The 288,358-nt window shown below is 31.3% G+C and overlaps 4 protein-coding genes and 1 long non-coding RNA gene across 8 annotated transcripts; 2 read left to right on the top strand and 3 right to left on the bottom strand.

Annotated features, from left to right (window-relative positions):
- Nucleotides 1-564: 564 nt before the first annotated feature.
- Nucleotides 565-4,632, bottom strand: LOC148278532 (phosphatidylethanolamine-binding protein homolog F40A3.3-like). Its single transcript, XM_088231264.1, has 4 exons — nucleotides 4,553-4,632; nucleotides 2,934-3,028; nucleotides 1,536-1,659; nucleotides 565-799 (listed from the first exon to the last, which is right to left on the bottom strand). Exons 1-4 carry the CDS (start codon nucleotides 4,587-4,589, stop codon nucleotides 582-584), a joined length of 474 nt encoding a protein of 157 aa, XP_088087390.1. The 5' UTR covers nucleotides 4,590-4,632; the 3' UTR covers nucleotides 565-581.
- A 7,230-nt stretch (nucleotides 4,633-11,862) lies between these two features.
- Nucleotides 11,863-21,812, bottom strand: LOC148278533 (protein D2-like). Of its 2 annotated transcripts, none has more exons than XM_088231263.1 (5): nucleotides 21,284-21,812; nucleotides 17,578-17,692; nucleotides 16,381-16,504; nucleotides 14,656-14,869; nucleotides 11,863-12,127 (listed from the first exon to the last, which is right to left on the bottom strand). In XM_088231263.1, exons 2-5 carry the CDS (start codon nucleotides 17,683-17,685, stop codon nucleotides 11,989-11,991), a joined length of 585 nt encoding a protein of 194 aa, XP_088087389.1. In that variant the 5' UTR covers nucleotides 17,686-17,692; nucleotides 21,284-21,812; the 3' UTR covers nucleotides 11,863-11,988. The 2 variants fall into 2 exon arrangements, with proteins under 2 accessions (XP_088087389.1, XP_088087388.1); XM_088231262.1 differs by lacking the exon at nucleotides 21,284-21,812 and adding an exon at nucleotides 21,054-21,204.
- LOC148278534 (uncharacterized) lies at nucleotides 19,803-21,362 on the top strand. Its single transcript, XR_015823166.1, has 2 exons — nucleotides 19,803-20,610; nucleotides 20,856-21,362. It is a non-coding gene; the product is annotated as an uncharacterized LOC148278534 (long non-coding RNA).
- A 1,658-nt stretch (nucleotides 21,813-23,470) lies between the features above and the next one.
- LOC148278535 (luc7-like protein 3) lies at nucleotides 23,471-36,024 on the top strand. 2 transcript variants are annotated; one of them, XR_015823167.1, is made up of 8 exons: nucleotides 23,471-23,775; nucleotides 24,013-24,208; nucleotides 26,730-26,979; nucleotides 27,946-28,083; nucleotides 31,914-32,123; nucleotides 32,476-32,555; nucleotides 32,627-32,750; nucleotides 35,089-36,024. XR_015823167.1 is itself a non-coding variant. In XM_088231267.1 (7 exons), exons 1-7 carry the CDS (start codon nucleotides 23,671-23,673, stop codon nucleotides 32,695-32,697), a joined length of 1,050 nt encoding a protein of 349 aa, XP_088087393.1. In that variant the 5' UTR covers nucleotides 23,477-23,670; the 3' UTR covers nucleotides 32,698-33,211. The 2 variants fall into 2 exon arrangements, 1 of the variants encoding a protein (XP_088087393.1); XM_088231267.1 differs by lacking the exon at nucleotides 35,089-36,024 and having other exon boundaries at nucleotides 23,477-23,775; nucleotides 32,627-33,211.
- A 3,798-nt stretch (nucleotides 36,025-39,822) lies between these two features.
- Nucleotides 39,823-191,003, bottom strand: LOC148278536 (voltage-dependent T-type calcium channel subunit alpha-1G-like). Of its 2 annotated transcripts, XM_088231265.1 has the most exons (30): nucleotides 190,897-191,003; nucleotides 189,431-189,564; nucleotides 188,161-188,258; nucleotides 176,456-176,627; nucleotides 173,979-174,020; nucleotides 133,103-133,379; nucleotides 123,501-123,593; nucleotides 108,056-108,288; nucleotides 88,287-88,395; nucleotides 73,522-73,611; nucleotides 72,597-72,804; nucleotides 70,765-71,431; nucleotides 70,016-70,225; nucleotides 66,150-66,270; nucleotides 57,582-57,737; nucleotides 54,989-55,123; nucleotides 54,210-54,569; nucleotides 52,768-53,290; nucleotides 51,767-51,966; nucleotides 51,543-51,687; nucleotides 51,077-51,455; nucleotides 50,806-50,998; nucleotides 50,560-50,709; nucleotides 49,439-49,600; nucleotides 49,125-49,343; nucleotides 48,155-48,347; nucleotides 47,258-47,827; nucleotides 46,213-46,442; nucleotides 44,414-44,587; nucleotides 39,823-41,526 (listed from the first exon to the last, which is right to left on the bottom strand). In XM_088231265.1, the coding sequence occupies exons 1-30, from the start codon at nucleotides 190,987-190,989 to the stop codon at nucleotides 39,955-39,957; spliced, it is 7,908 nt and encodes a 2,635-aa protein (XP_088087391.1). In that variant the 5' UTR covers nucleotides 190,990-191,003; the 3' UTR covers nucleotides 39,823-39,954. The 2 variants fall into 2 exon arrangements, with proteins under 2 accessions (XP_088087391.1, XP_088087392.1); XM_088231266.1 differs by lacking the exons at nucleotides 66,150-66,270; nucleotides 70,016-70,225; nucleotides 70,765-71,431; ... (9 more) ...; nucleotides 189,431-189,564; nucleotides 190,897-191,003 and adding an exon at nucleotides 62,233-62,486.
- Between the last annotated feature and the right edge of the window lie 97,355 nt (nucleotides 191,004-288,358).

Here is a 288,358-nt window from a genome sequence, read left to right on the forward strand (position 1 = left end):
TCTCGTAGTAATAAATTTTCAATCATTATTGAGTTTTTTCATTCTGTAACTATTGAAATATCCACATAATATATAAAGTATTTTAAAATACTAGTAAAACCAATATGACGCATTTTGTCTTATTATGAAATTATCAAACTAACCTAAATGTATTACATAAATAAACATAGAATTAAATTCTGTAATAATATTTTGTTACATTAAAGGTAAAGCTATCAGTCTTACGCTTCTGGAGCCAATCCAAAAACAATAAAATACTGCAGTGTAAAATCACCTTGAAAAGCAATACTTCATGTCAAACTTGTCAGGAATCGAACTCAGGACCTCAAACAAGGTAGGTGAATGCGCTAACCACTACACTACGAGGCAGACTTGTCGATTTCTCTACTCGATTTTCTTTCTCAGGATTTTTATCTGAGAGTACCCATAGAGTTAAAATCTGCCTGGACTCAAAAATTACTAATACAATATAATTATTTATTTACTACAAAATTTGTGTTTAAAAGTACATCTAAACTTTGTTTATAAATATGTACCTCAAAAATGCTTCTATTTTCTGTAACTATAAGAATACTTTTCACTTACTTGTTGGTTAGTTTAGTTTCAGTGAATTCAATTTTTCCGGGCTGTTTATAGACTAGGAATACATATCGGTGGAGTCCGGTATCCTTGGGTGGCCCACTGCCAACATATTCGGACAAGGTTACCCCTTCAGATATTGCATTACCAGGAATGTTTCCAACCAACCAGTGGTGCCACTCTCTGAATTTGGGAGTCTGACGACTCGGTGCATCCGGATCTTCAAATAAAACCGAAGAAATGAAATTACTGTATGTATATTCAAAGTAATTTAAACAAAATATTTTTTTAAAAACATAACACTGTATAAATATAAAGAACAGAATAGATATTCCTCTTAAGAAGTAATCTTAAATTAAATTTGTATCGAGTATTGCCATTATTTGCCATTATATTGTCATTAAATTATCAAGGACACAAATTGTAAATATTTCTTAAATACTATACTGTTGGATCAATGACAATGTCGAGTCTGGCAAAATGTTGAAATATTGAAGTTTAAAGCTTGAAGCTACTATAACAATAACATTTGCTGTGTAATGTTTGTGCCTGATGCCCAAAATCCCCTGACTGTCAAACCAAGTCATCGAAAGGGCTAGAGCTTCAAGTATCTGGGAGTATATGCTACGGAAAATGGCAGCTTTCAAAAAGAGCTGGAGAATGTGGCTAGAAATAGAAGGCACCACATTCGACAGTATAAAGGCTGTCTGGAGATTGGATATTTACTCGGTGAAAACTAAATTCCGCCTATATTACGCCTGCTTCAGAGGATAGGAATAAAGGGGAGAGAATTGAGATATGCATATTTAGTCTTTAGTGATATTCTTTCTGCATTATGTGTTTCAATGTTGTTTTAAGTGCTAGATAAATGTCAATATTACGCCTTGTAAAAACAACAGTATACGAGAATTATTTTTTTATTAAAATTTCGTATCTAAAAATATGAAACAATTTACCTGTCATGCATAATGTATAAAAAGCATCTTTTTCAGCTTCCCACTCTACTGTAGATACATCTTTAACAACAGTTGGTGTAAGTTCGTTTCCTTCCTCGACCTCAACTCCGCTTGCATATTTTATCTGCAAAATTAAAAGTAACAAGATTTTTTAAATATTGTATCCAGAAGTCAATAATATATTTCTTTATGAATTCAAACCTTAAAGTCCTCCAATTTACAAAAAATATTTGAATGTAATGCAATATTGAAACAAATTTGATAAAAAAATAATAAAGTAAATAAAAGTTTTTGAAAAAATATTTATTTATTTATTAATACATATAAAAATAAATGTATTCTCATGGGTATAGCCCCATTCCGAGGTCACACTTCACACAATAATTTTTATAGATATAAATAATAAGTATATGGACAAAATACCAATACATAATAATATTATTACGAGAATGAGGCAAATAACCCTAGTTAGACAGTCAAATCAACTTTGTATAAATGTATAATTTTATTTATAATGATAATAAATAAAAAATATAAAAAAATTACAGGAAAACCATGTAATTCTACGAGGGAAACGATATAAAACATGAAAAAAAGTTAATATTAATAATTTATTTTAAAAAATGTGTTGCTAATGGAGATAAGTATTTATTTTTACATAATGTTACAATAATAAAAAAAATTTACCGTGAATATTGACAAAAACTAAAAATGTTTTTTTGCATACAATATATAATTTACTCATAATACCATTGTTTCACACTGTTATTGTTACATCTGTCATCTACAAAAATAGTTTAATGCTTGTAATTATTTTACGCTTGAATAATATTTACCCATTTATTATGTAATTGTGCTGTCTTATAATTTGCTATTTGAAAAACAATAGAATGACTGCCGACTACTGTGACAAAGCAACAAAGATATAATTGTTTTATAATGGTGTTTGTTTTCAATGATTATAGAGTAGGTATTATTTATCTGTAAAATATTTACAAAAAAGAATTTTAACATTAAATTATTAATTAGAAGCTCAACAATAAAAGTTATTGTTATTTATTCATAGACAAAACTCACTGTGAGGAAAGTACATTCTAATCTCATATGCAAATAATAACTTAAAGGAAAGGACAGAAGGTTTGTCTCTCTTTGTAATATTTTTTTAAGCCTACTTCCCTTTTGTATTTTTGAAATTTATTTACTGCATGAGTCGTGCGAAAATCATGTGTTTTTTTTTAATTGAAAATGTAATTCCTTACTTATGTCACTAAAATGGGTTTCACGTATGTTTAAAGCAATAATGTACAGAACCTTATTCAAATATATTTTATATCAGGAATTTACTTGATTGCAGCAAGGAAATACAATAAGTGTTTGTAGTTTTAAATCGCTGTTTACCTTAAGAAGCCCATGCGGAGCAATGGGGATAACATCGGGAACCACTTGAAATCTTTCGAAGCTTTTCACAGCCAGAGTACCACCAAGGCTCGTTACTGATGAGACAAAAATAAATTTAAATAATAGAGAAAATTCAAACGAGGGGGAATGAAAGTGGTGGCTGATATTCTGTGGCGTTGTTTTTACATTGAAATAATACTACAAGAACATTAATTTCATAGTTCTTACTTCTCTCAGTGAATTAAATTTAGTACTTTAAATTTGTTTTTTTCCAACCTTCTTTGTGATTTATACCCATAAAGCTGGTGTGTGTCACAATAATAAATTATCAAATAATATTAAAGAACACTCATTCAATTAATATTTTCTCATTTTTGTATAAAAATAAATAATAAAATATTACAGCAGAGATGAAGAACATTTTAATGAAGGCAATATATATGTCTAGGCATCTACAGGGCTTATGACCTGTCATTGGCTGGTTTAAGTGGCCACTTTACACACTGTAATATTCTATGTAACAATATGGGTAGAATGGTGAATGTTACACAGTGTGTAAAGTGGCCATTCTATGTAACAATATGGGCAGAATGGTGAATGTTACAGTGTGTAAAGTGGCCACTTAAACCAGCCAATGACAGGTCATAAGCCCTGTAGATGCCTAGACATCTATATTGCCTTCTTTAAAATGTTCTTCATCTCTATTGTAATATGTTAACAGCTTCCCAGGGAGTTGAATCCAGTCTTTGTTTACAAAAATTTTGACAAACTCAAAATATTGTTGATAAAAATAAACAGTTAAATTACTAAAATATTAGAAGTTTTATGTGATAAAAAGGCGTACAATCATTTTTGGGGATGCATTTTATAATAATTCATAATATACCTACTCAAATACGGCATCATTTGTATATTATATTGGGTGTTAACATAACTTTGCATTGTGGAAACAAGGCTCTATCAAACAATTTATTTTTTACATTTAACTTTTATTGTATTTAGATTTAAATATCGGTTCCATCTACATCCAATTTTTTTGAAGAAAACAAAATCAAAATCAACCCTTAATTATTATTGTGTTTATTAAGGCAATATTAAGCAAGTAATAAAAAATATTAGATAAAATAATGTCTTCATTTCAAACTTTCATGTCTCAAAAAAAATATGAATCTACATAGAACCTTGTTTCCCCAATGCGACAATAAGTTGTGTCCGTTTTTTCGAATGAAGAGAATAAGAGAACACAGTAAAAATTTCAGCTAATTAGTCAATAATGTATTCTCCTTTATTCTCTCGGTTGAATACGAGCAGACAGTATCAAAAATGCTCACTTTTGTCTATTTGACATTCCATTTTTTGAAGGTTTGTAAATAAAATAAAATATGTAACGAAAAAGCAAACACAATATCTTGGTAGAGCAGAAAATTTTCTTTCTAATGACATATAAACATATTGTTTTACTTTTGGTGCTAATTTTAAATTTTGGAAAAAAACAGACACAACTTGAGTTAACACCTGATACATAATAGTTTCTTGCATGCACACAATAATTTTATTAACAATAATTTTTCAGCAAATGTTCAAATACTACTTGATATTGAAATAATATCTATGCAAACCTGTGATTATCACAGCACAGTACAAAAGGCACTTCATTTCAATAACAGTAGTCTCCTCTAGCAACAGAAATTGACTGACCACTACTTAACTCATAACAAACCATTTATACACAAAGGTATGTGTGGGCTTAGAGTATATACATCTTGTGTGGGTAACTATATAACTGTAAAGTTGTTTTGATACTCGGTAATAATAAAAGCCATGAGAGTAATACACACACAAGATCAACTTAATAACAATGCTAATTGAGTTGCGCAATGGATTACAGTGTAAATGGATTTTAAACGACCCCTTACCTTGTGCCAGCATGTGCTTCCCAAGATTTAAAATGAATCTACTGTATGTTTTCAATTTATGTCTCAATTGCTCACAAATTAATCTACAGATTTGTTATAAATAATCTCTAAGATTTATTATTACAACATGACTGTTCTTGAAACGTAACATATTAAAAAATTATTTTTACCATATAATAGTTCTGATTTCAAAATTAAAAATATTCACAAAGGGGATATTTTACAAATGCTCAACATTTTTTAGGTGAATATGAATAAGAGAAAACATATTTGTATTTATAATATCTACATGAGCACATGCAAGCATAGACATTCCCTGCAAGAATTCATCATTATGGTTACATCTTATTGTAATTTAATTATGTATTTATTCAGAGTGACTATAGACAAAATTAAGATTGTCATGTTGATAACCAATCTCTATCATAGAATGGCACCATAAGAAAAATAATAATATTCTCTTGTTCTGTTGTGGTGCTAAAAAAATATATGCTAGGAAAAAGTGTATAAGTGTAATCTGCATTGCATAAAACATGAGTTGTTTTTTAACTTTTTTACTGTCTTAAAATAATCGAGATGTATGATATCACACACCAAGATTATCTTGAATATATGTAAAATTTCTTCATAAATATTTACTTTATCGGGGACTTCTTTTGGGCAGTTATTTAGATTTCAGTGTTATTAATATGTCTGACATAATTTATGTGCATGGGCGGATGAAGAATACAGTTCTGTGAGCTAAATAGAACCAGAATCTTGGAAAAGTGTTTTTACACTCAGGTAAAAATCCTGAAAAGGAAATTATGTGGAAAAAAGCCCGTCTCATAGTGTAGTTGTTGGCGTTTTCGCCTACCATTTTTGAGGTTCTGGGTTCAATTCCTGGGAGGATCAACATGAAACATTGGTCATAAGGTGGACTGGCACCTGAGCGTAAGACTGGTCGTAATTTTTTCAATGCATTGCCCTATGCACCATCGGGTGTGAATTGGAGTATAATGATGATGATGTAAGCATATTTTATTACATGGCTTTTGTGCATGTAAGTTTACCTTATTCAAATCATGCAAATCAGTATTTATACATTTAAGTCGCAAGAAGTGTTTTTGTGCATGTAAGTTTATCTTATTCAAATTATGTAAATCTGTACTTATACAATTAAGTCACAAGAAGCAGACAAACCAGCTTTTAGTTACCAAACTTCAGGGATTTATAATATGTACATAAACATATATATATTTACTGGAATCATTGACCTTTAGAAAAACAGGTTATAGAATACACAACAGGTACTTAAAGAATTATGTAAAAAAAAAGCAAACGGCCAAAAAACCTGGGCCCCGATTACAATGGGAAGTTAACAGAGTTATCTTCGACTGTCTAAAAAGAAAAACCAATAATTGTGTACGAAAAAGAATATATTATTTAAGGTATCTTCGTTGAACATGTTAAGAAGATAAATTGTATGCATATTATGAAAAGTCGTACAGAAAACTTAATTTTACTTGTAGATAAAATTGAAGATAAATTGTAACTTCCCATTGTAATCAAAGCCCTGTAAGGTCAGTTGGGGTCTATGGGCACAGGAGGTAACTGGGCCATGGTTTTTTTTCCCATAAAACTCACGATGGTGATTTTCCTTCAAGCGTTTGGCAGCACTGAAGGACAATGGAGTCTCCCTTCAGCAACCGGCCTCATGTCTCTAAATGTTGTAGCTTTCGTGTGGCAATATTTCCAATATTGCAGAGCAAGGTGTCAATCTTGATTTTGCAAAATATCTACAGGTTCACTATGAATATTATCAGTATTATAGTTCATTCAGGATAAATTAAGCGTAATAGAACCTTAAAATGTTACTGTCAGCCCGTGTCCTCCCTAATGTTTGTAACCTTGAGGGAGAGGGTGGTCCAGTTAAAATATTTATGGGAAAAATGCCCCAGATACCACAAGCACATGTATTATCATAAATATTATAATATTTTTATTCATCATTGAAATATTTTTTTCCTGATATACCTACTATGTTAAATAAATTTTATCTAGTGTCCAATATTTTAATTGAAACTTCTAATTTATTTTCAGTTCACAGACAGTAAAAGATATAATATAAATACAATTTTAAAAAATAACACTAAACATCTTTCACCATAATGACAAAACAAAAATTAAAAATGTTAAAAATACAAATATTTCGTTTATAATTTAAGAAATTTATTCTCATTTAATTTAAATTAAATTTAAAAATTTATTAAATTTCGCCAGATAGGATGGAGAGTGCTAGTAAAGTGATCCGCACAGGGGAAGCGCTTTACCAGACCTCACAGCTCACTGGGAGACGAGAAAGCTTAGCTGTTTACGTGTAATTTTCCTCATTAGGAAATCTGTTGAATCGGCTCAAGGCACACTTTGACTGTAGTTGGTCCAGCATCCCCTTAGGGGGAAAGATGGTCATTGATTGGCTGAGACATAACGAAACGAGCAAAAACTGGGGTGCAGTAGATAGTCTGGTTACAGGTATTGAATAATTAAAAATAAACTCTAGAAACATATAAGAGATATTATTTTCATTTTTTAGTCAAGGAATTTTCATATTTGTGCGGACCATCAATAAATATATCAATATCCTGTTTCACACCATTATACAACCACATGGTTCGAGATAAGGGGTTACAGTGCGCAATATTCTTATTAAATAATGCCTAATCTAACTTTGTCGGCCTCGTGGTGTAATGGTCAGCGCGTTTGCCTACCACGCGAGAGGTCTCGGGTTCGATTCCCGACATGGTTGATATGAAATACTTATTTAAAAGGGTGTTTTCACACCAGAATATATCATAGTCCCTGGACTGGTGCCTGTAGCGTAAGACTGATCACCTTACCTTCATGTAACAAAATCGATCGAGATATGCTGTGAATCAACCAATCCAGTGCCCGATGCACCATTAGATGCGGAAAGGGAATGATGATGATGAATCTAATTTTACTTTTAACTTAACCTAAATATTTTTTGAAATATGGTTTATTCCATATGATGGTGACAACATAAATTAACTTGCTACTATATAATCTCTTACATCAGAAAAACTTAGAGGGGGACTAGCGTAAGGTACTCAGAAGAGAATTTGAGAAAATCCATCGAAGACATGATTAGGTTTACCGATGATTTCAAAGCCTTTTCAAGCATTTATTAACATTTTGTAAACTAACTATTTATAATTGTACATCAAATAAGATTGTTTTCACTTTAATTTGACTTCTTTTTCCTTTACAAAGGTTACTCCAAAATTTTAATGAATTTGACACTCAATCGTTATGAGGAGTTCACCATTGCCGATAACTCAACTATGGCGTGGTTCAAATGACTTGTTCTAATTTTTTTTATGTGGTTTACATGTTTGCCAACTTGATCTAATTCCAATAATAATTTGACTATTATATATTTAAAGACTACATAATTGTACTAAATATAAAACATATTTAAGATATTAATATATTCATGGTTCTCAGGCAAGAACTAAGTCAGAAACCATACGCTCACATTGTAAAATCGTGGTCCAGACACCCCCCTAACTGACCATACATGTATTTTTTAACAGTTGTCAAATATACTACATTGATTTTATAGGTTGTGAAAATACTACTTGCTAATTATAAATTTCAAGAAATATTTGCTATCCTATAATTTAATTCTTTTAAATAAAAATAAATATTTACATTTTTAAGATTTACCAAAATATTTCGATTTTGGGGGGCATTTTCAATGAGTTGTAAATAGCTCACTACAGTAGATCTCCGTTTGTCCAAACCCCAGTCATCCAGATTGCCAAATATCCTGATCTTTATCAGGAAATAAAACCTCGAAATAGGGACCTCGCTGCTCGCAACCGAGTTTCTTCGTCAGAGCAATTAACTTTGCTGGACATGTTTAAGTAAGTTTTTAATGTGATTTCAATTTGCTGTAATATTTCAAAAGTAATAAAAAAAAAACATTGCCTTAATCTAACTATCCGGATATGCAGAAATCTGATCTGCACTCATTAATGCGGATAATTTGACTTTTACTGTATTAGAAAATAGGAACTAAGTTGTGGTAGAGTGAGGTTCAAACCTCGGACCTCCGATCCGTGAGTCAGTGACAAACTACTACGGACCGGCTCAAGTAACCAAATATTTCAATTTGGAACCATTTATACCCAAATAACTGGTCTAGAAAACAGAAAGCAAGTTGGGAAGAGAGAGGAAGGAGGAACATCAGAGCTCTAAACCGGAGTTTGAAATAAATCCTAGGATAATTCTGCCTTGGAAAAGATAGGGGAAAAATATCAAATTAATGGTGAAGATAATAAATATGTAGGTTGCTAATATTATTTGTCCTAAAGATCTGAAACCAGTTTAAATCAGAATGCTACAAACTAAGAAAAGTAAATACAAATAATAAGTATCATCTACATTTGTGATTACATTACATTATCAAGATTACACCTATTATTTGAAGCAATTACTATATCAATCATTCATCTTTTAAAACTTGAGAAGTATGCATAAAAACTCCATAAATGTGAAAAAAGAAAAACAATTTATCTTCCCATAATCATACAGTATAAACACATATAATTTACAATCGAAATTAGAAAAAAGCATTGTTTATGATAGAGAATGACAAATTGATCATTATAATTTACATGTCATTATACCATTGTCAAAGAACTAATTAACCAAAAAAAGGTTTGAATGTAGTTCACGTCGATATCTAAAAGGTGTTTAATTTTCTGATAAGATTCTGAGGCAAAGGTATATAATTTTTACAAATTAACATCAAATAATATGTAATTTTACACCCTTTCAACATGTATCTTACGTTTTTCTGTTTCAAATTTTCTTCGACACATTAACGCTATGAGGAAAGGGCAATTTACCTGCACGCCCGACAGGTGCTTATCAACGGAAACGGTAGAAATAGAGGGAGATCTACCCGATTATCTCGTACAAGTATTTTATGTCAATGCTTCAAGATGCTCTAAATTACACACACATCTATAAAAAAAACTAATATAAGCTGTCGTTTTATTTACCTACACACATATTCTTGCATAGCTCTTATATAAGAAACAGGAGAGCTTGTGCGTAAAATAATTTGTTTACCAATGAATTATATCAGTTTTCTTTTCACTCTAATGTGTATGTATGTATTTTTACATGTTTGGTGAGCAGAAAGGCAATATTTTCTGATTCTAATTTTTATAATATGGATTGCTGTTTGTTTGTCATTCTGCAAATGTGAATAAAGACAAATACCTATATATATTTTAATATGACGTGTTGTAGATATATTTTAATATGACGTGTTGAAGATATATTTTACTTCGACATACTCTTTTTAGGTTATGATAAGCAGTATATGGCGAGTGGGTATTCGAAATTTCATTAAAAAATAACTGATATTTTATGAGATAGAGCAATTTTCATAAAAAAGTTTTTATTAAATTTTTTGCTGATTTTTTCCTGAGGCGTTTACATTGTAACAAAGCCCGCATAAAGTGTATTCATTTTTACTCACTTTGATGACCACCTCCATACCTATGGTTCGATTTAAGTTATTTATTGACAATTCATGATGAAATTCCATTAATTATTAGTAGTAGTAATTATATACATAATAACTTATGTTTAAATATAAGTTACAAATTTTTAAAAAAACTTGGTACTCTTCCACCTATGGTGTTTTATTGAATAAAAAAAACATATTTTTAAGTAGAATTAACAATATCTCTAAAATTAATTGAACTATGTAGCACTCTTTATGACTCAATATAATATGTATTAAACTCAACTTAATGCATTATTTTCATTTACATGTTTTTTGGGAACCTAAAAATAAAAATCAGTTTATTGAACTAATCACAAATAAATATAATAATGACATATATCACAGCTTTGACAGATGATACTGTAATGTATGGTCAATGACGTATACATGTTACTCACTATTAGATATGGGAGTTTCAGTTATTTGATAAAGAGTAGCAGTAACAGTTACTATTTCATAAATCAAACCATTTTGTTAAACCGTTTCTAAAATAACAGTTTAGAGCAGCCGCAGGCAAAAATAACTTAATATCTGGTGACACCCCAGCCAATATCAACTTTAGCCTTGCCTGGGGAGTTGCGGTTATCACCTTTTAAGATCTGGCATCCAAGATCACACATTTGCCTCGCTTGAGGGGTTGCTCAGCTTGCAAAAGTAAAAAATATCAGCACCTTGGGGGGGCGAGTAGCACCTGATTTAAAGGTCTGTCGCTACTTTCCTTTCTTTTTTTTTTACCGCCTTTACTAGCGACATCCAAGATACAGCAAATATTGCATTGCCCACAAAAATTTAAAAAAAGAAATACATAGTAAATCACGATACATAGTAAATCGCGATACATATATAATCTTTTATGAAAGAGATTCATATTTATTTCCGTCTAACATTTTACCATAGATACGACACCAGCTAGTAGCTGTCAAAATTTTGAAAAATGTATGCTAAAAAATTACTCATTATCTACTTATTCCATAAATTGGATTATGTTTACAAATAAGACAATACTTCATCTGGTTTATTTTTCACAGTTGCAGTGCAAACAAAGCATATTTTCGTCACACGATGGCATATTTCTACGTAGCATCATGTCTGAACATTATGAAAGTCGGTTGGAGAATTTTCTTCGCGCTAGTAATGTGTCTATTTAGTTATAAGTCATTGTGTGTAGCCGACTAAAATATCTAGTTCAAAAACTGAATAAAGAAGTTTCAAAATGGAAACTTGTAACTGTCAGACGTATTATTTATTTTTATTTATCAAAAACATTATACATACATTAGTTGATTACAGAGACACAATTTATAGTGACACAACTAGGAACGACCTATGCCTGTGAACCTACCCTGTGCAGTATGGGTAAATTAAAGACATAAAAAAGTCATTATAGGAATTATGAAAATGAAGTGTGATAAGATCAAATAAAACGTTTCGGTGATATCCTTATATTATATTCAACAGATATGAACTACATCTAGCAGTTCTTTAGTATGTACAATCTTTCGTACGATTATGTAGCAAAAATAGCTTCTAAAACAGTGCAATATATGTCAATTTAAGCACCCAATTGCTTATATAGAATGGGGACGTAATCATCATAGGCTGCTTGATACAAATTTCCAGCTACCGGACTCCCCAAATTGTATTTCTCGGCAAACTTGGCAATAGAGAATTTGCCTCGCCCATCACCACTCCTAAAAACAAAAAACATGCGAGTGTATGAGTATCTTAGAACTTAAAATCAAAACTTCAGAGATGTTTGGGATTGACAGGGAAGAGACCATTGCAGGAGACTGCTACGAGATATGGCATAGATATATATATATCAGGGGCGAGCAGTGATTTATTGAATAGTTCCTCTACAAAAAATGTTCATTTATTTGTATTTACATATAAGTAATTTATAAATGGCTATTTTTTCTGTGGTTATGTGGAATTCAACTCATACAACAATTATAATTAAGTACGCGATATATGTAGCTTTATTCCACAGTATTTTAACGCAACACTTGTACAATATCACAATGACATTCGGTAGATATTTCCATTATAATTTAAATGCCAACACTTAACTGAGCACTAGCCAATTGCTTTTAAAATTAATAATGTCAAAAACGGTCACTTCAACGGCACATGTCTTATGTGATAAATATGCCAACGGTGTCCTATCAAAGAAAAATAGTCCTTCAGAAATAATGTTTGAAATACTCAAAGAAAAATAGTCCTTCAGAAATAATGTTTGAAATACTGGTTTCGAAATAGAGAATCTTTAAGTCATATTTAAGTGATGTCCCATCTCTGTTGCAATCAATTTCTTTTCATGTTCCCAACCGTGTCACCAGAAGTCAAAATCTGCTATTTATAAAATCTTCTAAGAGCAACTTTGGTTTTTATGCCCCAATGTCCAGAATGTGTAGATTAGTCAATTCATCACACGACTTGGAATTTTTTGGGATAGATCTTCCGGCTTTTCGTAGATCTCTTCGCGACTAAACAGTGTGGGATGAAGTTGGATTGGCATGGTTTAGCTCAAAGTTTTTGGTCTTTCGTTTTTTTAATATATTGTATACAATTATTGTTTTGCCCTTGTTTGTCTTTGCTAAATAGTTTTATGTTCTTTTTGTTCAGTTTCTTGCATTTATGTTTCTTCATGTAACTGTTGTAATTGGCTTAGGCTGTATATATATAATAAATTAATATTTGGAATCTGCAAGCTTGTTTTAGTACTGAAAAAACGCAACTAGGTTTAAGATGTAAAATATAGTGTATTTTTTTGTAAGGACGAATAAGCGGATGTAATCGGCTAGTTTCATAGTTTACTGAGAACGGGCTGGGCGCACTTTATAGATTTATTATATTGTAGGAAGATATAAACGGTGACGGTGATTTAAAACAAACGATTATTTTATTTTGCCATATACATGTTACTATGAAACATTATTACAGAAAGTCAAATATAATGGTAAGCTGTACATAATCGCTTATTTGGACGATTCGCCCCTGATATATATATATATATGAAATCTTAATAGTATATATATATATATATATATATATATATATATATATATATATATATATATATATATATACTATTAAGCATATTGTTTAAATGTTTATTAAAATATATGATTATGTAATAATTTTTACTTTTGGTATTGTTTAATAATATGCATGCTTCCACTTTCCATTATGTTGTATCCCAACTCAACACAGAGCTCTTGGCCTCATAGAATTAGGGATACATTATATATATTTTTTGTAACATGTGGATTTGTGTGAATAAATAAACATGCATTATTTTTTTGTTTTTCCTTTTTTTAAAGAATAACATTCCTTTACTATGATTCCTCGTGCTGTGGAAAATGTTTAACAATTTTATATTATGTATCTATTACATAATTATCAGCATTCCCCTTTCCATGCCTAGTCTTACCATGCCACTGCATTGGTAAACCAAATTCAGCATATTTTGATCATCTATTACATGTAGGTATAATGGTAAAGGTAAAAAAAGTGTAGAACCACCTTAAAACACAATACTTCATGTCCAACCTGTCAGGAATCGAACCCAGGATCTCAAACAAGATAAGCGAATGCGCCAACCACTATAATACGATGTGGATTTATCTCCACTCGATTCCCTCGAAAACACTCTTCTCTGTGTCCAAGCGGGTGAAGAATACAGTTATGTGCGATTGCATAATAAACCAACAAACCATGAACAGTAACTCAGACCATTGGTTGATTTAACTGATTACTTAACACACTCTGTAACATTTACCATTCTGTCCATGTTTGAACACCCACATTTTTCCACCTGTTGATTTTCATGAAGTGTTTGATACCTCTTGTGATGTACGTGAGAATCTTCTGAATTATTTTACCTACCGTAAAATGCTTAAAAATACCTCAAAATTTTTATACATATTTTTTGACTAGTTGTTTTCATAAACAATGTTCCAATGGTGTATTATCCATAATTTCCTTCCATATCCTTTCTTTCCCACCAGCTGACGAGCCTCTAGAATAAAGGCTTAGCGGGTTATTTGTTTTAATTATTAATTGATCAAACATAAGCAGAATGGTGAATGTTACAGTGTGTAAAATGACCACTTAAACCAGCCAATGACAGGTCATAAGCCCTGTAAATGCCTAGACTTCCATAATCCCCTTTCAAAAATATTCTTCATCTCTGTTCTTAATATTTTTAATTCTTTACTTGTTGGTAAGTTTGCTCTCGGTAAAATTAATCTTTCCGGGTTGCTTGAAAACAAGGAATACGTAGCGATGGAGTCCCGTGTCCTTGGGGGGGCCACTGCCGATGTACTCGGAGAGAGTTTCTCCGCTAGAGACGGCGTTCCCTGGAATGTTCCCCACCAGCCAGTGGTGCCATTCTCGGAATGTTGGAGTCTGGCGACTTGGAGCATCGGGATCTAAAATAATAATAAATGTCATCATTATTATTATCTTACTCACACCTACGGTAGGATTACATAATTGAGTCGTATTGTGTACTCATTATTGTGGTGCGTTGTGAGCTCTTTTGTCATTTTTAATGATCATTCTCTGAGCCAACTTCGCTGTAGTCGGTCGGTTCAAAATAACTTCTAGTGATTTGGACAGTGAATTTGAAGATGATCTCACATTTTTATATTTGATTTACATTATCAGACGACAGAGGTCCTCCTCTCTTCCTAGAGGCAATTTTCGAAACACCTATAAATATGACAAGATTAAAGGCTGGTGAATTTCACTGTCTTGACAAGGAGTGGACAATGAAAGAATTTATATGTATATTAAAATGAATAAACTTCAGTTTGAAGAAGTTCACTCCATGATTGAAAATAAAATTAAAAAAATTAATACATTATTACTAGAAGATCTTAAGTATTCAATCACCTAATGCTCCTATATACCTGGGTGAAAAATTTCAACGCTTATCAGTTCGTGGTTTACCTTTTCGTTCTAATTCTCAAGGCACTCTCTTAATACCCATCCACAATTCCTCTTTCTTTTCTAACTCATATAGTGTCCATGCGGCTCGACTGTGGAATCATCTCCCATCCACCATCAAAGATGTTACTACATTATCTCTGTTTAAATCACGTCTGAAGAAACATCTTCTTTCTCTTCCTTAATCTCTCCTCCTTTCCTTTTTCCTCTTTCCTCTTTTTTCCTTTTTCCCATTGAGTAATAGTTTTGATTTAAGGTAATTTATAAACAAATATGTTTATTTCTATTTTTATATATCTTTAGCCTTTTAATCTTTTTTTTCTATTGAATATGTTCTGTAACTTGAATTATAAAAATAAAACTTTTGTTTTATTTGTTGGTTGGAAGAAATTGCCATTTGGCAATAAACCCGCCAATGTACTATGTTATTTACATTATGTGAAAAAAGTTAAATAAAAATGACTACTGATTGTACAAAACAAAAAATTGTAATCACTAAAAACACGTGCTTGCGCTGGCTGTGAACAGTGACTTAATGGGTTAAGGCGAGACGTTTCTAAAAACATATGACGGGGTAATTACTACATACAACTAGGTAACTTCAAAATCAGCATCTGTGAGTTACCCACTAAATACACATTTTTTTATCCTCCTCCATGAATGCTGCAAATATACAAGTCATGCATACAAATCATCATAATGTGATTTTAATAAATCAATACTTGTCCATTTGTAGCATTCATGAAGGAAGGTATAAATATGTATGTGTTTTCAGTGGGTAACTCAAAAATATTTATTTTTGAGTTACCTAGTTGTAGTAATTATACCATTTTTGTGATGAGTTGGGATGCGCCATAACCTTCCTCCATTACTCTGGCACAGACTTTAATCGTTGGATCCGGACTGCATTGTGGGGCTCCACGACAAATCATGTCCGGTATTTTGTGCATGAATTACGGTAATAAATTTATAAAATATGTATATATTTTACCAGTCATGCACAGGGTGTAGAAAGAGCCCGTTTCCGCATCCCATTCAGTAGTAGGGACATCCTTTACTTTTGTGGGTGTCAATTCGTTCCCCTCCGACACTTCTACGCCACTTGGATATTTCACCTATAGAACCAAATTAATATTATTGTATTATATTGGGTGACTTATAAATATTTAGTTTCGATTAAATACATACCCCAAAAGAGATGTGCTTTTTCGAAAATAAATAAGTATGGTACAGAGAATCAGTTGATTAAAAAAAATCAAATATTAAAAAATATTTTTTGAATTTTTTTCTTGCAACTGGCGGGAATCGAACCCGGGACGCCAGTTTCACACTTAGCCATCTAACCAACCGCGCCACGGCACATGACCAAGAAGTGCTAGAGTTGTTTGATTGTTTAGAGTAACAATACATATTATTTAAATTATTCACCATAAATATGGTGAATAATTTAAATAATATGAGCTAATGCTGGTTGAATGAGTACTTTGTAATGTTAGGCCCCTAGAATGGGCATCTATTTGCCTGTTTGGGACACCATCATTATTAGTATTTTTTATTCACTTTTATTCGGGAAACATACATTACAATTTCATAGTTTCAGAGTATAAAATATTAGGCTTAATTCTAATGGGTCAGTGAAGTTACCATATTATATTACATGCTAAGGTTATCAATGAACTATTTTCATTATTTCAAGTACAATAATAATATTATAAGGGAAAAAAACAAAACTGAAAGTAGTTTAAAGATTAAATTAAAATTTAAATCATTAAAAATATACTGAAAGTAAATATACCAATGTAAACAATTGAGATGAAATGTATAGTGTTTTCGCAGGATACCGAATATCCGACAAGGCTTTCAGCCGAAACACAACAATTAATGTTGAAGTCGCAATAAACAAAAGCGAAGCTTAACACCGTCACATACAGTGAGGCTATTATCTGAAGCAGGTGTTATGTATGAAGAAAAGTGTGATCATTTACTGCCAAAAATAAGAGAAATTATTTATTTACCACAATTATTTACTTCTAATCAACTTAATACTAGATATTAGATTCACGATGTAGTATTGTTGAAAATAAATACATTTGTAGATAAAATTACGTTTTCGTAATACTTTGTTTAGGTAACTGAATATCTATTTCATCTATAGTAAAAATGATGTTGCGAAATAAATAACAATTACCTTTAATAGCGCCTGTGGAGCCGACGCTACGACATCAGGCACAACTTGGTGGGTTTGAAAACTCTTAGCCACAGTAGACATTGCTCTGATCAAAGGACCCAATCTCATTCCCAAACTTAAACAAAAAAATAAACTGATAAACACAGTGAAAAATACTGTTAGAATCTTTATATTATAATGCATCTCATATTTAATTGTGCGCGTGTCAAAAGAAAATAAACATACTGAAGTAAATATCATGTCAATGCTATAGCTTGTAACCAGAGGCGGCTCTTGGCTAAAATTTTTAATGTGAATTTCTTGGTTGATATTTGAGAAAGCTTTTATTTTATTATTTATTGAAGTCTTAAAATAACCAACGAGTAAATAATTATTATTCTAGTAATCTTTTAGAAAATGGTCTCTAAATAATTTTAATATTTGGGAAAATACGAATGCAAATATTTATCTTTGTTAAAAAAAATATTGATACTTAATTACAGAAAATTATTTTGACTAAAACACCTTTTAAAGTTGTAGTTCTACATATTATCTTATTTTAGGCGTCTACCACAAATATAAAAGATATTATTTATTCCACAATTTTCACTCAAATGAATTATTTCATTTTATTTTATGTTTTAAATGAAACTCATGTACATCATTCCATTTGAAATTCGTCGTTGTTTTTATTCATATTCAATGTATCCTAAAAATGTAAGTAACTTTATTAAATATGAAACGTCGCATTGTTTTTTGATTAAATTACTTAATTTTGATCTTTATTTATAGTGCAAATTTATAATTATCATGGTTGAGAAACGGATCTCTGTAACATAACATTAAATGCAAAATAAGGAGTCGACTCTGCTTCTGACTATTTGACAAAACATCACGTTTGTAATTACTCATAATAATAGGGTACTATTACGAAATGCCATCATGTTCTTTATTGCTTCGGCGTGTTATCATTAATGGTTTTACTAATATATCACCTGTTAGTTTTAAATTAATGAATATAGGTGCTACTATCTTTTATTTGAAGTTTCAAAATGGTTCAATAAGATAGTAACGGTGAAACAAGTGCAATGTGTTTCCAGATATCTCTACTTATAGGCACCGCCAAATAACTCATTTGGTGAATTCTTACAATTGTGTATTATTTTAATGAACAAATATGTAAGGAGAATGTGAAAAAGATAGTCAGTGTAAAAGAAACAGGTGGTGATTTGGTGTTCTATCTTCTCCATCTATTCTTCTAGAGAAAATGTGCGATCAATATTATTGTCGCGGATAGTTGACTAATGTTGTGTCATTTTCGGAAAACACAAATTGATTTTATGAAACATTAAATTTACTCAATTAAGATAACAGGTGCCAATAATTTATCAAAATGATTTAGATAATGCTTTACTGCTACACAGTTGCAGACTCATAAGAAGAAATTTGCTGCATCCAGCAAATTAGGTGTGCCAGTTACATACTGGTATACCTTAGGTTGCCGATATGTCAAAAAAATGACCAGACATCATTTTATTTTAATTAAAATTATTTATGCCCTTCACAAAAAGCACTAATTTAGATTATTTTATATTTAGAATTTGCTGCCGCTGCTTTTAAGAAGTGGAATCCTTTTTGAGGGTTTTGTTCGACACTCTTGCCCCAAATTAGAATGAAAGCCCCTTTTCTTGCTCATTTCAATGATTGAAGGTATAAATTTCATCGGCGGTTACATTAGTTATTTGTATTGAAGATGATATACATATTATCGTTATATTAGGAGATAGCCTGCTATGATACTCTTACCCCGGGTAACGGGGCAAGAGGAACAGTAGTGCAGATTTTTAGACTATTATTAACAATACCATGCTATTGTATGTTTATAATATACGTTCATTCTGGGATAATTTTTTTAAAAATCTGAAAATAGAAAGCGATTAATATAAATTTACAAAAAAAGTACGACACTCTTATCCCACCTGACCTTAAAAAAAAATTTACACCTAGATCTTTTATATGTCCATACATTTCCCACAAAGATTATTTATTTATTAAGGTGGGTACTTTTTATTAAAGATTTATGGTTTTTAAATGGTTTTGTTGTCCTATGGATGAATCCCAAAATCTTAGATTTGTTTTTTACATCAGTTATGTGACTATCAAACATAAGTTTTGAATCTAAGGTTATTCCTAAATCACGGATTGTATTCACATTTTTTAACAAAACATTATCTATATGATACAAATTTTTTTAATTTTTTTTAATTTTTTGTAAACTGTATAGCATAACATTTATCAATGTTTAAAAACATGTCATTCTGATTACACCAGTCACTCAGTGTATCCAAGTCATTTTGCAATAGTGTTTGATCACATTCAAATTCAATTTTGCAATATATTTTCAAATCATCAGCAAACAAACCATAACCACATTTTAGTATCAAACCAAGGTTGTTTATGAATATTAAAAACAACAAAGGTTCCAATTTGGAATCTTGTGGTACGCCTGAGCTTGCAACTATAAGCAGTTAGTACGGGGGCAGCGAGCCGCTCGTTGCTCGCTCCAGTGCTCCAACCGGCTGCCGGTTTTTCGGTGAATCCTATGAGTGTAACACGATTTAATCAGTACGCCGCGGTGAGTTTTTTTTAGTATTGTTATTATCGACAAACCACCAGACACGTTTCTAGTAAGTATAATAAGTCTGACATCCAATAATGTTTCTTTATTTGGATCAAACAATAATTGAGCAAAATTAAAGATCCCAACACAATTACGTCGTCCGACATCTTGACTGCAAGTGGCAACGAATCTGGAGCACGAGCGAGCAACAAGTATGTTACACGGTTTTAAAAGCAAACGGCGTTACGTAAAGGTTCGCTGCGAACGTTACATTACGTCGCGTAATGCCGATCAGTATCCCCTTTAGATACATAATATTTTCTTTAATATTTCATTATCCCAAATGTCAGATCTGACAACCCTAGGTATACCAAATGATTTTTCATATTGTTATAGATATAGCTGATCTAAAGCTAGGGTTTCCTAGGACAGCGGTGCCCGTATCTTAACGGCCATAGTGAACGGTGATGCGGTGGACAGCCGTCCTAGTGGTGACTAGAGAGTGGTTTTATTTTTTAACGGTGTTATCAACACCATTTTTATAGGAAACCACTCTCTAGTCACCGTGACGACGGCTGTCAACCGCACTAATGTTCACTACGGCCGTTCAAATACGGGCACCGCTGTCCTAGGAAACCCGAGCTTAAGCGTAAGACGTCATTAAGATCCTCTGGAGCAGCATTGAGAAACTATTCTTAAATTGAATTTATTAAATCCAAAACACTTAACCATGTGACATGTCCTTGATGTTATTTATTAAAAAACTCAGTTAAGCAATATGCTTGGCGAAATTAAAAAATATGCTACGAACTAAGTATAATATTTCGTGTGGTGATTAATAAAGCAACCGGCTAATAAGATGGAAAATGATATATACGTGTATTTTGTTGTTTGAATTATATTTCAAATACGTTTAAAGAGTCAAATGACTAAAACATAAAGAAACATGTGATTCTGCACCGATTTATATCGTTCAAGAAAATGTAGAAAACCTTACTACGCCATTCTATATAAACTTCACTGAGAACAAATTTAATATTTACACAATGTCATAGCAAAATGAAACAAATACATAATAAATCTGTATTAGTCAACAGCTGCACTTACCAAAAATTATTGAGACAAAATATTAATTAGAACCCGGCTTCCAAATCCGAACTCGACCTAACCCACAGACTGCAGGATATATCAGAAATCGGAAACCAACCTAACCTGAATTTAGGAGTTTGACAAGATATCTGTAGTCTGTGAGTTTGACTTGACAAAATGCGCAGATATTATATATAAGATGACAAGACGAAGACGACGATTTTTTGGCCTTTTCATCTACCAACTGGGGTGTTCTAGCCAGTGTCGAGTATTACATCTACATATAACTTATTTACAACTGAAAAACACCATTAACTAGATATTTACATAAAATTTGGAACACATGTTTATTGTGTAGGGACAGGAGAGTTATAATATGAGTAGAGAATGGGACGTTGGTATCGAAGAGGTCGGATAGGAACTTAGGATATCAATAATTTTAGGGGGCATCTACAAATAACATGATTTAGGTTTTCCTCCTCCAGCTGATCAGAAATTATTACGACAAAGTGACAATTACTAGAAAGAAATCCTGATTTTTCGGACTTTTTTACCTCGATAATTTTTGGTTGATATCAAAACATTGCCATTGATTACGTCTACATAAAAACAAGTTTTTCTTGAAATACCAATTCAAATGTAATATTTTAAAAATTATTTTACTGTTAAAATTAAAAAAACATTTTTCCCCTTTGTAGAAAGACACCTGTTTTAACGTCTATGCTTTTTTTATAAAAGTATTCCAAAATACGAATACCGATTTATAAGTATGGTAATATATAAATGCGACCTCCGTGGTTTAATGGCTAAGACGCTTAATTCACACACATAAGCTTCTGGATTCGATTCCCTGTGAGAACACGAAAATTCTAATGTGATTTTTTTTCGATTTTTTATAAGTGTAAAGTTTGTAATTTGTAGTCTTTGTGTAATTTATTAATTACTGGGCCTCCTGGCCTGTTGTGGTGCAAAATTAAAACACAGAAGTTTCGTAATTAAATAATCAGTTTGTGTAAATTTAGAAAATTACTCACTTAAATTAGAAAAAGAAAATAAAGTTTTTTTTTTGTACAATCATGCTGGGTAGAAATACAAATTTAATACGCACATAGTATAATATATATTTTTTAACTTTTCTAATTATGTAAAAGATTGAAAAAAAAATCATGTGCCATAATAAATGACTGGGAGGGACCATTGACATATTTATACACAGACACGTATACCTATGTAATAAAATACTTTGAAAAACGGTGACACGAAAACGGGCATACAGTTACTAAATTTATTTTTTATATAGGGGCTACGTTCAACGATCATGCACATGCTAACAAAAATTACCTATTAACCTTAACAATTAACATTCATTTTTGGTGGATCCCAATCAGATTAATTTGTTTTCACTGGATTTTGGGAAACGCAAAAATAATATCAACTCACGCACGTTTATCACATTTCAAAAAAGTATTTCTATTTGTGAATCCCTGTAATTAAAAGTTACTTTGCAATTGCGCCACTGGGGCAGTTTGACGTTTACAAAAAATATTTTTTCTATTTGAATATCATTTTTTTTAAGCTTGTTCATTGACTAATATTTGTTAATGAAAAGTTACACAATCCTTTTTACAATATTTTTTTTTATTTTTTATTATTTTTATTATTTTTACAATATTTATAATTATTTATTTATTTATTATTTTTACACACTTTCGTGACAAAACGTCAAGGGTCATGCCTGACTGCAGGTTAAAAAACGACTCAATACACGTCGGGCATGACTGAGCGTTTGGGTATGAGTTATGTCATCATTTTCGAGGGCTCCAGGCATGTCTGTGTGCGATTTATAGTGCTGCTACCTTTCTTTAATACAATATTGATTTCCCCAATATGGAAATATTTTGGCGAATGATGAAAAATTTTATCTACTGTGTTAAATAATGCATATTAAAATAAAATAAAACATTAATAAATCATGTCACGAAAAAAAAAAAAAAAATATTCTTTGTTTTTTGGTCAGTTTTTTCTTAAGTTTGTAATTGTGGAATCCGTAAACTTCTGCATGACTTTATTTTTTCTAGAGAACGAGATAACAAAAAACGAATCACCGGTTAAAGTTCATATATTATTATAGTTGTCCTTGATGTAGACAACACCGATCTTACCATTAGAAATAATATATTATAACACCATCAAGTTTTGATTATAGATTATAGTCTGTGGCACTGTGGTGACTGTCATCTATGGACTTACATGTTCGCATTTGTTCACTAATGGGAAAAAGAGGAAATATTTTTTTTAGTTTCGCGTGTTTCTGATTTTGTACGAATAAACTTTGCCTAGACGCGGCCCTTAGGATTAATTTATATTTTAGTTTAAAGTTCTAAACGTTCTGAATATTTAACGCAATGGCTGTGCTGGCTGCAGCACAGTTACTCGACGAATTGATGGGGAGAAATAGGAACACCAATCCAAACGAAAAAACCCAGAAGTTGAATTGGGAAGATCCCCAGGTAAGTCAAGTGTGTTGGTTTTGTAAATTATGTCTTGCATCTTTCGCACTATAATTTGAATAACACTGCGTTTATTATTGTAATAATACATATCGATTAAACCGATAGCGCGAGAAACATTTTTAGATGCTTACAGAAATCCACAAAACACAAATTTCTATGTTTCTATGTGTATACTGTTTTCCAGATTCATATTTATAATGTCTTTTTATTTGTAATAATTAATTTTCTTTTCAGTACTGCAAATACTACATGGTTAAATTTTGCCCTCACGATTTATTCGTGAACACAAGGGCTGACTTAGGGAGTTGTCCTCGTATTCACGACGATGAAGTGAAAGATCTTTTTGAAAAAGCAGAACCCGGTTACAAAAAAACATTTTTTCAAGATGAATTTTTGAGATTCTGTCAGAACATGATAAGTGAAGTAGAACGTAAGTACTTGCCTGATTTTATCATTTGTCTTTCTTCTATGTATTCAACCTTTTTCGGCTGCCCTTGCAGTGTAAATGGCTTGCTTCACGTAGGATGTTCCAGGGTCTATTAAATGTTGCTTTTTAAAACCTGGGAATTCTATTCTGTGATTTTTGTAATTGGGAGATCTATTATTGTTAACCTCCTTTATGATGTACAAGGTTTATATTAAAAAGATAAAAAAAAAATATAAACTATGCAATGGGTGTTAACATAAATTGTGTCAGTTTTTTTTTCAAATGAAGAGAATAAGAGGACACGCAAAAGGTATTACAATAGATTAGTAAATAATTCATAACATATTCACCGTACACTACGCAAATATCGTAAGCAACTTTGGCAGCTTTATTCCCTCGATTAAACAGGAACAGAAGGAGGTGTTGAAAATGCTCAATTTCGTGTACTAGACATTCCATTTTGAAGGCTTGTAATCAAATATAATATTTATTTAAAGAAGTCGTGCTTGGCTTAAGTGAAGACTACACACTGCAACATTCACCATACTGCCTGAGTTCAAACATCCATGTTTCATAAATTCTTCCAGTTTTCTTTCCTGTTACTTTTGTTATTTATTTATTTTATTTTGTTTAATTCAGATAAACAACAGCAATACAAAAACATATACACAACATTACAAAAAAACATAAAATAAAGCCAAATCAGTTTTCCACATAAATACAATTATAAAAATCCAGTTCAGTTAGATGTTAATTCATAGAAGTGCATGTGTGTGAGTTTTTTGTGTGAGGATGCGTGTGTAAGTGAGTGGAGTGTGGTTTTAGTAGGTATGTGAATATGTGTTTGAGTGTATATGAGTGTGAGGGTGGGTTTATGGACAGGGTGAGTGTGTGTTTAATAGGAGTGAATAGAAACATCTTAAATTTATAATATAAAAAAATATATATTTTTTTTAAAGAAACATATTTTTTTTCGTACAATAGTTTTTTAATTCTTGTTTTAAATATGAGTTTACTGCAGTTAAATATGTCTATGTTAATTAAAAAAGCTTAAACTCTTTAGTATCAATATACGGGTTAAATTCAACCAAATTATTTAACCTACTAAGACATACTTAAAAATAATTATAAATATTGATTGTTTATTTGTATTTTTACTTCTGCTCTGTGATTCGCCGCTGTGCTAATTGGGGGTTTTGGCTCGTTTTGTTGCAAAAAACAGTATTTCCTTTTGTCGTTTGTTTGTTATCAACCAAAAGGTCATAAACAAAAACAAAGGTAGGGATAGGCAAAGAGGATAGAACGCCATATCACTCTTTCTTTGCATACAGACCTCGCATCCTCTACATTAAATTGCAATCACATTAATAGTACTAATAGTACTGATGAGTACCCCAGGTTGCAAGAGTACGTTCTTGGGAAATCAAACTGCAAACAGTAGTAAGGAAAAAGTAGATTTCTTTCCGAGAATTTTTTACTTATTTACCTTATCTTTTATTTTGTTATTGTTTAAAGGTTTTTTTCCAAACTTAAGTTTTTTTTCTTTTCACAATGGTTTTTTTTTGTCTAAAAACTTGACTTTCTATTTCAACTGAAGTAATTTTCTTTTTTCTTTCATCCATAACTGTTATTTTGTATAATTTAAGTACCTTTTTATTATATAGGTTAATATTTGTATTTTTTACAGATGTAATATTAATTTTTTACTGCTAATTTCTGATGAAAGATGTTTTTTTTAAAAACAAAAGTTATTTTTTGTTGTTAATTTTTTCATGACTGTTATTATAATTTTGTAAAAGGTTCATGGGACCGTATATAAATACATTCAAATATCTTATGCATGCGCGCTGATTATTCCGATTTTTGACATGTCCATCTTCGAGCATTTATTGGATTTCGTCATGCAATGTCTTTCCCGGTCTTTCTTGTTTTCTGCATCCATCAAAATTACCATTGTAAATCTTTATAGGCGTTCTTTCGCTGTCCATTTGCTCTACAAATCAACGCAGAACTCCTTTCTTGATTTTGTCAATAATGCTAGTTTCAGCCTCAAATAATGTACAGATCTTGAAATTTTTCCTCCCCCCCAGAAGTATACTGTGGTATGTCTAAATCAGGCATTTTGCAGAACAAAAACAAACTTTTTAATATTTATTAATGATCGTATCTTAATGTATTTGAACATTATAATGGCCAGTATTTTTTTTTATGGTATTTGCTCATTGGTCTGTTAAAGTATAAGAAGAATACTGTAGCATCATAATTACTGGAGTATTTTTCTCAATATTTTACTCAATCGATTTGAAAGAATACTGAAGAATTTGGTTAATCTTCCTAAAAAAAATCATAAAGATACTGGAGTGTTCTCTTAAGAAAAAAATGTGGTTAAACCGCATTCATAACAACAAGCAGCCGAATCTAGATTTACGACTTCTGGGGTTTCGATTTGTGTACGATGTTTTTTCTCTGTTGCAACAAATATTTTCTTAAAAGTTTATTAAAATTTATCTGTTTTACTTTTCAGGTAAGATCCAGAAGGGCAAACAGAGGATAGAGCTCATGAACACAAAGCTAGAGATGCCAGCCCTGACGGCCGCCCAGACAGAGAGGAACCAGCAGCAAGTGCAAGCCCTGACGGAGAGGGTGTCAGCCCTGGAGGGGGAGGCAGAGCAGGCCGGGATCAACGGGGACGTGGAGAAGGCTCAAGGATTCATGAAGCTGTGCGACCAGCTCAAGGAGGAAAGAGAGCAGCTGCAGAAACAATATGAGAACAGGTATAAACTAATTTATAAAAGATTATATAAGTCAATAATGGGATTTAATCATCATCATTAACCTTTCCACACTCAGTGGTGCATAGGGCACTGCATTGGTAAACCAAATGCAGCGTATTTCCATCATCTGTTACATGAAGGTAAGTTGATCAGTCTTACGGTGCAGGTGCCAGTCCAGGAACAAGCAGTTTAAAAAACCTTTCAAATCAATACTTCACGTCCACTTTTTCGGGATTTGAACCCAGGATCTCAAGAATGGTAGGCAAATGCGCTAACCATTTCACAAGGCGGACTTATCTCCACTCGATTTCCTTCTTCAGGACTCTAACCTGAGACCAGCCACCGAGTTAAAAACAGTTTTCCCGGGTTCTGGTTCTATTTCACACACAGAACTGTATTCTCCATCGGCCTGGATACAGAGTGATCGGAGTTTACAGGCACAAAAAAATATTAATAGAATAAGTACAAATTCTAAATACTGTTATTGTGTTGGTAATTTTTGATAAGTAATGATTTTAAATTGTTGCGGAAATAAATAAATCAATGCATTTGTTTTAATGATGGATTCTTAACCTTTCCAATATTGTGCCAAGAAATCCGCATTTTCCTGTGCTTTGTAATCAATACCCCAGTGAGGTCACATTATTTTTATTATTTATGTTAGTCTATAATGTGAAAAAAAAATAATGAATAAATAAATTTAAAAAAAACATATACAAAAATGAGAGATTTAAAATTGGCAAAATGGATCATTCAAAGGCAATTGCTTTAATCAACTACGGTTGAAGTCAAAAGTGATAATATTTTTTATCTAATTGCTAAAAGTATGAAAAAACATTGGCTGTAGCTCATCGTAGCATAGTACTTCTAAAAACCATAATTGACTACGCCAATATAGTGTGTTCATGCTTAGACATACTGGTTTTCTACAATGGATATAATACTCGAAATACATTGAATTTTCAGCCATTGGTCAGCAACCGTGGAGTTAGCTCAAGCACAAGAGAAGCAAATGGAGGTCTGTGCAGTGTGTGGGGCATTCCTCATCGTTGGTGATGCTCAGCAGAGGATCGATGATCACCTTATGGGGAAGCAACATGTTGGGTAAGTAACTATTCCCCATTTGTAATTCAGAATATACTTTTTGCATATAAATTTGTTATTTTGTACCAGGAAACGCTACACAAATATATTGCACTGTTTAATATCTAAACATTTTAGTATGTTGTATTAAATGTAAATATGTATTACATTTCTCCCTCAGAGTAATAATGTGTGCGTTGCCGCGTTCAAAATTTTTATTGTAACAAAGCACCGATGCTGGGAGAATAAAATGCCAAATATTGACTTAAAATGTAAATTTGAAGGAAAATATCTTTAAATTTCTACCCGCGAAAAATGACTTCTTTCGACACCTTTGACACTATTATTAATGCAATACTGCAATGTGCCATTGCTGATTTATTGTTTCAAGAAGGAAATTTGCCCTTTATTTATAAGTAGAGAGAGCCAAGCGAAATAACAAAACCATCTGTAATATGTTTGCTGTCAAGATGGCCGCCAGCGGAATTGAGTTAGCACAAATAAAAAATACAATAAGGCTATATTCCGTCTCTATTAGCAGAAGCGCACACATTATTACTCTGAGATTCTCCCAGTATCAATAGTATGATATTATATCGTACAGTTGTGAGCATTGAAATGTTTTTGCCTCTAAAAAATGGTTTGTAATATGTGATATTTTTTCTCATATATATAAATTTTTTTATTTTGTATTATAAAATTATAGGTTTCTCATCGGGTGAACAAAAAAATAAAAACAAGTTCCTGCACTAAAAAAAATTTTTCTCGGATATTTTTAATAGAAATGTATTTTTTGCGAAGAAAATCGATATTTTTTTTTTTAGTTTTTCATCAGATAATTTAATTCAAATTAAAAAAAACTCATTTTAGCAAATTTATTTGAGAAATATCAATTAGTAATATTTTTTTCGCCCTTCTTTATTTTTTATCACCTCTTTAATGCTCTGTGGCGTAGAATTGATTCAATATTGAGATAGTTATTAATAAAATAATTATATCATTTTTTTCAATGGTTTGTTTTAAGCTTTAATTTGACAAAAATGCTTTGATGACTTTATTTCACTATTACGTGTCACAGGTTCTCGATTGACTTCAAATGGGACTCTTTTTGGGCCAATTTAGTGAAAACCCATTAATTTTTAGAAATCCCTTGATTCATTTGAAGAGGATGTAAATATTTTTTTACATAATATAAATTGCGAGCCATATTATGAGAAAAACAATATTACTTACAGTTTATACGCAGTGGTACGGTGCAGTCATCTAAAAAAAATGCACTCGGAAATATGTGAACAATGCAATTCAATTGACGGGAATAAAAAGTCTTCCAAATTTTAAAAATAGACTTTGGCATTTGTATTTCTATTGATGTATGCCAAATGTCCCACTCCATAAAGAGAGAAGTAGCCTCAGATCATTTGTCCGGCAGGGTGTTTCACTGTTGGCTCTAGACACTTAGTGCTTAATCCACCTAACTAAAGAAATAAAAGTTTCTGTCATTTGAGAAAATGAAACAAATAAATAAAAATAAAGTATAAATTCAATATATGTACATTGTTATTATTAGAGCACACATAAGAATATGTTTATGTGTGCCGTATTTCAAGATTCCAAATAAAATAAAATAAATAATATTGCCTATATATTTCATTAAAATTTTCATATTTTTTCCTAATTTTAAGCGGTTCGTACGCACTTTCTTGTCAGAAGTGGTGTTTCGCAGGTCTCCTTGCCCAAAAGCCACATTCCTGGAGTCTACGACGTATGGTATAAACGCTAACTGGAGCACTACCAGCTTAAATAAACTAAGTTCTTACGTCCCCTGCACCTTTGAATCAATTCTGGAGGCATAATCGCTTCAGCAATCGACCATCAGCTAAAGTTCTCTTTTTTTCTTTTATCCTGAACTTTTTTCTTCGTTCTAGACATGCAGCTCCTTTATATTATTTTTTTACACAATTTAATACTGTAGTTTTACTACGTCCAATCAAACGTCCTGTAGCTCTAGAACTATGTTTTTGCCACATCAAAGTGAGAATAACATGTTTCTATAATACGCCCAATTTCTTTACATTTCAACACTTTTGACATATTTTTTCTTTTTTAAATGTCAAATGTGTTAACTCATACGATGAAACTAAATTATTTATAAAGATAAGACTCAATAAATAAATACAGGTACCTATAAAAATAACAGTAAATGATTTTTAGGACTCTCTTATTTCTGCTATTACTATTTTAAATGACTGAAAACATTTCGATGCCCGCTACTGTAGTATTGTAAAAAAAATATTACAAATGTTTTCTGTGTTACGTATTTATTTCATTTATGTTAGACAAAATATATACAGTAAAACCTTGTTTTTACGTTTCTCAATTTTACATTTTCCTGCTTTTTACACCGAAATGTTCAGGACCCATTTTTCTGCATACATTCTCATACGAATATTCCCCCCAATTAACGTTTTTTACATTTTTCATCACCCCAGTTTTACGTTTAAAAATTTTCGCCATTTATTTGATGTGTCAAAAAAGCCAAAAAAAATTGTCGTAATAATTATGCCGCGGCCTGCGCACCACCGCATGTGTCATGCGAATGAAGAATAAAAACAGATAAACAACTAATAAAGGACAAATTATTGTCTTAACGTAAATTCAAAGCAGGTGCAGTGTAATTGACCTTTTTGTTTAAGTGTCTTCCTTTAGGGTTAGTCTTAGTTTTCATTTGAACAAAAACGTAATATTGACTTGTAAAAATCATGATACGCAGTTGACAAACGTTTAGAAACAAAGTTTTAATATCATAAAAATTGAGTATGTCCAAATGCTTGCAGACTGGCTGGATTTCCTCCCTAGGGAGTTATTCATATTTAAATTTATTGCAACAGAGAGGGAAAACATTATTGAGAAGGGAATATGGAAGTCTATGCATTTATAGGGCTTATGACCCGTCATTGACTGGTTTAAGTGACCACTTTACACACTGTGTAACATTCACCCTTCTGCCCATGTTTAAACATCCACATTTCCTCAACTCTTCCATCTGTTGACTTTTGTGAAGTAAAGGAGCTGAAACCAGATAGTTAATTCAACAATGTTTGAGTATGTCCAAATGCTTTCAGACTGGCTAAATTTCCTCCCAAGGGAGTTATTCATATTTAAATTTATTAGGCGAGAAATTATTTTAGGTTATTTTATGCAAATTCAAAATTCTATTTTGTTTTTTTTTTTATTTAAACAAAAAATAATTTTAACGTGATGTTTTTAAATCAAATAAAAAAACAGATTACATAATATTGTTTGAAAAAATATGAAAATATTTTTAGTGAAATCATTGAAAATAGGTAAAAAAATATTGACAATTTCCACTTATCGCCGTTTTAGCAATTTTTCTGGAAGTATATTTACACTATAGTGTAGCAAATCGATTTTATTTTTATGGAATTCCTATTTTTCCATACATTTTTCATTTCCTCACTTTAGCGTTTTCCTCAGTTTTACTCTTTTTTTCTTGCTCCTTTGAAAAACGTAAAACGGGGGTTTTACTATAGTATCTTCTAAATAAATAAAAAAACATGTTCACAACAGTATTATAGCTGTCTAAAAAATATTTACAATACAAATTTGTCTTTAAAAACATCCAGTTAACTTAGCCAGTACCTGTATGTTTATTGATGTTAATAAATTATTAATCAACATCAAAACATTAATTAGAGATCGAGAGGCTATTGCCCTGAACATAATTTGATGAAATTTCTCTTGAATACTTAAAATAACTTAACCTTAATCTACTAAGAGTTGTAAGTGTATTATTTAAGTAATGTGTTAAATCCCCCCTTTTCTTTGAATAGGTATTCTCGTTTGAAGGAAGCATTTGACGATATAACAAAAGAACGGGAAAAGCAACGCGAAGAGAAGGAACGTAAACGCAAGGAAGAGTACGACAGAGAAAAGGAACGAGATAGGGAGAGGCGAGGGGGACTTGGCAGTGGGAACAGCGAGAAAGATAGACGTCCACCCAGGAGTGACAGAGATAGGGAAAGAAGTAGCCGGGGACACAGGTATAGATGGTATTATTTACATTATTAGACTAATGTCATCATTTTGAAATTGGTTTTACATTTTATACTTTTTTGTATTTGCTGTTTTGGTGGTTTTCAGAATGAACTTATCTGATATTTATTTATTATTTAAATCAGAATTAATTGCATTACTCTTTTGCTCCTCTTTGGTTAGTATTGGTCCTACAGTAAATCTTAAATCTTATTGTTAAGATCGATAAATAATACTATCATATTTTTCTATTTTTTAAATATTTTACGATGAATGAGCTGTCAAGATTTTTTGAGCCTTTCAAAGAGAGAAACATATGTGTGAAGAAATCTTTGTTTACATTTTGTATATTTTTTATAGATCCAACAGAGATGACAAGCGTTCCAGCCGGCATGGCGATGATAATAAAGACAGAAGATCTAGAAGTGACCGAGATAGAGGTAAGGTTGGTTATTAGGAGCTTTGGCCTTAAGACTGATTGCTTTCACTAACCTAAATATCTGTCGACTAGGACTAGGAAGCCGCGACCGCGACCGAGATCGTGACAACCGACGCCGCCGCAGCCGTTCCCGAGGCCGCTAGTTCTGGGGACTCTCCTTCCTCTGAGGTATCACACAATATTACGGCCCGTTCAGGTAAGCCTCTATACTTTCCCAATATCTACCTCCGCAGATATGTTTTCCCTGGATACGCAATCACTCGGTACCGTCAGTTATTGCATTATCCTATAATTACTCCTCTTTTTTTTTTAAACTGCCTCACTTAAAGTGCATGATTTACTATAAAAAAATCCATAAAATCAATGCTGTAAAAAATTATTTCATTTTAAACATTTTTATTTATTTACTTAATGTCATTTTGAATTTCTTAGATTGTCAATTTGTTTATATTTTTATACATAAAGGTGATGTTAATTAATAAGGTTGTGGTCCCGTGGCTGGTGTCCAATTGCCAAATTTTCTGATAGTGAGTTTTTTACAACTCATTGAAAATGGCCCTAAAATTGAAATATTTGGGTTAATCAAAAGAACACCAAATTTATTTTTGACCCATTAACAGCCTTCAATTTAAAACTAAAATTTCTCAAGAAATAAAACAATGCAATTGTATTTTTAACATGTTTTTTCTTCTTAGGATTTGTGAGTGCAGGTTAGTGAAATATTCCTAAAAGACGTACACTTGAAAATGAATAATATGTATATTGATACTGGAAAGGAAAAAGGACCGAAGTATATCCGGTAACTAATATTTCCATAGGTTTCATTATCCTGCTTGAATAAATGTCAGTATTACGACGGAAATGCATATGTAAAAAATTTTAGCTAATTTTTATTTTAAATTCACTTTTTCACTTTATTTCTTAATAATCAAATACCCAAATTTGACGCTGAGACATCTTATCTTAACAAAATAATATAAGTTTTTTATTTTAAATAGCTGTGGACCTTTTTCCTTTGCTCCTTTGTATAAGTAGTATTTTAATATCTATTATTATAATATTCTACCTACATAATTCAAACACGTAATGTTCTTTTTTTTATTTCTTAAGTTATCAACTTGGTTGTACATTGTATTTGTTTGGTTGAATCCCTTACAATAGGGGAATTGGAGAGCTGCTCTTCTCAAGTCATTGTAGTATCTTCCAACACTCGAGTGGTTCACTCTGAGAACTATAAATACCATATACTTACGTATTCAGTGGAAATCAGAAAGTGGAAAATCATTTTATACTTCAATAAGTAAAATTTTTTAATAGTATACAATTTGAAGAATCTTAATTTTGGATCACAAATAATAAATACGCTTTAATTGGAGCATTTTATTATTATATAAAAGTGCCTACTTATCCATAACATTTGAACATTTAAAACATTAATCATTAACAATTAAACCAAGAAAAATAGATTAAAATGCCATTTGTTACATTTTTTAAAGGATCATCATTAATAGTTCGTATTGTTTGGATCCAGGATATAGAACTGCCCGTAGTATCTATAAATAACCCATGCTGTCCAAAGTTAACACAAAGCCTAGTAATATTTGTACATTTGTGACATGGTTGGGGATTTGACATGTTTTCCAGTTTGACTGAAGCTAATGTTCCATGTTTGACTAGCGCAACAGTATGAGATGGATTGGCAATGTAAGGCTTGCCATCGTGATAGGACACATTCTCTTGATCCAATATCCCGCCACGAGGTATTTATTATTGTATGAGAGAATTTAGACTAAAGTTTTTGGTTCGCAGTTTACTCCATGTTGCTGCTGTCAACTAATTTTTATCCTGTTGATTAATTACCATTTAAGATGTCTTCAGATCCTCAGAATTCTTACAAAAATGTCACTTAAACTTGCTTCGGATTTGAAATCACTTTACACATTCAAATTAAACGTACTGTGTTGTAATGTAAGTGTGTAAGTGTGGTAATAGTTCTGCAGCATCAGAAGGCATCTGAATGCACTCACAGAGAAGGAAATCTGGCAATTTAATGACTTGTTTAACTCAACATGCTTTTGATGGTCTCGAAGGTATAACTAAGCGTCCATATATTGCGTGGTCATATCCATCCGTTCCTGTTGTACACAAACGGCTTGCCTCTGCAAGATATACGATCACTACACTCCCGCTGCGCTACATCCCGTCTCTCTTTTGACACAATCTCGAGGTATTTATTTGTTAAAACCATTCCTGAACACTGGAGACGGATTGTAGTCGTGTACAGAATCTGCCTTTATGTTTTACTTGTGATATAAGAATATAATATATTTTCGCATTCCGAATACAAACTGTCAATTTAACAGCACAATTAATGAATGATAGATCTGCACACTGAGCTACAATCCTTTATTGTGAACACGATAATTGGATTTTATGCGACTGCTAACCAGAAGTATTTGGTTGCATATGTTCTCTCTCTGGCTGTTAATGTAATTTGGCCAATGTGTATCATGCTGTTTAATGGACCTTTGCAGTTGACAAATCCCAGGTGAGCCATGCTTCATTAGTGGTCACGCAAGTTCCTGCTCACACACTCTTGGCAGTTTCCAGTCTCCGGCAGAATAAGAGGTATACCTACCATCTCCTGTCTGGTCTTCTTCAAGTAGTTCCGCCATGCCGCTGTTTTCCCTTCCGTCAACTGAGCGATTCGAGGTGACACCTTTTCAAAAATGATATTGTTCGTGTGTAATTTTAAGTCAAAATATTTTGCTGATTATCAAATTGTTACATTGGTAAATTCACACAACCCGGGTTAGTCATATGAACCTCCGAAAGAAATGTTTTATTCATAAATGATTATTCTTCAGTTTGTGTGATGTTTTGAATGTAGCATTTTGTACTGTTCGAGTAGAGAGCCAATAATGGAATACTTCTTTTTTAATTATTGCTTTGGCTTTGTTTGTTAGTGACTAAATTTATTTCTTTTATTTTATTATTCTACTAGTAATCCAATTTTTGGAACTCTACTTGGTACGAGATACTCTCGATTAAATCAAAAGTGTTATTCTACAAATGCCTGTGTTTGAAGCACTATTGGATGGATAAATTCTGTGTTTAACAAACTCCATTTTAAAGGTATTTATATAATTTTTTTATCTCTTGTTTTATTATAATGTAAGCAAAACGGCCTTAATAAAATCATCGATTTCATTTAATAGTACATAATTGCTTTACATAATATGATTATTTGTTGTTTGTAAACATTAATAAATCTGAATTCTGTAGTAAAATATTTGTAAGAGCTATTGTTCCAACCCGATAACTTGACATTTTATACATTTTGACCCAAATTCACTTCTGTAATAAAAAGCCCGAGTCTCCCAAGATAAAAAAAATGTTTCAACATATTGTAGGGAAAAATAAATGTAGTTGAATTAAAAATTGTAAATAAATAAACCCAAATAATATTCTATGTTTGTTTTATTGTATTATCATCAACCAATCTAACACTCGAAAACTTAACATTATCCATTGATAGACATTGTCTATACTGGCTGTATTTAGGACTTACACTTGCAGAAATAATGAAAAGAACTATAACATTCAGCAAGTAAGAAAACATACTAGACAAGAATAAAATAGATACCAATGTTGGCGAGTAGAACAAAAGTAAAAAGACAGGTAAAGTAGAGCAAATATAGGAAACCATATAAAACAGTGGGAAGGCACAGGTTGGGAACATTTTACAAGATAAACTTTTGAAATTTACAACTAGTTATTGACATTTTTACTGTAAATCATACAAGTCTTATCATCTTAGCAGCTACTTTTTTTTACATACATTGAATTTAAATACATATTTTTAATTCACCATCAACAATCACTTCTGCGAGGACGCCAATATTAATGTGTAACAATAAATGTTTTCTACGAAAACAAAATAATATTTTAATTGCGTATCTACACAACAGGGTGGAATTTTCTCATCCAAGTTCATTCCTGACTGGAGACAGAATAGTACTTTAAGTACTAATGTTGTATTACTCCTTTTGTCTCATCGGTAATGACTAGAAACATTATGTAACAGTCTACAGACTTTAATAAAAATCTGTTTTGAAGAGTTTTACCTAAATTATGTTTGTACATTTATACAATTTATTATTGAATTCTTTCATTACCATGGCACTGGAGAGAATAAAAGCATATTACAAGGTATTTATTTATCTTAAGGTTCCACAAGCAATATAGTATGAATATCACAGTTATAATAAAAGATTTTTGTAGACCTTCAAAAATATATTTAAACTAATTATGTAATTAGATGTACAAACATATTTTACTATGTATTTATACTATGGAGTTACATAAATTAGAACTTGCGGGATATAAGTTAAACTTTCAGATACTAGTGAAGAATTTTGGCATATTGTATTCATCTGAAAAAACCTATTCAAACATGTATTTTTTATAGTGAAACAATTTTTTTTGTTCGCTTCTTGAAAACATTTAACAATTTTTTTTAATGCTATTTTTCACAGCTATTTAATAAATGTACTTCATTACCTTAAGTACATTAATAATATTTCTAATTTTGTCTCCAGTAACTTTTTTCTGAACTAATTACAAAAGGCTTATCAAAACTGCAAGAACTAAATACCTAAATTCCCGTTGGCAATTAAATATTTTAGACTTAAAAATGTGTCGATTAACACATGTCATATTAAAATAACAATAAATATACATTTTGAGGTATTAAATAATATTTTGTTTATTCTACTCTAAGTATTTTGCGTTTTTAGTAGTTTATATAAATTTTCAAAAATAATGTTGAAGTTCAAAACTTACGCACTTTTCTACTAAGTTCAAGAAAATGCTAAAATATACTGAAAGGCTTTATAATTTAAGATTGTCGAAGAAACATTTGTTTCCCAATATTTTTTTTTGTTACATACAAAATATAAAAGGATTTTGGCCATATTCTATAAATTTTACAGAAGATAGACTCCGGGTGTGACCATTAGCTGTTATTTCAAAATTGTCGCCTGATATGCCTTTGCATAATGTGGACACTAAAAGTAACATTTATTTGGTTCTATTATAATCTAAATAATATTACAAATATGTACACTTTTAGGTGTTTAATACTTAGCGGAAATACGTAATATATATTTAATATTTATTTTCGGACCAATGTAGTTTGTTTAGTAACAAAATTATGTTTGCAAACTACAGTTTGACATTTTGAATAGTGACACAAATTTCTCACTAAATAATGTTTAAATCCTCATTGTAAGAAATATTTTGTCTTTCTTCTGTGTCTACTTACATTCAAGAAGCTCAATTTTATTTTTAATACATATTAATATGCATAAAATTGTCTAATGATTATTGTGAACAATATAAATTATCAACTTTTTAACTATTAATTTAAACGAATATCTGAATTTAATTGCCAGTTAGTTACCTAAAAAATATATTAGCGCCTTTTGAATTTGGAAAGAATTGGTTCTACATTTTATAAAAAAACTTTGTGCATCATTCTAAAACAAAAAAACATCTCATTTTCAAACAACATAATCTTATGTGGATTTAAAGAGATCTTATAAATAATATAATCAAGAATGATATAAACATTAAAACATAATAAAAAATATTTTTTCTCGAACAGTATGCGGTTTCAAGGAACATAGCTTTGTTATTTGTATTATAATATATTTATTTATGTATTCAACATCAATTTATATTTTGTTTATTGCAGTGGTTTCCTTACTCAGGTTTAAAGTTTAAAAACCATTGAATAAAATAATTTGAAAACAAAAGGAAGGTTCTGTATAACAAATCCATAACACGACTAGTAATTTTGATACAAATTTAATCTACATGATTTTTCGAGGGTACAATACATATTACGAGGTGACACAATTGAGTACATATTACATTTTTAATTGACTTCAAGAAACATTAGACAATATATTATTCTAGTTTAATATATTTTTTATTAAAAAATTATTTATGTAAAAGTACATTTTTTAAGACTCATTTTAAGGCAAGAATAGGTTTTTATAAAATTAAATTAGATTCTGCATTAAAAAATAAATCAATGGAATTGAATGTGGAATTTAGTGTGGATATTGCTTTTATTTTGTAAATTCACACAAATTGGATACATATTTCGATTTTTTACTATCATCATTGATCTTATTTTATTGTCCCATAATCTTAGCAAATTTGTGGTTTAGTTAATATAGAAAAATCACTTAAAAAAAATAATTAAATGCTAAATTCCAAACATGGGTAAATTTATTGCTTTATGACACCAATTTATACAATATTTTTAGTCCGATACATTTATCTTATAAATTATTGTTACCATAATGGTATTAGATTATATAATATTATGTTTGCATTACAGTATTATATTTTTTTGATGCATAATTTCTTCAAAAATATAAATTAAACGCAATCCTAAATTTTGTTTTGCTACTATAGTTGATATAAAAATATCTTTTGTTCTAAATGATATACCATTGTATAATAATTTATTTAGGGTAGTAATTAACTTTACTATTGCTCATGAATTAAAAAGGTATTTAGTTTGTGATTTAAAATAACATTTTGTACTTTTCCTAAGCTGTTGCAATAAATTAAGAGTCTTCTTTTAGAATATGAAATCAAAATCAGTTTAATATTAAGTGTATATTATAAATATGTATGTATGTGCTTTGCACCTTTTAAAAAAGATACAATTTATGAACTGAATTTACTTGTAAAAAGACGGTACGACTTCGAAGTGTCTTTAAAAAAGTATACCTATACATTCATGGAAAGTAACATTAAGATAAAACTACCGATTCTACAAAAAAGTAGTATACCACAAGAAGTGCCATGGTTATAAATACAATTGGGACATTAGAGGTAACAACACAAATATAAATATGTAAAAAAATCTCTCCATTCAGCGAATAAGTAGTTTTTAAGCACCCTCATTTTAAAGGTTTGTTTTATCATTTAATATATCATCACAGTCTGTGTTAAACACAATGATAGTTTCTGAAAATGTTTAAATATTACAACTCGCAACTTTCAATACAATTTTGGACCATATGCAACACGACTCGATACATCAATTCTCTAAAATAATTAGGAAAATTACCATCTTATGATAGATCACCATTTCAATCACCCATGAATAATAAAATTATAAATATTAGTTATGTTTGATCAATTGTTTAATAAATAACACACTAAGAATAAAATATTTCTGTATCCTGTTAATGATAGCACTGATTTTTAAAATTTGTTTTCCTATTAAAGTTAAAGATTCTATTAAAAATATGTTAATAGTTTTGGTACCTATTATATTTCAATTACTTCGTGTTTAGTCACGCTAGGTTTACAGTTTAACAGTCTCTACCTACTTTTTCATTGTCGTTTCCTTCTTTATCTTCACTAAAAACAACTATTAAACAGTCTAAATCATCAGCGTCGTTGATGCTATTAGTTTTGTCTACAACTGCGGTTGATGCACTATTGATAGTGAGTCCTTGCTCATCACTAGTTTCCTCGTATGACTCAGAACTCCTCTGTCCTAGTAGAAATTCTCCCGATTCTCCGCTTGTACTGAAGTTAGCTGCTGACATTCTATCAGCACTCAAATGTCTATCATTCTTCATTCTCTGTTGGGCAGTGGTAAGGTTTGAAACTCCTTCGGTTGGTGACTGACAACTCTCTATAAGAACTTGCGTGGTACCATGAGATGCTGAAGTAGTTGCAAATGCACCGTAATCCGGTTTCATGAGATCTATCTTTCGCCTTTCAGCTATAACCTTTCTTATGCTTTCCTCTTCTGTCATTATAGGAACATTAACATCATTTTCAGTTACTATATTATGTGCTGGTATTTTAAGATTTGTATCACTCAAATTTGTACCAGAATTTACAAATTGTTTCTCCGTAGGAGAGAGTGACTGAATTTCTATTTGTACACTTGGTGATTTAGATTTATTGGCATCTATAACTAAGGATGACGGTCCAGCAGGAGAATGTTGTTTATTTGCAGAAGGTTTATATTCTGCGGGTATTTCTACTCTTAAGAAAGGAAGTGATTTTTCTATTTTAATATCACAACTAGGCGGCAATAATAGACTAGACTCTTCTAAGCCGTCATTATCTACTGCGGCCTGTTTGAACAAATGTTTAGTACTACCATACATCTTATGTGCTGGTCGGGTATTTTTAGGAACATTGAGAAAGCTTGATGGGCTCTGTTTTTGCTTTTCCACTTCGTGTAAATCAGGTTTCAGGAGGCATGTTTCCTCTCTGCTTGTTAAACTACTCTTGTATTTTTTCTTGTATAAGGATCCATCTCGTTTCAGAGGACCATCTGTTTCGTCGGAATCTTTCCGCGCACTTAGAACATGAGGTTTTGCATGTGTTTCCTTATCTACATTTGCATTTTCAAGCACCACTGCCGTTCTCTCTCCGGCAGTTTCATCGTCTTCGTCGATAAAGCAAGGTTCTTCTTCGTAAAGGACGTTAGTTGTAGATTTTTCTTGAGCTGTATCAGAGGTTATTAAATCCATTCGCTTTCTTAGTCTTCTATTGGTGTAGCTGTCAGTGGAAGATTCTCTGGTGAGGTGGTGTCTTCGTACGGTGTACGACTCTGTGGAGGAATCTCTGGTGAGAAGGCGCTTGATTTGATAGGACTCAGTGGAGGGTTCTCTGGAGAGACGCCTTCTGGCTTGGTAGGACTCCGTAGAAGCCTCGCGAGACAACAAGCCCCTGGAGTGGTCTAGGGAGCGTGCTATGAGAGCGCTGGATAGGCGGGGGGCGTGCAAGGTCTGGCGCCGGGTGTTGAGGTACTGCAGGCGGCGCAGGGCGGCGCGCGGTGCTAGCGGGCTGCCCGCGTACAGTTGGATGGAATTGCGCCCGCTCGGTGCAGAATACACAAAGTCAGCAGGCAGTGAGTGAACCTGTTGTGTACATACTACGGTTGTCATTTGTGATGGTGCTACATATCATTACACAGTGTTCACTTGTTTGGTGAGATCTATGTTGGATGCTTTTTAACGGATCATTTTGTGTACATATTAAAAATCAATAATTTGATTTGCTGATAAAATAAAAACATAGTACTTAGAATTTATAATTAATTATTTGTGATGATTACTTATTATCCTTTTGACTTAAAAAAATTATGCTTTGGACTTGACGTATCCTTGGTTGAAAACTTATTGCAACAATAATAAATGTGATAAATAATATCACAAAACTAGGTATCTAATTTACATAAAAAAAATTACATCAGAGAGATCCAATTAAAATTCAAAATTAATGAGACGTAATTAGATAGATTAGTAGTAAATGGCATTTTAATTTGTGGGTTTCTTTACTTTCTTCTTTATTTCTTTTCTTCATTTGCTAGCAGACTTTCGGTGTGATTAGACGTGATGCTACAATCAAAAATGCCTAGGTAGATGATATCAAATTACGCAAAAATTAAAAAAAATAAATTGTGTTATCATCACTATGATTTTTTAAGTTTCGAAATTACTGCCCCGTGATGTCATCTGTGAGGTGTACTGCCATTTAAAAGTAGAACCCCTTAGGTGTCAAAATACACTAAATGTTGAGAAAAATATCTACCCAGAAACCAGAAATCTATTTAATTATGCATAATTGGAGCTTAATTTTAAATAATTTAATCACCACATCTGATGCGAGTATATTATGTGAACAAACCGTTGACCTAGTGACCTAGAACAAACATAATACAGTGGAATCCGGATATTAGAATGACAGATAAGGTTATCAATCGATTATTGTTATCATAATCAGTCAGTCCCAAAACCATCTATATAAAGATAATACGCATATTGTGATCAAACTTCGGCTATTGTTATCAGTTATAATAATAAATTATAAATGGATACAAAAAAAGTAAATTCTTAGTACTTTCTACAATACATTATACGGCTGTGGGAGGTTCGAATGGACAGTGTGCAGTTGTCATTTTACCATTGAAGACAAAAGACATACATAGTGTTTAGGTACTGTTGCATTGATCCAATTTGTTTTGTCATCTGTTGACTTGAAGTGTTGACCTTATATTGTAACATGGCAGACGAAAGGAAAAAACGTGTCAATTTATCTCTTCAAGAAAAGAAGAAAATTTTAGTGCACTTTGATAAGTCACCAAAAATGAGTCAACGGAATGCAGCTGTGAACTTTAAAATTTCGCAACCGCTTTTATGCAAAATCTTAGAGAAGTATATAAACTTCTCAAATTTCCAATCAAAACATGGATAGAAAGAGATATCGATCTGGAAGGACAATTAAGTGGAGTTGGCATTAAAAATTTGGTTCAGCAATGTTCGTGAAAAGAATGCTCCAGTTAATGGGCCTATTATGCGTCGAAAACCAGAAGAAGTATTGAAAACTATGGGCAAACTATATTTCACCGTAACTGATGGATGGTTCAATAGATGGAAGAGACAAAAGAATATTGTTTATAAATAACTTCACGGTGAAGAAAAAAGTTCTGATTTCATAGCAGCTAGTGAATGGATAAAAACTAAGTGGACAAAAATGATTGCTGAATATTCACCTCAAGATATTTATAATGCGGATGAAATTGGGCTTTATTTTCGTGCGATGCCTGAGCATACCTATTTGTTCAAAAATAAAACTAGCAAAGAATTTAAAACTTCATAAGAACGAGTGACCGTTTTTTGTTGTGCTAATATGATAGGAGAGAAGCGAGATCTTTTAGTCATTAGCAAACGTAAAAACTCACAGTGCTTTAAATCTGTCTTAAAATTGCCTGTCGAATATTTTTCTAGTGCTAATGCTTTGATGACTGGTTTAATTTTTAGCAATTGGTTAATTAAGTGGGATCGAGAATTAAGGCGAAAGATTGTCTTATTAATAGACAATTGCACAGCACACTTCAACAAATTGTCTTTTAAAAACATAAAAATAATTTTCTTACCTTCTTACACTACTTCGATAATCCGGCCTTGCAACCAAGGTATAATATGGACATTAAAAGCCTATTACCATAGGAATGTTCAAGAAAAATTCATAGCTGAGCTTGATGGAATTCAAGATAAATCAGTTGCAAATGCAATTTCAAAAATCTTTTCTCTTTTAGACGCATTGCATTTGCTAGCAATATCGTGGAAGCATTTCTCAAAGACGATAGTTGGAAACTGCTTCCGAAAAGGTGGATTTTCAATGATCTACAATGAAGCTTCTACTGTTGTAGAACTTGACTCAGGTGAAATACAACTTGAAACTTCAGGTGATATGCCTAGAGTTGAGTTTGAAAATTGGGTCGATATTAACAAGGATATTGAATGTTACCTACAATGACCCTACAATGACCTTGACAGAAGTGTGTATGAAAGCCACTGATCCACATCAACAAAAATTAATGAATGTGACGAGCAAATGGAGGACGAAGAAGTTGAAGCTCCACCAACTAATGCAGAGATGCAAAATGTCTTGAGAATTCTTCGTCGTGGTGTCCAATATAGGGCATCAAATTTTAGCAAACATGAGTATGAAGATTACATTCAGGAGTTAATTAATTCCGGAGAACAAACAACCATCAATAAAAATAAAGAATACAGGTTTTTATTGTTGTGTAATTGTTTTTTTTAATCCTTTGCTTAATGTTAACTGGTTATTGTTATCAAAAGTTACTGCTCCCATAGTGATCACAATAAGCGGATTCCACTGTATTTATGTACATAATTTCATGAAAAATATTTACAAAATGTTTTGAATTCAATGATGCTATTGAGTGCAAAAAGCATTTAAAGCAAAAGTGAAATTATAAGTGAAAGATGATTTTACCTTTTTTAGTGGCCTTATTGGACGGCTGTTAGCTGCTTCTAATTCAAGAGCCATGCACAAAGCTTGATCCTCCTGGTCTTCTTGTTCTTTCTCCATTTCTCTCTCCAGTTCCACTTCCATATCCATTTCATCCTCCATCTGCTTGTGAGACTCCTCTAAGTGTTTCATCAGGACCTAAAATATCAAAGATCCATTTTGATTTAGATATCTTTTATTGATTTTGTTACTGACAAATCACACTACCCTTTATGTAGATGTCATTAGTTAGAGTACTTCAGTGCTACAATGTTGTAAACAAACATCTACGAAATTTCATGCAATTAATTTCTAATTCCTACTGTATTTTACTTTTAAGGTTTTAGTTATATTTTTTAATTTATAGGAGGACTTCTCCTATACAAGAAATTTAAAACCACAGTGAAATGTCTTTCCAGCAAGGGATGATTCACAAAATGTTTAACCTGTCAATAATGATATATGTAAATAAGTACTTTTGTAAACTAAAAATCTGATAACCCATTCTTAAATTACTCCACAAAAAATTAAAACAGGTGTGTGACTGCACTCCAGCACATCTTAAAGCGAACATTTCTTCTAGTCATTAGTCGTAGAACATAATTCGTCGTTGCACATCAAATGTGACTCGGAGCACATTCTCAGAAAATCTCCAAAATGCGACTTTTTGGCATAAAGTAATTAATATTCTAAATAAATGTATTACTTTATTGAAAAACACTGTATTTTTCCTACTTCGTCCATACACAGAAGTGTTATTTTCGGTTTAGTTTTTTTTTAAATCGATTTTCTCAGAATGTGCTCCGAGTCACATGGCCCATATTTGATGTGCAACGACGATATATATATTAATTAATGCTAACTTTGAGTAAGTACTTATATTTCAATATTTTTTTAAAGCAATTTTTATGGCTGGTTGGGAATTGTACTATCCGCCCAATCATGCTAGAATAAAAATATTATTTATGCCCTTTGGTAGGCTGAGTAATAAAATATGTGATTACTGAATTAGTTACATAGACTTTCATTTTGAACAAGACCTATGTACTAGCTGTTCTATAGCTCGAACAAGATAGAGGTAGCTTGGGCCGATATTGCTTGGTGTCCCCCATATTTTTTTTTTGCCACCATACATCGGCGCCATCTCCGGGAAGTTGTTCTAGCTACTTCACTACAATGAGAAAATTCAGTGCTATGGTAAATTGGAAATGAAAATAGTTTTTTTACATGCGGTAAAAATTAGAGCATTTACTTGTGTGATGAGTTTCTCAAGAATGTGTGAAAAAATTATTAAAAACAGTTTTAATAAAAATGAACTACTTTAAAACGTCACAAGTACATGTGAATAATAAACAATCAGCTATAGCGTTTTTATGTGTTGTGATAGATTTCCAGTTTCTGGGTAGTTACTTTTTTCAATTTAGTTGTGTATTTTGATAGCAACTGAGTTCTACTTTTAAATGTCAGCACAACTCACCGACAACTAGTGACATCATGGGCGGAGACATTTCAAAATTATAAAACTTAAAAATCATTGCGATGGTACAAAAAAGTACTATTGTTAAAATATGGCTTAGTCTATAAAGAAATAAAAAAATAAATGAAAACTAGTAAACTTCCTCATTATTATTATTTTTCTTGTGGTCTAAAGTCTAACTAACCGAAAATCCACTTATAGCCGGCATTGATTTGTAGACGTAGGATTCAGTTAGAATTTGTTTTTCTAGTACATAAGTAAACAATCATACAAGCAATGAGTTAAGAAAAGAAAATAAAATACTTACAGCTACCACAACGTTCACTAGCACAAACTGCGCCATGAGAACAAATATTACAAAGAATATTGGTGCTATGACAGTGGAGACGCAGCAGTTTCTGACACAGTCTACCGTGGAGTCACACTCCTCCCGAAGTGTGTCTTTCATTATGCCATTCCAGTTGTCTCCGGTGGCCACTCGGAACAGGGTAAGGAAGGCCATTCCAAAATTTGCAAAGTGAGCATGTTCCCCGAGGCCTGGAAGTTGAGACATATTTTTGTAACGGAAAAAAAAAACCGTTTTATTTTTATTTCTTTGCAAAACAATAAGGCAAAAGACCCAATTGCAGCACCTTTAAATCTTTGTTATCTCTGCCGGAATCGAAGCAAGCATCTAAGCTTGTTTAGCATTTAAGCACCACAAATGTTTTATTCAATTGTACATGTGATGTTTGGTCATCTGGGTATCCTGCATGAGATCCTCAGATCAAACTCTTTTTTCTTCACAAAATACTTCATACTGTCTGGACTGGCACCAGGACTTGTCATCGAGTAATGATAATTATCGAGTTACTCTGCAATGTATTGATGTAGTGGCCTATGTACCATTACATTGTATCTTGATAATTTTAACATAAATGCAAGATAATTAGTTTTATACTTATACCAGTACAGGGTAGCTAAACACATATATTGTGGTAGATCTACAACCTTGCCACTTGGCGAATAGCTTGGCAAGCTTACGCAAACCAAACGTCAGCATCCACACGCTTGTGAATGCGACACTGTTCCAAACCTAATACTCACGCTTGCGCTTGTTGACGCTTGGCGAGCGTGTGGAGTCACCTTTAAGTTTTGTCATCTACTTTTTATAGAACCAATTTTAATTATGACCTCTATTTTGAATTGATGTCAACTTTGATCACTTTGAAATACTGTGTTGTCCGCGCTTGAATTATTTCTTTAATTTCTCGACGCAAATATCTTTTTCATTTTGAAATTAAAAACATCAATAACACGCAATGAATTAGACAAACATTTATATTGTTAAATTTAAAAACGGAATTGCTTACCTTGACAAGGAACTTCTTCCGAACATTCCAGTCGCCCGAATAATTCTACACCGAGAGCTGCAAATATGAAAAACAGCAGGAAAAACAGTAGACCCAAGTTTCCTACTTGAGGCAGAGCCTGCATAACTGTGTCCAGCAGTGCTCTTATGCCTTTAGCCATCTTCAGCAACTTCAAAACCCTCGCTATCCTCAGAACTCTCATCACCCGCATAATAGTAGGATTAATCGGAATAATATTACTCTGTAATTCTTCTAGAACTATACCCACTATAGATAAGATCACTATAATAACGTCCAATTGATTCCACTTGTCTTTAAGGTATATTTTGAAACCTATCGCTACTAATTTCATTATTGCCTCGAGGATGAAGACAGCCGTGAAAAAGTAGTTGAATATTTTTAATGTGTATTCTAAAGCGGCAGGCATACGATAATATTCGATAGCCATTGATACGACATTCAAGCCAATCACTCCAGCTATGGCTAGATCAAAGTATTTTGATGTTACAACATTGTGAACGAAAAGTCTTCCTTGGGAGTAGTTTGAATAGTAAGGGGGCTCGTGCATTTCTGCAACAAAAATGTTTGGTATTGAATTTCAATGATTTTTTATTAAATTATTTATGTAATGAAATACAACATTTTTTTTTTTTTAAATTACACATCTTTCAGATACACAGAATATCCGAAACATAATAAAAAAAACAATAAAATCCTTATGCATAAAGAACAGTGTAGTAATTATTTATTACAAATTTTATTGGTATTCAACAAATTAAATGCCAAAAAAACATGCAACATTACGATTTTAATTTATTCACTTTGGTATCAAGTATTTGAAGTTAAATTAAGCTCTTTAAAGTTTTGTTTTTAATGATTTTGTATTTTAATACTTACTTCTTCTCTTTTTCTCCATTTGTAATGCTCTCTTGGCTGCTCTTCGAACTCTTTCCTCTTTTTCTTGTTCCTCTCGGCACCTGTGAAAGTTCTCCACTACGACTCCCACAAACATGTTCAGAACGAAGAATCCCACCAGAAGAATGAATGCTATGAAGTATAATAGCCTCCATTCTGAGTAGTTAACGATCGGCTAGAATTACAAATCATGAATTATATTGAAAAAAAAAATTGCCCAAAGAATGATGAATAAAGTTGATTATTTATTATATCTTCTCCATCGACCTATTAATACACACATACGACTTTGTTTATTTAAATCAGAGCTGCATTCGAGGAGACTGCATATAATATAAAAACTGGGAGAATACCCATTTTCGGTATGTAAAAAAGTTCATATATGAATGTTTCGGAACATTATTTTTTTCTGGATCCCAATCAGATTCATTCCTTAAATTCCTTTAATTTCTACCCATTCATTTATTTCTACTGGGTAATAATATTAACTAACATTTATTATATTTTTAAAACCGTATTCCTACCTGTACAACCCTGTTAGAAAGAAGAGGTTCGCTATTGTGCCACTAGGCGTAGTTGACATTTAAAATAAATAATATTTATATTTGAATATCAATTATTTTAAGCTTTTTTTTTTAAAACTTATAAACAAATACTTCCCAATGAATAGTTACATAAACCTTTTTTTAAATGTTTACTGCCGAACGGGTTTTACACGTTTTCATGACACAAGCAAGCATTTTGGTTTCATATTTATTATAAACGACAAGCTCAAGTCACCCGGCAATAAACGACTAAACGCATTGGGCATCAGATAAGTGTCTATCATTTTTGAGGGCTCAGGACGTGTCTATGTGTATTAATAGGTTTGTATTAATCCATTCTAATTTATAATTTTTTATTTGTAGAGCATATTTAGGTACCTACTTAAAAATGATATGAAAGTACATACCTGCTGGTCAACTCCGACCGCATCAAGACCAGTATACATTATGTTTACCCAACCATCTCGGGAACTTAGAACAAATAGTGACATTAGCGCTTTTCCTAGATCATCAAAATTATACTTTCGATTTATCCAAACGTTTCCATCAATCGCCAAACATTCTGTCTTGTTACGAACACCTTTTATGTTTTCACCTTCACAGTAAAAGAATGCACCTTTGAACAGCTAAAAGAGTAAAAATGGTTTGGCTGTTAGTACAATTCTATGAAAGGAAATACAAAATATGTAATTTCATTTTTCAATCATAGTGTTTTCATTACCTGTACACCCAGAATTCCAAATATTATAAAAAAGGTACAGCAAATGAGCACTATGTTTCCAATAGGTCTTAAAGAAGACAGTAGTGTTTGCACAACAAGCTTTAACCCGGGTGCTCGGTTTATAACTCTAAGCGGACGTAGTGACCGGAGCAGCCGGAATACCTAAAATAAATTAAGCATACAATAAATAATCTGATGCTATTATCCATAAAAACATAACTAACAAATTGAATATTTTAGCTCAATGAAAAAGTGGGTTTTATTATTTGTTAATAGACAAATCATCAATCAACTATCAAACTAAGCCAAAATAAAAAATAAAAAAAACATGTATGTATCATAATATCAGCGATTTTGTGATTTTGAAATTACTTTGTCCGTGACGTCACAAGTTCTCGTCAATGGGTTCTGCTGATTGGTGAGTTGGCTTTCCGGGAACTGGAAATCCGTTACAGCACTATCATTGATTAATGCAGAAGAACTTGTGACGTAATTCATTTTTATTAATTTTTTCATACATTTTTGAGACACTTCTCTTCACAGGAACTTCAGCGCTATGGGAAATTGGATACAATCAATATTTTCTTACGCGCGGTAAAAATTGGAGCATTAAATTGTATGGCAAGTTTCCTGAAAACGTATGAAATTTTTTTTATATATTTTCACAAAAACGAACTACTTTGAATGGCGTCTCTAGTTCATATGAATCAACTAAATGATAAGAGAGTCATGGAAGGTTTCCGGTTTGCTTGCCGTCAATGGACCGATGGGCCAAACTGATCGAGGATAATCAGAAGAGAACCTCTGACGTCACATGCGGAGTTATTTCAGGAATACAGAACTTTAAAAAATCACAACGCGAATATTATATATAAAAGTTGAAAAACATTTTTTTTGGCTTGGTTTAATAGTCTATTAACAAATTAAAAAAAAACACTGAACTTCCTCATTAAATGTTCCAATTTTTACTGTGTCTAAGAGAACTTTTTCATATCCAATTTCCCGTAGCACTGAACTTTCTTTTTGGTTATTTGATTAAATTTAGTGTGTATACATTTTTAGTTCAACCTTTTCCCTGATCAATGACAATTTTAATATAAAAAGATTTGATATGTACAAACCCTGAGTATTCCGAATATTCTAGGACTGGATTCTGATAAGAGAGACATCAAAAGATCTATTATTGATATAATGACAAGAGAACCGTCCATAATGTTCCACCCAGATGTAAAATATGCGTCTGGACCATAAAACATGCCTGAAGCAACCACCTAAAAAAAAGACATACTTTAATTCTGTTGAAACGGTTCACAGAATAACATAAAATAGATTATGATCTACATCATCTACATGCTGTTTTATTTTACCTTGACAAACATCTCTAAAGCAAAAACCCCAGTAAATACATAATTCGCTGTTGCTAGGAATGCTCTTTCAGTACTTGTGGGAGGAATGTTTGGTCTTTCCATTGCAAGGGTTATGCAATTCAATGCTATGAAGAGAAGGATGACATTATCAAACCATTTTCTCTCTACTATCCATACACAGAGACGACGAAATCTGCAAAATAGACCATCTTATTAGGTATTCAATTCAGTTAGAAAAATTAAACTCCAGTCAATTAATATAGAATCTTACCTATTATTAGAAGAAAATAAATAAAGTGCAAAGTCGTCTCTCTCTTTAAGGCACCCTTTTGGTTCAAGAAATCTGAATAGGTCTTTTAGTTTTGAATTACTTGTTCGATGCTGACTCAACGAACCGGCCAGATTCATATTTCCATTATTATTATTTGCCGTCGAGTTGAAATCATCCCTGATATTTTTAATATTTGGCAATGGATTTGAACTTCCATTATCAGTCTTTTCCTTTTCATTTGGGGGTCCAAGACTTGAAATCAAAATGTTGGATGATTTGGGCGGAGACATTGTATTTAACTGTTGCTGATTTTGTATCGTTTGCACTTTCATCTCATTTAGTTGTTTTTCATTATTATTTTCAATCGGAGGATGACAGCCTGTAATGAAAATTATATTTTGAAAATATATCTGTCATTAATAAATTTTAGTACTTCCAATATTTGTTTATAAATCAATTACTTTACCTGTAAGAAGATCAGGTGTAAGAGAAAGTCTGTGATGTGCTAATCTTTGCGACATATTTTGACGATGCTGGTTAGGGTACAATATTTTTGTTGGGAGGTTTGATTTTTGAACGGGGCCTTGTGATGTTACTCCTGCCCATGCAACCTACGGGAAACATCAATTTATAAAAAAAACTGTATAAAATAAATATTATCTTCTTATCTACATAAGTGTAACAGGTTACCTGAGGTACAGCACTGTATGTGGATGCTCTACTTCTAATAGAATTCTGTGGTGAAACTCCTTTAAAACTGTTTTGTGGAGAAATTCCTTTAGTTGATTTATTGTTAGGTGTATCTCCATGTGTGTCATTTTGGATTCGATTTGTGGATTGGAGTAACACATCATTTTTTCTAAGACCGTGTTGGAAATTTGTTCCCGAAGCTGAAGGAAATAAATGTTAATTGTATTTAATTTTGTAATTAATAATGTGTGCTTGTAAGCAGTATAGCAAGCAACAACTAATTGCAAAGCTTCAATACAACAGGCTCGCTGATTTTGATAGATGTGTAGTTTTTTAATTTTTGTGGTACAAGAAACTATTTCAATTGCAAACTCGTTTCAATAACTGTTGTAAAAAACAGGAATTATATTGTGGTAGAGTGGATATTTAAGCTACGGAGCAAATGGCAATATTCCTACAATGGTATTATATACCGAGTAAAATGAAATTTTCTGTATAATACGAATAGATTTTTTTAAAAACATGGAAGAAGATACTTAAGATTTTCATACAAATACACACTTTCATAAATAAATATTAATTTTACTTTATATCGTCTTAATATTTACCGATGAAGATAGCGTTAATCACAGCCCCGATTCAAACTACATAATATTACTAACTTATTATTGATAAATGTACAAAGACTAAGTCTTATATCAGTCTTTTATTCTTGCTGTAAATGTGCAATTTATTTTTTGTAATAACAGATAGCGAGTATCCTTCTAACAATTTTACTTTACAATCTAGAGTGTAAAGGTTTGAAAAATAATAATATCTAAGTTTTTTTCATAATATCATAGTCAGCAGTTTTCCAATATTTTGTCAAACCTACAAAAATATTGACATAAATTAATAGTAAAAGAACAATATCTTGGAAGAACTACAGCAGAGATTCTGTTATTCACATTAAAAATATGTTTAAGGATACTGCTGGGCCCTGATTCGCTTATTCTACTTACTTGAATGGTCCCGGCCATTATTTAATATAATAATGGCATCCGAGTCAGACCCACTCCTGTGCTTAGTATGGGAGTTTTTTCTTCTAAGACTAGGCCTCGTAAGCTTCCAACTATATCCTCTTTGAATCTTACAATTACCTCCGTTTATCAGCTGATTTTCCTCAGAGTTACTCAGTTGTTTTTTTTCATTCAAAAGGCTGGATTTGTCAGAAGTGCTGATATTACTATTGTGGGAAGGTATGCGTATGTCTTTTTCTAGCGAGCTCTTGGTCAGTTGGATGTTTTTTTCATATTGGCTAGGAGAATAACTAGAAACCAGCCGGTCTAACTTTTCAATAGATCCTGAGATTGGTGGCTTGGGTATTGGTAATTTATCTTGTCCGTTCATTGTTCTAATATCTCCGGGCGACTGCTTTTCTTTATCTGATTTTATTGATGATGTGACGTTTTTTGCTCGGCTTGCGGAATGTAATGTCAGTGAAAAACTGTTGGGTGGTTTCAGTAGACCTGGTATGCTGGTACACTGTAAAAAGCCACAACAATTGTTTACAAAATGGAATAAAGAGAAATTAGTAGTTGCTTCTCATTTTATGTTAAAAAATTTCATAGGTAGGTAGTAAATAATTATTCTCAACATAATTTCCTAAGTAAAATGTTGCATTTAAAATACACACTTGTGAATGATACATTTATCAACATAGACGGAGACAAATTTTTTTGAGAAGAGTATAAAATTTGGGTAATTATTTTATTTCCAAACTGGTCCCTTCTCAAAAAAAAAAATCTATGTACAAATATTTTTGGCATGAAATATGCTCATATTTTTAAATTAGGTACTAACGAATTCTGATTAAAGTATTAACATTAAAATTCACAAAGAATAAAGTGTCATTGGTTGAAAGATGGCGTTAGTTCCCAGTTTCTCTAGAATCATAGGCAGGGCGCCACTGGGCGCCACAGTCAATAGTGTTGCCTGTATCATTGGCAATTTTTGGGCATATTAATTCCTATCTACTACATAACAAACTCTTTATTCGTGAAAAAAATATAGAAATTTGAAAAAAAAACAGCATATTATGTAGTAACAAAATCATACTTCTTTTGCCAGTGTCGTGTTTTAAAAAAAAAATATTAGTATCGGACACGAAAATCTACGTATACTACAAATGGAAAATAATTTGGTTATTTGCATTTCAAAAATAAAACAACGATTCGAAAAACTCTTAAAAATTAATGAGCACATCCTTCTCATTGAAATCATTTTATTTTGTAGTAAAGGACCCAAAAGTTTTAGCTTTCTACTTTTACCTTGCTCGCAACCGGGACCCTCCTGGCGAGGGTCGCTACACACAGCTTGAAAAACATTGTGCTATCAAATATATTGTGGAGATGTTGTATTTAGATAGACATAGCTATTGAAAATATTGAAATACAATACTTACCGAAGTTCTGTCTATCGAGTCCAAGCTGTCGAGTAATGAAGAATGAGACAAGGTGTAGTTGTAATTGAATTCCCTGAACGAAGCCCCCGGTTCCAGCGTGGTATTGGGGGAGTCTTGGGGGGTGGCCGCCGTCGTGGTGATGATAGGCAGGGGCTGCTGACCTCCTTGCTGCAGCATGAGCGACTCTTTCTGGATGTTGCACTTGGTGTCTTCAGGTCTCGTCTTCTTGGACTGACGGCAGCGGTGACGCGGCCTTCCACCACTGGAGTGCTGGGTTTGCTGCGCTCTTTCGCGGTGGCCGTTGGATTCTTTGACTTTTCGGATGTCATCCGCAGAACGCCACTGGTTCTTGATTTCATGCTGGAACGTTTTATAACAAATAATGTAAAAAAAATACAAAAACGTTTTATTCCCTTGCGAAATTGCTTAGTGATTTTAAGAAATGCTCCAACACGGTGATCCATCGCATTGAGGTAGAAAAATTATAAATGTGAAAATTGCGTAGGTAGGCAGTACGGATGTTCACTATTTTCGTTAATAAAATGCAATTTTACACTCCCACTATCCTTTGTTCACTATCTACCACTCCTTGTCATTTCTTTTATTTCCATTTCCCACTATTTCATTGTTTTATCGGCATTTCTTTTCTTTTCATTTTTGCTATTCAGAATATGGTTTTAATTACATATTATAAAAATTCTCTCATGGACTATTAATTTGTTAGATTGGTAATAAAATACGAATATTCGTTATGCACCCTTGCATTATTTTCATCTTACCTGCGTAAAACTATCGCTGGATTCGGATATTGATCGGGATTCGTCGTAAGGCAGTTCGTTATTGTCAGAGAAACATTCAGCTGAAAGTTTTGACTTGGCGAGTTCTCTTTGCTCCCTTTCTCGTCTTTCGTTTCTCTGAAAAATAGCGTGGAATTACATTTTTCAGGTATTTATGCGTAATATAATGTCAGTCGATTCAACTGCCATTGCCTAAATAATAAACTAGAATATTTTAATACACTTTACCTGCCTCAAAGCCTACAACAGCTTAAGTGTAAAGTAAAGGTCTATTTTAACACTTTTAATGTGCTTTTCTACATTAACCTTACATTTTCCAGACTAAATTATAGGTTCTATTCATATTACTCTAATTTTATTGGTAGGAAACACTATTATTTTATTGCTTTTTAAATTTCTTCGTTAATTGATATTTTTCCTTACATAGGTATTCATGTACTTCCATACTAATATTATTAATGCAAACGTGTGTTTATATGTGTGTTTGTGTTTCCTTCACGTTGCAACGGAGCAACCGATCAACGTGATTTTTAGCATAAATATAGCCAGAGAGGTGAGCAGGCTCACCCCGAAAAAATATCACTTCCTCGAAAAAAAAAAGGGAAAAAAAAATTTTTCTATCATGTCACGACGAAGCGACCGATAGACGTGATTTTTTGTATAGAAATAGCAGAAGAGCTGACAAACATAAAAAGTTACTCTTTATCCTAAAAAAATATCACTCCTTTGGAAAAAAATTAGTGGAAAAATGAATTAATATTAAAATAGAATGACGGTGCTACATTGCCGCCATAGACTAACGGATCATCGTATTTTCATAGCGATAGTTAGAAAACTAGCAATAGATACAGGCTACTTTTTATCCCGAAAATATTTATTATTCCATCGGAAAAAGTATTTTTACTACATAACTATATTTTTCCGTAATGCCACGCATCCGAAGCCGCTGGTAAAAGCTAATAATTATTGTTTCGACAATGTTTTACTGTCTAGCTAGTGATCGAAGTGTTATTTTATATTAGGTACACAACAAAAAATATAAATAAATAATAATTTTATTAAACAGGAATTATTGTTCGCAAAAAAGTAAATAGACATGAAATTTAATGCCAAAATCCGAAGTACATGTACTACTAACTATTAAAAGTTTTACAATCGATTTTTATTGATGGATTGGTATCGCTTGAAGCAAGATGGCTTGAGTTTACGTATTTATATGCCTAGCAAGATTTATTTAATTATTTTCCTATATCCCGCATACGGTCGATCGGTGTAGTTTTCAAAGAAAAATTGCAGCGATGAAAGAAAAATAAAGACATATATTAAAATGACCCCGTCGCCGGCGCAGCGGCGCAATCGAAGTACTAACAGTATTTAAATGACTAAGTAAGTAATTTAATAGAAAAGTTTCTGTAGTATTTTTTCAACTTGTTACTAAAATAGGTCATATTAAACAGAAACAAAATAATTCACTTGCAATGAGAACCTGTACAGTTGAAAGTTTTCCAAAGAGTTCTCGTTTATTTGCGGAAATATGGAATTAGGAAGTGTTTTGTTATGAAAATTATGATACTTAACTAACTAATTTCACTAGAATAAAAAAAAACTTTATTTCAAAAGGAATATTTGATAAATGATATCTAATAAACTCACGGTGATAATAATAAATTTAATGTTTATTAATCGATGATTTTTCAATTTCCATATTTTAGAAATTAGTAAAAAATAAACATGAATCACAAATCCGTCTCATAACTCACGACTAATGACGACCTATGGATTTTGAAATTTATATAGGTAATTAAGGTAGAATTTAAAAATAACAGAAAATATTTATTATATAATATTACAATATCTGCGATGAACAATTATTAACAGTCAAGTATTAAACTAAATCATACATATTGATTACAATGATCATCACTAAATGAAATGTGGTAAATCTTAGGGTTTGTGTTGTTCTCAAAATACCGCCGTAAGCCATATTAAACAATTGTAATGAAGAAGTTCAATGCTACGGGAAATTTCAAATCAAAAATGTTTTCTTACACGTGATAAAAATTAGAGCATTTAATTGCGCGGCGAAGTTTCTCTAATATGTATGAAAAAAAATGGTTTTAATAACAAATAACTACTTTGAAATGTCACAGGCTCAAGAGAGTAATAATAAATCAGTTATTGCGTTGTCATGTGTCGTGATAGATTTCCGGTTCCCAGGTAGCCATGTTCTTCAACGTTTAGCGTATTTTGACAGGTACATGGTTCTCCTTTTAAATGTCAGGAAAACTCTCCGACTTGAACTCGCGACGTCACGGGCGGATTAATTTCAAAATTGAAAAACTTTGAAAAATCATAGCGAGGATAATACGATATATATTTATTTTGTGATAGTTTATTAACAAATATACATACCTTTTTAAAATTACTGAACTACGAAGTGAAATATATTCAACTAAACCATACGTATTAATTGTAATGATTATCACTAAATGAAATGTGGTAAATCTTGGGGTTTGTGTTGTCAAAATACCGCCGTGAGCCATATTATACGTTTGTAATTGTATGGGGTACTAACCTCTGAACTGAAACCTTCAACCAAAATGGCGACCAACAAGTTGAAGAGAACATAATTTCCAAATGTCATCAACGCCACAAAATACAGTGCAGCCCAATGACTAGTTTTTTCCATTCCATTAAATAAAACTATGTTCCAATCTTCTTGGGTTAATATCTGGAAATCATAAGTAATTTCATTTCCGACTCAAGATGCGTTTTTTTTTTATTGAAACATCAAGTTAATATATCAACGTGAAATATATTTTTTTTAAAGTAAAAGTTTAATCACTGGAAACTGGGAGTACCCGTGTCAGATAATAAAATATGAAAACTGATTAATAAAAAATATTGGAGAGGTTAATTAAGATTAATTTTATAAATAAAGATTCGTGATATTTTGTAATTAATGTCGCGACATTTTGGAAAACGTCGACTGGTTTCGCAGCTTTGGTGCTGTGCTAATTGCCTATTCCATGTACGAAAAGGCGTTTTTTAATTGTGTATTTTATGAAGGTAAATCAAGTATCTACCTATAGTAGACGATTTAAAAATTAGTATGCGGAGTCAAAACATGTATTCACTCAACAAAGTTATTTAAATTTCAATGTTTAAACTGTTATTTTAAATGTGAAATAATCTTAGTCATTTACACTGAATGCAAGCGAAAAAATATAAATGCATTAAAATATCGTAGCAGTTTATATAAAATCATCATTCCTCTTTTCACAGTTAGTAGGCATACCCATAGGGCACGGCATTAGTAAATCAAATTAAGTTTAGTTCGATCATCTGTTACATGAAGGTAACGCTTATTTATTTGTTTATTTAACACATTATATACATATGCCAAATATACATATAAGAGCGGGCAAATTGCCTCAAAGAAATTTCTTCCCGGCTACACAAACCGTTCAGTTTGAGAAAATTACAAGTATATGGTGTTTAGTAAATAACAGCATTTATCGATACTATTCCTGGCCGATTACCTTTCGTTCCCATCCTTCCTTTGACCCATCCTTATGGTACCTACCTAACATCAAGATAGAAGATATTCAAAATAAGAAGATTTGGATTTAGAACAAAAACAATACAACATTTTTGACTTGACATAAAATCGGATAAAGAGTGGTTGGAATCGTCGCGCGTCGTGGAAAACATTTCATTTTGTCATCCAGCGACAGAAATTGAAGAACATTCAGACCATATTAAAGGTAGGTATCCATTCCAAATTCCTATCCTTTCTCAAATATTTGCCAATTCACAAAACTGAATGAAATTCGATTTTCATTTACAGTATGCCTTTTCATTAACACATGGACATATTCTAAGGAATTATACTGAATCTTAAAATTTTCTATCAAATTAAAAACAAAAATTAACTGAAAAAAAAATTGTCACTTTACTATGAAAAGAGAAGGGGAGATGCGAAGGAAAGAAGAAAGAGAAAGGAAAAACTTATATATCATATATTAGTTGGCAGATTTTTCCTCAGTCGAGCAGCTACAACTGTGAAAGAGGAGGCAAGAAAATTAGAGCGTTGAAAGGGTATTAAAAGGATTCTCTCGTTACTAAAACAAAGAGATAGTCCATGTTGTGATAGAAGTTGGAAGAGCTCTCTCAGATAAACAGGCAAAATCGGATTATTAAAAATATTGTGAAGTGATAGAATGAAAATGTTTCTTCTATGCCTGATACTGAGATATTCGATTATGTGGTCGAATTTGCGAAGATTAAAGATATAACGTATACAAACATTCTGCAATCGTTCCAAATTATCGAGCAATTCAAAGTTAGCATCTGGGTAACATACATCCGCATAGTCAAGAAGTGGAAGAAGCAAGCTCTGGACTAATGTTTGCTTAACATTAATTGGCGAGAAATTCTGCAATCTTTTAAGTGAGTGCAAACTACTATAAAGTTTACGACTAACTTCGTTAACCTGATCGCGCCACCCTAAATGGAAATGCGATTGAAGTCATGAATGGAATTTCTGTGCCATCTATTTTGGAAAGAGCACGTGTGGGAAAATTCACTTTTGAATGCATTTTTGCTGGTGCCAGTCTAGGAACAATTAAATATTGCAGTTCAAAATAAATTCAAAATCAATGTTTCACAGTCCGTCGTGTCAAGAATCAAACCCAAAACCTCAAGAATGGTAGGTGAACGCGTCAACCATTACACCATGAGGCAGACTTTTCTCCATTTGATTTCATTATTCAGGATTTGCACCCGAGAGTAGCTATCGAGACGAAAACACTCGTCCAGGGTTCTGGTTCTATTTCGCCCACAAAACTGTATTCTTTATCCACTCGGACACAGCGTAATTATACATACATATTAATAAACAATTCAATAATTTTGATGATCTTTTAAGTTGGGTATCTTTTAAAAGACATTGCGAAGCTATAAAATTTCTAACTTTTCTTTCCAAAATTCACGTTTAAAAATATCACGATTCTTTATTTAAAATAAACCAGCAATCAAAATAAAGTAAAGACATCAAACGAATATCAAAGTGATTGCAAAATTACACATCGACACAGAAAATAGTTAACATTCATGGTGTCACTGTTAGCATTAACAACGGAAATTATATATTAATATATACAGGTGTTATAAATATAATAGTATTGGTGATGTATATAAAATTGTATCAGTATAAGATTGTAAATCAGGTGAAGAATAATCAATGTTTTGTTGTATATTTTGTAAAAGTTTAGCGACAAAGTATGTGCGGTGTAGAGTAGAGTATTAAAAGTGTAATATGAATTGTAAGGGAAGTTTGAAGTTGTAATTACATAACGTTTTGCAGTCGTACTGAAGTTGTTTGAATGTAGTTGACTTATAAAAAAAATATAGGTATGATATTTGAATGAATATTTACTATGAGATAATAATATTTTCAATATAAGGTTCCAAAAAACTGAGTATTTTTTTGACTTTAGAATGATAATCTGAAATACTGATAAGTTGAACACTACGGCGCGACGTGACGGATAGAACGTGGTAAATGGATAAAATAGATTAATGGTGGTTTAATTAAAGAAATCCTTTTATATTTAAGAGTATATATCGCTCAATGCTTCAACAATGAATGCTTGAAAACATGTTATGTGTTTTCTGTCATGAAATTATTCTCTTTACATCGTATTACAAACGTTTTTTGGGGAGTTGTGTATGTGAAAAGATTGTTGAAAATGAATATGTTTTTTGTCTAAAATGTAAATGTGAAATGCAAACGTGAATTCACTCGTTTGAAAACGAATATGTTCGCATCATTAGTAAGAACGAATGTATCTAGTTTTTAAATAAAAACCGAAATTAATTTTTAGGTTGAATAATTTGAAGATTTAAAATATTATATTATTATCAATTTTTAAATAAATTTTAAACAAAAACTAGGTAAACTCCAAAATAAAATTTTAATTTTAAACTTCATCTAGGAACACAAAAACAGTAAATCTGCAAAACGTTTATATTTGAAAACCATGCAATTAATGGAAAATTTTATTAGATAATTATTTTATAACTTCTGTACTCTATTGATGATTAAAATAATCGTCCATACTACTACGATAATAATTTAAGAATGCACTGTTTAATTAGAAACGCCTTTTTATTTTGTTTGTTTTAATCTAAGCTATTGCTAGGAAACAATTATTGTTAGGGGCTTTTAAACTATATTTTTTAAACGAAAAAATATTTAAATACGTAACTCTCTTTTAACCAACCTACCAATGTGTCTAGTTTTCTTTTTAAGCGTGTTAATACATTTTGTATACTCAAATTACGACACCTAATTTTATACAATTTTAGATCAACACGTTTCAAAATAAAGGGTGTATTTTTTGAGTTCAAAGAAATAGCTTTTTAAAATTTGTAACCTCTGTACAAGCGATTAATTTCAATTTACGAACATTACAAAAAACAAATTTATATTTTTGGATTTAAGTTTTTCTATGAATCAATAACAAACCCTTCATACATTAATATTGAAATTTCATATTAAACAGTGTCGTCTCAAGCTACCGCGTTGGATTAAAATCAATAACTAGCTTTTCCGAAAATTTAGAAAAAATAAATGCTACATAAAAGTCAAATTTGTTAAATCGGGAAAAAAATCATTCAATAATTTAATCAGCATTTGATTGATAAAAAAATACAAATGTAGTTTCATAAAAATCAGGAACTAACAAATAAGATTTTCTGTTTGTATGGTTTGACGATTTTACACGTTTTCGAATGCTTCTGAGACGACTCTGTACCAAATAAAAATGAAAATAGCTAAAAACACAAATTTACATATCCATAATGAAAGTCCATAAAAAACATGACCAATAAATAATAATACACATGCAGCATTACATAAATGTAAAAGTAGTAAATTTCTATTTGATTTCTAGCTAAACAGGGCCTTTTGTGAAAATCGTCAAATGGCTAAGCTTAATCAATTAAGAAGCGTTATCCTCCATTGCATTGGAATATAATCACAAATTATCGCGCGTGTTATTACGTCGCAGTTTAATTCAAATTACTTGGAGGTGGAAGAAATGTACAGAAGATTTGGCAATATGACGATTTTGCTCATGCTAAAGGGCCCGCGATCATGCAATAATAAATTGTTTGTAGGGAGTCAAAGTTTAACAAATATGTGAAAATTGAAAAAATACCTGGAAAACGGTGACCGTCGCCCAAAGGATATTGTTGAAGTGTTTTCGGTCACATTCGCATCGCGGATGTTGCGACACTATTTCCGGACACGTGCACTCTCTCTCATTTCCGTTATCGTCGACAAACTTGCAAAACTTACCACCGAATAGGTACATGCCGAGAATGCTGTCGGCGCCATTTTGTCGAGTAGAGAGACGTCATCGGCGGCGGCCATTTCGTGTGTGTGTGAGGGTGTGGGAGAATAAAATGAATACATGATGCGTACAACGAAACATGGTTCTAATACTATGGGTTAATAATGTATTAATTTTAATGCAAAGCTTAGAAATATTTGAATCCTTAAAACAATTGTTTCCATTTTGATAAAACCTTCTCGACCTTATATTTATTTCATACTTCGCCGTAAAAAAAAACCTAGTCATATTTTGAAGATATATTTATTGTAATGAAATAAGTGCTAGGGAAACAATCGATTGGCTGAGACAAAGTTAAAAAAATACAAAATGTTCTAGAGAAATCCGGGACGGTTACTAATGAGCTATAATATTAAATTACTATTTACAACTAAGATATTGTATTGATCGGGATAGTTTTTTTATAAATTGCTCAAAAGGTAACTATGTTTACCTAGAATTGAGAATGGAAATCAATAAAATTCTGTATGTGAAAATATGACGGCTAGAAAACGTCACGGTAAGACAGTTTTATTCTTTAGTTAGCACACGATACAAACAATCAACAAGGAAAGGCCCTTGAAATTGAATGAAATCATAATTAATAATATTGATGTTTTGACGCATCTTAACAATTGATGTATAAACATTTTGGATCGACAAATCTATGTGTAATATAATTAACAACTAATTTACTAATTTAATTTACTACCAAGGAAATACATATTAATCTATCTGTATAATTTGCAGATGCATAAGGTCAAATTCGCCCTGAAATATTATGAAGAATTTCAAAATCGATTATCCGAATTAATTCTTTATCTCGTTGTGATTATAATATATATAATCACGGAAATGACCTATTATCAGTAAATCAATCGGATATTCTCACAACCGTTATAAATCAGCTGATTGTATTTATCTGTTGCTAATACTGTCCAACTATTATATAAATTGGCCTTTGTTATATGATAACAAACACAGAACTCTTAATATTTAATTTCCTATCCACAAATCGAAATAAACAAGCTGTCTATTTTTTGACCTAGTGGGTTGTGTTTCATACATTTTTAGTGTCTCTAGTCTCTAGTAAAGGGACCGTGAGATTCATAATTTCACATACATATGACGATCACGTGATTAAGACCAGATGGTGTGAACCATGTGCTTATTACTATAATGCATAAATGGACCTACAGGGGTTGAATACTTATATAGTTTGGGTGATTCAAACGATTTGTAAATAAATACATTTAATATTTTGTATTGCCTGTGCCTCTAGACGCTTAAATATCGGTTCATTAAGTTAGTAAAATATGAAACCAAAAATTTTGTTGTTTTGAATTAATATGTAAATACATATTATTTAAGAAATTAAAAATAAAAACACAGCTTTAAAGATCCGTGAAATAGTGCTTGTAGGATTTTGTAGATAAACCTTTAAAATAATTTATAATGCAAAGGTAAGTAAATCAAAGAACACGATATTGTCAATATTGTATGAACAAAATAAATAATAATAATACATTTTTCGTGGTTTTTGGCGTAAAGGTTATGAAATGTCTTATAGAGTTTAATGTTCTTTAGAAATTGGTATGAAAATAATATACAATGTTTGCATTACGGTAAATCCTAAATTAAGTTTTTAGTCAAATCTGTTGATTCACTTGACGTGTGTATATTACAAAACTTTTTGGAAAGGTGGGATATTCTTATGTATTTTTTTTTTTATTTAAAAAGAAATAGCTGCCATGCGTACTTTTACCGATATAATATTATTCAGGCGGAGAATTATTTTTACAAGACAATAAAATAGTGTTTTTCATAGTGATTTTAAAAACGTCGGAGTACGCGATGCGCCTTTTATTGCAACGAATAACAATTAACGGTCGTTTTAACTTACCATCACGCCATTAGTTGGCAATAAAAAATATGATGCCTTAAGTCATGATGACTTTAATAGATATTTAGTTATGAATAATAATCACTCAGACTAAAAAATAGGAAGTATGTTATTAAATCCCGTATTTGTATATAAATAATAGACATCGAGATGCGTTATGCAAATAAAGTACCTTAGATACGACACACGGAAAAAAATACGAACATTACCTTTATCGTGTCAGATATTTTGTACTAAAACATTATGTGTGTACATGTTCGAATTGATTAGGAAACGTGTTGTATCGGCAGATAACTAACTCAATTTACTGCCTATCAACATTATGAACGCTACGCCACTATCGTGGAATGTTTATTATGGACACTGTCCAATATTCCGATATTGACACGCAGTTTACAAATAGTCATTTGAACCGGCTACTATGCGGGAATTGGTTAATGTATATATTAAGTCTATACTCATTCATTTTGTTTATCTCATCAATAAGCTTTCGTGAACTAAATTCGACAGTTTAATTTATTATGGGATATTGTTTTGTTATATCTGTTTTGATAACATCGAAAAAAACAAATAATAATAATGTTCGAGGCTAATTTTGAAATGAAAACAGTGTAAATAATATAAAGCGAAGATAGACAGAATTGCCATCATTCCAGGAAGATGTTTGCATAAAGGATGCTCAAAATTGTTAAGTATTTAAGGAGAATGTAGGGGATTGCTCGAGAAAAGTGAGAGACAGGTGGCGGCAGTGATAGCATTCGTGTTGAAAACAGTACAATACATTCACGATGAAGGGTAAGTAGATGTATGCTAGATGCGTCAATATTACATTATTGCAGACAATGTTAAAATATCGTTCAAAAGAAGATACGAATATTTTTTGTAAATGCATTTGGAAATAGATTTTTTTGAGCACAATTTGTGTGTTTGTCAAGATGCCGCATGCCAATGTGTTGTACATATTACACTAGAACGAATAAAAAAATGAATAATAATTTTGGTATTTCGGTATCCAGAACTTGTTGCCGCTGATCTTCTTTAGTTGAATTCTTGTAATCAGCTATTCACTGCACTGCGAATTAAGGAACATTTTAGGAACATGAACCTTTCCGACAATAACGGTCATGTTCTACCTTAAATTTGGATGAGCCGAGAGTGATTTCGCCGACGACACACTACGTAATATAGTGATACAGTATGGACGATCTAGAATAATATACTGAAGCAATTCAATGAGCGCCAAGATAGCTTCAATGTTAGAATGGTTTTTATACAATGAGTCGTACATGAAGAATGCATCAAAGCGGGGCATATATACAGAGGGAAATGGACATAACCTGGAAAATTGTTAAAAGTAAGAGAAGAAATCAAAATAATTCATCATGCATAAGAAGAAAAGCATCCAGTAATAAAAAAGTAAATAAATACTCGATTGTTTGGCTCTATTATTTAATATACTTTTTACTGTACCTTACAAATACGCTATAATCCAAAATCTTACAAAACACCTACCTCGAAGGGGATTGTATTGTGGGCAACTCGAGGTATTTTCCGACCGGTTAGTGACATTTGTGTGGAGTTAGCGCGTTAGAGTCACATTGCATTCAGTGTGAGTGGCCTATGTACCGCGGCGTATTATATGGTAGCGTACCAGTTAAGATGAGAGGATGGCGGGGTTATGCATGTCTGCGTGTGGAAGCGTTAGACGTTTGCTGCGAGTGTCAACCCGAGTTACGTACAATGTTTCGTTCGAGTGAGATGTCTGCTTGTGGAGGTGTCTATATATCGCTACGGGCTCCAGGCCCTGTTAGTCAAGCTGCTTATTATTGTAAAGGAATACCTGAAACACCGTCACAATAGCCCACAAGAGGGAATCAAAGTTTTTCCTGTCACATTCGACATCCTCATTGTCGCGTGAGCGATCGCAGAACTTGCACCCGAAGAGGTTCATCCCGAGGATGCTACAATCAGGTCAGACCATCCAACAGTATTAACATGTGGGCACAATATGCACTCGGGAGGCAACACAGGGGACGAGGCGCGGGGTTAGTGGGCTGCACTCGGTCAACTTAACTATTCACTCCACTATGCGAGGTTCCATTGGGGAAACACAAGGAAGGGGTCAACACGACATTACTCTGTTGTCTTAAAGTACAATCATTTACATATATAATAATCTGAAATACATCTTTAAAATCAAATAGCTTTATCATCGGCCACATAAAAATATAATCCAATAATTATTTTAGTCGAAACGTTCGTTGATACTTTTAATTTTGATGTTTAAATAACGCGAATTAGAAATAAATGTTTGTCCTACCTACTTTACGGCTCAATACTTAGACATCTGTAAAAGGGATAAGATTTTGTTATAGTGTTTTGATTATGTAGGTATTATATATGAAAATAATCGTTTTATAATTAAAACGTACGTATTGCCAAACCGAGAGTCGCAAAACAAGAACAAAAAAGCAGATAGAGCAGGTCTCTGTCAGTTTAAGAAAAGAAAAAACAGAAAATCATAGAGAAAATATGCAAGTGGCAGTAGAGTTTACTTGTACGTAGATGATCTCATAAGTTGTAATTATTATTTTCTTCTTATCGAATTTTAAAAACTTCACTCACATATATCGCTATCTTGCAAGAAGGAAGACATTTTGCCGACTAAATATATCGGAACACAATTTAGAAATGATTTATAATTATATCCAATGTTCCGGTCAGGTTGGAAAAAAAAATTGTTTCGAGACCCGAAAAATGGGACGTTTTATAGTGAAGAAAAAAATTCCTCGTCTTCATTAATATTTTGGTAACATTGATAGATATTTCAATTTCGTATGCTTACAGTACTAAAAAATCTACTAAGAAAAAATTCAAAAGGTTATTCAGAAGTACCTATAGTAAAGTAATGTATCTGAAATAGTTATGTAAGAACGGAAGGAACGATATTTATGTTCGTTTTGTATGAGCAAAAGTTTGAATTATAATTTAACAAGGCTGTTTCATAAATAACTTCAAAAAAATAAACTACCCAATGCTTGAATTTTAATTCATAATCTTACGTTATTATTCATTTTTAAACGTAAGTTTGCTTACTGTGAACAAACAGCACAGTTAAAATATATTAATATAAAATGAACAGTGCAAATACAATCACAAAAAATAAAATATATGTGTCCTATACCCAGTAATGTATCAACGTTTTATCTGTATAGACTGCATATTAAAAAAAAAATATTTATATATATATATACTATGTTGGATCAAATTGACAAGAGATTTGAACAACTAATGAAAACATGAAAATGTAATATTTTTATGAGGTTTTCTTAAACAAAAGAAAACGTATTTTTTAAATATGTGAATTGATCAAATTGTAGTGTGATGTTGAATTTTTATACTGGTAACTCGTATTTAGTAAGTGCGTTTAAATATTCTATTATGTGCGGCTAGCATACATTACATCTGTAGTTCATTTTTTGTGGGTTAGTATTTTGAAATTAATATTTTAAAGGGCGCATTTAAATCTTAAAATAAGCCCAAGTTTTGTTTAATTTTGTTTAAATCCGTGGATTACATTGTTTGAGTTTCAAAAACTCTCGGCGTCGTTAACGTAACTTTATTGTGTTAAAAGTTAAAAATATTTTCATGTGTTTTGTCGGCATACGTTCGGCGTGTTTTATTCCCCTATGTCAGGTTTGATAGCGATATTTGGTGGCCCGTATTTCGAACCTGCATATTGACCTCAGTTTAACTTAGTTATCACTGTAGGCTAATTGTAATTAGAGTGGGTGGACTGGTACTCATTAACGATGATTGATATTTTGGCAGAAGCCGCGCATTCCGTGAAGCGAGAGTAATTCTGTGTACAGTTGAATGCGTTTTGTTCCACTGACATTTTGACGTCACATCCTATGTTTCGATTAACTTACAAAGTCTTTGGAAACTTCGAAGAACCTTAGAAACCCAGGTCTATCTTAAAAATACAGTAAGCCGAAGTATGTTTTAGGAGCAGATATCGTCAAACGTATTTCTTCTTTTTTTTCCACATCCGTTCCTAAGTGGAGCATGTGGACATCACCAGACGCTTCCGGAGATCCTATCGCCAGCCAGCACTCTCGGCTCCTCCCACGTCAATCCCGCGTCTCTTGGTTTCACCGAATAAAGCCGAAAGATCGTCATCAACGGTCTTCCAGGACGGCGGGAACCCGCAAATGTGAAGAAGAGGCAACTTGGATTAAGGCTTCCTGAGGCATTTAACCCCAAACGTATTAAATGCATCGCATTAAAAAAATGCCTCAAAAATATCATTTTTATATTGTTAACAGATTTCATTGTAAAAATACTCGTATAAAAAAGTACCATATAATTATGATTTTTATTTCATGGTGTCAAGTATGACTACTATTTTTTGAAGTTAGAAGCATGAAATCATTTATTTAAATTTTGTTTGAATTTAAGAAATACTGATTTGCCCTTCATTCCATTAAATATTTTAGTAGATAGTTTAAAACCTTTGGCGAAAGTTTATTTAAAAAAAAAAAAACAATAAAAAAATGATTTCTCAATCTCTGGTATGGCTAAAAATTCAAGTAAAAAAAACAAGATTTTGATTTCGTGCAAAATATGTATTTCAAAAGAATGACCGTGGAAAATATACTTATGTACATAATGTAACTGGTCACAGTTTCAAAAGAAACCTATTGAACGAAGTATTCAACTAAATCCATAAATAATAAATAAAACATTATTTTAACTGTGCAAATATTGTTATTTCTACAACCATTCATTAAATTGGTAAAAACAGCGATATTCAGGCAATAAATTTAATCATATATTAAAATAATGTAGGTATTTATTAGAGACTTTACAAATTTTTATTGTTGTGAACTGAATTCAAAACTTAGTTGAAATTAATTTAAATAAATAATGTAAAAATAATTCTTATATTTATATTTTGAATCTTAACGATACATCTTTGGACCTAAAATATAAAAATATTCATTCCTTATTCATACAAGCATACCCCATTAAAATTCAGTGAACTTTAGTCGTAATTTTCACAAAGTTAAATTACTAATGTTAAAGTGCTTATATTTATATAATTTGACTTATCTTATGCATAAATTTATGTTCATTTTACGAACCAACATAAAAACTTTTAAAAGCTTTGTATTTAAACTCAAAAGAAACTGCGTTCTGTTTTATGCTTTTAATAATCAATTTAATTCCTTTTTTAAAAAGTTCTGTTTACATGATGGTGATTGAGGAAAAATCTTAAAATGGACTAAACACAAGCATCTTATTATTGTTTAAAGATTAAAGGTTTTATCATGAATCCCCTCAATCGCGCTCATGCGAACTTTCTCCAAATAGTAGAAGTTTTTTTTAAATAAGAATAGTACAAATGTATTTATTAGGTGTTATCTACAGGAAAAATATAACAATAGTTGTAAATTAAAAAGTAAACAATACCATATGCCTATATTGAGATTTTCGACCATTTTCAACGAGCCAATGACTGTTCTAGAAAACGGAAATCGAAATTCAGTGGCAGAGCGTGTAGCGAACCCTGAAACCATGATTTGAAGTTCGCATTTGTTGTGAGACACAACTCGTCATCTAGTCTAGTAATTGAGTCATATTTTCCGTGAAGAAAATTAAAATAAATGAAATTCCTACAAAGTTAGAAATTAAAATACTAACCTGAAGATGAATATGAAGAGAACAAGAAGTGAAAAGAAGATGGCAACATTGTCCATCGTTCGCAGCATTACAAATAGTTGTCTTCTCAGGTTGGGCATAAAACGAACCAATTTCAAGATCCTCAAGAGACGAAAGGTCCTCAAAACTGATAAACCAGAACTTCCCTGCTGTTCTCTTTCACCAAGAAAAGTCTGCGTAAGCTCAAAAGCACTGGTGATCAACAAAACATATTAGTAAATTTCGAATCGATAACGAAGCTTGTTAAAGATAAATAAGATAAATAGAGTGGCGACTTTATTTTTGAAATCGATGTTTTTAACTTTATTTAAACTACTATTTCTAAAAGATAAATTTTATAGTTTGCAAAAAACTAAGCTGCCTTTGGTAACAAAAAAAAAAATTGGGCATAGGTACTGACATCCGCAGAAATTGCTAAAAGCTTTAAAAGTTTTAAGAAATCAATATATATCATGTCCATCATAAGTATTTCATATTTCCACTTAGAAGCAAACACGAACAGTTTATTTTGTAGGATACACAAAATATGCCACAATACAACAAAATTATTAAATTTTAATAATCTGTGCACTTCACTCAAAACAAATTTAATAATGTGTGTGTGACACTAATTACAATGGTTATAATTTGTAATAAATTTTGACGTAGGTCAATATCGTAGGATAGTTTGATTTTAATTAAAACCAGAATAAACGTCAAACAAATAAAAAAAGGTCAAAAATAAATCTTACCTTAAAACTACAATGATTCCGTCAAAAACATTAAAACCATTTGCTATATATCCAAAAGGTCCTTCTGCTATTACTTTGAGTAACATTTCAACAGCAAATATTGCGGAAAATACGACATTGCTTATTTCAACAATGACCGTGAGTTCTTCTGGCTGATTGTGATACTCAATTCCCATGGAGAGAGTGTTTATCAAAATTGCCAACAAGATTCCTTGCTGAAAATACTTATGTTCGACTAGTTTCTTAACCCATTTCCTTGAGAATCCTAAAACTGCTCTCAAACATCTGTACGTTCTAATCACTGCTCTCATAAATCCAGATCGTGTTTTCTTTTCTTTCTTTTGAACGAATCCTATTTCAAATTGTTGCATGTCTCCGCAACATGAGAAATCTTCATCTAGGAGTAACTGGTTTGGCGGAGATAGCCGTGGAGTATCACAGGGGATGATATTAGGCCCTGGTAAAGCGGTACTGTTTCTTTTGGTTATTCCTTTGGTCAGGGAATCAAAAAAGAAGTCTAAAGCAACTTGTCCTGTCGGTAGAGCTGCAGACAGAGCTCCAGATAGAGCGAGAAGCTCCTGACATGTCATAGCAGCATCACCCAGACCACCCAGATCTGAATTAGGTGCTGGAAGGTTTGCATTCGGTTGCCAAATGTTCCCATCACCTACAAATTCAAGTTTACTACATTAAGTTTACATCTTATTAAGTTTGCAGCTCAACTGTCTATTTCTTTCATTGCCGATGTACAAGATGGCGATTAAGAAACAAAATATTTAGTTGCAAGACGATAGTTAAAATATAATGTAACGATTCGAGACAGAAAACTTTTTATATGAAGAATTTGAGAAAATGTGAAATATTCAAATCATCAAACGTAGAACGTAGACGTAAAACACTACATTGGTACATTGATGACAGCGTATGTCGATTCTTAAAATTCAATTTTATAAAGATTAGTTTTAATCTTCACCATCTCCCTGTTGGCACTCAGTGGTGCACAGAGTACTGAATCATACACCAACTGCAGTGTATTACCTGTTAAATAACGATAAGTTAATCAGTTTTACCCTTCAGGTGTCAGTCCAGGAACAATGAAATATTCCAGTGTAAAACCATATTATAAATAAATATTTTATGTTAGCCTCAAGTACGAATGTGCCAACTACTATCACAGAGCAGACTTCTTTATTTTCCTTTGCAGGATTTTTGTCTGAGAGTAGCAATCGAGTCAAAAACATTGAATTTCACGTCAGCCATCTTGGGAATCTAAATCTCACCAGAAGCTTTTTGTGTATGGTAGGCAAACGCGCTGATCATTAGACCACGAGGCTGATTTTTAGATATCCAAATTAAAAATAATGGTTAATATTTTGAGTATTGCCGCCGAGGGAAAACATTTTTGAGAAGGGAATATGGAAGTCTAGGCATTTACAGGGGTTATGACCGGTCTTGGCTGGTTTAAGTGGCCGCTTTACATACTGTGGAACATTCAACATTCTGCCTATGTTTAAAAATCCACATTTACTCAACTCTTCGAACTATTGACTTTTGTGAAGTAAAATACCTGAAACCTTTATTATTTGGGTAAGATTCATCCGGCTGAACCATTTCACATACTAGGCAACGCCTGAAAACAATTTAACAATAAACATTGGCAGAATGGTAAATGTTACACAGTGTGTAAAGTGGTCACTTAAACCAGCCAATGATAGGCCACGAACCCTGTAAATGTCGAGATTTCCATATTCCCTTCTCAGAAATGTGTTCCACTCTGTTGCAATAAATTTAGATAAAAATAATTATGTTTATTGTTTTTCGTTGTCGCTTACCAGTCTGTGTCATCTTTTCGCTGGAGCAGACGTTCCTCTCTCCGGCGGCGGGGGGCAGCGAGGGTCCGCTCGAGCTGACTCCGCCACCCCCGCCACTTCCGATGCTCCCACAGTCCGCCCCGTGTAGCACCACCACGTCGCTAAACATCACAGAAGAGCGCCGCCGCCCCAGCGAAGGGGGGGATAGCAGTGCTAGACCGGATGTATTCTAGATCGGATGTAACAATATTTTTATTTTTATTTTTTACAATACATTTTGTATTTTGAAATCGTTGTAGACTAATAAATACTGGAAACTTAACCCACTTACGATTTTCTTTTTATTAGATACCTTTCAATCTGTCCTGTGGCGCTTATTTACGATTTGGATAATTTATTCATTTCAAGTTCACATACTCGAACTTATTATGGCTTTTTAGGCTGTGCCCGTGCATCTTTTCTAAATCCTCATCTTTTAGAAAATGTGCAGAATGGTTGGTGATTTTTAAACATGGTTTTCCAGAGCAATACCGCGAAAATTAATTGGATCATTTTTTATGATGTACTTTTAAAAACATCTTAATATTTTTTTTGGAAAAGAGCATTTTTTCACTTATAAAAATTAAGGGTAAAAACGAATTTGATCAACGAAACGATACCCACCAGACGCGGACTAGGGAAGCGGTTGGGTATGGAAGGGGTAGTGGTTCGTGGAAGGGAGGCTGGTCCGAGAAAAAAAAACTCCCAATTTCATTGAAAAAATAGTTTTAAAAAAAAATTGGATTTAAAAAAAGTTTATCATGAGCACCCACATATGAGTACATGCTGGCATTGTACATAAGTAAAAATCTACACAATAATAATAAAAAAGTTTTCTAATCAATTTAATCATCTAGTACCAATGAGAAGATGAATTATAATTAACTTAAAGGGAAAATATTCTTACATCATCGGGTACACATATGGAGGCTGCTCTTAGTAAAGGTCTAGGAGACGGGGGCTCCTCTAAGCCCTCGCTCTCGATCGGCTGACATAACTGGAATTAAAACAAACGTTAAAGTTCAACATCGCTTGTTTGATCAAAGTTCAACTTGACCTCTAGTATGTAATAAGCTTTCGTGGTAAAGGGGGCTCTTGAAAGCTGCTGGAGTAGAATCCAGAACTTGTTTAATATTGATGACTTTTTATGTTTAAATGGAGAAAAGTGCTTCTAACTAATTTACAAAGTAATAAAAATTACAGATTTTCCAGAGCGTTTTTCACGTGTCGTAATAATATTTTTTCGTCTCTTGATGTGTCGTCATTTGACATTTCTAATCTGAAACGTCAGTTAAATAAACATATTATGATACGCCAGCCGAAAAAAATGTCCTGGTATTATTTTTAAACTTTATACAGAGAAAGTCTATCTCTCGTAGAATTAGATTTTACATTTTATATTGCTTTTAAATAACATCCTATGCATCTGAAATATCAAAACTTGACTTATTTTGCTTTGTTAGTAAATAATATCTAAATAACTAATATACGTATTTAATTACATCAAATTTCTAAATGATGAGTGTATATTAAAAAAAATATTTTAAATATCTTAAGGTTTTCTATTTATTCAGGTAACTTATTATACAATTTTAAATCTATGTACGTTTAAACTAGTACGAAAAAATAATATGATAAAACTGTACAAAACTCCGATTAAACCAATCCTGACATATGCCTCAGAAACCTGGGTTGTGACAAAGAATATTGAGAACACCATCGCAGCTTTCAAAAGAAGAATCCTCAGAGTTATCGATGGCCCTGTGAGAGAAAACAACCATTGACGTCGTCGCTACAATAGAGAGCTATACGATATGTACCGAGCGCCTGATGTAATCAACTCCATCAAGGTGGGACGCTTGAGGTGGCTAGCCATATAATTAGAATGGATGACGAATACCCTATAAAACGCCTTACTCTCTCTGTGCCACAAGGACGGCGAAGACCAGGAAGGCCCGAAATGCGATGGATGGACTGCATCGGCGCAAATATGACAATGTTAGAAGTGAAAAACTGGAGAGGAAAGGCAGCAGACCGGCACGAGTGACAGAGACTCTTGGATTCAGTCAAGGCCCATCCACGGCTGTCGAGCTTATGCGGATGATGAAATCCATGTACTACGAGTTTTTCTTCTCATTGATAATCTTATCTTGTTTGTTATCCCCGGATTCATACGTACATGTACTTCAAATATTGGTTAACTTGTAAAACTTAGTATATTTATGTAAGAACAAACGTACACTGTTGTCGTATGTTGTGTTGAGGTCTGGTCTATCGTGATAGAGAGTTAAGGCATGATAACACTGTTGTATCGTGTTGCGGAGTGCTGAGTTGTTTTGAGGCCTCTTCCGTCGTTTTTATTGTTCATTCATCGTGTTTTATTAGCTCGCTTAATGTGCTTGCATAGCTGTGAACGGTGACTCAATGCGTTGAGACGTTTCTAGAAACACATTGTTATGGTGTGTTGTGAGTTGCGACGCGCCATAACAGACCACACTAGCGCAGAGTAATTCTAATCATATAAAATACATAGAAGTGGTATGCGCCAGGTAGCTCCCAACACACCACTTCACAACACGACATAACAATTTAACCCTGTCTTAAGGTTTTTGTAATCGTCACATCAAAGGAATACACGTCATTAACATAATATGTTCACAAAATATTGCGTTAGGAAAAGAGGGCGAATTTATCTAGGGTAAACGATATAGTGATCGGACACTTAAGGCATGCTTGAACAGAATGGATATTTCATTTGACGATTAAAAAGGCTTCATAATCTCAAAGAAAACAATATATTTGGTTTTAAACAAAGTTTGTTACGAATCACGATAATGCAGTTATTGATGAAAAATATGGGAAAGCAGTTTTACCTGAATTATTTTTTATTAGTATTTTTTGCTTCGTGAGATAAAACGAAATAATTTGTATGCTTAAGGATACGTTGCCAAAAAACTGTTAAAAACCCTTAAATATATATTGGAGTGAAACCGGAAAATCTTTTGAAGATATTAATAAACAAGTAATTTTCAGATTTTTAATCCACCAACGAAATGTACTAAGCTGAAAATTATGAACGCATTCCAATTTCACGTTTATTTTGGCTAGCGAAACTGTTAGGAAGAAAATAACCCCATTGCGGCCATTGAAAAATATTTGTATTGCGGTAGTTAAATTTCACGACCTGGTTAGTGCGACAAATTGCATGGTGAAATGTTTTAAAGGTGTATTACGGTTTTTATTTCACCCGTTTCAACAAATTAAAAGAGTTAAGAGACACGGCGCACATTTAATTTAAAACATGCATTTTGAATTATAATAAATCAATTTTGTAAAATAAAAAATCTTCATCTTTGTTATCTAATTTTAATTCGTTTCCTTCCCGAGTAGCGTAAAGAACACATTTCTGTGTGCTGAATAGAACTAGAATTCTACACAAGTGTGTTTTTTCTACTCTGGTAGAAATCCGCAAAAAGGAAATCTGGTGAAAATAAATTAGCCCACGGTTAGCGTATTTGCCTATTTTTATTTTATTTATTTAAATCTTGAAATAATGCACACATAAATATACCCTTATGTGTGCTATAATAATATATTGAGAAATTTTTAAATTCTCTATGTCTACACTTTATGTTTTAGTCCTGTTTTTTTACTATCTTTAACATGAGTTTTTCCCTATTCAATAATATGTCTTTATTGCCCTTTAAAAAAATGAATTTTGTGACATCGCGTTTCTTCTAAATAGGAGTCTGATCATTACTTTTCCTCAGATATCGTGATTATGTTCAAGTTGACTTTCAATATTTTTTTTCCAAAATACTGTGTTTTTTATAATTTTTTACACAAATATATAATATTGTAAAGTTTTCTTGACTTAAATTTGGTAAAATTTGTAATTAATTTCAATTTGACTTTACCTTTGTGTACCTATTTTAAAAAAATCGTAAAGCTTTGTTTTGTAATTTAATTTGTTTGATATTTGTTTTGATAAATGTATGCCGCGTCATGCTGCTTCGGTAGTTAATGCGTGGTTCAATAATGTGTTGTAAATAACTTTGCATGCATCTTATCAACAAATATTCATTTCTTTTTTTTTTGCAATTTTTTTCGTTACCATAATAGTGTTTTTATAAAATATATACTTATAAGTTTGGAATCGAAAATGACGTAAACACTAATTTTAGAAACATATATTATGGTTTTTCACTACGATTTTTCGTAGTTCCCGAACTTCTGCATGAAGCATTAAACTAATTATTTGACATACTTTCACGTACATGAAGGGGTCATATTTTATTGATCGATGACCCACATACGTGCAATGATTTTACCTGAGAGCAACGACCGATGAAGCAAGTCATCATTTTATATTCGATCTAATACATTGTATTCAGCAATACTAACAGTATTGTACATAAAACAACCGTCTACATAAGAGCAACGTCCTGCAGAACATTTAGTAAGTACTTCATTACACCCTTCGTTTCTTCAATAGAGACATGAAGAACAAAATAACGTGGCCAATAAAGAGACCACAGAGCGTGGAAACGTCCAGTCAGCCCAAGCAAGTCAGTCCAAAGAGTCAGCCCAACCAAGTCAGCTCAACACAGTCACTCAGTTCCAGCATGTAGTCCAAGTGTAATAACTTCAACTCATCAACTTGATTACTTTCGTGCTCTTTTCAAGTTCCGTTTATTTATTCGCCCTACAATAAATACACCTTGGAACACCAACGTCGTGTTTTCTGTCAATATCCAACTGGGGTAGGAGCTTTAACCCTCACCAAAATCCTACATACATATTGAGCCTTACTTATAAACCTGGTATGCCTAGGCAAAACATTCTACCAAGTCAATACGTAAAGCTCTACATGTTAACGGAAGGGCTAGCTGTTTCTTAATATTGCATTAAATATGGCAAAAAGACACAGCAATAGAATAAAGCTGTTACCCGCCCCGCGACTTTGCTCGCTTGGTAATGAAAAAGCTTATAAATTAGTTTTGTCGTTTATAAGAATTTTCCAGGTAGAATGATATATTTTTTCGGGACAAAAAGCAGTCTGTATCAATTTGCAGTTCTCCAAATATCGCTATTCTGTTTTAATAATAATTAAATTTTCAATTACGAGTTCATTTTCCCACTAAGAATTCCCAAAAGAATTTTTTTTTCATGATGAAAAGTAGCTTATAAAACTTTTTTCTTCTCTAGCTATAATTATGCTAAAAATCACGTTCATCGGTTGCTCCGTTGCGACGTGAAGGAAACACAAACGAATAGTCAAAAATACTTAAGCAATAATTTCATAACTCAACCTGTTTTTTTTTTAGTTTTGATATATTATTGACAGGCTTAACTTTCGGCTTTGCTCACGCGGTATTAGGAAGAAATTACAAAGTATACATCAGCAAAGAGACAGACTAGATACTCACTTGAGTCTTTTGGTGTGACCAAACAGATTGAGATCAGTTTAAAAACGCTAGTTTGAGTTATGTTGAATGAATTAATGCGACCGCCATGGGAGAAGCATGGTTTTTCCACGAGCACCTTCGCAACCTTTGATGTTTGCACTATGTTTATAGTTATGGCAAAACTGAGCTTAAGAGCAAACTGTAATAACCTTTTGAATAAGAACGGGAGGTCAGTGGGGATTATTGGAATTTGAGGTATAATAACAAACATGTCTTTTCATGTCCTTGACAGAATACTTGCTCTAATTGTGTTTCATTCCAAATATGAGACGCGAATCCTCATGCCATTATATAACCTCGATGCATCTGAGTTTTGCATAAGCATTGCCGGTACGCCAAATTTCAATTGGAGCTTATGTGAGGGTACACCTGGCATCTGGTACGAACATCAAATGTTAAGGATCTGGGTGTTAGATTTGTGAGTACCCTGACATTCATGAACACATAGAGACAATCAGTGGTAATGCATTGAAGATGTTGGGATTCGTTCTGCGTACTGCCAGGGTTTTTGAAAATACCCGCGTACTGAGAACTCTTTACAACTCCTTGGTGCGAAGTAGACTCAAGAGTGGCTCAATGTTTGGGGGGCACATGAACTGAAGTACTCTCTTATTATAATCCAAAAGAAGTTTCTGAGATATCTCTACATGAGAGAGTGCGGGTATTATCCTTGGCTCTACCCGACCGAGTTTCTCCAGGGTATGCTTGGCTACAACAGTTAAGAGACTAGAAGGAATCTGTATTTGACTTCACATTTTTATCCATTGTTGCGCGGTATTGTCAATAATCCTGAGATTATGATGAGCATTGGTTTGTATGTTCCCGATAATTACCTAAGACAGCGTCAGCATAGATTGTTTCATATTCCGATATACAAGACCAACTTGCCGATGGTTATACTTGTTGAAAGAGCTACCGCTATGCTAAACAACATCGCTCTGGATACTAATTTGTTCCATGTAGGGGTTTTCCGGAGCAGGATTCTCCTACCACTTTGACATAAATCTCTTTCACGTATTTTTTTTTTAATAATATGTACGTATTAAATGTATGTTTGTAATGTATATGTTATATTTAAACAAATGAATTGAATTGAATTGAACTCTAGTGAATCCAAAAATTCTACAGGGTATGAAGTGCTCTGTTTTTCGTCCTTGACTATTTCTACTGACAAATACTCCGCAATTTCTCCATAAACATATTTTAAAATATCTGTTTTACCATTGTTGACAACATAATTTTTGGATACAAGAATCGCTTTTTGACATAAATATCGATTGTTATTCATATTTCTCTGTAGTAGTTCCGAGTAAATTCTAGCAACTAATGCCGCGCCACTCTGCATCAAATTACCAAAATCTCTTGTTAATGAAACACTCGGCTCTGTTTCCAACCGTCCATCTCTTATTTTTAACCAAGTATCAGCACATAGAGTTAATAATAGTCCAGAAGGAGCGTAGAATCATATTTGAATACATCGGACTGTGTCGAATAATCCCCCCATTTTACCCCACTTTTGCCGCGCGCATGTGTGAAGTCGCCCTGTAATGTTGCCAGATTGCGAAAAATAAAATCAGTCTCGAAACGTTGTCCACCCAAATGTTGCTTTAATTTAGGAAACAAGTGGAAGTCACTCGGTGCAAGATCAGGGCTGTAGGAGCCTGTTCAACGAGATCCCAGCCTAAATTTTCGATCAAATCCTTGGTTTGGCGAGAAACGTGAGGGCGCGCATTGTCGTGGTGCAGTCTATCGTCAGTCTTCCTCTCCGGCGATTTTGGATGGCTCTTCTGAGTTTTTTCAAGGTCTCGGAATAATTTTCCGAAATTATTGTGGTCCCTCAAGTCATAAACTCAACAAGCAGGACGGTCACCAAATTCCTCCACGGACTGGCGGCGGACTTCTTTGAAGCTGGATTCCAAAAGTGGATTGGTCGTCGACAAAAATACGTTGAAAAATCTGGTAATTATGTTGAAAAATAGTTAAGAAATTAAGCTTTCCAATGATGTATTTTTCAGTTCAAATAAAAAATGCCTTAAACCTGAAAAAAATTGAGAACCTTATTTTTTACACAACCCTCGTATATACGAAAAACCTGCTAACGAATTGCGTGCTTGCAATTCAGCAGCACTTTTATTTTATGATTATTTTCGTAAATATTTTTGAAAATAAATATTAAAAAATTGAATCTTTCTAAATGTCCCTACAGAATGTAACAGAAAATATAATTTTAAAATGAATTTAGCAAAAAATAAAACATATAACTCTCTTTTTCTCGAATTTTCTGGCAGACATTTGAACATTGTGAGCTTACGATAAGACAAAGTGGAGTATTTTTTACCGTCAAATTATAATTTATTACGGTCAAAGAGGTCGTGTACGTATTGGGGTGATTTTTTATATTCGAATGTTGGCAAGTTAAGACATACTGTCATAGACCTACTCATACCTTAGTGTTTTTTTTTAATAACGTTATACGTACCTTATTACTATGTTTTAAAAATAAATAAATTTAGTAAAATAAATAATTTTGCCGAATTATTTTGTTTTAACATAGGCTAGACCTAGAATTCCATGAAAATTTAGCTGTAAATAAACTTCAACATCATCATCAAACCTTTTTCCGCACCCAGTGGTGCACAGAGCACGACACTGTTGAATCAAATACGATCGAGAAGATAATGCGATTAGTCTTACGCTTCAGCTGCGCTAGTCCAGGGACATTTAAATACTTCTTATAAAACCATCAAAAATGAATATTTGATGTCAACTTTCCTGGAGATAGAATCAGGAATTTCAAGCATGGAAGGTGAATGCGCCAACCACTATTCGACGAGGTGGACATTTCTCCAATCAATTTACTTTTTCGAGTCAAAAACATTCGTCAAGATTCTAGTTCTATTTCACACACAAGACTGTATTCTTTATCCGCCTGGAATCAGAAAAATAAATGAAACTGGACTCTTTAATTAAGATTTTCGAATTCTTTTTTTCTGAATTTCTTTTCAAATTTCCACGTGCGTTATATCTCTTAACCCTAAAGACTCGCAAGGCCCGCAGAATGAGTTCCGGCCGAAAAAGAGAGCTGAAATGAGTTTGAATATTAAATTGCGTTCAATTTTCGCTCTCTGTAAAATATTTAAGCGGCAAAAGGCAAAATATCTAATAAGACGAGAACGTCAGGTGAAACAAGGTAGATACACACATTGCCGATGCGATTCAGGTAACCAAATAAAGGTATTAAATTTGTAAACAATCGCAAATAAAATAGGTAATAGTAATGGTGGTATAATTTATTCAAAAATGTTTTTAAAATAAATTATATTTCAAGCACTAACTTTGTTTTTAACCGCTTATTTTTTATTTTTTCTACCAACCGGTTTCAAATTCCACCCTATTTTATTTTGTCAGTGATTACTAAATATTACATCGAACATATAGAGCTAATACATCAAGTTTTTTTGATATGTTGTTCATCTAAAGACAAAGATGGAAAGTGCGAAATGAGATGGGTACGATCTTTAAAACTAGACAGGAGTGGACTTAAGAAAATATTGTTAATTTTTTTTTTAAAATTATTATTGTGAATCGCTTTTTAATTTTCTAAGATTTCGAAGTTTTCTAATTTAAATGTTTAATTTTTAACACGAAGAACTTTTAATCCTGTGTCTTTAATAAACTTATGATTACTTTTTATGAGATGGTTTGCGAATTCAGAAAAATTATTGTCATGGTCGATAGAAAAAATTAAAATTATTGGTCAAAAACAAAGTTGTTTTATATTTAATGAATAACCACACAGTTAGTGCTTAAAATAAAAAAAATATTTAAAAAAATAATTTTCCAATGATTCTGCTGGCTAATTTTTACAAAATGTATTTTTTGTTGCATACTTGAATATATTTTTATTGCATCATAGAAGGCGATTTTTTTTTCAGTGATGAATTATAGCACAAAGTATGCAATACAGCCTTGGAATAAAACACCTATTTTGATAAGCGAACTCAAAACCGAACTTCCCTGCGAGGCAAGCATCATAGGTATACCAAGAAGGTCGCTGAAAAAGTTTTACAGAAAAAAATATTCGAATAGGTACTCGCAAAAGGCGTTACCCACTTAGCCTAGAAAAAAAGCAAAGATATTGCCTCTACTGGCAATGGTTACATAATTTGATAATTCATTAAATACAAAAAAAACGGTTTGTGGCAATTTGGAGTTTTGAGACAAACGAATTGACATAACACGACATGACTTTAGCTCGGAGGCACCCATCCTTCATTGCACCGAAAATGTTTTATATTTTGGACGAACGTATCATGCTTTCAAGATTAAAATATATTTTTAAGAGATGGATTTAGAACTGGGTTTTTCTTGTGAGGAGGTATTTAAGTTAGAAACTCTTTAATGATTTTTAAATTATTTGATTTGGTTGTTTCATAAAAATCAAATGTTTGTTTTTGTTGGTTTTTTTTTCTCAATGATGTGAGAGATGTTATTTTTTAATAATGTTCTTGTTTTGCATATTTTTATTGTTAAGGTATTTTAATTGTCCCATCTCAAGAAAAGACTTTAGTCCCATGAAGTTGGGACTTGTGTCCTAATAAACGTAAATAAAATAAAATTGTGAAAAAATAAATTAGAGAATGTGTAAGTATTGCCGACGCGCACGTACGCTCGCACCAGAACGGTGCCGGGCGGCCACTTAGTTTACAAAAAACCACCATCCAACTACTACTCTAGTTCCTGGCCCCGGGTCATAAATCTAGGACCTGAACGGCGCGTCGCTAGCGTCAGTAGGACCCAGTGATTCATGATGGGACGAATACAAGGACAGTACGCCGGGCTATGACCTTTCCTTTCGGTTTTTTAGCCCTGAAAGAGGAGAACTCCCGTTTTTAGGGAAAGGTATGAGTCAGGTGCTGTCGAGCAGACGCGGCTGTTTCTTTTAAAGGGCGATCGCCCGAACCTGCTTTAGCTTGGAGACTTGCGGCGCAGGAGCCTTATGCTGGAAAGATGTGATATTTTGTCACCCACTCGACAATAGTCAATTGGGCATCTCGATTGCTTTGTCATAATGCTATTCTTGAAATCCTTCCAACAGTTTGACTACAAAAACGAATGAGAACATGGCAAAACTAATACATCCGTATTTATCTATGGCTCTGCTGCCACACGTAAACATGTATTGTTTGTTGTCAGGCTTCTTCCGTTTAATATTTTGTGTATGGAATATTATGAGAAAAATTAAAGTTAATGTTTTGCTGAGACACTGCAATATTTAAAATTATTATTTGACTTTGACATAACACACATCTACATGTTATTAGAAATATTTCATATGAATTTAATGGATTGTAAAAACATATTTTGACGAGCGATGAAATAATTTTAAAATCATGTTTCTAGAGAAACTTAATTTGATAATGGATTAAAAATAAGTACATTATATTTTTTAAACATTTGTTGATACGCCATCATCATAACATTGATCAGTGTTGTAAATTTGAAGTTAAACTAGAACAAAAACACCTAGTCGTCATTCAAACGTAAATGCCAAGCGTTTTACAAGAAGGAAGTTTAACAACTAAAGTTACGATGTCGCATTCGATTGTCAATGTCGAGTGCTTTGGGGCACTCGAGATAAAGTCGATTGGTTTTCAATCGACTGCATTCGCATGGGTGGTTCAAGAATGGTGTCACTCGTTGAATTACTGAAGTCGCATACGATTCTAAAGACTCTCCACTTAGCCCGTAAAATAACTGCGTCTAGGGTTTAACTAACACAGCGGTTTGAAAGCAGGAGGAACCTTCGGCCAGGTTCTAAATGAAGATTAGGGCTGCAAGGCCGAGCGCTCGAAGATCCCGGAGCCTGGAGAGGAGTGGAGTAGACTAGTGTAGAGGTGGAGGCTTGTAGAACGAATGACTAATAAAGCGCAGTATAACTGAAGTGAATATTTATATTACGATAAGTTGTCAAGTTTTATTAATAAAGTTGCACCGAGCTGCAGTCGGTCACGGTACAGTTACAAAAAACGTACATTCTAAAATTTTTCTTATTTTTTGCTACTAGATTTAAGATAAATTTAAAAAATATAAATATTTTATTTATAATTTACATGAAATCAACGAATATCAGTTCTCAGCCATCTATGGGGTGGAAATTGTTTATCTTTATTAAAGGATTGGATCTACCTGAATTGCTCGTCTCGATCGTGTATTGTAAATTGCAGGTAGGCATGTAGCTCATATTGCGCCATTTATACAATCAATCGAGCGTACTTGGGATTAAAGGAATTTTAATTAAATAAAATGTAAAATGTATAAAATGGTGTCCGATACAAGTAAGTGGTATGTTTTTTTTAAAATATGCTATTTAATAAAGCCAATTAATTTTCGTATTTTGTTAATGCCGATACATCATAATTGAAAAAAAATTGTTTCAATCCCTTGATCTTAAAATTTGACATTCTCCCTACTGATGACGTAGCACGTTGTGTGTGTGACGTATGATGTATTCTTTTTGATATTGTGACATTTTACACCGTTGACATTATCCGAGGTTGACATTTTCTTTTCTGTTTGTTTTTGTACACGTCGTTACGAAAAAAATAATAATTACGTGTCGTTACGTCGGGTCTTGTCAAAATAAGTCAAACGTCAGCGAATCAAGAATCAGCCGTACGGGTTCAAACATAAAACATCTGTTCCTTTTAAAAGAAGAACTAGGTTATGGTCCCTAGTGTAGCGGACTTACAGATCAGCAGGCTTATTCTGTCACAATTTCGTTTCGTAAGTTCGTTCGTTTGTCATATATCCATCTCATTCTAACGCAATCAAAACCATATTTCGTTTTCGTTTTCTCTCATACGATACGAATGAATTAGTTACAGCAAAAGGCCACAGAGGTCCAAGGTTCGAACCCCACTCTACCAACATTTATTTATTGCCATTTTCTATTTGTAAATAATTTACAGTTTGTTAGGAATGGCTCTCAAAATGTTAAAATTTGCGTAAATTATAAGAACCCAGAAATTTATTTAATAAAAAAAACATTAACGTGCAATTTTTTTTTAATATGGGTTAAATACGTTTTTAATGGGAAACCTAGAGCCCGTATTACAATAGAAAGTTAAAATTTATCTTTTAAATTTTTAAATTTTTTTTTTAATCGTAAAAAAGAGAAATACCACAGTTCTCATTATTTACTCAAATATTAAAATTTTCGGACCATTTTCTAAAAGTCGTAAATAACTTGTGCTGGAAAAATTTGAAACGAGTTGTGGTAGAATGGGATTTGAACTTGGAACCTTTGGTCCGCGAGTCCACAATACTACCACGGGACCACAACCCGATTCATCTACAAAAGAAAATTAAGTTTTCTGTTTGAAAAAATAAATAAATATACAATATTATCTAAAAAAATATACTTTTCAACAAAAATTTACGTTTATGTACATAAATACCGATTTCACGATAACGATGAAGATTGCATTGGTAATCGTGGCCCAGGACCTCATGAATGGTAGACGAACACGTCAACCACTACACAATGAGACGGACTTATCTCCATTCGACTTCCTTAGCCAGGATTTTTATATAATTGAATTAATAGTAGGATGAATTTTTAAAAATAAAAAATTGATAAATATTGCGTTTAGCAAAATATGTTGTTTGAACAATTAATTAATTTTATGAAGGGATCAATTTCTCACGAGCATATTTGAAATTTGAAAATCTTACCACCCTATTTATTTACAAACGGCAATAAACAATTTCGAAGCATCAAGTTTCAAGCTTTTGACGGTAAATATTGATTTGCTGGTTAGTAGATACTTTATTGACAATATTATGATTGGACATTAAAAGCACAAGCTTTCTGAAATAAAAATAATACTAGATGCCAGTTATATGACTATCGAATTAAAAACAACAAGGGAATTCAGTGCTTCAGGAAATAAATTAGATACGAAAAATGTTTTCTTACACGCTGTAAAAATTAGAGCATTTAATTGTATTGCGAAGATTCTTGAAATTGTATGAATTAAAAAAAAAATTAACTGCATTGAACAACGTCACAAATTAACTAGAATAAACCAATGATGGAATGTTCTGATAGATCAACAGAACTGTCCGACGAGAATTTGTGACGTCACGTGAGGAATAATTTCAAAATTACAAAACCTTTAAAAATCATAGCGCTGATAAAATGATACATAAAAATATTTTGAAAATTCTTTTGGCTTAGTTTGATGGTATTTTGACAAATAATAAAATATTTAAAAAAAAACACTGCACTTTCTCATTTGTGGATCAACCACTGGATAAGGGAATTTTTTTTTAGTAATAAACTATACTGAAATAATTATAATAATTTTAATCCTCAACATAAAATAATAAAGAAATATTTTATTTTATTAAATCCTTTTGTTTCAAGAATGACAGAAACAAAATCGTGTGGATGGATGAATAATACAGTTCTGTGTGTGCTACTGTGATAGCTACTCTAAGGTAAAAATCCTGAATAAGGAAATAAAGTGGAGATACATCCGTCCCGTAATGTAGAGGTTGGCGGGTTCGCCTACGATGCTTCAAGTCCCGGGTTCGATTTTTCGGAAGGTTGCCATGAAATATGGTTTGGAAAGGTGATTAAAACGCATTTGACCAACAAAGCGATACGCACAAAACGAGGTCTAGGAAAGTGGCTGGGTAGGGAAGAGGTGAGGGTTTGTCGAAGGGATTAGAGATGGTCCATTCGAACGAAAGAATCGAATAAAAATCTAAATTTGTTCAAATAAAAATCCGAAGCCAGTAATTTATTCTAATGAATTAGTTTAAGAATTGACTCCATTTTCAAGTTATAATAATTCTTTCTTTTTCATAAGAAAATAGTTTAAAAAAAATTTTTGGATTTTTCACAAAATTTACGACGAGAAATAATTCTCTAAAGTTTCGCAGTCTGGCCCTGAAATCATGTATGTATGTTTCAAAATGTTAAGTAGGTAAATAAGTGTCTTGTCGGCCTCATGGTGTAATGGTCAGCGCGTTTGCCTACCACGCAAGAGGTCTTTTATTCAGTTTGTCTAATACAAATACATATTTGCTGATTTTAGCGACAACAGTCTTCACGTGTTCTTTTCAGTTTAAATGGTTACCTAGTTTGATACCCGAAAGAGAACAGTGCGAAGTTGTTTTTTTGAACAAATATTTTTTTAAATATTTAAATTTCAAAGATATGCTTTATTTGGCAGAAAATATTAAATTGTTATTTTTTTCAGTATTTAAAGATAGGTTTATAGATGCAAAAAAAAAATTCTAATGATTGATATATTTCGTTGGTATCTACAAAAATAATAATAATATTTGGCTGATTTATACAGCGCCATTTTTGTAAAAAATCCTCTCAAGGGCGCTTAACAATTGTATATCTAAACTTACATTCTAAATAAACTAAAGTGATATATTATATTTCCAGATTTAAAATTGCTGGTATGATAGTCTAAAGAAGTGGGATTTTAGTTGGGATCTGAACTGACTAGGACTGTCGATGATTTGTAAGTTTGAAGGCAATTGGTTCCAGGCAGAGGGGCCGGCGGTGGCAAAAGCACGATCTCCAAATCTAGTGTTTGGGGAGCGCCGGATTTTGACAAGTTTTTCTCCAGAATCAAATGCTGACCTAAGAGTAGATTTTTTTTGACATGTATTTTCCCTAATACAAAGGTCCGATAGGTATTTTGGAGCCATTTCAAGTAAGATCACAACCTGTGATTGAAATTGGTGATCGGTCTAAAAGGTGTTGTCGCTTTTTTGTCGCTGTCAATAGAAGCTCAGTTTTAGATGGATTGAGTTTGAGTCTGTTTGATGACATCCAGTTGTTGACGGTTTGGATGCATTGAGACGCACGATTTTTTTAATTGTTTGTATCTCTAGAGACATTACTTGAATCATATGTGAAGTAAAAAAAAGAATGCTGTATCGTCCGCAAAAAAGCACAGCGTCTTTTGTAAATTTCAGTTTTTTTTTATAGAAATTATAAATAGTAGAGGCCCTAAAATACAACCTTGCGGTACACCCTTTTCCACAATTTTCCATTTAGAATAAAAAAATTCTTGAATAGGTGATATTTCATAATTTTTTTGTATAACAACGTTTTGTTTTCTATTTTGTTAATACGATTCCAACCATTGTAAATAAATAAATAAATTCTTACCATCTTCATTCTAGGGCAGCGAGGGTGGTGCTGACGGGGTCGTCCTCCCAAGGCGAGGGTCTCTCCGCCCCGGGCCTCCTTCCTCTGTTCCCGCCTGTATTGGTACAGCCTGTTTAGACACCCGGGCATAAGAACACAGTCAGCAGGAGGAAACGGAAACAGCAACCAAAATGAGAGGCAGGTAAAGTAAGGTAAAGTTGTGCAGCGGGCTAACGGTGACTACGCACTAAATTGGAGCTACTAAAGCTAAAAAGGACTATAACGTTATTAATTTGATCCATTTTATTCATCAAAATACTTTGTGCAGATTGCACTTGACAGTAAAGCAGCGGTTTCCAACCAATATGCGTTTTTTCGCTTCCCCCTACCTTTAATTTTTTTAGTAGATATACGTAACACAAATACAGAAACGAGTAATATATTTTAGTGGGAATTAAATGTGTATATAAAAATGTAAAAAAAGAAAAAAAAAGAAAAAAAGGTAACGCTAGAAACCCATTATAAAATCCAGATTTCCACTGCAAACACTTCACATTTTGATGGTAAATAAATGCTTCATTATCAGCCGTCTTTTATTCAATGATGAACATAGGTCTCCCCCTTTAGTTTCCATATCTCGCTATCCTGAGCCAACCCCATCCAACCACTTCCTGCAACTCGTCTTATATCATCAGACCACCTTGTCTGAGGCCTGCTAACACTTCTTCTACCCGTTCTGGGTCACCATTCCAGGACTTTTTTGGTTCATCTAGAGTCAGTGGTTCTGGCTATATGACCAGCCCAACTCCATTTCTGGTTGGCCGCCCTGTTGACCACACCGGTGAGCTTTGTTCTCACTCTAATTTATGTATTAGTTTTTCTGTCTCAACGAAATACTCAGCATTCTCTTTTCCATGGCTCTCTGTGTCACTAATAATTTGTGTAAATTTTTATTCGTGAACACAAAAGTTTCACAGACATACGAGTATGTCAGTACATGGAGAACAATAGTATAAAATAGTTTCTTTTTTATGTACTGTGAATACTTCGGAGATTACAAGATATATAAGAGCTTATCCAAGACAGCCTATGCTAGACCTCGCCTTCTTTCTATTTCTACCCCTTGATTATCTTTTCCGAGCCTTATTTCGTGTCCTAGGTATATATATCCATCAACTTTTTCTATGATTTGTCCATTTACCAAGATGTTACATGATTGATTTGCATCATTCATTACTTTAGTTTTTGAAACATTCATTTTCAAGCCTATTTTCAGGGATGCTGTATTAACTTCTTGCTTGATTAACTTGTAATAACTTATTTCTTGAATGTTTATAATAAGACAATACAATAAAAAGAACAAATACGTATGAAGATAATTCACGTTTACTTCTAAAGTTTCACGTACAGCTCACAATAACGATTTCAAAGTTTGATCTCCAATAAATACTAGCATTGAAATCAAATCTATACACACAACACAAAAATTTAATTTACCTACCTATTGCAACATCAAAATCAAATTTGGACTTGACTCGGACATTAAGTATTCATTCTTACCCATCTATTTCATTTTAGATATTACAGTATGAAAATGTATTTTTTATTAAAAAAAAATAGCGCCTCTTCTGACAATTGTCCGCTCTTCCAGGTTGGAAACCACTGCAGTAGAGTTAAAGGAAAGTATACATATTTGAAAAAAATATGCAAGCTATTTAGTTAAACATTTTAAAATCCCAAATTTAGCATAACCAGTACCAGTTTCATCACTTTGCAAATATCTTTAGGACTGGTATTTTTACAACAAAATAAAATGAAAAAAAAAAAAATCAAATACATGTTAGAAATATAAATTGTATTTTTTTGAATCCAGATACAATATGGATTGGATGGATATTGACATAAAAGTATCACAATTCATATTGATAACGTAATAGTCTCCTGCCGAATACTTATTTTCTATATTTCTAATACTAAAGAAAATAATGTAATTTAGACATATTTTTAATACTGTCAAATAAATTTTCAAATATTATTAAATAAGAATACATAATAATTAAGTATTTTTCTGGGTTGTTATGCTTGTATTGATCGCGTTTTTTATATTTATTTAACTTTTTGTAGATAATGTTATTTGTACATTGGCGGGCTTATTGCCAAATGGCAATTTCTTCCAACCAACATATAAAATAAAAGTTTTATTTTTATAATTCAAGTTACGGAACATATTCAATAGAAAAAAAATATTAAAAAGCTAAAGATATATAATAATAGAAATAAACGTATTTGTTTATAAATTACCTTAAATCAAAACTATTGCTCAATGGGAAAAAGGAAAAAAGAGGAAAAAGGAAAAAGAAAAAAAAGAGAGATTAGGGAAGAGAAGGAGATGTTTCTTCAGACGTGATTTAAACAGAGATAATGTAGTAACATCTTTGATGGTGGATGGGAGTTTTTCACAAAAATGAAGCACCCATACTAGCCCAGATGATTGACGCTGCATCTTTGTCTAAAACATCGGCACAGAATACGATTAATAAACGGCTAGACAACCCAGAAAAACACCACCAGCATTTGAAAGACCCTAAAAATAAAATTCTATGAAATTTGTTGAAAAATGCTTGTGGGCCAAATCTAGTGTACTCGTTAACAAATATTTAAATGTACTTAAAATATTCTTAAGATTTAAATCTTCAAAAATTCAATAACTTGTTAAAAGTTCAGTTACAATTTCGAGTCGACTTTGAATTTTAAGAGAAGTGACTGCAAATTTATTCAAAGTTTTGAAACAGTATCATGAATTCCACAAACCGTGAGAATCAATTAGCTATGGACCCCTGAGATAAGAGAAGGACGAATTATTATTAAATTAAATTATTGAAGATTGGCTCGAGACGCCATGGGTCAGCGCTTATGGAGGGTCCCGAGTAAATGATTCCATTAGAAGCTTGTATAACAGATTTATTAATTACATTACAATTTGGGGTCCAAAAGAAGAGGGGATGGCAACAAACAATATTGGAGGGCAAATTATGACAAGATATTTATAAGAATTTATTAGGCATGTGTTTATATGTAATTTCAACGGTCCTTAACGTGATTCCTCTGCGAATTGATATATTTTATCTTTTTTCTTATTACATAGTAATTAATTAAGATATTTAGCACACGTACCTACAACTTTTTAAGCAAGTTGTAAGTGACAGACAGTAGAATTGAAATAAACGAAGTAATAAACTAAGTCGAAATAAATAAGATGCTTAATCTTAATTTTTCCAGCTACCTATTTTTTATTCCTTTATCAAAATCGATTATATAATTTCTAATAGAATACATATTGGTATAATATTGGAAGTTAATATAAGTTGTGTCAGTTTTTTTCCAAATTTAAAAATGAACACCAAAAGTTTTAAAAAAATGAAAAAGATTTTAAGTCGTAGTAAGAAAGTTTTCTCTTCTTTCAGGTATTGTACTTGCTTTTAAGTTAAAAACATGATTTAATTTGATTACTACCTTTCAAAACGGAATGTAAAGTAGACGAAAGTCAGCATTTTTGCCACCACTTCCTGTTTGCGTTCAATCGAGGGAATAAAGCTGTCACGCTGCTCGCAATATAACAGAGTGTACGGTAAAGATGCTATGAATTATTGGCTAATTTGATGTAATTTTTTTGCTCTCTTCATTTGGAAAAAATGTTTACACCTAATGTTTGAAAATATTACCAAATAAAACAAACAGCGAATAAATTCATTACGTATATAATTAATATTTAAAGCATCAACTCTGCTGTCGAAAATTCAAAACAATGTAAGTGAGTAGAATAAAAGCATTTGCTGCCTTTTCTGCCTACCGGTGTCGAGACGTACCTGTCTCTGAGTCAGGACAGTAATTACACTAACATGCTAATTTAACTAACGTGCGCCGATGTTAGCTTCAAATATCAGCCTTATCAAGACGTTGGTTTTGTATTTTTTTGCAACTACTATAGTGAAGGTGTAAAGTGGAATTTGAATGTTAGTATAATAAGTGTCCCGACGAAGAGACGAGTACGCCCCGATACCGGTAGACATAGAAAAGTGAGTGAGGGGTTATTTAAAAATATTTACTAACATTGATTGTTTTTAATCTTTTTCTATGCAACTGTGTTTTTGATTAAAAGCATTTTAAAATAAAGAAAAATTAATTCAGTTGCTGGTCTTCTTTTTCTTCTTCTTCAAACATTTGTAAACCCCTTTCTCTAGATGTAAAATAACTTATATTTCTCTTAAATCACTGTCGTTAATTACATATTTGAACGTTCTTGATTTCTGCAATTTCGAAGTGATGCATAGAGCTGTCATCCGTTTTTCTATGTGAATTACTAACTTCTCCTATACAAACCTCAATATTTAAATTATGATGGCAAGTAAATTTTAAAAAAAATGTTTTTTTATGGTTTTTTCAACTCTGTTTTAAAAAAAGTCATGCATATTCTGAAACTTTATTGTCTCGTGGTGTAGTGGTCAGCTCGTTTGCCTACCATGCAAGAGGTCTCGGGATCGATTCCCGATATAGTTGACACGAAATATTAATTTAAAAGTTTCGCTCAATGAAGTTCGGCAGATGGTCTCTAGAAAATATTGGCCATTCCGAATTCAATAAACTGCCCGATGACCTAAAACACGAAAAGTCGAATAGAAAATCCAATAGTGTCGCAATTAAAAAATATTACTGAAATCTTTTGAAAGTGATAGTAATTAATGTTATTTATATAGATGGTACTGTGTTTTAAGTTTATTTTATAATGTTTTCTTACTATTTCGGATGTATTAACTATGTATAATATTATGTATTGTTACAAAAATGATTTCTTTTTATGTAAGGTCCCAAATGAGTTTTTTTAATAACTCCTGGGAGTATAATATGAACAATATTAATAATAAAAAAAAATGTGTTTTTAAACTTGAATATTTCACAGTCCCTGGACGGAGCGTAGAACTGGAGCGTAAGACTGATCATCTTACATTCATGTAACAACAATGATCCAGATACGTTGCGACTTGCGTATCAATGCAGTGCCTTATGCACCATTAGGCGCAGAAAGGGAATGAATGATGGTGATGATTATAATGCGGCTTTTTAATTTATTTTTGGAGATATATCGTATTTGAAAAATAACAACTTTTAATATTGCAATTCAGGGCACAATTTTGTAAAACTATTTTATTTTATAAAAAAAGTTTTCGAAAAAAGACACAAAAAATTTAAAATCGTTTTAAGTTATAAATAACATAATTCAAAAATAAAAAATCAAAAACTCTACTTCATTTATGTTCAGGGATTAAAGGCTAAGCCCTGTTGACCTGTTACATTCTCGAGCAACCTTTTTGAGAGGCAGATTGCCAGCTGTTCTTCATATTTTGGAAGTCGTCCTTGGGTTCTGTTTCCTTGAGGTAAACATTCCCTTGCCGTTTTTACGGCCCTTGATTCAGCTGTTCTGGTCACATGCTCAATCCTTGTTCTCATTCTAGAACCTCGTTCACTGCTGTCCCCATCTTAAAACATCCTCGAACTCACATACCCTTCAAATCTCTTTGTTTCGTATTCTGTCACGAAGGGTTTTGCCAGCAATGTTTCTGAGTATCTTCATTTCACTGGCTCGAAGGAGACTTTTGGTTTTGACAGTATCAGCTCTGGAATCTACGCTATCTTCGCAAGTTAAAAAAAAGATCTACAATATTTATTTAGTTTTTATCTAAAAGATTAGCGATTTTCTATTAAAAGGATATAATTAATTCCAGATAAACCTACGTTAAATATTTTATCAAAATTGACAATATTAATAAATGTCAATCATATGTTAAGATATCAAATTACCTATAAAAATAAATTCATTTTAAGACTCGGTCTGAAAAATGATTATTGAAAATAATACTGTCATTTTTCATTAGCGGTGAAACTAGATATTGGTAAATTCAATGGATACATTTCCTTGGCTAGAATCCAATATTGAAACTAGAATGTAAGATAAGTTTTCCTGAAATATTAGTACTTAACCCTTTCTCACCAAAGTTTATTTCTTTAAGAATAACAATAAATTATTATTTGATTCATGGGTCAGTTATGAAATTGTTGGAAAATGCTATTTATTTTAAAAACATTTACACATTACAACAGAGATGGTGAACATTTTAGAGAGGGCTAAATGGAAGTCTAGGTATTTACAGGGCCTATGACCTGTTCTTGTGGAAAACATGTTCCTTGTGTGACAACCATTTCGCCTCAAAATGGCATTTTGGATATAAATTTAACAAAATTTAATTTAGTATTCATATATTTATTGAGTTTTTAAAAAATCATGTCAAGATTCTTTCCACAGTTTACTAAACTATAAGCGGTGGAATAAAATTTTTGATAGTTATTTTTTCAAAATTAAGTCAAGCTAATTAAACGGAAAAAAATAATCAATAGTAATTGCTTTACTGTATATAAACCGGCTTAATTCTTAACTTCTTAAAACATGTTTAATTTTGTTTTTTGTTATTTGTACATACTAGTACTTTCATTTTAATCCTGTCAAAATATGAAATATGTTTTATTTTCGTTTGCATACAATATTTTTGTTTTTTTTCTTTACAGTTCACTATATTATGCTTATCGGTTTTTTAATGCATATATTTAATTTAGAAAAATCATATTTTTACTGTGTTCTGTGCAACCTTAGTCTTTAGTAATTTTTTTTGTATATGTTTATTTGTGAAAATTGTTTGTAAATTTTGAATATACTTAATGTTGGAAAAAAATAAAAGGCAATGTTTGTGTATGAGTCCTCAATATACTGAATAACTACTCTGTCGATTCACGTGAGGTTTTCAGCAAAACAGTGAACTTTGCCATGGGCGTATTTACAGCGTTTAAAGTCTGTAATCTGTTAAGCAGAAAAAGGTTACTCATCGTTCACCCGGGGTGCATTTGACGACAATGCATATTACAAAAAAGGAAGGATGTTGTTTTTTTGTGCATATGAAAGTTTGTTTTTTAAATGTTTCGCATTCAATGATGCATAGATTAATTAACGTTTCACTAGATGATACTGATTTAAAAAAAGAACCATATACAATAAAACAGATTGTTAATAATAATGGATGTAATGAGAACTTAATTGATAAAATATTAAATCAAAATTGAAATCGCAAACTTATAAATAAATATTTATATTCTACTCCCACAGTAAATAAAGCAAAACCACGTAAACAATAGAGGAGGATTCTTTTTATAAATGACGTTTTTTCCAAAAAAATGTCCAACAACATCAAACATTAAACCTGCATTCAACACAACTAGTAATATAGGAACATTGTTAAAAAATCACAAAGACAAAGTCCATAAATATAATAAATCTGGGATATACCAATTAAATTGCAATGATTGCAATTCAATCTACATTGAAAAAACTAAAAAAAACTTTAATATTAGAGTAAAAGAACACTTAAGGTGCTTAAATAATAATAATTTTTCTGAGTTCGCAAACCATCTGAAAATAGTTATAACTTCAATAAAGATACTGGATTAAAAGTACTTCATGTTTAAAATAAAATATTAAAATTAGACAACTTAGAAATCTTAGAAATTAAAAAAGCGATTCAAAATAAGAAGAAAAAAATTAACAACCAAATAAACAGTATTTCTTTTAGTCCTCTCCTCTCTAGTTTCGAAAATATTGACATCAAATTACCACCCTTGTAAGAAAAAAAGACTTGATTTATTGGGTCTACGTGTAGTATTTAGTTAACACGATAAAAATAAAATAGAAATTAATTCATTATATAATTCAAACAAACCGGGAACTTTATTGTGGAGAGTAATTGCTTAGGAAAATATCTCAGTCATCTTTCTTAAGGACACACGGTGAGAAAGGGTCAAGGCAATATTTCCCTAAATACACCGATAGCGGTACGCGGGAATATTTGGCAAACAATAGTACGCAGCTTAACAATCGGAAGAATTCGCATCAACAACTTTGGGAAATATTTGATGAATACTTCCTCATTTACGTTACTCATTTTAATGACTTTGTTTACACAAACGCGAATATGTCCTTCTACTTTTTTTCTCATCCTCTCTCCTCTCTTCATAGTGAAGTGTAGATTTTTAGTTCATTTTTGTTTTAAATTTTGTATAAAATTATAAGATTCTGTATTCATACCTAGAATATGTCCATGTACTTGTAATTTTCTCAAACTTAGCGGTTTTGATGGGTTGGAAGAAATTTCCATATGGCGATATGCCCGCCCTTAAATGTATATAAAGTTTAAAATAAATATTAAAAAAGGGTTAAAACAGGTTTTTAAAAATAAAAATTATGGATTATTGCGAAATCGGGACGATTGAAATAATATATAAACATGATTATGATAACATAAGTTTTGAGTTTCAACATAAATAAAGCAAGTCTTTGAGGAAATTTGAGAATTAGATGTACCTCTGAGAGTAAGTTTGCTCTTTAAAAAAAAAAGAGATACGGATGTTCAAATATATGAACAGTGACTGACTTTACTGTGTGTAAAATAATCCGCTCAACTAGCTAAAGCCATAAGGTCTGTATATAAACGCTTAAAATTCCATATTTCCCGTTCCAGCGCATCAGACGCTTTAACCTTTTGGGGTCTAAATGTAAAAAAAAATCCGCGGGGTCCGGAAAGGGGTACCAGAAATACCCCAACTAAAATGTTACAAATTTAACTTTAGAAAAAAATATCTTTTATCGTTATGATTGCCATGGTAGTGTTTATAAAACAATTTCGTAATATTTCTGGTTTTCTTCTAAATATGTTTTGACATGAAATACTTCTGCAAAAGGATGCTATATAACATACGCTACTCGCTACTCTCACGGTTACAAGTTGAATAGCACTGATCTAGTCACGCAACCCGCTAGCGGAGATGTGCAGTTTGAAGTTGGAAGGGGGAATGCATGTAAAATTTAACGCATGAAATTATTTTTTATTTGGTTATTTCTGATTAGCTAGAAGCACACGAGTGAACCGACCTACGTATCGAATATTACTAAACTGAAGCGAATGAATTGGTATGCAAAAAAAAAATTTTTAGTAGGTAGAATTATACAAAAAACTAAATCAATGTGATGATTAACAAAAAAGTTATTAAAAAGAATATACTACATTGTGGATTAGGCCCAGATTAGTTATAAAAATGCTTGCAAAACTATTACCTAAAGATACTAAGGACCAATTGTTAAAGATTTTTTCTCTTTCTTTTGCTTGAATCACTTCCGTTGAACAAGCGAGTTTTTGATGGTACCAGTGACAATGACATAAAATTAAATAGACACGCTACTAGCGCGAAGAAAATTCTGTTCAAAAAATTTGAAGTCACGGGAGATAAAGAAACTGTATAATTAAGTTCTTTTACGACTGTTTCTTCCGATTATCGGATTTTTCGATATAATATTTTTATTTATTTATTAATAAAACATATAAGACATGAATATCATGATATTATATTCCCAGGAGTTGTACGAGAAAACTCATTTGGGACGGTACATAAAAAAAATAGTACATTTCTTGTAACAATACATAGTATACATTTAAACAATAAAAATTTTAACAAATTTTAACAATCTATGAACTTAATATTAAAAAAGGAAAGAAAACATTTAAACAATCTGTGAACTTAATATTAAAGAAGAAAATAAAAACATTCAAACAATCTGTGAACTTAATATTAAAAAAGAAAAGAAAAACATTTAAACATTCTGTGAAATTAATATTAAAAAAAAAAATAAAAACATTTAAACATTCTGTGAACTTGATATTAAAAAAAGAAAAGAAAAACATTTAAACCTAAAACACAATATATAGACTATTCACAGAAACTGAGCTAAAAACTATCACTTTCAAAAAGATTCAAGAAATAGGTCTTCATTTCTGGTCTTTGAGATTTACCACTCGACATTTCATTTTTAAGGTCATCAGGCAGTTTATTAAATTGTATACGACCAATGTATTCCAGAGACCTTTTGCCGAACTTCGTGGAACAAAATTTAGAAATGTGAAGATTTTTTGCATGTCGTGTATTATAGTTGTGAATTTCATGATTAAATGTAAGTTTTAAATTTGTGTGAGCAGAAAAGTTTATGATGTTTGAAATAGTGTTAGTGATGTCATACAGTGCCATTACCTTGAAAGGAAGTATTTTTGTGTTACGATAAATATCATTGACATGGGAATCCCATTTCAAACCAAGAATGCTTCTCAGAGCTCGGTTTTGAAGAACTTGAATCTCAGAAATCTGGTTTTTGTTAGCGAAACCCCAAATACAGCATAAATAGGATAGGTGAGAATGTATCATAGCGTAATAGACGGCAAACAAAACAGAGTGAGGAAGCAGACCACGAAGTCTATGCAAAACGCCAGTTACGGGTACTATTTTTGATTTAACATGTTCATATTGGTATTTCCATGAAAGTTGAGAGTCAATATATAGTCCTAAGTATTTAGTAACATTGGTCTTTTCAATATAGCCAGTTCCTAGAGAAATATTAATTTTCAAATCCTGTTTGTATGTATCCCATAGTATCAAATTTTGCGCTTTCAGGAATATTACCGCGGCATACCATTAGTCAGGATGGACGTAGCAAATTTCGTTGTCTTATTGTTTAATTCCTTACTAAGTCAAACCACCGCCTACCCAAAATTCTTCCTTTTCTTAAAACTCAGTACTTCGCTGTTTCAGGCTAAAGTGATGTTCTACGTTTCACACCAATAGAACAAAATAAGCATCATGCAGGAGTTACATAGACGGTATTTGATTTTCACTGAGTAAATATCCGATTTTTAGACAGCTTTCATGGCAGCACTTTTTGAAACGTGAAACAAACAAAAATATTATATTAATTTATTTTCAGGCTTTTTTAAAGTCTAAATTCAGCATTTCATTTCCAGTTTGTGGGAAGTGGCTCTGCCTTTGTCATATTCTGACAAGAGGGAACAATAGGAGTCCTGTAATAAGTGCTTTAAACGGAAATAAATCCTTATTCAATGAGTCTTGAGAATCTGAGACATTGTTGGCAGATTTCGCGAGCTTGGGTTCAACAAAATAATGGAGGTTTGAGACGCAATTTAAGAAATATTTACGAGATGCCTATTGATATATATGTACTTGCGAATATTATTGTAAAGATACTAAAAAAACGTCAGTTCAGTCTAAAAAGGATTATATCTATTTGATTTTTATGTCAAAGAAGTTTTTATACAATATTTATGTTAAAATAAAATTGAGTAAGTTTTTTCCTAAAAAATACAAAATAAGAGTTATTCGTTGTTCAAAGCTTAGAGGTTAATTTACCGAAGAAAAAAACCCGGACATACGAACATACTTGTATAACAAAAGATAAAAAAATATTCAGTATTTTAAAAATTAATATAACATCAGAATAAATCATGTAATTACGTTCTTAGTAAGAACTGAAAATGCTGTTATTTACAGGATGTATTTTCTATTATTATTACATGACTGATTATGTATTGTCAACGTATTATATTGTTATTTTTTATCAGTAACTACATTATGTTATATATTTTTTAATTTTCTCGTACTTCGAAGACACCTATATTTTTAAAATTTTCATTATATATAGCAATTTAAGTTAATTTTATATTATCTAGTGAAAGTTATTTTATTTGTACACTTTGCTCCATAGTTATCTTTATGTGCAAAATACCAATATATATAAAAAATCAATTTAAGTAAGTTTTTACAGTAGACACTCTTCATAAAATAAATTCTATTATACAAATTTATAAAGAAGAAAAAATAAAAGAATTAGAGATGAATAAGTCACTCAGATACCAACATAATATTAAAATTCCTAAATTCCACACAAATCATGGTCAAAATAGCTTTATCTTCAAAGGTGTAAAAAATGATAATAATCTCCAAATGAACTAAAAACTATTAAAAATAATATATCAATAAATAAATTTAAGGCAAATCTAAATAAATTTATTGAACACGAGTAAAAACTACAAAATTTTTTGATTTGTATGAATGTATTATTGTTTTATATTTTTCTTTATAAATTCTATGTTTTTTTTTCTTATGTACTCGTATATTTGAAATGATATAAACTCTTATAAATAAATAACTACAACATTGTAAGTCACTCGCCAAGCACAAGAGTTAGTGTCTTTTTTTGGAGAGTTACAGTGATAACATTTACTAGATGTATAAAGTAAATGTGTATAGAATTTAAAAGAAAAATGTACCTTTAATGAAATTTATTTTTTTAAAAAAATTTGTAAAATGTACATTTGCCGTTAAATCTAGAAAAAATATAAAAAACATTGGGTTAATTTATTATTTGTTTGAATTTAGTCAAATGAAATTGAAATAATTCATTCAGTGATGTAAAGTTTATTACAGTTTATTTAATTTGATACAATACTGATATTACATAATACTGGATTTCAATCCCTAGGGAGTCATCAAGATTAACAAATTCAAACAGAGATGGCGAACATTTTAGAATAGTTAAATGGTACCAATTCACGCTCATAATACAAATGTTTTTAACTGTTTTGGCTCTCGCATTTTTTTAACATGTTTTATTTTACAAAAACTGTTGCAATGATTCACGATCAGTATGTTCTTATAAAGCTAGTCTAAATCGATTCCATGTACTCAGCAATAGATAAGTGCTCAGTTAACAATTACCGACCAATTTCTCTTCTTAGTGTAGTTTCTAAAATCATAGAATTGATAGTTAAAACAAGGTTTAATTTCTTCCTAGAGAGTAATAGCATTTTATCAAATAATCAGTACGGTTTTAGACAAAAAAAGAGCACATCTGATGCGATAGCAAATTTATCAAAGATACTGTCCGAATGTTTAGATAGAAAAAGTAAAACTATAGCTGTGTTCCTTGATCTAGCTAAGGCTTTTGACACTGTGTCCTACTCGATACTGTGTAGAAGACTATCAGAAATAGGAGTCAATGGAACTGCATTAAAATGGTTTGAAAATTATCTGACAGGGAGAACTCAAACTACAAAAATAACGGATGAGACGGGAAAAGAAACTAGAAGCAAAAGTCAACCAGTCATAAACGGTGTGCCCCAAGGTAGTGTACTGGGTCCAATACTATTTCTTGTATACATTAATAATCTCTGTAACATGGAACTTGGCAAAGCCATTATTTCTTTCGCAGATGATACCGTAATCGTTTTCGATGGATGCTCATGGAACGATGTTTTTTGTAAGGCCACAGAAGGAATGGAAATGGTGAGAAAGTGGTTAGACATAAATTTACTTTCCCTCAATATTGATAAAACAAACTACATAACATTTAGCCTCAGTGGAGCTACCCAACCAGTCACATCTTTCAATGTTATGCTTCATACTTGTGGTTTAAACCAAATTCCTGGACAAGATAAAGTGCCGTGTACCTGCTCTCCCTTGAAAAGAGTTAATGAAATTGAATATTTGGGAATTATGATTGACAGCCATCTTAAATGGGAATCTCACATTTCTATGACTGTCAAAAAACTCCGAAAACTGATACATGTGTTCTACTCATTGAGAGGTGTTTTAGACTACGGAGCAGTTAAATCAGTATATTTTGCACTGTTCCAGTCGGTTGCGTCATATGGAATAATTGGATGGGGTGGTTGTTCGGAGGTCATACTAAATCCATTGGTCATTCTCCAAAAAACAATATTGAAAATAATGCTAAAACTGCCATCTACTTACCCCTCTCATACTCTATTTGAAACAACAAATTTACTAACTGTCAGACAACTTTATGTTAGAGAAGTCCTTACAAATTTCTGGTCTTCAATAAAAAATAGAACACAACAAAATATTAAAACAAGATATGCAATGAGCATAAACTTTGGGGTACCTCTAAGTAGAACTGCCTTTTTTCAGAGGCATTTTGCAGTATTGGGCCCTAGGTTTTTTAACATGTTGGACCCTGACATAAAGACGTCTGTCAGTTACAATGTTTATAAGAAGAAGGTGAGCAAGTGGATTAGGGGTAGACCTTTTTATATCCTGTAATTATTTTCATGACTAAAAATTGTGTTGCTTTTAATTGAAAAAAATCTCTTATTGTTTTTATGTATATTTCATTTTTACTTTTTATGTTTATTCATTTACATATGTTTTTTTTTTCTTTTTAAAACTAGTATTTTAACCGTATCTCATTTTTAAAAAAAAAATATAAATGGTATATTCTGTAATTTATTTTTGTTCTTCAATTTTTATTATTATCGGTATGTTTTCCAATTTATATTTTTGTTTAATTTCTTAATTACTCATTTTATATATTATAATGTGTATTTGTGGTTCAATTTTTATTATTATCGGTATGTTTTATAATTTATAATAATTGTGTCTCATTTATTTACTATTAATGGCATATTTTCTATTCTATTTTTATGATTCAATTTTTATTATTATTACTTGCATGTTTTCTAATTTAAATTTATATTGATTTTTAATAATGTTATTATTATTCTTTGAATTTATTAAGCATCATTTAATGAAATTAAAAATAAAAAAAAACACATGAATAAAATAAGGTCCTTCCTAAACACAGGAATTTCCTAGCTAGTCGGGACCTGAAACAAATAAACTCTGTACATTTTAAAACTGTGAAATGCTAAATAAATAAATAAATAAATAAATAAATAAATAACCATTCTCATGTAGCCGATATTTTTCAACATACAGATTAGTTTATATAATTCAACTATATTGAATTATTTCACAAATACGGAACGGTAACTTACATTTAAAAGGTTATTGCTATCTATTAATTTTTTATTTATCCGGAAATCATCAATGATTTTATTTAACTTGTTTGACCAGCGCTGTGGCGCAGTTGGTTAGACGGCCAACTTTAAAACGGTCGTCGCGGATTCGATTCCCGCCAGTAGCAAGAAAAGTACAAAAACGATTTTTTCCTCAATTGGTTTGGGTGTTGTGATACATTTTTCATAACTTACTTCCACATAATATTTTTCCCACCTGCTGACAGGTTGTTCCCTAAAAACAAAAACTAAAAAAATGTTTACTTTTCGTATACTTTTTAAACATTTATTATTTTATTGTTATTCCTTAATATTTTAAAAAAAAACTACTTTTATATCTTGTATTTTACTTCTTCTTTTTTTAAGTTTATTATTTTTATAAGCATATTCAAATATATTTTTTAAAGAATGTTTGTAAGAATGTTTTTTGTGTGAAACTGCAGTGTATAATAATATAAACGTACATGCAAAAACTTACTTATTACTATTGTAATTTTTTTTTTATCCCAACAACCCCAACAAGGCTAAGAGGCCCTATTATAGTTGCGGATTACGGCACAGCAAACCCAGTCTTGAGAAAATCACTTCTTTTTTTTGTGTTCTCACCGGGAATCGAATTTTGGAACTTTCCGTACGTGAGCCAAGTGTCTTAACCACTGCACTACGGAGACCGCTTATTATTTCGTTTACTTTATTGAAGTGTTTATATCTATCAAATAAGCATTTTTTGTAAGATAAAAGGTTCTGCGTGCTGTGTATTCTATAAGTATATAATAATTAAATAAATAAATGTATCAATAAGAAATCATATTTAGGAAAAATTTAACATGAAGAGGGAGATATATATTTTTGTTTGTTTCCTCAACACTTTTTCATTCTTTTCTTCTCCAGTTTCGTTTGGCCGACAAAAAGTATAATGCGACAGAAATGAGTGACTTCACGTTTAAGCTTCTTAGTTTGTCGTAACGGGAACAAGTAGAGATTACGACTTACAAAAGACTCTTCGTATTCTGGAAAATTCTGATAAATATGTACTCTAAAGATTTAGGCGTACAAAATTCAAATGAACTCATAAATTCTTCGCTTTCAAGTCATCGACAGAAAAATATGTACGTATTTCAAAAGAAAGTTAATTGAAGAGCAAATGCATTTACATACATTGAGAATTAAAGTCCTTTAAAGCATTTCAAAGAATATCATTAAAACTGCCCCTTTAAGCATGAATCATAATAATATTTTGCATAGAAGATTAAATAAGCTATACAATTAATCTTTGTGTTTATTTTTTTAATTATGTCATTTGTGTCAAAAGCACATAAATGATAAACTGTTTATATAGAAGTTAAGTTTATCTGGATATTTAATGAATTTTTTAAATGTTTTTGTTTAAAAAAAATCTAAAGCATTTTTTTATTTCTAAATAAACTGACGAATAATTATTATTCAACATACATCACTGAATATTTGAGAAAATATATTTTAAGAATAATAACAATAATTTGAGTGAGAAATATTTAAGATGATGTTTAATAAAAAATGAACTATTTTACAATTCGATATCATATTTTCTAAAAACCATGACGACGATAAAAATAAATGTATTTAAACTTAACTTTAAAATAAAAAATAGGAATAGAAGAACAGTTTTTCCGCTCTACCACAACTTTAAAAAAAATAAAAATATTTGCTTTCTTATGATTTACCCAAATACTTAATTTTGAGGGCCATTTTCAACGAGTTGTAAATAACTCACCATTAGAAAATAGGAATCGAGTTGGGGTAGAGTGGGTTGGTTCCCATTTTCTAATATTGAGTTATTTACAACTCGTTGAAAATGGCCACCAAAATTAAAATATTTGGGTAAATTATAAAAATCCAAATATTCCTTTAAAAAAACAGTTTAAATGAAAACACGATTTCATTTAAAAAAAAAAAACAACTGGTGTTTAAAAATATTTGTAACGCAATTTTTGTGAAAAAATTCTGTCATGTGTAAACAATGTGAATAAATTTAAAAATAAATAATATGTTTTACTTCACAATTCAACATAGTTTAAATATTCATTAAAAACACTATTAAGAATGCAAAAAATGCATAATGTATTATACAATATCATTTTGCCGCTATATGTAGTTTGATAAAACACTCGAAATTTGTGTGCAATATTTTCAAAAAACATTTTTTAATTATTAATACTTAATATTAATACTTTCCACTTAAATGTAATCTCCATCAGATATAAAATACAAACGTCAACATTTTTGGAACGCACTTTCTGGTAAAACCTTCAGTTCCGTCAGCAATTCGATCATTATCTCTTCTATGGTAGCAAAACGTCATTCTTTCAGAGTCCACTTCATCTTTGTGAACAAGATAAAGTAGCAGCGGACCAAGTCTAAAAAAGACGGTGGCTGGGGCAACAATGCGTTCTGTTTTTTTTGTCAAAAAGTTGCGATGAAACCGAGAGTGAGCCGAGATGAAGCAGAATAATCTTAAAAATTCGCCGATCACACCAAAACGCCTACTAGTTTGTCAAAAACCGCTTCTAAAATGGCCGAAAGTTGACGGATTAGTTAAAAACACGTGTATTAATTTAAGAAAATAATAAGCTCTTACAATTACGTATTTTAATTCAAAATTGAAATATTCTGTGTAGTTTTTTTATCAAACCTTGTATTTGGCCAATTTTCCAACACGAATTTACTTAAAATTTTGTCATGCCATGCATTAGGCTTTCGTTATTTTGTCCAGTCATCTTAAGTGTTCTGCTTATTAAACTCAATATTTTATAGAAATAATAGACTGCTTTGAGTTACTGTTATAGATTCTCGATAATTTGGTATCACGAATAAATTATTTACTCAGCAAGCGTTATGAAAGGGGTAGAATGTATTAAGATTTTGAGAACATGATAAAGGAATAACGTATTTGAGACGTGAAGCCAATCTTCAAGTCATTGATTTTATGCTAAGATACAATAAACCCAAATTCGGAAATAAGCTGTAACGTAAATAAGTATTAAAATCCTACACGATTGAAATTTTCGATAGTAAAAACAGTACCTACCCTTGATATAGGCATAAAATGTTTCAATATTTAATGACCGAAGTTTAAAACATTTTCACTAAGCCAAGGTCAAGCATCTGCCATATTATTTTAAGTTTTTTTATTTAAATCTTATTTTGAATTTAACAGTATAGAAAAATCAGTACCCAAACTTAATTGAATCAACAATATTTTGAGATTTAAATGTTGTAAACAAGTACTTGTAAGGAACTCTCGGGATGTTTTATTGAAATAACAAATATTTTTCACAGAGAAGGCGAACTCTTTATATTTCCCCCTTGGTTCTCAAATTCTTGAAAATGTAGAAAAAAAAATCAGAAATAACTAACCGGCAAAATAATATTTATTTTTTTGATGCTATCTAAATGTGCCATAAAATCAGTTGAACAGTCAGCATTTCTAAGTTCTACATACTCATTCTACGTTCTAGATCTCATTGAAAAATATGCATAGACGAAATTGGCTATTGAAGAAGTCTATATACAGCTTAAGTTAAAATTATAAAGGAAAGACTAATTTGTGCTAAATTAACGATGTCAAATAACGGCAATAACGGGTATGTTCACAAAAGCTTATTTTTTCCTACTAAAAAGTACTTGAAAAAGATAAGCAGAGTTGTAAAAAAAAGTGATTAAATAACAATCAATATGTATCTACACCATCCAATTAAAATATACATATTTAACAATAAAAAAAAATATTTAACAAAATATTAAAATAAATGTTTGTCTCATGTTAAGAAAATACATTGGAATGGAAAATCAAATTAATATTTTTATAACACTTGTTATATTTCGATCAAAATATTATAATGGGTAGCAAGGTGAAATTATTTGTAGCCGAAAACACATTATTTCACAGCCGATAAGTTACTTCCTTAGAGTATATACATCTATACTCTAAGGTTACTTCATTAAACGGAAAAAATCAATGTACTATCGATTAAATACCAAATTGTATGGAAGTACACTAAAATAATAAAGAAGCCTTTAAGCCACAGAAATATAATTAAATTGGATTTGCTTTGAAATTTAAAAACTCTTTGAAGCATGGTGGTAAAAAAACGTACCACTTACCAAAAAACGATACAACCGTATTCACGGAGACTGGACCGCTGTGCACGTGCAAACCACGAGCCCACTGCGTGTTATCGCATGATTGGCCCATTTCACACCACGGCAAAAATCTACACTGCATCGTAAAATACAATACGGTGGATCGACATTTATTATTTGAAAATTATTTACTTATTTAATTCCTGGCAAACGCGACAAATCACCAGTCGATTTTTACCAGAGAGTGCTCGCTAAATTGAAATAATGATTTTGATAAAATAATCATTAAAATCTCTTTTGTTAAATTTTACTATATTATTTTAATCGGGCTGTGGTCTCGTGACAGACCCACGGATCAGAGGTCTGAGGTTCGAACCCAACTCATTAAAGTCATTAACTATGGAGTTTTATAAAAAAAAGAAAAATATACATATTATCAAATTTAAGTAGGTACTAACGAATCTAATAAATGTCAATCCACTGTAATTTTACCGTGCCGTCTATAACATATCTCTTTTATTCAGTCTCTGACTGAATCAAAGAGTTCAGCCATGTTTTGAGTATGTCCAAATGTTTGTTGAAGGGCACGATTTCTTTCCTAAAGATCTTAATTTGTTGCAACAGATATCATATTCCCTTCTCAAACATATTTTCCCTCTCTGTTGTGACAAATTTAGATATGAATAACTTTCTAGGAAGGAAGTCCAGCCTGTCTTCAAACGTTTGGACATACATAAAACATCGTTAAGTTTGATTGGTTTATGTGAAGTCCCTAAACACTTCTTCAAATAAGACTTTGATAGTGCGGGTGTATTTATTATTTGGAACACGACATTCAGTATTGGATTTTCATACCTGATTTTCTTTGCCATCCTTCTGTTAAATCTCCTCCACAGGTGGCCGATGTACTTGACAATCTCGGCGTAGCAGGTGGCTGGTTCGCTATTATTGGTTGAGGAAGCGAGTGTGGACGTTGATGTGAATCTGGCCCTCTCTTGCCTCATTCGCTCCATCTCTCGTTTCTTTGTCTCGGAGAACTGCGTGGCTATGACGACCAGGCAGAGGTTGATCATGAAGAAAGATCCGATCTAGGAGGTAAAATAACATACTTATTATTTAAGAATTGTAAAAAATCGTTTCTCAAAATACAAATATAATGCATATTAATTTCAGTACACGTTTTGCTTTACCATTACACTGTAACCTCCTTTTACTCGGAAGATTCGTTCCACACAAAACTGGGTAAAAAAATATCATCAGTATCATTATAATCTTCTTTGCGCACCTAATGGTGCATAGAACACTGGATTGGTACACCAATCGCAGCGTATTTTGATCTTTTTTTTGTTATATTAAGGTAAGATGATCAGTCTTACACTTTAGGTACCAGTCCAGGGACTATGTAGTGTGAAAACACCCCTTTAAATCAATATTTCATAACAACCATGTCGGGAATCGAACCAGAGACCTCTTGCATGGTTGGCAAACGCGCTAAGACTATTGCACCACGAGGCCGATAAAATAACTGTGTAAAATAAGAACACTGCTGCATAGGTTTCCTTGAAAAAATTAAAACTGGATTTAAAAAAAAAAAGTTGTTTACTTTTAAAAATACAATGTGTGTTAGATCGTGTGTAATGTAAAGTGAACAATTAAATTTCTACCGACATTTAAATGTCATTTAATATAAATAGGGAATTAAATATGAAAGTATCCGAGTTGCGTCGTTATAACGTAAGCCATTTTACACGACTTAATTTTATTCGTTTTACCAGTTTGAAAGTGCAGTCGTCATTCTATTTTATCGAAAGGAATTACAAGAAGAAGATCCGAGAAACCTCTTTGGAAGGAACCGGTAAAATTTAATATTGCTATTCAAGTGCAGGGATTGCAAGAGGAACTTAGCATAAATGGGACGATAATAATGGATCCACTCAACCTCACGACTTGTCACGTTTTAAGTATTACTTTAAGTACGCCTTAAACTTCCCATTTCGAGATTGTCAAAAAAGACATTAAACTCTTAAAGCCCGCTGGCTCAAAAAAATACATGCGTGGCGGTGTTGGGTCAAATTAGATCCAGATTTTAATGTAGCCTTTAAGGCATTTTTGTGAGTTTTATAATATTATTCTTTCATCACAATTAGCTCTGAAATGAAAAGACGTGTGATAAAGTTTTGTGTACAATTTTACATGATTTAGTTAAGGAAAATGATGTACCTAGTCCTGCTATAAATACTGTTACAAACTGTTTTTATTGTAATAAAAACAGTTAATTTTACAAAAGTTTTATTAGGCCAACATGCATAATCCACTAATTGAACGTAGTAATGCAGAAAGCAGCCAGTCCACAATTTCGAAAAAGTAAGATATTGATGTTATCGGATGCACTAAGGTCGATTCTATGTTCTGCTAAAAACAGCCAGACCGATTTCATATAAAAAACTGTATTAATCACCTCCGGAAAAAGGTGTCGATCACAAAAACAACATTTCTCAATTTGCAGAAAACACCCTCAAAACTAGAAAAACATTATGGTACTTTAAAAATCTTTTAAACTGGTCAAATACACAGTAAAGTTCTTGTTTGTAATATATAAAAAAACTTATGTATTCATTGTTTATCGTTTGTTAAAGTCAAAAACATTCAAACTATTGTGTAGATTGTATAATTCACTCTTTTCACAAAATGCCTATAATCTCAGTTTCACTTTTCTATGGCTGGCTGCTTTCTGTGTAACTTTGTTCAATTAAACATTTTTTAAAATTCAAAATGTCCTCTTTAAACGTGACGGCTTATCGTCAATAACAGCACGCACGATATCCATGGGAAAATTGGCCACTGCTTTTTTCAAAGACCGTTTCAAGCTCTCTAAATTTGGATGTCGTCTGCTACAGACCATGGTCTCCAACACTGACCACAATTTGTAGTCCAGCGGATTTAAATCTGGGCTTCCAGAAGGTTTAAGGGTGTTAAAAATGTCTCCCGGCTTCTTCCCAACTTTGTGAAACACACCACTCCATGTTTACTCGTCGACGTTCAACGACTGACTAATTATAGCAATAGCATAAGGGTTGGTACTTTACCTTAAAAAAAACGGAACTCTACTTGCTATTGTTTCCATTTTATGAATTTTCGAACTCGTGTTACAGTATTTATGGCAGAACAAGGTATAAAATTTACTTTTGACATAATCGATATTTCAAAATGGGTCTAATCGAACCCATCTTCGGTAGGTATAAGTAAAAAATGTTTGTTGATGTATTATCATCATAATTCCATTATCTACACCTAATGGTACATATGGCACTGCATTGGTAACTGCAATCGGAGCATATTATTTTAATCGCCATGCCAGTACAGGAATCATGAAATGCATGCAGTTACTGTCACTGCCGAATAGTAAAATCAGTCACTCATATGGACGGCTAGACATTTCATTAAATGCCGGCATTCAATTGAATGGCTAACGGACGCTTAGCCAAAAGTTGAAAGCAATGTTTAACAAAAGCGCTGAACGTCGTTTAGCCTCATCAATTTGATTGCTGTAATAATAATTGTTTTTTTTTAAAAATTTATTTTGTCATTTGAAGTTAGTTTAGTTAGAATAGGTTGGGTTGAGTTTAATAACAAAAAGCAGTTTTTTTACTTAACTTAAATTCAATTTATCCTTACTAGAGAATTAAAATTTATTGATTCCGGGATTTTTTATAGATCCTGTGGTTTAAATTGGACCCAAATCCAAATGAACTTATGTAATTGTTTCAAAATCCTACAAGGTTTAAGTGGTAACAAAAAATCGTGTGATAAACACGGTAAAAAAAACAACATTTCTTCATTATAAACTAAAAATTAAACTTTTTTTTACAAACACAGAGAAATGTAATTATAAAACAAAAGATAAAAAAATAATCTAAATAAAATTTTGAAAACATAAGCGCAGAGATACCATAGCATCTTTTGTTTTATTTCCAAGCCTGCTTCTTAGTTTATTGCCAACATAAGCAGCAGCCGAAAACGCTCGTTCAGGTTCTGTACTATTTGGAAGAACATTAATATGCTTATTATATGTTGAATCTACCATCTTTTCCATTTTCACATTTATTTCGTACTTCAGGAGATCTGTGGATTCCATACTCTTATAAATTTCTAGCTGTAACTTTTCCTTCAGTGTCAATCGATTTTAAAGGGTATGTCGCCTTGGTTTATCATCTGTTTGTAATCTTAACCGTCCTTTCTCTTCGGTTTTGTTTTTGTTATTTTGATTATTCAATCTCTTAGGGATACTAACATTTGGTTCCTTATCAAAGTTTGTGCAGGAACTGCAAATACGTCTAACTATTAATTAACTATTTCAAATCCGGTAGTAACTGATTTACATCATTTGTTCCTGGATTTTGATTATAATTTAATACTCTAGTCACCATATTACTTCGTCGTTGCTATATACGTTTAAAAAAAATGTTTTTATTTTATTGGCGACTACTGAGTTTTTTTAGATAATTGTTTTAAAATGAATTTCAACGCGGCTTCAGTTGTGCATAAATGAGCATCTCGTTGAAAGAGTGCTCCTAATGTCAATTTAATTGGGGCCAGCCAATGAACGATTTTATTTGACAAGTCATAATCAGGATATTCTAAACGAATCAGATGGTTGAGATCAATATGAGCTTTATAAATGCTGGTTTTCAAAAAGAAAAATCGCTCCAGAATGGTCAAAAGACTATTCTTACTTGTTTAACAGTCCTAAAAAAGTGACAGTTTTTTTCCATGTTACACTTTTACATATTTTAGAAGCATTGTTATATTTTTCAATTGTGATTTTTTGAAATACATAACAAATTTGCCGATTTTCTTATCAGCTCATTAATGTTTTCCTCTCCTGTTAACTCCGGTATGTCTTCTTGAGCAAAATCATTTAGTAAAATTACGATTAAACCTTATTTTAGGTAGTTAAAGTCTTCTAAATCATCGCTGTCACACATAAAACCAGCAGTCACAGATTCATTTATAGTATCAATGCAATAAAGTGCCATTCATGCAACCTACATAAGGTCATTGTAAAGGCGCAACGGAATGCAAATAAGACCTGTTTATGGCAATCACGAAAATCCCGAGAATACCAAAGTACAATCCCGGGGTTTCCGGAGTTTGAAAACAGCCGGGATCCTAGAGACCCGAGATTCTGGATCCCGAGACTGAATTACAGAATCTTAACCAAACCCGGCGGTTTTTGGTTCACCCATTTCCAGAGCTAGCTTTCAACTTGCCAACATGTTGAACGTTGAGCTATCTCAATTCATTCAACGAATGTCCTCGCCATTCCAATTGAGTGGCAGATTTTACTACTTGGCGGTGACAATTTGGTAATGCAATGTCATACATTATAAAAATATTACAGGCAATTATTCCCGAAATAAATAAAAAAAGGGACACAAAATGCAGAACACTGTTCAATTGGAACGAAAGGTCTGTTGATGTCTGTCAATAGTTTGGCACCTTCTTAACTAGTTTTCTGTGGTTTCCTCTCCAGAAGTTTCTTAACGAGGCCACAGCCAATCATCCTTTATCTATTGTCTTTTTTTACAATTTTCAACAATAAAATTTTGTGCGCGGGTACTTTTATTGTTTACGTAGTGTAACGTAAAACTGATATAATCATGTATACCCACGCACAGGCTATGCCTATGTAAGATTATTTAATTAAATTTAATGTTTTGTTTGTATGCTATGCAATGTAAGAAAAAAAAACACAGTATTAAAAAAAATAAAAAATAAGTTCCCCGTTTTTATTTGTATTATTTAATATGCACATTTGATTGTTCTTTCATTATTATTATTTTAACCCGAATATCTTTCGTTTGCTTCTTTTTTGTTTTGTTAGATATTTGCTCCATATCCCATACCCGCTTACAATACCGTACATTTTGATTTAATGTTTACATTATAATTACTCCTTCCGGTTCGAATACCACTCTATCCCAACTTGATTCCTATTTGAGTAGTAGTGAGATATTTAAAACTGGTTGAAAATGGAACGCAAATATTTATTTTCATTAAAAAAAAAATAAAGATGATATATTTTTATTTTTAGAAAGTCGGTCAGAGCGGGTTTTATAACCCTACGACCCATGTATTTTTATCGCATAATAAACCCTTTCAGCATGGGGGTTATTTAAATATGCACGATATTTAAGATTTGTTTACTCCTGCACGTACCAAAATTAAAATGCGGCGACTCGATGTTTTCATTTTTAAAATTATTTTATGTTGTCCAGATGTCATTTAAATATGTCTATGTATTAATTGTTACTTTTGTATTATTTAATAAGATTTGTGCTTCCATTATGTTGTATCCCAACTCAACACAGGGCTTTTGACCTCCTGGACTTAAAAGGATACGTTATTATTTTTTTGTAATATGTTAATTTATGTTAAAAAATAAATCAATTTAAAAAAGAAAGAAAATAAAATTAGTATTCCTTAGTAGGCTTGCGAATTTGTTTTACGGCAAAAGTTCTGCCGTCGTTACAGAAAGAACACTGTTTTCAATTATTTTTCAAATAAATACAAATATTGTAAAATAATAAATGAAGAAATAAAATATTTAACCATTTCGATATATTTAAAAAAATGAAACCACTTTGATCAAACATAAATTGAAAAACTGTAATATGTTTTATGACCTTTCTTGATTTATTATCAGCTTGAGATCCAGCGTTTATTAAAAATAAATGTAAAATAATTTATTTATTTATTTTATTAGGTAAACAAACAGTTTGTTCAAAATACGTCATTATTTTTTTTTGTATTTTTAGTGTAGTACACCCATGCACACACTAAAAAATTGTTTACACCAAAGACAATAATTAAGATTATGTTAAATAAAACAAAAAATAAATAATGAAATACACGTATATAATAATACCGATGAATTCAATATGCCTTTCTCTTAGTATTTCTATGAATTTTGACTTAGATTTACGTTCATTGCTATGAATAAAGTAATAAGAGAACGGACGCAGCAAACTCCGGTGACAACTGTCGTCAAGCGGAGGCGATACAGTCGGCTAGGCCATACACTACGGATGCCTCCTGAGAACCTTAACTACGCTTGCCTACTTTACAAGGCATCAGGTTTTCGACGTCCACTTCTGACTTTGTTCGTCGGCAGTTTATGTCAGAACTTTAGGACGAGAACTTGACTAGAAAGGAAGCAAAGAAACTGGCAGCTGATAGAGATGCATGAAGGCTCTTTGTGAATACCATATACTCCAACTAGGAAGCGGACATGAAATGATGATGTCATGAAAAATATCAATTTCGGTAAATCTATAATATTGCTTGCATATTTTAGGTTAATAATACAAGATTGTTTTCAATAGTCAGTTGACGTGACAGTTCGTCAGGTCGGTCTAGATCAGAGATTCTTACCGGGGCGCCAGCGCCCCTTTGTGGGCGTTTTGAAGTTCTGGCGGGGCATTAATTTTTTTTAGCATTTAGGGGGCGCTGCAAAAGATCAAGTGGGCATTGTGTCAATATAAAAAATAAGTTCAATATCATGTTTTTCATATAAAATATAAGCCCATTCAAAAAAATTAAAAATATCACCTATGAGCAAAAGTTTTCTACCGTCCGAGGCTTGTAATCCATTTTTATCGGACGTAGAAAGTGTCAGTTCAAATTTAAAAGAGCAGTTTATTGACTTACAAAATGACTGCGAAGCCAAAATAGTATTCAAACAATGTGATCATAATGCTTTTTGGTTCGTTTTTGCCATCAATACCCTCTTCTGAAGAAAGAAGTAAAATTACCCATCATAGAATTTTCATCTTCCTATTTAGTTTTCCTGTTTTAGTGCAGAAATGCAAAAATAAAAAAAGTCACAAAACTGATTACAAAAAAGTCGAAGAGGAGATTTAAGAAAACATTTGACTAAACTTGAATCTAAAAAAAGTTTGATATTGAATTATTTACTTACTTAAAATATATATTATTATGTGTATGTGATATTAATCATAGAGGTGAATAAATACATAATGTTTATAAAAAATATTTTTACTTTCTATTTATACTTCTCATCATTTTTTATTTCTAGTAGGATATACATTGGAAAAAGTGTACATTTTTGGTTTCGATTTTTATTCGGGGAGGAGGGGGGGGGGTCTATTAAGTATATCAGGAGAACACGGTGGAAAAAAAAATTACAATACGATCTATGAGACGCGTCTTAAAAGAAAACAGCCATACATGGCACCTAAAATGACCACATCATTTGGTCAAAGGAGTCAAACATACCTTGGGAAAAGAATATATAACAATATACCATTTGCCACAAAAGCTCATAAAAATCTTGAGCAATTTTAACTACTTGTAAAAAATTGGCTACTTGATTTGGGCCCCGAGAACTGTCTTGAGATGGTCACCTCACCAAAGCAGTAGACTTGTTTACGTATAATTATTATTGCATTTCATATTTTGTATTTGTATAATGTCATATACTCGTATATTTGGCATTTGTGCGGATGTTGGGCCACCGGGAGCTGACAGTAGCTTATTACTTAACCTAATGACTGCACAGTAGTTAAATATGTGAGCTGTACTAATAATATAATGTTGTTTTCTTTTTCTTCTCTTTTTTCTCTTTTTTTTTCTTACTATTAAATATGTATATATATCTGTGTGGATTTAAATATGAATATGTAATATTTTATTTGTATTTTATATATATTTTTTTAGACACTATAAGTATAATATATTAAATCATTTAAATAAATGCCTCGACATGGGTTGTGCCCAGAGTGGTATTCGTATTAAAAAAAAAAAGAAAAAAAATATATATTTGTAAATAAATAAATAAAATAAATCAATTTCATTGTTTATTAGTAAGTAAAAAAAAGAATTAGTCTAACATTATTATTCGATTTAGAAGAGAATTTATTTTACAGTATTGCATACTTTCACCATAGTTACAGAAGCTGCTATAAAAAAATGGCTGAAGTATAAAAGATAAAAAAGTATAAAATACAAAATACAGTATATTTTTTTATATCCACAGAAATTGATTCATGTCTGAAGGGGATGAACTTATGATTGCCACATAATGTACCGCCGAGTTTTATTGTCAACAAAGTGATATGAATTTAGAAATGAACTTGTTGAAACTGAACACATAATGTTGAACTCCTTTTGTACGCGTGCATATGTTTATATTTCACTACACCCAAAGGTATAAATATACGAGCGGTTCTTTACGTTTGGAGAGAATTTTATATGGCAGGGTTATTTACGTGTATTTTATGGGTTCGTGTACATACTACAAAACAGGGGTGGCCAACTTGATTAGACCTCAGATATAATTTTTAGGGCCTTACTTATAAATCGGGTATAAAGTTAAGCTTGAGAATAGTGGTAGAATAATGATGGTATAGCAAACAGTACTACTTATAAACCTAGCATAGAATAAAACTCGATTTAAATCTGGTATAGCAACCATAGAAACTTTTACCTGCACATTGTGTGGTATATTGCTGGAATAAGCACGCGATCTGTCAAAAGTCATATTTTTCAGTAATCAAAATGGATCGTTTATCAGTTTTTTTTCAATTTTAAACAATTTCGAAGTCCTGCGACCTTCTCAATGCGATTCAAGTGATTTTTAATTATTTGTTTAAATAATATCTGAAATGTTATATGTTTGTATGTAAATAAATTAATTGTGATAAAAAAAGAAACACGAGTATACTATAGAATTCGTTTTTAACTTCTCCTCTTCTTCCTAATTTTAATTTGTTTTTCCAACGGTTTATGATTACAATCAATGATTACCAAATGGAGCTTCTCCCTACTATCCGTAGCCCTGTTATAAGTCCTGTCGGATATACAGATCTGGTGGCTTACAAAAATAATTTCAAGGCACTAAAAAGTTTTGTAATCATTTCGGCGAATTGATCATGTTCAATCAATTAAATCCTAGTCCGTGAAAATTTACTTTCCTCTTTTCTCAATCTAACGAAGTGCATATTATGTACTTCTGGATTACCTTCTTTTAGCACAAAGATGCTAAGGCTACTAGATTACAAAGAGCTCCTTCGCGCAGCTTTTCTCGTTGCGACCGTGCAATTTACTAATCTTTAAAACAATAAAAACCTCGGTAATTCGAAGCAAAACGATCATAATAATAATAATAATGTTTGGATAATTTATATAGCGCCATTTTTGTGAAAATCACCTCGAGGGCGCTGTACAATAAATAAATATCCCAACACGTCTTGCTGCTACAGAGCGCATGGATGGTTGGGATTCTAGTTCCTCGTCTCCAATTATGATATATTACATTTATGATATTTATGAGCTAAATAACAGAACGTCTTGCAGCTACAGAGCGCATGGACAATAAGAAATCTAGCCCCTATTTACATTTATATTTTCAATTTTTTTATTTGACAATGAAGTTTAGAGTTTAAGTGATATTTTAAAAACGAAATAAAAAGTAGATCGATCTATTTATTTTAGCAAAAAAAAATACAGTCCACCTAAGAAGGTAAGGTGATCAGTCTTGCGCTTCCAGTACCAGTCCAGAGACTATGAAATTTTGCTTGCAAAAATAAATATTTTACTTTCGAACCTGCCAGAATTTGAACCTTAGACTTCAAGGAGTCGAACACATTCATTTCGGGTAGTTCAGTTAAAATAACTCACTATTTAAAAAATAAGAATCAAGTTAGGCTAAAGTTAGGGTCAAACCTTGAAACTTTAGGCAGCGATAACAAACGCTATCTTTATCGCTAGATATCGAGACGGTATAAAGTAAAATCGATATTTATGTACGAAAATGTGGATATTTGTATGAAAACTTTAAGTCTCTTTGTCAGTAACTTCTAATTGAACATGCTTGGAAAATAAATATTTGAATATTCTATTTTTTATTTAGAAGCCCCAATTTAACTTTGTAGATAAAGTTGAAGATAAATATTTACTTCCTATTGTAATGGCGGCCCTAATCCGTAAATCCGCGACATTAGCCATTTAGCACTAGAACTTTTTAAAAATATATTTTTAAAATTATTATTATAATTTTTTTATTTATTTATTAAAATCTACAGTCATGTATACAAAAATACAGTTTCAATATAATAAATACTTAATACAAGACAAAAAATTATGTCAAACTTATTACAATATCTATACGTAATGTGTCATAAATAAAATTATATTATATGAGAATAGAATTTGGGAAACTATAAACTTAATGTTTATTTTTTTACCTTTGTAAATTTAAAACAAAAATAAAAGCGAAAAAATAATTTGTTTTTACCTATCACTACTCACCTACGACAACAATGCCTGCATGCTGTTGCTGATTTCCCTTTTGATTTTTTTACTATTCAAATTGAATATATCACTCGCATTGGCTCTAATAGTATTACTTTCACACTTAGTACTGTGTTTTTTTAATTTGAGCATATATTGAATAAATAAAATAAATTGTTACACACGCAATATAATTCGATAGCTCAAATATCATAAATGTCTTTGTTTTTTCGTATTTTTTGTTCTCTTTGCCTTGCCGCAATCAAACGTTATAATGTCTCCGATCTACCGGTTGGCCACCGCTGCTATATAAAATAAAAACACACACAAACTCTCCGATCAATTGTGTGTGAAATTAGACAAGTGAGCTCTTGAAAATTTGGCTTCAATTTTCATCACTTGAGCCAGCATTAAAAATAATATAACGAAGTCACGCAAATAGAAAAAAAAAACATAACAATAAAATATTTGATCACTAACATCATTCCTTTAACCACGTCTAACAATGCAAAACGCGCCGCATTTTCACGAAAATCGCAAGGTATCGGCAATTATTTGAAGGAAAAACAAATAAATAATTAAATTTATCTCAACAGCGAGGGAAAACATTTTTGAGAAGGGAATAAGAGAGTCTAGGCAATTACAGGGCTTATGACCTGTCATTGGCTGGTTTAAGTGCCCACTTTACCCACTGTGTACTTATGAATAGCTCCCTAGGGAGGAGGTCCAGCCGGTCTGCAAGCATTTGGACATACTCAAATAAATGATTTTATGGGAGAGCAAAAAGAAGAATAAATATTTTATTTGTGGGATACTGGGTTCACATATTTAATAAAATGTATTTTCAATGAATGTAAAATATATTTTTACACATAAATACAGAAAAAAAGGAATAAAAATGTCTAATTTATATTTGTTTTTTTTCTCAAACAGACAAAAACGTTTCCGTCGCGGCAAACGTCGCATTTAAAGTTATAAGAAAACTCATTTGGAACCGTACTCTTTATTAAAAAATTATACCTACTTATATATATTAAAATACATATAAAAAATATAAAAAAATCTCTCCGGGAATCGAACCCGGAACCTTTAGTGTTTGAATCAAGTGTCCTAACCATTACACCATGGAGGCCGCCAATTAAAAGGATATGATGCTTCATAGAACGATAGGTTCAAATTATGTTCTAAAAATGAGTGTTGTCACGTCATGCCGAATCAACATTACCGTGCAAAAACGCGAAGTAGAGTAAAAAAGTCTAACTGTCTATGCCAGTTTACTCTGAATTCAAAGCTGTATGTTGTGCCTTTACGCTGCTTCACATTTACTGACCGCTGCGTGTAAAACCCTATTTCCCACAATATATGTTTTGAATCATTGATATATGATTATGTATCGTAGAAAAATTGTCTTCTAAATTAGAGAACAATGTGAGACCAATTATTTTTCTACAAACTAATAAACAATAAAATTGATTCCCATCTGTGTCAACTAATTGCTAGTCCCATCTCAACACAAAACTTTTAGTCCCATGGAGTTAGGACTTATGTCTCAAATAATGTACAACAAACTTACGCATGTAAATAAATAAATATATTTGAAAGACTTACATTTCGCGTGCCATCTAGACCAACACGACAAAATCATCTATTTTTCACAGACAACGCGTCAACTAGCTATTTAAAAAAACTTGTATTATTTACCTATAACATGAGAGCAATATTATAGATTTACAGAAGTTAATACTTTTCATGACAATTAATGTTAATTTAAGTCAAAAGTCATAAAATTATTGAGAGACGCGTATTTTTAATTTATTGGTACGAGTAATATCATTAGTATTATTGGTTAGTTAATAGAAAATATTATTTCCTTTTATTATATAATTTATTATTCCGTTGTATGCAGAATAATCGTAAAGCTACTGTGTTCTATTTATAACGAAGTGGATATATTCGTCACCAGAGCTCAGATAACTTTACATAAGATTAAAGATACCCGCTAATGAGAGTTTCAGGAGAACGACCTTGGTATCGTTATCCCCATGTTCTAAAACTGTAGCTCCCAATTTCAGAACAGAGAAACAATAAGTCACATATAAAAAAAAACTTAGATTAGCAACCCCCTTTAAAAAATATTGAAAAACAAAAAAAAATACAAGATTTGAGACGTTTGGGGTTATTTATTTGAGATTTGATCTTTGACCGTCAAAAAAAATCGCTAGATATATTTTATGTTTTTTTTTTCTAAAACAATGCACTAAAGTTCGTGGAAAAACGCTGCCTACAAAGCTATCCATGCACGCGTAAATATAAATGAAAAATAACTCACACATACACGTTTTGTTCATGTAAAGAACCGCTGCAATATGATCAAAATGGCGGCGCGCCGATCGGTTCAATGCAGTACTTAACCAAATTATTATCTGGCGCATTTTACAAACAGTTATTCGCATATTTTCTATTATTTTTTTGTTGTTGTTTTAATGAAATTCTAGTAAGATAGGCACTGTTTATGTGCCTATATGGAACGCATGCCACTATGTGTGAGAGAGTGATAATTGCGGTTTAGAATTTTGTCTGAATATTATTTTTAAAAGATGAGGCAGTCTAGTAAGATTTCGATGTCAAAAATGTATAATTGATTGTATAAGATCAGGGCACAATTGATGTGTGAATTATAAATATACACAATAGATTGAGAGAAAAGTGGTTATTAATGTGAAAATAATTCTGAAAGTAAAAAAAAAAGTTTTTCACTGAGAAGTAGCCAAAACAGTCAGTAGTATAATTTGAATACCTACCTAAGAAGAACCGTTTTAAAAGATAAAAAAATAATCTTTAAAAAATCTCACAATTCGTCTGACTTTTATAATAAATTTTATAACTACATAACTGAAATCGATGTGTATATTATTTTTAATTAATTAATAAATATTTTTAGAATTGCAAAATTTAGATTTTTAACTCGGGGGAAATTTAACAATAAATTGTAGTCATTATATTTATGTTACACGTTTTTTTCTATTAAACTCTACTTTTATACAATGGTTAATGTTATGACTGTCACTTTCCAAAAAAGAGTGAATTACACTGTTGTAGTTATTTAGTCATTTCTTTTTTTTTTTATTTAAAAATATGTTGAATTAAGTTGTAAAATATATGCTGTTTATTACAATTATTTTAAGTTAAAATCGCAATAATCACATTTCCCATCAATGCATCGACTTCCATTCTCCCTTCTTTAATAAATATTTTAAGTGTTTTGAGATAAAATTAATATTTAATCCATATTTTCTATTTAATTGACCTCTAAGATCTGTTCATTGCATTCTTTGAGCTCCACGAAACACTATGTGGAAACCACTGTTCTAAGAGAAATCAGATAAACTTTAGCGACCTCGCGAGTCACGAGCCTTCGCTTATTATCACAAGGGTGAAATATTAGTTAGCTGAAACTTCCTTCATATTAGACCCACGTACTTTGCGAGAACAAGTGCACGAACACTGCACTAGATTTTATAAAAGCTCAGGATCTCGAAAATGGCTATGTAAATATAACACTTATACGAGTTCGCGTCAGAATACCAAGTTATACTGAAAGCTCCTGAAACGAGTATCATATTAGGCTCTTTTGTGAGCTTTTGAGAGGCAATTTGCTGCACCTTTGAATAGAGTTAGAGCTTTTTCAAAGTGAATACATTAATTCAATATCACACGGAATATTGAAGATAGATATAGTTATCATAATTCTGTGTCCGCTTTATATTTGGAAGACACGGTGTCTACAAATAACCCCCGGTCATATATGCCGACTGGCAACTCATATGCGTCGTCCCAAATCACATCCGCGTCTCGCATCTCTGACTGACGTCCAGAACTAGAGAACCTGATACCTTTTATAGTTGGCGAGTATGGTTAATGTTTTGTTTTCAGAAGCCGACCGCAGTAATGTTATGGATTAAATTTCTTATTCTGTTGGCGTATAATATTATTTGAGAGATTTTTAAATTCAACTTAGTGTTTGTTTGTTTTAAATCAAAATCATAGTTCCAGGATACTTATGTATATAAGCTCAACATATTTAAATGCTTCATTATAAATTCATAAATAAAAAATACTTGGAAAAAAAATATCGATTTGTTTTGCCTACTTCCAAATCATATTTGAATACTTTATACCTAAATAAGAAAATGTGCGAAATTCATTGATACAAATTTAAATGAATTTACATTTATGAAAGTCGTATAATTTATTTAATCTACTAACAATATAGAAAATAAATCAGTTATGTAATTTTATTTATTTATTAAATACATAGTACGTAAATTATATTATATTCCCAGTGGCAGTGTTTTGAATCTTCTCTCCTCCTAGAGAGTGATTTTTTTTTTTAATGTGACGACACTTCATCAGTAACTAATCATCAGTGTGGCTATATATGAAGCAAAAATTAGTTGCAAGGAAAAAAAAAATATTCCTATTTGTACCCCTGGAGTTTAAAAAAATCTCGTTGGGAGCGGTACACAATACCCATTTGATAACATTCTATATTTCCAACTTCCAAATAATTTTATTAGAGCCAATAGTCTAATTTGAAAACAATTTTATAGCTTTCAATAGTAAAAAAATACTTTTATTGCCTAATGGGGAGAAAAAAGGAATATAATATGCTCAGGTACAGTAATAATTATCATTAATCAAAATAAATCATACTAATTATCTGATAATTTTTTTCAATGTTTGTACGCTCATATTTTTCAAATATATTTTTCGAACTACTTTTAGAAAATGCTTAGTGGAAATATTAAGTTGAATAATAAGAACTAAACATTTCTTTAGAAAACATTAGATATGATGTGCGCATGCTACCGTTGAAGGTATTTTCTTTTCCAATCGTATAAAAAGGCTGTATAATAGTGTGATTCAAATATTCAAAATAATTACTTTTTAAATAAAATAAGAATTGTATTGAAAAATATTTACTCACCACAATAAGGAGAACAAAATATATCCAATCCCAGAAGCTGTGCGCATCTTGAACGTAATACATTATGTCCGTCCATCCTTCCAGAGAAATTACCTGCAAAATTAAATTATATTCTTACAAAGTGTTGCCTCAGAAAGTTCAAAATAAATTACCTCCATTATTCAAAACAATTTTGCTATGGAAAATAATTATTGGTGCAAAATAATTGTCACCTAGTTTACCTATGTATAAATAAAATATAATTGGTACTTAAATCCCACAAATTTGTGCATTTTAGCACTACTCGTCTTTAATTTGTAAAATAAAATACCATTATTGTTAATATTTAACTAAATTTCATAGAGTAAACTGAGAATATTTCAGATAACTTCAACTAAATAATAATAAATAATAATACAAAGAAATTACAGATAATTTGAATCGGGTTGTGGTCCCGTGGCTAGTGTTGCGAACTCACGGGCCAGAGGACCGAGGCTCAAACCCCACTCTACCTCAACTTGGTTTCCGTTTTCTAATAGTAAGTTATTTACAACTCGTTAAAAATGGCCGCCAAAATAAAAATATTTGGGTAAATTATAAGAACGCTAATATTTATTTAAAAAAAAAAACCTTTAAAATATGTATATACTTTTCAATTATATATTTATTAAATAAACGGCCTAAGCCAATGAGAAACTTCAGCCCTACGGGAAATTGGATACAAAAAACATTTTAAAAAAAACATTTGTAAGAACAAGAGCATCAAATTGTACGGAAAAGTTTCTTGAAAATGTACGAAAAAAAACATAAATAATATTTTAATAAAACGCACTACTTTGAATGACATCACTGGTTCATATGAATCAACCATTGATATGGAAGATTTTCGGTCTGCTTACCGTTTCTGGACCAATGGAAAGAACTGAATGAAAATTAGGGGAAAAGAACCTCTGATGTTACACGCGTGAGTTATTTTAGAAATACTAAACTTTGAAAAATCGTAGCACTAATAATACGATAAATAAAAATTTTAAAAAAAAGTTTGTCTTAGTTTAATAGTCAATTATCAAATAAAACAATATAAAAAAAATCACTGAACTTTCTTATTACAACAGTAACATCATCAAACCAAAATATCAGAAACTGAACAAAAATAAAATAAAATAAAACTATGTAACTAAGAAAAACATGGGCAATAAAATAACGGTATACAATAGATTCATAAACACGATAAACGTATAAGACTTCGAGCTTAACCACGCCAATCCATCTTCGTCTCACACTGTTTTAGTGTCTATTGATAATAATAATAAAAAAACACATTTTGGCGTAACACCATTTGAATAGAGGTAAACTCGAAGATGGGTATTTAGACAGGAAAGTGGTTGCAAGATGGATGTTTAAACGTTAACCGGGTTGCGGTTCTCTGGATGGTTTCCGAAGACTAAGGATCAGAGATCCGAGATTCAAACTTCAATCTATTACAGCTTGATTCCATTTTCTAATATTGAGTTATTTACAATTCGTTAAAAACGGCCCAAATTTAAATATTGAGGTTAATCACGAGAGTGAAAATCCTTTTTTTTTTAAATATTAAAAAAAAAATCGAATGGCGAATATCATTTAGTGTGTAAAGTGGTCACTTAAACAAGTCAATGACATGTCAAAAAGTTTTCTTTCTCTATTGAAATATCTTTCAATTTTCATTCATTAAGCTATCAATGTTTTAAGCTTATGTATAAATTTAAATATATATATATATATATTTAAATTAGTTTATCATCGCTTTTAAAACTACAGATTAAATTAAAATGCCATCAGTTCTATAGCACTGAAATTCTATTTTTATATATAAAACGCAATGATCATATGCGTGTTTTTGATAGACTAAATAACTACTGGAATAATTTATGTGTTATTTTTTTTAATGTTGTGGCATTTTTGCGGCTCTTAAAATCTTCAATCTAATTAATAGACGAAAGTTAGGAGCATAAATCCTTTTTTTAAATCAATTTCCAGGGCTGCATTCGACGAAAATGAATATACTAAAAAAATTGGAGGATGTTACATTCTTGTTTATAAAAAAGTTTGTATTTGTATGTTAACAAAATACATTAGCTTTTTATTGATCATAATCAGATGCTTATTTCTATTTACTGGATTTTTGGCAATAACAAAATAATATTAACTGTCATTCAAAACATTTTTGAAAATTGCATTCCTTCATAAAGTACGCCCCTGTTTCTTTTCTACCAAAAAATGATAACACCGGCCGTAAACAAGATACACGGATTTACAAATTACAGTAATCATTAAAATAACACAAACGTAAAGAAATAACAATATGGACACAAACAATTCTACAAAAAAAATATTTGTACAAGAAGTGTATCCCTGTTGGTAGAAGAGCAGAGTTCGACATTTGCAAAAAGAATTCTATATTTAAAAATTAATTAATTCTTACTAAATTTAAGATCATAAATAAGTACCCACCTAGGTACCTATATACACATCAAAACTTACACCATCTTTTCTAAGTTTATCCTAACAGCTTATACACACTTTAATGAAACAATTGGGCATTTATGTTTCGAATTAAATGTCAAGCTTTTGTCAAAACCTGGCCGGCGGTTAAAGAACAACTAAATATGCGTTGAGCATTACTAAGCGTTTAGGCATGAGTTAAGTGTCATAAGTGGTCGTATTATTGGTCGATAGTTTTATTTAAGAAAGGCGAAAAGTACATTTTATAATGTTTAATTTTATGAGGAAACATGGCCTGACTTTTCTTTATATAAACAATATAGATATTTATCATTAACGTATGCCTATTGTTTTTGTTTTTTGATAAATTGTTTACTATAAGAACTAGAACCAATCCAAAAATCTATAAAATCACTTAGTTATATCTGCTCTTGCACGGTATGCAAATACGATAACTATTTAAAAAAAACACAAAACGTACCTATACAGAGAATTTTATTTTGATACTCGGTTTAAAAAAAACTAAATCGGTTCAATTATGAGGTGCGGAAAACAGTACAGCGAAACGTCTATTTTGTCTATTTTAGTTAAGCATAAAAGATCAGACATGCAGTTGTCTTTTTTGCACTGTACTGGGGAGGCATCTGCAAGATAGTGACAGTTTTTTTCTTCAGAATCGTATTTATCAAAATTTCCTGTCACCGCATATCCTCAACATTTATGTAATCCGAAACACAAAAATAATAATGTGTATGTACATATGATATTTAATATGAACTAAATAGAATAATCGATATCAAACTTTCGATTGCGTTCATTTTATCTACAGACAAGTATTTTTTTATTTTTTTTTTGTTTGTTTTTTTTCCATACACATATTATTGGCATAGAAATATAATGACAAAAAATACATTTCAAAATTAAGCTATAACATGAATTGGAAAAAAATTCCCACAAAGACTACAGCGTCTGAGCGTGGGCCATTCCTTTTTTAATTATTAAAAAGGTTTATAGCACATATATATGGTATGACTTGACCATGAAAAGAAAAGAAAAATAAAAGTACAAACTCAAATCTAGTAAAAGCAAAGCATTGCCGGGTTTAGCTTGTTATAAAGCACAAAAATTCAAATTTTGAATAAAAATTATCACCTGGCATCTTGTATTCAAGTTTATAAATGTACAATGTAAAAATAACTATGAAATTTGTAGAACACGCGTTGGCTTTCAGTAGTCTCTATATAAAGTATGTATAGGAATAAATTGTGGAGGCTGTTATGCAAAACTGTATATTTACAAAAACATCGAATTGAATTAATATAACATTTAGATAATTTAAGACGAAAAAATCATAATTGGGTTAGATCCGATAAATTTTGCTAGGAAGACAACAAATAATTTGACTTTAAATATGGTTTTTAGTTATGGTGATATATCTGGTAATAAGCTGTCGGCCTGTGATTTAGTGGTCAGCGCATTAGTTTACCGTGCAAGAGGTCTCGGGTATGAATTCCGACATGGTTGACATGAAATATTCATTTAAATATGTGTTACTACACTAGAATATTTCATAGTCCCTAGACTGGCACCTGAAGCGTAAAACTGATCATCTTACATTCATGTGACAAAAACATGATCAAAATACGCTACAATTTATGTACCAATGCAGTGCCCTATGCACCATTAGGTGCGGAAAGGGAATGACGATTACAATGAATATATTTCAGTTTAACAGTATGATTTTCGTCTTATTTTTATTTTGGCAAGGTATGTGCAAAATAAAGAGTCAAAAATGCATTTAGTATGAAAGAATGAAAACCATTTCTTATTTTTAATTTAATTTTATACTAATAATCTATTGATAAGTCATAAAAAATGTTTTGTTATAAATTTTAAGTGTAAAATAATAAGCCATAATTATTATAAATAAATAGAACAATGCAACATATTTTCCAGATGAAGATTTTAAATGGTCAATTATTAACAAAAATGAACTTGGCAATAAAAGCGTTTATTTGATACTTCGTATCAATTAATGAACAATGTTTTGTACTATCGCATAAATGACAAACTAGGTTTGTTGGATTAGAAAAAAAGAGTAATTATTTATTTTCAAATCACTGAGTAATTAACATTATAACATTAAGTCTCAACTCCGTTGGAGTTCTTGTGTTAAGTTGGGATAAATAGAGTACTAGAAAAACAAGACATAATTAAAAAATAAATTTAACATTCGCAAAATATAATACATACTTGTATATCATATAAAAATAACAAATAAAGATTGAATTGTTTGCCTTTTTTAAAAAGTAAATTAAAATTGGGTTTTGGTCCCGTGGTAAGTGTTGCGGATTCACGAATCATAGATTTGAGATTCAAACCCCACTTATTCACTTGATTACTATATTTTATTTTATTAGGTAATTTAACATAGATACATACTAGAAAACATACAATTTGAAAGCATTCGTTGATACAATTTTACATTTATACACATATTCAATTATATAATTACACAAAATAGATTTATATATTAAGATGTAATACATATTTTTAAATATAAACGTATTTTTTTATACAGGATACAATGCAATAAAAAATAAATTGTACTTATTAAATAATACTTATTTGTAGAAGATTATTCGCAAAAGCAGAAAGAGTATCATAAAAAATTACAATTTTATTGTTTCGGCAGTATATTATATTCCCGACACATGCGGACCATAGGTGTGTGGTATGTTGCATTACTTGAAAACAAAAGCAGTTAAATATTTGCCGATGTCTTTGTGTTGTAAATCCCCCATTTATTTGTATTTTATTTAGGAAGTTAGTATCTACTTTATAGTTTGATATTTTATTCAGAAATTTAATTTCTAAAATAACGCGGCGTTTTATCAGAGAATCAAAATAAAAAAGAGTTAGAAGGTGCTCATAATTAGAATTTGAACGTGGGTTAGAAATTTGGAACTTATACAAAAGGTACTTTAAGAACTTTTTTGAACAGATTGAATTGAAATGATTTTGATATTGCGGACTCCATACGCATAAGGCATACTCAAGATTACTGCGAATCTAATAGTGAGTTATTGACAACTGAAGTTGAAAATGCCGACCAAATCTAAATATTTGGGTCAATCACCAGAACGCTAATATTTATTTAAAAAAAAAAAAATTGGAAATAGTCAGTTTTGCGTTAGAATCCAACAATTTATCTCTACGGTTGGATTTCTGAAATATTGTTTTTCCCCACAACAATAGAGCTAAAATCTTTGTTTTCTCGAAGTCACAATCCATCTTCATTAAGCCAACTTATATGGACTAGTGTTGTCATCTGAAGCCACATACTGGTCTTAATAATATTATCTTTAAATTGAATTTACTGATGTATGTAAAACGTATGTAAAAAGATAGAAACGAAATTAAGTTTAGTGGATGAAAATAAACCTTTCTTTTATATTAACCGAGAAAAAGTTTTTAAAATAAATCAATTTGAAGTATCGCTTAATTTGAAACTCCGGGGCTGGAATTTGTTTTTATTTTATTTTTATTTCAACCGTAAATAGTTTTAATGTACCCAGCGGGCTTTTAATGCATTTTTTAAAGTGATTGCAAAGTGACATACCGAACAAATACAAATGGAAAAAAAATGAGTCACGCGCATAATATGGCTTAATGCGTCTATAAATTATTCTACTCTTAAAAAAACATATGTTTTAATTCTGATATGGAATAGCAAAATATATGAATAGTTAAACAAACACAAACAAACCATCACGCCGTTTCTCCGTAGAGGTAGGTAGAGATAATAGAACGCCACATCACTCTATTTTTGCATACAGACCTCGCTTCTTCTACATTCATACATCTTCTCATGCACGCACGCCAACTATTCCCCCTTGACATGTCCATCTTCAGGTATTTGATGAAATTGATCGTGCCATGTCTCTCACGGTCTTTCTCGTTTTTTACATCCATCAACATTCGCATCGTCCTTTTAGCTATTTTTTCACTGTCCATTCGCTCTATATGTCCAAACCAACACAGCACCCCTTTCTTGATTCAATCGATAATGCACGTCTCAGCCTTACATAGTTCACGGATCTCGACATCTATGCACCTATTATACATCGTTTTAGCATACATTTGTTTGTGGGATTGCATTTCAACAGCATTTAACCTACTTTCATATTATTTTCACAATTCACTTCCATACATTAGAGCTGGCACTAGAACTCCATTGTGAACTGCTAGTTGTGACTCCTGCAACAAACATTTGTATGCCAAAGTAAATTTCAGTGCACCGTTCACCCTGTTCCTGGCACCCACCTTCTTTTCAATATCTTTCTTAATCGTTCCATCCCTAGTAAACATAATTCCCAGATACACAATTTTTTCTACCTGATTCAGAAAATCTCCGTTCTCACTGATCTCACATTTGGTTATATTTTCATCCCTTTCAAAAACCATAACTTTTGATTTATCAACATTCATTGGCAAATTGCGTTTTCTGCATATATCGTAGACTTCCGTTACCAAGAATTGTAGGTCTTCTTTGCTGCTAGCTAGAAGCATGGCATCATCAGCACACAGAAGACAGTTAACAGATATACCATTCATTTTTGCTTCCATTCTAAAATCTTTCAGTTCCCTTTATTTCAATAGCGTTAAGTTAATTTGTTTTTTTTTTTTTTTGAAAATTTATTTATAAACCCTTACGGATTATTACATTCATTTTACATAGAATATATACATTTTTCAATCACACTCTGTTGTTCAAAATAATATTTTTTACGTCTTTTGAAAAGTTTGTCTGAGTCTTTTGTTTAGTTTTGTCTGGTAGTTTATTGTATAATTTCAGTCCCTGGTTCATTAGTCTTGATTGTCCTTGTCTTGTTTTAGATAGTTGTATATGGTATTTGTCTGATATTCTCGTATTATGTCCATGTTGACTACAATTTTTTACCAGTTTTAGTTCTTCGTCTACAATTACATTAGTGGCTAATTTATGGATAAATTCGTATGATTCTAGTTGAAAAAATTCAGTTATATTTAATGGCTTAGTTTGTTTAAAAAGTTCTCTAGTTGCAGTTAAATAGGGAAGGTCATATACTAACTTTAATATTTTATTTTGTTGTCTTTGTAGTCTGTTTATGTCATTTTGATATCCTGCTCCCCATAGTAGTTGCGTATAACATATTTTAGTTTTTACATAGGCTTCATTAGAATTTTTTCCGTTTTTGGAACAAAATTTTAGATTTTAAAAAAAATACTCGATAATGTCGCCACTTTGCTAATTAAATTGTTGATATGAATTGTCCATGTTAATTGTCTGTCTATTCTTAGTCCTAAGTATTTAACATGTTCAATTTCAGTAAGTCGTTAAACTAATTGATAAGTTTGTGTAGTCTCGTTATGGTGGAGTAAGTGTGTGCTATATTTATTAATATAAAAATGTCTAACCTTACCTCAGTTTTGTATAAATATATTGAACTCTTTAATAAAGATACCAGTCTCGAAGATATCTCGTAAGGGATGACACCGGTCACTGGATATTCCAAATTTGTGGATAAAAATATTAGTCGTCTTTAGTTTATACAATAAAAGTTATAAAAAAGCGTTGTAATTTGGAATTTTTATTCGATTTATTTTTAAATATTTTCAGAAAACCCTTTTCACAAAAGAAAAACAATACTTTTCTATTCAATGTATCGTGCTAAACGAACTGTAAAATACTTCAGTGGCATAACATTGTCAGAAATACTGAATTTCCTTTTTTTCTTTGTTGTGTGATAGATGTGGGCATAAGTATATTTATATTACATAAAACGCTTTACTTTGAACATTATAAAATATTTATTTATAAAACTATGATGGAAATATTATTGGGATTGAAAATTCTTATATTTGAAAGAAAATACATAATAATCCGACGAATAAATCGTATTGTTTGAATATGTTAGTATCCTTTATATTATCATGAATAAGAAACTATTTTTTTAAAAAAGGTTTAATATTATTAATATCAACTCAGCTTCTGTTTATAGTGGAGAGCTGAGTCGTTGAACAAGTCCAAATCGTAAACCTTATATTTTGAAGAAATACTGATTGCTCTTCTTAAGGGAGAATTTTGAGCTGCTCAGGATTTGTTGTTATTTAATAATGTCGTTTTCCAAGAGCGAAATGAGGGTTATGAAATTTACTTCCGACAGCAAATCGGCAGAATAGATCCGATTAATTGAGTTTATTCTAAAGAAATAATTGATCCGCAATCATGCGCCGTTTGTGAACGTTATGTAAGTTAATAAAACTAGGCTTTTGGTACATTTGGTAAAGTAAAGTAGTACAACACAATTATGTCTGTAAAATACGACTATTATCAGATTAAAATGCTGAAAACAAAATCGAAATCGAGTGGAGATAAGTTTGCTTTGAGGTGTATGGTTGGAGTATTCACCTACCATCATGCTTCAAATCCCAGGTGAGATTTCTGGAGAGTAGATGTAAAATATTGGTTCAAAAGGTAGTTTTTCACTGCAATAGTTCATTGTTTCATCGCTTTAACTTCTTTAAAATTATGCAGATCGATGCAATAACGAAGCAAAGTGGTTTTATTTATATTTTAAATTTGTTAGTAAGTAGGGTAGCAAACTAAGCTTATTAAAAAAATAGAAATATAAATCGTATTATCAGCATATGATAGTTTAAAATTTCGTTATTTTGAAATAACGAAATTTTGTTGCCTCCGCGTGTGGCGTCATAAATTCTCTGCGTTGAGTTCTGCTAATTGGTGAATTGGCTTCCCATAAACCGGAAATCAATCACAACACTATCGTTGTTTGATTCGAAAAAGCTAGTGACGTCGTTCAATGTATTTCCCTTTTAATCAAATCTTTTTTTCCCCCACACATTTTCAGGAAACTTCGCAATACAATTAAATGCTTTTATTTTTGCCGCGATTAAGAAAAAATATATATTTAATTTAACGTAGCACTATACTTCCTCATTGGAGTGCCAATACAGTACCCTATTGGGTGCGTACAGGAAAATTATGAATTAGTCTCGCGATATTTGTAAAAAACAACATTTAAAATAGAACAAAATGGGTGACAAAGTACAAGTCCTCGTGTTACTAAACTCACCAGAAAAATGGCGACCCACGCCAGCCCTATGTTATCAAAGGAGATTGTTCCTTGAAAAGGGTTGGACCCGCGCTGGGTACAGTTAGTATAGTAGCGGTTCCAGTTGACGCACGAAGTGGCGGTGGGCGTGTTAAGGGAGAAGGTCTCCGGTGTGCCATTGCAGGTGAGGGCCCCGTAACGGTAGGGCGGGAAGTTGGCGCACAGGTGCATGCCGGAGTCCTCGGCCGTGGTGCAGATGTAGTCTTGCTCCTTGGAAAACTCGTAGTAAAAGGAGATGCTGCGGGAATAAAAAAAGATTTAATTAGTTATTACCTGGAATTGACGTATTTATCTATCTTACTTCGGCGTTTAAATTAACAAATTAATGAAAAGGTGATATTTTTTTAATGTTGTGGTCAAACAACAAGTTTGTGCATAACACAAAGACTTGTCTATACTAAAGCCCTATCTAATGAAAAATAAACTGTTATAAATTTAATTATTGAAATTAGGAATGGGCTCGTCTGAAAACTGGTAGATATAAAAATGATGGTAAATTTTAATTTTATTTTTACACATAAAATGATATAAATATATTTTTTTATTACAATCTATTTTTGTACAGTTAGTTAATCTTAAAACTGTTACTTTCTAAAAAAGAGGCTAACTTTTGCGCTTGGATAGTGACTGATACTGTTTTAGTTATTTAGTAGATTTTATGTAATATATTTGAAGTTATATAATTTCAAATATATTACTTCAAATACATACACATAGTTTGATAAAATTATTAACGTGTATTAACAAAAATACAGTTTTAAATTAAAATGGATTTTAACTTTCTATATAAAATTGATAATTAACAAATTATGAAAAATAGAAAACTGAACCTTTTTTCACTGACACATTTTCAAAAACTGTAATTTTAGTGACCAAAATTGAACTAGTGTGATTATTTATCTATTTACTGTTAAGATTTAGTACTACTTGAATAATATATTCATGTACTTTTATTTTTACTTTTAAATGGCAATAGTTTAAAAACTGAGGATGTAATAAAATATTTATAAATTGTTACAGTTAATGTCACATTTGTTATTGATGTTAAAATGAAAAGAGAAAAAGTAATTTTATTTTCATTTTCCTTACAAAACTAATTTCATTTATCTATTTATAAATACATTTATTTTATTTTGTTTTTACAATAAAAAAGTGTTGCTTAAATTAAATTAAAAATACTTAGTCATATTAGCTTAGCAATACTCGCTTTAAAAAATATTACCATGCACTAATTACACATTCAACCATGCAAGAGATAGTAATTTTACCGTAAAAAATAATAATTATAAAAGTAAAGAATAAAATTCCGAGTTCCGGTTCACGTATAGAACTGTATTCTTTATCCGCCTGGACACGGAGTCACGGAGAAATATCTGTCAGCTGAATAATTAATGAAAACGTTTAAATAAAAACAAATTCTTCCCAAAAAACTTTTACTCCAGAAACTTGAATATTTTTGAAGAAAAAATCGTTTGCATTTGTTATTATGAATCCTTACGTCAAATAAGAAATTTGAAATATTATCATGATTATCACTTTACTGTCAAAATAATTTACCGTTTCGGTTATTCTAGCGCTTCTTCCTAAATATAATGTGGGGATGTAGAAAATCGGAAAATCGGAAACTGGGAAAATTGTAATATTGGTAACTCTCGGGAGCCAATATCGAACCCAATTTTCCCCAAAGGGTAATAGGGAAAAACTTACTGTAACGTATAAATTGGTTGACAGAAAATCCAATAGAAAATGCATCTCTCAATATGCATAAATTTCCTCTCGTTGAATGCAAATCGGACGGGAAAATTTTCCTTGCATTTCCGAGAAATATTTTTGCAATGTCAATGTAACAATGACATAAACTGTGTAGAGTTACAAAACGATTTAAAAATATTACAAGATTTGAGTTTGTCAAAATGTTTGTAGACAAAAGACTGGATTTCACTCCCTCGGGAGTCATTAGGATCAACAAATTACAACAGGGATGGAGAATACCTTAAATAAGGGGATATGGAAGTCTAGGCATTTACAGGGATTATGACTTGTCATTGGCTGGTTTAAGTGGCCACTTAATCTTAATGACTCCCGAAGGGGGTGAAATCTAGTCTTTTGCCTACAAACATTTGGACAAACTCAAATATTGTAATAAAACCAACTGGTTCAAGAAGAAGATTAAAAACTGAAAAATTGTTGTCAGGCGTTGCCTAGTATGTAAAGTAATTCAGTCAGATGAATCTCTTCACAACAATTCAGCTCTTTTACTTCACTTAAATCAACAAATGGAAGAATTGAAGAAATGTTGATGTTTAAACATAGGCAAAATGGTGAATGTTACACAGTGTGTAAAGTGGCCACTTAAACCAGCCAATGACAAGTCATAAGCCCTGTTAATGCCTAGACTTCCATATTCCCTTATTTAAGGTATTCTACATCCCTGTTGTAATTTATTGATTTAAAATATGTTGTACTAATCTAACATATAACTTAAAAATTAAATTGAAATGAGTGACGATGTTTTTACTCCGGTTTGAGATTATTTCCATTTTTTTTAATGCAGTAGGTAAACATTTTGCGAATAGGTATTTGAACATTGTTTTTCTGTTACTCTCTCGCAGATGTTTTTCCGATGCAGTGCAAAAATGATAACTGCACGAATTGATGCTTTGCTGTTTCATTTTTGGCACCACTGTCGGTACATTTTACGTTACTAAAAATGATTGATCATATTTGTATATCGTTCGTCCAAAGACGGCAGATAAAACTGGGCCTTTTTTTGGGTTTTGGATGGTCCTAGCTCCCATAAGAAACAATTGATTAAAAAAGCAAAACAATATACACACTTCTGCATTCACAACAAGCAATAAAGACACGTCAATGGTAAATATATTCAGTTATATGGATATTTGTAGCCCTAACTTTATGATTTATTGTTATATTATAGAAGTATAAATAAAATTACTTTGTTTTACGAACCACTTTTTATTCACACAACCGACTAGTTTCGGCAACTGCACGTTGCCCTCTTCAGGGTTATTTAATAACTAAACATACATGTGTAAAAGAAACAGTGAACAGATTAGTGAGTGTTGATAAGGAGGGGGTAATTGTGGGTAATATTGGGGAAGGGTAGGGGAGAGGGAGGGGGTGTTTAAGGTGGGGTTAGACTTAATGGGAAAAATGTTTTTTCAGGAAACACCCACAGCACTAGAAAAATTTTGCGGTACTTTAAAAATCATTAAAACTGGTCCAATACTAAATTAAATTCTTGTCAGTAATGGAAAAAAAAAAACTCGTGTTTTCATCGTTTATCATTTGTTAAAGTCAAAAACATTCCAACTGTTGTGTAGATTTGATAATTCACTCTTTTCACAAATGTGCTATTTGTGAAAAGAGTGAACTCAGTTTCACTTTTCTATGGCTGGCTGCTTTCTGCATAACTACGTCCAAATGTAGTTCATTATCTACTTGACATTTGGTGCTCCCGCTCCGGTAGTATTATAGGCGTAAACGGCTTAGACGCCTCACGCATGTGCACGGGAGGTTCTTGGTTTGATTCTCGGTAAGATAGCAATAAAATCACGTAATTTTTATCAGGCCTGGGAGTTCCGTAATTCACCACTGCAAAGCCAAATACAAAACGCAAACGGCGGAAACATGGTTTATATGAATGTGTGAGTTAATCTGAATTTGAACATTTTGATTACGTACACACATGAATTTTATTTTTAAAAAAATGTCTGTTTCTGAAATAATAGTAATTAGCAGGAAACAGCAACGCACATAAATAGCCCTTCGGGCAAGAGTCATAATAAATATTCTCGTGACTCATTTGAAATTTGTCAGCAATTATTAATTACGAAAAATTATTATTAGTCCAAATGTAGACATCAAACATCAAATACCGGCAAGGTAGATAAGTATATATAATGACCAATCAGTAGAAAAGGTCAACACATCTTTCGAACTTTTCGACACAACTTTAGAACTATTTACTTAACCTTGTAGTTTTTTATAACTAACCCTGAAATCACTGGAGTTATGGATTAAGTGATATTTTTATTAATTTAACTTTTTGTACATTGGCGGGCTTATTGCCAAATGGCAATTTCTTTCAACCATCCAAAACAATAAAAGTTTTATTTTTATAATTCAAGTTACAGAACATATATTAAATAGAAAAAAAAGATTAAAAATCTAAAGATATAAAAAATATAAATAAACGTATTTGTAAATAAATTACCTTAAATCGAAACTATTACTCAATGGGAAAAAGGAAAAAAGAGGATAAAGGAAAGGAGGAAAGATTAAGGAAGAGAAAGGAGATGTTTCTTCAGACGTGATTTGAACAGAGATAATGTAGTAACATCTTTGAAGGTGGATGGGAGATGCTTTCACATTCGAGCCGCATGGACACTTTATGAGTTAGAGAAGAAAGAGGAATTGTGGATGGGTATTAAGAGAGTGCCTTGAGAATAAGAACAAAAAGGTAAACCATAAACTGAAAAGCTTTGAAATTTTTCACGCAGGTATATATGAGCGTTAGGACTATGAAGTACATTGAACAGAAGTGATAGGGAGTGATAGTCTCTCCGCTGTCTAATTTTGAGCCATTTCAGTTGCCTACGATAATCAGAAATGTGGTCAATGATAAACTGCGAGTTAGAAAATGAAAGCTTATGCTAGAAGATACTTACAAAGTGATCCTTTTTTATACATGTCACCATTCATTGTGGACCTGCATTCATAGGAACAATTATAATATAGATTATTACACACATAAATAAAAAAAAACATGTCGAGAGGTTTTTTTCATTATTCCCGTAATAAGCTCAGGGTTTTTTCTAGTTTAGATCTTTTACTTCCTCTTATCCTTAGTAGCATAATGTACCTTTAACAACAATTAGGAATAGCTTAAATTGGCATTAGTAAACAAAAAAAAATTAAGGTAAGCATTTTTCTCTTTTGATCTTTTTACGATAACCTTTAAGAGATGTAAAAAATAATACTTTGATATATGAAGCTTATTATATTTTTACGGGTGAAAGATTTTGACGAATTTTATTATCTTTGATTTCAATATAAGAAATTTAAGTTATTCGAAAAAGAAGGGAAAAAACGTATGCATTTACTTATGTAAAAAAAATATTGGTTGAACAACGTTTTTAAGGAGTAATTTATTTTCAATGTTAATTTTTATTTTATTTATTAAAGCATGTTACTTAATGGATTATTTAAAATAAATCTTTTTTTTGTATGTTGTTACAATGTTGATGGAATTTTTTTTAATAACCAGTAATTTATTACAAATATTTTGTTAATAAACTTAACATTATATTTCGAATATTCCGACCCTGATTTTTTATTTTAGATAAGAAACAAATGAGAAAACATTGTTTGATTCAAATGATTTATTGACAATTTTTGATGGAATTCTATTGCAATGATGTACTAACTTATATTTACATATAAGTTACTAATTAAAAATACTCGGTACACTTATTTTTTTAACCTATTAGCGCTTTCACCCTCCAATGGGCATCTTCAAACTAGTAAATATTATACAGTGTAAGGATAATTTATATAAAATTAAATATTATCTAAAGTGTTTATTGACATTAAAAATTAAGTTGAAAGAGATACGATACGTAATATTTCAATAAAACAGAGTGAGAAAAATTATTGAACCATGTAGTGGCGGTGTACTGTAAGAGAGGATTCTATTTTATGAAAATATTTATTGTTTTATTACCATGTACAGGGACTAATAAGGGTGAGTTTTTGAAGTCTATCTGCTGATTTATTAAAATTCTATCTAAATCATTTTTTGTCTTATTTATTTCTAAAATTTCTAATCTATCTAACTTTGGACCTTGTGTAAAGTGTAAGTGTGTAAAGTGGACACTTAAACCAGCCAATGACAGGTCATAAGCCCTGTAAATGCCTAGACTTCCATATTCCCTTCTCAAAAATGTTTTCCCTCTCTGTTAAAATAAATTTTAAAAATAATAAAATTTTGTTTATAAAATAATCAACGGTTCAGAAAAAGTTAGATTCATAGTCAGTTTACGTAGTAAATACACGTGAAAGTTCATGCAATGAGCCATTTCATAATTCTGAAGTGTTTTTATTTTATTTTGAACCGTAAGTGGCATAAATAACTTTTTATAGTTGTGAATTGCGCAGATTTACCGATATTTTTCATTGAATTTAACCCTGAATACAATGTTGTGGGTGAAAATTTCGATATGCTGCAAAATGTGGATATTCAGTAAAACAATATTGTAAAATTCGAATTTAAATGTCTCAGAGAAAGTGGGGTGACTTTGTTATCAAATGTCCAAGAGGAAGTTCTCTTGAACAAAAGGCTCCGACTTGAATTCCCAAACAAAAAGCTTTCGCGCAAAGCTTCGGTTTTTTATATTTCGGAATTCAAACGGACGGAAGTGACCCCCAAGAAAGCTGTCGTCAGCGCTACCAATGGAGAAGGGGCAGCCGAGCAATTTAACCCTCACAAATACTTTGTCTGAAAGTTTGCAAAGAAAATTCCCAAACCGATTCCAGCATCTTGCAATAAGCTGGAAAATTATATTTCAATGAGAGTTTACGATTCAAAATGCAATGCACTTTGAAAAGCTTAATGTTAATTTGACTATCCAAACCATGATTTAAAAAAAAAATCTAATAGTTAAATAGTTAATAAAGACATGTTTTTTTGTTATTATAACTCTTAAAAGGCTGGCGCGGTGCTGTAATATCGTATTACATCCAGCAAAAGACGAAATATTCAGACATTTAAAAAAAAAAACTATAGAAACATAGTGTTTAATAATTCTTCTTTCATACAACAATATTTTGAGTTTGTCCAAATTTTTGTAGACAAGGACTGGATTCAACTCCCTGGGGAGCTGTTTATATTAACATATTACAACAGAGATGAAGAACATTTAAGAGAATGTAATATAAAAGTCCAGGCATCTACAGGGCTTATGACCTGTCAATGGCTGAAAGGTTTCAGCTCTTTAACTTCACAAACATCAACAGATGAAAGAATTGAAGGAATATAGATGTTCAAATATAGGCAGAATGGTGAATGTTACACAGTGTGTAAAGTGGCCACTTAAACCAGTCATTGACAGGTCATAAGCCCTGTAGATGCCTGGACTTTTATATTACCTTCTCTTAAATGTTCTTCATCTTCTTTCATAATTTATAAAAATAATAATCTAATTTAAATCCCGCTCACTGCCAATAATGAATGTAAAAAAACACAAACGATTGATATTTTCCTTGTCTTGTGCATAGTACATCGTCTATTTGGATGCTTTTGTTTCTTTCACACAAACACCAGCCACAGAACAGCAACCCTTTTGTCGTCTTCCTTGTTACAAATTCTACCTTCGTGCTCTCTTTTATCCAATAAAACAGATTTATTGTTGTATTAGTGTCAATTTCATTAATATATATGACAATTTGATGATTACAAAATATACAACTTCACCATTTAATAACATGAGAGATATATCAAGTCTTGTTTCCTGTGTGGACTCGTGTCACATCATAGCCACACAAGAGATAAGAAAGTTTTAAAAAGATATATAGTTTATAATAAGAAAACTCGCAAATTTCAGCTGATGAGAATAAACAAAGAAATAATGAAAATATCGGTCTGAAAATCCCCTTATTGAAGAGTTACTTATTGTAAAATATGTATTTATAAAGATTTTTAAGATGTTGCCATATATATTCACTGAATATTATAACTGTTTTTATTTTAGACCGTAAATAATTGATTCTTTAGACCAGGCATTGCCAATATAGGAACCGATAGATCCAAATTTGTTGCAGCAGAGGGAAAACATTTTTGAGAAGGCAATATGGAAGTCTAGGCATTAACAGGTCTTATGACTTGTCGTTGGCTGATTTAAGTGGCCACTTTGCACACTGCCTAACATTTTGCCTATGTTAAAACATCCACATTCCTCAACTCTTCCATCTTCCGACTTTTGTTAAGTAAAAGAGCTGAAACCTATATCATGCGGGTGAGAATTATCCGGCCGAACCAATTCACTTACTAGGCAACGCTTGAAAAATATTTTCCAATTTTTATGCATCTTCTTTTACCAGTTAGTTGATTCAACAATGATTTGAGGTCAATTGGTTCAGGAGATGATTCCACAGTTCACGTTGGAAGTCTGATTACGGCAGTTGCGGTGACAAACCAACACAAATCGTGGTAATGCGTACGTCACAATAAGTTTTTTATTTAAACTTATTGCAACAGAGAGAAAAAAAAATTTTGAAAGGTAATATGGAAGTCTAGGCATTTACAGGGCTTATGACCTGTCATTGGCTGGTTTGAGTTTTTTATTGCTTTTCAAATAATACTGCGAATTGAAATCACATTTAAAACTTCATTTGCAAAGTTGGTTACATGCAATTTTTTAATTCCTAATAACGATTCACATATTTAGCTATCTGGATGACTGTTGTTTGGATAAACGGAGATCTACTTTATTATTAAATTAATAATACCTTAATATAAATAAATGAAAGTTCTTATTTCACGTCTAAATAACACATGCTAACTTTAAAGTTGTGTGTGAAAAGAATAAATAAAGTAATTTAACGCCACAACAAGTACTATTTATATTTTAAATATGAATTTTGAAGTAAGTGAATAACCTTGGGAAATAATAACTTTCCATGATAACCTAGAGAATTGTATTTTGAATAAAGCCTAACACGGAAATTTACCTCAATATATCTGAAATAATACGGAACACATTTTTATAAAGCGAGTTGAGGGTATTGTTCTATTGCCAATCTACGTTTCTGTACAAGGGTAAATAGTTTCGTCGGAATATGAATTTACCGCAAACAATATACGAAAGAAATACCTTAAATATTTTATTTGATTCTGAAATAGCGGTTACAAAGGATAATGCTTCCCGTCAATAAAACCGTAATATATCTAAATATAATTATCTCATAGCGACTATTGAAACAATAAATAGGTTTATTTAAAAATTTAGGGAATGCAGCGTTTCGCATAGTTGATATTTCTACAAAGTATTCATATAAATAATGTTCCTTTCTTGGGCTTTCTAAGAAACACCTAAAACATTATTAAATTTATATCCTTAAAACCGTAACGTCCTTTGTTTCATTATTATAATTTTAAAATTTATTCTTTTACGCATCCTCTTCCTGTTTCCCATAAAATTCATTGACTGATCTTGATCTCTCATTCCTCATCATTTTATGTCCAAAAAAAAAAAAATATTTGTCTCTGTCTTGATCATTGGTACTCTCACCAGCCATTCCATTGACAAAGCGTCTCCACTCTTCACGGCTCTGCGCCCTCTCCACATCTCCATAAAGGGTCGCCCGTGACATTGTTTTCATCTGGTCGATCCATCGAGCTGCAGCTCTGCCTCTGCTTCTTCGTCTTGGCACACTGCCCGCGATTATTGTTTTCTCCAGATTTTCTGGGTCCCGTCTAACTGTGTGTCCGAATAACTGCAGAATACGTTGGCAGCATATGGCCGATGGGCGAACTTTTACGTTGAGTTCCTCCAGTATAGAGACATAGGTTTTTCTGGATGTCCATGGTATTCTTAACATTCGACGCCAACACAACATCTCGGAAGCATCTATTCTCTCCTGCTCAAGTGTTTTAATTGTACACATTTCTGCGCCATAATAAGAATATTGGGAATACAAGCTTACGCATTATGAACATTTTAGTTTTCTTCGAGATGCCTCCATCTTGTCAAATTTCAATCAGTCGAGTCATGGCATTTTTTGTGGTTAGGATGCGTCTTTTAATTTCTTACGCGCATGTACCGCCCGCAGAGATGGATGAGCCTAAATTAACAAAATCTTGAACTATTTCAACGTCTTGGAGTCTATTTGATGGTTGTAGCATATTCGGTTCTGTCAACGATCATGAGCTTCATATTAGTTTTGTTTATTTCGAATCCAAATTTGCGACATTCTTTGAATCACTAAGTGGTAATTTTATTAAAAAAAAACAAATTATTTAAAAATTTACATATCTGCCCTCTATAAAAACAGCAATAATTAAAAAATAAATAAATATTAGTTGTAATTAACAGTTTTTTTTCAAATTTAAAAATGAGCACGAAAAGTATAACAAAATGGTAGAAGTTATGCGTCATTCGAAAAAAAAAATTCTGCTCGACAAGATACTGTGCTTTTACGTTAAACAAAGTATTTTATTTGGTTAAGAGCCTTTAAAATGGAATGTCAAGTAGACAAAAGTGAGAATTTGCGTCACCTCCTTCAGTGCGCCACTCCTCCATGCTCAGGTCTAAAAAGAGCCTAGCTACTGTGTGGAAGGCGAGAGTTCTCATTTTGCTAAGTCTCTCTCTCCAAGCCAAAATCTGTAAAGTATCGGGATATTCGGTAGGAGGCAAGATTTTTAACATCATCAGGTTTAACCAATGGTCCCCGAGGATGAGGCTCCTTTTATGATATAAAGCATCACATTCAGTTATCACAAGTTCACAGGGATGAATCATTCCTGATTGTGTCGCTTTAAACTGTGTCTCTGTCTCTAATAAATGTGCAGACAATTCTATTAATAAATAAAATAAAAATAAATTTACATATACTGTTTATATGTGTTTTTTCACCTGCACTGCAGAACCTACTTCTAGTTAGATTGCGTATTAGGTACCTTTGTGATTGGCAGGTTCATGTGATATCTTTATGACATGCGTATCATTAGCTTTTTGTTATTATTAAATATCTAGATGGAAAATAGATACAAACATGTTTCAAATGTATAAAATATTTCACGTGCATGTATGTATATAAAAAATTCAACATACATTTAAATAGCTATTATTCCAGAAAGCTTAACTTTTCGATCAAAGAAAAATTTAGTATTAGCAATATCTAAAACAAGTTGTCAAACTTATTTCGCTTACTGCCTACTTTAAGAAATAAAACTTTTCTGGAGTCCCCGAAATTTTTTAAATAACCAAGTGTTGCGCGTTTTAAAAACAACTATTGAATTTATTATTTTTTAATGTACCATACACTCTTTCTGGGATCTATCTTTCATTTAAATGAACCTTTTTAGTAAGAGAAATTAAAACGTTCACATTTAGTATTTTATTAAAATTAAAAGAAAGCACTTCGAAACTTACATGATGTAAAGGATGAATCTAATTCATTTTTACGAGCCATTTAATATGAGGCTAGAATTCACTTAAAAATAGCCGCAAGTCATCGCGTTCGGTAACATGCAGACGATTTCTGTTTTTAGTCATTAATATTGCTACAGAACAAAATCCAAGTTTAGACAAATACGATAGGAATGCTATCAGAAATCATTGAAATATCAGGTTAACATAATTTTTCGTCTTTTTAAAAATCAGCCATCGCCTCCCTAGACCACCTCAATGCCCCAATTTTTTTTACTACTCCTTTGAAGGCCTTCAGCGTCCGCAAAGAGACGTCATCGCCCCCTTTGAGTTATACTAGTGTTTAATATGTTTTTCTGCGCCTACACTGATTGCCTAAAATAATTTATAGATTTTGACAAATAACGAATAGTGTTTTTTCAGCTCATCATCTTTCAGGGTTTTTATACTGATAAACATTAGAAAAAGTATGAAAATAAATTGTACTCACTTTTAAATTCTTTCATTTGTTTCTTTTATAAAGCACTTCAAATTTACTATTGCATGGATACTGGTATCGTGTAGATGTTGATGAGATGTAGATTTTAGGCTGTTTACGAGTATGTTTCACTAATTGCACTTTGTCAGCAGTGTGCAGAAGCAAATACACGATAAGGATTTATCTGAGTATCATATGGCGGTAGAACAACAATAATTTAAATAAGGAAGAATGTAGGTAGGATCAAAGTAGTCACAGTCTTAAATGAGTTGCAAGTATTAAAAATGTAAATTCAGGACTTAACAAATAGTGTATTAAAAGTTTTTTTGCCATCAAGACTCTAGCAAAAACACTTTTTTTTTTAGTTCTTAAACTGTTTAACGCATTCCTTATGGATAACAACATGAAAGAGGTGAATTATTTGGATTTGATTTTTTAAATATTTTTTATAATGGATGAAAAATTCAAATTTCTGATAAGAGCTTCTTTTACCAATGTAGGTACATATTTTTTTCATTTTAATTATAAAACATTTATCTTTTAATATCATCACATTTAAAAAAAAAAATCTTTTGTATCTATTCTTCGAGTAGACTTTAGTGATTTAAAAAAAATGTGTACCCACACACAGCCCCACTTTTCTGAGATTTTTTTGTAGCATTTATTGTTAAAACAAAAAAAAAATAATGACTGATCACTCTATCTGTGGATGCAAGTCTTTTATATTATCTTCTTAAAACATTCACCGTCTCTCTTTTATTTGATAAAATCTTATAATGACATTCAGTATAAGGTTTTAATGATACAAACAAACGTGACATAACCTAAAAATATTTTCGACGTTTTTAATTACCCGGAAATGTAACGAAACGGCTAGTAAGATTAAAAACAGCCAGCGGTAAGTCGGAAATTCGTACGAAAAGAGATATTATTTTTTGAAACCACTCAGGGATGAAGTAAAGTGTTTGTCACGGTAAACCTTGTCTTCTTGTACGAAATTTGAGTGCAATTTGCCTAATGGGGAAATGCGGTGTGTTCCAATTCGCCATGTTAAGGATCATCTGAACTTAATACGTAGAATTATGCAAACGCGCGTCCGTCCACCTCACGTTGATATTCACGGGTTTTCATCCCTCGATGGATAAACTTTCCTCATGTAATGGACGAACACGTAAAAACAGTGATTTAGATAAGATTAATTAAAATTTACAAGGTTTATTTTGTTGTTTTATTTTAATTTTCGAATCTTGAAATAGGGCACACATAAACATATTCTTTAGACGAAAGAAGCTTTGTCAACAGATCTTTAGACTTTAAATCATTATTGTACTGTACATAACTTCTTACATTTTTTCAACATTTTCCATAGCACGGCCAAAGCTTTTGTATTCCCTCTTCATAAAAGGGTGCAACCCCTATCATAAGAAGAAGAAGCCACTTACTCACTTATGGTTGAGAGAATACAGAAGAAGTTTCTTCGTTACCTTTACAGAGGGTATGGATACTACCCATTGGAGTACCCATCATTGTTCCTCTTAGGTATGCTTGGTATCACAAGTTTGCGGGCTAGAAGGAGCATAGCCTTGCTTATGATGGCCTTTGAACTTCTGAACGGGTTAATTTATCATCCCAACATTTTGGAGCGCATAAAATTATATGTCCCAGGCAACTATTTAAGAGCTAGGCAACACAGATCATTTGTTGTTACTGAATGCAGGACTGATTTACCGTTGTTGATGCCTGTGGGGAGAATGATTGGTCAGTTGAACAGCCTATCGAGAGAGGTGGATCTTTTTCATGCTGGGATTACCAGTTTTAGACTCTTCCTCTCTACGTATCAAATGTGTTTAAGTGACTTATTCGTCATTTTTTAATTTTGTTTTTATAGAGTACATGTTGGACCTTAATATTTCACTGGGCGTTTTTTTAAAACACGTTTTTGAATTTTACCTAATAATTAAGTATATCTACAATGTTATAATTGGCAGTAGCGCTATATTTTACGTTTTTTGAAATAAATTAGGACATCCATTTCGTTCCTCGTCATGCACATTATCATGACCTACATTGAATATGGCCGAAAGTAAATAAAATAACATAAGGAACGCGTTACCAATTGAACGTTGTAATGGAGAAAGCAGCGAGTCATTGAAAAGTGAAACTGAGATTTACTTTTGTGAAAAGTGTAAATAATCTACATTAGTTTTTTTACTTTGACAAATGATAAATGCATGCCTGCGTTTTTTTTTAATGCGAAAAAGAATTTAATCATTTATATGGCCCAATTGGATTATTTTAATGACAGCCAGATCTAATATTATATAAAACCTCATACAAACTCCGAATGTACAGGGTGACATTAATTTGTATGACATTTTGCCATCATGAAATTTTCAGAAGGTGATTATTACAGTTTTTCGTTTGAACGCGGCCTGGCTGTTTTGAGCAGAGCATAAATTGGCCTTTCTGAATTCGATAACACCAATATCTCATTTTTCCGAAATTGTACTTTCTGCATAACTACGTTCAATTGAAGTTGATAGTATCACAGGCGAGGGGTGCGCGCGCTGATTTTGGTTAAAATATTTGTTGAAAAATATAAATTATTTTAATTTACCTGAATTTGACATCATCCCATAATCGGCAGAACAATGTTAGCGACATTTTTGTCAAATTGCGTCTTTTTAAGGAAAAGTGTTCTTTATTGCCCCCTGCACAAGTGTTAAAAACATCATAGCTCTATACAATTCACCTGCCACATTTGAGGCTATTTATTATAATTAATTTTATTTATTAAAAGAAAATAACAGCCACCATAGTAAAAAAAACAATATTTACAGATAAATCAAAATAATAGGCTAATTATAATTTTCTATGTATTTACTCCGCATCATTTCACCCTTAAAAAATAAAAATGTTGACATATAATTTTTAAGCTAAGCAAAACAATGTAACCAACGACAATGTAAGCGATTACGCTAGCTCGCACCACTGTCAGAGTTATAAGCAAAACAGCGTTACCGCCACTATCTTAAAAGCGGAAGGTATTTTGACAATTTGGCTGTCATTTCAGTAATGGGAGTAACCAACCATTATAAATCTTATTTGCCGAATAATTAAAAAAAAAAACAAAAAAAAACCTTCTCCTGCACAATTCACTATTCGTCACTTATGTTGTTCTGCCGATTATGGCTCGACACATTTCATCCAATATATGACACAATAATCTTTGGATCAAATTTTGAACAAAATCACTTACCATTTTCTGACCCATGTAATACGTGTTTTACATAGATCTGTTGACGTCCATTGTAACATAAAATATTTGAAAGGAGGGATTATGGTTTAGTCTAGGCATTTACCGGTCGTAGGACTTTACCCCCGTTAATTACCCATTAACACTTGCGAACAGTATTAATATTTGAACTTTATTCATCTTCATACTATTTTCATTTATAATAAGTTTGCAAGATGTTTACCAAAAAATTAAATGCGTTGTCGAAAAATTTTAATTTCCACGCTTGTTTATTTTTTTTTAAGAACAATCAAATCAGGAAAATTGGATCTTTACCCATAAGAATGCAATTACATTTCAGTAAGTTTGCATTTGATTTAATAAAGAAAACACAACTTTCTTTTACAATCCATATTAAACATGTTATAAATAAATCCTCAAAACTCCCTGGATTTATTTACAGAAGCACAACTGGCTTCAAAAATATCAATAACCTTAAAATTATCTTCTGTTCCCCAGTTTGCCCGCACCTAGAGTATTATTCCTCTGTTATCTGGTATCCATATTATAATGTTCACATCAAGAATATTGAATCAGTTCAACATCGATTTTTGAGAAAGATAGGCTGGAGGTTGGGCTTATCCAGAGACCAATACACGTATAATGAGTTCGAAACTAGCTTGAATATATCTTCTCTTCAAGACCGTCGTAAAAAACCGACCTTCTAGTCCTATTCAAAATACTCACTCTTTAATGCGCCTGAACTACTGAGCTCAATAAAATTAAATATTCTAACTAGAAACCTCAGACAAAACGTACTATTTCAAATTGATAACCATAGAACTAACTATGGTCTTCATTCCCCTATGCCCAGAGTTCTTAGGTCTACCAACAAACATACCAGTCTTGATTTCTTTGATAACAAGTTGTCTTCTTTCAAACGATCACTGAATTAAATTCAATTATAAACACCTCTCTCCCGTTTCCACTCCCACGACGTCTACTATATACCATTGTGTCTTTTTTCTTTTCTTTAAAATAATGTTCTAAGCATAAATATGTCCTTAAAAATGCCCATTGGGCGTATACATATATAAATAAATAAATACGAGGTTTGACAACTTGATTAAATAAGGCTTTAATTGCAATTCACAAAGAAAGCGTTCCCTGTGAATGCAATAAGCAGTTTCTTTAGTAAGAAAAATTAATTCAAATGATTTCATTCTAGCTCTCGTGAAAGTAATTTTGAGTTTCCCGTTTGTACGTAGTGAAGCTGTAAATGTACTAGATGTACGCTTATTTTTTTTGTTTTTCCACAGAATTCTTAGATCAATGACCGCTTTGAACTGTGAGTAATAAAGTTCACTTGGTTCCCAAGGAAAATCCTTTGCTCAGTTTCTAGTGGATTTATATCAAATTATGTAAAATAATTCAATGAACGTTGCTGTTTTTGTTCAATGATGTATGAGTTTTTTAACATGACTTTAACATGTTTCTATTACCTCAAGTTGCAAAAATGCACAAGGCGTGCGTGCGTAATATTTTATCGCGATCTTACATTTGAACAATTCTATAGATTCCAGGCATTTTTATTTTTTATATATTACACGGCTTACCACCTTTTAGTGTACATATTTAAACAAAAAAAAACGTAGACTTAATTTGACAATGGTCAATAATAAAAATAATCGACGAGTTTAATTACATTCATTTAGTAAACTTACATAATATTCTTGGTACAAAATCATTATTAAAACAAAATTTTTTTGGTAGAAAGAACAATAGTATTTCAAATGTGAGAAAATGTATGAATAAACTGTTACTCTATGGCTAGTAAGTAAAAAAGATCAACACATCTTTTGTTTTTTTCAATGAGGAAGTTCAGTGGTTTTTTAAATGTTTTTCTATTTGTTAATAAACTATTAAACTTTCTTTTCATTTTTTATATATCATATTATCAGCCCTATTATTTTTCGAAATTTTGTATCTCTGAAATAACTCCGCGTGTGACGTCAAAGGTTCTCTTCCGCTTATTTTTGATCAGTTCTTCCCATTAGTCCATTAACGGCAGGCAAACCGGATGTCTTCCATAACTCTCTTATCATTGGTTAATTCATATGAACAAGTGACGTCGTTCAAAGTATTAAAATTCGTTCGTTTTTATAAATTTTTTTTTTTTTTTTTACATTTTGAGGAAACTTTGCAGCACATTTAATGCTCTAATTTTTAACGCTGGCAAGGAAATATTTAATTGTATCCATTTTCCCGGAAGGCTGAAGTTCCTCATTTATATTTTTAACTTTTCGACTTGAACCTTTATTTTTCTATACTTTCTTCTAGTTTTAGCTTACGAGATCTATTGCAAAACAAGCAGCCCGAATCTCCAAATGAAAGCTAATACTGGAGCTATTTATTTATTTATTTTATAAATTTATTGCAAAAAATTGGTATATATACTTAATAACAGGGAATCTATATAAAGCTAATAAATGTAAAATAAAAACCGCAACATCCGATGCGCATCTGATTTAAAAGAGTAATATAATAAATACTTAAATCGTTTTTAAAATTTGATGGTAATAAGTAGATCTAAAAACAGATCACAAAAAAGGATTTTTCATCAAAATAAACTAAACGAAAAATCCAATCATTTTAATACGAAACTACAAGTAGACATTTGAATCGTACAAATATGGGAAAATTCTCTATTTGATTTTTTGTTTGTATCTATATGCGTTATAAGTTGAGCAAATCTGCATTCAACAGCTTAATACAGATTGCATTTCGCTTTTCAAATTGAGTCGGATTAAAGGAAGGCAGACTAATCAACGAGTTAATTTATTCAAACGCAGTCCAATGTATCGGGAAATTGGATGAATATTAGACGGATTATGGTTCTAGAGGTGGAATGATAACCAATGTTCTATTTGGAGTTAGTATAATGATAGTCATTGTCAAACGACGTATAGGAATCACAATATATCGACGTATATTGTAATTTTACCAACGTAAAAACCAAAAAAAATCTAAAAGTGAAATCATCATCATAATTCCCGTTTCCGCACAGTGTGATGTATAAGGTACTTCATTTTAAATTACGTAAAAATTGTGAAGTGTGTCACTTTAAAAAAAAATAATATCGACATTTTAAACTTGGGTAATATAATATGAGGGCAGCACAAACCCTCCATTTTCGCAAAGCTTGCTTTCCCTTTGTTTGCTTGTTAATAACTATAAAGAAAACCGAATAGCCCGGAGAAAACATAAAACACACATAGCTGTCATCAATACAATCGATTTATCGGTATTCCTACCCCTCGAAAGTAATGGCTTTAAGCGTCACCACGGTGCACATTACTCTAATTCGTTGAGTTATAGGTCATTAAATAAATACACGTCTCTATTTCATAAAAGTTAAACACTTGTATTATATATAAATGATTGAGGAAAACCACGTTTGCACAATGAAAGTAATTCTCAAATGATAATAAAATATAGATGACCTTCTTGATAATTTAACATAGGTCTTATGATCAATCGTTAGCTGGTTTATGAGTACCTATGTGTAAATGCGAGTATACCATTGTTGGCTCCTGACCAAAAACCTTGGCAGTGCATTTATTTACATTTTGTCAGCTTGTATATTAAGTTTAATAATATTATAGTAAATATGATAAGTCTGACATGCTTAATAAATATCGCATCGGAACCAGGAACACTCAGTTCCCCATTGTTTTGCATGCTGTTTATACGCACCAATATTTTACGCACATTATACGTAACTTAATCTTACTAATATTATGTAAAACATTTAAATTTGTAAGTAAAAATGTTGATGGAAGTTCATTGTAATTTATTATATAAATAAAAGACGAGTGATAAATTAACCCAAAGTTTAATAACACATAATAATAATAAAAACCAAAAACTTTCGGATATTGGAAAAACTAATGATAAAATTGGACAAAAAATAAATAAAAATAAATGCACCGCAGCCTTTTACAATAATAATTCCTGAGCTAATTTGTTGGTAAATATTAAAGACAAAAAAGACAAGTTTTCCAACTTAGGAACTTACCTTTTTAATTGTAACGACTGTAAAAATACATGCTACGTAGGCCAAACGGGTAGAGTCTTTAAAATACGCATAAAAGAGCACATACAATCATGGTCTAATAATAAAGATAATTTAAATTTTGCCAATCATTTTATAGAAAATAAACATTCCTTTGATTTAAAAAATACTGTAAAAATAATTCATATTGCACCTAAAGGCCATAAACTTGACAAACTAGAAATTCTCGAAATTAATACATTAAAAAATAAACCCGACGTAGAATTACTTAATAACAGATAACACACGTGCATTCTCCATTACTTTACCCATTGTAATATGTTTTAATAATTACTTTGCACCCTTTGTGTTTCAGAAATCATAATATTCATAAGTACCACTTGTCTTTAATTTGTATAATAAACTAATATTATGCCATTAAGGGATCGAATATTTACTTAGTGAAAACCAAATGCCGCCTTTATAACGTCTGCAAAACACCTTTTCTCCTCCACGAATGCGAATTGTGGCACCTCACTAGGGCCCAAAACAGCAAATTCTAAGTTTTGAGAATAGTCTCAGAAGAGTCTTGGGTTTGCGGTGGTTTGGTTTTGTGAGGAATTAAGTCAAAAGAGAACAAACGCAGCAAATTTCGGTGACGACAAGCGGAGGCAATATGTTTGGCTAAGCCATATACTACGGATGCCTCCTGAGAGCCTTAACCACGCTTGCCTACTTTACAAAGCAGCAGGTTCTCGACGTCCTGGACAACCACTGCTGAATGTTCGTCGGCAGTTCATGTCAGAACTTCGGGAGAAGAACCTGCCTTGGGAGGACGCAAATGACTTGGCAGCCAATATAGATGCATGGAGGCTCTTTGTGGATACCATATGCTCAAACTAGGGAGTGGACATGAAATGATGATGATGACACATATTTAAAGTGACGTTACAAACAAACTTCATACTTGAAATATTCTCTCTCTAACGCACAATTCACCGGCATGAAGCGTAGTCTATCTTTCTCAAATGACGGTTTAGCAGATTTGGTATTATTAATACAAATTCAGGGTAAAACAGAATATGTTCACGGTGACGATCGCGCATGCGTAGACAAGATGAGAAAATCTCGCTAGATCTTTTTAGCGCTAGTATTAAATATATTGTATAATGTCCCTGATTGTTTATATTACATGTTTTTATATCAATTACTATTTCATTTACACACATTTTTACTTGGCAGTACACTGCACTTTCGTATATATATTTTTTTTGCATAAAATACATTTCTATATTTCTATAGGGATGGACTTATATGAAAAACCATTTTTTAGATGGCGGTGCAGTGGCGTTTGCTAGAGGTTAGCTTAAGATTGCTAATCACACTTGGCATGCTAAGGATTGAAATTTAAATTCGTCTTCATTGGACCAAAAAAACATTACAAATTAAACAAAAGAATCAAGCGTCAAATTGGGACAGCAAATTTATCAAGGAATTCTAGAGTAATAGCCCGGTATTATAAAGGCTTGTACTCTTAATTAACAAAAGCATTTGCCTTTTAAACATAGTTTCACTAATATGCAAGATGTCGATCTCCAAAGTGGTCATGTTCAGCTGCCTGTCTGCTATTACTATCGACATAACCAGAGGCAGGTTGGTTCCGGAAGCCGGGAGGTAAAATGAACGTAGTTATGGAGACAGCAGCCAGTCCTAAATTTTGAAAAAAAATAGATATTGGTGTTGTAGGGTGCAGTAATGTTAATTCTATGTTTTGCTTAAAACAGCCAGGCCGCTTTCATACAAAAATCTTCTAAAAATAGTGTTGATCACAAAAACAACATTTCTCAATTTGCAGAAAACACAAAAACAAGAAAAAATCTAAGGTGTAGATTCTGATGGGAAGATTAATGCCTCCGAAAATCTAGTTGTCTTAAATATATATGTGTAAATATATAAATAAAGTGGATAAATACATTGGTATTTCAATTTCATAAATTCATTGATTTAAAAACATTTTTTAATACTGAATGTCGGCCCATACATTCAAAGTTTGAATGAGGTATCATTCAATATTAGATCTGTTTGTTTTCTGCAAAATGTATATTTTAGGTTGTGTGGTCAGCCACACTTTTCACACCACACAGTTTCCCTATTTTATTGCTGGTTTAAAAAGTTTGTGCTGCCGCTATCCGAGATATCCAACCGGAACATAAAAATTGATACTGTCGAACATGGCTGAGTTCTCGATACAACCTCTATCAACCTGAACATATGAGTCATTGTGAATCCATCTCTTTTAAGTTGCAAGCTGTTGGTCTAGCATGCCTAAGAGGAATGCAATGGGATAGAGCCACGGATAACTACCATCCTCCCTCATCTAGAAATAAAGATACCTCCAATCGAAACATTGAGTTTGGAAAAGCAATCTGCTTTCATAGATTACCAAAACATCAATCAGTTCAAAATGGCTAAAAACTGATTCAACATTTTAAACAAAAACATGTTTTTGACAAGAAGTTGGTCGGTATGTTTTTTTTATTGCTACAAATTTAAGATTAATTTTATTAATAACGTATAGAGGTCAAATAAAAGTTTAAATGTCTTGTGGAATTGAAATGAACGTTATTAATTTGTTGAAATTAAGAGTAAAGGCTGTAGAGTTGAAGCTTTACAGATTTCTACTTCCAAACGGTTCAAAAGTTACGAAGGCCGCGTTAATTATCCTAATTAGTTGTTTTTAGGGGCATAAACAGTCTGGAGAATTGGCGCGGAAGAAACTGAACTATGAAAAATACTACCTTGTAAAAGTTCGCTGAACGATTTTTTATGATATTACAGAATTTTATAGAAATAAATAATGTTAAATGTAAATGAAGAGATTTGACATTTTTCTTATTCTGATTCAAATTCTTTTTCTTGTTTGTTTTTTTCTGCACCTGATGGTGGTGTTTAATATTGCATTGGTACTCTGAATGCGGCGTATCATGATGATCTGTTAGATGAATGTAAGGTGAACAGCTTTACGCTTCAGGTGCCAGTCTGATCATCTAACTTTTGTGTTACAAAATAATAATGCTGAGATAAGCTGCTACTGATATACAAATGCAGTGTCCAATCATTAGATGCATGGAAGGATGGAAATTATAATTTAACTTATATGTTGAGGTTTCAAACCGGACTCCTTTGAACGACGTTACTAGTTTATATGACTCAACCAATGAGAGAGTTATGGAAGATTTTCAGTTTGCTTGCAGGGAATGGACAGCATGGGCAGAACTGATCGAGAATAAGCGGAAGAGAACCTCTGACGTCACACGCGGAGTTATTTCGGAAATACGAAACATCCTCATTACATTATTGTGATATTTTTTTTGTAAAATACGTAAATTAAAGCAGTTCATTAGTAGCGCAGAGGACTTAATTTTTAAAAAAAATATTTCAACAAAATAAAATTAATAAAAACAATTTTGTTTTTGATCACTTATTTAAATTTATTAAAACATTATTATGGGGTTGTGGTCCCGTGGCTAATGTTGCGGACTCACGGGCCGGAGGCCCGAGGTTCAAACCCCACTCTACCCCAACTTGATTTCCATGTTCTAATAGTGAGTTATTTACAACTCATTGAAAATGCCCAACAAAATTGAAATATTTGTGTAAATTATAAGAACGCTAATATTTCTTTTTTATTAAAAAAAAAAAAGTAGTTAAAAAAAAAAGTTTTATATTATTTTTTCTATTATAATGAATAACCACAAAGTTGGTGCTTTAAATACGAAATTTATTTATTTTATGAGTGAAAATATCAAACACAAAACAATCTTATATGGTTTAAGTAAAGCGACTTAAAATAAAAATTTCTGCTCGAAAATATGATAATAACATTAACAACAATATTTTGAGTTTGTCCAAATTTTTGTAGACAAGAACTGGATTCAACTCCCTGGGGAGCTGTTTATAAAGGCAGAATGGTGAATGTTACGCAGTGTGTGAAGTGGCCACTTGAACCAGCCATTGACAGGTCATAAGCCCCGTAGATGCCTAGACTTCTATATTACCTTCTCTTAAATGTTCCTTACCTCTGTTGTAGTATGTTAATAACATTAACGGTTGGTTTCTCATATAGTTGTATTTAAGGAAGACCTGTGTTTTATGTTATTTAAAAAATAATAACATCGAGGCAAAGTCTCTTAAAATGAGATTTGATATTTTAATATATGCAAAGTTTTTAATGTCTTGATGCTTGGCTTCTCTGTTTATTTTTAGATTTTCTTTTAAGAAAATATCGTTATTTATCCAAAAGAAATTTGATCGTTAAAAAATATGTGAAATCGGATCAGACAGTTAATGTGTGGATTTAGTAGTAATACTCTCGCTGCTGGTTTTACTCGATCAATCACTTTTTGTAACCCAAAGGTTACTGATTACGGAAAAAGAAATATTCAATTACAGCGGACCCACTGATTTTACTTACAATTTGTCACAAATTCCACAATATATAAGGAGTAGTTTGTGTTAATTAAAATGAAAAACGCGTATATTTTACTGTTATCATACAAACAACGGGTATTGAGATTGATCTATTTGGACATATTGTGATCTTTATGAATAAAATTACTTGGTCAAGTTTAATTATTATTTTTTGACCAACGAGCGCTTCTTCCTAAGTAAGTATTTTCAGGACTGGCTGTGGCCTTTTTTTATATTATTATCAAAATCATTAACAATGAGGTATTTTCAAGAAATATCTACAAATAACTGCAATATTATTTCATTATTAATGTTTATTATACACGGATTTCCACAAGTATCGAACGAGATCTGGAGGTGGTTTCGGGCTTTCTAAGGCGAGGCTGACTGGAACTCAAAACCACCCATACTATAACAGTTTGAAATTACTTACACAGTTTCTAGAAAGACTCAGGGAAACTAAAAACATCGAAATGTTTTGATTGACTACTTAGGGGTAAATAATATACTATGCAGAATTATAGATAAATTTAAATTAAGTAATTTTATTTTGATTAGAATTATGGTAATTTTAGTTTAATATAATATTTACCTAGTGCAAGTGAATTAAAATAATATTCTAAATTCACAAATTTATTAAATTAATACAAATGATTATTTTACTTATAAAATAAGAATAAAATGACAATACGGTTATTTTAGAAGCAAATAAATACATATTTTTATATTACAAAAACGAGTAGTGTTTTTTGTTACTTTTTAAAATTTACTTCTCACAATAAAGGTGAAAAATCACTATTTTTATTATTTACGATTAAATCAAAGCATAAAGTATTCGTTTTTTTATTTTATTTGGTGCAGAAATTAATAAAAAACAAACAAGAAATACGAAAAAATCATTCGGTCAATTACAGAAGAGTTTGAAACACAGAATTGAAGCAATAAATTCCAGAGGCTATAAAAGTTTTCCCATTTAATAGGGGTTTCTTCCAATGTTTCTTTTGACCAATTAAGTACAAAAATCCTACATTTAATTAAGAGGTCAATATCGGTTTTCATTTACGTACAATTCGTTCAGTAAACGATTTTGTAAAACCAATTATTAATCTAAAGCTTCGTAACATAACATTTTAACAACAATTAGCAAGTCAAAAGAAGTAAAAAATACACACAGTGGGGCCCATTAGTCCTTTGAAATGTATATTATTAATAAATAAAAAACTAAGAACAAAAAAAAAACATTTTTATTTTGTGTTAATCGACATGAAATGGGAATTATTTTTTGAAAATTACATTATCCGAATGTAACCCGTTACGATCAGGGCACTCCGGTAAGCGACGTCTAAAACTATCGATGACTGAGCGGCACGTCAGTTCTGTGATGTTCGCCATTTCTCGGCAAATACTTTTTATTAGGGCACTGACTGACCGCAGATTCGTGTCATAAACTTTGCTTTTGAGATAACCTAATAAGAAGAAATCCATAGAGGTTAGATTCGGACTACGTGGTGGCCAGTCTATGCCTCCTCGTCGAGAGATCACTTTGTTGGGAAAAAGTTGACCAACAACGGGCATAGCGGAGTTAGAAGTATGAGCTGTCGCCCCATCTTATTGAAACCGAGTCCGCGTATTATAATTATAAAAATTCTGCAATTTTGGTGTAAAAAAGCCTTCGCTCATCGCTCTGAAGTAACTGTAACAGCGCGACCTCAGCCGTCCTAAAAAAAATAAGGGCCTGTGATGCCACGCGCTGACATTGCGGCCAAAACTGTCACTTTAGGGCTGTGCAAAGGCTTCTGATGTTGACAATTTGAATTTTTGAATATGGAAAGGCGATTTGTCACAGAATAACACGTTATTGAATGAAGGGAAACGGGTAAACTTTTCATTCGCATAGTTTAGTCCCAGGATAGGATAAGTGCCTTTTTATTCCAGCACAAATTGAACATTGTAAGGGTGCATATGTAAATCTTTCATTAAAATCCACTGTAACGATGTTCAGGATACGTTTAACGATCTGGAACGCTTACGAGTAGACTGAGTAGGTAGGATGTTCACACTCACAGACTGCAACACTCTGTCGATGTTTTCTTCCGTCTGAGATGTCCTCGGTCGACCCGACCGCTGTTTATCTAACGTCGAATTGGACTCTTCAAACTTTGCAACCAAGTTCTTGATTGTTTGAATCGATGGAGTGTCATGAAAATTGTGTAGCTTGTGATGTTCTCGAAATTGACGCCGCGCAATGGTTGCCGAATCATTGTTCCGATAAAACTCGCGCACACAATAAGTACGGTTCGCACCGCTGAAACGCTCCATGGCGAGTTACTTCCCAGTAACCGAATGTGTTGTTGCTGCCCCGCCTGCGCCCCTTCCCCGCATCGTATGCATTTTATAAGAAATTTACATTTAAAAGGACTTATGGGCCACCCTGTATAAAAGAGGAGCGCTCCGTACTTACTAGATTACATACCGCTTCATAGTATTTCAAGTAAATATTAAAAATAGTAAATAGACTAAAAAGATCACACTTTTAACTAACATTTAGTTAAAAAATAAGCAAAATAATGCAACACTTTTCTAACAAAAAATATAAATTCTCATTTAATTTAAGAGAATATCAATTAATGAATAAATTTACACAAAATCCACACAGAAAATTATTACTGGCACCTAACATATAACATTGATCACATTACCTCATGTAAAGGATGATCATGAATTGATCAGTATATTATAATTAATTACACACTAAGTCTTAAGACTTTTCGGTAAGCCAAATTTTTTAAGAATAGGTTTATTTTACACATTTTTGTGATGTTTATATTTATTTATTAATTAAAGAATTAAGCAGATATGTTTTCAGTTCATTTTTTCGATTGAAGATCTTCCATGTTTATGATGTTTAGTTTTTAATCTACTGTTGCGAGTGTGCATTTTGTGTCCCAACGCAGTACCATATGTACCATTAGGTGATGGTATCGTTATATATAAACAAATAAATCATGTCAAGACAAATTCCAAATAATTATATTATTTATTGTTTCAGCATTTACTTAGTGGAAAAGCATTTTTAATTTATTTAAAATAAACACTTTGCAATTTTTACCCCATTAGAGTTTAATGTAATGACACTTCTAGTTTCGGGTATTCTAAATAACTCATAATCAGGTGTAAATGTAAACTTTTAAGTTTTAAAATAAATTTGTATTTACACCTGATGATGGGTAATTCAGAATACATGAAACTAGCAGTGTTACTATATGAAATTTTTATGTGGTAAAAATGACTAAGTATTTAATTTTAAATCAACTCCAACTCCAAATAATTTTTAAAACAGTTTTAGTTCAATCACATCTTAATAGTAAGATTTATATTTTAAACTAGTGAACCCGACAGATGTTGTCCTGCCCGAATGTTGGCTTGCCTGTTATTAGCTGGTTCAGCAAACGCAAGATCTTGAAAAATTCGATTTTTTGAATTGAGATCGCAGCGCTACCTACCGGGTCCAATAGTGAATTTATACTATCCAGAGACTCACCCAAACACACACAAAAAATTCATCAAAATCAGTTAAGCCGTTTAGGAGTTCAGTGCCATACACGTGAACATAAGAAATATACTTAACCAGATTAATAAAGAAATAAGAACACACGTTATTTGTTTTTGCCTTTTTGAGCTATTTACACATTTGTATTAACTAACTAACTAACTAACTAACCATCACGCCATTTCCCCAGAGGGGTAGGCAGAGAGGATAGAACGCCACACCACTCTGTCCTGGCACACTTCCTTTGCTTCCTTCACATTCATACATCTTCTCATGCACGCACGTCGATTATTCCGACTTTTCACATGACATTGCCTTATTTGTATTAAGGGTTTATTTTTTCGTTTTATCTTCTCAAGTGATTGACTGAAAGTTTTCGTCGTGCTCAAATCAAAATTGTGCAAGAATCACTGCTCTAGTGCTAGAACCCAGGGGGAAAATACAGGAGTACGTGTACGAAAAAAAGTCATGTTTAATATCAACAGCAAAAATCATGGCAAATGCTTTTTTGTTTTGTTTTATTTTTGATGGGTTGTGATAACATGTGTCAGGTACAAGCCAAATATTCCATATTTTTTGTTTTTCCAAACGAAAAGTGATTCAGTAGCTTTATCATGTCGACGTTACACTAAAGTTTTATTAATAATGAAGATAAATCAACGTTTGAATTGAATAGTACACGATTTCAGAGCATAACTTTACACAATAATATTTTCCGCGCCGGCACAATATCGATAAATCTCGCTTTTGTTTAAAATCTCTTATCCAGCCATTTGAGTGTGCACGAGATCACGAAACGTGTAAAAATGATTAAAAAGTTTGAAAAATATTTTTTAGATCAAAGAAATCACAAGGATAAAATTAGCCTACTCTGTTTAAAACAGATCAGTTAATTTAAAAAAACATACTAAGTATTATTAAAGTTCAAATCGATAATTTTTTACCACTTAACAGTCAAATAAAAACGCGATATAATTTAATCTTTAATAACGCTCTCTTATTTCACTAAAATTTACAGACGAAAGAATTACATAAGTAAGGATGTTCAAACATAGGTGGAATGGTAAATGTTTCATAGTCTGTATAATGGCCACTTAAACCAGCCAATGACAAGTCACAAATCCAAATGCCTATGGGATTACTCGTCACTAAATATGTAAATCGTTATTTTTATTTATTGATTATATACACTCCTAAGCCAACTACAACAGTTATATGAAGAAAAATACGTATATGTACAGGAAACTTAACAAAAAGAACATAAAACTATGTATCAAAGACAAACAAGGGCAATAAAATAATGGTATTCAATATATATGTTCAAAAACACGACCAACATATAAAATTTCGAGCTACCCCATGCAAATTCATCTTTATTCCACACTATGTTAATGGCAAATAGATCTACGAAAAGCCGGAAGATCTATCCCAAAGGATTCTAAGTTGTGTGACGAATTGACATATCTACACTTTCTGGACGTTTGGGCATAAAAACAAAAGTTGCCCTTAGAAGATTTGATAAAAAACAGATTTTGATTTTTGGTGACACGTTTGGGAACATAAAAAGAAATTTATTGTAACAGATATGGGATTTATCGGATAGTTCTGAGTATTTAAAAAATGCATATAAGGTCCGGTCCATCTTCAATCTACGTTTCTCCAGTGAAGACAGTTTGAGAGATTGCTTTATTTCAAAATAATTACCCCTTTGCAATCCGAGCAACTATGTTACTTTTCTTAGAAAGCCGTGTTGGACAGACTCCTTATGGTTAATATGAGTTAAAATTGTCTTAAATTTAGAATAAATTATTAATCTTAGCCATTAAATTACAAAACAAAGTCAACAAATTGAGTCTGTGGTTGTTTAGAAAATTCAAAAGTATGAAAGCATAAATAAAATACTTTTTTCAGATATATTTGGATTGTAATTAAGAAAACTATTCAATATTGAGAAGAATTAGAAGCCAGTAAATATTGAATTCAAATTAAATTATTTTACAAAAATAACATTAAAAATAACTCAATATTTAATGCGTTATATTGGGACAATATATCAAACCGATTGATATATTGTCAATGAGCAATGGTGCAACACTATTAAGGGAAAATACTTTGAAATAGCAAGAGTATTTGATTTTCAAACATAGTTTCACTAACGTGAAAGATTCATATTTTGAAATAGAGCAATCTCTTAATCTGCTCTTCTAATTGACATAACCAGAGGCAGGTTGGTTTTGGAAGCCGGAAGGTAAAAGTGTCTGTGCTGACGCCATTGGAGATAATTTTAATATTAAAAATAGAAAACGCTGAGTTTATTAATTTATTTAATTTATTATGAGTTTTCGATAAAACCTCTTATCAGTCTGAAAAAACTAGTTAGTGTAAACCTATCCCTTCTAAGTTGCAAACTGTTGGTCTCAAGCATGCCCAAAAGAAATGCGGTGCCAAAAATAACTACCATACTCCGTCATGTAGATATATCTCATATAAATATTTATGTTGGTGCATTAAACATCTTAAATAAACTAAAACAAACGAATCACATTATGCATTATGACGCAATTTTCTCCAAATAAAATAAATATAAAATATCGTAAGACACCATGCCAAACAACTTTATTTTGGATCGGTTAGATTCTACGTTCTTCACGCTTGATGCAAATGTCCACTATTTTGTTTATTTTCAGGATTTTTACCTGAGATTAACCATGTCGAAAATATAAGTTCAAAATTCTGATTTTATTAAACCCAGAAAACTGTATTTTTCATATGCTCAGACACAGTAAAACATAATACAATGTAATACTAGCTCAAACATGAGTCATATATAAGCCTTGTTAATGTACCTCAATTCAAACAAAAGTTTATGAGAGGTGCTATATTATACATCATTACAGCAGGCAGGGTTGTAGGGAGAGATATCCAGCGCTGGAACCTACCGGATGCGGCCCACGATATCCGGTCGGCCGGAAGCTGAGCCGGTGACATCGAGCGGAGAAACAAACATGTTTGCCTCCCTGATAGGGCACGAACAAATAAACATATTTTTGAAATCGTAAATATCAAAACTCAAATTCACAAAGTAAAAAAATCACCCCATAGACAGGAAAAGCGTGTTCAAAATATGTGTTTTTAAAAATAAACTTGAAAAAGTAATTAAAATCTTAAGTTCTCGTTTGCGATTGGTATTAGAGGCATATGGAATTGTTTTTTCACTAATCTAGTAGTTATTGTATTAATGACAGTAAAGTAAAAAAATCAATTGAAATGTTATTCGGAGCTTCATAATAGTTAATGAATATAAAAATAAAAAATCTTTAGCTTGTTATATCAGTATTAGGTAACATGATGAGAACATAAATTGTGTATGCTTTCTTCCAAATTAAGATATAGGCACAAAAAACAAAATGGTAAAGGTTATTTGTAAGAAAATCTTCCGTTCCACAACGTATTGTGTTTCCTTTTAGGTAACATAATGTATTATTTTATTTGATTACAAGCCTTCAAAATGGAATGTCATTTTGACACCTATTTCCGTTCGCTTTCAATCGAGGAAAAAAAACTGACAAAACTGCTCGTGATATTTGCACAATAGAGGTACAATGAAGAGGCTATCAATGTAAAGACTGCTTGTCGATGGTTTTTGCCTTTTAAAACGGTAATTTCCACCTGGGGTGCCATTATGAATCTTCTCATTCCCTAGAGAGCGGCTAATTTGGGGATATTTTTTTTTCATGCTACTAATTGTTACTTCATATGTGGCCACACTGATGATTTAACGTCTAAAAATTTGAACACTTCAATGATTAAACATTACTCAAAATACTTAAAAAGGTTGAATTGACCAAACCCCATCAGTTTTATTTCCGTTTTTGAAGCAGTATGGTGTATAAACACCATTTAACGTTTAATCATCAATGTGGCCTTTATATGAAGCAAAGTGTCATCGCATTAAAAAAATAAAAATCTTTAAATTAATCACTCTTTAGGGGATAGAAAAGATTCAAAATACCACCACTGAAAGACATGGAGTGTTCCAGACGACCTGTGGACTTCGATGAAGACCATTAAAGCCATATTTTTCATGAAGATCAGTTCTAAATCACCGTAGTTGACTTATCAGATAAATTGTAGTCACAAAACTGTGTATTGCCATTTCAAATCAATGGAAAAAGTACAGAAGTTCAGCCCTTGGGTTCCTTTATGTATTGAGTGAAAACAACAAAAAAAAAACGCTTGACAATTTCTGCTTGTTTGCTCAAGCGTCATTGAACTATGTATGGCCACAAGCGAAGGTGTGCGAATCTTCGCAAATTTGACCACATAACCGAGTATTGCACGCAACTACACTGGCTCAGTATCAAGCATAGAAGAAACATTCACATTCTATCACTTCTTCACAATATTTTAAATAATCCCACTTCGCCTGTTTATCTGAGAGAGCTCATCCAACCTCTTTCACAACACGGACTATCTCTTCGTTCTAGTAACGAGAGAACCCTTTTAATACCCTGTCACCGCTCTAATTTTCTTGTTTCCTCTTTCACAGTAGTAGCCGCTCGATTGTGGAATAATCTAACTACTAATGTTAGAGACGCCCCTTCTTTATTTACATTTAAGTCAAGATTGAAATGTCACTATCTAAATATTTAAATTGTTTCTTTATCTTTTTTCTTTCCTTCCCATCCCCTCTCCTCTCTTCATAGTAGGCTGTTATTTTTTTATTTTTTTTATGTTTGTTTATTTTTGTTAATCTTTGCTTTTAATTTTTGTATAAAATTGTAAGATTTAATATGTCCATGTATTTACAATTTTCTCAAACTGAACGGTTTGGGTAGGTAGGAAGAAATTGCCTTAAGGCAATATGCCCGCCCTTATATGTATATTTATTGTAAATGTATATAAAGTGTCAAATAAATAAATAAATAAGGTACCTTTGCCTTACTATTACTGGTGATTAAAAATTGTACTTTTATGAGGATATGAAGAAACGAAAAGAATGGTTGAGTCATGGTTAATAAGCAACGCCAAGAGCGAAACAAGGTTTGCATACTCGCATGACAAAGATTTGCATCTGGTGGAATTGGCGAGGCGTCTTTCAACTTGAAGCTGTATATTCTTTAAATGCTACAAATTAACAGTGCAATTCGACCAATAAGGCCATATGGCGTTATTCTGCAACAAGATAACGCCCGCCCTTATATGTCGCAAACTAAAGTCATGCCCCGCCCTACATATTCTCCAGACCTCGCGCCGTCGGATTTCCATCTTTTCCGATCGTTTTTGAACAATTTGCACGGCGTCCCTTCAATAATGACGTTGAATTGCGGACAAAGTTTGACAAATTTCTCAAGTCAAGACCGGATGGCGTTTATAACACAGGCATTGAAAAACTTGTAGAACGTTGGCAACATGTTGTAATTAATGAAAGAGAATAAATTCTTGAGTTATTTGTTGTCATTTTTTTTGTTGTGTCCTCTTGTTCTCTTTGTTTGGAAAAAAGGGCCAAATTATGTTAACACCCAATATAAAACACGTATAAACGTATTTTGTTAAGGTAAAAAGTCAATATATTATTTTTCTTTCCTTTCTCAAAAAAAATATTTTTCTCATTTGAAAACCTATAAATGAGACCATTTTTTTTAGACGATATTTTATTTAGCTTAACTTATAAATGAGATTATAAAACAGCATAACGTTTTCCTTTCTTGATTTAACTACCTAATTGGTAATGTAGAATTTATCACCAAAATTAAAATATTTGTTTTCTTTTGATTTACGCAAATATTTCTTTAAAAAAATATATTCGTCTGTAAAATGTATAAAAATATATTTTTTAATATTATTTATGTTTAAAGCATTAACTTTGTGGTTAAACATTTAAACTAATTTTACTCTTTTTAAATTGAAAATTAACCGACGTCAACGGGTATTGACGCTATATTGTTTAAAGGTTTTTTATCATATCTTTACTAAAATTCGTTTCCACAATTTTTACTTAAAAACCCGTCGTTACGAAAACCCTTGTTTATATTTTGTCCTTTACTCGTACACTAAAGTGCGTACTAAAAAACAGCCGTTTTCGTTTTGATATGAATATGTCACGGAACAATTACTTCATTGTACCATGAAAAGACCATACTTCGAGAGCTTCTCAAGGAGCTTTCACTTTTAACCGATGTCAGCAAATCACAAAAAAGCTTCCGCCTACAATATAAACGAGGAAAAATCCCAGCACTTACTTTAGTCGTATAACAGATACACCCTTACTCTGTCAGAGGCTCGAGTACTATATTTCGTTATGATAATTATCGTTATATTGTAAAAATAAATGAAGTATTTACATCATCATTCCCTTAACTGAACCCAATAGTTTGAGGTATTTCGTTGGTACATAAAATTCAGCATATTTCGATATAAAACTGGAGTGGGTTTTCCATGTCAAATTTATATAGCGACCGACAAAATACTTCCTTTCAAAGTAATAACACTGCATGACGTCACCGTAACGATTTTGATTACCAATTTTAATATGCTCAGCTCACACTAATTGGAAATAGTTATATACATAACCACCTAAGCCCGCAACACAAAAAACAAAAACATGTACTCTTTATGAAAATTTATAAATAAAAAAAAAGTCTATTTCATAGTGTAAAACTTAAAATGCACATAATTTGTTGTATCTTTTTAATAGAGATAAATTTTAATTCGGTTTCTATGAATACTATGTTTTAAATTTTTTAATAGATCTGTTACTATATTGCATTGTGTTTAATAGATATTACGTATTTTTACAAAAATGTTTTTCTTTTTTTATATATTGTCCCAAATGAGTTTTTTTTAAGTACTTAGAATAAAACAACTGTTCAAAGATATGATGGGCTTTCTTTTAGGCAATTGATTCATTATCCATGTGGGGTTCATAATCCATTGAAGGGTGACACACTGATGTGCAATTATTTAATCTGAAATAGAGCAATAACCGATGAAACAAGTCATCATTTTATGTTGAATACAATACATTATGTTCAGCAAGACTAGCTGGAGAGCAAGAGAGCTGTTTCAGCAATTTACAATATGAATCCCAGATAATCGCTTAGAAAAAAGTTTGAAGAAAACTATATTTAGACAGTCGCATGTCAATATATTTATGAAAATCTGATCTGTGCACATAAAAATAATGATGATTTTAAGAGTAACGGAGATTTTCATAGGTTCAACACGAGAAATTTAGATATGCTAGTTGTGCCAAGTGTTTGTATACTAGACTGCAAAAAAATTAATAATTCTTTTCCCTCAAATTACATACGATTCGACATCAAGGGACCTCTTAAAATTTAGGCTTTGCCAACAATAAAAAAAAAAGATTTTGTCAAGCACAGACTGTTTGGAAAGAGCTACTTTAGAGTTCAAGAATATTTTCAGGACAAGACAGCATGGTATTAGTTTCGTGGTTATTGGTTTTAGTTTGTTGATTTAAATTTATTCATTTGTTAGGTTTAATTAACTCATTGTTGAATCGTATTATGTAGTTCTAATTTATTGTCGTTTTTACCTGATTCAATAAACCCTATGTAAAGAATATACTAAACTAAACTAAACGTATATGACACAAAATGCCCGACTACGCTAAAACAACGCCCTGCAGTACATTTGCGCAATGAAGACATGATGAACAAAGGAATGTGGCCCATAAAGAGACCACAAGGAGTGCAGGCAAATCAGTTCCTGCATATATTTTAAGAGCAGCCAGTTCAACTCATTGCTGTAACACCCGTGCGGCATAAAACACTTAATATTTATTCGGCATGTAATAAACACCCCATCAAACACCAACACCGTCTCTTTTGACAATCTTCAATTGAGGTGGGAGCTCCAATCCCCAACAACAACCTAAATCCTACATCTATACTAATAGTAGATTACGTAGATGCCTAGACTTCTATATTACCTTTTCTTAAATGTTCTTCATCTCTGTTGTAATATGTTAATATATACAGCTCCCCAGGGAGTTGAATCCAGTCCTTGTCTACAAAAATTTGGACAAACTCAAAATATTGTTTATAAATGCGAAAGTGTGTTTGTTTGTTTTTTCCTTCACGTCTCAATGGAGCGACCGATTGGCATATTTTTTTTGCATAAGAATAGAAGAAAAGATAAGAAGTGAAATTTAATGCTAATTTTTCATCTTGAATTATAAAAACAAAAAAATATCATACGTCAACAATGAGCAACATTATTTGAAAATGAATTGACGGTAAGGTGGGATGTCAAAAATAATAAATTTGAAATTGGTTCTTTAAATTTCTAGAGTTGACTTGGTGGTTAAAATAAGTTGGGTAAGGTTAACTTTTTTTAGCTTCTTGCTTCTTGCTTTTTGTTTTAATTTTATTCTAGGATTTTGGATTTGTGAACAGAATAACGATGTTACGTCTCCATAGACCAACAGATCTTCATATTTTTTTACAATGATAGTTAGAAGACTGGAAATCGATTTAAGTTACTTTCCATCTCGAAAATAATTGTTGCAACGCAAAAATACATATTAACAAACAAAAAAACTAATTAATTAGAGTACTAATTTGTACCTAATACCATTGCGAGCGAAGTCACGGGTAAAATATAAATTTGTGTAAAAACGCCGCGGTGTAAAAAATTACACAAAAATAAATTTTCAATCCATCTATTGAAACTAGAATAAATCCGTTTTATTTATAAATAATACAATGAAAAAATTAAAAACCAGTTTGAATAATTTTAAATATTACGGATTTCCTCCCCGGTGTATAAATATTCGTATTCACTAAAATTACTCAGACGAGGAAAAATGTTTTAACGTATTGAAATATGTCATTGATGTAATTTCCTATCACATTTCAATTTGATTTTGATGGATGTGCTAAAAGGACTATTTTCCTTTTAATATAATGGAATGAATATATTATATCTGAATGGGAGTTGAATAAAAAATAACTCGTCAAAACGAATATTCTAAATTTATTTTCGTAATTATATTTACAGTAGAAAAACACCGGAAATTAATTTTCTTTGTAGTTTCGAAACGAGATATTATAATAAACAAAGTAATCCTTAAAAGTGCGGTATAAAATTAATATTATTAAACGTTGGTATTTTAGAATAAAATCAAAAGTACTCCGTAGTAAACGATTTTGTATTGATTTATTTCACAGTTTTAAAATATACCTAACAATACTCTTTGTTCTTTGTTTCAAGTCCCGATTAGCTAAGACATTCCTGTATTTAGGCAAGACTTTCTTTTTACATATGTTATTTTTTCCATTAAATTATAATAATATCAGAAAATGAAATTTAAATATAAATTAGAAAACATACCCATAGTAATAAAAATTTAAGCATATATATAAATGAGAAAATATACTATTTATAATTAAAAAATAAAACATAAGCATAAATAAAAAACATTCTGATATTAATAAAAAATAAAACTTTATTACTTTTTCAGTTTTGTTCTTTATCTAGGTGGAAGTAAAATTAGTTCAGTGGATGTAAGATACGTTTTCAATCAAGTGAGATTAACTTATCTCGTAGTGTAAGTTTTAACACGTTTGTCTACCATGCTTTAGATTTTGGGTTCGATTTCCGGTAGGGTGGATGTAAAATATTAATTTTAAAAGTGCTTTGAAACCCTAATATTTCATTGTTTCAGGATTGGCACGTAAAAGGTAAGACTAGTCACCTAACCTTCCATGTAAGATACGCTGCAATTGGAGTACCAATGCAGTGCCCTATGCATCACTAGATGCAGACAGAGAAATGATTATGATGATGTATCGGGTTAACTAATTTGCCTTTAAAATGTATAGGTATTATTCAGGGGCGTGCGATGAGGTTTACGATTAGGGAAGCAGTCGCATTGTACTATACATAGTAATTAGAATAAGGTGCTTTGATATAAACTTAAAATCAGTTTTTTTCCCGTAACTTTAGCATAAAATATTTATATTTTATAGTTTAATATTATTACATGCTCATATCAATTGATTGAAGTATTAAATTTGTTATAAAATAGTCATTATTATATTTGTGAAAAACTTTAACTGGATGTATGTACTATTTTTTTATATTTTGTCTTCTTATATAACAACTGTTGTTTTTACTTAATAAATAAAATAATAATATACGAAAAATAAACATGTATTGGTTTGTTAAAATTGCTTCTGCAAAGTTAGTAAAGATCTTAATTTGCACATGGTCGTACTTGTGCATTCAGTGCCGGGTGATCCTCGAAGTTCTCTTTTGAATTAGGCAGAGCGCAGTGAATTTGAGTTCAGTTCGTGCATAACTGCGCAGGTAAATTGTTGTGTGTAGACTTGTGCCAATTTTGAGTTTATAAACAAATAAACACCGAACCATCTCAGATTGCTGCGATTAAGAACAAATTTTATTTAAAAATGTTATAGTTACTAAAAAAAAATTGTCAACTTATAGCTGGTGAAACACAAAAAAAGTAATGGTTGTTTGGAAGTCAAATTTTTAGGAAAGCATTGATTCCATCTAATCTATGGACGGATAACGCATGGTAATATGTTATACTCGTATTATGGTACTGACCACAAAAAATGTGTAATATAAGATATACATTCTACAAAATATCTTAAAGTGATCGTTTTGAAATTAAATACAGCGTAATGTAAATATTTTTTTGACCCAGTACAAATTCTGTATACTGGTACATTAACTAAGTCCGTCATCCATCCTTTTCATATCTATTAGTCCACAGAGCATTGCATTGATATTACATTTTTTTGCGTAGAAGGTAAGGTGATCAGTCTCATGCATTAGGTGCCAATCCAGGAACATTGAAATTTTGCCGAGAAAAACAACCTTTAAAATCAATATTTTTCGTCCACCCTGCTAGAAATTGAACCCAGAACCACAAAAATGGTAAGCAAGCGAGGTAACCACTGCACAATGAAGCGATTTTATCATCATTGGTTTTCTTTTTTCAGGATTTTTGTCTGAGAATTGCCATCATGTCAAAAACGCTTGTCCAGAGTGTCCGGGCAGATAAAGAATACAGTTCTGAATTGATAAAGAACCGGGACCTGGAAAAACGATAGACTAAATGATCAAGTTTAGTGCTACGGGAAATTGAATAGAAAAAAAGTCTTCTTCCACCCAGTAATAATTAGAGCATTTTATTGTACTGTAAAGTTTTTCGAAAATGTTTGAAAAAAATAATAAAACGGATTTAAATAAAAACTAATTACTTTAAATTACGTCACAAGTTCTTATGAATAAACCAATAATAGAAAGTTGTTATAGATTTCCGGTTTCCATGAAGCCAACTCACAAATCAGCTGAACTGTCGGACGAGAACTTGCGACGTCACATGCGGATTAATTTCAAAAGGACAAAACTTTAATAAAATCATAGCCCTGATAGTACGCTACATGAAAACATTTAAAACAAATAATTGGTCTAATAACATATGTATTTGTTTTTTAAAAATCACTAAGCTTTCTCTTTAAAAGAAAAATATTATTGTGTTATTTAGATTTTTTCAAACATAACAATCGGCTTACAAATTGGGTATTTAAGCAACTTTATAAAAAATATTATCCTAGCAAATAGATATTGTGACAAGCTTTTTTAAAAATTAAGTAAAATTGACGTAAAATATGTAGATCAAAATATTCCACCCTACACGTCGCGTTGCAGCTTGAAATATTAAATACCCCAGAGAGCTTTGGAGTTGCATGAACAAATGCGCTGTTTTGACATGTTTGTAAAGCGACTTGGAATTTTATTTTAAAAAAAAACTTTTTATTAAAAAAACATTTACTAGGGTAACTCGGGTGCAATATACCATAAAAATGTAACTGCATACATCACTGTAATTTTACACGGGTCCTTTGAAGCAATATATATTTTTATTTATATATTTTTTTAATCCTTATAATTTTTTTTAGTATGCAAGTTGCACAATTTTTTTTTTACCTTGCTTGTAATGTACAAGGTAAACAGTACATGTGAATTATAATAGTACTAAATTAAAAGAAAAAAATCTCATAGGCATGGCCTGTGATTGGGTATTCAGATTTAATCAGTAAAATTATAAATAAAAGTCTAATAATACGATATACGTTTTTTTTTTAATAATTACATATTGATATATGCACGCACACACACATGTTCATAAACAACATACATGTGTATATACACACATACTTGCATACACATATATATGCGTAGACATATATAAAAAATACACAATATAAATATTTTAGTATAAAAAACCAAAGAGTAACATATTTAGCTAAAGTAATTAAGAACACCCTTTTCCATGACCCACTTTTTAGCATATTTTTAAACGGCGTGATTATTTAAACTTTTAACAATAAAAAATAACATTCCATAAAACAAATTAAAATAAAATCTATTCGGGTATTTTTCATATTATTATTTTTCAATGAGCAAATAGTTTCGATGGTAACAGTATTTTTTTTTGTGCGACATCGCGCGTCGGATAGATTTTCAATAATGGTTTGTATAACCTTATTTAAAAAAAAATATTTTGTTTGTTTATATAACAAGATGTAAAATAAGTTTTTTCAATCGATCAAACTCATCCAAATAAATGATTTTAAACAAACTACTTAATTTAAATAGAAATAATAAATAATCTAAAAACATACCATTTTCTATGTTGCATATCATGAAACTAAAATCTATTTAAAGTAAGTAAAAAGTACCATCTAATAATGTAACATTCATGTATTAAAGTGTTCATGTCAGTAGTCAGTTGTAAAAGGGGAGTGTAGAAATGCCTGATAAAATGGTAATGAAGGATCAAAAATAATATATGAATAAGCTAATCTCGATCTACGAAGAGAAATGCTTTGAGGAGTAGTTTTTAAGAAAGAAAATAAGAAAACATTTATGAACAAGTACAGACAGAGACACCTATTTGAAATGGGATACTACGAAAGTAATACTTTATTTAGACTTGCATAATATAAATAGTATAGAAAGTCTTAAGTATTTTGAAAGACCGTGTCTCTAAATTTGTAGGGATTCCAGAGAGGGAGCTTAAAACTGGAATCAGAAGATAACGAAATGATGTCAAATTATAGATCAATCTTTAGCGTTGCTAATTTAAATGAATTCAATTTATTAGCTGTGTATTTTTGAAAAGGCTGCAAAATCAGACGTAACTTCATAATTAATCCAACAAAAAATGAACACAAAATGTTAGTCTGCTCAAAATAAATATGTTAGTCAAAAACTTGAGTAACAAAAACGGTGTAGGTATTTTCTTTTTAAAATACAGTAATCAAATTACACAAATACTCAAAAATTGACATCACTCCTAAACGAAAAGATCAATTCTTTCACATTGAGGTCGATTTTCAAAAAAACTGCTGGAAAATTACCATTGTTACTAACACCGGGAGATTACGTTTAGTTAATATTTTTGCAACGGTGTTTTTGAAAACCGGTTTTCGAAAAAAACACTCAACTATGTATATAGGACAGAGATTGTGATCAAATCACTGGGAAACAAAGGCACGATTCCGTTTGACACTTGTAGCTTAAAATACCCACTTTTTTGTTAAATTTATGTAAAGATATTGAGCTTATTATTAAATTCGTATCTCAGATTTATGTTTGTAAATCACATTGTCAATTTTGCTCTCGAACAGGATGTTTACGTTAAGTAACGTCGGTGATTTACGACTTTAGTAAGGCAGCAGCATTTGAGGAAATGCGTAAAGGAAATAAGTGAAAGAAGCGAGTATTTCACAAGCCATGTCATCGGAGGTCATGCCTGACACAGATAGATATGAAGAGGTTTGACAAATGGAGGTAAACGTGTGATAGGGAGGCTTACGAGTTTACTCGAACGCGAACTCTGTACCATTCCCACAGATCTCTGGAACACACAAACATAAAACAAGGAACAGCCAGAACGTAAAACAATATGACGGAGGCTCAGATTTGGGGCGATGCGATGGATGAATTCGTGCTTTGGTATTTTGATTGTTTTCGTGTTATTTTTTGCTGAACAATTTCCTTTCGAGAACGCTCCGTAAACACAGTGCATATTTTAGTCGGTGATGGAGGTCGCTTGTGAATACATTCACTGAATATTTGTAGACCCCTGACGATAGTTTCGCATAGGACTTTCAACTAAATCATATTTGTTTATTTTTACTAACACCTTCAGCAATCAAAACATTCATGTTAGAACATTAAAAATTCATGTGCCTATCCCGAACCATTATAATAATACTTTATTTTATGGTTCGGGATAGGCACATGAATAATACGCAATTTTAAAACAAATTACAAGAATAAAAATATTTTATGTTTTTTTTAAATTTATTTTGACTTACTTTTATCATATTAATTTTAAACATTCACCACGGTGTCAGGGTATTTAAAAAAAAAAATCATTTAAAGTTTCAGTCCAAAATGTTTCTCTTAGAAGGTTTTTTTTATTTATTTATTAGTTTTACTAAAATTATAGTCTGCATCTAAAAAAAACATTTCATATTTGTATTATACCGATATTCTATTTAATATTTTGCTATTTATAGTATCATAACACAACTTTAATAAAATCTCATGGACTATGTGAAAAAAACTGATTGGAATTAAGAAGTGAGGCACTAGAATTTTGACATTTGTTTGGAAACCCTAGTTTGGTACTTGTAAATCCAAACCTCCCGTGTTTAATAACATCCGTTTTTGTTTAACAAGGGGTTGACACAATTAAAGCCAAATACCGTTTTTTAAAAACTGTGTTTACGGAAATCGTTCTTTAAAGAAATAAATTACTCATCCGTAAACTACAAATGCATCATTGTTATAAGTATCGATAGTGAGGGATAGTTTAATTATGTTCATTTATTTACTGACTAAATTATTTTATCAAATGGAATAAATTTAAAATTGCTAATTAAAATTTACGCTTGCAAAAACAAATGAGTATAAAAATGAGTAGTAAAAATGTTGAAACTGATTAATGCATTATGATATTAATTAAATAACCATATTTTTAATTAATTTTCTAATAAATGGTTCTAGCTTTGATGCTCTACTTAATAATAAGCGAAAACTTTCCAAAGCTATAAATTTTACAAAGATGCACGTTGTTAGAACGGCGAAATATTATGCTTTAAATAACTACTTCTAATTATTATGATTTTTAATTTTTGACAAAAGCTATTTAACCTACAATTAAAATATTCACAATTAAACCTGAAAAAATTCATTATTAATACAAAAATATTAAAAACTTAATAAACAAAATTTGTGTATAATTTTATCTTGAAAATTGATGTGCAGCGTACTTAAAATATGCATATGAAAGAAACAAAGTTTACTTCATTTAACATTAGTACAAGCCCGTGAAATATACATGAAAAAAATCTTTGTATATCGCATTTCTTTTCTTTTTATTTTTATAGAAAAATGGAGTCGAAGTTGGTAGAAAGTACATATTGTCACCTAGATGGAAAAGTGACACATTTCAAAAATTATTAAGCGCTGCAGGAGGTTATTGAAGCAAGGCACACCAAGCATTTTTATGTCTTTAAATAATTGTTAATTATGCCACTTTTAAACCTAAGTGATTAAATGTCAAAATATTGGTCTTTTGTTTGGAGTAAAACAAAATAAATACGTTTCGTTAACGGGTTCTTAAAAATAAATGCAAAATGCATTCAAGCGTGAAAAATCACGAAAATATATTTGAAAATGCACATGTAGTAAAGAGAACTGTGAAAAGCCAAACATGATTTTTAATTACGAAAACATGATAAAAAAAAAACTTAATGTAGGGGTAGACAACGTCAAATTGCTAGTAATTAATAGTCGTTTATGGCAGGAAAAATGAAAATTTTTGATCTTATGCTTTAAACTTTAAATGATCTCTTGAATGTTTATAGTATGTATGTAAAGATAAAATGAAATTTTGAATTTTTTTTGGCAAAGAATCAGTAATTGATAATTCAATCAACATTTGTTGATGACTTTTTTTCTATATTTAAATAATTTACATAACATAATTTTTTTTCAAAATCCACCGGTATTTTTTGTCAAGCGGCTTTTTGCGTTCCGAAGTTATCGACATTTTTAAGATTCTCGATTTGCAAAACACGTCTGTGTTAATATAAATATTAAGTTTCTTACTTAACAAGTTCTCGATTTACACTTGTGATGACAGTAAACTACAATAATAAACAACCAATACTTTGACATGTGTAAGAGTGTAGTATTTTAATTTGTGTCGTTCTTGTTTCGATGCCGACGCTATTTATTAACATATAACATTGAGATTTCCAGTCAGAAAGTGGCACTTACTTGGGTCTGTAGACGTTGGGTGGAAGCACTAGTTCACAGCGCTGCCTGAGGATTCCCTCCCACAACTGGACGCCCACGATCCCGAAGATGAAGAAGACAAAGAAACACAGGAGTAGGACGTTCCCCAACATAGGCAGAGTGTCCAGTAATAGCATCACTAGGATACGCATACCTAGAGAAAGTGATAAAAGAATCAGTAATACAAATATTAAACTCTTTGAAAAATAAAGCCTACCAACATTAAGTGTTTAAGTGACTATAATTGTAAATATAACAGTTTTATTAATGTCACTAGATACAATTTAAATATATCATACAAGCGGACCTGACGGACGTTGTCCTGCCCAAACGTTGGTTTGCTTGCTATTAGCTTGGAAAAAGATTTAATTTTATTTAATAAGTAGGTACCTAGGTACTTGTTTGTGATTAAATTCCAAAACATAAAATACATATTTTTTCAAATATGGAATTCTTTTTGCAAACGTCAAACTCCGGTCTTCTCACCAACAAAAGAATGTACGTATGTGGGAATACGACTTTTAAAAATGAATTGAATTTAATATTATTTTAGTATTATCAAAAATCCAGTAAAAGAAATAAATGAGAAGAAGTTACAAGGAATTTAAGGAAATAATCTGATTGAGATCCACAAAAAACCAATAACAAAAACAAACTTTTGTTAAACACAAAAAAACGACATCTTTCCATTTTTTTGTAAATGCATTCTCCTCGAATGCAACCCTGGTAGATCGATGAATAAAACATCTTTGCTCCTTACTTCTTTTTTATATATTAGATTGAAGATTTTTATATCTACGAACACGTACAGCGCAAAGATCTATATTTCTCTGAAAACGGCACGTAAATCGGTTAAACCGTTTAGGAGGAGTTCAGTGACATCACACGTACAGATGAATTATATATATAAAGATGAGCAAATTGATATAGCTGAACTCAATATTCTAAATAATACCTATTTGTATTATTTTTTTTCTCAAAAACAGAAATGAATGTAGATCATTCCTTATTTTAAAATGTACAGAGAATAGGAAATACAATATAGGAATTTTTGTCATGATTTTACATTTAATCGGCGACATGCAAAACTTTTAAATATTTCTTTATATTTTGGTACCTGATTTTCCTAAATTTATTGCAACAAGTACGGAAAGAACATTTGAGAAGGTATATGGAAGTTTAGGCATTTACAGGGCTTATGACCTGTCATTGGCTGGTTTTAGTGGCCACTTTACACACTTTATAAAATTCACCGTTTTGCCTATGTTTAAACATCCACATTTTCTAAACTCTTCCATCTGTTGACTTGTGTGAAGTAAAAGAGCTGAGAACTTTACCTGGCAGAATTATTTCACCTACTAAGTAACGCCTGAAAACACTTTTCCAATTTTTGTACTTCTTATACCAGTTGTTAGTTTAATCGACATTTTTTTGAATACGTACAAATATTTGTAGACGGATTGTAGGCTGGATTTCACTCCCTAGTTAATAATTTCCTCATCCTTATTTTTTATCCCTTTTATTTTTTTAATCTTTTTCTTTTTTTTTTCTGTATCTATCATGCAATTTTTTTTTTTTTTTTATTTTTATTTTCTTTTATTCAGGAAACATACAGTACAGTTACAAAGTTTAATATTTTACACAATTGGACTTAATTCTAATGGACCAGTGAAGTTTCCATATTAAAAAGCAATTAAATCTAATGTTAATTATGAAAGTATAAAAAAGAGAAGGAAAAAGAAAACATAAATGAAAGTTGTTTAAAAATTTAAATTTAAGTGAAAAAAAAATATATTTTAAGGTTTGTAGTTTGTAGTGAGTATTTACAAATGGAAATAATATTAAAATGAAGAAAACTTGTAAGAGTAATTAAGAATTAAGAATGGAAATAAAGAATGAAAAACATACTCAGATGTAAAAATAAAATAAAATAGTAATAACATTTTTTTTTAAAAAAGGAAAAACATAAACACATATTTATTTTAAGGGATTCAAAGAAACGATGAGAAGAATCTTTAAGTGAAATATAAGACAGTAAATTTAAATTTAGGTCAATTTAAAAAACATCTTCAAAATTAATGACACATTATAGTAAGAGCAGCAATATATTGATTTTATTAACATATATAATATAAGTAATTAAAAGTAGTTTAAAAGTATAACAAGTATAAAAACATGCCAATGGCAGCAGAGAAAAAAGAAAAAATAAAGAAGGAATAACAAGTATGGCAAGTAATCATTTAAAATGTATAATAACATAAAACATTTGTCTTTATTTCAATTTTAAAAACCTTAATTTACACCTTGTTTTATGTATAACGCCTGTAAAACACCTGTTCTTCTCTACGTCTGCGAATCGTGGCATCTCACTAGAGCCCAAAGCAGCGAAATCCTGAGTTTTGTGAATTTGTGTCTCAGAAGAATATTGGGTGTGCAGTGGTTTTACTTTGTGAGGAATGAAGTAATAAAAGAACGGGCGCAGCAAACTCCGGTGACAACAGTCACCAAGCGGAAGCGATATGGTTCGTTTGGCTATGTGCTGCGCATGCCTCCTGAGAGCCTTAACCACGCTTGCCTACTTTACAAGGTATCAGGTTCTCGACTTCCTGGACGTCCACTGCCGACTGTTGGTCAGCAGTCAGAACTACGGGACGCAAACCTGAGGATGATGCACAGGAGCTGACAGCCGACAGAGATGCTTAGAGGATCTTTGTTGACACCATACGCCCCAACTAGGGAGCGGACATGGAATAATGAATAAAATTTATGTATGATTTCTGAAATAAAATAAGTACTATACGACATTTCTTGGGCATTCAGATGTTTACTAAAGCTAGGGTTTCCTAGGACAGCGGTGCCCGTATTTTAACGGCCATAGTGAACGATGATGCGGTGGACAGACGTCGTAACGATGACTAGAGTGTGGTTTCCTAGGAAAATGGTGTTATCAACATCATTTAACACCGTTTCCCTAGGAAACCACTCTCTTGTCGACGTTACGACGGCTGTCCAGCGCATCACCGTTCACTACGGCCGTTAAAATACGGGCACCGCTGTCCTAGAAAACCCTAGCTTAACTAAGATAGATATATTCTCATCATTACTATGGCAGCATTATCTGCATGGCATGTGATGTTAATGACCTTATCTCCCTTAGTATATTCACTCCTTTTTTTTATTCTTAAAAGCGTCTATTTTTTAAATATTTATTCTGCTTGTGTAAGAAAAGATTTTTGGCGTATATATTGTTGCGGTATATTTAGTTATAAAAGTGCTAAACTTGCTTTGTTTCTTTTTTGTTCTCAATGTGTGTTATTTTCTAAATGTTAAAATTATTTATGTCCCGAATTTATAAATTTTAAAAAAATAAGAAAAGTTGAAACGAACATATCATAACATAGACGGCGAACATTGGAAGCCTAAGTATGTACCGGGCTTATGACTGGTCATTGGCTGGTTTTAGTGTTAAAAATAAACAAACGTCTTTTTGTTTTATATTTTGGACAAGAAATTTGGAAATTGACCGGTTTCGAATCATGAAACAAATGGGCCCCGATTGCAAAAGAAGAATGGATATTTTTTTGGTAATTTGACGTATCTCCAAACAAAAATTGATACTGATATTAGATTTTTCAAAGAGAATAAATGGTTTAATTGATATAATTATGTTAACGTTCTATTGTTATACAGGCCCCGGTTTAAAAACAAAATCTAAATGCACATAAACCTAATTTTTCATACTGTCCAACGCATAAATCTTGATCTGAACTTTAAAAAATTCTCCATTTATCTTGACACCTAAGTTCTGTAAAGTAAACTTTACAATTTTATTAAACTAACCAAAAAAAACTTTGGGCATAAATTCTATGTGAAGTAATCTTTTCTTACTTTCGAAATGGCGCTCACACGTTTTCACGCAATTAAAAGTTCACGAGTCAAAATCCAGCTCTTTCCTTCTAGGAAAATCTTTTTGTAATGTTAAAAGGACTGTTGTTGGAGCAACAACTTGTTGAACTTCAGACCTTAGCTCAAGACGAACTTTATAAGTTTCTAAATGACTTAACTTTTTGTAGGAATTTACGTATAACGGTATACCCCACAACCTGATGGTGTCTAAGCCAAACTAAATGCAACGTGTGTCGATCGTAGTAATATGTTTCAAAAAGATAATGCGATCAGTCATACGCTTCAAGTGTCAGTCCAGTGTCAATGAAATATTACAGCCATCAACTTTTAATCAAATATTCCATATCGCGAGAGTAGTCATTGAGTCGAAAACATTTTTCCAGGGCCCCGATTACAATAAAAAATTAACGAGAGTTATCTTCAATAGTATATGATGTAAATCTGATTTTTTAAACAAAAATGTTATTGTATTTTGAGGAATTTGAAGTAAAATCTAATTGAATAAGTTTTAAATTAAAATGTAAGCATTTTCGCACAGAAAGTTCGATTCTTGAAGATAAACAATTTCTCTTACTTTTCTTACTCATATAGTGTCCATGCGACTCGACTATGGAATCATCTTTCATCCACTATTTATTTATTTATTTAAATCTTAAAATAGGGCACACATATCATACATATTGTTATGTGTGTTCTAATAATAACATTGCAAATATATTTAATTTATAAATTGTTTATCACATATGTCTTGACCATTATTTTAAATTTTGATATGTTTTTTTCTTCATAAATATTTTTTTCCATTTCGTAATACTTTTTAATTGCTTTAAATAAAATTGAATTTTGTGACTTTGCCTTTTTCCTAAATGGAAGTCTAATTTTGTTCTTTTCTCTAGTATTGTGATTGTGTTCATGCTGGTTCCGATCATTTTTTTTCCAAAATTCTGTTTTTTTATTAGAGTTTATAATTTTATGAACAAATATCATTGTATTGTAAAATATTATTTGTTTATATGTTAATAATTTCATTTCATTTACCATCGACTTTACCCTCGTATATCTGTTTTTTTTTTCAAAATGATTCTAAAGGCTTTATTTTGTAATACAGTTAGTTTATCAATGTTTTCTTTGTTTGATAAAAATAAAATGCTACGACAGTAGTTAACGTGTGGTTCAATAATTGCTTTGTAAATAGTTTTGCAGGAGTCCTTATCCATAAATTTTCTGATCCTTCCCAAAATTGATATTTTTTTTGCAATCTTATTTATTACCATCTTAGCGTTTTGGTGAAATGTAAGTTTTGAATCCAACATTACACCTAAATATTTAATTACTATCAAAGATGCTTCTTCAGTATCTCTATTTAAATCAAGTCTGAAGAAACATCTTGTTTCTCTTTCTTAATCTCTCTTCCATTCCTGTTTATATCACGTTTGGAGATATACCTCTATTCTCTTCTTTAATCTATTCTGCTTTTTTCTTTATTCCCTTTTCCCGTTAAATTCTAGTATATATTTATTTATAATTTATTTATTTATTTATCCATCCAAAAATTGCAAACACAAATCTTTATTATACATAAAAGCACAATTGAAATAAAATACAAATAAAGCAAATAAAAGTAAGGAAAAAATAAATTACTACCTTAATACAAGATCTGGTCTATCTTAGTGATTATTTATTTCTAAGTATTGAATTAAGGTTAGTTTTATACAAATATTCTATTACTATTCTTGAACGTCATTGGTTTTTAATTTTATTTTCTATTAAATACGTTAACATATTACAAAAGAGATGAAGAACATTTTAAATAAGGTACATATAAATCTAGGCATCTACAGGGCCTATGACCCGTCATTGGCTGGTTTAAGTGGCCACTTTACACACTGTGTAACATTCACCATTCTGCCCATATTTGACTCTTGAGCTCTTTAACTTTACAAACATCGACAGACAAAAGAATTGAAGGAATATAGATGTTCAAATATGGGCAGAATGGTGAATGTTACACAGTGTGTAAAGTGGCCACTTAAACCAGCCGATGACAGGTCATAAGCCCTATAGATGCCTAGACTTCTAAATTACCTTCTTTAAAATGTTCTTCATATCTGTAGTAATATGTTAATGTTAACAGCTCCCCAGGGAGTTGAATCCAGTCCTTGTCTACAAAAATTTGGACAAACTCAAAATATTGTTATTGAATACGTTTTGAAAATTAAGTTATATAAATTCGGCCTCCGTGGTGTAGTAGTTAAGACGCTTGACTCACACACGGAAGGTTCCGAATTCGATTCCCGGCGAGAAAACAAAAAATAAAATTTTATTAATTTAAATTCGGATTTTTCTTTGGCTTGGGTGTCTCGTCCCGTGATGTTTTTCACGACTGTAATTGAGCGTCATGGCCTAAAACAATTTTTTTTTTATTTCTGAGTGGGAGAAATTACCATTTAGAAATTGGCCCGCTAATACACAACTTTTGTTACGTACAAAAAAAAACTCTAGTAAAAGTTCCCACTGTAATCGTGGCCCAGCATTCTGTTTTATTTCACACATAAAGATTTATTCTATTATTCATTCGCCCGAACACAGAAAAAAAAAATTGGGTTAAATTTTTAAATCGTTTTATTTTCGTTAAATTTTTCTAAAATTATTATTTTTATATCAGTTTCTGATCAAACGTTTTTAAGACGGGAAGAAAAATTACTTCATTCGTTTAGCCAGTTCCCTGTTTAAATAAATTTAGCACAAATCTCTGAAGATGATAGGTAAATATTTATTGTAAATATACACCGACAAAATACATTTCTACTTCCTCTTTGTTATATTTACGAAAGATCTTCAAATTTTAGTATGGGCCTTATCACTTGAGCCCTAAGTATTTGCTCAATTCGTTGAGTCAACTTTTCCTCTCGCCTGGCGTGATTCAATATTATAATTCAATAGAACGTCTATTCTCGTGATTAACAAGACTTGATCCGGGACACATTATGAGCTCGATGGTTGGTACTTGAAACTTAAGCTATTCCAGGGGTGAGGAAATTAATTTGAATAATTCAATATGTAAACTCCTAACATCGTGATGTCAAGTGAAAAGGCAAATCTAAGTAATAAAGGCTAAAGGAGATTAATAAGAGGACTATTCGAGTTTTTTTTGCCAAATTCAACATTATATTTTATACAAGATACAATTTTGTAATAAAATATAAAATCCCGGAGTAATTATAACAATTAAGTTACTTCTATTGTATTGGAGAGTTACTTACAAAAAACACATTTTTTAATTCCTTGAATGCTACAAATAGACAACTCACGTAGTCAAAAATTTCTTGGAGGAACAACATTTTAATTATAATAATAAAAATACGCATATAGTTTTCTTCCACTTTTATTTAGAATTTTTACCAGTGACCGGGTTTTATCGTGACTGACATCTTTAGACTTATGGGAGACTTTACAAATTTCTGTGTTAGATACAAGTGCAAGCAGGGGTTGTAAATCATGATTTTATATAATTATGAGAATAAAACAGTTTAAATGAAAATAATTTAACTATTTATTTATTATTTTAATGAAAATGAACTGCTTTGCATGACGTCACTAGTTCTTCCATATCAACAAATGATAAGACAGTTATAATAGATTTCCGGGTGACGGTAAGCCAACAGCCTAATCAGCAGAACCCATCGAGAAAGCGAAGAGAACTTTAGACGTGGCGAAGTAATTTTAAAAATACAAAACTGTAAAAAATCATTGCACTGATAAAACGATACATCAAAATAGTTTAAAAAATATTTAGCTTACTTTAACAAACAAACAAACTTCTGAACTTCTTAACTACCCCACAACATCAACCCAATTATTTTGTATATTAAGCCATAATCGGCAGAACAACGTAAGCGACATTTTTTGCGAATTGCGCTTTTTTAAGGAAAAATGTTTCTTAAAAACATCATGGCTATATAAAATTCACCGGCCACATTTAGGGATAATTATTTTTATTTATTAAAAGAAAACAATAGCCATTATAACAAAAAAAAATACAGTATTTACAAATAAATAAAAATTATAGGCTAACTATAGTTTTCTATATATGACTCCGCATAATTCTACTATAAAAAAAAAATATGCCAACATATTATTTTCAAGCTAAGCAAAATAACGTAATCAACGACAATGTAGGCGGTTACGCTAGCTCGCACCACTGCCAGAGTTATAGGCAAAACAGCGTTACCGCCACTATCTTAAAAGCGGAAGATATTTTGATAAATTAGGTGTTATTTCAGCATTGGCAGTAACCAACCATTATAAATCCCATTTACCGAATCATTAAAAAATATGTATTTGAAACAAAATTATTAAAAAAAACCTTCTTCTGCACAATTCACTATTTGTCGCTTACGTTGTTCTGCCGATTATAACTTGATATAGTAACTCATTTACTATGACGGAGGATGCGCAGGGAATGTTGACCATAGAGCAGTAGGCTTATTCCGTCACAATTTCGTTTGTATGTTCGTTCGTCATATATCTATCTCATTCTAATGCAATGCAAAACCATATTTCGTTCTCGTTCCCTCTTATACGATACGAATGTATGAACGAAACGAATTATATACAGCATAAGGCCACAGTTGTGGGAAGGATGACATTCAGATCGGTAACAGGAATTTTGTGCCATCCAAAAATGACAATAAAACTCAAAGAAAAGGAATACCAGACTATTATAAGACCACGATTATAAATGACTCCAAATGCTGGACTATGCACAACTCCTAGTCTAAGTGTCTTACCTTTTAAAAGACTGTGGTAAATAATCCCTTTGCGTGCGGTAAAGTAACATCGTGTTACCACTTGTAAAAGAAGGAATATTCTAAAGTTCAGACATTTAAAAAAAACAAAACATGGAAATATTCTTTCTAATAATTCCTTTTCCATAATTCATACAAATAAACATATAATTTAGCCCTTTTATGGCGAAATAAATTTAAAATCACAAATACGCCGCTCCCGTTACGCGCGTGCGTCCCCTATCACTGTCATCAACCGAATGAATACTGAATCTGTTTTAAACAACAGCGTCTCTGTCTTTTTTGTTATGACTTCTACCTTCGTGCTTTTTCTTGTATAAGGTGTATGTATAGATGTGTTGCTGAATTAGCGGACGTTTATTCTTCGCATAGCAGGGATAAATATTTTTTGTATCAACATCCAGCACAGATATACAAATTTTACTTTCCAAATCGGGTGTGAAAATGGCCATTTGAAGATTACAAAAAATACGAAATCATCGTTTCAAAAAATAAGAGAGATATATCAAGAATTGTGTCCTATGTCGACTAGTGTGACATCACAGCCATACAGCAAAAATGCGAACGCTCTGGTGATCGGCAGGAGTATCACTAAATTAAGAGTTTTCGAATTTGTGGAAGCGTGGGTGTCACTGACATAAACAGTAAGCTGAAATAGAAGCAATAAGATAGTACGGGCACATCAGACAGAAACTTTCGTAGTGTAATGGCTGAAATGTTTGTAATAAAAACGTACAGTTTTTATCCGAAAAAGCTGCTATAGGTACATATAACAGGCGCGCATATTATAAAAGTTGTAACCTAGTTCTTTGCTTAACAATTCTAAGTATTTAAAGAAAATTTATTAGTGAGAATAACGACAGTTTTAATTCAAAAGTTTGTGCGAAAGAACCAAAAACCTAGAAAGAATAACTATGAAAAAATATAACAAATAAAAGATGCAAATTTTTTTAATAGTAACAACTCCCTTGGGAGTGAAATCCAAGATCATCTTCAATCATTTGGAAATATTTAAAATTTAATCGATTTAATTTACTGGTGTAAAAAGGAGTATGAATATCGAAAAGTATTTGCACGCGTTGCCTAGTGGGTGAAATAATTAAGCCAGATGAATCTCATCTATATAATACAGTTTTCACCTCTTTTATTCCATTAAAGTCAACAGATAGTTGAGGAAATAAGGAATAGTTGAGGGAAATATGGATGTTTAAATATAGGCAGGATGGCGAATGTTACACAGCGTGTAAAGTGGCCACTTATTTAAAAAAAAAAAAAATTATTTTTTATTCATAAATTTCATAAATGGTACATGTTTATTTTTTGTTTTATACAAATCTACTTTTATACATATAGTAAATGGTATCACTGTAACTCTCCAAAAAAAGAGACTAACTCTTGTTCTTGGAGAGTGACTTACATTTTGTATATACAAGTACATGAGAAAAAAAAACAAAAACATAGAATAAAACATAAAACAGAAAATAATAATACATTCATACTAATATAAAGTGAATGCAGTTTTTACATTTATTAATAAAAATTCTTTAGATTTACCTTGAATTTATTTATACATATATTCGTTTTAATAGTTTTCAGTTCATTGGGGAGATTATTGTAATTTTTGACACCTTTGAAGACAAAGCTATTTTGACCATGACTTGTGTAGAATTTAGGAATTTTAATATTATTTTGGTATCTGAGTGACTTATTAATCTCAAATTCTTTCATTTTTTCTCGTTAATAAATTTGTTTAATGGAATTTATTTTATAAATAGTGTCTATTGTATGAACTTTAAATAATTTATATAGACTTTCAGTATTAAATGTTGAGGGTATCTTTAAAATTACTTTAAAAATTAATCTTTGTAGTATTTTAAGAGGGTTTAATATATCGGCATATGCACCACCCCATCCAACAATACCATATTGTAACAAAGATTGTAAAATTGAGTAATAAGCTATTTTAAATGATTGATTTTTAAAATATTCCGTAATCAAATAAATATGTAAATACATTTTCTAATACGTTTAACTAGTTCACTAATATGGTCTTTCCAATTTAAGTTTTGGTCTATGTATACACTGAGATATTTGATTTTATCTGTTGTATCACGTACTGAACATGTTAGATCGCAGTAAGTTTTGTTGCAATGAGGAATTCCACTGTTTTCTATTTTTTTTTCTATTAGCGTACTATTTAACTAAGCAAAAAAAATTTTTTTTTTGTGCGTTATTAACAAAGATATGATTTTTTAAAGTTACATTTATCAAATACCTCGCCAAATGACTGTAATCAGTGTATCACTTTTCAGTAGTGACGTCATGAAACGGTTGGCGTTCTTACTTTCACTGACCTAACAAGAATCTATGGAATAATGCTTTGATTACTTCATTTAGTTGATGGTAATCTGCTAAATTCTATGTTATGGTTGTTTTTACGAACGTTTCGATTTAGAAAAACCTAGAAAGTTGTCATAATCTCTGGTTGAAATGTCAAATTATACAAATTATACTCTTTTTTTCTATGGTCAAAACGTTCCTTACAAGTTGCGGGGGCTTTCACGTCATTATTTACGGTTTTAAAATGAATACTACTTTTAACATTTTTTATTTATTTTTGTTTGCGTTTTTGAGATATTTTATCATACTCCAAAATTTTTAAATATTCACGTGTACACGAAAACATTTTTAAATTTTAATTCGGGGTTGGGCTGGAATTCCTCATTGCTTTGGTGAATAATTATTTTTACTACTGAATCTGAATTTCACGAGTACTTAATGGATTCAGATATTTGAATGAATAAAGTAAATTGCATTAATTGTAAAAGTATGTTTTTCCACTACAGCATATAGAATTGAATTTAACAAAATACTCTCCTCACACAATCCCGAGACTTGTTTATTTCCCCCTTAGTTTCATCCCTGTAAACGTGTTTACTTGGTACTCGAGAGAAATGTAACACAGAAACTTACTTGGTATCCTGTTGATTGCCCGAAGTGGTCGCAATACTCGAATAGTCCTTATGGCTGATAGGTTCATATTTTCTACATTTAGACAATACTCCAATGCTCTGTAAAAAAATAAAACAAACGTAAATAAATATGTAATTCTGTCAATAAAACAATATATAATGAATCATTAAGTTGTTAGCACGTCTAAATAAATAACAACACTGCAAAATTTAAATAAGGATAATAAGTTTAAGCTTTTTATCCATCTCTTTACCCAAAAGTCGTATAATTTACTATTGGCAATGCTAAATAAGAAAAAAAAATGTTAAAGTTTCAATCTAAAGTGAGGCTCTCACATTTTGAAAAATCTTGACGGACATTTTTATACATTTTTGAGTATTTTTTTTCTGCATATATTTTTTTTTCAGTTTCATTTATTTATTAATTTTCATATCATTTGACAGTTTTAATTTTTTTAGTTGCATAATATTTGTAAGATTATCTTATTTTTTATACATTATTCAATTTATATAGTTACTGTGATATTAAAAAAATAAAAAAATGCTCCTACTTCAGAACAGTTATTTACTATACCTTGTGAGAATAGACAGAGCCTAATACGTTTGTTTAAATTTTAATTTGTCTTATTTTCATATTTTTTACCTTCTTTACAACTTGCATCATATCATTATATTACTATGCTTAATTTATAATAAACGCCATTTTTTTTGGCGCTGAACTGAACTGAACTGAATAGTTTCATTATTTTCTTTTAAAAACAGGAACCAATTTATACCAATACTACATAGTTAGGTGGAAAACTTTCTTATAAGAACCTTAAAGACTATTTGAGAGAACCCATTTACCCCGAAAAGTAAGAAAAAAAATACAGTAATAAAACAAAACGTTTTTATACAAAATCACCAGCAAAATAATAAAATAATACCTATCAAAAAATATGTGAGATTACCCAAACAAAATATTGTATCAACCCGTTCTTTTTTTAATCCACGCGTAATCAATCTAATAAATTTGTTGTTTATTCTTTACTCAGATATCAGCTGTTTTGTGATATTCATAATTTTGATTTTTCATTATACTTGCATTTTCGTTTACGTTTTTCCCCACTTTAGAAGGGTTGTGAAAATATAAATTATGTAAATTATACTCTATAATATTAATATTTTCAATTAAACTAATGTTGATAAATATGAAAAACTAAATATAGGAGTGAGAAAAAAATACATCAAAAACTGAAACTATTCTAATAATTTCATTTGGCATTTCTTACCCCGCCATTACGATAAAGAAATCCAGCCTGTTCCAGGAGTCTGCCAGATAGGTGGACTTTCCATACACCCCCATAGCAACCATCTTGATGGTCATCTCTAGGGAGAAGAAGGCGAAGATTATGTCGTCAAACATCTGCAATCATAAGATTAAAATATGTTCATTATTGTTAATAATTAAAAATCACCACAAAAAGCAATATTTATTTCTAGAAACCTGGAAAAAATATTTAAGTATGCATATTTTAAACAGACTTAAATTTCTTGCCTTAAAACAATAGTGGTTAAAAACAAAGTGTAGTATTTAGTAAACATGATAAAAAAAAAAAATAAATCAATTCATTAGTTACGTTAACCTTGACGAAGAAGCTTGTTTGATTTGAAACCGTTCAGTGGAAAATAAAAATTATTGTTTAAAAACAAATTTGTTTTACTTATTTTATTATTATATTTATTTTATGTTATTTAGATTTGAATCTCATTTAATGCAGCTATTGAGGGAGTATTTAGACTTTTTCTAAGCCATGACAGCCTTAAAATATATTTGTTATTAGAGAAAATAACCTTACGACAGTAAAAAATTAATTTCTAGGCAACAAAAAAAATCAATAAAAACCTGCTAAACTGCATATTTTCTTTAACATAACTATTATTATTTATCAACCATGAATTTTTTCACTGATACAAAAAATATGCTAAAAACTGGACTGGACCAAACAATTTTCAATAAAGGATCTTAGCCTTAATTAAAACAGTAAACTCTTCTATCGTGAACACAATAATAATATTGTACCCAAAACCTTTAAATTTCTTGATTTTATCAAAAGAATAACGACGGACTTAAAATATTATTACCATAATAACTGTTTACTGCTCACTAGTTCGACCCCATGTTTCTCCAATTTGGTCCCAATTCTTTAGGACTTATATTGACAAATCGAGTCCATGCAATACCGTTTTCTAAGAAAAGCACGATTGCTCAGATTACAAAGGAATAATTATTCCTATTTTAAAATATAAATATAAAAGACGTAGAAATGAGATAGACTTCATATGCATTTTTGAAATACTTACCTCTATAAGTGATGTGCCATGTCTTTTACAAGTTGCAATCAATTTCTTTTCATATACCCAACCGTGTCACTAGAAGTCACATTCTGCCATTTATCTAATCTTTTAAGAAAAACATTTGTTTTTACGCCCCAATGTCCAGAAATAGTAGATTAGTCAATTCGTCACACAACTTGGAATTCTTTGGGATAGATCTTCCGGCTTTTCTTATTTATATTTTACATTATTGATTGTTGCGTAAATTATACACAAATCTTTTCAATGAAGTAAAAATTGCATAGCTATATAACACGTAGATGCTATACTTCACAAGAGGAACGCATAGAGTATGTTGAGGATAAGGAACCTCTCAAAAGTTTTAACGTTAAAATTAAAGTATGATATTTTGATCGCTTACCTGCAAGATCTTACAGCGGTTGGTGATACACTGGTCGTCCACACAGGGCTGGTACATTCCCAATGTCACGCAGTTAAGGAAGATGACGAGCATGGAGACACGTTCAAACCACGTGTTGCAGAGTTAAGGAGTATATTCAATCATGTAAGATACATGTTAGATAAAACATGGCATACTTTAGGAAAAACAAAAAAATGGTTTGTCAAAATAAAAATAATGATATTAACAATATTTTGAGTTTGTCCAAATTTTTGTAGACAAGGACTGGATTCAACTCCCTGGGGAGCTGTACCAGTGTGTAAGGTAGCCACTTAAACCAGCCATTCACAGGTCATAAGCCCTGTAGATGCCTAGACTTCTATATTACCTTCTCTTAAATGTTCTTCATCTCTGTTGTAATATGTTAATAATAATGATATTACTTTACCAGAAACGATCAGTGCAAAATAATATTTGTTAAAGGTTGCCTTTTTTGATAAGGTATTTTGTTTAATATTTCTTGCATATCTTTTGTAATTGATACGTATTGAAGTGATCAATTTGAGGGGAAAAAATTGTACAAAAGAAAAATTTAACCTTCATTTTACAGTATTTTTTTTTATCTAAATAAATTATAACGAACGAATTTTCTGCTTAAAACGGGTTGCATCTGTACATTTTAAAATTGTGCAATAAATAAATAAGTTTTTTATTTGGTTGGGTAGGATGTACATGTATTAATGTTCTTTAAAATATTCATTTTTAATTGACCGTTTCAAGAGCCTATTAATTTAATAGATTTTAAGTCCCAGATTTGATGAAAAATGTAAGAAATATTTTTAACTCAATATTATCGTAATAAATCATAATGCACAAGAAATAAAGATAAAACAGCCAGAACACATTTATAAACAAATAACAAACAAACCGTCACCCGGTTTCCCCGTAGGGGGAGACAGAGAGGATAGAACGCCGTATAATGTTGTCTTTGCTACATTATTCTAACTACTAACATGTCCATAGTAAAGTATTTGTTGGATTTGGTCATTTCACGTCTTTCTCGGCTTTTCTCGTTTTCTGCATGCATAAATATGGCTTTTTACAGGGCATTGGTTATTTTTTTTCAAAACTGTCAGTTATGTCAAATTTTATCCTACTTAAAAATGTACTTATTTCTCCCGCATATTTTTAATGGGCTTTTAAGAAAAAAACTGGCCATCTCAGAACGACGAGATAAGTAAGATAACTATATAAAACGTATGACGTTCTAAAAGTAGTTCCAACAGATTGTGCCTCTTTAAAGTATATAAAAGTGAAAAATAATACAAACAGTGGTGTTTTTTAAAAAGTTAAATAATTTGAAAGAGTAGTTTTGGTGTAAAAATAACAAATAAACTAAGTATCGATGAAATAATAACTTTTTGATAAAATATTACAATCTGACAGTTAACAATTAAAACTTTCAAAAATGTGTTTTTAAGTGATAAAATAAAAACATTCTAGTGTAAAAATAAAAAATAAATTAACTCTATAAAGAATAGTGAGATAAAAAAAACAATGTTCTAATAAAATTATAAAATATAAAATCTGATAATTAACAATTAAAACCATTTGAAAAGTAATTTTATAGTGCCATCTATGATATCAACAAAAAAACTATTGGATAATTATTAACTAATTAATTATAATTATAGTCGTACTATTAAAATTATTCAATAGATGGAAAAAAAAAGTAAAATGAACTGATATAAAAAATAATGATAAAAATAAAAATATCGCAATATATTATATTTTTAACTTGAAATATAAGGATTAATATACTTATTTTTCGAAAGTGAAAATATTATTCATTTAACAAGAAAAAAAAAAAAAAACATTTTTTATATCCCGAAAAAACTTAATATGGAATGTAAAATATGTAATAGTGGCTTGAGCCCAAAAAAAACTCTAAAATGTAGTCGATGCCATGAAGTATTCCATTACAGCTGTACAGGGACAACAGCAGAAAATTATAAAAAAATGTCGAAAATCTACCGAGATAGCTGGAAATGCACCTTATGTCGTAAGGAAGATCCAAGAAACACTAAAAACATAAACTTGGAAAATCTTCGATCAAGGTCCCTTACTCCTACACCAAATGACAAAAATAACTTAGAAATACTCAAATGTCCTTTTTGTAAACAAACCCAAGATGTAGATAAAAGTATGATAAATAAATTGAAGGATCAATTTGAAGAAAATACTATTATGACAAAACAAATACTACTAGAGTACAAAGAAAATACAAAATTGATTAAACGTATGTCTCAAGAATTCATCACGGATTTAAATAAATATAAAGAAGAAATAAAAGACAAAATATTTACATTGCAAAAAAATAAAGAAGAAATGCAATTCACAATACAGAAGAATAATTATGAAGAAAATAATTATGTGGCCAAAAATAGTGAAATATTTTATGAAAACCAACCTCTTGAAATAATAAACAAAGTACTTTTACCACCAGGAGAAAAGATCAAAATATTAGTATTCGGAGATGAAGAAGGGAGAAGACTTAGAAAAAAATAGAAAAAAATCTATTCAGTAATGTACAGTGTAGCAGTTACATCTTTCCTGATGCAACAATTGATAATTATATGTCGACAATTATTCAAGGGTGTAAACAACTAACAAAAAATGATCTTGTATTTTTATACCCAGGAAAACATGAAAAATCACCTATTAATATTTTAAGCAATCTTTACTTTATACTCCAAAACTTAAAGCATACCAATGTAATTGTCCATTAGGTTGCAACAAATAAAAACTTAAATGTATAAAAACTAAACGTAGAAATAAAAAACAAAACTAATCTATTTGAGCATGCTAAATTTATTGGCCCAATATTTAATGACCAAATGAATTCATATTTCATCAACAATGCTTATAAAACAGAAACATACAGAATTATAGATATAAATAAACAAGAATATATATTAAATGTTTTCAGTGATACTAATGAAAATAATACTTTAGACAAAAAAAATTCTAGTGGGTCAAAAAACTTGGAAAAAGAACCGGATCAAAGCCTGAACTAACAAGTTTTATAATAAATAACCACATTAAAAACCTTAAAATACTGTACATAAATATTCGTAGTCTGAAACCCAAAATAGATGAACTAAAAGCACTTATAATAAGTGAATTTAAAAACCCCGATTTCATCATTCTAACTGAAACATGGCTCACTAATAGTGAAGCAGAATTATATGACATCAATAATTACAATGTAATAAACTCCTGCCGGGAAGGTAGAGGAGGAGGTGTAGCAATGTACATAAAGAAAAACTTAAATTACGAAGCAAAAAATATTGAAAATAACAGAGATATGGCAAACATTGTTTTAACAAGTCTCATAAAACAAAAAATAAATTTGTGTGCTATCTACAGACGACCAAATAAAACCGAAGTACATAGTTTCATAAATCTTCTAGAAACCCAAATACTTCCGTATGGAAATAAAGGAAAAACAATAATAGTTGGGGATTTTAATATCAATATATTAGAAAAAGACAATGTACTAACAAATGAATATGTAAATAGCCTAATATCTAATAATTATGTAATTCTTAACGAAATTTCACTTGAAAAAATATACAAGATGGAATCACAGAGGAGAAAATTCGATTATTGATCATGTATTAACAAATTTTGTAGAAGCTAAATATACAATAGACTACAAAGATACTCCACTAAGTGATCACAGAGCACTCTATCTAAATATAGATATACCTATCGAAAGACAAAAAATATTTAAACAAAAATACACCTTAGAAATAACAGATTATGTCAAATTAAAAGAAAATCTCGTGGCGAAAATACAAGAAGTTAATAGTTTTAAACAGTTACAAGACATTATCCAAAACGAAATAAAAAAGAACACAAAAACCAAGGTGAGAAACTTCACAACGTCAATAAAGGAGGGTTGGCTAACTAAAAACATATTTCAAAAAATAAAAAATAAAAATCAAGTATATAAAAAAATGATTAAAGAAAGAAATAACAGTCAACTTGTAACCGAACTAAAAAATATTCAAAAAGATTTAAGAAATGAAATCAGAAAATCAAAAAAACAATATTACCAGAATTATATAAAATCAGCAGAAGGCAGCAGCAATAAACTTTGGAAAATAATAAAAAATATCAAGTCTGGAGAAAAATTGCAGTCAGCTAGTATAAAAGAAATGAATGTAAAAGATGGGATTTTCACAAATGATGAAGAAGAAATATCAACCATTATCAATGAATATTACTCCAATGTAGGCCAAAACCTTGCAAGTAAATTAGATGGACCATGTCTAAACATATCAGAAAAACGAAGAAGAAAAATAAATAGTACCTTTTTTCTTAGACCAACAACGACAAAAGAAGTGTGTAAAATAATTGACAATCTTAAAAAAAATGCATCGCCAGGATATGATAAAATTAAACCTTCACTCATAAAAAATCTCAAAGATATTTTAAGCCCGGTCGTATCAAAATTAATTAACATGCATATAAAGTTAGGAATCTACCCGGAAGAACTAAAGACTGCAAGAATAACTCCTATATTTAAAGGTGGAGATCGAACGGAACCTAGTAACTATAGACCTATAGCAAATTTAACTGTATTTAATAAAATCTTTGAAAAATGTATTCATAAACGATTAATGGGACATATTAAAAATCTTAATATAATATGCTTAAACCAACATGGTTTTCAAGAAAAAAAAGGAACTGGAACCGCTCTAGTAAATTTGATTAATTATATTCAAACAAATATGGATGCTAAAATTCCAACCACAGGAGTAATATTAGATTTTAAAAAAGCTTTTGATACGGTTCACATTGAGACCATGATAAAAAAATTAAATGATATAGGAGTAAAATCTCAAGAATACAAACTATTAAAATCATACTTAACTAATCGGAAGCAGTATACCTTTGTAAATGAAAAAAAAAGTAAAATACAAACAGTAAATTTTGGAGTCCCACAAGGATCTATTTTGGGTCCACTGTTATATATTTTATATATTAATGACTTATCACTGTATAATTTTAAAGGGAAAATTATTATGTATGCCGACGACATTGGACTTTTTTTATAAAAATCAAACAGACGTATTAACAAACAATGACATAAACGAAGACCTTACTATAGTGACTAAATGGACAAACACAAACTTACTTACACTTAATGAAAAAAAATGCAATATTATCCATTTTGAATCTAGAAAAAAATGTCACAAAGTAGATGCTTACATAAATAATTAACGACTAACTGAAATTGAACATGTTAAATATTTAGGACTAACAATAGACAGACAATTGACATGGACAATTCATATCAACAATTTAATTAGCAAAGTGGCAACTTTATCGAGTCTATTTTTTAAAATCAAAAACTTTGTTCCAATAAAGGAAAAAAAAATAAAGTATGAAGCATACATTAAAACTAAAATATGTTATATGCAACTACTATGGGGAACAGGATATCAAAATGACATAAACAGACTACAAAGACAGCAAAATAAAATATTAAAGTTAGTATATGACCTTCCCTATCTAACAGCAACTAAAGAACTTTTTGAACAAACTAAACAATTAAACGTAACTGAACTCTTTAAACTAGAATCTTTAAAATTTATTCATAAATTAGCCACTGATGTAATTGTAGACGAAGAATTAAAACTTGAAAAAAATTGTAGTAAACATGAACACAATACGAGAATTTCAGAAAAATATCATATACAATCTTTTAAAACGAGAAAAGGACAATCGAGACTTATAAACCATGGACTGAAATTATACAATAAACTACCAGACAAAACTAAACAAAAGACTCAGGCAACCTTTACAAAAGATGTTAAAAATATTATTATTAACAGTAGAATTTGAATTTTAAAAGTGAAAACATTTTGTTAAATTTATGTAACCCGTAAGGGTTTATCAATAAAATTTAAATAAAAAAAAAAAAAAAAAAATTAATTAGTTAAAGCAAAAACTGCTCGGCGGAACAAAACTTTTGTCATTTTCAATGAGTAGATACGTGTGACGTGAGGTACCAGACCCGTCGGTACATATCGACGTACTTACCTCAAAATTTGAAGGTGAAAGTTGGTAGTGTATCTTCGTAATCGCTCGAGAGAATTTATTTTTGACTATACCGTCATGGTAAAGGTATGCTGTCTTTAGCTTTGCATTGTAATCGCGGCCCAGGTTGGTTTTTTAAAATATTTATTCCACACAGCTAAGTGACTTTTGTAAAATACAGAATAATTCAAAATCAAAAATACTAGTACTTATTATCAATATTTAAAGCATTAACTTTATGTCAAACATTTAACTAAATGTTATTGAATATGTGTATATAACCATTTACCGACTTTTCTATGTCTACCGGTTTCGAGACGTCTCTTCGTCAAGACACCAATCAATATACACAACCCACTATACGCCTTCACCATAGTTGTTGTACAAAAATATAAAACCAACACGATAAGTGCATATTTGTCCTAATCAGTGCATGTACTTATTTATATGCATGTCGTGCCGGTTTTATATTTTTGTGCAACAACTATTGTGAAGGTGTATAGTGGGTTTCGCGTGTTGGTTTAATAAGTGTCTTGAAGAAGAGACGGGTACGTCTCGAAACCAGTAGACATAAAAAAGTCGGTAAGTGGTTGTATGAAAAGATTTAATAACATTTAATACCTATACTTATTTATAAGTGATAAAAATAAATAAATTATATTAATATCATATAGGTAGCATGTAAATAAAAAATTGAAAATCATGATAATTATGAAGACATGTAAAATAAAAAAGCCGTGCATGTAAATTTAAAAATATCTTTAAATCGTTCGTTCCAGCGATGTAACCGGTTGCAAATTTCATTTAATTAATTAATAATTCAGCAATTTCTAAGAATAATATAACGAATTTTTTTGTAATCAGTATTCACATATTTAGGTAAATTAAACATATTGTCAATCAGGATTGACAAAATAGGATTCTGAGAAAAATATATAAAACATTCATTTGGGAGAAATAAATTATGTAATCTAATTAGTAATAGACAGGCGCCGTGGCGCAGTTGGTTAGACGGCCAACTGTGAAACTGGCGTCGCGAGTTTGATTCCCGCCAGATTCAAATGAAAAAATGAAGAAACATTATTTTTCTCAATTAATTTGGGTGTTGTCGTGTATTTTTCATTACTTCTATCCCACCTGCTGACAAGCTTATAAATAGGGGCTAAGCGGGTTATTCCCTTTTAAAAAAAACACTTGGTAAGACACGCATATAGTTTAAATAAGATGAAAAGAGTGTGATTATTAGGTGATCATTTCCTGACCTCAGGTTATTTAAAGTTAATTTAAAGTAACCTCAGGGCACTCACACAGTGACTCAAGAGAGTATTTTCACAGTCAGATAAACTAACCATTTATTTTATGTAAAAAAAAATACGTGGAAAAACAAAGTGTTTTTATTTAAATTATAATGCAATTATATAGTGAACCAGCGGACCCACCAGACGTTGTCCTGGCCGAACGTTGACTTGCCTGCTATTAGCTTGTAAACATATTTTTTTTGATAAGTAGGTATCTAGATAGGTACTTGTTGATGATTGAATTCCAAAACTAAAAATTATCAACTTCAGTTATTGAATTTAAGTAGGTATCTAGGTACTTGTTTATGGTTGAATTCCAAAACATAAAATAATTCATTTTCAAATCCAGAACTATTTTTGCAAATGTCAAACTCGACTCTTCTCACCAACACGGGTGCACTTTATACATGAATTTGATTTTCAAAAATGAACTAAATGTCAGTTAAAATTATTTTAGTTTTACCAAAAATCCAGTAGAAAGAAATGAATGGGAAGAAATTATGAGGAATGTAAGGAAAGAATCTGATTGGGTATGTTGTTTGTAAACATTCAAAAACAAACTTTTTTAAACACAAAAAAATAACATCGTTCCATTTTTCTTGTATATGCATTCTCGTCGAATGCAATCCTGGTAGGCCGATGAAAAAAGGATTTATGCTCCTAACTTTTTTTTACAGATATGATTTAAAAAAATAATATCTACGAACACACGCAGCGCAAAGATCTACATTTCGCTAAAAACCGCACGTAAATTGGTTTAACCGTTAAGGAGAAGTTCAATAACATCGTATAGAAGAATTATAAATATAACGATAAACACAGCGTTATTGATTTCAATATAAATTTTCTCATATACAAGTAGTTTATAGCAAGGTCCCTGCTTCTCAACGCCAATAAACTTGACCGCCATTCCCAAGACATAACGTCATTCTCATCAAATAAGAGAAGAATTTGCCATTTTGTAAATGCAAAAAAAAAGAAAAGATGGTGACGCAATTACTGTCTCCAGATTTATAATTTCAATAATAATTGTAGCCATGAAAGAACAAAACCCAAAATCCTTGTACCATGAATGGAATAATTGTATCTTACAATTTTCTGTGCGCAGCGGGCATTGTTTTGAAAACATTCATTTTTAATGGCAATTAAAAAGGTTTTTTCGATTCACGACGGTTTCAAACGGACCCTTAATATTCCTTGGAAAGAAAAAACACAAAGGCTGACGAGTGAAAAAGCATTGTGCTGAATTTTTCCATTTATAGGAGGTTTCGGTAAATATTTGGAAGCCTGGGGCAAGGGGAGTTCGGCCAACCTACACACAACCCAGATTTTATATTCTTGCATGAACATTTTGATATACCATAACTTGATATTAAATATTCTCGTATGAAACAGAGGTAATGTGATATTTCAAAATCGCAAGAGACGGAAATAATATATGTGGTGTAATGGTCAGCGCGTTTGTCTGCCATGCAAGAGGTGTCGGGTTCTATTCCCGACATGGTTTTATGAAATATTTATTTTGAAAGGGTGTTTTTTCACTAGAGCATTTTGTTGTCCCTAGACGGGTTGTTAAAGCGTAAGAATGATCATCTTACCTTCACGCAACAAAAAAATATCCAGATACGCTGCAATTGGTGTGTCAATGCAGCGCCCAATACACCATTAAATGCAGAAAGGGAACGATGATGACGATTAAAAGATGTTACAACTATAGAAGATTATTTTTTTAACAATATTTTGAGTTTGTTTAAATTTTTGCAGACAAGGACTGGATTCAACTCCCCGGGGAGCTGTTTATATTAACAAATTACGACAGAGATGAAGAACTCACAAAAGTCAACAGATGTAAGAATTGAAGGAATTTAGATGTTCAAACATGGGCAGAATGGTGAATGTTACACAGTGTGTAAAGTGGCCACTTAAACCAGTCATTGACAGGTCATAAGCCTTGTAGATGCCTAGACTTCTATTTTAAATGATCTTCATCTCTGTCTTAATATATATTAATAATATTTTTTTTTAAATAAACTTAATATGAAACTTAAGGCATTTACAAAGCGTATGATCTATTATCGGAATTTTGAATTTTTTTAAATACAAGTCAGGAGGCTCAATGAGAAACTTTAGTATTAGGTACGGGAAATTAGATACAAAAATATAAAATTATAAATATACATATTTTCTGATCGTAAAAATTAAAGTATTTAATTATATTACGAAGTTTTATGAAAACGTGTGAAAAAAATAATAAAAATCAACAATTTTGAAACGCCACAAGTTCTAGTGAACAATAACCAATCAATTACAGCGTTGTTAAGTGCTGTGATAAATTTCCGGTTTCCGGGGAGCCGTTTTTCCGACGTTAAGTATATTTTGACAGCCACGGAGTTCTACTTTTAAATGGCAGCACAAATCAGCGACGACAACTTTTGACGTCACAGACGGAGTTATTGAAAAATTTCGAAACTTTGAAAAATCATGGCGATGATATTACGATACATAATAATATAATTTTAAAACTAGGCTTAGTTTGATAATCTATTTAAAAAAAAAACACTGAACTTCCTTATTACAGAACAGGTTTAAGCAGCATCACATTTTTTATGCGATACAGAAATTGAACTTCGAATACTTCGTGCGTGAGGCAAACGTCAAAGCCATTACACTGCAGGGGCTGAGTTGCCTTAATGGTTCCCATTATAACGCTTTTCTTGCCATTTTTTTCTTCCAAATTTTGAAATTAAAGAGGTCTAAAAAGGTGCCTTTTGAAAGCTTGAAGTTTTTGAAGAAGTCGATTTTCCCCGCTAAATCGGCTGTCATTTCGAATTTAAGTAAGCAAATTAGTGCATAATTTGCATTAAACCTTATTAAAAAAGCATTTAAGGGCGTGAATTACACTTTGTTTTGTAATAAATGGCTAGCATTGTTTTAATGAGCTTTTGTTTTCGTCAATATTAGCCAGGCGCTCAACGGAATCAGTTCCACGGAGTGTAAACTTTTTGCGTTTCGGTAGTTTTAAAACGTGTTCGAATTAGTAATGTGATTAAATGATATCTGTACTAACAAAAAATCATATTACCAATATAGATAATAAACAAAATGTTCAAACAGTGATAAACATTAAACCTCAGTTGAGGGCCAAAAGTAGTATGGAATATTTTTAAAATTATTTTTACGTTCAATGTGATCCAAAATGTAACTTTTAAGACCCCTTTTCACTTTGATGTCAAAAAAAAAACTTCATACATCATTGGCCCACTCTAATAATATACAGGTTTATCGGACTGTGGTTCCGTGGCTAGTACCCCGGACTTACGGATCAAAGGTTCAAGATTCTAACCCCACTAAACGCCAACATGTTTCACATAGTCTGATAGTGAATTATTAATCAAAAAAACAACTTCCTCATCTTTTAATTTTATAAATAAAAACGTTGATTTACGCATTTCAACAGTAAAAGCATATCGTATAACATTGATGATAAAGTATTAATTTATTTTGAGTATTTACGGTTAAGAAGATTTTAGTCTAATTGAATGACTATAAAGATATAGAATACGGAAAAAAGAATGGAAGAAAAGGGAGTTACAATATGAATAAATAAGGCTATCACCATTTATTCTCACATAACTTAGATGAATAATATTAACGTTACTTTTGTCCCAACACGACATTAATTTAATAAGTACGTATTTTCAGGAAATGAGAATATAAAATATGTCGTGTTTATGTGAACTTAAATTTTCATTAGCAAATAGAGAAAAGTTGTGTTCTACACAACTTGGGCGTGTTACAAAAGCTTATTGTGTCCTCATAAATTGCAGGTTCGACATCTTAAGCCAAATATAGTAAAAGGCAGCTATTTTATTCAGACATTTGGAAAAATTAAAATCATTTTTAATCAAACCAACTGGTGCAAGAAGAGAAACATATAAATATTTTTTTTTAATATGAAAAGAAAAACGCATATTTCAATAAAAAATATTTTTGTTAACAAAGTGACAAAGGTTTTGTATTTACACATAATTTATTAATAATGACGTTTCTAACTCTCTAATAGTGTAAAAACTGTTTAGAAAAGGAGTTCGTTTTACATTCATTTTTATTATTTAAAACACGTTCCTTTAAATGTAATATTATATTCTAAAAACATATTTTTTTACTAAATGGAGTTCAAGATAGGGAAGTTACATATGCTTTTGAAAAATTTATTCAATAATCGATATTAATTTTAATATTTCAGATTTCATACAGTTAAATTGTGTTTCTGTGCGAGTGTTTGTATATTGTTGATTTCTTTTAACCTCACCTAATTTTTTATAAAATTAAAGCTGTATGCACCTCACAAACAACTGTCTTACATACAATATTTCAAACTTAGCAAATAGATTTTCTATTGGATACTATATTGGTTTTTAGGAATGATCTTTATTATTTAATATTTTCTGCCTTGCAGACTAAACCGCGATGTAAGAATTCGATTAAATCTTACATACAACATCTCGCGCCTTGCCTAGTTTGAATCTCAGAAGATTGCTTAATTAACCACCAATGATAAAAAACAAAAAGACTATGCTAACATGAATGTAAAACGTTTATTATTTAACAATTTGATTACAACTGAAATGAAAACATTTAACTGATCTACTTTTATGATGTTTAAAACTAACGTTTTATAAAATTTAATGGCAGATGTAAAAACTAAATCAATTCAATAATTTATTGAGTTCTTCTACTGACATTTCTTGGTGGAACTGCATTTTAACTATAATATTAAAAATACATATATAGTTTTATTTAACTCTTATAAAAGTGGAATAAAACCATATACGTATTTTTATTATTTATAATTAAACCAATTCGACTAAAATCGTGTATCTTGTGATAGTGACGAGGTGTAAAGAATAGGAGAGGCCGTGTGATAAGTGTGTGGGCTTTTTATAGACTTGCCTACGTCACTGATCCTCAGAGTTGCTAACTTTGAAGGACTTTCGTCCGTCTCATTCGGCACCTACTTTGAGGGCTACAAGGGGGTTTGAGACTTAAAAAAAAAACAAAGTGTGTATTTATAGTTCTATTCTGTTTTTTTTTATTTTTACATATTTACCTTAAATAAAAAATCTTGCAGACTGGCTGGATTTCCTCCCTAGGGAGTTATTCATATTTAAATTTATTTCAACAGAGAGGGAGAACATTTTTGAAAAGGGAATATGGAAGTCTGGGCATTTACAGGGCTTATGACATGAATCTCACCCACGTGATAAAGGTTTCATTTCTTTTACTTCACAAAAGTCAACAAATGGAAGAGTTGAGGAAATGTGGATGATAAACATGGGCAGAATGGTAAATGTTACACAGTGTGTAAAGTGGCCACTTAAACCAGCCAATGACAGGTCATAAACCCTGTAAATGCCTAGACTTCCATATTCCTTTCTCAAAAATGTTTTTTTTCGCTGTTGAAATAAATTTAAATACAATATAACGTTTTTATGCAGAAAGCCGTCAGTCATAAAAAAGAGAAACTGTGATAGTAGCACTTTTGTGAAAAGAGTAAATAATTAAATCGACGCAACAGTTGAAATGTATTTTACAAATGATAAATAATGCAAACGTTCTTTTTTTTTATAACACAAAAAAGATTGAAATAAGTATTTGACCAGTTTTTATGATTTTTTAAAGTCTGGCTGACCACATAATCTAAGATGTGCATTTTGCAGAAATAGCCAGCCCTACAAAAACTCTGATGTACGTTGTATTATTTTATTTTATATGTGTGTAAGGGTACTTAATTTTAAAGAATCACTATAACCGGGTGTTTTTTTATGTTTGGCTGACCACATGACTTAAAATATGAATTTTACAGAAAATTAATATTGTATGATACCATATTCAAACTTAGTATGTACGAGGTGACATTTTGTATTAAAACATATTTTTAACAGGTGTTTTTAAATGAATGAATTTATAAACTTATGATCCACTTCAACTTGTTTAAGGGAACTAAATTTCTGGAGGCTTGAATTTTCACGTCTGCATAATAAATTCGGGTACGTGTAAATAGTACTTTGATTAATTTTACCTCTAATTGAGAAGGATAATCATCACGTAAATTTGAACCGCTTGCTACAACACCATCAGCATCCATACCGTAAGATTTTTCTCGTACTATGGGTGTTTTCTATGCCGTTTTTCAAACCACTGGACAATCTTCCTCTCAGGTGGTTCTGGATCACACGTCTCAGTTTTCTTAATGTGTCGCAATATGTATTGGAGTTTATTGTTGTTTCATGAGGCAAAAAGTCGATCAACAGCGGGCCTTCTGTCCCAAAATACGGTTGCCATGATTTTCCCTGCAGACTGCATTTGTTTAAATTTATTCGGCTTTGGTGAAGTTGAATGACGCTATTCACATGATTACTGCTTGGTTTCTGGAGTAAAATGAAACACCCATGTTTCGTCCAAATCCAAAAACTCTTTCTTGTTGTCTTCACACTGTTGAAGAAACTGCTGGGCACACTCAACACGTTTCTGCTTGTGGTTTTCTGTGAGCATTCGTGGTACCCTCTGCGCATATACCATTCGACAGCCTAAATTTTCAGTTGAATTCTTGTAAATTGTGGTATTGGAAGTCCCAGAAATACAAAGAGTAAGTTCGTAAATGGTAATCCTCCGATCTTCAAGTCCTCAACTTTTCTCCGATCTCAACTTTTTCGATGATTTCCCCTGAAACTGAAAACCTGCCACTCCAGTCTTCATCGTGAACTTTCGTGCGACCTTCACTAAATTCTCCACCTTGTTTGCAAACATGTTGGACAGATATGCACTTTTCCCCGTAAACTTCGATCAACTGACGATGTTTGTCAATAGGCGGAGTTCCTTTTCCGTATAAAAAACGTATCACAGCGTGAATTTCGCATCTGGTGGAAACAGCGATAGGAAGCTCCATCTTCGATGGCTGCCAGGCCGGCACTGAGCGGTGTAGTGTGGCGGAAGTAGCAGGAATAAAGAGTGGGGGAGTTGATGAGTCAGCCAGTGTTGCCAGATTTTTCCCAACGCACCGCTATCTTTATTGAGAGCATAGGGAACCTTACTTTAAGAATAACCCTCGTACATAATATCAAATGATATCATAAACTCCTCTGATCAGAATGTCCGGGTCTCGAAACCCCATTTGGTTCATATTTTCTAAAACGATTATTTATTACTTACTCAACATAGCTATCACACAATTGAACATAGTTATGCAGAAAGCAGCCAGTCCACAATTTTGAAAAAATGAGATATTGATAGTATCTGGTGCAGTAAGGTCAATTCTATGTTCTGCTAAAAACAGCCAGACCGTTTTCATACAGAAAACTGTATTAATCTCTTTTTGAAAATGGTGTCGATCACAAAAGCGGCATTTTTAAATTTGCAAAAAACACCCACAGCACAAAAAAAATCTTACGGTACTTAAAAAAACATTTAAACAGATCAATTACATAATTAGATGCTTTTTTGATAAATAAAAAAAAATAAAAAAATATTCATTGTTTTAACATATTACAACAGAGATGAAGAACATTTAAGAGAAGGCAATGTAGAAATCTAGGCATCTACAGGGCTTATGACCTGTCAATGGCTGGTTTAAGTGGCCACACACTGTGTAACATTCACCATTCTGCCTATATTTGAACATCTACATTCCTTCAATTCTTTCATCTGCTGATGTTTGTGAAGTTAAAGAGCTGAAACCTTTATTTATGCCGGTGAGATTCATCTAATTGAATTATTTCACCTACATACTAGGCAACGCCATGCCTAGACTTCTATATTGCCTTCTCTTAAATGTTCTTCATCTCTGTTGTAATATGTTAATAGAAACAGCTCCCCAGGGAGTTGAATCCAGTCCTTGTCTACAAAAATTTGAACAAATTCAAAATATTATTCACTGTTATCATTATCATTTGTTAAGAGTCAAAAACATTCCAACTGTTGTGCAAATTTGTATATTCACTCTCTTCACAAAAGTACTATTATTTTAGTTTCACTTTTCCATGGCTGGCTGCTTTCTGCATAACTACGTTAAATTGTTATCTTATGTGAGAACCGATAAAATAAACTCATTATTTTAATACCCTTATAAACTGTTCAATTTAAGAAAATACATAGAAATTATTATGTATATCGTCGATGGCCAACCGGTAGATCGCGAACAACTGGTCAATATTTACAACAAGGAATGCTTCTTTATAATCCCTATGAACTTCATCCTTAGAAAGACAATTCCAGTATATCGAGGAATATCTATCTCCCTCTTCTAAAAACTCTGCGACCTAGAGTATGCTGATGATGCGGTTAGAATTTACGTTTCAGTCGGAGGTCTTCAGGTCACTGTAGATAAACTGAATAGGTAATCTTCATGCGTGTGTTGAAAAATCAAGATTGCCAAAATCTATGGACTGTGTAATACTTCGTGCTTTGATGCTTAAAATTCCCGTAATCTGTCAAACCAAATCATCGAAAGGGTCGAGAGCTTCAAATACCTGGAAGTATATATTATAGAAAATGGAAGCTTCCAAAAATAACTGGGAGTGCGGTAAGAAGTAGTAAGCTCCATTCAACAGTATAACGTCTGTCTGGAGATCGGATGTTTAGTCGGAAAACCAAATGTTGCCTATATAACGCCTGCATAACACCTATTCTCCTCTACGGATGCGAATCGTGGCACCTTACAAGGGCCCAAAACAACAAAATTCTGCGTTTTGAGAATAGGTGTCGCAGAAGAATCTTGGGTGTGGGGTGGTTTGACTTTGTGAGAAATAAACTAAAAAGAGAATGGACGCAGAAAACTCCGGTGACAACTGTCGTTAATCGGCGGCGATACGGTTGGCTAGGCCATATACTGCGGATGCCTCCTGAGACCTCAGGATCTCTACGTCCTGGACGCTGCTGACTGTTCGTCGGCAGTTTATATCAGAACTATGGGATGAGAACCTGACGACGCGAAGGAGTTGGCAGCCGAAAGATATACACGGAGGCTCTTAGTGTATACCATATGCTTCAACTAAGAAGCAGACATGGAATGAAGATGATGTTTTTTTTACGTGGTTTTAATGCATTTTGAACTTTCTTAATTTTTTATCTGGGTTTATAAAATGTTTTTTTAATCAAATGTCTATAACGGGCGAGCGGAGCGTGACAAAAAAGGTAGTTTGGCGAGTTTTTAGCAAATTTCCCGCATTTATTTCTCATGGGGTTTAAAAAATAATAATTGGAGATTTCAATCACTTCGATATTAATAGTTCAATCATCAGCAATATTGTTTCTATTGGAATAATGTGTAGTGATGTTTTTTATATCTGGCCCTTAAGATAGAAATGTTTCTCTTGTTTAAAATCAATACAATGCCGTATGTAAAAAGAAAAAAAAAGAATTCTTTATAAAACCAACACAAGAATCATGTTCGTACTGTAAAATTCCATTCTAAGACATTATTTAAAATTACATTCTGAATTCGAATTCGTAAGAATGTAGAAATTGGTTTTCCAGCGCAAATTTTGATTTAATTGATTGGAAAATACTATTGGATTAGTAACAGAAAGCAGCCTGAGTGGGGTTTAAAGAAATCCAATTTGGACTCCTTTGGGAGTAACTATTAGGGAATATAACCAATTCGCTTCCCCAGCAGACGACGCATGAATGGATTCTTATGTTCAAAGGTCTCGGTTTTTATATCTAGGAGTAAAAAAGTGGTAAAGGGCAGGGGTTATCAAATTCATAAAATTAGTTTCTTTAAAAAAAAATTGTGCATGTCCAAATGTTCGTAGATTAGGTAAGTACTGGATTTTCGCCGTAGGGAGTTGAACATATGAATGTTATAACAGAGATAGAAAAGATATAAAAAAGTTATAGTCTATGCATTTTAAGAACTTTTGACCCGTCATTGTATGGTTTCAGTAATTAGCCTTATAAATTCACGAACTTGCATATTCTCTTCTCTTAAATGCTGTCCATATCTGTATAACATAGGTATATGTATAAACCAATAATTGTGATTCTACTAAAAAAATGTAATGACTATTAATATAGGATCATTGTTGAAAAATTACAAAGACAATGTAATTAAATATAATACATCTAGCATATGCCAATTAAATTGTAATGATTGCGATTCAATTTACATACATTGAAAAAACTAAAAGAACACGTAATGTGCCTTAATATATATTTTTTTCTGAATTCGCCAACCATCTGATTATAATTTAATCACAATTTCAATAGAGACACTAGATTAAAAGATCTTCATGTTGAAATTAAAATATTAAAATTAGACAACTAGGAAATCTGAGAAAATAAAAAAGCGATTCTTAAAAAAATAAATAATAAATAACCAAAACTATAATATTTCAATAAATGTTATTAAATATTTGTATATAACCACTCACCGACTTTTCTATGTTTACCGGTTTTAAGACGTACCCGTCTCTTCGTCAGGACAATAATCAAACTAACATGCAAACCAACATGCAAAACGCACTATACACCTTCTCCATAGTTCATTTATTCTCAAACAAAAGAAATTTTTCATAATTTAATTAGTGCATGTGCTTATTCAAATGCATGTCGTGTTGGTTTTATTTTTTTCGCGCAACAACTATGGTGAAGGTGTATAGTGGGTTTTGCATATTGGTTTGCATGTTGGTTTGCATGTTGGTTTAATTGGTGTCCCGACGAAGAGACGGGTACGTCTCGAAACCGGTAGACATAGAAAAGTCGGTAAGTGGTTATATACAAATATTTAATAATATTTATTAAAATGTTTGACCACAAAGTTAATGCTTTAAATATTAATAATACTACAATATTTCCTTTAGTCCACTCTTGTTTAGTTTTGAGCGAATCCATCTCAAAGACTTAAAAGACAAAGAGACTTGATTTTTTAGTTCCATGCGAAGCACAATATTGACATAATTAAATAGTAAATAATTCATTAGTTAAGTGTACCTTGATAACGAAGCTTATAAAAGTGGTTAAGACAAAAGTTGTTTTATTTATTTTATTAATGTTTTTTACTGAATAATACAAGAAAACCTCAGATGACATTAGATCTTCAGTAAATAATCAACATCATTATTTTATTGCTTAGGGCATTGCGTTTGTACTACTTAGTGACGACTTAAACCAGCCGATGACAAGTCATATGCCTTATAAGTGCTAAGACATCCATATCCTTCTTAAAATGAACTATTACTGAAGCATCTTTCAAGACGCCAATACTCATCCGGAGTTCTTGTGATAATCCACAAGCAGAATATGTATTCTTTATTTCGACCGCCACACGCGCAAATGAAATAAGAAACTTCGTTTTAAAATAGAACAATTACCCAAAAGATTTTTATAGAGGGTAATCAAATTATTTTGTACTTATTAAGGACAATTACATTATTACCTCAATACAGTTTGCGTTCAGAGAATTATAATACTACCCCGGACGGAGACACGGCCAGGGCGCACATTGGAAGGAGCTATCGACTGGCGCGCTGAGCAGCGGCCCCTGTTGGAGATTTTACAGAATAAAAATGCATTAAAAAAATATTTTTACATCTGATCTTCATTATATGTATTTTAAAAATTCTTAAATTAACGTCATTATTATTACATGTTACATGAATTATTTAAATTAAAACTCGTTTATTCAACAAGACAACCCCTGCTTTCATTATAATATATAACACAAGAATTTCACCGAGTTTTCACCGAATTTCAAGTAAGTCTCCAGCTAGTCTAACGATGTCGGTCGCGACAGAATTCAGTGAACATTTTATAAATTAAAGCTGGAAACAGAATATATATTTTTTTCTAATCATAATTCTTATTAATCTTAAATGATTTTTCATTATTAAATTTCAATAGTAACAATATTTTTTAATTTTATTTCTATTAAATGAGTACCGGCCGAATACACATAGAATTTACCCTGTGCCCGGCCCATTTTTGTGAAATTTCATGATTTATAAAGGGTTTCTTAAAAGTGTCATAATTATGATAATACTGGATTAAATCAATTCAAACTTCCCATACTTATTTAATTATTTAATTAAATAAAATAAAAATGTATGATAGTTTTGCCAACATTGGCCTTTACGGAGAGCCACATTGCGCATTCCAATATTTGCACACATACAGGTGTCACTCCTTTTTTTGTGCTTTGTATCCTGGAGCCGTGTAAACACGTGATTGTTATAACCATGCGTTGTATCTTGGCCCCGTGTTTTTACATGTTTTACCAGCAGTGAAAAAGTACTAATAAATGTCAGTAGGTATCAATAAAATGCACTTTTTTAAACAGCCGGTAAACCAAGTGAAAACCGGGATACAACGTATCGTTATATAATCACTTGTTTACACGGCTCCGGGAAACAAAGTATTAAACTCATTGATTATTAAAGAATTGATTAAGAATTACGTAATCTATGCGTCGATCATTGTACATTATTTCAATTGTGAATTTATGTTATTTTTTTGTTTATTATTGTTTTTTAATTCACGGTAAATAACCGTAATAATAAAAATGATTGAATGTTGATAAAAAAAGTTATGTGCAAAAAAATTATAATGTGAAAAATGGCGATATTCAAAATGAAAAATAAACCCACTTCCATACCTTTCTGATACCCTTGTCCGTGTATATTTGAAGTTGTTTCTCAATGATAAATGATCCTCCCTTGCTCCCAAATGGTGTCTGGAATCTTCCATCCCGATATAATTTTGTTGGTGAAATAAGGCTTTTTATCCACCCTTTAGCAAATCGTTTCCCGGAACATTTATTTACCGGACAAGATAACAATTATTTTATAGGTAGGTGTTTTAAATATTACACTAATGATCCGCGACATTAAAATGATAAACTGCTACAAATTAAATAATAATATTGAAACAATATGTTTAGTATATAAAAATTGTTTCGTAAAAGAACTTAGTGCCGATTACACCAAATAAGTTCAATATTGATAGTTGGAAAATATATAGTAAAAAAAGTTAATTTGAAATCGATAATTATTTATCCATACTACATATAAACAGATTACTGATATGTGAATATTCTAATCTTATACTTAAAGTGGCGGTCATAGAAATTGTATCACTGAAATATTTTGAGGTTTTTCAGAACTAGCATCAAGTGTAAATTTTACTTAAATGTTTGTATTTAAAAAAAAATATCAAGATTTGTTTATTTATTTTTTGTACCACAACAGGCCAGGAGGCCCAATTACAGTGGTGAATTACAAGGCATGAGAAAAATCACATTCAATTTTTGAGCTCTCACCGGGAATCGAATCCAGAACCTTCCGTGCGTGAGTCAAGCGTCTTCACCGCTACATCACGGAGGCCGGTGTATTTGTCTTGATTTATTATATAAATATAACATAACACTGGCTTGTCTTTTTATGTATTAGAATTTTTTTCTTGAAATCAATAAATATTTGGAAAATGGAATAATCGATTTTAAAACAAAACAACCAGTTGTGAACACGTTGATTTTATAAATCAAAATTCAATAAAAATTAACGTTTGCTGTGCAAGCGCTGGCTGACATTGTTCATCCAAAAAGGTAACTCAGAACTGCCGAAATGAAAGTGTTAAGATTTATTACTGGAAAAACGCTTCTAGACGGAATTCGTAATACTATAATTAGAGATACTGTGAAATATAGGATGTCGTACGATAAAGCAGATCCAGAAGAAGATGCTGGAGGGACCATGGGGACAAAATGAGCAGCAACAGACAAGTATACACTTCAGCTAATGAAATCTTATATGGACAACGTCCGCATGGAAGATCACCCGAGAGATGGAGTAACAATTGGACCTCATCATCTTGTTTTCTGTAACACTGATCTTAGGATCTCTTAAAAGATGTAGAAGAATAATAAATATCATAATGAAATAGCAAAACAATTGATTTTCAATATTTCTGGCCCCTCTTTTTGCTATAATGACAGCATCAATTGAATTAAGTTTTCAATAGTTATTGTTTCCGAAATTCTTCAACCCGCGTGTTTTTTAAGGCTTTCTTTAGCTCTTTTGCTATTTGGGGTTTTAATATTGGTAATTTTCGTTAACATGTATTTTGAAAATATGTTTGCAAGAATCTAGAATTAGAAAAGTATTTCATCCAAATTTTTTTTTCCACAACTTACGAAATCTAGTCATATACCCAGTAAAACGGTTATAATATAATAGATTCTTAAAATAAGACTCAAACTGATTTCAAAGTTATGATTAGCTATATAGGTTATGAATCATAAGCAAAGTTATATTGAACAAGAATAGAATTTGGAAAACAAAAAAAATAAATGTTTGTACATACCGAGTACCTATGTAAATTTGAATTTGTTAATTTAAAACAGAAATAATTTTTTAAAATTACATTTACCCATCATAATTCACCAACGACGATAATGCCTGCATGCTGTCGCTGATTTCCCTTTTGAATTTACTATTATTTAAGTTGAATATATCACTTGTATTGGTTCTAATAATGTTATAATATTATACAAGTTGGAAATTCTTCGTATTGATGATTTTTTTGCAGTTCATTAATATTTACTTAGCACAATAACTAGTTGAGTATTTTTTTTATTTTTTTTAAATTTATTTATTTACACATTTTATCAAAAATACAAGTTTACGTTCACTTTGCCCAGCTAACAAGGGTACATACCCCGTTCCAAATTAGGCAATTACATTCTCATTTATGATAATAGTAAACAAATTAATAGAGAACACAGACTTATAAAATAGAAAATTACTCGTATATACTTTTTAATACATATACATACACACATACACATATATACACAAATATATATATATATATATATATATATACATACACGTAGATACATCCATGCGCATACACATACATACATTTATAAAACATAGACAATTTATTTATAATGCGAAACTTCATGATTGCCATCTGTATATATATATTTTAAAATTATTCTTTATTTCCATATTTTATTTTCGATATCCAGTAAGAATCTTCAATCCGCGGCATGCATCAACTTTTCTGACTCCCTACGACCAATGTCATGAAAGAGCGAGGTCAAAACCTTCCGCAATTTGACAACATTCCCGTTTTTCCACGATTCTTCAAAAGATTATGGACTCTTTGCCTACGTAATAGTGTTTTCTCGGTGCCAGAACAGTGTTGACCCCTTCACTTAGTATCAGTTTCCTATTAAAGTAACTTGTATTATGGTTGTGGTTGACTCTTAAGTTAATGTCTCTATTTATGTGTGTAACCATTTAAAAATGCATTTTTATTGTTATTTTAAAATACATTTGGCTAATTCAACTGATCAAACCATTTAAGGTGTTTTGTAAGTATTAATTATCAAATGTCGGTGACTTCACAGGTCTTATATGAATTTTATTCAGTGATTCACTAATTTCGCGATCGCGAAACGACTGAGTTTTTTAAATTCGGAAAAGGCATACTGAACAAACGTATTGTAAGCCTCATTGATTGATTAAGGTATTCGGAACACATCTCAGGATATCCGACGTCTTATCAAATGATGGGAAATATTAATAAAGAATTTACTTGACTATTGTAGTCACGGAGGCTGGAGAAATCTCATTCGAGTCACGTGACTCGTGATTCCAATCTCAGTATGGACCGGTGATACCTTTCGCTCTCGTCTCGTCTCGTTATGATTAACCCTTTAGCTGCCGGAGTGAAATACGATTTTGTTACTCTTTCACATTTTTTTTTAGAAAAATAAATAATTGCATTTAATTTTGAGAACCGGTTTCAACGGTTGTATAAAACTCACTATTAAAAAACGGAATCAGGTTAGAGTACAGTGAAGTTTGAACCTCGGATATCTGATCCATGAGTTTGTAATACTAGCCACGGAACCACAACTCAAGATATTAACAAGAATTACGACGTTTAACGAGAATTGGTATCTCGAAATATTAACAGATGTCGCTCACTAGGACGTTTCAAATCACGTGAAAACAAACTTAATTAATCATCATACCCCGTCGTACTTGATAGCGCATAAGACACTGCATAAATACGCTAAATATTGATCAAAGCGCAAATCGATCATTCGTTATTAGAAGGTTAGGTGATCAGCTTAACGCTTTACTTATAAGTCCAGAAATATTGCAGAGTAGAAGCACCTTATTAGTCAATATTATATATATATATATATCACCTTTCCAAAATTGAACTCGAAACCTCAAGCATAGTAGGCCAAAGTGCTAACCACCATACTACGAAGGTGACTTATTTCCACTTAATGATCTCATTTAAGATTTTTACTTACGAACAGCTATTGAGTCAAAAGCACTCGTCCAGGATTTTGGTTATATTTAACACACAAAACTATATTTTTAATCTACCCATACACAGTAAAAGTAATAAGTTTGTTTTGGACGTACACAATTTCTGAGAATTGTGAAGATAACACAACATAGGCATCAATAGGATCATAGGCCGGGTAAATGCCTATTTTTTCTCATTGCTTTGTAAATAAATCATCTCGGTAGATAAATATTCGTAGATTTCCTTAATTATTATTGCGATATTAGTTTTTTTAATAAAAATTTTAAAAAGTTAAATTCCAGTATCAGTTTTCAATGATTTGGACCCAACATTATTTACAAGAAAGAAATATGACGTTTAAATTGATCACAGTTTTTTATTGTTTGCCGGGAGCATTCCCAGATAATTACTATATCAAATTAGAATTGTTGATTAGTTACCAAAAAGAATGGTAAAAATATCATCTAAAACCATCAATCGAATTCATGCATTCAATTTGCATATCTATGTAACTGATTATTTATTGAGTTTATTTTTAATTGCAAACATATTATACATAATTTTATATAATGTTCCCAAGGAGTTTTTGTAAAAAACTCATTCAGCAAAAAGTTAGTTAATAATATCTGATAACATTGCATTTATTATCAAGGATTAAAAAAAAAAGAAGTTTTACATTTATTTTATTACTTTAGGTTTCATTGTACAATTTTGAACCTTTGTACTACGAGTTTTGTGGCTGTTTTTCTCCTCATTTGTAATTTTTTATTTTTTTGGCAATTCATCCAATGAAGGATGATTTCTGATTAGTAATCTTATATTTTTTTATCTCCATTAAGTATGTGTGGCATTGTTGGCTAATTGTTCTAAAAAATTTTATTTGGTATAATCCCTTAGTTATTTTTTCGAAAGAAAGAGTATAAAAGGAGTTATGAAAAATACACCACAACACTTAACCCATTTGAGAAAAAATCTTCGGATTTTTTTCCTGCAACTGGCAGAAATCGAACCCGCAAAGTCAATTTCACAGTTAACCATCTTCTCAACTGCACCACAGTGCATGTTTGTGCGGGTTTATTATTGTATTTAAAGTAAGAATATCAATTTATTTATTGTATCGTTTTTCTTAATTTTCTCGTTTATTTTTAAAATGTTATTCATGAATAAACAATTACGTTGTTTGAATCAACATGATTTATACATTGCAATTTATGTGAAATTTAAGTTTTGTTTTAGTGCATATCTAAAAACGCCCGCAGAGAGAAGGGGTTATGAACAGGTAAGGGAAAGCTAGAGGCGGGGAATGTATGTATGTCAAGGGCTCAGAGGGTTGAAAATAGGAGATATTCTGTACAGCCTCAGTGCATTCCAAGAGTAGATATATACTGTATGTAGGACTTACATTGTAAGTACTAAAATGTTCTAAATAAAACTTCTGGGTTATTCTCAATCACTCATTATTATTCAATGAACATTCTTGTATCAAAATTGTGCCCCTTTAATAATTTATGAGTCTTCCATTATATTGCAATGGGACGGAAAATATTAAAACAGTATTTTTGTATATTAATAAGCCACACTAGGCTTTGAGTGTTGAACCACCTAGAGCATTCAGGGTAAATAATCAAATTGAATTATTTTTATTATTTAAAGCAATGAGTTTGTGGTCGAGACGTACCGGTCTCTTCACCAGGATCCTAATTACACTACATGCAAATTCTACTAAACACCTTGACCATAGTAATTACACTAAATTATAAAATCATCGTGCTGATATGACACTTGCTATTATAAGCCAATACCAACGTGCAGTGCGGCTTATCTACAAACTTGAGTGTCTTCTATGAATACGCGAAGTAATAATTAAAATTCAACACCTTGGAAAAACAAGGTTCCATCTGACACCGACACTATAAACAAAGTTCACTAATTGTATCAAATAAGTGGATGCAGTTAAAACTATTATCCTTTCCTAATTTCTAGAAGATGGTTATAAGTGTGTATTGAGATGATAAAGACTTTTGCGAATAAAACTGTGTTCATTCGGTAACTTTAATTGAAAGTAGTTCTACAGAAACCAACCAGCAATAGAAAATTAAAACTGAGATTGATGCATTTTTGAGAAAAGAGTAAATTATGAAATCTACACAACAGTTTGAATGTTTTTGACTTTATCAAACGATAAACAATGAATACATAAGTTTTTTTTATCACAAACAAGAATTTTATTATGTATTTGACCAGTTTTCATGATATTTTAAGTACCATAAGATTTTTCTTGTGCTGCGGGTGTTTTTTGCAAATAGAGAAATGCCGATTTTGTGATCGACACCTTTTTCAGAAGGTGGTTAACATATTTTTTCGTATAAAAGTGGTCTGGCTGTTTATAGCAGACCATAGAATTGACCTTGTTGCACTCGATACCATCAAAATTGCATTTTTTCAAAATTGTGGACTGGCTGCTTTTTGCATTACTTCGTTCAATTGTTAGTTGGATCCATGTTATTTCAAGGGGTTGAAATGTGTACTCAAGAACGACGCGACGGCCAATATACTTATGGCAGTCTAGTGAATTATCCATATTCATAAATTAAGATTAAAAAAATCTTGTTTTAATTCAATATATTTTTTATTGACCCGTTTCGAAGTTTCACAAACTTTCTAATCAAGGTATAATGCACTTATGAATATTATTCTATTTCAGTTAAAGTGTCTTCAAAATATTAAATCTAACAACAACAAAAACAACAACAACAAACCATCACGCCGTTTCCCCGTAGGGGTAGGCAGAGAGGATAGAACGCCATAATACTCTATCTTGGCATACAGACCTCGCTTCCTCTTCATTCATACATCTTCTCATGCACGCACGCCGATTATTCCTATTTTTGACATGTCCATCTTCAAGTATTTGATGTACCTGATCGTGCCATGTCTTTCTCGGTCTTCCTTGTTTTCTGCATCCATCAACACTTGCATCGTAGATCCTTTTAGCCGTTCTTTCGCTGTCTATTCACCTTTCATGTCCAAACCAACGCAGCACCCCTTTCTGGATTCTATCAATAATGCATGTCTCAGCCTTACACACTTCACGGATCTCGACATTTGTGCACCTATCATAAATCGTTTTATCACACATTCGCCTGAGGGATCGCATTTCGACAGCATTCAACCTACTTTTATCATTATTTTTCCAATTCCATACTTCGCTCCCATACATTAGAGTTGGAACTAGAACTCCGTTGTGAACTGCTAGTTTAGCCTCCTGCGATAAACATTTGTTTGCCAAAGTAGATTTTAGTGCACCGTTCACCCTGTTCCCGGCACTCACCCTCCTTTCAATATCTTTCTCGGCCTTTCATTAAGATTTTAAACATGCTTCGTTGTTCAGGCTTAAAAAAAAAATTAATACAATTTAACTTTAAAGTTCCTCATTGAGTAATCGTATCTCATGGGAAAAGTATGAATTCATATTATGTATATTTTATTAAATACTTCGTCTTATATAATTCATAAACAATATGAAAAAAAAGGTTTTTTACTGTTTTTAGTTTTACAAGGAACTAAAATCACACCAAGAAAATTATGTATGAACATAAAAAACTAGATTATAATTTTCTAGATTTTGTAAATGTTTGAAAATAATAAATGTATAATATATTATGTAGGTACAATAATTTTCTTAGAAACCAAAAATTTAGTTGTTAAGCATCTTAGAGTATAAATCGCCAGCAAAAATGCATTATTTCAAATAAAACTTGAATTGTTGATTTGGTTACAGACTTAACTTGACGCCATCGCGTCGCGACAGTCTTTTTCAAAGTATAATATTTCATTCCAAGCTCCTAGACGTCAAATATACATAGCTCACAATGTGTTCGCAAACTGACTGCATACTTAAATAAATTCAAAATCAAAATTCCCTTTTTGGATATAATGCTGCATGCGACACTGAATTAGTACATAAACCGCCGCGTATCTTGAAATTTAAAAAAAGTAAATAAAATGAAGGTTAGATAGTCGATTTCAAGCTTCGTAAAAAACACATTTTAAAATAAATATTTCATATCAATAATGTCGGGAATAGAACCTGAGACCCTTTGCATGGTAGGCAAACGTACTTACCATTTGATGACGAGGTGGAAAAAAAGTAAAATAGTACAAATGACGTAGAGCTGTAACTTGCTTTTACAAAATATTGTATCTTCTCTCAATATGAAGTAAATTAAAATTTGTGCGGAGTACAACGCATTTTTGTAAAATGATTTTTAAAACATAAATGTATTAACCTTACCAATGGTGAGGTTATAACATTAACGAACCTTTATAAACTACGTAGATTTTATTTCCTAAATAATTGTAGAATCGTTAAAAATATTTTTAAAAAGCATTACAAAATTTTCAACATTCATCATTATTAATTTTGAACGATATTATGCATTCTTAAAGTTTGAAATTATTTTTAAGTTACCATTTATTCATTTTCATGAAATATCTATACTATATTGATTAAATAAATAAACTCGTTAAACTTACACTAGTGAATATATAAAAAAATATGATAAAAATAAAAACATCTCGCAAAAATATAATTTATTTTTTATTGTAAGTTTTTTTAAACGTAATCTTTAAAGAATTCATGAATATGTAAACAGGTATCATTTTGAATGAATACATAAATAAAGAGAGTAGAAAGTTATTTTATTGGGGAAAACATTGTAGTTATATTCGACCTGGTATTCGGGTGAAGGTGCCCTTCCAAATATTTCTTAGTAATAAGCCATCAAATTAATTTAAAAATAAGAAATAAAAGATATTTTATTGCTCTTCAGCTAAGTGAGATGAAATGAAGTAATCGTTTTAGATGGGGTTAAATTAAACTAACTCGTACTTTTAGCAAAGCTATAGTACTTGCTCTCACATAAGAACTATAGCTTTTACTCTCAATAAATAAAAGTGGATTTAACAACGACCAGGTTTTAATTAAGAAAGGAGGCAATCGATATTTTTACAATTAAAAAGGTAAGAGGATCTAAATAGCGATATATAACATTATTTTATTTTTCATACCAGAAGGAACGAAACCCTGTTGCAAAAAGCTAGAAATACGTAATTTCCCAAGTTCGTAGAACTAAGTAGCAAAGGTATTACACATCTAGTAAATGTTATCACTGTAACTCTCCAAAAAAGAGACTAACTCTTGTGCTTGGAGAGTGACTTACACTGTTGTAGTTGTTTATTGTTTATTATAAGAGTTTAAATTATTTTTGAATAAGAGTACATGAAAAAAAATAAAAATAATCATTTTATATTTTTTTTTACCCCAACGCTCATGTTTTAATTAGTTATAAATACCATCAATTCCGTTTAAGACTCAAGTATTAGATTAAAATAGCAAGACGTAACTAAATAATAAATTTCTCTCACTTCAAATAATTATGATAAATTATCATGAAATACCAAACTACATATTCTAGTAAGCGAAACCTTCGGTTGAGTGCTGATTTATTTACCCAAACTTTTCCTAACTTCCGTCATATAATAAACACTACTAAGTTTTTATGTGAATATATGAACCTGATTCAGTTGGTGCCAGATATTAAGAAAAGTTTTATTTTCCGAATGGATATGCATTCAAATGTTTAGTTTATTACAATTACAATAAATCACACGTTTTAAAGCTAACATCACGATAGTAAAATAACTGTACCAGTACACGCCGATTTTAGATAAACCCTGCGTCCCTTAGAATTGTTGACAGAAATCAAAGCACTCTTCAAAATTTAAAAAAACGCCACGATTTGAATGACCAAAATTTGGCAACATCTGAATATCTTAAATGAAACAAAAATGGGCATAGTAGGTACGCTTATGTATTCAATATTCCCGTATATAAACATATAAATATAATATAAAGCACGTGAATGGGAGAGAACAGATGCCTTCGAAAGTTGAAGATTCCTTCTTCTACCATTACTTTTCTTTATACTTTTTTTATATTAATTTGGGCTTAAATTGCATGTCATTTTATCTTCTAATAGGGAAATATCACATACTACGAATACCGATAAAAACATGTTAAATGGATTTAGAAAAAATATTTCTATTTCTGAAATCAATATAAATATTGTTGAGACATGTTTTCATACCTAATTTTTAAGGTGAAATTGTAAAAAAATATGTCTTTACGAAAACGCGAAATGTTATGCCTTCGCACTTGTGACGTCAAGATTCGTGACGATGTTCTGTTTAAATTTAAACGGGTCCAATGTTATCAACTCCCTCGAGGTGGGACGCTTGAGTTAGGCGCGCCATATAATGAGAATAGACGACGAAAACCCCATAAAACGTCTAACTCTCTCTGTGCCGCAAGGACGACGAAGACCGGGAAGGCCCAAAATGCGATGGATGGACTGCATCAGCGCAGATGTGACAATGTTTGAAGTGAGGAACTGAAGAGGATGGGCAGCATACCAGAAAGAGTGGAAGAGATTTTTAGATGCAGCCAAGGCCCACCTAGGGCTGTCGAGCTTATGATGATAAGAAGGACAAGCGCTAGATACGGTGTTGCTAATTCTTTTGGTGCTAGTATTGAATAAAATATACGGATTACCTTTCCCTAACTGTTCTAAAAATACCCGCGCGTTACGGTGCTATGTAATCACTACACTTAAAAAAATAAGATTTTAAAAAAGGGAAAAATGGAATATTTATAGGGAATGGCATTAATTAACCATAATTTAATTCAAAGATGATAATATTTCAAATATAACTGCTGAAAACATTAAAAAAACATTGGGTATCGCTAACGATTCGGGTGAAATGTGCACCCGCGCCAACTTCCTGAGAGCTACTAAGTAGCTAGTACTGGACTACGTGACTGGACATGTAGTGGACGTGTAACGCCAGGTGTTATTGGTATACTGTGAGTATACTTGTAATTTATCCCGATTTTCGATAAAATGCTTTTTTGTGCCTAATAAGTAATTATTATTTGATAACAAATTATTTCAGTCGATACGTAAATGTGTAATGGAGGAATACTGAAAATCTTAACCCAATATTTCTTATATTTATAAAAATATTATAGTTATTAGACGCTATGTGTACTAGCTACACATCACTGGGGAGGGAGGGTTAGTATCGCAATGAAAACTTGTTTCTTGTATTTCTGTTATTAAAAAATAATTTCTGTTTTACACGTATTCGTATGTTAAAAAACCATCTTTGTTATACACATACGCACTGTAAATGCCAAAGTTTCCATTTTATCCTTTTAAAACATGTCTCACGATATGTATTTGCATTAGTTTTAAATTGAGCTATTAAATAAGTTGTTGTTGATTCAATGGCTCAAGTAACTCAATACTTCATTACTAAGGCCGCTAATTTCCATGTGGGTCAAGTTAAACCCTGCTTGAAACATTTATCTTTCTGCCGTGATGAGGGTAGAAGGGTAGCCAAAGGGGATGTAATGTAGAACCGATCAGACACTCAGCTGATAGGTACTTCGGAGTGGGTTGATCCTCTCCCCTGTGAGATCCTAACAGCCTTTAAATGAACAAGCTGCCTTTCAGAACGAACTTTTGGAAGCTGAGTCCCCAAGGAGCAAATCATTTAAAAATATATTTCTACACAGAAAAATATAATTTAATGTAATTTACCACTAAAATACTTATAACATAAAGAAATTATGCTCATATACTTTGTTTCTTTTTTTTTCTTGCTGAAAATGTACCAAACATCTATGTTAGTATAATTTGATTAAATAGACCAGTAATCGAATCTTAGATCTTGAGAATAGTAACAAACAAGAAGTCACTAGGTACATAAATCGATTGGTTGGTTACTAAATTTAATCGACTTATTTATTATTGGTAACAAGTTTATTTTATTTCTTTTAATATCAATTCATGTTTTTTATTTACGTTCAACTTAATAACCTTATTTTATGAATATTATAAATTAAAAAGCATTTTATTTCATTTAAATTATGCAAAAATAAAAGAAACGGAACTAGAATTTTAATAATAATTTCATTTAAGTTTTGGATACTCGTATGTTTTGTTCTTTTTTCTGTCACATTTTTATATTTTATGACCTACTCAATTTTTCATTGTAAGCAAAAAAATATATATTTACCGTTTTTAAACATTTTAGAGTAAATGAATTTTTAGTATTGTAACTCGTATTCTTATTATTTTTTAAAAAAATGTATATCAATACACAAGAGTGTTGGTGCGCATTTACTTTTTGGGAAGTATAAATCGGTAGTCAGATGGCTGAAGGGACCATCTGTATTTTTTTCTGTTTTATAGTTTTCAAAAGTTTTAATCAATATTTCAGTTAATACACATAGAATAAAAAAAAAAAATACCATTATTTAGAATGGTAATTCATTATTGAAAAACAACACTAAAATATTTTAGTTTGGAGATTGAAGTCTTGAAATTGAGCTGTATTTCAGCTCTCCTGAACATTTTTGAAAATTACAGATGGTCCCTTCTGCCATCTGACTACCGAAATATACTAAGTTCTTTGGACGTTTTGTATGATTTTATGTATTACAAGAAAATAAATTAAAAGAAAAAAATTTTTTTTTCTGTTGAAAAAAGAAAGAGTTTTTTTGTGTCATTATATAAAAAAATATTTTTTCAACAAATGCAATACAAATAAGTTATAAGGCTTAAATGAGACCCAAAAAAACAATTGATAAAAAAGAAGTACGGAAAAAATTTAAAACTGGATAAACTTGCGAAAGAAGCTCAGAAATCAGTAAAATTATGGAAAAAATAATTCGAAACGCTTGTTAAAACGTGTTGATAAAAAAATATTTTAATAAAATGTCTGAGATATTTTAAATATCGCTTTAGATTCAATTTATGGTTTTTTCAGCGGGCTTCCCAAAAAACCGGGAATATTCAGAAAAAAAGGCAATTTAAGGAGCAGCTTATTTTGAAGTTTGTCCTCCATTTTCACGACGAAGCAAGATGTTTGCTTACTAATGTAAGACAAGGTAGTTCTAATAAAATGAACGAGTTTTAGTAGACAAGATGTAAGTTTACAGTTCTTAATATTCTAGACAGATTAAAATAATTATATAACTTGAAAATTATTATCGCAATGTTTTTATTAATTATGATAAAATTATGTCATAATTAATTAAAAATATGTAATGAAGAGAATTGCATTGCTTGGATGAAAAACAAAATTAATTTGTACTTATTATTTTTTAATAGTGTACTAATTGCGTGAATCGTTGAATTTTTTTCTGTCCCTAAATGAATTATTTAACAAAAAATCTTCTTGAAAATATTGAATAAATTATTTTTGCCATAAAGTTATTAAACATATATTATGTGTAAAAGTTTCAGAAAATTATTTTTAACATTAAGTATCCATGTGCTTGGTAAAACGGGAAATTACCTTAAATAAATATTTCATGTTAATCCTACTTTAGGGGTTCCAGTCCGGATTTTCATATGGTAGTACCACCGCTTACTAAGTGATTTATTTTTATTATATTATCCAGCTTTACCACAAATTAATTCCTTTTTTCTATGAGTAGGCTATTAACAACTCTTTAGAAATGGCACCTAAAATTGAAATATTTAAGTTAATCATAAAAACGATTATTTTAATTTTTATTTTTTCGATTTACTAAAATATTTCAATTTTGGAACCATTTTATTTTGGTCGAAAAAAACCGTGTTAGAAATACAAGTTGTGTATGAGCAGGATTCAAACCTCTGACTTTCAGATGTGGAGTTCATGGCATTACCCATGGGAACACAACCCATCACGAATTATTTCCGCTAAGAAAACAAATGAACACATTAAAAAAAGTAAATGCATCGTTACTTACAGACTTTTTTTAACAAATCAGGTTATTTAAATATGTGCGAAAAATCAGTATTTAGTGATTGCACCTGAATGATAGTAATGGCGCAAGTCCAAAATTGACGTTTTTGATTTAAGTATGCATTAATGTTACTTTTTTTTGCTATGCGCGCAATGAACTGCATGATTCTTTAAAATATTTATGCGCCCTTAAAACTTAAACGTAAACGCCATAATATAATTTTAAAGTTAAATTTCAGAAAAAACACTGTCATAATGTTTATTTTACCGATTTTATTTCTGAAAATATTTAAAACGAGATGTTAGAAGTAAGTCAACTTTTTGACGTGCATTTGTTTTTGCAAAAAAATTAACAAACTTAAAAATACATTTTTTAAGTTGTGTCACTGTTATTTCCGGTGTGCTTTTTTTTGGTTTTATGGATTATGTGTAGTTAACCAAACTAGGTACAACCTGTTTTAAGGCAAACATTTTTATATGCATTGCAAAATAATAACAAAGATAAATAACTACCAGCTAGTAAATATATTAAACAATTTTTTTATCCATACTACTAATTATGAATGAGTTTTAGCAAATTTTTTTTTTCTCTACCGAAACCCAGTACACGTTTTTTGCTAATTTAATTCCATTGAACCCTCAACCACATACGTTTATCACGTCGGTAAAAAGTCATTCACTAATTTGACCAATCACAGTGGAAGTGGATTAGTAAGCCAAACGTCGAAGTCAACGCGAATCGAGTTTTGTATCATGATTTATGCGCGTTTTAGTTTGTCCGTTAACATTTTGTTTCGCAAATTACAAGGTTTTCTTTCTAAACTACATTTGCAAGTGTTTTGTTTAACTATTATTTCATTATAAAAATGTTTATCTTGTTTGTTTTGTCTTTATTATTTAATTTACGATCATATTATACACGACATTGATAACGCAAATATTTTGAGAGAAGACATTTAATATTAGTGTTGCGACGCGTGAGGTTGAAGTGTGGCAATATGAAAAAAATATAATAATCTCGATCGATAAATGTATTATCGATGTTCCATTGGAATCGGTAAAACGATTAGCAATTACGATGAGAAATTGTTGTCGCGTCAGTTATTACCACGCCGATAAATATCTGCGATTAAGCAAATGGTCATGTTTTTATAATGTTTGAGCAATACATATAATATTTGGGTCCCAAAAACATGAAATTCTGTTTAGAGTTTGTGGTATACCGCAAATATCAATATAAATATATTTAAATTAAAATATTTGTCATTTTGAATACATTACTATTGTCAATGAAATAAAATTTGGTGAGATTAGTTTATAATTAATATAATCCAACACGTCTTCAATCTAAATTTTATCTCACATAACTAAATTATTCGATGCAATATTAACACACAAAATTACTCCTATTTTCAAAAATATCTTGGTTAATCAGCAAACTGGTTTTCGGTTTGGTTAATCAAGCACGACCAATCTCTTGTCTTTTACCGTTACCATATTTAGGGGTCTGGAGAAAAATAAACAATTTGATGTGATTTATACCGATTATTCCAAAGCTTTTGACCAGGGTTATCACCAAATACTGTTGACCAAACTGTCTTCGTTTGGAATTCGTAATAATTTTTTAACGTTCTTTAAGTCATATCTAAGCGAAAGGAAACAGCTTGTAAGGGTCAATAATTCCATCTCAAACATCATTAACATAGCTTCAGGTGTACCACAGGGTGCTCGCCTTGCTCCTTTGCTATTCAATCTATTCATTAATGATCTAAAAAATATTTTTCTTACTTCATCAATTTAGCTGTTCACTAAGATTCTCAGACAGATTGACAGCCCTTCCGATTATTCACTTTAACAATCTGATTAACTGTCTTTAAGCGCCTGGTGCTCATTTAATAATTTACATATCAACTTAAGTAAGTGCAAGGTTTTGAGATTTTTTCGCATTGAAAATCCAATCATTTACTCACTGATCGATGAAATATTATCATCTGTGTTTAGTATACGAGATTTAGGTGTTATGCTTGACACTTAACTTTATTTAACAATTTATATTAAACATGTTATTAATAAATTCTTAAAACTCCTTGGATTTGTTTACAGAAGCACAACTGACTTCAAAAATATAAATACCTTTGAAAATATTTTCTGTTCTCTAGTTTCCCTGCACCTAGAGTATTCTTTTGTTATCTGGTCTCCATATTGTGATGTTCACATCAAAAATATTGTATCAGTTGAACATCGATTTTTAAGAAAGATAGGCTGGAGGTTGGGCTTATCCAGAGACCAATATACGTATAATGAGTGAACTAGCTTAAATATATATTTCCTTTAAAACCGTTGAAATAAATCAAACCTTTTAGTCTTATTTCAAATTCTTAACTCACTTTTTGATGTGCCTGAACTATTGAGCTCAATAAAATAAAATATAAAATATACCAACTAGAAAACCTCAAACAAAACTTACTCTTTTATACCGATAATCATAGAACTAGCTATAGTTTTCATTCCCCCATGCCCAGAATTCTTAGGTCTGTCAACAAACATACCAGTCTTGATTTCTTTGATAACAAATTGTCTTCTTTCATACGATCACTTAATCAAATTTAATTGTAAATACCTCCCTCCCGCTTCCACTCTCACCAAACCTACTATATACCATTGTGTCTTTCTACTTTCTTTTATAATAATTTGCATTGAATACATATGCCCTTAAAATGCCCATTGAGCGTATATGTAAATAAATAAATGTCTTAACTTACTTATTAATCTATTATTGAGCTTGTTATTTTTACTACGCAACCATTTACTTTATTCTTACTTCCTCAAAACTAAAAAACAAAAAACAAACTTCAATACACATTTTTATGAACTCCATTGTATATTATGTTTGCCAAACTGGTTATTACATAAGTTTTGCTCAATAAACATAAGCATTTTTTCCTCAACGTAGGTAAACTATGTCCTATGTTTCTTTAGAAAAAATATTTGGAAGAGAAAGTAATTTAAAAACATATCTTTATGGACTAGGGCCAAGGAATACATGCTTTACAGAATAAATAATGAAATATATTTCGTGCAGAGATTTTTTCTGTAAGACACTTTCTCTGTTTCGCCATTTTTCTGCTCCGATGGGTCTGGCTTCCCGCCAAACATTATCTATGGCTAAATCTACCAACTTAACAAATTTGAGAATATTGCACAGCATTCTAACGAATTCGCATCCAATATACCAATAAAATAATATGTTGCAGCACAGAAATAGCCAAATAATAAAAATATATTTAATAGTACGCATGGAAAGTTTATGTGGAAAAAAAATGACTACAAAATAAGTAAAATAATTGAACGTAAAAGTAAGAAAAAATTACTGTAGAAAATGAGGAAGAAAATAAGAAAAGTAAAATAAACTTATTACCCCCGTTTTTCGCACCCACAGGTGGATGAGGCACTGTATTTGTAAACTAAAAGCAGAGTATTTTGATCAACAGTTACATGAAGGTAGCGTTTTAGGTGCATTCAGGAATAATGAAATATTGCTTAGCAAGTTTAAAGATGGATTTAGAACATTTTAAAGAAAATATGGAAGTCTAGGCATTTACAGGGCTTATGACCTCTCATTGGAAGTTTGTAAAAAAAAATTTTTTTTAGTTTTTTTTTACAATGAACATTATAATAAAAACAAAAAATTCCACAAAGGCATGGCCTGTTCGTGGGTTTACAAGAAAATGTTAATGAATTTTTGCTTCTATAATAAATAATGGACAGTTATAATATATTTGTGTAACATAAGAAAGAAAAAATAAAATACTCTGTAAAAGATAATATGATATATTTTTTATAGTCATTAAAAAAGGAAATAAAAAATATTAAAAAAAACACAAAATATTCTTTATTATTAAAGGGCAACACAATAAATCATAGAGAAAAAGAGTTCATATCTTTAGTTTGAATCCAGAATAGTAGATGTTTTTTAAAAGAAGGAAAATTAAGTGGTATTGGTTTAAGTAACCACTTTACACACTGTGTAACATTCACCATTCCGCCTATGTTTAAATGTCCACATTTCTTTAACTCTTTCATCTGTTGACTTTTGTAAAGTAAAAGAGCTGAAATATTTATCATGTGGGTGAGATTCATCCAGCGTTACTGTTTCGGAACATTATTGAAAAACACGTACGACTTTTTTTCAGAGAAATTTCTCTTTTGTGGCCCCAAGAGTGTTCAATGTCCTGGATGAACATATTACGTTCTTCAAAACGAAAGCCATTTTCAGGGGAGGTGTACAAGTTTGGATATTGTCAAAGGGAAGACACCATTGCTTTAGAATTGTGCGAGATGTTGCATATTATGCTGGAGATGGTTCAGAAGAAATTTCTGAGGTATCTTTACTTAAGGGAGTGCGGATATTATCCGTGGTTGCACCCGTCTGACTTCATACTGGGAATGCTTGGCTACAATAGTTTGGAGAAAAGAAGAAATGCATACTTGCTTATGTATTTTTTCCGATTGATCCGTGGTATTACGATCAACATAGGTGTAACGGAGAGTAATTTTCTTTATGTTCCTAATGACTACCTTAGACATAAACAGCTTAAGCTGTTTTATCTTCCTGCTTGCAGAACCAACCTGCCGATGGTAATGCCAGTAGGAAGAGCAATGTCTTTACTCAACCGTATCTCTTCGGATATTGACATCTTTTATATCAGTGAAAAAAAGTTCAGAGAGGATAGCATTCTTTTTCTATAATTGCTAGGTATTTTTATTTTACCATTTTTGCATAATTAAATTTGAGTATTAATTTTTTCGTTTTATGTATGCATTGAAGTTTTTTGTAATGAACATAAACGTTTGTAAAATAAATTAATTGAAATAAATTGAAATTGAAATATATTTATACACTATTAAGCATGTTGTCCAAATGTTTATTGAAATATGTGTTTATGTTATAATTTTGAATTTTTATTTTTGCTATTATTTAAAAATGAACATGCTTCCACTTTAAATGATGTTACATCCTAACTCAACACAGGGCTCTTGGCTTTTGTAAAGTTAGGGATACGCTATTATTTTTTATTGTAACATAAATGTACTCATATTTCTATGAATAAGTAAATAAAACAAACTAACTGATATAAGAATAATAATACGTAAAAGAATAATAAATAGTGCGTGAGATGGTTTAGCAGGATGAATCTCACCCAGATGATAAAGGTTTCATCTCTTTTATTTCACAAAAGTCAACAGATCAGACATAATGGTGAATTTTATATGGTGTGTAAAGTGTCCACTTGCCAAAGCCTTGTAAATTCTTAGACTTCCATAACATATTTTGAAAAATATTTTTACTCTGTGTTGTAACAAATTTAGATCTAAATAACTCCCTTTCATGTTTACCCTACCAAGAATGGAACACTGAATCTCAAAAATGGCAGACGAACACGTCAACCACTGCACAACGTGTGCGGACTTATCCCCACTCGATTATCTTATTCAGGATTTTTAGTTAAGAAAAGCCATCGTGTCGAAAATGCTCGTCCAGGATTCTGGTTCTTTTTCACATACAGATCTGTATTTTCAATCCGCCCGAGCACAGCGAAATGAATAAATAAAACCGGGAAAAGTTTTTCGTATCAACAACAACATTTTAGTGTCAGTGAATTCTGCAAAAAATGCGATAATGTAATAGTGACAACAGAGGTATTTATTCCACTAAAGCCAAAGAAAACAGTAAGACGCAAATTGAATCATTAACATACCCCTTATACTGCGACATTTCCCAACAAGAGTCGTAATAATAATTTCTTCGGAAAGTTGTGTATAACGACACGACTCCTCCATTTTCGCTATTAAATTTGCATCAAAATGGCGCCCCCTGTCGCGACAAATAAATTAATAACATCTTGCACAGCCCGTGTTTCATACTTAAATTTCTTTCTATCTTTTACGATAAACTTTTTTGAGATACAAAGAATATAAACGATAAGCCAAAGAAAATAATGTGTTTATTTAAATGTAAAATAATATTTAGGAGTAACTTGTGAAGACTATCATCTAGGTACCGGTAATTCAGTTGTTTCAATATTGATTCTTTGTACTTTGTTTTATATTTAAAGATTATAGGCTAAAGTTGGGAAAACACATATTATAGTTAAACTTACAGACAAGATAAGATATTTATTATTTATATTAACTTTGCATTAACTTTGTGGTTAAACATTTTAGGTTAAAGTGGGTCTTTGATCATTTTGAGTCATAGTGGGTTTTGCATGTTGGTTTGCATGTTGGCTTGATTGGTGTCCTGACGAAGAGACGGGTATGTCTCGAAACCGGTAGAAATAGAAAAGTCAGTAAGTGGTTATGTACATATATTTAATAATATTTAGTCAGATATTTATTTTATGTTTTCCAGACTGAAAAATATTTTAAGCAAAAAAAAATTTAAATTCATTTTATTTTTTTGCACCACAACAGGCCAGGAGACCCAATTACAGTGGTGCATTACATTACAGAACAACCAGGCTTGAGAAAAATCACATTTTTAATTTTTGTGTTCTCACCGGGAATCGAACCCGGAACCTTCCGTGCGTGAGTCAAGCGTCTTGACCACTACACCACGGAGGCCGCCTAATGTTACGCTTTGATTCAATCTTCAATTACACATGGTATAATATAATGGGGAGAAGTCTTAAACGCGCATAGTTGCTCAATAGAAATTGCACAGAAAAGTATAATTAAGAAAACGTTCAAAAACATAGACTATTTCCTAGTAATGAACTATAGGTAGAGAGTGGACTCCTTAATTTAAAAAAATTATATTTATATGCCTAAAATATGTTTACTTAAATACGGAATTATTTAGTAATAATTTAAATCGTAAAAGCAATAGATCCGATAGTGTACTGTCAGTTCCAGGATGCAGAACTAAGTTCACCCAGAGGCACTCCTTACATGTTGGTCCAAGATCCTTCAATCTTTTACCAAAGGAATTACAAAACATTAAATCACGGATACATTTTAAAGTAGGTCTTGAGATCTTGGATTAGCATAGAAGGAACAGATAGACACGTTTTTTTTTTAAAAGTCAAATTAAATATAAAATGCATACTGCAAATAAATCCTGTTTTTGTAATATCAGCATATGTTAATCTTATTTTTCTTTCATACTCATATCATACCATATTTATATGCTATAAACTTATAAATCATTAAAAAAAGAATGGCCCACGTTCAGACGCTGAAGTCTTTGTAGGCATTTTTTCCAAGCTATGTTATAGCTTAATTTTAAGAAGTATTTTTAAAGTGAAATATTGTTTCGTAACGTACCCGTAACAGTATAGTCGGTAATTTGATAAACCTAAATCAATTAGTTTATCTTAATTTTAAATTTTATATCCGATTAGTTTAGCGAATGGATAAGATGATAAATTTTCTAGAAAGAAATGAATCTCGAAAAAATATTCTTGCCCTTAAATCGTAAAACGTGATTTCACTAAGGATCAAAATAAATCAACCAAACTTGGTTTGTTATTGAATTATCGGCTTACGGTGTCAATCCTTAGTAATTAACACAGATATCGCTGAGCTGATGTAATCAATCGCCATTTTGAACAAACTTTTAGATAGTTACGTTTTGAGGGAATCAAAGAGATAAAATGTTTTTTTTTACCGCAATTTTATTTTTGGAAAAGGCAAAATAACTTTGTCTAAAAAAGAGTAGTTTAAAATTTGGGTTTAGGAAATAATTTACAAATTAGTTCATGTTGAATATTTACTTTTTGGAAATGGTTTGCCAATTAAATGTTGTTTTTTAACAATTAAGTCGTATTTTAGTTTATGAGTTTATATTTACACCCGATGATGGGTAATTCAGAATACCTGAAACTAGTGTGAAATATTATATTAAACTTTTATGTGATAAAAATTACAAAGTATTTTATTTTAAACAATTTCAAAATGTTTTTCCACAATGTAAATGCTGAAACAATGTTATTTATTTGTTGAGCAACTTGAATATCTTATTTTATAATTGTCTTCACTATGTTATAGTATGAATTCATTATTACTACTCTATACATAAGTGTCAAACAATCCTCAATGTGGCAAATCTATAAAAAATATAAATCTTTTTTTTCTTAAAAATAGCAGTTGTTGCTTTTAGTGTGAACGATTCAACAGCATATAGTGATTTAATTTTTGTCCATTTTATACAATGTGCATTGGCGGGTTTATTGTCAAGTGGCAATTTTATCCAACCAACCATAAAATAAAAGTTTTATTTATATAATTGAAGTGACAAAACATATTTATTAGATAACAATAAAAAAAGCTTAAGATAAAACAAAATAGAAATAACTGTACTTGGATATAAATGACCTTAAAATAATCATATCACTCAATGAGAAAAGAAAATTAAGGGGAGAGAGGAATGGAAGTGAGATTAAGAGAGAGAAACATGATGTTTCTTCAGACTTGATTTAAATAGAGATAATGTGGTAACATCTTTGATAGTGGATGGAGAATGATTCCATTTGCCAGCCTCATGGAAACTTTATTTATTTATTTACATACAGTTTATCACCCATTATTTGAGACATAAGTCCCAACTCCATGTGACTAAAAGTTCTGTGTAGATAAGACGAGCAATTTGTTAATACAGACACATAAGTATCACACCACAAACATAGGATCAGAAACACAAAAAAAAAAAAACAATATGGCACATCAATATGGTAAACAGTTAACTCAAACATTTGGGTTTTATGAGTTAGAGAAGAACGAGAAATTGAATGTAGTTATACAGAAAGCAGCCAGCCATAGAAAAGTGAAACTGAGAGAAAAGACATTTTGTGAAAAGAGTAAATTATTAAATCTACACAACAGTCGGAATGTTTTTTACTTTAACAAACAATAAACAATGAATAAATATAAGTTTTTTTTTAATGTTACAAACAAGAATCTAATTATGTATTTGACCAGCTTTAATGATTTTTAAAGTACCAGAAAAAAATTTTTAGTGCTGTGGGTGTTTTTTGCAAATTAAGAAATGCCGTTTTTGTGATCGACACCTTTTTCCAAAGGTGATTAATATAGTTTTTGCATAAATGCGGTCTAGTTGTTTTTGGCAAAACGTAAAATTTACCTTACTTCACCCGATGACATCAATATCTCATTTATTTAAAATTGTGGACAGGGTGCTTTCTCTATTACTACATTCAATTGTGGACAAGTATTAAGATCGAAGGGGTAAACCACGAACAGGAAAGCGTTAAAAATTTTCATGGAGGTACATAGGTGCGTTGGTAAATACAGTGAACAGAATTACTCGTATATAAATACAAATGGTTGGCCGTCAAGTCCATTTCGCCACTTTTATGCCATTTACTCTTAATTGGCAGGTTATCGAAGTTCGCAAAGCGAGAAAAACGTGATTTATCCACTAATGGCACCAGATGCACGAGTGGTGAAGAGGAGCCAATTTCCTACCAACTTCCTGGTTTTAATTAGTTTGTTTCACTCTGCAGCCGGAAATCACTTTAAGTTCCGTATCGAGTCTGGGAACTCAATACTCCGTACGCAGGAAATACAAGTGACTTATGACCGACAGTAGTGCTAACACTATTTCCAGCAAACATAATTTGTGAACGGCAATTAATTTCTTAGATTATCTAGGAAAGTTTTAATAATAAACTTAAAATACAGTTTTACTCATATAATTAAGAAAAGTCCAGAAACCGCATACGCACATCAAACAGAAGGCGACTCAACTACTCATAAATGAGTAGGTTTACGTTTTGACCCATTAGTTTCTTTGTAGTCGTCGCTCAGTACGCAACTCCTGATTTGAATTCAACTATGCCGTGTTGTGTTCTTTTAAAGTGTAGAAATACTGCTAGGATCTTAAAGAAACAGGATGCAATCACATTTCATGTGTAATAAGCAAATGAATATGTATATAACAAATGTATCACTTTAAAATGGAATTATTATTCGATCTGTCAGATTGCCGAAGAAACAAAATAGAAATTTCGTTAGTGTTGCCAGGGTAGTAATTTTTTTTACCGTACTTTGCTCATCTAATGAGAGAATTAATGAAAATTGGATCTCGGATAAAACAACTCTGTGGTGGACATTTGACCGACATTATCTTTAAAAAATCGTAGTTTCGGTGTGACAGGGTTTAAAGAACATTTTGGATCACCACGCGTTGTGTCCCGGTCCCGTGTTTTCATGTGATTAATTACGTGTTTACACGGCTCCGGGATATAAATGACAAAAAAAAGAGTGAGACACTGTAGGTATATATGCGAACATTGCAATGTGGCTCTCCATAAAGGCCAATGTTGGCAAAACTATCATACCAAAATGACTTGTTAAATTGTTTTAAATAAATATGAGAAGTAAAAATTGATTTAACTTACAATTTTCATAATTATGACACGTTTAAGAAACCCTTTAGAAAGCATGAAATTTCACAAAAATGGGCCGGGCACAGGGTAAATTCTATGTGTATTCGTCCGGTACTCAAAGTGTTAATGGGTGTTTTTTTTTTAAAGGTAAATATTACTTAAGTCCCAAATTGATTTAGAGTAACTCCTGGGGATTATATTCATATGTATTATACTATGTCAAATACGTTATATAACATATTTATATAAAAAAAAATTAACTTCCTTGAAAGATGTCACTAGATTTTCCAAATAAACCAATGATAAAGTGTTGTGATAGATTTTTGGTTTGCGTAAAGCTAACTCACCATCAATAGAGCTCATCGACGAGAACTCGAAATTTATCATCGTTACATTTCTGCACCTAATGGCGCACAGGGCACTGGATTGGTACACTAATCGCAGAGTATCTTGATCATTTTTTGTAACATGAAAGTAAGATGATCAGTTTTTTGCTTCAGGTACCAGTCAAGGGACTATGAAATATTCTGGTGTAAAAACACTTTTTTAAATAAATATTTCATATCAACCATGTCGGAAATCAAACCAAAGACATCTTGCATGGTAGGAAAATGCTCTGACCATTCCACCACCATTAAAACACCGACTTACAATAGAACACTAACTTAAAAAACATGTCGGCTATTTTTTTTTGTCTGGTTGCAGTTATTAAAAAAATAACTATGCATCAGTGGCGAATGGTAATTTTATTTACAGGTAAGCTATAAAAATATATCATATATTTGTACCTACATAGAAGGTACATAATATAATGTAATGTAGTATAATGTAATATAATGTAAGGTATTAAATTGAAATGTCAACTGGCCGAATTGTTCTAGTAATTAATAGTGCTAAAAACGGCCGCGTGGAGCGCTGTATGTCCTGCAATATGACGCATGAAAGCAATTATGGTCTTATGTCAAAAGTACCATCTCAAAGAAAAATCCTCAAGAAACAATGTTTGAAATACTGTTTTCTAAATCAAAAATCTTCAAATAATTAGTGTAATTTGCAAGTTTAATTAAAGAGAAAAAACCAGTACTGGGGTTAATACATTCAAAATACAGTATACTTATTTGTATGAAAAAATAAGCTGGAATAATCGGCTAGTTTCTTGGCTCACCGCAGGCGCTGGGCGCGCTTTATTAGTATTTAGATTTAGATTAGGATAAAAATATAAAGAGTGAAAATGATTAAAAATAAAAGATAATTATCTATTTGTTTTTCTGTAAATAAAGCTACAATAAAACATTATTATGGTTAGTCAAATATATTTGTAAGCTGCGCATAATCGCTTATACACACGGTTCGGCCCTGCTACGCATTAGCTATGACGTACAATGAAATAGAAACGCTTCCTTGCGCGTAACAGATAGCATAGCCTCTTAGTATAGTGGTTGGCGTGCTCGACTTTTCACCCACCATATTTGAGGTCCCGAGTTCGATTCCTGGCAGATTTTTTCCTGGCAATTTTCGTTCAAAATTTGGTTTGGTTCTGCAATATATAACTGTTCCTGGACTGGTACCTGGAGCGTAAGACTGATCACCTTACAAGCATATGCTGTACTTGAATATAGATTTCAACTACCTAAAGTCAGTGTGGTGAATGCTACACAGTGTGAAAACTGATCATTGAACCCGGTCGATGATAGACCATAAGATTTGTAAATGCCTTGACTTCCATATTTTTAGCAGTTTCATCTCTGTTATAAAAAAAGTAAATTAAATCATCATCCTCATTCCCTTTCCGCACCTAATGATGCATAGGGCACTGCATTGATACACCAATCGCAGTGTATCTTGATTATTTTTGTTCCATAACGGTTAGATGATCAGTCGTACGCTTTCGGTACTAGTCTAGGGACTATGAAATATTCTAATGTAAAAATACATTTTTTTATTTATTCTTTTATATTTAAATATTTCATGTCAACCATGTCGGGAATTAAATCCGAGACCTCTTGCATGGTAGGCAAACGCGCTGACCACTACACCACGAGGCCGATAAAAACTTACTATTTTATTTTATTTTTGCGCCTGAGCATGTTTTTCATTCTTTATTTCAATTCTTAACTTTTAATTACTCTTACAAATTTTCTTCATTTTTAATATAATTTCCATTTATAAATACTCACTACAAACTACAAACTTTAAAATATATTTTTTTACTTAAATTTTAATTTTTAAACGACTTTCATTTATGTTTTTTTTTCCTTATCTTTTTTATACTTTCATAATTAACCTTACATATAATTGCTTTATAATATGGAAACTTCACTGGTCCATTAGAGTTAAGTCTAATACCCGTATGCAGACACAAAACTTAGGTGAGGAAAGTACATTCTAATCTCAAACGCGAAAAATAACCCGTAGGTGAAAACAAAAGAATGTACTTTCCTCACCTTAAGTTTTGTCTCTGCATACGGGTATAACTGAGTAAAATATTAAACTTTGTAACTGTACTGTATGTTTCCTAAATAAAAGAAAAAGAAGAAAAAAAGTCAATTATATTCTGAAACTACATTGTCTGCCATGTGGTGTAGTAGTCAGCACGTTTGCCTACCATGCATGAGGTCTCGGGATTGATTCCCGATATGATTAACATGAAGTATTTTTTAAAATATGTGTTTTTACATTTGAATATTTATAAAGTCATCTTACGTTCATAAAATAAAAAATGATCAAGATACGCTGCGATTGGTGAACTACCAATGCAGTGGCCTATCCACCATTAGGTGAGAAAAGAATGATGATGATGACGATTATGATGATACTCTGATAAAATCTTCTGGGTAAACCATGAAGATGGGTCTTGAAGCAGTAGCCGAAACGTTGGAACAAATTTAACCTACACGGGAATCACCTAAAAAGTCGATACATATTCAGATAGTAGTATTGACAAAAAATATTCGATTGTCAGTATCAAATTGAACATATCGATTAATTTCTGTCTTAATTTTGGTTCCCATTCCTAGGGGCGTATTATTTACTAACAAAGCTTGTACGTATATTTATTATTTCGCGAGTGTGGGTTGACTGGCATGTTGATCTTTAGTGAATATTTTACCATTCAGCATTACGGAAAGCTCAACAATAATTCATAAGTAAATATTAAACATGGGCTTAGATTCAGAATAAACAATGCGTTGTTTGCCCAAAACATGCTGCCGTGTTCCGGAAAGAAAACCGTACAATATTGTTTTGTGTAATATACGGCTGTTATATTGAAACCTGAGCGGGAAAGGAATGACGAAAAAACTGTTTTATAGACCTGATATTGATCCTCTAATTAATAATAATAATTATTATCATAGTTTATTAACAAAAAAAAAACAATTACTTTATCAACTACATACACTCTTAGGTAATAGATTTATCTGGATCATGTCTAGTCTGCCTAACTAGGTACAATAATAATAATAATAATTACGGATACCTTATATAGCGCCATTTTAGTAATATTATAACTCAAGGGCGCTTTACAAAGTGATTATATAAATATATAAATTTAATTTTAACTTTTTAATATAAGAAAAATAATGTACTTTGTCACCACATGCTGAGAATTTATTCAAATGATTTAGAGAACAAGTGGGTTTCTTCCGAAAAATCACTTCACTCTCACAGTTTCGGACTTCTGCTGGGAGAGCATTCCATGCCGTAGGGCCTGCAACCGCATATGCATGTTCGTCGAATTTAGTGCGCTGTTTGCGTAGAGGTATAATAACTTTTCCTTTCGACGTAGATGTAGCTGATCTAAGTGTAAGACGTCTGTCAGATAGTTCATCTGGAATGCAGAGTTCCCTTAGATATTCTGGAGCAGATTTGTGCAGTGACTTATACATAAGCCAACAGAGTTTGTATTCCACCCTCTGGAAAACGTAGCCAGTGAAATTCCCGAAGTAGTGGAGTGACATGACTGAACTTAGAGATTCCAAAAATAAGTCTTCAATAAGGCCAAGCATTCAATACAGATTGTAGGCGAGTCATTTCATTCATTGGTAGACCTGCGTAATTACCATTACAATAATCGACTCTAGACACTACAAACGCATTTATTGATTGGCGGGCGGCATCAACTGGCAAATTTTTGCGTATGAATTTAATCTGTCTCAGCTGGTAAAAGTATAAACTTATCGTTCGACTAATTTGAGCGTCAAGAGAAAAGGTCAGAATTAAGGATGACTCCCAGTAGTTTAACGGTGGCAACCTGTTTTAAGGCATTTTTATGCAAAAATTAACATTAAAATTTCTGCCTACTAGTTAATTTACTATACAGTTAAACAATATTAATTTATTATTTAAGAATATATTTTGAGTAAATTTTCCGATTATTCTCGACCTAAACTCAGTAACCATTTCTTTCAATATTTATAAAATTGAATCCGGGTCATGATTTTGCAATGTTTGGGTAACATATTGAATATTTTGGGGCCCAGAAACCTGAAATTTCTTTGCCCGAATTCAGAGTTTGTGATAGACCCCATGACCCATCCTCTAGTTTGACTTTTGGTAGTGTGGGAGTGTTCCTTTTTGGATTTGGTGTAATAACTTGCTTTCACAAAAGTTATTATTCTGAAAATATATCCTTATATCTAAGACCTCAAATTCCTCAAATAGCTTGATGCTGGGGTACCTGAAGGGCTTTTTAAAAATTATTGACTTTTGAGCGGATTTGAGAGGTTTTAATATTGATGTATTAGTGCCTCCCAATCCTATTATGCCATAAGTTATAATTAAAGTACATAAAATATAATTTAGTTGAGTTTAATAAGGGATAATATGTTACCTTTTGACTTGAAGATATGAGAAAGTTTTCTAATTTTTGTTGTGTTTTGTATTCTTTGCGTTATGTCCATTAAAAATATTTATCAATGATTATTCCCAATATTATATTTCATTTTTATATTCAAATATATCGCACACCCAAATGTAAACCGGCATATTTATTTATTTTTTAACGCCCAAACGCTTTTACATATGTAGAGGTTATAATAGTAAAATAGTAATAATGAAAATACTAGAAAATTGATTATTATTCGAATATTAAAGGATTTTAGTTCTTGAAGTTTAATAAAGTTAGAGCAAATACATAAATTTTTTGGGTGTCGGTGTGTTTGTTCCCAAGAAAGTGAATTCTCGAGAAAAGAGAATTAATGCGAAAATTCGACTTGGATAATATATTAATATATCTAAAATAAATATGATGCCTTAATGTGCTTATTAAGCATATTAAAATAAATACATTTGACCAAATCAGGAACACCAAAAAGATGATTTACAACTTTATACGAAAAACCAAAACAGATATTATTTTTCTATCGCTAATTTTTATTAAGTTAAAATTATATAAGATAAGATCAAAGTTTTTATTTTCTAGAGGTAAATGCAGTTTAAAATTTATGAACTGGAAAAATTTATGCTGGAATTTTGTTACAGTTGGAAGTACACATGGGTGACCAAATTGAAGAATTGTATTTTAACTGACTCTTAACCAATGAACAATATAATTTATTTTAAATCATTTGCTGACCTCAGTACATATCCAAGCATTTGCATACCCGTATTTGACATGTAATAAACATGTCCAAATCGGACATTTTGCAGGAGAGCAAAAACACATTTTAAAAAATTTATTAATTAATGCATATTGACATTATGTCAGAAACTCGAGCGAGATACATGAAATTCAAGCGATATTAATTTATGGCTGGAACAGGCTTCGCGTACCCATATGGAAATATGCGTAGCTGAGCTGGAGCCAGATTTACGTAACTTAAATGAGATCTGTGAAGCTGGAAGGAGATTAACTTAGCCGGAACGAGATTTACATAACATAAACAAGATTCTTATAAATGAAAAAACATATGTTTAGATAGCGCGAGATTAACATAGTACAAATAAGATTCTTGTAGCAAAAATACTAAAATTTAATTAGCAAGGACCAGCTTACATTTATTCATGGAAAGATGAATGGCCTCAATTAACGAGAAGTCAACAGATTTATCTTTAATCGTCTATAAAATTCAAATTTGCTTAACGAAAATTCTATGAGAAATAATATAAAGGGATAACACTCCATAATCATCCGAGCTAAAAAGTCGTCCCCAAAGGACAGGGATTGACCAGCGGAGATAGCAAGTATCGTCACGTCATATTACGTTTACTGTTAGTTCTATTCAGTATGTCGCTCCCTTCCGCAAACGCGTCACATTTGTTTGCCGTTTCGCTTTACGCCCGACTAACTGAGCAGGACGGAGACAAGAGAAAACTCACGAATCGTAACATATTAATAATACTTTTTTGACATTAAAATAGCTATTTTAAATAAATATTGATTAAGAGAAGAACATAACTTGCCGGTGAAAGGTTATACCATCATTTTAGTTATTTCGAGAAGAAAAGTAGCCGGCGAACGTTCGCAAAAGACTAAAGTCCGTTATATGAAACATATGCCAATTGGTTGCAGATTGAAGGAACATATTTATTTTTAAGCTTAAGTTTACTCAGTTTTATACCTCAATGTATTAAAATGAGTATATTTGTATAAATAATTGAAGTATCATCGTCAGAAATCTGTAATTGCACACGTCTTAAAATATATTTTATACAAATATTCCATTTTTAATCCATAAAAATACAATTTAACTTAATACGCAATTGAAGAAAATTCTGCTAATTTCCCACTGTAATACGGGGCCTTGAGAGAGATCTGAACAGCATGAACGAGATTCTTGTAGAAAAGGGAGATTTCATTAGATGGAGTGAGATTAACGTAGCAAGAGCGAGATTCATGTGGCTAAAAGAAGATTTACTTAACTAGAGCAAGATTGGTAGCAAAATTTCGTTCGTTTAATTAGCCCCTCTGAATTAATTCTAGAGTCAATTAATTTAGTTTTACGCACTAGCATATTTTTATATTTCCTGTATCACTTTGAGCAGCATCATTTTCTTCGGGATTCAAACATATATCATTATTGAATTTGCTCGACGCGCGTGGCTTCCTAGTAATCAATATTGCAACAATACGGTACTGTCTAACGAATTCTACTGCCGCGTTTACGCTCAACACTGAATTATTCACCCTGCGTGCGTAGGAACTTTGTACTCTCTTCTAGGACAGGTAAAAAATGATCTTAGTTTTGTTTTGCATATTTTTTTTCCATTTTTTTAAATATTGACGCAAGTCCGGCATAGGCCTTTAAGTTGAAATATTATCGCGTTTATGTTATAATAATGTAATGGTGCCACCGTTTTGTAGCAACAATTCACGGACAGTGTTTACTTGTAATGCCGTATTAAACAGACTTCATGAACTTGACAATAGTTATTCCCACGTATCTGATATATTTAGGTAAGGTATTATTATTATAGAACAAACCTTTTGAACTTTTTCTAAGATGGTGAATGGTAATTATATTTATTTATTCATGTATTTTATAATATATAGTTTTTTGGTTTTTGAATTGTTAAAACTTTCTACTGAATATGTTGTATAATTTTTAGGTTAATTTTTTAAATATAAATCTTGGAAAACTTTTAGGTTTAATTTTTTTTATAAATCTTGGGTATAAAGAAAATTAATGTTTTTTAAAATATATATATATATTAAGCCAAATCTGTTAGTATTATTAATTTTTGTAAAAGGCATTTTTGCCGTCTATGTTAATTAAATAAAATAAAATAAAATAAACAAACCAATTAGTTTGAAAGTGGTATTAGTCGATTTGAACCTTTTCATTTCATAGGTAGGTTCATTATATATGAAAACTGAACTAAAATTAAAAGAAATAGTTTGTGTTGTATTAAATATGGATGATAAATAAAGAGTTTAAAGTAATGGTGGTCTCCGTCACGTAGTGGATAAGACACATGACTCACCCACAGAAGGTTCCGGGTTTGATTCCCGGTGGGAGCACGAAAATTAAATGTGATTTTTCTCGAGCCAGGGTATTCTATGCTGTTATTTACCACTGTATTTAGGCTTCCTGGCGTATTGTGGTGCAAAAAAGGAAATAAAAAGAAATAATAATAATTATGTTTAATTTCAGATTAAATAAAAAAGATCTAGATTGTTCTTTAAACTACACAATTTGATACTTTTACACTTAGTGTCGTTTTCAAAATAAATAATTTTATTAACATAATAAAAATTGTATTTTTATTTTATGTACATACTACATATGTAGGATAAAGGTAGTTGTGGGTTAGTTGGAGTTCTTACCCCAGTTAGAGATTAACAGAGAAGAAACGAAGTTGCTGTTTAATGCGTATTTGTTACATGGCGAATAAGATACGTAGAAGTAACTGCACTTGAACTACATGCCGGAGCTGAGCGAACTGCACTGAACTTGTTGGGCTGATTAACTAAACGGGCTGACTGATGTTGGCTGCGTCCTGTGGTCTCTTTATTACCATATTCCTTTGTAGTTCATTTCTTTATGGTAGCGACGAAGTGAATGTACTGCAGAACAATGCTATCGGTTTAACGTGTAATACTATAAGAGTTGCATTTTACGAATGTATTGGATTTGATTGAAAATGATGACATTGCATCGTCGGTCATTAGTCTATTTTAGGTGAACTAATTTAACACGTGTGACTCTACACACACATATATATATATATATAATTAAATTCATACATATATATTTGGATGGTCAGGCATTTTTATTTAAACTCTGTGACTTTTTTGTAAATCTAAAAATATTATGCGGCTGTCAGGAAAATTTTAATATGAACGGATACCAATGCTTTTAGTCGTGGATGCTGTAAACAATTGCATTCAAACAAAAAGTTTGTAGTTTCATGAAAAAAAAAAAACACAATGTGTTGTTTGAATATTTCGTGACGAAAATCTCTCCAAAAAAGTTTTGTGGGTCATGAAGTTTTCCGGATACCCATTGTTACAGAAAATACTACATGGGATGAAGTTATCAAGTTAAATTAAGTTTTTAAAGAATATTCATTCCCTTTTTGTATTCCCACACACGTGTAAACTTTGATTCATGTTTTCCATGTTATGCAGGAACTGTGTTTTTTTATTCAGAAGTTATTCTGACGACTTGTTATATCATTCATTTATAATCTAGTGGCATTTACCCGCAACTTCACCCGCGTGGTATTAGGAAGGAATGAGTTATGTTTTTCGTCGTATAGCTATTAGAATTTATTATTTCTCACTTTTATGTCAATATTTTTTTCTCCCAAAATGAGTTTGTTGTAACTTCTGGGAGTATAAAAAAATTGTATGATTTAATAATAATAATAAAAAAAACTCCTTATGGAATATATCTTTATTCGGGATAAAAAGAAGTTTGTGTCTATGGCCGGTTCTCTTACTATTGCTATGAAAAAACTACAACGATCCGTTAGTCTATGGTGACGTAGCATCGCTATTCTGTTCAAAAATCCAAAACGAAAAACAAACAAACTAACCATAGATAAAACAAGTCAATTATGGAAATTAAAAGAAATAATTTTAAATTAATCATTTCTGACATCTCAATATTGCTCAATGTCCGATATATACAAGTATTGCGGCCTCGTGGTGTAGGGGTCAAGACGCTTGACTCACACACGGAAGGTTCCGGGTTCGATTCCTGGTGAGAACCAAAAACTAAAATGTGAGTTTTCTCAAGCCTGGGGGTTCTGTGATGAAATTTGCCACTGTAATTGGGCCTCCTGGCCTGTTGTGGTGCAGAAATAAATAAATAAATAAAGTATTACGTATTTAACATATTACCACAGAGATGAAGAACATTTAAGAGAAGGTAATATAGAAGTCTAGGCATTTACAGGGTTTATGACCTGTCATTGGGTGGTTTAAGTGGCCATTTTACACACTGTGTAACATTCACCATTCTGCCAATATTTGAACATCTATTTTCCTTCAATTCTTTCATTTGTTGATGTTTGTGAAGCTAAAGTGCTGAAATCAATAGATGTTCAAATATCAGCAGAATGGTGAATGATACACAGTGTGTAAAGTGGCCACTTAAACCAGCCAATGACAGGTCATAAGCCCTGTAGATGCCTAGACTTCTTTTTTTCCTTCTCTTAAATGTTTTTTATCTCTGTTGTAATATGTTAATGTTAACAGCTCCCCAGGGAGTTGAATACAGTCCTTGTCTACAAAAATTCCGACAAACTTAAAATATTGTTTTTTTTAATTTTTTTTTTATTTGATTTAATAGCATTATTATACATTTTTACAATTTAAAAAAATTTCACTTGTTATATTTTTACTAAAACTAAAATCCCACCAAGCCACTTTTTGTAGCTTGTTGGTGTATTACGTATTCGTTTAATTGTGCTTTTTTCGATTCGGGATGAAAAATAAGTATTCTATTTTACTTCACACTTTCATATTAACAATATAAGTGTGGATTTCGTGAACAGAGTTTCATGTACGAGTATAAATAACTTGGATGGAGCTAGTATAGGAATAATGTGTTTATATATTATGCGTCTTTGTTTAAATTAACGTATTTTTTCTCGGCTAGAGTTGCTATATGGACCGTATGACAGGCGTTTGCCGTATTTAATAGGCATGCGGCCGGCATTGCTTTGAAATAGGCATTATTACATTTCGCGCGAGTCCTTAGCAAGTCCTCAAGTACCGAAAAGTTTTTATTGACACAGAATGGAGATGAATCTACTATTTGTGTTTCAGAATCTGTCGCATTTTAAGCACTGTTCTGGACAGGCATCCCTTCATTTAAATGCTTTACTTTCGTCATCAATTAAAAATTAAGTGTAATGGTAGAAAAAGATAAAAAATAACACTTGCATCATATTTTTTTAGTCATTTTTTAAATGAGTTTAGGCAATAAACAGGCCTGTGACCTGTCAATGGTGAGTTAAATTGCCGTTTTTCCATCTCAACAACGTTTTTAATTTTCTTTTGTAACATACAATTATTACATAATAATATTAACCCTGTTAAACCACTCACATACGTTTTTTTCATGATGATTGCGAAATAACATCAATTTGCTGTAATCATAAATAAATTTGTAGTTAAACGGATCTATACATCTCAATTAAAATATTACTGGTGTATATTTTCATCTTTACATTGAAAAGAAACTTGGTTAATAGAGAAATATCGTGTTACGTGACGTTTAGGGTACTAAACTATTTGGCGTTAATTGAGAAATAGTTCCGAAGGTTTATTGCAAGACAAACTGAATGAATGTGGTAAGGCTCAGTTAATAATGACAAATAATAATTATTATTATTGTCATATCTGTTATGTCACTACCTTTTCCCTTTTCCAAAATTATTTATCATACTTGTACATCATTAAAAGACGCAAACAGAACTAGGCGCCTTTTGGGGTTTTTGGAAGATCCAGATCCCATAAGAAACAATTTATCAAAAAAATAAAAAATAAAAATAAAAACACACCAATGGTAAATATCTATAGTTCGCAAAAATTTAATAATTCTAGTGCCATTATCCAGGGAGAAAATAAAGAAAAGGGTTTGTATAAAGAAAAGTCAAACCACCTTTCCTCCTAATGCCATTTTTTTTACCTGAATGAGATCAATAAAATGGAATATTCAAACCTTACTGAATGTGGAATTTTGAATTAAAAATTAGTAAAAGACACAAATATAGGTTTGTGGAAGGAAAAAAATAGTTAAATTTAATTAGTAAGGAAGTTCAGTGGTTTTTAAAATATTTATATTTGTTAATAGACTATCAAACTAAGTCAATTTTTAGGCAAATTATTTTTGTGTGTCGTATTATCATCCTTAATTTTTTTAATGTTTTGTCATCTTGAAATTACTCCGCTCGTGACGTCATTAGATGTCATTGGTGAGTTGTCCTGACTGGTGATTTGGCTTTCCGGAAACCGGAAATCTATCCAACGCTGTAGTTGATCAGCAAGAACTTGTAACGTAGTTCAAAGTGGTTCATTTTTATTATTTTTACAATATACTGTTATTTTTACCACGTGTACCCTTCCATTAGAATAAGTTTATTTGAAGGAAACAAATATTTATTTTCAATGATAACATAATATATGAAATGTCATACCAGACCATTTTTGTCTTTACTCGCGTAAAAACACAAAATTCGGCGCATCATTTTTGTAAAGCTGATCTTGTTCAAAACGTGTTTCCTCGGGTTCAAATCTCATCCGCTTTTGAAAAGATCATAGAACACACCTGATACTTTTTGTTACACGTAACAGGTTGATACGGGTAAATTTGACGGTATTTGCAAAGAAATTTATATTCTTCCCGTAAAAGTTGTACGGTAATAAATATGAAAATGATGGATATTTTTATGATTTGGAAACAATATCATTGGAAAAATAAAAGATTTATTGTTTCTATATATCGCGTCCACTGTTGACTGTTTGTCAGCAGTTTATGTCGTAACTTCAGGACGAGAACCTGACTTGGGAGAACATACAGGAGCTGGCAGCCGATAGAGATGCATAAGGACTCTTTGTGGGCACCACATGGTCCAACTATAAAGCGGACATGGAATAATGATGACGATATGTCGCGAAAGTTTTTACATAACGGTATTGCTAAAAGATGAATGTTTTAATCTGTTTTATTAAATTAATTTAATTGAGGCTGTTTTTCATATATATTTCAATCAAGGAAGATCTAGTGATAAATGAATGTGAAAAAATGAAATCATACAAATATTCATCGAATTAAAGATATGTATTTTAATAAAATAGGCTTTCTCACCCGTAGAATTGCATTTTAATTGCATAAATAAAACGCTCATGCAAAATCGTAATGACGCATCTACTCGTATATTCCGTCCTAAACAAAATCGTCACTGGTTATTGGAATATTATTGAAGTCTAACTAACGCTGTACAAAAATAATTTAAATAACAATGAAATGCCGCGCTTTAAAAAACGATCATTATGTGTATGGGAAGACAAAGTGGTACCTTTTGTTCCCTGATGGTAAAAGTTTGTCCTGGTGCTAAATAACTCGAATATGTTTCTCTTGTATGATAATAAATTTGGTGTAAACAAGCACGATCGGTATACATTCATCATCATCATTCCCTTTCCGTCCCTAATGGTCAATAAGGCATTGCATTGGTACACCAATCGCAGCGTATCTTGATCATTTTTTTGTTACAAGAAGATTAGATGATCAGTCTTACGCTTTTACATTTTTTTTTTTTTTTTACATTTTATATTATTTTTATTTTTTATTTTATTTTATTTTATTTTTTTTATATTTTTTTTTTGCACCACAACAGGCCAGGAGGCCTAATTACAGTGGTGAATTACATCACAGAGCACCCAGGCTTGAGAAAAATCACATTTTATTTTTTTGTGTTCTCACCGGGAATCGAACCCGGAACCTTCCGTGCGCGAGTCAAGCGTCTTGACCACTACACCACGGAGGCCGCCGCCGTTGATACACGTCCAGGGACTATGAAATATTCTGGGTGAAAACACCTTTTCAAATAAATACTTCGTATCAACCATGTCGGGAATCGAACCCGAGACGTCTTGCTTGGTAGGCAAACGCCTATCATTACTCCACGAGGCCGACAAAACGGTATAAATTTAGATTTTTTCAAAGTCGTTTTGTGCATTTTAAATAATTAATTCCAAAAACTAACCCTCGGGGATCGGTTTACCGTAGAGCTGTCACCTGTTACCCGTTTGGTTATGTGTAAAATTACTACTTCTTTACAGAATTCATTATTAAAATAATTATGATTGCAAGTTAGTAATTTAAAAAAAAAAATTTCATGTTTGATTTTGATGTTGGTTTTTCATTTATTCTTGCAAATATATTGTATTGAAAAATAACAACTTTTTATGTACCAATATCCTGACGGTACAAATTTGTACCGTCATGAACTGCTATTCTATTTTTAAAAATGGAGTTTTTTTTTTAAACTACAGTTTTTAAGCTATAAATAACATCATTCAAAGATAAAAAATTCAAAAACTCTACTGAATCCATGTTAAGGGATCAAAAAGTTAAAACGCGTGATGAAGGGGAGAGAAAAATTCATTACAATTAGGAAAATGAGGATGACCAGTTGTTTAAAAGAACAAGTGGAAATAATTCAATTTTATATATACGAGTACATAATCGTTTATGCGAGTCCAACATGAAATTATTTAAGTAAAATACAAAATAAAATTCAATTATGATTTTATTCAAAATTGTTGGCTATTAAAACGGAAAAGAAAAGTTTATCGTCTTGAAAAAAAAGTTATCTAACTAAATTAAAAAAAGAAAACTCACGTTGACTTAATTGTATCGTTAACGCTACGGTGACAAGAACGTTTGATTTTAAGTTTACTAAAAAGGTCTAATAAAATCTTGGAAAGAATATTTTTTGCCATTCAGATTTTATTGAACTTCACATATTTTTTCTTAGCCCTGTAATGTTAGTAATTAAAAATTACTTAAATTTTTGGGTCATGCTATTATATATTAAATATGATCATATTTAAAAAAAATATATATTTTAAATCTTGAGTTGCAAATATTAAACAAATACGATTTTATTATATAATTTATTTGTTTTATGGTTTCATCGGAAATATGTACTTTTATCTTTTTTAATGAATACATTTATAACTGAGCAAGTTTATTTCGAAAGATACAGTTTAATACATTCGAAATGTGTAAATCGCGCCTTAATCGCACAACAAACCATTGATTGCATTTCAAAATTTAATCGGTACTTTATTTAAACTTGTACATACGCGTAATCATAATATTCTAATAAAATACGTACAAAACCAGTAATTTTAATGTATTTGTTGAAATAAAAAGTGAAAAAATTAGAGTAAAAGAAATATAACAATAAAAACTAAACTTTTATAGATTTCACAAACGCATTATAAACTTTTGTAGTGCATTGTTTATTTCCATATTACAACAGAGATGCCAATGACAGGTCATAAGCCCTGTAGATGCCTAGACTTATATATTACCTTCACTAAAATGTTATTTATCTCTGTTGTAATATGTTAATATAAACAGCTCCCCAAGGAGTACAGATACAGATGTTCAAATATGAGCAGAATGGTGAATGTTACACAGTGTGTAAAGTGGTCACTTAAACCAGCCAATGACAAGTCATAAGCCTTGTAGATGCCTAGACTTCCATATTACCTTCTCTTAAATCTGCTTTATTTCTGTTGTAATATGTTATTATATTTCTCTAAACATGAATTTTTTTCTATCAGAGAGGTTGATATGTTTTTATTAATTATGTACTTAGATAGTCTATGTTATTTTATTTATATTTTGTAAAAAGTTTTTATTAATTAATTGAGATAAGAAAGATTGCCAAATTTATTTAAAAAGGGGATGTTTTAAATAAAATAATTCAGAATTGATAAAAAAACTTTAAAATTGATAATTCGTATCGTAAGAAATTAATCTATTTGTCAATTTTTTAAATACTTTGTGATTTTGTGATTCTAGTAACTTGGTTACTTATTTAGTGATAATAATGCACTATTTTTAAGACAGTTATTTGTCGAAAGATTTGTTGAAACAAACTTACTTACGAAGTTAGCAAACTAATAAAAAATCAACAGTATTTAAAACAAAATTCTTCTTTTAATCGAAATAAAGATATGAATTTACTTGCTAGAATTAAGTTTTCGTATATTTTTGTTTATGGGAAAGGTGAAATAAAAGTAATTTACATATTTATTCAAATCAGGACAAAAAAAATTTTTGTTACTTCTTTTGAATTCTTTAGAAAGTTGTGAATTCTAAGATAAATCAGCTAATTCAATCACTAAAAGAAAAACACAATCTTCTGTTTGTCTAATTCTGGAGTTAGCGCGAGACCATTTCTCTGCAAAATGCCTGGATTTCCCTCCAGTTTTTCAATATTCCACGCTAAACAGACTTTACGCGTTTCTTATTATTAATTCATGTATTCTACGTAAATTTCGATCGTGTTCTGCTTAACTTGGCATATATTTTATTGATTCGAAGTGTTTGAGCGGATTGCTGAGTTCATATTCAATTACGGAAGGGATGAAAAGTTATTTAGACGTTTAACTAAGTGTTTGAATAAACTTTTAAATAATATCGATACTTCACTGAAGTTAACAGATAGAAGAGTCAAGGAAATGATCATGGCATAGTTTATAATGTGACCACTTAAACTAACCGATGACAATTCATAAACCCTGTAAATGCCAAGACTTCCATATGCCCAGCTTTTAAATGTTTTTCCTGTCAGTCGCCGTAAAATGTATATCCAATAAAATTTCCGTATTTATTAAATTTAGGGCCCAAAGCAATAACAACACTTATATGAATCGCCAATCCTTCTTCATCCCATATTCAAGTTATTATAATACATTACTCTTATACACGGTGTCTTAGATCCAGACCGCAAAACTTCAGAGAAACATTACTTATTGTTTACCTGAAAAGACTAGCATCCCTTTAACAAACCCCTACCACTCCCCTAAAAAAAAATTGACATTAAAAACGAATTTGGTCAACAAAGTGGACGTGAATGCGGACAAGAAAAGTGGCTGGGTAGGGGAGGGGTAGGGGTTTGTTGAAGAGATGCTAGTCCGAGAAATTAAGGATTATCTCTATTTTCAGATTTTAAAATGAAAACATAATTCGTCTAAAATATGAATATTTGGAATAAAATTATTAGATTTAAAAATAAATTTACCATGAGTATTGTTCTTCTGAAGTTTCGCGGTCTGGTCCTGAAACACCGTGTATATAACTAACGATAAGAATCAAGAACAAACTAAAAAAGCTGATATGATATCAGTAGATATGAAAACACAAAGTACATTTTATTTATGTCTTCCGCTTTAAGAAGTAATGCAATAAAAAAACTACTAAAACGACCTGTGCGACTTTGCTTTGGATCGGTGGTCAAGTTAGTACAGGACATTGGTGAAATAAAACAAAGGAGGACTCAAAATGCCGAACACTTTTCTAGTGGGACGGAGGGCCTGTCGATGACTGTCAACATGCCGGCTTCTCCCGGGGAGTTTTAAGTGGTTTCCTCTTAACTAGAGAAAAGGCTGGAAAAGTTCCTGATTGGCCGCATATAGAATATCCCCAATGTTTCGAGCATGTCCAAATGGTTGTAGACAGGCTGGTATTCTTCCCTTGGGAGTTATTAAGATCTAAATTTGTTGCAACTAAGAGGCAATGACAGATCATAAGCCCCGTATATGCCTAGACATTCATATTCTCTTCTCAACGATCTTTTCCATTTCTGTTGCAACAAATTAAGATCTAAACAACTCCCTAGGAAAAAAATCCAGCCGGTCCACAAACATTTGGACTTACTCAAAATATGAATATTGAAAAAATGTTTTCAGGCATTGGCTAGTAAGTGAATTGCTTCAGCCGAATAAATCTCGCCTACGTGATTAAGGTTCCAGCTCTTTTTCTTTACAAACAGTCAACAGATGGAAGAGTTGGGGAAATATGGATGTTAAAACATAGGCAGAAATATTAATGTCCAAAGTGTAAAAAAAGGCTATTTAAACTAGCCAAAGGTAGGTCATAAGCCCTGTGAATGCCTAGACTTCCATACTCAAAAATGATTTCCCTCAATGTTGCAATAAATTAAATTCGAATGTCGCCCGTGAAATTAAAGCGTATTAACAGCGGAAAGATACATTTTTATGGATTTTAAACATTGTATTATTTATAGTAAGGTAAATGAAAAATGCAACTTCATATTAAAAATAACTCGATTTCGCTAAGATACGCATTCGTTTTCTATACACGTGACATCATATATTTTTTATTTAATTATAATTGTTTATCTCACGTTGTTGGTCCCAATTCTGTTTTAATAATTTATTTATTCATTTATTTTACAGAAACATAGTCAACAACAATTAAATAACATAATAAAGATAAGATTTATAGACAGACCAGCGAAGTTTCCAAATAAAAATTATGCATATAAAATTGTGTTAGTTTGTTAGTAGTGTGTTTGCGTGTATTTGTATGATAGTAAGTGTAGAGTTGTGAGAGTGTGTATTTGTGTGGGAGTAAGTGTTCAGGTGTGTGCAAGCATGATCATCATTCAACAGCAAGCGAGAGCGTATCGCTTTCAGAAAGAATGAGTCTTAATTTATTTTTAAATAAATTAAAGGCATGATAAATATATCAATAGATAAAAAAAAGAATTATAGTTTGAGCAAAAACGATAAAAGAAGGAGTATTGTGCAAAGTTAGTGCTACAGATTGGTAGATGGAATAAATACTTATATCTTGTCACGCGAAAAGGGACATTAAAATTAACTTTGGAGAGTATGTTAAAAGAGTCTACTTTATTATTTAATCATTTATACAAATAGCATAATCAGAAATAGTGCGTCTATTTTCAAGCGTAAAAAGTTCATTTTATTTAGTAGATCATGTAAGAGATTTTGTAAAGCACAATTTTGTGACATTTTGATTAGTTTGATAAACATTACAAGCTTTTTGGCTAATTACCGTTAAAAGTTTCCAATCAACAATTGAACGGTACAAATTACCCGAGTTATCGAGGGAATTGTTCAGCTCCGAGGAATAAAATCAGGAATGCGAGAGGCAACCTTGGGTTACGTTGCCAGGAAAATGCATTTGGCTGATCACAGCAAATAGACGTAATGCGACCAGACCACGCTGGTGCATACTTTGTCTGCAACCCATTGTTGTTCGGTTTTTGTATATACAGGGTTGTCGCAGTTTTTAAATTTTTAATTTATTGTGGCTCACAAACAATACATACGACATTAGTATAATAATCACAAGTTTTTATGTTCGGATATTGTTCATCAAATATATGTTAACACAACATGCACAAATAAGTTTAAAAAAATTTAAGGACATAATACATTTTTGAAATTGACCAGTTTAATTAAATTCTATTAATATTATAAAACATAAAGTATACTAAGAGGCTATTACAAACGATTATATCTAACAAACATAAGGAACTATTTAATTTTATAAATTGCTTTAAAGTTCTCCTTTAATTATTAAATGTATCGTTAAAGATATCAATATCAGCATTACTTCTTAAATAAATAAATATTTTGAACATACGTAAGAATGCATTGTAATTGCGTAATAATTTTAATCCGCATATTAAAAGGTTTATATGTATCAAGGTAAGTGATAGTAATTGGACATTCTAATCATCGAAAAAAAAATGCCTTCATTTTAAGAAAAAAACACAAAAAGGGTGTGTTTTATGTTGTAAATAATCAAGTTTACTTATTTTTGACCATTTGATTAAGAGTAATCAATTACTATAGCATCTACCTTATTTGGCTCATGAGAATCGAAAGAAGTCAGCTGGAAGAGTTTTTTAAAGATTAATGCTGCTTTCAGAAAAAAAAAAAAAGTGTTTTTTACTATTCTGTAATTTTTTATATATCTCTAATTTTCCTTTTAATCAAAATTTAGTTTTATGTAATAAAAATTATAAGTTCTTCATTTTCCGATTAAGGTATTAATTTTATTATCTTTTACTTTTATTCGTACTTTCTTAATTTTTATTATAATATTGGCATATTCATATTATTATTATATATTGTATACTTGCAACCATGTAGCTTTAAAACAGGTATTTTTGTATCGATTGAAGCTGCTAGGAATATTTTTTTGCAATTTTACATGTCAAGCACTTACTTTTATTTGATCGATTCTTTTATATTGCTGTATGTATTTTTTTTGGCAATGAAGGCCGTATATTGGCATTCAAACAAAATTATACTTTGAATATGTCCAAATAAAGACAGAATGGTTAATCAATTATGAAAACCAATCACTTAAACAAGTCAATGACATATCATAGGTCAAATAAATGCCTAGGTTTCCATATTCCCTTCTCAAATATGGTTTTTTCTCTCTGTTGCAATAAATTTTCATATTTGTAACTCCACGGGAAAGGATATCAGCCATGTCTATAAACATTTGGAGATACCTGAAATATGGTTGTCAAAAATAATTGGTACAAGAAGAAGTATAAAAAATGTTTTAAAGTATTGCATGGTGTAAAAACAGGTTTAAAAAAATACATTATCATATCATTGAAAATTAAGCCCTAGATCTCGCTCATTGTAGGCAAATGTCCCGACCGCAAACGCCACGACCCCGACAACCAGACGAATGTTTGCTTATATAATATGTTTGAATTATTTTGTATTTGGTGGTTTAGACAAAAAGAGATGAAATTCAGTTTTGGTCTCATGTCTAGTGTAGCGGACTCACCGATTTAACGTCAAAGTTTCAAACCAAGTGAGTTATTTAACACTCGTTAAAAACGGCCCCAAAATTGGAAAATTTGGAAAATCATAAAAAAGCTTAAAGATTTTTTTTTTTAATTTCAAAGGAAATAAGAAAGCTTAAAAAAATACGTATAGGTCGTTGGCTAGTTTGTTTGTCTGTTATGTTTTACATTCGCTATATTGCCCAATTTGTTTTTCTTTGATTTTACATGCATGCTGTGGGCAACCCTGAATTATTGCCAGTTTACCGAGGACGAGAAAGGTTTGCAAACTAACATCTGCACTACAAGCAACACATACATTATACAAGACATACACGTACACACAACATACACGTGCACAGTACTGCACAGGTATTCTATACACAAGTATTCACCGTGAAATGTTTACCTTCAACCATTTCCCGGGTAAGTATAACCGTTTGTTTGCCACCAATACCGTACGGTGTGTTTATTTAAACAAACAGTCAGTTTCGTTCGAATTGCATTCTTTTGTTTACGAACATTGATTAATGTGATTTATTTTCGAAAATAAGGTTTTTATGTAAAATGCACACAGGATAAACAAGTAAAATAGAAATATTAAAACTAAAAAGTCAAACTTTTCAGTCACACACCTTATAATTGGTATATTTTTATGCCTGATTTAATCCCATATTATTTACTTAAATCGGGTTGTGGTCTTTTGGCTAGTGTCTCGGACTCACGGACCAAAGGTCTATGGTTCGAATCCCACTCAACCCCAACTTGATTCCCATTTTCTAATAGTAAATTATACACAACTCGTTAAGAAGTCCCTCAAAATGAAATATTTGGGTAAATCATAAGAACGCAAATATTTTTTTTTTCAAAAAAAAAATAAATATTGACCTGTTACAGCTTGGGCGTTTATTCAAATTTATGCTAAATTTAAAATTTGTTTACCGCCGTCCCTACGAAAATTAAAAAGCGGAGGTATTTGCGTTTTAATTACTGATATCCTTAAGTACGTCTATATTTCCTTTTTATGTTAGAATTCGGATAAAAAAAAACACGGATAAAAACTACATTAAATTTTAATTAGTATGTTTAATGTTTTTTTTATTTGTAATATAACTTTTGTTTTTTATTTTTTTCTCATGTATTCGTATTTAAAATTATATAAACTCTTATAATAAACAATAAAAAACTTCAACAGTGTAAGTCACTCCCCAAGTCTCTTTTTTGGAGAGTTACAGTAATAACATTTACTAGATGTGTAAAAGTAGATATATATAATTTTTTTTTTTAAATATGTACCTTTTGTGAAATTTATTGATAAAAAATAAAAAAAACGTTTTTTTATTACAATTAAACTCAATCGATTAAATAAACATAATCCATTATTGTGTGATAATAATACGCGTCGATTTTTTTATTAATTTGAGATCCACTGTTTTTGAAAAAAGAGAAAGTTCAATTTTTTTATAAAGCATAAAAAACAAACAAAACCTAAAAATATCTAAAGTTTTCAAATATATCCTTTGTTAAATTCAGAATTGAAAATATTTTGTTAACTCACACAAATTATTTCAGATCTGAAAGAATAAAAAAAAAGGAAGTTAGGGTTGAGTTTTACTCTTTAGTTACCAGTCCAGGACAGAAGATATTGTAATGTAATCTCATAAACAAATATTTCACGTTGATCCTCCTAGGAATCGAAATCAGGACCTCAAACGCGCAAACCACTATCCTATGAGGTGGAATTTTCTCAATTTTTTTTTTTTTTAGCATTTTTACCTGAGAGTTGCCATCGAGAGAAAAATACTCGTCCAGGATTCTGGTTTTGTTTCAGACAACTGTATTACTTACCCAAAAATGGATATTACGACAAATTATTAATTTATAAAACACATTAATGCATTTCTACAGACGGTTTTAAAACCTCCATATTTTCGTTTTTGTGAAAATGGAACATTTAGGCAAGTGGTTTTGCCATCAATATTAATCGTCTATAATAAATTAATCCTTCTAAGCAACACATTAATTAACGCAATAAATCATCCTTTAACATGTTTTCAACACTTTATTATTCAACTTGTCGTAATTAATCATCATAATGCACATACGTGGGGATAGAATTATAATAAGGACGCAGATATAGAGATGCGAATATTTAATCGGTAAATATAAATATAATGATACAAAACTGGTATTAAGAATTTTCGATTAAATTTGCAAAACCGAGTAACTGTTATTGCCGTAGTTTTACACTTTGCCGTAGTTTTACACTTTACTGGGAATGCGCTTTGAGAACCTTAACCCCGCTTAAACTTTCCTATTTATGCAGCATTAGGTTGTCTGGCCCTGAACGTCTACTGCTGACGGTTTCTCAGATGATCATATTTAAACTACGGTACTCAGACCCGCGTAAAAATAAAAAAATTAGGCTTGGCAGAAAAAATACTAAATAATCATTCTATACGTACATAATCATTTACCTGTTCGCACCCAGATGCATTAGGCTCTGCATTGGAATTATTAATCAGCGTTTCTTGATCATTGATACATTAAAGTAAGGTGATTGGTCTTACACTTCAGATGTTGAGAGACAAATAAATATTGTTTAAATTTGTTGTTGCAACAGAGAGGGAAAACATTTTTGTAGGTGAATATGGAAGTCTGGACGTTTACGGGGCTTATGACCTGTCATTGAGTTTTTTAAGTGGCCACTTTACAAACTGTGTGATATTCGCTATTTTTCCTATGTTGAAACAAGTACAAAATCTGAAACCCTTATCACATGGGTGAGATTCATCCGGCTGAACTATTTAACTTGGCAACGCCGAAAAAACAGCCAAAGACAGGTTGTTAGCTCTGTAAATGCCTGGACTTCAAAAAAATATTTTTCCTCTATGTTGCAACAAATTTAGATCTTAAAAACTTACAAGGGTTGAAATCCATCCTGTCTCCAAACATTGGGACATACTCAAAACGTAATGAAAACCCACTATTTAAACTAATATTTCATGGCATTCAAAGGAACTACATTTTTTTTCGAAATGAAAAGTAGCTTATTCCACTTTTTAGCTATTCGTCTATCCATATGCAAAAATTCACGTCAATAAGTCGCTCCCTTGCAATGTGAAGAAAACAGAAAAAAAATAGACAAACACACTTATATATTAGTATGGATGTATGGTAAAAATATTATAAAATAATATTCGCATCACTATTCTGATCTACGTAAAGACAAGCAGCTTGCATTTCATTCCTTTTGTGAGCACTTTCTAGTGGTTTGCTCCGAAGTTACAATATTACTTGAGAGTCTAACTCTGCTCATAAGACGCTTAATTAAGCTCATCCTTAAGGCAGACGGCGACGCTAGGTAATTTGCGTCCGGATTTCCAAGTTTAGATGATCTGTTTGAATATTAAACCATTTTACTAAATTTTACAATTCTGTGTGCTCACAATGATTAGATCGTTGTAATAAATTGAACTGTACTATCTGCACTGTACTTACCAATATCTATTGATAACACCCAAAAAAAAATTACAAAGAGTCTTTAACATTTTTTTTAATATTAAATATTATACTAGCGAATCTTTGACTAAATAAAATTTAGAATTCTTAATGTAAAGACGCTCCACATATTTTGTGATTCAAATTTTATATTCAAAATTCTTAATGATATAGCTGATTTGCCGTACCTTAAAAAAAATATTGGTTTCTTTTGGCCTCTTTGTTGTACTAGATTAAATACCCTTTTTTATATATCAACTTGTAAAAACAATTTTATCTCAAATTTATGTATCAGACGTAACCATTCTAAATTATAATGAACTCAATATTAATGCAGGCATTTTAACTGCACATTGAATTTATGAAGCTTTTTTTTATGCATGCTGTAATTACAATTATCAGATTCCAAATATTAAATGCAATTACAAGTTATTAGACAGAGAAGATTTAATAAAATATTTTATATAAATAATAAATAATAAAACCAAAAATAAAAAAACACACCGACTTTTTTGTAAAAATACGAATAATAATCAGCTTAAAAAACTTCTAAAAATATATAATGTAGTCTGTGCATCAGTTTTGGAATATGGTATAATTAGATGGGGATAATGACACGAAAACAACTTATCATTGCACAAAAAGCTTTTATAAAATTATCCTGAGAGTGTCCCTGTCAGAACAAGCGCCTTCATTATATACGAAAAACTTAATGTTATGACTATAAAACAAATTAATGTAAAAGTTTTACTAATGTATGAATACAAAAATTATTTAATACCTCCCATGACACCAAACACAAAAACTAGAGTGACATTCTACCCTGATGCTGCAACAGTAATAAAAAATGAACACAACTATTGGTTAAAGGGGATTGGCATACTCTTTTATTAAAGTGAGGTGTTCATATTGAAAAGAAAAAATATAAAGTTTTATGTGAAATATTTTTTTTCCAAAGTGTACTCGAACAATCTACTTCCATTGTAGATAAAAGCAATTTGTTAATACAGTCACTTTAAAATTGCCATTTGAAAATGGATAATGGAAGCAGAATGAGCACTCTTTGATGAGTGGATCAGGCCAAATAGGTAGAATGATGTTTAAATTTGCGAATTTTATATTTTTATTATGTTTTATATGTTTTCGATATCACAATTTGATTATGTTTACTAAGACAGGTTTTAAAATTATAATACAAAATGTCTCCCTCGGCATGGGACACCATCATTATCTTAAATGTAAAAAAAGTCATTAATACATAATTAAAGTAAAATTAAACGAAAAATTATAAAAAGGTTTATCATGAGATATTCAAGTACAAGAATAGAGAATATATTTTTAAATAAAAATATATGAAACTGGCATAAAATATAAAATTGGTAAACAAAATTTTCTTTCAAATTCATCGAAATAGGGTTATTTTGAAAACGTATCAAACATTCTGCCAGCCTTAATTCATCGCATCAAGTTGATTCACATTGTGTGACGTAGGAAGGATTTTACTTGTCAAAGCCTTCATTGGCATTGGGCGAAACTTCATGGGTGACTTAGCATTATAAATTGCTCCTTGCTAGCGAATTTATGGCTCCACTTCTGATGTTGAATTTTTGATAAATTAAATACTCTTACGCCGGGATTGTAAAGAGGGAAATGCGTAAACATTATATTCGTAGATTTAATTTATAAAACATAATATACGCCAAGAGCGACGATGTCGGTTCTTATAAATCATGAAGATGACATCAATTTTTTTTTTTATGAGCGACTTTTTTTGTTTACAAACAATGAAAAAAAATATTTAAAATCAGAAATATTCACATTCCATTTATTAATTTTTAGTTTTATTGATTGAAAGAAAACAACAGGAATTAGAACAAAAAAAATAATATTTTCAAATAAACCAAAATTATAGGCCAATCATAGTTTTCTATACGTTACTAAATACAATGTCGAAAAAATAATAAAAAGTGTATATTGAAATAGCCACTCCGCATTATTCCACACGTAAAAATTAAATAAAATATTACAGTAATAATGAAATAATATTGAAATAATAAATAAAATAAAAGAAAAAGTTTTTTGTTTACTCGGACTTAAAAATCATTTCGCTGGCGGATCCATACGGAGTATAAGGTAGCTATCAGTCCTCCCTTCTTTCTTCTTAAAAAAAATAATTACAATATTAAAGGATACAAAAAAAATAAATATTGGGTAGGTACAGTTAGATTAAATTATAAATATTATTTTTGATTGGGATTTAATTGACTTATTCATTAAAAATGACACTCGTTTACATATTCATGAACTTATTAAAGCTTTTTAGACTGTGGCCGTGTTAAGGTAAAATAATTAACAAGAGTAAAGAAAAATCAATTATGAAATTGGTTAAAACAAAAAAAAAAATGTTCAAATTGCTTTATTATATCAAAAACCTGTATACATTTCCCAAATTAGAATTTCTGTTCTATCAATACTATTGTACAATCTCCACGTTTTTATTTTAGGAATGAAAAACTACACATTATTGAATGAGTTTGAAAGATTTAAATGCTCGAAGAAAAGCATGGGAGCTCCTATCCAGTTAGAGATTGACATAACAAAACAGTGGCGAGGGTTGAAGTGTATTTATTACATGATGAATAAATAGTGTACAGGAGAGGAAACTGCGTAAACGTTTTACTTGAGTCACTGAACACTCAATTGGACTACATGTTACAACTGACTGACTGTGTTATTTGACATGTTGTAGCAGATTGACTGTTATCTGAATGTAACTGATTGAGTAACTAAATGTGTTACTACTAATATATTGTCATTTTACTTCCTGATAAGATTTTCGGGTCGTATAATAATTTTGTGTTTCTCAGTGATTTTACATCCACTCGTATCAGCAGTTTGTTGATAGGCAATTTAATGTTTTGACGACACATAGAAAATTTGACATTTTGTTTCTGCACTGTCCTCAATACAATAGTAGGTCAGTTGACACTAACAAATGATTTCCGGGGGACTCCTACAAATCTATGCGAAAGGTTTTTGGGTTCCTCAAGTAATGGCCATAAAAAGTACTTATTTTGATATTACTCAAACATTACGTGCTTTCTAATTTACCTATATATAGGAATAAAAATGTAATTAATTTTTCTTCTCGTCTTCAATATTTTCAAATGAAAATGCTCTTGTATTTATTTGGCGTGGAATTAAAACGACATTTTGTAATATACGATTTACTTTAGGAGGTTATGTTTACTTCTTACTTCAATTTCAAAAAGGAACTTTATTTCCATCAACAAACCTTCATCCGCATTAAATGGTACATAGGGCACTATATTGGCACACCAAATGCATTATATTTTAATCAGCTGTTACATATATTAATGTGTGAGAATTGGGTTCATATTCTGTGACATTTTATTTTAGGAACTTCTTTATAATTTTCACGATGATAGATATATCAAAAAAATGGAGAACATCTTGGCGAAAATAATATTATTGCAAAAGTCTAAAAAAAAAAACCCTTCAATGGAAAATTCGCTATTTTGCCTATATTTTGGGTCAACCAACCCATTCTCAAGATATGTGTAATACCATTATTAAAAAAATATTACGTTATGTATTGTTTCCATTTAAAAAAAAATATTTAAAATTTTTAAAACAGAAATATTTTTGTTGAAAAATTACATTTATATCTGAACTTTTTCTAATGTACAAGTACATTATTAAAAACCACCAAATGGAATTGAAGATTGGTGGGTTTATTTTTTTCTATTTTAAACTTAAGATACTGAATCTTAAATTCCCGCTAAATTAAAATTGAAAAATGTGTTCACTTAACTAAATCTAAGTTTTAAACTTTAAGAAAACTTCAACTTGATTAATTAAACTGACAAAAATCATTCGAGTTCCACTTTTAAGAAAATAGTTTTAAAAAATTCAAAGATTTTTCACTTGTTAAAATTTAAAAAAAACTATACAAGGTATTTTTTTTACAGAAGCCCATTATATTTCTAAAACAAAAGCGTAGGCTAAAATAAAGGATATTTGACAATATTTTGAGTATGTCCAAATGTTTGTAGCGAGGCTGGAATCCTCTCTTTAGGGAGTTATCAAGATACCAATTCATTGCAACAAAGAGGGCAAGCATTTTTAATGCATTGAAAAGGCTTAGGACCTGTCATTTAAAAGTGGATGTTAAAAAATTGGCAAAATGGTGAATGTGACACAGTGAGTAAAGCGGCTACTTAAATTAGCCAATGAAAGGTCACAAGCCCTACAAATGCCAATGTTTATATATTTCCATCTCTTAATAACTCTCTAAGGGGTTAAATTACGTCCATTTTAATACAAATTTGGAGAATATCAAAACATTGGTTTTTATTATATAATGGCGGCTGTTAGATGGCCAACACATGTTTTAATTTAAATTGTTAATATATATTTTTAGTTTTTTGCTGATTTAATTTTTTTGCTGATTTAATTTTTTTGCTGATTTAATTTTTAAGATCCTCATGACTTTTTAACTTGTTTTAACTATGTATTTATTTTTTAAAATTTTTATTACATCTTTTACTTTATTTTTTAATATGCTGTTTTTTTTTTCTTTCTTTAAATATGCTTTTTGCTATACAACATACATTCATTTTTTTATTATGACTTTAAATATGTTTCTTACTATGTATTCTGTTTTTATGTTTTCACTGCATTTATTACTTTGTTTTAATAATTTATTTTTTTGCTACGTTTTTTTTACTACATTTTTTACTATGTTTTTACTACATTTTTACTATGTTTTTACTACAATTTTACTTTGTTTTTACTACAATTTTACTATGTTTTTACTACAATTTTACTATGTTTTTACTACATTTTTTACCATGTTTTTACTCCATTTTTTACTTTGTTTTTCAATTTATCCTGTATCTTTATAACTGTTTCTATAAATTGATTACTGTTTTTTATATTTTTTTGACTGTTTTAGAACGGGGTAAATAGCCCTAGTTAGACAGTCAAAGCAACTTTACATAAATTATAATTTTGTGTATGTAATATAATGATAATAAATAAATAAATATTCATAATATGTTATGTAAGCGCATCTTAAGCACATCTTAGGCTTAAAAAATATAAAGATGGAGTTTTTACTTGTACCAGTGGCGGCTTACCCTTATTTCCATGGGGCAAATAACCACTTGCCACTAATTAAAGAAAATGTACCTTTATATATATATGTTTAGTTTATTCAAATAGGACGCACCTATTAATCTTTATATATTTGTACATGTTATCTAGAATATTATTAGGAAAAATCATCGCTTGTGCTCCGCAAAATCCGCTATTTTAATTTTATATAAAATGCGTGGGTCATTTCTGTAACTGTCCCAAAGCTAATGTCTTCTCCCTACATTTTAGCATGATAAAGAATAAGATGAAACGTATTGTACGTACATAAATGTCGGAACATTTCACCTAAAATTAGTTGAAACGCGGGCATTGTCCTGATAGAGACAACAATATGAAACAAAGAAGATTATAATAAGATTTATAGTAATAACATAATATTGGCATCGGTCTAGACAGGAAGAGATACGATGATAAATTAATTCCTATGTATTTTACATACTTACACTGAAGAAGGACGAATTCTTGATGAAAAGTATTAATATAAGCTTATATTTTCCCATCCCCTTTTACAAGATTGAAATGATTGATTGAGCTTTGTATATTAATATTATTATAATATATTGTTTCTAGCACGTGTCCAATTACTTAGTGTTTCTTAGCGCCCTGTTTCATATGCAGGAACTTCATATTAACTCGTCAAATTTAAATCTTGTGCATTTTCAGAAGTGTCTTTGTGTTTTAAAAGTGAATAGTAATTTCTATTGGTGGAGTTACGATGACGACAATTCAAAGTGAAATATGTTTCTTGATGCTTAAGCAAATCAAGATCTTTTCTCTATCAAAAAAACTCTAACCCCAAGCTCTCTCTCTCCAAGAAACTCTATCACCCAAGATAGACTTAATGCACTCGCTACGTTAGGTAAGAAGAGAAAAAAAAAACTGATTTTCAATCTCGTGTTTTCATGTTCATTGTTCTACCAGCAAAGAAATAAAAATGTCTAATATTTAAAAACTTTTAAAAATTGTGTTTCATATTCAGTAAGTATATAATATAAATAGATAGTTATGGAGTAAGTACACAAAAAAAAAAATCACCAAAAAAACAGTTAAATCGTTTAATAGTATTTTCTGAATTTGTGTATCATATTGAAAACATCTATATAGACTTAGGTAAGAAAATTATCGTGAAATGCATATTATGTACTTATTGAATAATGACCCCCTCATTTCACTGCGCCGGCCACTGAATTGCACCTTTTAAGAGTAGCTTTTATAATGCTTTTTGGTCTTACTTAAAAATACTTTTTACAAAAATCATAAAACTTAATATTTAGGTAAGCGCTTAATGGTAGACCCTTCGTGTAGCGGAAAATGATGCTTCTAGAATAATTATGTACGTGTTTATTTTATTAGGACATTTTTGCGCTGGAGTTCTAAAATGAACGTTCATAAAAGTTGCTCAACTCGTTATCAAATTACGAGAGTTATATTTAGTAAACATTTTGTAAGATTTGAATAATTTCTACCATTTAAAATAATGAATTCAAATTAAATCTGGTTCCGAAAGTTGGAAGTTTTATAATTAAGCAGATCTAGAACTTTCTGTTTGACATTTATTCACTCGTTTTTTACATGTCAAGGTTGGGTATGGGGTCAAGTTAAATAATTAAGGCTTTTTAATTAACAGTGTGAAATGATTTTAGCCCTTTCATAAACTGATGTTTTTGTTTTTTTGCCAGCAGATAAAAGCACTGAAACTTAAAAAAATATAAAAAATATTTTTAATTGATTTAAAGTTGACCCTTAGCATGTTTGTGTTTTTTCAAGGACAAGGAGTTGGTCGTTTTTCAGAATATTTCATTCATTTATTTATTTTTACTATTTTACAGTAATTGAAAATAATGACACAAAACAGTTAATCCTGTGGTTATTGAACTTTCTCAAATGTTAATAAAAGAATGTTAAGAATCAAATTGATCAAATATACATGTTTGTGTAAACAAAGTCACTCGCACAAGCCCTCGAACAACTCGTCGTAGATGTATAAATGCCTAGATTTTAAGCTTTTGTTGAGTTTTATGATATGCATATATTATTATTTCAAATAAACGTGAAATCACAGCAATTGAAATATTTCGTTTACCATAATTACTTAATTTAATCGATTAAAATAAAAGTGATTTAATAAATTATTTTTATTATTATTTTACAGCATTTGCTGGTGCGCCTAAACCACGTTTACTGCTTTTTGTCTGCGTTCTTCATACTTCATTTATATTTAGCGCAGTTTCTACACTATGCGATCCGAAACATCGGCAAAGAGTTTGATTGACACGATATAATAAAATACCAAAAAAAACCTAATGTTCATCTGAAAGGCCGCGCCGTGCAAATCAATTTTGTATTTTTTAACTTCTCTAGATTTCGTTTGGATACGTAGGACGAATGGACAGCGAAAGAACGGCAAACAATATTTACAATGCGAATGTTGATGGATGCAGAAATAGAGGAAGACCGAGAAAGACATGGTACGACCAAATCCAACAAATACTTGAGGATGGACATGTCAAAAGTCGGAATAATCAGCGCGCGTGCATGAGAAGATGTATGAATGTAGAGGAATCTATCCTCTCTGCCTACCCTTACGGAGAAACGGGATGATGGTTTCTTGTTGTTGTTGTATGTTTTGAAAGAATTTTTCAGTTATTTTTATATGATTTAATAAATGTCTATTATTTTCAATGAAATAAACATAAATACACCTGTTTCAGTGATACCATATTTCATCGTAAAATTTTCATCATTCACAATGTTTTTTTTATAACTTGCAAACATTGACATTAAGGTTTGATTCATTAAGGAAGAAAAACACGTAATTTTGCTATTTTATATAAAATAAAAAAAATACTCTTAATCGCTCTTAGTAATTCATCAACATACACCGCACACTGACCTCATAATTCATTCAAATGGATTCCGTTAAAGTTATCTGTCTTACCTCGTTGTAGCTAAGGTTCTACATAGTGTAAATGCAAGCTACAAATTGCTGTTCTATTTCTGACATAAGCTACGTTCTAATTACATGATGAATCACAGCAAATTTCACCCTTAATTTTCGTTCTTTACGAAAGAGAAGAGGATAATTTGAAAAACCATCGTTGTTTTACAGTATCGTTACAAAGATAGATGAATATCTACATAGATACAAACATATTTATACAAATTTAGTATGTAGGGAATATAGAAGTAGGCATTTGCAAGGATTAAACATGTTTATTTGCAATTTGGCGACTTCCGTGAGGTAGTGGATAAGACGTTAGGCTCACGGCGAAGGTACCAGGTTCGGTTCTTGGTGAGAACACAAAAAATAAATGTTTTTTTCTAAATCCTGGGTGTTCTTTGCTGTAATTAACCATTGCCATCGGGCCTCTTGTCTGTGTCGGGTCTGTTGTGTTGTGAAAAAAAAAGTTTTTTTTAGGAAATATTTTGCAACCTCTGCTTACTGTAAGCGTAACAATATGTATTAATAAAAAATATTTTAGTGTGCCTACAAGCAAAAACAAAATATGTATGTCTACTTGGTTCACCGACAAACAGTAACATATATACAACATATCGTTACTAAACACTCGAACGCCCTTTACGTAAATCATCATTCCCTTTCCGCAACGTATGGTGCATAAAGCACTGCGTTGGTGCACTAATTGCAGTGTATCTTAAACATTTTTGTAAGATAAAGGTAAGATGATTAGTCTTCCGCTTCAGGTGTCAGTCCAGGGGGGACTATAAAATATTTTAATGTCAAAACACCCTTTTAATCAAATATTTTATGTTAACCATGTTGGAAATCGAACCCGAGACCTTTTGCATGGTAGGCAAACGCGCTGACCATTACATTACACCACGAGGCCGACATACAAATAGAATAAATAAAATGTTTTTGAGGGTACAACGTCCATGGATCGATCACACACACGCGCCAAATTATTTTACCAGAAATCTAGAGAAAAGAACCGTTTAATATTTAAAGCCTTCATTTTGCCGTCGAAAATTGTACTATATGCTAGTTCATAACAATTATTTTATATAACTACTCAGTGAATTTCTTGTGCCTACCAATTTAGAGACGAACCCGCCTCTTCGTCAAGAGAATTTTTAAATATAACATCAATAAACGTCAATTACCTTCTTAATGTAAACAGTTTTGGATTAGTAACCCAATCACAACGAAGATGTTTTATCAAATTTAATGCCTTCATTTTAGAAAATGGTTATCCCTAAAATAACGATATTATCATTTTTTTTAAATACATGAATTTCGTTTCTTCACCCTCCGGAAGCCTCAAGAAAAAGTTCAAAATAAAAAGAATGCTGTTTTGTACTAAAAAATGTTTTTTTTTATTGTTTTATATGAATACTTAATAAATTTCATGAATTTTATAAAAATAAGGTTCTAGGATTTACTTACCTTCTTTGTTTTCAAATTGTACAATTCGTAAAAAAAACAACTTTTTTTCAGCACTGAAATCGCAACTCTGCTTATGTTATTACACACGGATGAATTCAAGGCAGTTAAATTTTAAAGTGTATATACATGCACTGATTTAAAAAAATAACTAATGCGTTAATACTGTCACAAAACAACCTAATATGACGAATATTATGTCAATGCTTTTTTAAGTTCCATATGAAACTCTCGTCATGAATGAGTTAAGGGGGGGTTTTTTATTGAAAATCTTACTAGACAAACATTGTGATTAGATAGTATTTATCTATTTATAAAAGTATTATTTTTTATCTTAAATCCTTAATGCCAATTTTCACAAGTTTGTCTGAAGAAAACTACTCATAACTGTGTGAAAATTAGTAAAATATTGGATAAAGTAATTTAAATTTCGGATCGTTAAATCTAGCCACATTTATCACAAAAACGTGAATTTTATTATCTCATTGAATATTGCAACATATTCAATGATTTTAGTTTATGTTCCATCAGTATGTCACCTTTAGACATCCTACAAACGAGCTGGAGACGGTACAATACGAGACATATTGTATGTCCCGAACGATGTACATATTATATCACATGGGTAGTGATACATCACACGAGTTGTGGTTTGAATTACTTGCTGGGGTATGCGAAATAGTCAGCAGAGATTTGGTTTCCTTGAAGAGGCTTACTCAGTCGTAGAATATGCGGTTTCACTTAAATGTTCCTCTAGCGAATAGGATTATGCTATTTTTAAGAGCATCACGATTTATGGAATGACAGAATACCTTATCGAAATTGTTAAACGATGTACTGCAGAGTTTCCTTAAATAAAAAAAATAAATATAACCAGTTTAATTTAAAGGAAATTTAGACCAGGCATTTTTGAAAAGTTTTTTTAAAACCTGTAAAGCTTAATTCAATAATTGTTAAGTTTTTAGTTTAATAGTTCTTAATTTAAATTCTTACTGATTTTGGTGCGTACCACACCAGAGTATTGTTACTCTGGTAGGTACTAATAAAACAGTATATAAAGATAGAACAAGGGCTATAATCGCTCTCTATTTCGTTTTTTCTCGGAGTCTTCGGTCGTCACGGAGCGCACTGTGCTTTAAAATAAATTGTATACAGTCCACTTTTATCAAGATCTTTTATTTAGTAAAGATTGCCGCCATATTTATTGAATTGGAAACCACCAGTGCACAGACATTTTTCCAATAACTTTACGCCCTATATTTTTATCAAAATAAAAATAAAAATTAGACTTAATAATACGTAATAAAATAAATACAAAAAACTTTGTTTTTAACCACTAATTTTTTATTTTTTCTACCGACCGGTTTCAAAGCTACATATGTAAGTTTCTTTTTCAAAGTATAATTGACTAATGAATTCTATCCTATTTTATTTTAACAGAGCTTATAGAATATAAGATTAAAATATATAAATCTAATAAGTCAAGACTTTTTGTCATGCTGTTTTTGTAAATATGGGAAGTGTAAAGTAAAATGGATACGATCTTTTAAACAAGACAGGAGTAAACTAAAGAAAACATAATTTATTTGTTTATTTATTTTTTCTCTTATTATGAATCGCCTTTTTTGGTCGGTAGTTAAAAACAGGGTTGTTTTGTATTTATTTTAGTTAAAAGAATAACCACAAAGTTAGTGCTACATTTTTTTAAAAGTGCTTTAAGACCGAATTAACAATACTGCAATTAGAGACACGTGTGAAATGAAGGATATCGTACGATAGAGTAGATCCCGACGAAGATACTGGAGGAACCGTTTGAGCAGGACAAGCAGTGACAGACTTGTGTACGCTGCAGCCAAAGAAATTCCTCTTGGTCAACGTCCACCTGTAAGACCACCCAAGAGATGGCGGGACAGTTGGATCCCATCATCTCAAGAGAACAACTGGTTTTCTGTAACATAGACCTTCTTCTTCTCTGTCGTTCCTCAGTACTGAGGGTCATGATCGCTGGTACCCTCCCTAGCCATAACATTGATAGTACGTCTCCACCCTTTACGGCTCTGTGCCCTGTCCATATCTCCATTAGGGTTACCCGTGACGTTGTTTTCATCTGGTCGATGCATCAAGCTGCAGCTCTGACTTTGCTTTTTCATCCTAGCAAACTGCTAGTGATTACTGTTTTCTCCAGATTTTTTGAGTCGCGTCTAGATGTGTGTCCGAAGAACTGCAGAATACGTTGGCAGCATATGGCTGATAGGCAAACGTTTGCGTTGAGTTCTTCTAGTATTGTAACATGTGTTCATCTAGCTGTCTATGGTATTCTTAGCATTCGACGCCAACACCAGATCTTGAAGGCATCTATTCTCTTCTGCTAACGTGCTTTAACACAGATCTTAAGATCTCTTAAAATATGCAGATAAATAATATTTACAACATTTACTTCGCGGTCAGACATTTCAATAAATGATTATGATTATTTGTATAATCACTAAATGACATTTCTTCGTAAGGTTTAGAGCTGTATTCGTCGTTTTCAATCCATCTTAACCATAGTAGTTGTATAAAAGATAGTGTTAAATAAAAATTTTCGTAAGCATATTACTAGAAATATGAATAAAATACGGGTGCCATTTAAAAAAGAAACAGAATCCCTAAATTGCATTCTGCATAAAGGTTTAAAAATGTATGAAAAAATGCCTCAAGGCATGAAGGATAAAAAGAGTTTAAATGAATTTGAAAAAAAAATACGTTGTGTTTACTGTAAAATTATTTGAATTTTTTTTTTTTTTATAGAATCCTTATTCAATAAAATACACACATTTTTACACCATTAATATATTATAAAAAGAAAACAAAGTATTTAAACATATTTTGTCCCAATAAACTATTAAATAATAGTTCGTCATCGGGTGGTCGGACATCAATTTTAATTAAGAATCAAATAAAAGAGTACAAACGTAAAACTGTATACGTAAAAAATAATGAACATATATTTTTTTGTTTTTGACGATTTGAAAAATTAAAAATATTATTAAGAAGATAGAACAGAAAAAAAACTCAACGAAACCAGATAAAATGGTTTAAAATATTATTTTCTTAAAGTAGGTAAAAAGAGAAAAAAATATATTTAATTACAGTAAGTAAATATTAGTTAATTAATATAAATAATTGTAATATAAGCTAAATTAAGAAATAAAAAATAAAAAATAAATAAACATGAAATCAACTTCTTGGTAGAATAAATTATATTATTAGGACAAGTCAGCACGTTGGTATTGAATTTTTAAAATAATTAAAATTATAATTTACCAACACATATTTTATCTTTTTGTGGATCAACGGAAGTACTTTATTTAATAATACTCTTTCAATTCGTACGTCTTAATTATATTTCAAAATTTCTACTCTGAGCCTCTTTTAAGATTAACGTTTGTAAGACACACGTTTTCCGAAAATAAATATGAATCATGCGATATTTTATAACCGAATAATTTTCGCCATAATTTTGACTACGAAATACTACCTAGTTTTCTATATACTCGAATTGAAAGGAAAATTTTAGACTGCAGTCTTATTTCGATAAAATATATAGATTGAATCTGAATAAACATACGTATATTAAACACAAATATATATTTTTTAACGACCACATCATATTCACATACGTAGAAGCCAAGTGTAAGGAATTCAAGAGGATTCTCGTAATACAGTCCTCATTCACCCGCCATATTGAATTCCTTTCATATTTCAATGATATTTCTTTCATTCGTACCATTCCTCACATATCGACAATTTTTCGAAAAACTGGAGCGACCCGTGTACAATAGACTTTTCGTAAGGCCGCTGAATAATGTTATTTAGCACTTAATCTACAATAGTAAAAATAAGATGATAACTTGCATGATTTATTTTATCGAATTTACGCGAAAGTTGTTTCTTACGATCAACTTCCAAGAATTTTCACTTAAAATCTTAAATTTTTTTGAATGATAAAAGTTTGCTCACAATATTTTATTTTTTATCAAAGAATATATATTTTTTTTCTTTGATAATGCATCATAGAATGCTACGTTTTCCATAAACTAATATTTAGCTAGCAACGAATATGTGCTCCAAGAAACAAGACTAGATAGACATTTGCTGACTGATATACAATGATACAATATATTTTGGAACATGTCCTACCTAAAACATATTTTAAAAAGCAAAATAGAGGGTTGACAAGGTCTAAGCAGAAGGCAAACATACAAGACTGGATGGGGAATTAGAACAGTCGAGGCGCTGTTAAGAGCTGCTAAGACAGGGACACATACTCTTAGATTATAGTCGACATGGCGTCAGGAGGACTTGGCAGGACACACAAAGAAGAAGAAGATAGTGATAGTGAACCAACATGTCGTATTGTCAAAAATTAAGAAAATTGTCCATCTATTTAAAAATCTGGCAAGGAATTAAAATAAATGACAGATTCTCTTCAAAATAAAAGTGATAAACATTGCTGTTACGTTATTTTGAATGCGGAACGAAAAACCCTAAATAGAAATTTCACAGTCCACCCTTTAAATAAAACAAAAAAAACCACATAAATTCTGTTTTAATTTGTCCCCAAAGTCGCAGAACTTTAAAACAGTACCTAACGTATTTTTTATATTTAAAATAGGTAAAAGGAACCCTTGAAATGTTTTCTGTACACATAACTGTCACGGGTTTAGATCTGTCGAGAATTGATGGTAGAAGAGGGAGAAAGGAGAGGATGAGTGAAGGAGAGAGGGATAAAACAAACAGGAAGAAAAAATATCCGGCTTCAGAAAGATTTCCATTATTTCCATATCATTCTTCACCCAAATTGTTTTAGTTTTTTGGTAAACATTCTTCGAGAGAAATGGCGCGATGTACAAATGGATTTTATAATTTATTGTATGTTTGAATGATTAATCTTTTTCATAAATAGTCCATTAAACTATTTTTCTTTCTCATAATAAATATAGGGAGGGACCCGAAAACCCAGAGACACGTCGTACTTTTTGATTGCAAATCAATACTTGGTTTGTGAATAAATTTAAACTCTTTTAATTTTATTTTAAAAAAACAGATAATGTGCAATCAAAAAACATAATTCTAAAATATAGATTCAAAAAACAAAAAATAGTCAAAACAATGAGCAATGAAAATGGCATCTTAATTCAATGTTTGGGAGAGTTGTCACACATTATTGTATTTATTTATTTTTACTTTCACATTGTTTGTGTTCTTTTTTTAAACAGAGCAATGTTTTTCCCGCACAGAGTTGTCCCGTGCCGAGGGAAACATTTTACAAAATGTGAAGCATGACCTAAATTAATTGTTTAACAAAGTTGACATAATAATAATAATAATAATAAAAAAATGTAATTTATCTAATTAACCTAATTATCATTAACATAATAAACAATATAAACAAAAATAATCATAAAAAAAATAACCAATTTATATGGACCTAATTTCATTAACAGTACACACATTTTATCTATTTGGCTTGATCCATTCATCGATCTGTGCGCAACCCACCTCAACCATCCGTTTCTTAATAGCAATTTTATATTGTGAGAACTTATTTATTGTCTTTATGGATAATGGAAGTAGATTGTGTACTTTAACCCAGCATTAAGCCAATCATCTTTGACCGAAGGTTGTATTAATTTTTTTTTTTAGCAGCATCAGGGTGAAGCCGTGTATTAGATAAATAATTATAATTTAATGACCTGACGGACCCAGAATACATTTTTCAGTGTATTCAGACCGCATTTGACTTGTCAGAGGCCCAATGGGAAACTTGTATCTTCTCATTGCCTCGTTTTTGATATTTCAATATAAGTAACTTTTTCGATTCAATTTTTAACGCGAAAAAAACTTTTAACCCTCGTGGACACAACACTGGCTGCATCAACCAAACAGGCACTCACTTGTTTAGGGTCACATATTAACTTCTATTATACTACATTGAAAGTTTAGCCACTTAGCTCACATATCGCGAGATATGATGACGTTTCTCCTCTTATGGCGCCTTTCCAGGTTTGACCATAATATATGTGTTTGTACTATGTATATTATTATCCATTGGCTTAAATGCTGGTCTGACCGAAAGGTACCGGTTCTTGTCCCGTACAAATGAATACGATAAAGGTAAAATAAACTCATTGCCTACGAGGTTTTCGCGTAACCTAAACTACTTAATACCGAGAACACGTACGATTTTTGCTCGGAGACACTTTTCATATATAGCTCCAAGAGTGTTCAACGTCTTGGATGAACATATTAAGTTCTCCAAAACAATGTCTTTATTTGAGTTGAAGATCCATAATTGGATTTTATCGAGGAGTAGAGACCACTGTATAAGATTGCTTTGGAAATAAATATACAATACCGATGCTGTCTTCATTATTATCCATACACGTTTATTTGTATATCATCTTTGGATAAACTTAAAAGTGATGCATAATTATTTGTAAACATATATTTTAACTTTTTTATTATGTTTATTAAATAAAATATTCTACCATATATGTATATGTGTTAGTATTATGACTTTATTGTATTATTTTGTATTTATTTTTATTATCAATTAATTACCGAATTGAATTATAAAATAACTATAAACTATAAATAACATATTGCCATGTGTTATTACATAACATTTATGCATTCTATTTTTCGACATGTATAAGTTTTTATTAATTATATTTTTCTATTTTTATTTTGCATATTGTTTTGATTATTTTGTATATTGTTTAATATGTTAATATTTTTTTTTTTATATGTAGAGGAGTCCCAACTTGACACGGAATTTTAGAACAAGTCTGGACGAAAAAAAAAATATTGTGCTCTATGATAAAATTTTGTATTTTGTGCATTAAATAAATAAATAAATAGGGTCTACCAATAAGAAAAGGATTCAAAATTGAAATAAATTGAAAATGAAATAAAAAACCGTAAATTCGAGGGAAAAAATTGCCGAATGGTTTGATCAGATGGTTATAGTATTTACAATATAAACAAAATATTATTGAAATGATCACTACTCCAATAATAAATCCATAGTAACGCCCGCTTTACTGCAATTTGCGCCACCTTGTTGAAAATAAATATCGTTCTCATTATTTTTTTCAATTTGGGGAAAGAAACAAATATTCAGCATAGCACGAGAGTGCTCACCACTCACAGTGACGGTACGTCTCTGCTCATTTCCGAAAAATATGGCCCGATGTTGCCACCATACCATAATACACACAAGTGACTTTTTCCAGATAGAATTGAGCCTCTTTAATCACTTGAGGGTTTGACTCACACCAAAAGCGCCAATTTTGCTCGTTGACGTAACCGTTTAACATATATGAGCCTCACCTGAGAAGACAATTTTTCGATAAAAATCATAATTTCCTTCCATCTACTCTAGATTTCAACCAGAGAACTCTCGAGGCGAACGATGCTCATTTAGCTGGAGTTATTGTGCCAATACCATCTTATACGAGTACGGATGTAGGCCCGAGTCCAATCGCAAAATTTGCCAGGTAGTCTTCGTGGACAGGCCTAATTCTTGTGAACGGCGGGAAATGGAAACATTATCTGTCTCTGCCACACCTGTTCAAACAGCGACTATATTTTCTTAACTATGATGACCACATTTTGCACGAAACAGCAACAAAACTTCTCGAATTTCGATAGAGTATTTGATCAATTTCTAAACGCTGGGGCAACGTAAAACGATTAATTATGAAATGGCAAACCTTACTGATGACAACTGATAGCAGATGACAAATTTTGAAATTTTAATATGACCCCTATGAGCTATAAAAATTATATCGTCCCTATTGGTAAACCCCATGTTATATTTTTGTAATCAGCGTAATCTAAAAATATTTTATTCCTGATTTTTTATGTACAAAAATCCGTGTTAATTAAAACCGTAAAAACAGTTTAGAAAAAAAACAAGGCAAAATGTTTGAGTTAAAACTATGAATACAAGAGTGGGACCATTTTAGAAGTTAGTTCACTTCAACTTCAATGGGTTATTATTTGATGGAATTAAAATTATTTTTTGGGTGGCTACCCGTGATGCAATGGCTTGTTGACGCAATGCGCTTGCTTTGTGAACGGAAGCTCTGGGTCGATTCCTGCCAAGATGATTATTATTTAATTTTTCTCCAGCCTAGATCTTTTAACTTTAGCCTCTTATGAAATGAAAAAACAGTGTTTTTTATAACAGCGTTTCATGTTTGCTTCATTATGTTGGGTTTTTTTTATTCATATTCATTTTATTTCATTACATTACATTACAGAAAATGCATCCCAAGCAAATTACAAAATATCATAATAACAAAACAGGTAAACTGTGATACAAAATAGAAAAAAGACATGTTAAATTAATTTATACCCTAATTTGTAGATTCATTTCTTAAAGAAAATTTCATTGTTATGATGTATATTGATATTCGAGGCGATGTTATTGAAAACAAAATTGCTCTACCTACTGGCACAGCTATTGATAGGTTAGTTCTGCATCGCGATAATAATAAGTAATACGACTTTTGTTGCTTTTGTCGAAGATTACAAATTAACCTTATTCATTCAGAATATCTGAATTATATGTTCAACCACCAATCAGTTGAAAAAAATGAATACCCAAATAAACATCCCTCCTCTTCCACAATGATTGGTAGCCCAGCATTCTACCATTGAGAAATATTTGGTTATATTTAGCGATTAAATAACGGAACTTAATTCTAAGCGACTTCTTACCAAGGAATTATAAAAAATATTTTAAAAACCCGAATATTTAAAAAAAAAACTTAGTAATTGTAAAAAAAAAAAAAGTATTTTATGGAAAATATTCAATTTCGTTATAATAATATAAAAATTGAATGATAAATTCGCGTCAAATAGAACTCTAATATCTCTATATATAGTATTTTTTTCAAGTTTTATTCTATCCGTTATAAAACGGAAAAATAATATTTTGGACGCCTTTGTGTATGACATTACAAAACCAATTTACTTCATTGCATATTATTTGAAATCTCAGTCTTACTGAAGCTTAAACAATTATATGAAAAATGTTATATTCCTAATTTATACACATAGACAGGTTTACAAGCAATATTTAAAATAATAAATAAGTAAACATGCTATACTTTTTCCAATCGGGAGAAAAAAAACTGTGTATACGACTCTAATGAATGAAAACGAAGTATAGAAATGGAAATATAATGATGAAAGTAGGTTAAATGCTGTTGAAATGCAATATCTCAGGTGAATGTGTGGTAAAACCATGTATGATAGGTGCACTGATGTCGAGATCGGTGAACTATGTAAGTCTGAGACATGCATTATCTACAGAATCAAGAAAGGGGTGCCGAGTAGATTAGGACATGTAGCGCGAATGGACAGCGAAAGAACTGCTAAAAGGATCTACGATACAAATGTTGCAAGATGCAGAAAACGAGAAAGACCGAGAAAGACATGGCACAATCAAGTCCATCAAATGCTTGACGATAGATATGTCAAGAGAAGGAACAATCGGCGTGCGTGCATGAGAAGATGTATGAATGTAGAGGAAGCGAGATCTGTATTCAAAGACAAAGTGATATGGCATTCTATTCTCTCTGCCTACACCTAGGGCAAAACGGCGTGATGGTTTGTTTGTTTGTTTTGTGTGTACAAAAAAGTAAATGTATCTTAAATATTTCGGGTTTGTGAGATTTTTTATTTTACGAGTATGTTTTTTTTTTATGTAAAAGGTGTTACATACAGTCGGTTTCTAAAATAAATGAATGGAAAATAAATTATGCAGAAGTTGTAGCTTCGTGAACGCGTTACAATGTTTGACGGTGGTTTCGTTTGACACATGTGCGAGTCGAAGGTTCTAAATGCGGTTTAACGCACCCTAAAACTCCCTATTAGCGGCAGTCGTGTGCTTTCGAATACCGTCCAGCCTTTTGGCAAACACTGCCACTTTGCTAGTTGGCAAATGTTTGTCCAGGACAGCTTAACAAATAGGACAGAAAATAAGGCAAAGCAATTTCATGCCCGATATGTGCGGATTAAACTAGTTTTCCTCTACCTACTACCCGCAACGGGTCCATATTTGCTGAATCTTTATGAGAAAAAGGCTTCTCCTTTATGTTTGTGAAGCTGTTTGGCAAATTAAAGCAAATATACTGAGATTATGCCTGAATAAAAGCTCAAAAGTTGTCCGTATTTACAAGAAACATTAATATATTTGTACTTTTTTGTTAGATTTTTTTACAAAAGCGAAACATAAAATATTTCGTCAGAAAACAGTTTAAATAAAATACTCATAAATTGTTGAATTATCTTTAAATTAAATGCTTTAGTAACGCAAATAAAAAAAAAAACTACAGATGAGCGAGTCTGAGAGCTTGTCCAGAAAGGGCGAATTAGCTGCGATTCTCTCTTGCGTAATACGCGCGACCGTTGCGTCCAAAAGGGGCGTACTAACGCGCGAGCGTTTGGGGACGACTTAAGTCAGTAGAAAACATGGAGTTGAACAAAGCGCAATGGATATATGCACTCGTTTTGGAGTTCGCGCGTCAACTGGACGCAACAAGGCGTCTCTAGTATCTCGACTCGCGCGCAACACGCGCAAATCAAGCGCGAGTCGAGAGTCTGGCAAAGTGCACACGATTGACGCGCGTGTTTTAAATTCGCGCGATGCTTGGAGACGCAATATATTTGCGCCTAGTATCTCCCTAACGCGCGAATGAATTCGCGGCGAATTCGCCCCTTTTGGACAAGCTCGGAGGTTCGCTTTACAACTTATTTTTTAAACGGTTATTTTATGTTATTTTTATGAAAGGAAAATAACAGCTTATTAGACCATGTTGAAACATTTGCTGAAATAAAAAAACAATAAGGATAGTTATTTTCGTAATAAACTTATTTACAAAAATTCAAAAATAATTAGTTAATAAAAATTCTTAAAAATTTTATCTTTTGTCGTTAACGATTTATCACTTTTTTTTCCGCTGACTTTCAACATTAAAAAAACCCCAATCTTTATAGAAAATATAACTAAACTTTAGTAAATGTTAAAATTTTATTGAAATATTGTTGTGACGATAGGACTATTTTTTTAGTAGTAGGTCAGTTAACTTTAATAAAATTAATAAGGTGTAGGTTTACTTCAATTAAATTAATTTTCTATTTATATATTAAAAAAATTAATTGAATTATTTAAAAATTATTTTATGTCTTTTTTTTATTTACATTTTCAATATTTAAAATCGGTAGTTTTTATACAAATATACATAAATCATTTACCATGTATAACACTAATCAAATCGTTTTTTAAATTCATAACATTAATACAACAAAACAGTTTTTACTGACACTCGTATATTGGTTGAATGGCAGATTTATTGCCGTTGGCATATCTCACTGTCAAACCAAATATAAAAAAATTGTATCGATCATGATAACTTACAATATTCACTTTAAATATATTTTTGTTATTGAGTTACGTCCTCCAAATTTTCATTTAGCACAATGTTTTGAGTTTGTCCAATTTTTGGAAGATAAGGACGGGATTTAACCGCCTAGGGAGATGTTACTATTAACATATTATAACAGAGATGAATAACTTTTTAGAGAGAAGAATATAGAAGTCAGGCATTCACAGGGCTTATGACCTGTCATTGACTGGTTTAAGTGGCTACTTTACGCACTGTGTAACATTGACCATTCTACTTATATTAGAATATCTTTATTCCGTCGATTCTTCCATCCGTTGATGGTTACATTATTAGACCTACACTTCTATATTCCCTTCTCCAAAAAGTTCTTCATCTCTGTTGTAATATTCATTAAGAGTTTAATAAAAAAAACGCTTTTATGACTTGTTAATACTTTGATACAATTACTTACTTTAATTCACTTCTTGTGTTGTCTTTGGTAGTTTATTTTATATTTTCACGTTAATAAATATTGGAAGAATGTTTTTTTTTTCCAATGGGATAAAATGTTCATTTGTCTTTCTGTTGTTGTAAAAGTGCCTTTTTTTTGTTGAAAAAAAATTCAAGTCTTGATTCTACAATAAAACAAAATTTCATACTAAAAGTTGGTAAGTTGTATCTCTGAAATATTGATTGTTTTTATATAAAAACAACATAAATATGTACACATATTTAAGAATTAAAAACAGAATCATAGCTTATAGTGATACCACTAGAAACGACCAATGCCTGCCATATAAGATAATGTATGAATCATTTCGAAAAAGTCTGTAACTGTCTTATAAATGTCATATTTGTTGAGAGCAAATAAACAAAAAGTAACATAAAGCTCGTTTTATTTGAGAAAGTATACAGAATAAAGCAAGCTTTTAATTTATTTCAACCAAGCTTGTCAACGGTTATGTTTTATAATTAAACCTCACGTAAATTATACTTGTTAAGAGTCTCCATGCACGTTAACTTTACTACAATCGAGACCTACCGTGAATATGTTTTATTTAAATAAATTTTGTAGCAATTAATCTATAAAATATGCAAAATATGTTTAAAAGAACATTAAACTATAAACAAAAAGAATATAATTATTTTCGAAGACAGATAAGACGATACCTTGTCGCTAAGTTTTGTCAATCAAAAAGCGAGCTAATTATCATTTTTTGTATAAACTGTCTTTGCTGTGAGAACTTATCAACCGAGCTGTATTCGGATACTCATATGTGTCGGATCAAAATCTCAATGTGTCTGCTCGTAGCAAAGGGCGCATATTAAAAAATGAACAACGATTGAAGCCCTACAAAATTCAAAAAGGTGCAAGTTTTAACGCCTGAACAAAAGGCAGTTTGCCTGGCAAGAGCAAAGTTGTTATAACACTTGCACGTTGGTGGCGAGCTAGAAAATTTAGTCTTTTCTGATAAAACACTTTTTACGGTTCTGCAATATGTAAACAAACTAAACGATTGTGTATGGTTACATTGAGGGGAGATCCTTAAGCCTACCATCCACCCGCAGCTGTTATAGAGTCCTGAGGGACTCTCTGTCAGCTGCGCATAGAGGAAAGTTATTATAAATATTCCTAAGGAATACAAACTCTATGCAGATTAAGGAGGGGGAAGGAGGACGTTTTGACAGAGGCCAACACGTCGTCCCCACCCCTCAGGATTCCCTTAATGCCTCTGTTTTTTGTATGAAAAAAAAATATGTTAACAAACAATTTACATAAATAAACGTATCCAAATATGTAAAAACATTTGCTTAAAACTATAGTAACATAACAAACACAACTTACACAAAAAGTAAAAACACGGATATTTACAATAAGAGAACGACTTTGGATAAATAAGGAATCCCTGGGTGGTCAGAGGCAGAGGATCCGAATGCTACCCCCGTAAGGGGAAGACAAAACAAAAGAACGTGTGCATTTCGCTCGGAAGGAAGCACAGTCCCAACTGAATGAGCATCCCACAGAAACAGTTGCTAGTCTCACCATATTTTCCCACCTAGGCGTCCGCGCATCTGAGGAGCTCCCAACGCGATACCCAAGTCCGGACAAACTGACGGAAGAGTGCGAAATTCGTACTGTTGGCCATCAGATCCACATTCCACGCTGGTCGCATGACCCCTGTCAGACCATTCAGCATCTCATCTCTGGCATCATCTAATAGCACGATTGATTGATGGTTATCTCCGCAAGCACAGACAGGGGCAAGTCCAAGTTTATGAAGCTTGTCTCTAAACTCCCCATGTCCCGAAACCATTTGTGCAGTATGATGGTCAAACACCAAGAACTTACTACACATTCTGTGTCTGATGGAAGGTAAAAAATACCACGTCCACTCCTATCCAGGTTCCCGCGTAAAATCAAGCCAATAGTCTTGTCAGGAGAGAATGAGAGTTTGTTTCTTTCACCCCATTTTAAGATGTCGTTCAAAGCATCACTAGCCTTCTTCTCTATCAAAGCTCTTGATCCTCCAAAGACAAGAAGTAGCGCATCATCCGCATAAGCTACCGTCGTGCAACCCTTTGGCAGCGGAAGTAATAAAAGGTCATCGAATAAAAGGTTCCACAGGGTCGGCCCAAGAATTGAACCCTGAGGACAGCCCATAGTAGATGCCCGAACCACACACGTATCGCCATACCTGATTGACACCTCTCTGTCAACAAAATAACTAGAAATAATCTTAAAAAGCTGTCCTGGACCGAGCCTGTTATTTAGTTTTAAGAGGACCATGTGTATGGTTATAGTGCAAATTAAAAGACAATTTAGACCAGCAAATTGCTCTGCAAAAACAAGCGCCTGCATCAACGATGGTTTAGATGAAGAAGCCGCGGTGACTGCCACAGGACGTTCACCACTCGTTTTCATTGAACAGGGCGTAAAGGTAAATCAGAAAATCTACCGTGAAAATATTATAAATGATGCGTTGTTACTTTTGGCACGTAAAAAAATCGGTAGAAACCATTGAACGTTTCAACAAAAATTGACACCATCCCATAAAACCCGTGAAACCTAACGTTTTTTACAAGAAAAAGTTCTTAGCTTCGGTTGCAGTTGCTTATTAAACCAATGTTTTTTTTATATTTTCCCTTATTCGAATCAGATGGAAAACATGCACTTTTTTAAACTAATTGCGGCGTATCGTGATCACGTCTTGCGTTTTAAATTCAGAACATTTAAAATATTGCGAGGAAAAATCACAGTCCAGAGTTTGGAAAAAGCGAAATCAGTGTATATATTATCAACAACTTATTATAATGAAAATCTGAAAATGAGGATAAGAGCATGTAAGAAATGCATGTTGCCTACACCCAGGCGCACGAATGGGAACTTAAGTAAACTTTGTAATGTTAAATTAATATTTTAATATATTTTGCAAGTTTTATTGTCATTTTTTTGGCAGAACAATATTTGAAATTCTATTTGATTACCGAATAAAGATAAAGACTTTGATTGAAATGTTTATTAAATATTTTATTTAATAATGTACATGCTTCCACTGTCCATTATGTTGTATCCCAACTCAACGCAGGGCTCTTGGCCTCATAGAGTTTGCGATACGTTATTATTATTTTTTTGTAATATAAACGTATTTGTATGAATAAATAAAAAAAGTCATTAAAAACAATGCAATTGTGATTGTAAGCTTGTATGAAAAAGTTTTACTCGTACAGATAAATATAATATTTAAGATAGAGCTTTTCGAATAAAAATAAAATTACATATCGACGATTCGTGATCTTCAAACAATTACGGATATGAAAAAAATGCACCATTGACTTTCTTTCAGATTTGATTTTAAAAAGGTTTTATAAAGGCTTTATATTCCAGGTTGTAAAAAAATTAAATACATACAACTCACCAAAGAAGCGTCAAATGATATTATTTTGTACTTCTAGAGTTGTGGGAAAAAAATTATAACCGCTCTCGTGTAAAGTTGAAGAAAATCACAAACGTATTTGTCAACAATCTTGACGTTATATTTTATCATCTGATATTGGCTAATATTTCTATTGCAACCCACCGTAAACAATGATTATTGAATTTTAAAATTAACATGAGACAATGTTTTAAAAGAATCCACTGATAAATACGGACGCACAAATATACATCCATACATAATGATTACAAAATATTTTCATAAGCATTATGTATGGTTTACTCAAAAACATTCATTCCAATAGGACGATATTAGCTAACTTGAGCGCGAAATTTAAATGTAAGGAGTTACAGGTTTTGTAGTTTTAACTCAGCAAAAAAGCTATTGGAAGGTGTTTATTATCTAATTTTATATAACAATTTTATTCATTTTCACTCTTCAAACAAAATCATGATTTTAAGTATTTTTGTGAATAATTTCTTTCCGGTGATTTTTTCTTGCAAATCTGGATACAACCTACCTTGCTTTTGAATAAAATATAACTCAAATTACTTCTGCTTCTCATCTAGTCAGAATTCCATGAAAACCTTGCCTTAATTTAACACCCCTTTTAGAACTGTCATTCACAGCTTTCAACTTGTTAAAACCAGAAATCTATCTCAAATCATTACAACAAGATTGGTTGATTCTAAAGAACTTGTAACGTAGTTCAAAGTAGTTTGTTTTTGTGATTTTTTTCGTGCATTTTCGAGAATAATCGCTTTACAATCAAATGTTCTAATTTTTACAGTGTGCAAGAAAACATTTTTTAAATCCAGTTTCCTATAAAAATGTTTTTTTTTATCCGTTGTTTTCGGGCGCTTGGTTGACAAATATGATTAAGTATTTTTGAAAACCACTAGACGCACCGTTAGAGAAAATGTTATTTTGATCCTATGTTTAAAAAAAACAACAAAATCGGTTCTGTTTTGAGGTGCTGAAAACGAGACAGCAAAACGTCAATTTTGTCTTCTCAGTTAGACATAAAGGGTCGGACGTAAAGTTGTCTTTTTTGCACAATATCGAGGAGGCATCTGCATGACAGTGAAATAAAAACAATGTTCAAATACCCATTTATTAAAGTTCCCTTTCACCGCATATTCTCACAATTTATGTAATCAAAAACGCAAAAATAATAATGTATTTATTTATTTACGTATAGATTGTTTATTACATATTATTTGAGACATAAGTCTAATTCCATGGAACCAAAAGACTTGTGTTGAGTTGAGACGAGCAATAGTTTGATACAGTTTATGTACATATCCAATTTGAACTAAATACAATAATTAATATCAAACTTTTGATGGTGTTAATTTAATCTACGTAAGAGTATAAACTCAAAACTAGCAAAAGCATAGCGTTGTCGGGTTCAACTCGTTAAATATAAAGAAAGTTCTAAACAAACGCTTTTAATTCAAGAAGCACGACAAAATATTATAATAACAGATTCTTCAAAATATGCTGTTTGACTTCAGCCATTTTCAGACGCAAGTTGTCACGCGGAATGGAGAAATTAAAATAATGACGTGATTTAAATTTTGAATAGAATTGATCTAAATTGTCAAGGATCGCCAAGAAATTATTGAGATGATTTTCGGTAAAGCTTCATAAATTCTAGAGATATTTTTCGCGTTCATACATCTGTCAGGTGCATCTGATCTCGTGCGGTGCTATTTTCTCCGATTTGCTTGAAAGATTTATCTCGGAAAAAATCCGATTAAAAAAAAAGTTATTTTCTTTATTATTTTTTTTTACAATAAATATAAAAGATAAAACAGAGTTTAAAAAAATTAAAGATAATTAGATAGCAATGAAATACATATTTACAGTAAAAAAAGTAAACAAATTAATCCCACAAAGATTATGGCCTGTTACAAGAAAAGTTTATGAATTTTTCGCTCATATAAAAAAAAACAGGTATAATTTTTTTGTGTAATACAATAAAGAAAAAAAAATGTAAAAGATTAGAAGGTGCTTTTTTTATTTTATGGTAATTAAAAGAGGAAATAAAAAGTATAAGAAACATAAAAATATTCCTTATTATTAAAGGGCAAAAAAATATACCATAGAAAAAAAGAATTTTTCTCTTTTATCTTTGGTTTGAATCCAGGATAGTGCGTGTTTTTTAAAAGAAGGGAAATTTTGAAAGTTTAGGGTTAGTGAAATATTATCAGTAAAAAAAATGATTTTTTTTTTTTGGGCAGATAAAATATGCATGTCCCTGTGCTAGCCTCGTTTTGCAATGTGGTATTTTTAGCACATGATTCCTACTTTGACTTGGTGTATTTTAATTAAAACTTTTATGCTACTTTGTCGATTTCTAAAATATGAGACAGGATTTTGAAAACCATCCGAAATAGGATCCTATCTTCCAAATCAAAAATAATTTATTGATTCGCCGGACGGCGTTCGACCGCCCGACTCTATTACAAGCTCACAGAAAAGGGAAGTCTAAACTATTTTTGGTTGTCTAACCGCTTGAGAGAGAGAACGTGGTGGTGGATGTTGCCAGTGCGCAACTAAACTAAGGCCATACCAATAGAATTATAATTTATCAGAAGGCGCGTAGAACCAAGTTTGTATACATCGTAATGTGTCCAAAAGTCTCCCCTCTACTCGACATCCCGCTTGCGCGCATGCGTAAGTGGCCGCGTAATGTTGCCAGAGTGTGAAAAATATATGATCAAAACACAAATATTTCCTTCTTTTTAATTTTTTTTTCTCTCACTATTATATATGTATAAATATCTGTGTGGATTTAAATGTGAATATGTTATATTTTATATGTATTTTAAATATAATTTTTAGACACTATAAGTCTAATATATTAAATCATGGAAATGAATGCCTCGACACGGGTTGTGCCCAGTGAGGTATTCATATTTAAAAAAAAGATTTTTGTAAAACGTAAAATAATAAATAAACAAATAAATAAAAAAGATAATTTTGTGTTAAATTTTACCACAAAAAATATTTTTCTGATTAGATTATGATAAAAAAACAAGTGTTTTCATTAGGCAAATATAATAAAATCATGAAATTAATCATTTAGTAAATTAGTACCGTTTAATATCATACTAAGGCTTATTTACAAAAAAACTGTCTAAAAAATTCGACTACCCTGGCAATACCAACAAAATGTCCGCCTTATAATCTGACAGATAGTAAAATAATCACATTCTTCAATAACATTATTTGTGAATTTGAAATTTGACCCCACTGTATTCACTTTTGATTTCAGCAGTATTTTTACACTTTAAAACGACACAACACGGCATAATTTAATTTGACTTACGGAGGCCGTAGTGTAGTGGTCAAGACGCTTGACTCACAGACGGAAGGTTCCGGGTTCGATTCCCGGTGAGAACACAAAAAAAAATAAATGTGATTTTTCTCAAGCCTGGGTGTTCTGTGATGCAATTCACCACTGTAATTGGGCCTCCGGGCCTGTTGTGGTGCAAAAAAAAAAAAAAAAAAAATGAAAAATGAAAATAGGCAGTTCGTACTAAGCGACATGCAAAATTTACAGAGTACCTAATGGCTGAAACATAAAACTACTCATTTATGTGTAGTTTAGTCGGCTTCAGTTTGTAGGCGGTTTTCGGACTATTATAATTCTATGGCAATACCAAATCCTAAGTTACAGCTTTTTCATCGTATAAATGATTTCAAAATAAATCATTTAGATGACTTTCATGTATTGTAATATTTCTAACTCATGATACATTCGAACAAATGTTTTCGTATCATGAAATATGGTAACAGTAATAATGAAGTCTCTATAAAATGCAAAAGCTATGTCGCAAGTGTTTGCGGTATTAATTCCGTGTAAGATATATGTAAAGACAATGCGCGCCTTCTGCCGGGAATTGCTTCCAGTGAAATATGACCTTTAATATTTTCTGGGTACTTCATCAGTCAACAAGCTTGCTCGAGGAATTGAATATTTAAGAAGGCTAAAGCTGAATCTGGAACAAAATAAGCTGGTATGACGGAGGAAGGAATTCCTTCAACCGGTTCATTCGTGTCTAGAGATTAGTGAAATTAAAAAATATTGTTGAGAAGGAATACTGAAGTCTGGGCAAATGTAAATACAGGGCTTTTGACCCATCAGTGGCCGGTTTAAGTGGCCTCTTATCACACTGTAACATTCACTATTTTGCTTATGTTTAAACATTCACATTTCCTCAACACTTCCACTTTACTTTTGTGAGGTAAAAGATTTGAAACCTTTGTTGATGTGATGTGAGAAATTACTTTTTTTCTTTCTTTAATTACCACCTTTGTGTTTTGATAAAAAGTGTATAATACTTACTGTACTTATATGTGTTAAGGTTAGAAATATTGATTATTTATATATCGTTTAATGATAATTAGATGTAAGTAATAATAAGAACATTTATATATAATTTTTAAATTTTATTTTATTGATTGTTTTGGTGTTTATTTTGTAGAACTCCATATTTAAACTTATAATATTAGAAATCAATCACTGATTTGAGACTATTGAACAATTTTTTTTTATAAATATTAAAAAAAAAATTCGTGACAATTGTTTAGCCTTGTTACGGCATTTTCAAACGAATGTGAAGCAATTGTCACGAAATTTTCGTTTATATGTTTGTAAAAATAAAAAAAGTGTTCAGTTGATTCAAATGAGTGTTTGATTTCAAATATATTATTTGGG

This window comes from Micrasema longulum, unplaced genomic scaffold, assembly GCF_059751315.1.
Source record: "Micrasema longulum isolate JH-2025_06_02 unplaced genomic scaffold, ASM5975131v1 h1tg000864l, whole genome shotgun sequence".
NCBI classification, from domain to species: Eukaryota; Metazoa; Arthropoda; class Insecta; order Trichoptera; family Brachycentridae; genus Micrasema; species Micrasema longulum.

What these genes read in the sequence shown, in the direction of transcription:
- LOC148278536 (XM_088231265.1), bottom strand. Translation starts at nt 190,989, where the DNA reads ATGCTCGTCATCTTCCTTAACTGCGTGACATTGGGAATGTACCAGCCC. An exon ending in ATTTTGTTCTCCTTATTGTG is followed by an intron (nt 108,289 to 123,500) that starts GTGAGTAAATAT and finishes TTTACCTCCTAG; the next exon opens with ATCGGATCTTTCTTCATGAT. An exon ending in CATACAGTGCTGTACCTCAG is followed by an intron (nt 51,688 to 51,766) that starts GTAACCTGTTAC and finishes TGTTTCCCGTAG; the next exon opens with GTTGCATGGGCAGGAGTAAC.
- LOC148278533 (XM_088231263.1), bottom strand. Translation starts at nt 17,685, where the DNA reads ATGAGATTGGGTCCTTTGATCAGAGCAATGTCTACTGTGGCTAAGAGT. An exon ending in CTCCACAGGCGCTATTAAAG is followed by an intron (nt 16,505 to 17,577) that starts GTAATTGTTATT and finishes TTGGTTCTATAG; the next exon opens with GTGAAATATCCAAGTGGCGT. An exon ending in GAGAGCAAACTTACCAACAA is followed by an intron (nt 12,128 to 14,655) that starts GTAAAGAATTAA and finishes TTTTGTTTTTAG; the next exon opens with GAGTGGTGATGGGCGAGGCA.
- LOC148278532 (XM_088231264.1), bottom strand. Translation starts at nt 4,589, where the DNA reads ATGAAGTGCCTTTTGTACTGTGCTGTGATAATCACAG. An exon ending in CTCCGCATGGGCTTCTTAAG is followed by an intron (nt 1,660 to 2,933) that starts GTAAACAGCGAT and finishes TTAATTTTGCAG; the next exon opens with ATAAAATATGCAAGCGGAGT. An exon ending in TTATACATTATGCATGACAG is followed by an intron (nt 800 to 1,535) that starts GTAAATTGTTTC and finishes TTTTATTTGAAG; the next exon opens with ATCCGGATGCACCGAGTCGT.
- LOC148278535 (XM_088231267.1), top strand. Translation starts at nt 23,671, where the DNA reads ATGGCTGTGCTGGCTGCAGCACAGTTACTCGACGAATTGATGGGGAGA. An exon ending in ATGGGGAAGCAACATGTTGG is followed by an intron (nt 28,084 to 31,913) that starts GTAAGTAACTAT and finishes TTCTTTGAATAG; the next exon opens with GTATTCTCGTTTGAAGGAAG. An exon ending in AGAAGTAGCCGGGGACACAG is followed by an intron (nt 32,124 to 32,475) that starts GTATAGATGGTA and finishes TATTTTTTATAG; the next exon opens with ATCCAACAGAGATGACAAGC.